We start from the raw sequence: 288,358 nt of genomic DNA, 5'->3' as shown, positions 1-288,358 counted from the left end.
TGAATTTTATTGAAGCACAGTAAATTTGTAATCGATTTGGTACACTCTAAATCTGATGCCCTAAATCTGATATTTTTTCATATATTTTCTATTCAGTAGGTCAAAGCACTTTATTCAATTATTTCTTTCATGCTATCTTTATATTTGTGTTTTCCAATGTTATGAAATTTTTGAATTGAATTTTATTGAAGCACAGTAAATTTGTAATCGATTTGGTACACTCTAAATCTGATGCCCTAAATCTGATATCTTTTTCATATATTTTCTATTCAGTAGGTCAAAGTACTTTATTCAATTATTTCTTTCATGCTATCTTTATATTTGAGTTTTCCAATGTTATGAAATTTTGAATTGAATTTTATTGAAACACAGATAAATTTGAATAACCGGACAGCTTTTGTTATAATCACGGCTTGACCACTCCGACCTACCGTGTAGCACACAGATAAATTTGATTGAACTGACCGTGGTTTTATAATCATGGCTTGTCCACTCCGACCCGCCCTTTAACACACAGATAAACTTGAATGAACTGACCGTCGTTTTATAATCATGGCTTGTCCACTCCGATCCGCCCTGTAGCACACAGATAAATTTTAACGACCGGACCACCTCAATAGCATTGTTGGGATATGAGGTAAAGTCCTAAGGGCCATCACCGGCCAAGGTAAAGACCTTCCTATTGAAAACACATCCAGTATCATAGGAAGTATCCGACACCTAATGTATCCTCTGTTTCTGTATCCATCGTGGCGAGAACTAACCACCATACCGGAAACTCCTTATCCTCATTTTTATGGTGTCCCCCAGTGGGAAGTTTCATTCTTGCAAGTCCATTTCAAGTAGATAGGTATAAAAAAATCAAAAATATCAATAATGTTAACACATACAAAATTTATAAAGAAAGGGAACAATCAAAAAACTGTAGCAACCATTTTTTTACAATCCTTTTGTAATAGATGAAAATAGTAATAAAATATGAGTTTGAAAAATTTGGAATTAAAATATCCGAAGAAAGGTCAAGTACAGAATACATAAGTACCATTGAAAAATTAGAGTGGATAGATGTAGTTCTTCACAAAAGGACCTTTGGTGGAATTTTACCACAAACAAGAATATATTTTTCTTTTGTCATTCATGAAGGTGGTAATTTACTATTGCTAGCTTGAATGACAAATCTTCTGGTGCTAGTGTCATATTCAAAATCTGGAATCAATACTTTCTTACCATGATACTAAAGGCAATGTATAACTTATCAAAGATTTTTATAAATGATCAAGATGGCAATTTATAGACAGTCAGAATGGCTTTGAACAGGTAACGAGTAAAGTCATATCACTGACTCTCCGATCCGCCTTAAGGCAACGGATAAAAATTACTGAATGGCCGGACCGCCGCAACAGCAACCTAGACGGAAACTGTAGTTGAGTCGTAAGGGCCATCACCAGCGAAGGTACAATCCTTCCCTAAAGAAGTACGTCCCATTATCGATGAGAGGATTCCCCACCTTATCGTGTACCCTCCAGGGTGGCAAGAACCAACCACCATGCCGAAAGCGTCTCATTCTCATTTCGAGGAACCTCGAGGAACCTTACCTTTCTTCTTTTATTAATATTACAAGTGGTGCTCTTGCTTCCGAAATTATATGACACATTTTTTGGAGAAAGCAATTGACATAAATTCCTCTCATACTAGATGTATTTAGCCTACGCCATTTTCTTTCAATTCATTGTAGTGTTATAAACAACACTTTCTCCATGTTTTATACAATAGTATGCTACCAACTGAGATGTGCCATTTTGAATATCTGCCAAAAAATTAAGAAAGGTTCTGAAACCAGAGAGGACGAAATTTTAAAATCTTATTTGATTTTAAAAGCTTTTGAGCTTATATCATGCAGAATATAAGCTTCATAGACGATAATCTCTGTTACTTTATGTATTACGGCCATCTGCATGTATTTCTCATTAGCTTTGATATTACTTTCCACTGACACATTGTCTGTTTTTGTTTATTTTTATTTTTTGAATTTCATCTCTCGTTTCATTGCGACGTCTATGTCGGCTTCACTGCTTTCCGAAGCACCAATTCTTTTAGCAGCTAAAGCTCACACGTTTTCTCAAAATTTTAGTCTAAAATCCCTTACTTGCTTCGAAAACGAAACACACATGTCTGTCTGGAAGATAGTGCCAGTTAGAACAAGACTTGTTTTCGATAGTTTGGGAACAATTTTTACTTATATTATCTTGTTCAACGACATTGAAAAATAAGCTGAAAATCCATAACTTTTAGCGTTCAATTATCAAGAAAACATTTCGTTGGTCGTGTCTAGTAAAAATTACGCTAAATGAATGGTAGTTCCCAAAGAAAACGATTGAATATTTCTTAATATTTGTTCTAATTTCAGCATCTTTTCAGAGTAATGAAAAAATCAGTATATTATCTTCTATACTTGCCACGGATTTTTTCTGAATAGATTCCCAAACTTAGCAAGACAATCACACCAAATTTTAACCCTGGATCGATAGTCTCCATGATTCTTCCGAGCTACAAACTGTATTTTTATTTTCTATGGATGCACGCAGCAAGCACTTTCACAACTGTAACTAGAATGATTCCAGTTTCAGCCAGTTCCAGACATTCTTCTATCATTAGACAAAACAATCTGGCCTTGGGACTTAATGCTCGACAGCTTTCACCACGGACAGTTTGAAAAATGATTAAAAATTGAATCGCCTTCGGAAAGGTTTTGCAAGATGAAAAACAAATTTATCGATAACAATCTTCACATGTCAAGACTCAGCTCGATTAAAAATGATGCAGAAATCATAACATCAACAGAGACCACAGTAGGGAATAACCAGACATTGAGGTGTATTCTTTTGAAAAAAATCCTGAAACTATTATTAAATGCCTTCTGATGAAAGATTTTTCTTGAGGCTGGAGTTGGTCTTGAAGACAACATTGATGGCTGAAAGCAGTATCTCAAATGTATTGATTATAAGAGTACATTCCATTATATCCATTACAGAATATTTAGTTTTTTCACCAATGTCCATATACTTTCCATTTTATAAAAGTTCATTTATCTGCTGTGTGAGCCCAAATCAAACATTTAAGATAATGGTTGATTCTTACTTTCTCGTATAAATAATATACAGAAAGTAAAGTAATCGTCAAAAATTCGAATTCGATTTTCTGACATTTTAGACCTCCTTGAGTTCAAAAAACACATATTTGTAAGATGTTCGTCTGTCTGTCTGTGACAGTGATAACTCAAAATCCCCTGGAGCTGGATTAATGAAATTTGGCAAAATGTCATTGCACCAAATTTGTAGATTTCAATCAAATTTTGTGCAAATTCCGTTCAGAGGAAGTCTGTCTGTCCAGTTATTCGAATATAGTTTAGTTCTGTGAAAGATCTGTGCTATATATATATTTTTTTTATTCAAAACACAAAAAAAGAGCTGAAAACAGGCTTTGGTTTAAATCGAACTTTAATCCTTTTTAAATATATAGATGTTAAAAACATTTCTCTGTAGAATATGGACAATAAAGGGAAGTTCAAACAATACAAACTATTTTAATGAAAGGGGCTACTTCAATCGATATTTCGTCGTACATCAAATCTGTGGTAGCCATTTACAATAATCGCTAAGGCATTTCTTCAGAGGGATACAAATTTAGAAAAGTGGAAGAAAAAAAAAATGAAACTTCTGCGTCATTCGTAATCAAAACCTTTGTTTTGGATTAAGGTTAATTAAGAAATCTTAAGATTAAGATTTGATTATCAAACTTTGAATCAAATATTTGTCCACAAAATGCTCAAACATTTTTGATAATTAATACGATTCAATTTATAAATCCTTATAAATTAAATTCTGTGCCTTATTCAGATTAATTATTTAACATAAAATTATTTGTTACAATTTTGCAAAAAAATTACGACTTCTTCTAGTCTATCTTATATATTGGAAAATATCTGATTTAGACCTGAAAAATTTCTTTTACATTTCTCTGAGAGATAATCTTCTTCCTGCGTATATATCTATACTCAATATAAATTTTTTACCCTGAAGCATAATTTTTTAAATGGGAAATTGAATTATGCTTTTCTTTCTATTCTACAAAACCAATATATTTATTCTCAGAAACCCCAAATATATATTAAAGAAAATATCTTATTCATAGCATTTATTCATACGAAATGCAATTTCTTAAAAGCAATGCATCATAGATAAAATAAATAGATAAAATGACAGAAAAATTAAGACAGATAATTGAATTGGTTTTATTTTGAAAAAACCTTTAGTGTATGCATCTAAATAGGAAAGTATACTGGAACCTTATTTCATATATTAATAAACTTAATAAAAACAGACATGAAAATATATTTTTATCAATATATATATATATATATATGTGTGTGGGAAAAGGCAACGACCAGCATTAATATTTGAAATATATTTATTAAGATTAAAGTACAAAGGACAAAACATTACTACATAGAACATAAAAGATACATGAGCGTGAGCTGCACCACGTCTTGCAGTCTCACTGCCCAACTCTCGTCTGCCAATAATGGCGGGAAAGCATCACGTGATTAATGACGTGACGCAACATGGCCAGCATGGCGCCATACAGGATACGAGATCTGTCAGCGCTTCCCACATATATATCAATATATATAAATTACGTGTCACGTTGTTTGTCCGCGATGGACTCCTAAACCACTTAACCGATTTTAATCAAATTTGCACACCGTGTGCAGTTTGATCTAACTTAAAAGATAAGATAGTCCCTTTTTTGAATTTTTAATTATAATTTTAATTATTAATTAAAAACTAACTTTCCCGCCAAAAAAATCTTTTCATTTTCCCCACCGCCAAATGAGTACGGTTTCAGTTTTTTTCTCCCAACAGTCATGAGGCTAGGCTTAAGATTTTTCGGCTGATTATTTGAAACGATTCTATTTATTTTCTTAATGTTTAATACATTTAAAATTAAACATTTTTAATGAATCGATCTTTCAGATTCATTCTTAAGTACTTTTGAATTAAAATAAAACAGAATAAAGGAAATTAAAAATTTCTAATCTGCATAGCGTTACCCCAACTGGCGTAGAAAAACTCACGCATTTGCGTTACCGCAACTGGCGTTGAAAATTCACGCATGCGCATTGTGTTCTGATTGTTGAAGTGACAACCATTATCAACGGACGATTTAAATTATTTTTAGGTTAGTTGCATGTTTTTGTAACTAAATTGTATTTATGTTAGTTATATATTTTTTGTATACGCTTATAGTTTTAAGTACATCGTTTTTAAGTAGTTTTTTTAACCTGTTTTCGACCGATTATTTTATTCTTTAGTGCCCATAAAGTTTAAACGCTCAGTGACTGTTTTCAGTAATCATATTACAAAAAAATACTTTGTTTCAGTAAAAAGTATTATTATATTAATTGCAGATTAATCCTTTACACTTTAATTTATAGTATAAATTCTACGGGAACTAACAGAAAAGGAGAGAGATACATATTACGTTATGACTAAAGGCGTTTATAATATTATGAGTGAATTATATGACTATCAAAATTTGAAGTTTTAAAATATTTTGATGAAGAAGCTATTAAAGTAGGATTTGCGTAAAATATTTAATTAAAATTTTAACGAACATTAAGATTGGCGAACCGGCTGGTCGCCAAAGGCGGCTAGTATATATATATATATATATATATATATATATATATATATATATATATAGAGAGAGAGAGAGAGAGAGAGAGAGAAAGAGAAAGAGAAAGTTGGTTCTTCCTTTTTTAATTTCACTTTATAAATCCTTATTGTAAATATTACATTACGGAAATTAATTTTCTCTGAAATTCAGAATTAGAAACGCGTAGGATATAGAAATAAAATGTTTTACCTTTAAGTAAAAACAACAAAATGAAACTGAGTTTCGCTGATGTATAGATGAAAATAAAATTTTACAATGAATTTTATTAAAAAAATCTTGAACATTCTTCAAAGAGAAAATCTCATGCATTTGATGAAAATGTTAGTTTCCCACGTTATTTCAACAATATCTCAAGCTATGAAGAATAATGCTTTTTCTTTTAAATTTTGAACGAAAGAACATTTTTGGATTTTTAAAACAAAATCAATCTATCCTTTAAATATATTAAATTCATTAATAAATATTTTATGTATATCAACTTTTAATTATTTTAAATTTATTTACAATAGAATTGCAAAAAAAAAAAAAAAAAAAAAAAAAAAAAAAAAAAAACCTTCACGCCAACTCAATAGTAAATGGCTTTTGTCCATTCTCTCCTCATAATAAAGATGAACATCTATATATGTGTTGGCGCTCTTTAAGGCTGCCAGATTTAAGGCTGGGTGATTTTTATGGCGATTTTTCACGGTTATTTCTCAAAATATTATGGAACGGAAACGAATTTCACGTTATCCTAAAATTTAAATGATATAAAATTTCTTACTAATTACCTTTCTATTTTTAATTAAATTTTAAATTTAGGATATAAAAGATATAATTTAGAATTATATATTTTATTTCTGAACTGTTGTTACTAAAACTGTCAACCAATTCTTTTTATTTAATGAAGATCAAGATATGAAGATTCTGTCTTTCGTATAAATAATGCTTAAAATATTTTTTTTAATTTAGCGTACTTACAAATAAAATTTAACTTCGAAATCAAACGGTAGTGAAACATTTCTAAGCGGTCAAAACTTTTCAAATAATGGTGAAATTTTTGATGGTCTTTTTTTTTTTCTTTCTTGTGAAATAATTAGATGTATAAAGGAATAGATATTTACGCCGTGTTTACCCACGGCCAATTATAATACGGCTAGTATCCAGAGAATGCGCAAAAAAGGAACTGATTTATGTTTGCCAGAATTTCATAAGATAGATTCAGGCATTTCATGTTTGGCTATAAATGGCCGTTTTGGCGTTCCTGAATGTATCACTGCGTATCTTAGTAAAATGATTATACTTATACAAAAAATCACGATAAATTAAAAAAAAGCTCAAATTACCTAAATTTGAAAAACTATCGAAAGAATGGAAAATAAAATTTTAAAAAACGCAACCTTGCATCAGAAAGAATGAAGAGCAAAAAATCTAGGAATTAATCTAGGTTAAGTTATCAATTTTTTTCACACCAAAAAAAAGAACGCTAACTTCTAATCATGCGCTACCTACTGGCTGTCTTATAACTGGCCGAGTGTAAAGCCAGCTTCAGTTAGTAAAATGCATAGCACAATTATTAGAATAGATAGACTTTCTAAAATTGAATGAGTTGTTTGTTTATCGAAATTTGATATCTAGAAATATCTTACCTGTCATTTACAGCCATATGCTCAAGGAGAATTCAAATAATTAAGCTAAAATAAAAAAAAAGTAATGACTCGTGACACGTATCCTGCAGCTGTTAACTGGCTTATAAGCTTTCACCATTGTACTCTCCCTCCAGTGAGTCGGAGGTGAGACGAACAATATATGTGTTGGCGTTGAGTTAATGCATTTACTATTGAGTTTAATGCTCTTGTACCTATTTGAGTAGCGCCAAGCGTTATGGCGAGCTCTTATGGGTGAGTATTTGCAATTGCGTCAAGTGAGTCTGAGATCAACCGTCTGAGAGGAAGGACGTACATTCGCGAGCTCCGCAAGTAGGCGTAACTTCTTTATGCGCCCGCGACTTCTTCGCTTTATTTTTAACGAACGCTTCTTCACAAGTGCAAGTGTTCCATAAAATATTACTTGCAAAAGTTCTCTCTACAGTGCATAGTGCAAGTTTGCTATTTGATGAACATTTTCTACTGGATTACTTGTGTCATTCTATTCAACAATCCCATGAAATGTCTACCATGATGATGTCAGGCTAAGAAAATATAGAACGGCCGGGGTAAGGGGCTCCTAATACTGCTGGACAATAGTGTGCTAAATTAGGTATATTAATGTACAAAGTTTTTCTCTATACGATTATCCGGCATTTTTTTTTTTATATTCTTTTTAAAATTGCTAATATGCAAATGCACAGTCCCCTTTCTACCCTTCAATATTTCTCCCCCATCGTCCTGACTAATTATTTTTTTTTTATTATCTTTAATGCACACATAGAGGGTGCATTCAAGAGTATTTTGGTATGTGTTATGTTCACGTATGCTTAGTAACTCTACCACAACATTTTTTTTTTTTTTTTTTTTTTTCTGAAAGCCTCCCGAGAAAAAAATACACCGTATTTTGTGAATTTCCTCTAAGTTTCACTTTCAACAGTTATAACTAAAAAACTATTAAGACTTTTGAAAAAATCTAAAAGACGTATAAAACTTTGTACGATTACCAATAAAATCATATCCATATCATACCCTTATGAATTTTGTTAATTTTATATCATTTTTTGAAACGTTGCTTCTCAGGCAACTATCGGCTAACTTTTTCCCCATTCCCGTCTCCCTCGTATGTAAACAAAGCATTCGCACACTATCATATATACATTGTTAATATATTTCAACTACTATACTATCACCATGTCTTTAATTCATTCTTTTTAATCTTTTAACTTAACTTCATTATGTTCTCTGAGCTATTTGATATAACTTACATGTAAATGTTTTGCATATTTCCGATGTAATGTACCGTTTTTGCCCCCGATCGCCACATCCCAAAAATGGAGGCGCAGGGGACGTTATTGTGTAAACAAAGGAATTCAAGCTCTTGGCTTTAAAGCAGGCGTAAATTTACTTATATCTTAGCCTCGCGCATACATGCATTTTATATATATGAACTTTCGGAAATTAAGTGTTTTACTCTTTTAACCTAGTTGTTCTTAGTACTTAACCCTCTGAATTTCTTTGCTCTGAAATGCAGTTCTTTTAAAATCCAAACGGCCGAAAATATAACCCATAGATGACGAGCATTTCCCTCCCCCTTCTTGCAGTCAAGAGTTCATTTGCAGCGTGGGGAGAGTACTCGTAACGCCCTACTCCTGTAGTCAAATTTCTGCTGAAGAATAAGGGGTTGTATATAAAATTTAATAACACTTTATAGTTTTACCTAAAGATTTTCCAGACGTTCCGGTTTTTTTTCTTCTTTTTTTTCCACTGTGTTTGTTTATAATTTATTAATTACAGAAAGACGCATTTGATGTTGAAATATAGCAATGAAATAGTATATTTGCATGTTCATAAAAACCATTGCTGCATAAGAAAATTTAATCATTCAGGTGTTCTCTCACTCTTTTTTTTCTTTTCATTTTAAGAGTTACTGATATAAATAACTTATGTGAATACTTAAAAATTCTTATAAATTTTTATTATGTATTCATTAAATCCCAAAGCAATTGCTTGCATTTATTTATTAGAATACAAAGAGAATATTGTTCTAATGTTGAGAATTTTTAAAGATATATGTAGATTCATATCTAAGAAATAACTTCATTAACAATGTAAATTTTCAATATTTATTAAAATTTATTAATTTAAAATGACAGAATAGAAACACAGGGCAAATATTATTTTATGGAAAAAATACTACTTTCTGGTTGATTTATTCCCATTAATATTTTGCAGGTATACTGCCAAAATTATCCAAATCAAAACCTCTCCTTTCCCTTCTAAACGAATCTGCATACCCACAATAACTGTTAAATACTAAAATATGCATACTATGAAAAAATGTCCGATTTTATGAATACAGCAATCAAACTCCGAATTTCTAACAAAGAGAACGTTTGCTAGCATTTTTTTTCTTTTAAATTATGTTCTATGATTTAAGCAATGCACAAAATATATAATATCAGCCAATTTTCAAACGATTTGCAGAATTCTTCAAGGAAGGAATATTTAATTTGTTATTTTATAATTAAAACTGTTTCAAGAGCTGGTATGGGGGAGATTGAGCTTTGAAAAATAATTAATACTATTTCAAATACAGTTTTCTGAAACAATAAGCATTTTAATTCATTTTTTAATTTATTATTTTTACATACTTTCCGGTTTTTACAAATTATGGATTGGATCTGAAAGTTGGTCAAATTTCGTAATGGAAAGAATTTTATTTACTATCAAATTTGGTATCCATTCAATAATCTATCCCGATTTTTCTATTTTCGGAAACTTCAATATCATCTTCGTTAACAGAATCATTTTCTAACGAAGTAGAAATATTTTCTTCTTGAAAAAAAGTTTGAAGTGCCAAATCCAGCATCTTCCTCACCACTTCTATCAAATCAGATTCATCTGAATCTTCAAAGATTATTTTATTAATTTCTTTTGGAGTTAAGACTTTCCGTTTACCCGGCATTTTAGCAAGAGATTTTAATGGTTGGCGAGCAGAAAGCGTACTGTAAATTAAACATCTGCCCTCAAACACTATCTGGACACCAATCAACTCTGACAGCGAGAACGGAAGCAACCACTGTTACAAAGACAAAATCGCCCCGCACTGTTTTACGACCCTGCTGAGAAAAGGGGAAGAAAATAAACAGGTGGCATTTCGGCCCCTTGACCGTTCTGTGGATGTCTGAATGTACAGCCTTCTCGGTCGCATTGGGAGTCAGGGGGTCAAGTTTGGTTTTCTTCTCTCCCCTTTTGTTTTCATTGTTATTCTTTGCTTAACTTTCGGATCCGTGAGATGGCGTAGCAGGCAGTAACGTTCCTTTCCCCTACTCCTTATGCGAGCGTCGGTTTAACCCTTTTTGTACTTAATTCTGTTTACCTGAAACATGCCTGTTCAAGCAGGTTGCAGTCTTCGTTTTATATGTTGTAAAGTTTACTCATAGAAATCATTTCGAGGCTGTAAACACATCAATACTCTTGCCTTCTCTTTTGCAATCCTCTTTTCAAATAACTAGCGCGTGACTTTTATTTTATTGTTTTCCCTCGACGCATTCTCAATATATCAAAAATATTTTAAGTCCAGGTTACTTAATCAAAGGTTTATTTTTATTAACGAATAACATTCTTCTATCATAGCCTTTAATTTTCTCTTATACACCATTACAAGTAATATTCCAGTAGCTCGAACTTGTTACATTCTCAAAATTTTCCTGTACGTCTTAAGTCCGGGTTACCCAACTTAATTTACCGACAGTTTATGTCTGTTTCCTCAATTACCCCTACTTCTCTCCTTCTGACTGGTACCCACCTCCAAAATCGTACCTGCCCATGCATGTCATCCATGCATGGGCAGCTCATGGGCATTAAAAGCTCAAATTATTAGCATTTTAAAGTTCAAAAAAAAAATTTTTTTTTTCTTTTCCCCAAAAAGTTCTAATTTCGAAACGGAGGCCGGGATATAAATTAAAAGAAATTAAAAAAAAAATCATGGGTGCGGAGCCAACACATGAGCAAACCGTTCACAAATGTCCGGCGACATGAACAATTAGCATAAACTCATTCCTTTTATCTAATTTTTGAATGCTTCGAGACATTTGTATGACCCTGCAAAAACTGTAACACCACATCTGAGCTTCCGTGTCTTAAATCTCTCCAAAAAAGAAGAGAAGGGAATATCCCTTTATCTCTTTCCCTCCCACTTATTTTTATATAAAAAAAATTCTAGATTATTCAGAATAAACAATTGAGACTTTAGCACACTTTTGCCAGAGTTGAGGGCCTCTGCCCCGGCTGTTTCTACTCTCTGTAAATCTTCGACTTTTCTACAGTATTTATATATATATTTTTTACAAGAACTTTTCATTTAATTCGAGAAAGCTGCAATTATGACAGACAAAATTTCTGTCCGTACCAATGTCGGGGATCCCAGCCCTATTGAGAATAACCCAACTAACTCTCAATCGGCTGATAAACCCAGAACTGAAAACTGCACGAATGGGCCAATCGAAGCAGTGGGAAATACTGCAGTTTACAAAAGAGACTTTCTTTTCGCTGAACTCTCCGAACTTTTGATGGGGAAAAAAGCAAATCATAAGTTTAGGCTAAATGATAATGAAAGGGCAAAGGCCTTTGCCCTTCTCAGTGATCTGCGAAATCTTCTAAGAGAAAAGGAGGAAAAAGATGCTGAAGAAGAATCCATAGCAAAAGAAAAAGCGAAACCAGCAAAAACATACGCTGAAGCCACGGCCACCAAACAAGCCCACACAGTACTGTTGCTCACCAAAGAGAACAGCAAAGGAAATGTTAAAAAGCTGGTAGAAGAAAACATACAACCAACTAAAGAAAAAATGGCCATTAATGCAGTTAGGCCTCTTAGGAACAAGGGGATCGCAGTCGATTGTTTAGATGAAGAAGGGGCGCAGAAATTAATTCAGATGGTTCAGGGAAACCAGAGGCTAGCTGAAACAATCGAATGCAAGAAACCATCGACCAGGCACCCTAGATGCATCGTATATGATATTCCAAATGGGATCGCAGATGTAGAGGTGTTGGAAGTACTGGAACTCACCATCGGAGCTCCTAAAGATTCTCTGAAGCCGAGCTTTAGAATCAAGGGAAGAGGGGACTGCAGTCACCTAGTAATCTCAGGAAGGCCGGAGTATATCAAATCTTTACTTAACCAGAAGAAGGTTCTCATAAATTGGAAAACACACTCCATTAAAGAACACTTCAGCGTTCGGAGATGCTTCAAGTGCCAACGCTATGGACACATCCAGACAAAATGTTTATCATCGAAGCATTACTGCGCTCATTGTGGCCATGAGCATCAAACTAAGGACTGCAGAAACAACTTGGAATCATGCATTAATTGCCATGAAGAAAATACGCAGAAAGGTGCACGGTTCAACATCGACCATTCGGCATCACACAATAGATGTCCCACATATTTGAAAGAAATAGCAAGGTACCGAATGACCCTACAATATGAATAACAACAATTGCTCCAACTCAAGCTCTACGCCATTTACATCACAACAACCTTTTCTTCACTCCTTCACAGGTTTCAACTGGCCTTCTAAGTCTTCATCCGACCTTGGTCTAACCATCCTTCAAATCAACTTAGCCAAATCAAAAACAGCTACTTCAATCCTGGCTAAAACGGCCATGGTCCATCTTCCAGATATAATACTAGTGCAAGAACCTTACATAAATGAGGGAAAAATCACAGGAATTCCATCTTCATGGAATCAATGGCTTTCCAACAACCAAAAAGCAGGTTTAATCGCCCTTCCTTCCTGCCGAAGCCCAGTTTTTCTTCATTCTACGGACAACTCCACAGCAATTAAAATACAAATGGATAAAGGCCCACTGACAATAATTTCCTCCTATTCTTCGCCACATTCAAACATATCAGAAACTTTACAAGACCTTGATGTTCTTCTCAAGAGCATCGGAACGGAAATTGCTCTCATCGGGGCAGACCTTAATGCTCACAGTAGAATCTGGGGATACAGAGATGAAAATGCCAGAGGATCTTTAGTGGAAGATCTCATAGCAGCTAATCATTTGTTTCTCCTAAACGACAAAAATTCTCCTCCTACTTTTGAAACTAACAATGGAAAAGGCTGGCCAGACCTTTCAATCGTCAAAGGAGCATACCTCGCCTCAATCTGTAATTGGGAAGTCCTCGAGGATTACTCTCTAAGTGACCATAAATACATCAAAATTAATATCTCCTCTCAACGCAAAGGCTCGAGCTACTACCGTTTTAAAACAGCATATGGCGGTCACAGTAAAATGATTCAGCAACTCAGCACAAAAATCCCAGAGCTTCTCAACTCAATAGCCTCTTCTCAGAATCATGAAGATCTCTCATCAGCCACATTTAATTTACAACTTGAAATCTTCAAGGCATGCAAAACAACTTACAAGGTAAAAAATGTCAAGACTAAACATAGCATCAACTGGTGGACACAGGAGCTCGAAATTAAGAAAAAGGAACTCAAGGCATTAAGAAGAAGAGTACAACACTCTCAAGGGTCTCTCAAGCAACATTTTAAAGAAATAGAATCAAAGAAAAGAAAGGAATTCAAAAAGGCCACCAAAAAAGCAAAACGGTCCTCCTTCCATAATCTCTGCACCGATTCAACAAACCCATACGGTATACCATATAAAGCATGCATCAAAAACGCCCAACCACCTTCAGAACTCTTCAAGCTCTTGGGGAACTCCAACGTAGGGGATGCTAACACATTCGCCCAAGAAATCCTCAAGGCTCTTTACCCTCCAGCCCAAGATACTGCACTTCCCGAAATCCCTAATAGTCCTTTCATTCCGGAACCACCATTTTCAAAACACGAAATAAAACAAATCCTTCGTAAAGCTCCGCCTAAAAAAGCACCAGGTTTTGACTCCATAGACAATATAATATTGAAAGAAATTAACAAGAACTTCCCGGATATTCTCCACGCCTTCTTCAATAAGTGCCTCCAACTGCAATGCTTCCCTACTCTACTCAAAAAAGGAATGATAATACTGTTTCACAAGAAGGGTAAGAACAAAACAGACATCAGTTCTTATCGCCCCATCTCTCTTCTTCCCACCATTGGCAAAACCCTTGAGAAACTCCTTTTGCAGAGACTTAATCATCCCCTCAGAGTAAATGACTTGCTCCACCCAAACCAATTTGGTTTTAGGGATGGAAAATCCACAGACCACGCAATACAGCAATTAACAGAAAAAATCCATAATTTCAAACAGCAAAACGAACACATTCTGGTAATTTCTTTAGACATCCAAAGAGCTTTCGATAATCTGCAATTCTCTTCCATCCGCAATAGCCTCGATAAACTTAAATTCAATTCAAAAACTACAGAAACACTTAAAGATGTCCTAGAAAATAGAGAAGTCCTTCTTCAAACATCTCAAGGTACTGTCGCCTGGTCACAGCAGAAAGGCTGCGCGCAAGGATCCTGTTCTGGACCAGTTTTTTGGAATCTTGTAGCAAACGAAATTCTTTCTGAAAAATGGCCACCTAACATTCACCTCCAGGCATTTGCAGACGACTTTGTTTTTGTAGTAGCCGAATCAACAAGAGCAAAATTGAAATCAGCCGCCCAGGATGCTCTCTTAATCTTCAAGCGCTGGACCGACAAGCATCACCTTCAAATCTCCGTAGAAAAATCATGTAATATCTTGATAAGCAAATTAGTCAATGGCCCAACAATTAAATGGAATAACTTAACAATAAAAAGGCAACAATCTTTAAAATATCTCGGTGTTACTATCGACAATAAGCTAAACTGGATTCCTCACCTCCTTAACACCAAAACGAAGGCGATTCTCTTATACCAAAATCTCTGCAGAATTGCTGGTTCCACATGGGGTCTGAAAAAAGAATTCAGGCGTCATCTCTACTTCACCGTTGCCGAGAGAATGATCCTACATGGAGCATCAGCTTGGGCCTATCCTCTCTCATCCCGACAACAAAGAATCCTAATCTCAATACAGAGAAAATTTCTCCTGAGTATTTCTGGAGCATTCCGAACAACATCCACGGTAGCACTGCAAGTTATAGAAGGAATTCTTCCACTTCACATCAAAGCGCAAGCAGAAGCAACCTATGTAAGAGTAAGTCGTCTTCAATTACCTAGCCATTTTCAGAATATAACATTCCATCCTGAGAACTTCGAGATGAAATGCTCTCACACAAAAATCTTCCCCTCAAACTTTCTTCTTGAGGACATAATTTCCCTCAAACAAGAATTCCAACCTACAAACAAGACGGATATTTTTACAGATGGGTCCAAAATCGAAGGGAAAACCGGCTTTGCCTACTGCGTATACCAAAACGAACAAATTACTCATCAGTGGCTCGGCAAACTGAACGAAAATAATTCTGTCTTTCAGGCAGAGCTGCTGGCCATTAAGGAAGCATGTAAATGGGCTAGCAAATACGATTATAACGCTAAAATATGGAGTGATAGCGAGTCCAGCTTAAAAGCGATCAGTTCATTCTCCACCTCAAGCCCAATTGTTCTGGAAATTCAAGCCATTCTGCTCCCCCAACCTTCTATTAAGTTAGGATGGGTTAAAGCACATGTAGGCCACAACGGAAACGAGGTTGCAGATTCCTTAGCCAAACAGGCCATTTCTGCAGGTACGCCCGTTCAATACCCAGCTCCTAGAAGCCATCTGAAAAGTATTGTAAATGAATTGAGCCTACAGCGATGGCAAGAAGAATGGGATAATGGCTCAACTGGCAGAAACATCCATCAAATCATCTCGAAAGTGTCCTTTAACCCATCATCTTGGAATAGGCTTGACATTATCTTTGCAACTGGCCATGGCCCTTTCCCTTCATATTTCAAGAGATTCCATATTAAAGGATCGGATCAATGTGGCTGCGGCGAAGTAGGCGATCGCCTTCATTATGCCACTAGTTGCCCTCTCACCACATCTTTTCATCTCAAAAAACCCATCCAAGACCTAGAAAATATCTGGTGGACCAACGTTATGAGAAACAAGATGTCCAAGGTTAAAATTAGAAATCTTGTGCGGTTCCTACAAGAGAACGAGGAATTGATTTCTCCAGACCCAAGCCCAGTATAAAATTTTCGTTTCATTTCTCAACCAAGCTCTTCTCCAGAATATATTACCTTCAATAGATTTCTTCTGCTCATACTCCCCACCGAACACCTCCAGAATATATTACCTTCAATAGATTTCATCTGCTCATACTCCCCACCGAACACCTCCCTCATCATTATAATATTGTATATAGTTACTTTTTATGTGTATTGACGATATTTTATGCCTTTTTATGTGTATATTGATATTTATGTCTTTTTTTTGTGTATTTCGATTTTTTTGTCTTTTTATGTGTATTTCTTTTATCTTAATAAATACTCCCACGTATATCCTTTCAACCGACAGGGAATCCTAGAGATTCCAAGTTCGGGGATATTCTGTGGCGAAAGAAAGTGAGTCTGACGACTTTGTGTTGCTGTGAGTAGATGGCGCCACAACAGCTGTATGAATTTTGAAGGTTCATCATTCGAGGTCACCAATGTAGCGAGCTGTTATGAGGAGGACAGAACCTGGAACCTTGTGGTTCGCAGCTGAGTAACAAGACAAAAGTAATGACTCGTGACACGTATCCTGCAGCTGTTAACTGGCTTATAAGCTTTCACCACAATTGAAAGTCTTGGTAACAAACATCAAATATTTTGCTGTCTCTGTTTGAGATCAGGCTGATAATGTACAAAATCCACAAAAGAGATAAATGAAAGTTATCCAAGAGCAAACTGTTTCCCCAAATATTCTTTGAATTAGGATTCTAATTCTTCTCAACTATATTAGTCTACTTTTAATACTAAATTAACCTTTCTGGTAAGATTACAAAAAAATGTGAGTTGTTTTCTCAAATGATTGCTTCAAAATGAACTTTGCAACCGGTATTAATTTTATTTTTTTTTATTTTTTTTTTTTTATTTTTCATAAGATAATCGAAATCTCTTTAAGAAATATAGAACATAAGTTGAGGAATTTATAAATTTGATAATTATTTGGATTTGAATCGAAATAAATCGAACAAAAATAGTTTGAAACAACAGTTTACAAACTCATTAAAGCTAATAAATAAAATAGGTGCACATACTTTCATGAAAATAAAATCTTATGCTCATATTTCAGCAAATATCAGACAATAGAAATTATTTCTAAGCATACTTACCCAATATATATTCAAAAATATAATAAAATCATATTGGCATCAAAATTTAAATGAATAAATAAGAAAAATTGAAACCTTCTATCGTAAATTTCAAGTTATCACGTGAGAATATTATTTGTTTTAAGTCACGTGACATCAAAAAGCATCATGTTCTCACATGATTCACATTTCGCACTCAGCAACATTTAGAAAAACAATGATTTCTTAATCATTTCAAAATTAACCGAGTTCTAAAATTTTTTTCTCCAGAATTATTTTTCGTGAAAAACCAGTTTAAACTGGTTTTAAACAATCACATGACTATCAGATTACGCATGCGTCGGTATTCAGAAAACTGTGTTATTTTTTTAATCATCTCAAAATCGTTTGAACTCCAAAACCTTTTATTCGGTCCAGAATTTTTTCCCCTTGCTAAAATCCGGTTTAAACTGGTTTGAAATGATCACGTGAGCTATTATTTTGCGCAATCGTCAGCTTTCAGAATATTTATTTATTTATTTTATCTCAAAATCGTTCGAGCTCCAAAACTTTTTTTTGTAATCTAGAAAGTTTGAAAATTCAAATATATTCATCGGGGGATAACTTCTTACGACCTTGCCCTTCATTGGCTAGACAGGAGAATCGGGTACATAGCGGACATTCGTGCCAAATTATAACTTTTGGCGATAAATCGCCAAATGTGTCAATCATCATTTTCTAATAACCCTAAAAGCTAAACACTGGTGCCTCAAAAACGGTAAATCGCCAATTTTCTGCCAGCGCATTTTGAGGCTTCAAAGAAACCCAAACTAACATATCATCATTTTCTCACAAGATAATAAAATATTTCACATAAATGTAACTATTTTAATTTTTTTTAATTTTTAAAAGATAATTCATACGCAACAAGAAATTTTAAACTATTTAAATATACCAAGAAAATATTTAGAAATTTGTCTATCCGAACAAAATTTTGAATACACTTTGCTCAAATTTTAATTAAATATGATACAGTTATTTATTGAAAGAAAAAGAAAAATGCATGAACATAAGTGTAGTGGAGAATGAAATATATGAATGTTATTTCAATTTCTGAATTTATATTGAAATTTATGCTCACACATGTAATTGAATAAGGTAATAACAACTCTCGATATTTTGAATATTAGATTACATTTATTTAATATTTATTCAATTTGAAAGTTTCTTTGCATTTATTTCAGAATTTTAAAGCAAACAGGTTTTAAATGAAAGCGGATTTAAAAGAGAGACCAAAGAAAAAGGATCTTCATGTCTTATCTTGACATATTTGTGAATAAACAAAGAAAATTCAGTTTTTCAGATATAAATTAAGCAAAATATATATTTCCATTGAATAATAAGTCTGTTCATTACAAAGGCAAAATTTTGTAAAAGATAATTCGAATGAAATTTTTAAAAAGTTTTATAGCAAATATCTTATTTCCAATATTTTTTTTTGCTTAATTAGATATAAAAATGTAGATTAACTTGGTAGCGTGATAATGATTGCAGTCCGTATACTATCTGCAAAATACCATAAACAAGATGAAAATATCGTTCAGAAAACTAAGGCAAATCTAACGTTGGAGGATTTAACACATATTTTCATTACAAAAAGGAAATGAGGCCGGGAGAGCCTGGTGATAGGGCGTTGGATTAGCATTCTTTGGGTTGCGAGTTCGAACCCGCTGGCCGAAGACTCTCCGTGTGTGTGGCGGCTGGCGCAAGTATAAATATGTCGTGGTCATAAAGTCCTTCATGTCGAGAGTAATACCACTGGGGATACTGGTTCAGAGCTGATCCTTCTCTGATTCAGGTCTAAACTACGATCTGTGAATGAAATGCGTGAAGTCCGCCCCGTAAAAAGGGTTTTAACGTGTGAGTAGTCAAATGGTAGACTTGGCCCTAGTTGGCTCTACTGAAAAATCAAGCGATGTTCATTCTGCTTAAATCACTGACAACTAACTGTCAGCGGGCTTGTAAAGTGCCATAAATTGCAACACACAGCAAGAAGGAAATGCTAACAAGAGGAAGAATTGTGCACTAATACCCACTGGCAATTCGTCATTTTAGAAATCGGCAATTCTGCAAAAAAATTTATAAAAATTTTTTATTTTTTTAAATGCATATTTTTTTACCCATATGCAATACAAATTATAAAATTTCAAAACCTCATATAAAATTTGTTGCCACTAAGTATCCCTTTAGTTTTTGTATCTCATTAAAACTATAACGATCGTTAATCTATGAACCAACTGATCGCTATAGGCGGCTACTATATTATTTATATAGCAAAGTGAAATGCAGAATAGAGCATTGTTCTATTTTTACGCCATGTTAAATTTAATAACGCACTAAAGTATCGATTTGTTCATACTTTTTAACTCTCATTTGCTCTTCTAAAAACACCAGATCACTAGGGTTTTCGGATTTCATAAACATACACAGTGTGTATAAAGATTCAAAAATCTGTAAAAAGTTGCACACTAAGGTGTAAAGAGATTCAACAGCAGCAAATTATCTTCAATTTGAATACGAAGTTTGAATACATGAAAAGAATTTCTGCAACAAACATTTGTCAATTCGTTTATTTAAAAAACATTCAATTAACATATTCCGAGAAACAATTTATCTTTCTCTTCTAATTAAACAACAACTTTTCTCAAAGTAACATTTGAAAAAGCGAGAATTCTTTGTTACGTAACAAAGAATTCGGTAAGGAACTAAATTACCTACAGTTATCCAAGGAAATGCTGCGACACTTTCATTCCAGTTCTATTCTTACGTAATTATGTCTCTCTGTTCCTTTTTTATATAAGAAGGAAAGATTCCCAAGAAAAATATAATATATTTAATTAATTTTTCCTTCTTTCTTTTGTCCTTGAAACAAATAACTGGGTTACAATTGGTTCTTACAAACTGATTTGAAATAATGTAACTTTTTAAATAAAATATGGTCTTTTTGGTGCAAAGCGTCTTTTACTTATTTAATCGGCACTTTAGACGTACAAATGTTTCGTCGAAAATATTGATTTTGTTTACATTTAATAATATTTCTTAAACATAAGTTAATATTTGAAGGGTTTTTTTTTTCGCGGGCAGCGGTGATTTGGTAGTAAGGTCTCAGCTTCAGATCTGGAGGAATTCAGGTCCGATTCCACTGAAGAACTGTCGTGTAAGCATATCCATTGCACGTTAAATCCGTCGGCGGCTATCGTCCTTCCGCTGGTGTAGTGTGGAAGCTTGCAGAGGGAGTGCCAGCTCAGGTGTCGTCCTCGTCATCTGACAAAGGTTCAAAATTACGAGGTCCGTCCCAAAATAGCCCTAGTGTTGCTTTAAAACGGGGCGTTAATATAACAAAACTAAAAGAAATTTTTAAGAATCACAATCAAATTTATGCTATTTTATTATCTTTTTATCTGTTCTGTTCTGTTCATTGTGGATGTTAACCATCCAAATAAAATCAATCAAAATGGCGTCATAGAGCAATTAAGCGTATAATTGCAAATGAAATCATACACATCTACAAGAGCAAAGGTTAAAAAAAATTAAGAAAAGGTTGATTTAAAAGTATGAAATTGCTGTTTAATAATAGAGCATCTATTGACAATCATTATATGTAATAATAAGTTAACAATCATGAATCGTCTGCTGATTTTAGTCGCAGTTAAAAGGTTAAAAGAATAACTTTTTCCAGTAATCTTTATTTTTGTGGTACTGTAACTTTATTCTCTTATTCCTCATGTGAGATTTAATAATAAACGGAATCATTTTTCCTTAAGTTTCAGCAATGGAAGAAATTCATTCAAAAAAAATTTAAGAAATAATATAAAATATCAGAGGAATCAAGAAATCTATAGTTGGAAATTATGCAAAAAAATTAAAAGATAGCCAAAATCTAGGGAAAATACGAAAGATAATTAAACAGATAATAAAGAGATAATTTTTTTAAATTCTGAAATTGTGTAAAATTCAGTTTTGTTAATATTTTCCGTATTTACTGCAAAAAAAACCCAAAATTCTATTAATTTTTGAATAAATAAAATTACAAAAAAACCAGCCTAAGTACTCATTTCAACATTCAAAAGCCCATTTGTGTCAAGTTTTGTAACTCTTGGTAGTTAAGGCCATCCTGTAAAGCAGCAATACACACGCATGCATTTATTTTTATTATTAGAAGAGTTTATCTTGTTAATTCATTCTCTATGATCAACTTTTGTAATCACATCTATCTAGCAAAAAAAAATTAAAATATTTGGGCTTCTTTTAGAAAAATATGATCAATCTCTTTAAGAACCTAAAATGTTTTGTGCAAGGATCACAATCAAAATCTCATTTGTCTGGGTTCTTGCATTTTTCCAAAAAAAAGGGGAGGAAACATTGTAAAAGGTAGAAACTTCGACTTCGAGATTTCAATGAGCATTCACTTTTTAGACCTCTTAGATTTTTAAAATTAAATTTTTTTGAAGTATGTTTTCTGTTTGTACTTTGTGTTCCATGCACTTTTTAAATAATCAGTAGGTTATGATATCAAGGGCAAGAAAAAGTATTGCGCCTGTCCATCCGTAAAAACGGCAGCTCAGAAAGCATTCAGAATGAAGAATGAAATTTACCGAGTGGCCCTAATATAAAACTTGTATGTTTCTATCAAATTTAGCTAATAATTGAAAATTTATCTCTCTGCATGTATCTGAATACAAAATGTCAAAAATTCAAAAAAGTTAGATAAATGAAATTAAGTACATTATTTTTCTGCCAAAACGTGGATGTGTAGTGACTATCTCTCCTCTTTTTATGCGTATGCGATCATTTTAAAATCGCAAAGAACAATTAAAGCAGAAAACCTTAAAAATAATTGGTACCCGGACACATAGAACCAGTTATAGATGCAATAGAGGGAAACGGAATTCATTCAAACTTTCATACAGATAAATGAATTGGATGTAACGATCAAATTTTACCTATAGACGGATAGCACCATAGGGAATAGGCAGTTTGAATCCACTTCCTTTGTAAGTTTCATTACGTAAAAAAAAAAAAAAAGTCAAAATCAACAACTTTTACAAATCATTTTCTGATTTCTTTTTACTTTATAGTGAAAAATAAATCGTTTTCTGATTATTATTTTTTTTTACTTTATAGTGAAAAATAAATCGTTTTCTGATTATTATTTTTTTTTTACTTTATAGTGAAAAATAAATCATTTTCTGATTATTTTTTTTTTACTTTATAGTGAAAAATAAATAGTTTTCTGATTTTTTTCGCTTTATAATAAAAAATAAATCTTTTTTTGATTTTTTTTCTTTATAGTAAAATATAAAGTGTTTTTGAAACTCTCACGTAATGTCTTTTCCAATAAACTGACCGCGCCATTCAAGCACATCTCATCAACGGAACCTCTTAAGAACTTTCTCGAAACAACTACGGCACAGATCGCTCAAAATAATGATCTCATTTCGGATCGCTTAGAACCAGGCGTGTGGCCATTAATGGAATGCGATATGAAAACTAAGAAAAGAACCACTCAAACTCATAAAAAAGCAAAGATAAACCTTTTTGTTTGTTTGTTCCGATGATTACCCAGCACTTATAGCCGACCACTATTCATTTTGATGAGGACTTTTCATGAAGAATTTTTTAGTTTGTTTATTGCCTTATACCAAAGAAGTATTAGAGTAAACTAATAATTGAGCCCACTTAGTAAAGGATTAGTTTGAATTGAAATCAAATATGGCGGATGCTTTGCTCGAATCTGATGACAAACAAAAAGTCTATGTTGAATGAAATGATAATTTTTGAGAGAGAAAGGCAAAGAAATACGATGTAAGAAGCTGTTATTTTAGATAGATGATATTGTTATAAAAATACTGTTAATATCTTAAAATAATATATGGCACGTCGTGTATAATATCACGGCTGGTATTTTTGTACCATTAAGATATAGTTGACTATATGGTACAAAACTTCTTTGAATGTTATGTAGAGATGCTTTTAAGTGCAGATTTAATAGATGGGCTAAAAGCGAAATGCATATACAATGCATAAGAATATCATAGAAAAGAAATGCGTATATAATCCTTCCTAGTATTATGAAATGAAGGAACAGATGTCAGATATCAAAGATAGGTATTTGATCAAATTCATAAAGGGACCAATTTAGCAAAGGGATTGTGCATCAAGTCTAAAAGGGTTGATACTTCGGTGGAATCTGATGGCGAAAATAAGTAAATACACTTAAGAGGATTTAGATACTAAAAATCAAAATGAACAAGCAGCAGTTACTAGCGAAAACAAGCATTTATATTGTGACGTCTCGATCCAATAACAGGTAGCGATATGATCAAATTCTTTATTTACAGCTTTATTACATAAAAACAACTCTTTCTCATCTAGGTTAAATGAATGATGCTATTTATAGCACGAAATTTAAACAAGAATAGTTCCTCGAACAATTTCGAAGGAAACAACTTTACAAGAACAGCTAACAGGCTGTTGGCGTCTTAGGCTACTCCGGGGGTAGCTCTCGGAATCCACCGAATTTGCTTCGGGTGGAATTTTACTCAGAAGTCCGATTCACACGAAGCTTCTCTCTTCTCCTTCCCAGAATTTGGTAGGTTTAACGGAGCACCCGCCTTGCGCAGCAAGGCTATCTCCACGATCCTTGTAATGAAGGCCTGGCGGTGTGGTATGCCCTTAACTTGAATGGTAAATTGAGAGCTGTAGCAGGTAGCTGGTCGGGTAGTTGTTTGCATGGGTCTGGATCGGAGAGTGAGCAGGAGATCTCGGTTGATGTTGTACCCTAGATCGAAAACAGGGGAGTAGGAGCGGGAGTGAGCCTGGTCAGCCAGTAGGAGATCGTTGTTCCAGCAGGGGGCGGAGTCAGTCTAGTGCGTGGTGAAAAGACCCAGAGAGATGTTATAAGCAGTTGAGTTGTACGTTTTCGAGGCTAGGCTACTGTTCCCGGGTGGCGAATAGGAAACGTTTCTTTGCTGGGTGGGCTGGGTGTGTCATGGGTACTATGTTCAGTAGTGTGGGGCTATTGCAGGAGTAGCACATTTCGGGGTCTTTTAATTTTAATATCTGGGGTGTATTTGGTAATCTGGGCTATTGCTTCATTTTCATTAACATCCATACTATTGTAAAATTTAGTTGAAAGTTGTTTGATGGTTTCAGTAAAGGTGGGGTAATTTAGTGCATTGCAGACATCGACGGTTCTCATGAATCGCCTGGCTTTGCAAATTGTTCTTATTACTTGGTTGTGTTGCTGTTGGATTATTTTTAGGTTGGATTTTGCGGCATAACCCCAAACGGGGCATGCATATGTGAGTACTGGACGCAAATAGGCTGTAAAGATAAGCATTTTTGTATCCCTATGCATTTTTGAGTTCCGGCCTATTAATGGGAAAAATTTACGCGACTGAGCTCGGAACTTGTCCCTGACGTAATTAAAGTGTTTTTTCCAGGTTAATTTCCTGTCAAGAATTACTCCTAGATATTTAGCTTCCTGAGACCACGGGACGGGGTTATTTTTAATGGTCAGCTTGGGGAAATCCGGTTGTTTTTGGGATTTGTGAAACATAACCGCCTCCGTTTTGGAGGCATTGATTTCAATTTTCCATTTCTGGAACCAATCCTCCAACTTGTGTAGGTGTCTATTGAGTGCAATGTGCACGTATTTAGGATTTTTGTTCTTGGCCAGTATGGCTGTGTCATCTGCGTACAAGCACAACATCGTGTTGAATTGCTTGGGCATATCGTTAATATAGATTGAGAATAACACAGGTCCCAGTTTTGAGCCCTGCGGTACTCCTGCACTTATGAGTTTTGTATCCGATAGTTCTTGTTTTACTCTGACTTTAAAGGAACGATCGGTGAGGTATGATTCTAATATACGAATCAGATAGCCTGGAATCTGATTCTCAATTAGCTTAAAAATAAGACCATTGATCCACACACGATCGAACGCTTTCTGGATGTCTAGGAAGACAGCTCCTGATTTCTGTTTGTTAGCAAATCCTTCAGTGATGTATTCGGATACTCTGGCGAGTTGGTGTGTCGTGGAGAGGTTCGGCCTGAACCCGAATTGTTCCGGACACAGTAAGTTGTTTTCTACTAGGTGTGTATTTAATCTTTTTAAAATGACACTCTCGGCAATTTTGCTTAGCGTTGATAAGAGAGAGATTGGTCTGTAGCTAGAAGGATTTGTGGGGTCCTTTCCTGGCTTAAAAATTGGGACCACCGTTGCTGTCTTCCAACGTGTTGGGAAGTATCCTACTTCCAATATCTTTTGTATAAGTAGCGTGAAAATAATAATTACATTAAGGGGGAGTTTTTTAACTATTTTATTAGTGATATTATCGTATCCTGGGGCTTTGTTGTTACGCAAGTTTTTGATTTCTTTAATGATTTCAGATGGGAGGATAGTTTCAATTTTTGAGTTTGTATTTGCTAGTGGCGCCATCTGTGTGTTGTGAAATGTGTTAAGAACTTTTTCGACCTTGGATTCGGTTTCCTTGTGAGTTAGGTTGTTGTTTTTAAATTGTGTCTCGAGACTTTCAGCCAAGCAGTTTGCTTTTTCCAGGTCGGTTTGTGCTATACTGGCCGGACCTTTAAGGGTCGGAATGTTGTAGCTCTTCTTTTTGAAAGGTTTCACAAAATCCCAAATGTCCCCGTTTTCATTGTTCAAATTTGCAAGTTTATTTGCTAGCTCATTCTCTTTTAATTTCGCGTCAAGTTTATTTATTAATTTATTCATTCTGTTTAGCTGCTTTTTGAGAGAGGGGCTTCTGTTTTGCTGGTATAATTTCCTTATCTTATTTCTTTCTTGGTTGAGTTTTTTAATCTGTGGGTCGAAATATGGTTGTTTTAGTTTGACTGGGGTGGAGTGATTTGCTCTGGCAGTTTGGATCTTGTACTCTATTTCTTCCGTTAGCTTGTCTATCCCTATGGGGGAGTTTAATTTATTAGTGTTAAATATTATCCTGGTGAGTTCGTTTTTAAAGTTTTTCCAATTTGTTTTGATTTTGGCGTATTGCTCGGGTAGGGTGTAATTGAAATAGAAATTAAGAGCGACCGGGTTATAGTCAGAGCTCATTTCGGGTAAGGAATTAATTTTATATGGAAATAGAAAGTGTCTGATAAGTGTAATGTCTATGGTGGATGCAGAGTGCGTGCCAAAACGTGTTGGTTCATTTGGGAACAAAACTTCTAACCCTGCATTATCCACAAAATGTCTGAGATTTATGCCTCTTTGAGAGTTACTTTGGCAGTTCCAGGATGTGTGGTGGGCATTGTAATCTCCGCAGATGATGTTGTTTAGTCCTAATTGTATGATGTTTTCAATGTCGAAAAGAAATAGGTTATGGTCTGATTTTGGGGGGATGTAAAGAGATGTGACATTTATGGGGTCGTGATTTTTCAGTGTAATCCTGACTATTGTTGCTTCTACTTGTTGAAGGGTGGGTGGAATTAATTGATGATGGGGAATGTGGTTTTTAATCAGTGCGGCCGTTCCTCCACTGGGTCTGTTTTCGTCCTGGTTTTCCCTATATGAGTAATACGCTGCGTAGTTAGCAATAAATATTTTCTGCCCGGGTCTCAGGTGCGTCTCTTGTAATAATAATATATCGGGGCTATGCTTATTGATAAACAGTTTTAGCTGATTTAATTTTTGCCTGATCCCGTTTGCGTTCCAGTAAATGATTTTGAGACACCCAGCCGTGAATGTTTACACTGATGTAGCGCCATCTGGGGTGAAAAATGCTCTGAAGAGAATTTGCAGCTTGTCGGGTATTGAGCTGGCTCTTTTTAATTCTTGCGCCATACTGATGATATCTGGTATGTTATTAAAAATTTCTTTGACCTGTGCTATAATTTCAAGCAGAGCCGCGATCTCGGTGGCGTTAACCTGCTCATGGTGTGTGGGGACCTGTGCTGATGCACTGGGGGTAGTCATTTGTGGCGCCATCTGTTGGGTTGCTGTGCTTTGAAAATGCTGAGCGTAACTGAGATTTGGTTTGATTTTGCTTTGGTCTGGATTAAAAGTGTTACTAATTGCGCGTTGTGGTGCTAGGTTTCTATTGTACTGTGGTGTTTTTGGGTATTTTTCGCATCCTCTGTATGCAGCTGAGTGGCCGTGTTTTTTGCAGTTAATACAGAAGGGGTTTTCGTCTTTTCCCTTTCCTTTTGGGCAATCCTTGGTTTCGTGTTCTTGGGCACACTTAAGGCACCTTGGTTTGAGGTTACAATTAGTGGCTCTGTGGCCGAACTCATTGCATCTGTAGCATTGCGCTACAGAGTTCCTGCCTCTGTACTCCTCAATTTTCACCTTGAGATACCTGATTGTATCAACTTCGTAAATTGCCTTTACGTTTGGTGTTCTGTTGAGTTCAACCAGGTAAAGTGGGAGGGGGATCCGGGTTTTGGCCTGGGTCATCCGGATTACCCTGTTAACTGAGAAGCCTTTCTCACTTAGTTGTTCGGCAATATCATCAGTTATGTGCTCAACATGGAGCCCTCTAATTACTACTTTGATTGGCCTGGTTGCTCTCGGGGGAATTACATAAAACTCAAATTTATTTGTTTTGCATATCTCCTGGATTTCTTTATGATGCTCGATAGTATCCATGAATATTTTGATGAACCCGTTCCCTAGCCTGGCCTCGGTAACGGTGGTATGTGAACGGATCACCTCTATCATTCTATGGTAGTCGGATGCAAATCTGAGCATTATTGGGGGAATTTTTTCTGTCTTTTCTAGTTCGTTATTAGTTTCAGAGGGTGTTTCGTTTAGGTTTTTTAGCTCTTGATATCTATTAGTGGTGGTAATTGGGGTCTGCACGGGTGTAGTTTGGGGGTTCCTGGCTGTTTTTCTTTTGGGGACAGTTTGAAACATATCTTGCTTATTTAGAGGGGGGAAATTTTCTATTAGGGATGCTTTACATCTCCCGGGCAATTCACACGCTGGTAAGTTAAGACATAGACCTGTCAAGTGCTCCACTTGTCTTGAGGACTCCAGCCTTTCGTTTTGGAGCTGCATGTAGAGGTCACCTCTTTGCAGAAGATTGTCTTCGATAGCTCTATCCAAAACTTTCAGCCTCTCTGTGTCGCACTTTAATAACTCCTGGAGCATTTGGATGTCTAATTTGTACCGCGTTCTTTGTTCACAACTTTCGCAGTATTTGATGTTGATGTCGCTGGTTTCATCTATAGTCATGCCGTCTTCCACGCAGAGGCGTTTCGACGGTTCCTCGTCTTCACTCATTCTGTCCCTTCCACAGGCTAATCCTAAAAAGGACGAGTCGGGACACTTGTTGATGTTGTAGGTTTCGGGGTCTGCCAGTGTTAACGGTAGCTCATACGAGTACGTCCTCACTGAACGAATCCCAAGCACCGAATGTCTCTTCTCCTTCGACGAGTGGTAGAAGTTGAAGGAGAGCCCGCTTCCAACAGAAGCTATCTCCTGTAGATGGTTAGAAAGTAGAAGAAGTAGACATGGCATCACATGACTGCCGTGGACTTGTTGACTTCGAGCGGAGCGGTCCGACGGACCGTCCTCTCCAGTTGCAAGAGAGAAATGAAGCATGGCCGGGTGAAACCCGGTGAAGCAGAAGAGAGAAGGGGAGTAGGTGCGGCGGTGTCCAATCAGGAACGATTGGCTGGAGGGGTGTGGGTGAAGGTAGTTGTTGACATTTTCTTGGAAGTTATCGGAGCCAGGTGGTGAATAGTCTATTGTCTGTGGAGGACGAATCAGGAGCCTGTTTATGGGAGGTGGGCGGGTGAGTCTGGACTTAGTCGAGAAGTGCGTTAAGGAGGATCAGCTTTCTTTCATCTTTGGATTTAGTTTCTTTTAATTTGGCTGCAACTGTTAGTAATCCGGGAAATTCTTTCAGTAGGTTTCTTATTTCTCTGAAGGCTTCAAAAAGTTCCTTCATCTCCGGGATGCTTATTTGAGGGTCGTGGGCTTCTAAAGTTGGGGTAGAATCAGGTAACCGTTGTTGGCGCTGGGGTCGCTGTCTGGGTGCGGGTGGATTCTGTGCAATTTCAGTGACTTTTTCAGGGGTAGTGTTTCTATTTCTAAGGACGTCTGCAAAGGATCTTCTATTTCTGGGTGCTGGGGCTGTAGTTGGATAGGCAGGGCATCCTTTCCATGAGGCCAGATGTCCGGTATCTTTGCAGTTAATGCATACAGGCTCTAGTATTTTCTCTTTCTGTGGGCATTCCATGGTCATGTGCTCCCCGTTACATTTAATGCAGCGCGGATTGCATCTGCAATTCCTAGCGCTGTGATGGAATCCAGCGCATCTGTAGCACATCGTTGCTTTCGCTGGTCGCCTGTAGGTTTCAATTTTTATTCTAATGTAGGACAGGTGGCTGATATTGTAGATGTTATTATAATTACCCGTTTTCTTGACTTCTACCAGGAAAATGGGATAGAGGGTCTTGTTCCGATAATTTTTAAGCTGGGAGATGCGACCAATATTGAAATCTAGAGCTTCCAATTCTTGTTTGATATCGGTGATGTCATGATTGAGAGGCAGCCCTTTGATGACGATTTTGATGGGTCTCTCAGTAGGGTCTTCCGTTAACACATATTCTAGCTTCTTTTCGCTCAGGTACTCGAGGATTCCCAATCTGTCTGCATCGGTGCTGGGAGTGATTTTGATGAATCCATTATAGTAGGTATTTTCTGTGTTGGGGAATTTTCTATTAATTTCTTGCAAGATCAGGTTGTACCCGTCTGATAGCTTTAGATGTATGGGGGGAATTTCTTTTCTTAGTTGCTGAGTATCCTTCTCGAGGATCTGAAATTTGTTGCAGATGGCTATGTCTGGGTTTTCAATGGTTATTTTTCTTTTCGCCGCGTGCCTTTTGTCAATGGGTTGGAAGGGCTGTTCGATTTCCACATCCATCTTTGTAGGCTTATCCTCGATTTCGGTGGTATGTTTGTTGCATTTCCTGATGGGGCAGTATCCTAAATTATCTAATTCTTCTTCAAGATCCATGATGTCAGAGAGTATTTTTGCATAGTTAGGTCTGTTCTCCTTAGATGCAGGTGTCATTCCTGCGTGAAGTCTATTTATCTTGTTCTGAACGTTTTGGATTTGTACGCAAAGGTTATTATCCGCATCATGACTACTTCTGCTACTACGATTGCTCGAGCAACTGCTGGAGTCATCCGAGCATCCGTCACCTTCCATGGCTGGAGACAAATGAGAAAATGTCTCTTCTCCCTGATTGTTGTATGGGTATTGCAGCTCATTGGGGCCGCAGGCCCCACCATCTGCAAATCTGGTAATGTTGGGACTTAGCGCAAATGGAACTGACTTGTTATGTTAAAGTGTGCACCATTTAATTACTTATTGGGGGATTTGTAGATGTTTCATTGTTTTGTGGAAAAAAAAAAAAAAAAAAAAAAAAAAAAAAAAAAAGAGGAATACTGTAATTAAGAGAAAATAAAGTAAAATAGCAAGATGAGGAACATACTACGGTAGCAGTAACTATTGTAGAATTTTAAGGGAGCAACGGGGCCTTTTCTTGTTTTGTTTGTCCTCTGTGTCGTATGTTGGGAGTTCTTGAAGGGTCATATTGTCAATTTCAGGAATTTTATCATAAAATTTTTCGGAGAGTTTCACTATAAATTCCTTGATTGGGGGAATTCCTGCTGCGTGAGAAATGTCAGCATTCCTGTGGAACCATCTGGCTGCAGTTATCATTCTGATGGTTTTATTTTCGAGTACTAAAATTTTGTTGAGGTTTGTTTTAGCGGTGGCAGCCCAAACCGGGCATGCATATGTTAGGATAGGTCTGAGGTAAGCAAGATAAATTAGAATTTTACTATTGAGAGTGAGGGCAGAGTTCCTACAAATTAGGGGATATTGAGCTCTTAGGGCTTTATTAAATTTCTCCCTGGTCTTTTGGATGTGGGTTCTATAATTTAAAAATCTGTCAAGGGTGATGCCTAGGTATTTTATTTCCTTCTTCCAGTTTATTTCCTTGTTATAGAGTTTAATTTTTGTCCAGTTCATTGTATTTTTAAAGAAGATTATTGCCTCAGTTTTTTCAATGTTTAATTTAATTTTCCAGTTAATTAGCCATTTTTCTAGGTTGTTTAAATAGTTCTGTAGGGGTACTATTGCTTCGGCTGGTTTCCTCCCTTGAGAAAGAATGGCAGTGTCATCCGCATAAAGGCTAATCATAATATCTTTTTGTTGGGGGATATCATTTAAGTAAAGAAGGAAAATTACTGGGGCGAGGATGCCGCCTTGTGGGACACCAGCTTTTAGTTGCCTTTTGGAGGAGTCATGCTGTTTGATTTGGACTGTGAAGTGTCTATTGGATAGGTATGATGTAATAAGTTCAACTATTGTTCTTGGGAATTTATAGGCTATTAGTTTGTAGATTAGTCCGGGGATCCATACCTTATCGAAGGCTTTAGCTATGTCCAGGAAGACTGCTACCGTTTGTTTCTGAGCTTTCCTACCCTCGTGAATGTACTCGATCATCCTGAGCAGCTGGTGGGTTGTTGATAATTTTTCGGTGAACCCAAATTGTTGGGGTATTGAAATGCCTGTGTTTTTACTGTAGTTGAGGTATCTATTAAGAATTAATTTTTCACAGATTTTGCTGAGTGTAGGGAGAAGGGATATAGGCCTGTAGCTCACCGGAAGGGAGGGATCTTTACCTGGTTTGAGGATGGGTATGATTCTTGCTATTTTCCAGCAGTCAGGGAAGTGCCTGTGTTCGAAAATTTTGTTCATGAGGTTCGCAATTTTGATTAATATTTTGATTGGGAGTTTTTTAATCATTTTGTTAGTTATAGCATCAATTCCAGGAGTTTTGTTTATTTTGGTTTTCTTGATGTATTCGACTATTTCAGATGGTTTTACTTCATCGTAGTTGTAATTAGGTTTCTGTTTAAGATAGTTTTCTATTGTATTTTGAACCATATTTTCCATTTGTTTGTTGGGAAGGTTGTTTGGTTTGAATTGGTCTTCAAAATGGTCTGCTATTATTTCGGCCTTCTGGATGTCAGTATGTGCGGGAAGTTTAGAGATTGGGTCAATTAACTGGGGGATTGGGGACCGCTTTTGTTTGAGCCTCTTCGTTGCTCTCCAGAGTGAATTGTCCTGGGCGTTTAGGGTTTCGTTTTGTTTCAGGTAGATATTACTATTGTATACGGTTATGGCAGTTCTAAATTTTTCTTGGGCCCTATTGTATCTATTTTTAGAGGCTGGATCTCTATTATTTTGCCATTTCTTTTTAGCTCTATTTCGTAGTTTTTTAAGTTCCCTGATGTTGGGGGGTAGATATAGTTGCTCATGGTGCTTTAGGGGTCTTGAACTATTGTTATACGCGTCAGTGATGTCGGACATAAGTTTTTGGATTTCAGTTTCAAGTTGTTTATGGTTACGAATTTCAGGAATTTTCAGTTCTACGTTTGTGTTTAGGAATTTTTTATAGTTCTCCCAGTCGGTAGTGACTTTTTGTCTATTAATGATTATTGGGGTGATATTGAAGTCATATTTGAGTTCTATTGGGTTGTGGTCAGAGGGCAGATCGGGGATGGATGTTATTTGGTGTTTGTAGGAGAAATTTTTGGTAATTGCTAAGTCTATAGTTGATGCAGAGTTGGGACCGAATCTAGTTGGGGTTTGAGGCGCTAAGATTTCAAGATTTTTACTGATTGCTAAGTCGGCAAGGGCTTTCCCCGTACTATTAGATGATCTGCAGTTCCAATTAATGTGGTGAGCATTCATGTCTCCGCAGAGAATAGCACTAATGTTCAGGTTCAGAATTTTTTCCAGGTCCAGCGTGAAATTTTTGTCGGGTTTGCAGGGAATGTAGATAGACGCAATGATTATTGGGGGTCTATTTTTAAGTTGGATTTTGATTATTGTATTTTCGATATTTTTAAGGTTAGGTATAAATATTTCCTCGTGTTTGATTTTCTTTTTGATAAAAATGCCTGTTCCGCCGCATAGCGGATTTTGGGGGCCATCCTGTCTGTAGAAGAAGTACTCAGGTAGATATGGCGAGTGGTCATTTTTCAGCTTGGTTTCTTGAAGGAGGATGATGTCTGGTTTTCTCTCGTCGGCGAAGGTGCGAAGATCAAGCATTTTACTTTTCAGCCCATTGGCGTTCCAGAAAATGATAGAAAGGCCAGGTGCAGTATACATTAGGGTGTCTGGGTGTTGTTGAATACGGTCATCGTGTTGAAGAATAGGGCCACCTTGTCCACATCGCTGTGTGCATTTTGGAGTTGCGTGCTGAGTCTCATGATATCATGTCCGCCGAACAGCCTTCTGAATTCGTTTAGGATGTACTTGATTCCTTCCAGTTCAGTTATGTTGTGCACGGGGAAGTGTACTTCAGCCTGCACGTTATTTTCAAGGTCCACTGTTGACATTTTTTCCGGGGGGGGTAATTCCACTTGATAAGGTTCTTTATTTACCATGCTTGCGTAGGTGAGGTTGGGGTTGACAGTTTTATATCTATTTGATATGTTATTGCGAGGGGATTTTGGAAATTTTTCGCATCCTCTATATGATGCGGAGTGACCCTTGCCGCAGTTTATGCAGGTAGTTATCTCAGGGGGTGACTCGCACTGGGCCTTATTATGTTCTTTGCCACATTTTAAGCATCGCGGTTTCATATGACAGGAGGCAGCGCTGTGGTGAAAGTAGTTGCAATTAAAACACTGGATTGGTCCGGTTTTTCTTATGAATTTTTCGACTTTAATTTTAAGGAAGAGTAGAGATGTCAAGTTCCATATTTGCTTGTTAATTTCTATGTTGGGGAGAGTTACTTGAAATAGGGGGAGGGGTTCTTTAGTCCTGAATCTGGTTAATTGAGCAACTTTCTCTATTTTAAAATTACAGTCCGTCTCAAGAGCTTCCTTGATAGTTTCAGTTGGCATATTGTTGGGTAGGCCCCTAATCACTACTTTGATAGGACGGTTTACTCTTGGGGTGATTACAAAGTAGTCTAGACTATTATTTTTTAAGAATTTCGTTAATTTCCTATGTTCTTCTTCCTCGTTGACGTAGAGTTTTATATAGGGTCCGCTTAGTTTGCTTTCGATTGGTAGGCATTTTTCATTTATTAATCTAAGGTCTTCCAGAAATTTGTCCGATCTTTTGAGCATGATTGGGGGGGGTCTCTGCAATTTGGGGATAATTTCTACATCAGGTTCTTCAATTCCAAGATTTTCTAGGTTTTGATATAGATTTTCGCTAACTATTGACTCATTGTCATTATCCTGAGTGGTCGTTTTGATGCTAGCAGTATGCCTTTTCGGCGGGAATTTAAAGCCGTCATTATTAGCATTATCAATTTTTAGGGATTTAGCTCCTGGAATTTTGTCACTAAGGTTTTTTGCATTATCATTATCGGTTGGGGTTCTGGTTCTTTTATTTTTAGCCTTATCAGTTAGTTTTTTGTCTTTATTAGTAGAGTTTGGGGGGGAATGGTACACACAGTTAACTACAAAACAAGTTCCAAGAGCACTCACCCTTTTGTTGAGTCCATCCAGGTGTTCTTGGAGATCCTTGTCTAGGACGGCCAGCGTCTTCATTTCCGGGCAGTCAGTGGAGAGATTCATTAGGATGTGGAGCTGTTGGATTTTCTTCTTCGTTGCAGAAATAGCAGCCTTGCACTTTCTTAATTCTTCACATTTGGCTTTCGGGTCAATATCCTCAAAGTCCATGGCGTCTGGGGGTAGCGGTATGTCCGTCGGCCCTTCCATAACTAATCCTAAAAAGGACGAGTCGGGCCTGGCTGGCGTTGTTTGATCGGCGGTGGTCAGCGTATTCGTTCAAAGTCGGAGCTCAGGAGAGGCACGTCTTATCACTTCAACGGTCGAAACTCCTCGAATCGAAAAATCAAAATGACATCTCGAATCTCGAATCAATGTCTCTTCTCCTTCCGAAAAATCTCACCTTTTATTCCTCTCAGACTCCCTGTTACCCAATCACCGTTCAGAACAACCTGAATCGTTTCTGGTCGACTTAAAACCCAATAATGTTAAAAGTAAAGAAATTGAAATTAAAAAAGTTCCAGAAGGAATAGAAGAGGTTGCGCTAGACAACGAGGTCGATGCCGATCCCTCACCTGCACAACCAAAACAAAAAAGAGTGCCGCCCTTTTTTGTTACCCCCCGAGCAGATTTTAGAACTATGCTTAACATCTTAAAATTAGAGGCTCCTTCCCTACGCTCAGTAATGAGTAATAAATTTCTAAAATTAACTGTCGAAACTGAGGAAGAGCACCGAAGCCTATCCCACCTCCTCGAATCTCAGGGTGCTGAGTTCAAAACTTTTATGCTGAAACAAGATAGGCCCATAAAAGTAGTTATTCGAGGACTTCCATCCTGCACTCCTATTGAGGACATTAAATCGGAATTTCATAAGGAAGGCTTCTCAGTTGTTAGCATAACTCAACTGACCAAATTCCAAACAAAATCACCGATGCCGTTATTCTACGTTCAAGTAGCAAACGGACCTCTGTCTGAGACGGTCTACACTCTCACTGAAATGTTTGGCACGAAAATTTCAGTGGAGCGATACAGAGGAAGGAAGGGGCCATCTCAATGCTGGCGGTGTCAGGGCTTCTTCCACAGCTCTGAAGCATGCAAATTACCAATTAAATGTGTCAAGTGTGCAGGACCTCACAGGGCTAAGGAATGTACTTTAGCCTATGAGGATAAACTTACGTGTGCAAATTGTGCAGGTGAGCATGCAGCGAACTGGCGCCAATGTCCCCGCTTCCCTAGACAAAGTGGTAGAAATAACACCACTACTAATTTCCTTAAAAATCACCCCTCCAAAAAATCCATATGGGATGTACCCAGGACGCATCGACCTCCTAAAAATTTCAGGAAAGTGGAAGGAAATGTGTCATTCGCTCAAATTCTGACAAATTCAGAGTCAGAATTTCCTCCATTAGAGACCCCAGTGGAGAGCGAAACAACTTCATCAGTTGCTAAAACCTCTATTCCAAAACAGTCGGTCCCAGTGGATGCTAAAAATTCTAAAATATTCACCGACATTTTTTCTGGCCTAGCAACAGTAATGAGAGAAGATTGGTGTGAACCACCTCTTCTACTCGAAGCCTTTAGAAAGGCATTACCAGCAATTCGTGCTGCATCCCACGGTGCTGATATGGCGTATTTTCTCTTCCAAGAATACGTCAGTCTTAGTTACGGTCCCCAACGATAACATTCAATCGTAACAACATAATAAACTTGCATAATCTTAAAGTCTGCACTTGGAACGCAAATAGCTTGCGTAACAAGATCGCGGAAGTAAGAGACTTTGTTTCAGAGCAAAATCTTGATGTGTTTTTGGTACAAGAGACCCGACTCCCCCCGGAGTTCACACCCCTAATCGCTAATTACCGGATCTATAAAACAGATAGATCCGGAAATAATAATAATCGGCCAGGCAATCATGGAGGTACTTGTATTTATGTGAAATCAATAATTGAACATCACGTCATCCCCACTCCCGTTTTAGAGAGGATAGACGCGACAATTATTGAGGTTAAATTAGGAAATCTCCCCCCTCTCAAAATTGTGTCAGCATATGTACGATCTGGGAGTTCGTACATGTTCCCTCTGGAGGATTTAGAAAAACTTTTAAATTTAGGCCCAAACGTCATCATTGCGGGCGATATGAACGCAGGTCATATCGCCTGGAATAACTATAAATCAACTAGATATGGAATGCAGTTGTATAATTTTCTTGCAACGCAGGACGGAGTCAATGTTTTGGCGCCCCACTCTCCAACCCACATTAATCAAGTTAGCTCAAATGACTCCGTCATAGATTTCGCAATATTAAAGCGAATTCCTTTCCACTCTCAAATTAGAGTGCTAAATTGTTTAGATTCTGATCATCTTCCAGTAGTTTTGACTTTTGATACTGGAACCTTTTCTCTAAATTCACCAGCACATTTCTCCACCAACTGGGAGAACTTTCGGCATATTTTAAATTTAAAACCCCTCCCTCCCCTCAAAATTCATAGCAATGATGACGCAGAAATTGCAGTTGGAAGTCTAGGAAAAACTCTAACGGAGGCGCTCGCAGAAGCCTCAAAACCAAAATTTAATAAACCTCCAGAAAAGCTTCCTTTCGAAATCCAAACCAAAATTAAACTGCGAAATCACCTGCGAAGAATTTGGCAACGTTCTCGCGACCCTCAAGTGAGAACGGAACTTCGCAGAACCCAGGATGAGATCAAAGGGTTAAAAGTAGGTCACTTCGAGCAACAGCGAGCTAGTCAATTAGAGAACCTAGACACAAAAGGCCTCTGGCGCCGCTCCTCCTTTATCAGAAAACCATTCTCCCCGATTCCCCCCCTCAGAGGGGGGACGGGGGAACTCGCTCTAGCTCCCATTGAAAAGGCGGAAACTTTGGCAGATAGCCTACAGGACCAGTTTGCCCCCCACGCGGACGCGTGGCTGGCGAACCCCCCACTGACTCAATTCGTCACAGATCAGCTGGAGAGCTTCTTATCGCAACAACACGTAAACAACCTGCAGCCCGTTCGGCCCACGGAAATCATGGAATTCATGAATAACCTTAAGCCGAATAAATCGCCAGGATTGGATTTAATTACAAATCGCATGATTAAAAACCTCTCTTTTAGATTTATTTTATACTTAACTTTTTTAATAAATAAATTAATGGAATTGTGTTATTTTCCCGACTGCTGGAAAACAGCTGTGGTTGTCCCTATTCCAAAACCAAACTCTGATTTGACTTTACCTCAAAATTTCCGTCCCATCTCGCTACTTAGTAGCTTGAGCAAAGTGTACGAATCTGTGCTCCTCAAACGCCTGAATCAATTTCTCAGCGACAAAAATATTTTAATTTCCGAGCAATTCGGATTTCGTAAAAACCTGTCGACGAATCACCAGCTAATTCGTGTTACAGAATTGATTCACAGTGGCTTTGAGAAGTCCCAAACCACAGGTGCACTTTTTCTGGACGTAGCCAAAGCCTTTGACAAAATTTGGCACGAAGGGCTTTTATTCAAGTGCATGCGACTTGGATTTTCGGCGCAATTTGTCAAAATTTTACGCTCGTACCTACTTTCTCGTAATTTTCGGGTACGAGTTAACGATGTAATTTCTTCCCCCAGACCAATCCGAAGCGGTTGTGCGCAAGGAAGTTTACTCTCTCCAACTCTTTTTAACATTTATGTTAACGATCTACCTAGAGCTAGCAATTGTCACTTAGCAATTTTTGCAGACGATACCGCCATTCTTACACAGCACAGGGACCCAAACATAGTCATATCAAACATTCAACAGTACATGACCATTTTGCAGTGCTGGCTCATCGGCTGGAAAATAAAAGTCAACCCAAGTAAATGCGCGTGCCTCCTGTTTACTAAAAAAGTAAATATGCCTGACCTAGCCCCTATCCAAATTTTTGGCCAACCCGTCCCCTTTGTAAATGAATACAAATACTTAGGGTTAATTTTAGACGCAAAATTAAGCTTTAATAGTCATATTAAAGCAGCCCTCACCAAAGCTACTAGAACGAGTGTTAAACTCAACAGCTTAATTTCTCCTAGGAGTAAGCTATCGATTAGGCTCAAGCTTCTGCTCTACAAAGCTGTTTTAAGACCAATAATGATGTACGGCTCCCAAATATGGGGGGCGACATCAGCCACAAACATTAAGAGGTTGCAAGTTTTTCAAAATAGGCATCTGATGAAGATTGTTGACGCCCCCTGGTATATCAGGAGAAAGATCTTACATGACGATCTCAAAATTGAACCTGTTTCGGAATTTATTAGAAGAACATCAATAAATTTCTTCGAAAAACTGCCCCAGATTCGTAACAAGTTACTTAATCTACCTGCTTATGATCCTGCAGTGCCCAGCTCTAGGAAAAGACCTAGAGCTGCAATAGACAATGTCTATGTAAATTTCCCCTCAGTTAAAAAACTGAGAATTAATTAACTCTGTTACCAATCTGGTGGATTAAATTTTTCAAAATTATTTGTTTTGGCCTCAGATAGCTACGATGAGCTACACGCGTGAAATTCCTTGAAATTTTTCCTTCAGAAAGTTTAGTTCCAAAAAAGCCCCAATAGTTAAGGCACGTGCAACGTAATTCCACTAAAGTTCTATTTTACCCCATAAATATTTTAAATATTATTTTTAAATTAATTAATTGTATCAAAAATTATAATAATATGAATTAAATACCAAATTTCATGACGTTAGAGCTTTATTGCGCTCGTCCAAACTAGTTCAATTAAATTTAACTTTTCCCTAAACTAACAAATTAAAGTATCTATTCCAAATTATGATGTGGAGGTGCTCGTGACCACTTTGTCACATCGCGGAACTCCGAAACATCACGACGTTGCCGTTGCCAGGATTCTCGACTTGGTATCCGAATGGATAGGACGTGTGTGGAAGCTGCTCCGTCATCGGCGGAGCAGGAGCTGCTTACGGGTGTTAAGCCGAGTAAAGACAGAAGACGAAGGAGGAGAGGAGCGGATTCCCGGACTAGCCCTTGTCAGGGCCAAAGTGGAACGGAGCAATCCGGCTCATCATGCTCTTCCTCTGAGGAGGAAATGGAGATCCATGAAGAGAAGAGCGATGCGGATCCACAGGAAAAGAAAGAGAAAAGTCTACCGCCAGCTACGGAGAAACCCCCAAGGCCAGTCTCACCCTCATCGGTGCAGATCTCAGAAGAGTTCATCTTCACCCATCATGTGGATATTATACAAGCTATAACCACAAGAAATACTATGGGAAGCTGGGCGCAGGCCCTAAGATGCCACAAGGAAGACTCAGAGGAGTCCAAGCAAATGCGGGCTGAAGTTGCCAGGGTGAGTGGCATTTTAAATACCTTGTTGTTAAAATTAGGAATCCCCCTCTTTAAGCTCCCTCCTAGTATTAAGGAGGTAAACAAGATCTGCGAAAAATTCAGAGAGGCTAATGCAACCTCTGAAAATAAAACTAAAGTGGATAAAGAAATAGCCAATGATAAAAAATTAAATATAAATCAAACCCCAAAAAGAAAAATAGACCTTGTAAAAATTAATCAAAAGGAACTTAAAGTTAACAAAAAGAGAACCGCTGACGAGGATGGATTCATTGCTCCTGCAGCCCACCTCGTCAGGAAAGTGAAGAACTTAAAATTAAATGAAAATTGTGAAATAAAAATTAATAAACAACCAGAAGGCATCGAAGAGGTTGCATTAGACGAGGTCGATGCTGAGCAGGCACCTGCACAACCAAAACGGAGAAGAGTCCCGCCCTTCTTCGTTACTCCTAAAGCAGACTTTAAAGTCATGCTTAATATCTGTAGATTAGAGGCCCCTTCATTAAAGTCCAGCATGAGTAGCAAGTTTTTAAAATTAACAGTAGATACAGATGAGGAGCACCGACGCCTCTCTAGACTTCTCGAAGCTCAGGGTGCTGAGTTTAAGACCTTCATGTTAAGAACTGACAGGCCCATAAAGGTCGTTATTCGAGGTCTTCCCTCCTGCACACCTATTGAGGAAATTAAAGAGGATTTAGAAAGAGAAGGCTTTACAGTTGTCAGTATTACTCAACTGTCAAAATTTCAAACTAAATCTCCGATGCCGTTGTTTTATGCGCAAATCGCAAACGGCCCTCTGTCAGAAACGGTGTACACTCTGACTGAAATGTTTGGCACCAAAATTTCAGTGGAGCGTTACAGAGGTAGAAAGGGGCCCTCTCAATGCTGGCGGTGTCAGGGATTTTTTCACAGTTCCGAAGCATGCAAGCTTCCTGTGAAATGCGTTAAATGTGCAGGACCTCATAGAGCTAAAGATTGTCCTTTAGCCTTTGAGGATAAACTAAAATGTGCTAACTGTGCAGGTGACCATGCGGCGAACTGGCGCCAGTGTCCACGATTCCCTAAATCAGGTGGACGAAATCCCGCCACCAGTAATTTCCTTAAAAACCACCCTACCAATCGATCCATCTGGGATCCCCCCAGGACGCATCGACCTCTAAAAAATTACAGAAAAGTCGATGAAAAAGTGTCGTTCTCAAATATATTAACAAACCAAGAAGATTTTCCCTCTTTAGATGTATCAGTGGAGCGAGAACCCGCTTCCCCAGTTGTCGTAGAGCCTATTCAAAAACAGTCGGTCCCAGCGGATGCAAATAAATCCAAAATTTTTACCGACATCTTTTCTGGCCTAGCTACTGTAATGAGAGAAGAATGGTGTGAACCACCTCTTCTACTCGAAGCCTTTAGAAAGGCATTACCAGCAATTCGTGCTGCATCCCACGGTGCTGATATGGCGTATTTTCTCTTCCAAGAGTACGTCAAACTTAGTTGCGGTCCCCAAAAATAAAATTCAATCGTTACAACTCAGTAAACTTGCATAATCTTAAGGTCTGCACTTGGAACGCAAATAGCTTGCGTAACAAGATCGCTGAAGTTAGAGACTTTGTTCTAGAGCAAAATCTTGATGTGTTGTTGGTACAAGAGACCCAACTCCCACCGGAGTGCACACCCCTAATCGCTAATTACCGGATTTATAAAACAAATAGATCCGGAGATAGTAATAATCGTCAGCGCATATACGGAGGCACCTGTATTTATGTGAAATCAATAATTGAACATCACGTCATCCCCACTCCCGTTTTAGAGAGGATGGACGCGACAATTATTGAGGTTAAGTTAGGAAATCTCCCCCCTCTCAAAATTGTGTCAGCATATGTACGATCTGGGAGTTCGTACAGATTTCCTCTGGAGGATTTGAAAAAACTTTTAAATTTAGGCCCTAACGTCATCATTGCGGGCGATATGAACGCAGGTCATATCGCTTGGAACAACTATAAATCAACTAGATATGGTATGCAGTTGTATAATTATCTTGCAACGCAGGACGGAATCAATGTTTTGGCGCCCCACTCTCCAACCCACATTAATCAAGTTAGCTCTAATGATTCCGTCATAGATTTCGCAATATTAAAGCGAATTCCTTTCCACTCTCAAATTAGAGTGCTAAATTGCTTAGAATCAGATCATCTTCCAGTAGTTTTGACTTTTAATACTGGAACCTTTTCTCTAAATTCACCAGCACAATTCTCCACCAACTGGGAGAACTTTCGGCATATTTTAAATTCAAAACCCCTTCCCCCCTTCAAAATTGAGAGCAATGATGACGCTGAATTTGCAGTTGGAAGTCTAGGAAAAATTCTCACGGAGGCGCTCGCAGAAGCCTCAAAACCAAAATTTAACAAACCTCCAGAAAAGCTTCCTTTCGAAATTCAAACCAAAATTAAACTGCGAAATTACCTGCGAAGAATTTGGCAACGTTCTCGCGATCCTCAAGTGAGAACGGAACTTTGCAGAATCCAGGATGAGATCAAAGGGTTAAAAGTAGGTCACTTCGAGCAACTGCGAGCGAGTCAATTAGAAGACCTTGACACACGCGGCCTCTGGCGTCGCTCTTCCTTCCTTAGAAAACCATTCTCCCCGATCCCCCCCCTAAGAGGGGGGACGGGGGAACTCGCACTTGCTCCCATTGAGAAGGCGGAAACTTTGGCAGATAGCCTCCAGGACCAGTTCGCCCCCCACGCGGACGCGTGGCTGGCGAACCCCCCACTGACTCAATTCGTCACAGATCAGCTGGAGAGTTTCTTATCGCAACAACACGTAAACGACCTTCACCCCGTTCGGCCCACGGAAATCATGGAATTCATGAATAACCTCAAGCCGAATAAATCGCCAGGATTGGATTTAATTACAAATCGCATGATTAAAAACCTCCCTTTTAGATTTATTTTATATTTAACTTTTTTAATAAATAAATTAATGGAACTTTGTTATTTCCCCGATTGCTGGAAAACAGCTGTGGTTGTCCCTATTCCAAAACCAAACTCTGATTTGACTTTACCTCAAAATTTCCGTCCCATCTCGCTACTTAGTAGCTTGAGCAAAGTGTACGAATCTGTGCTTCTCAAACGCCTGAATCAATTTCTCAGCGACAATAATATTTTAATTTCCGAGCAATTCGGATTTCGTAAAAACCTGTCGACGAATCACCAGCTAATTCGTGTTACAGAATTGATTCACAGTGGCTTTGTGAAGTCCCAAACCACAGGTGCACTTTTTCTGGACGTAGCCAAGGCCTTTGATAAAATTTGGCACGAAGGGCTTTTATTCAAGTGCATGCGACTTGGATTTTCGGCGCAATTTGTCAAAATTTTACGCTCGTACCTACTTTCTCGTAATTTTAGGGTACGAGTTAATGATGTAATTTCTTCCCCCAGACCAATCCGAAGCGGTTGTGCGCAAGGAAGTTTACTCTCTCCAACTCTTTTTAACATTTACGTTAACGATCTACCTAGAGCTAGCAATTGTCACTTAGCAATTTTTGCAGACGATACCGCCATTCTTACACAGCATAGAGATCCAAACATAGTCATAGCAAACATTCAACAGTACATGACCATTTTGCAGTGCTGGCTCATCGGCTGGAAAATAAAAGTCAACCCAAGTAAATGCGCGTGCCTCCTATTTACTAAAAAAGTGAATATGCCTGACCTAGCCCCAATCCAAATATTCGGCCAACCCGTCCCCTTTGTAAATGAATACAAATACTTAGGGTTAGTTTTAGACGCAAAATTAAGCTTTAATAGTCATATTAAAGCAGCCCTCTCCAAAGCTACCAAAATGAGTTGTAAACTCAACAGCTTAATTGCTCCATGGAGCCAGCTATCGATTAGGCTCAAGCTTCTGCTCTACAAAGCCATTTTAAGACCAATATTGATGTACGGCTCCCAAATATGGGGGGCGACATCAGCCACTAACATCAAGAGGTTGCAAGTTTTTCAAAACAGACAACTGAGGAAAATAGTTAACGCACCCTGGTACGTCAGAGGAAAAATAATACATAACGACCTCAAAATTGAACCTGTTTCGGAATTTATTAAAAGAACGTCAATTAAGTTCTTTGAAAAATTACCCCAGATTCGCAACGAGTTACTAAATCTACCTGCATACGATCCTGCTTTACCCAGCTCTAGGAAAAGACCTAGAGCTGCAATTGATAATGTTTACATTAATTTCCCAGCCGTAAAAAAGCTGAGGACATCGTAACTCTGTTGCCAATTTGGTGGCTTAAAATTCTCAAAATTATTACTGTTTAGGCCCTAGATAGCTACGATGTGCTACACGCGTGATAATTTTCTGTAATTTTATTCAGCCCAGTTATGATCAGTCCCCCATAGAAAAAAGGCACGTGCAACGTAAATCCATTAAAATTATCTATTTACCCCATAAATAATCATTTTTATTATTTTAATTAATTAAATTAGATCAAATATTGAAAAATATGTATAAATCAAATTAATTACCAAATTTCATGACGTTAGAGCTTTACTGCGCTCGTCTAAACTAGTTCAATTAAATTTAACTTTCCCTAAACTAACAAATTAAAGTATCTATTCCAAATTATGATGTGGAGGTGCTCGTGACCACTTTGTCACATCGCGGAACTCCGAAACATCACGACGTTGCCGTTGCCGTTCTGGTCGCCCGTCGGAAATAGATTCTCGATTTGGACTCCAAATGGAGAGGTCGTTTGTGGAGAGAGCTCCGTCTCCGACGGAGCAGGAGCTGCTTTTGCGGGTGATTACGCCGACAAAGCGGACGATGCCTGGAGCGCAGACCCCCCGGACTGGTTCTTATAAGAACCTGAGCGGAAAGGGGGAGATGAGCTCATCATCCGATGAGGAAAATCCTATGGATTTGCAACAGTGCCAAGGTGACTCCAGCGAAGAAGTGACAAGAACACAAGAAGTTAAATCAGTCCCAAGACCAATTTCCCCAGCGTCAGTAGAAGTGACGGATGAATTCATCGCAGAGCATAGTCTCGAAGTCACGCAAGCCATATCGCTGAAAGAAAACCTGGGCAACTGGGCCCAAGCGCTGGCAGCTGCTACTTCTGAAGACCAGCACACCCAAGTCAAGAAGGAGATACAGCAGGTAAGCGGCTGTTTGAACCAATTATTGATTAAACTAGGGATCCCCCTCTTTAAATTACCCGAAAATGTCAGGAAGTTAAATGTAATTTGCGAAAAAGTTAGGCTAAAAAACGCCCCTAGCACAACCTCTAATAGTAGTAAAAATAATGCTAGTTGTAAAGTTAAAACCACTCCTAAAAAGAAAATTAATCTGAGTGGAAATGTGATTAATAAAAATCAAACTTCGCCAAAAGGCAGCCCTGTTAAGGAAAGGAAAAAACGTGTTGCTGATGAGGATGGGTTTATAGCCCCGGCTGCCCACCTCGTCAGAAAAGCTAAAAACCTAAAAACTAATAGTGACAAAAATAAAGAAATTGAAACTAAAAAAGTTCCTGAAGGAATAGAAGAGGTTGCGCTAGACAACGAGGTCGATGCCGATCCCTCACCTGCACAACCAAAACAAAAAAGAGTGCCGCCCTTTTTTGTTACCCCCAGAGCAGATTTTAGAACTATGCTTAACATCTTAAAATTAGAGGCTCCTTCCCTACGCTCAGTAATGAGCAATAAATTTCTAAAATTAACTGTCGAAACGGAGGAAGAGCACCGAAGCCTATCCCACCTCCTCGAATCTCAGGGTGCTGAGTTTAAAACTTTTATGCTGAAACAAGATAGGCCCATAAAAGTAGTTATTCGAGGACTTCCATCCTGCACTCCTATTGAGGACATTAAATCGGAATTTCATAAGGAAGGCTTCTCAGTTGTTAGCATAACTCAACTGACCAAATTCCAAACAAAATCACCGATGCCGTTATTCTACGTTCAAGTAGCAAACGGACCTCTGTCTGAGACGGTCTACACTCTCACTGAAATGTTTGGCACGAAAATTTCAGTGGAGCGATACAGAGGAAGGAAGGGGCCATCTCAATGCTGGCGGTGTCAGGGCTTCTTCCACAGCTCTGAAGCATGCAAATTACCAATTAAATGTGTCAAGTGTGCAGGACCTCACAGGGCTAAGGAATGTACATTAGCCTATGAGGATAAACTTACGTGTGCAAATTGAGCAGGTGAGCATGCAGCGAACTGGCGCCAATGTCCCCGCTTCCCTAGACAAAGTGGTAGAAATAACACCACTACTAATTTCCTTAAAAATCACCCCTCCAAAAAATCCATATGGGATGTACCCAGGACGCATCGACCTCCTAAAAATTTCAGGAAAGTGGAAGGAAATGTGTCATTCGCTCAAATTCTGACAAATTCAGAGTCAGAATTTCCTCCATTAGAGACCCCAGTGGAGAGCGAAACAACTCCATCAGTTGCTAAAACCTCTATTCCAAAACAGTCGGTCCCAGTGGATGCTAAAAATTCTAAAATATTCACCGACATTTTTTCTGGCCTAGCAACAGTAATGAGAGAAGATTGGTGTGAACCACCTCTTCTACTCGAAGCCTTTAGAAAGGCATTACCAGCAATTCGTGCTGCATCCCACGGTGCTGATATGGCGTATTTTCTCTTCCAAGAATACGTCAGTCTTAGTTACGGTCCCCAACGTTAACATTCAATCGTAACAACATAATAAACTTGCATAATCTTAAGGTCTGCACTTGGAACGCAAATAGCTTGCGTAACAAGATCGCGGAAGTAAGAGACTTTGTTTCAGAGCAAAATCTTGATGTGTTTTTGGTACAAGAGACCCGACTCCCCCCGGAGTTCACACCCCTAATCGCTAATTACCGGATCTATAAAACAGATAGATCCGGAAATAATAATAATCGGCCAGGCAATCATGGAGGTACTTGTATTTATGTGAAATCAATAATTGAACATCACGTCATCCCCACTCCCGTTTTAGAGAGGATAGACGCGACAACTATTGAGGTTAAATTAGGAAATCTCCCCCCTCTCAAAATTGTGTCAGCATATGTACGATCTGGGAGTTCGTACATGTTCCCTCTGGAGGATTTAGAAAAACTTTTAAATTTAGGCCCAAACGTCATCATTGCGGGCGATATGAACGCAGGTCATATCGCCTGGAATAACTATAAATCAACTAGGTATGGAATGCAGTTGTTTAATTTTCTTGCAACGCAGGACGGAGTCAATGTTTTGGCGCCCCACTCTCCAACCCACATTAATCAAGTTAGCTCAAATGACTCCGTCATAGATTTCGCAATATTAAAGCGAATTCCTTTCCACTCTCAAATTAGAGTGCTAAATTGTTTAGATTCTGATCATCTTCCAGTAGTTTTGACTTTTGATACTGGAACCTTTTCTCTAAATTCACCAGCACATTTCTCCACCAACTGGGAGAACTTTCGGCATATTTTAAATTTAAAACCCCTCCCTCCCTTCAAAATTCATAGCAATGATGACGCAGAAATTGCAGTTGGAAGTCTAGGAAAAACTCTAACGGAGGCGCTCGCAGAAGCCTCAAAACCAAAATTTAACAAACCTCCAGAAAAGCTTCCTTTCGAAATCCAAACCAAAATTAAACTGCGAAATTACCTGCGAAGAATTTGGCAACGTTCTCGCGACCCTCAAGTGAGAACGGAACTTCGCAGAACCCAGGATGAGATCAAAGGGTTAAAAGTAGGTCACTTCGAGCAACAGCGAGCTAGTCAATTAGAGAACCTAGACACAAAAGGCCTCTGGCGCCGCTCCTCCTTTATCAGAAAACCATTCTCCCCGATTCCCCCCCTCAGAGGGGGGACGGGGGAACTCGCTCTAGCTCCCATTGAAAAGGCGGAAACTTTGGCAGATAGCCTACAGGACCAGTTTGCCCCCCACGCGGACGCGTGGCTGGCGAACCCCCCACTGACTCAATTCGTCACAGATCAGCTGGAGAGCTTCTTATCGCAACAACACGTAAACAACCTGCAGCCCGTTCGGCCCACGGAAATCATGGAATTCATGAATAACCTTAAGCCGAATAAATCGCCAGGATTGGATTTAATTACAAATCGCATGATTAAAAACCTCCCTTTTAGATTTATTTTATACTTAACTTTTTTAATAAATAAATTAATGGAATTGTGTTATTTTCCCGACTGCTGGAAAACAGCTGTGGTTGTCCCTATTCCAAAACCAAACTCTGATTTGACTTTACCTCAAAATTTCCGTCCCATCTCGCTACTTAGTAGCTTGAGCAAAGTGTACGAATCTGTGCTCCTCAAACGCCTGAATCAATTTCTCAGCGACAAAAATATTTTAATTTCCGAGCAATTCGGATTTCGTAAAAACCTGTCGACGAATCACCAGCTAATTCGTGTTACAGAATTGATTCACAGTGGCTTTGAGAAGTCCCAAACCACAGGTGCACTTTTTCTGGACGTAGCCAAAGCCTTTGACAAAATTTGGCACGAAGGGCTTTTATTCAAGTGCATGCGACTTGGATTTTCGGCGCAATTTGTCAAAATTTTACGCTCGTACCTACTTTCTCGTAATTTTCGGGTACGAGTTAACGATGTAATTTCTTCCCCCAGACCAATCCAAAGCGGTTGTGCGCAAGGAAGTTTACTCTCTCCAACTCTTTTTAACATTTATGTTAACGATCTACCTAGAGCTAGCAATTGTCACTTAGCAATTTTTGCAGACGATACCGCCATTCTTACACAGCATAGAGATCCAAACATAGTCATAGCAAACATTCAACAGTACATGACCATTTTACAATGCTGGCTCATCGGCTGGAAAATAAAAGTCAACCCAAGTAAATGCGCGTGCCTCCTATTTACTAAAAAAGTGAATATGCCTGACCTAGCCCCAATCCAAATATTCGGCCAACCCGTCCCCTTTGTAAATGAATACAAATACTTAGGGTTAGTTTTAGACGCAAAATTAAGCTTTAATAGTCATATTAAAGCAGCCCTCACCAAAGCTACTAGAACGAGTGTTAAACTCAACAGCTTAATTTCTCCTAGGAGTAAGCTATCGATTAGGCTCAAGCTTCTGCTCTACAAAGCTGTTTTAAGACCAATAATGATGTACGGCTCCCAAATATGGGGGGCGACATCAGCCACAAACATTAAGAGGTTGCAAGTTTTTCAAAATAGGCATCTGATGAAGATTGTTGACGCCCCCTGGTATATCAGGAGAAAGATCTTACATGACGATCTCAAAATTGAACCTGTTTCGGAATTTATTAGAAGAACATCAATAAATTTCTTCGAAAAACTGCCCCAGATTCGTAACAAGTTACTTAATCTACCTGCTTATGATCCTGCAGTACCCAGCTCTAGGAAAAGACCTAGAGCTGCAATAGACAATGTCTATGTAAATTTCCCCTCAGTTAAAAAACTGAGAATTAATTAACTCTGTTACCAATCTGGTGGATTAAATTTTTCAAAATTATTTGTTTTGGCCTCAGATAGCTACGATGAGCTACACGCGTGAAATTCCTTGAAATTTTTCCTTCAGAAAGTTTAGTTCCAAAAAAGCCCCAATAGTTAAGGCACGTGCAACGTAATTCCACTAAAGTTCTATTTTACCCCATAAATAATTTAAATATTATTTTTAAATTAATTAATTGTATCAAAAATTATAATAATATGAATTAAATACCAAATTTCATGACGTTAGAGCTTTATTGCGCTCGTCCAAACTAGTTCAATTAAATTTAACTTTTCCCTAAACTAACAAATTAAAGTATCTATTCCAAATTATGATGTGGAGGTGCTCGTGACCACTTTGTCACATCGCGGAACTCCGAAACATCACGACGTTGCCGTTGCCGTTGCCGTCGGAAATATTGGACTTGGTATCCGGATGGATAGGACGTGTGTGGAAGCTGCTCCGTCATCGACGGGGCAGGAGCTGCTTACGGGTGTTAAGCCGAGTAAAGATAGAAGACGAAGGAGGAGAGGAGCGGATTCCCGGACTAGCCCTTGTCAGGGCCAAAGCGGAACGGAGCAATCCGGCTCATCATGCTCTTCCTCTGAGGAGGAAATGGAGATCCACGAAGAGAGGAGTGATGCGGATCCACAAGAAAAGCAAGAGAAAGGTCTACCGCCAGCCATGGAGCAAGCCCCGAGGCCAGTCTCACCCTCATCGGTGCAGGTGTCAGAAGAGTTCATCTTCATGCATCACGTCGATATAATCCAAGCGATAACCACAAGGAATACAATGGGAAGCTGTGCGCAGGCCCTAAGGTGCCATAAAGAAGATTCCGAGGAGTCCAAACAAATGCGGGCTGAAGTTGCCAGGGTGAGTGGCATTCTAAATAATTTGTTACTAAAATTAGGAATCCCCCTCTTTAAGCTCCCTCCTAGTATTAAGGAGGTAAACAAAATCTGCGAGAAATTCAGAGAGACTAATGCAACCTCTGAAAATAAAAATTCTAAAACTAAATTGGATAAAGAAATAGCTAATGATAAAAAATTAAATGTGAATCAAACCCCAAAAAGGAAAATTGACCTTGTTAAAATTAATCAAAAGGAACTTAAAGTAAACAAAAAGAGAACCGCTGACGAGGATGGATTCATTGCTCCTGCAGCCCACCTCGTCAGGAAAGTTAAAAACTTAAAATTAAATGAAAATAGCGAAATCAAAATTAATAAACAACCAGAAGGCATCGAAGAGGTTGCATTAGACGAGGTCGATGCTGAGCAGGCACCTGCACAACCAAAACGGAGAAGAGTCCCGCCCTTCTTCGTTACTCCTAAAGCAGACTTTAAAGTCATGCTTAACATATGTAGATTAGAGGCCCCTTCTTTAAAGTCCAGCATGAGTAGTAAGTTTTTAAAATTAACAGTAGAAACAGATGAGGAGCACCGACGCCTCTCTAGACTTCTCGAAGCTCAGGGTGCTGAGTTTAAGACCTTCATGTTAAGAAATGACAGGCCCATAAAGGTCGTTATTCGAGGTCTTCCCTCCTGCACACCTATTGAGGAAATTAAAGAGGATTTAGAAAGAGAAGGGTTTACAGTTGTTAGTATTACTCAACTGTCAAAATTTCAAACCAAATCTCCGATGCCGTTGTTTTATGCGCAAATCGCAAACGGCCCTCTGTCAGAAACGGTGTACACTCTGACTGAAATGTTTGGCACCAAAATTTCAGTAGAGCGTTACAGAGGTAGAAAGGGGCCCTCTCAATGCTGGCGGTGTCAGGGATTTTTTCACAGTTCCGAAGCATGCAAGCTTCCTGTGAAATGCGTTAAATGTGCAGGACCTCATCGAGCTAAAGATTGTCCTTTAGCCTTTGAGGATAAACTAAAATGTGCTAACTGTGCAAGTGACCATGCGGCGAACTGGCGCCAGTGTCCACGATTCCCTAAATCAGGTGGACGAAATCCCGCCACCAGTAATTTCCTTAAAAACCACCCTACCAATCGATCCATCTGGGACCCCCCCAGGACGCATCGACCTCTAAAAAATTACAGAAAAGTCGAAGAAAAAGTGTCGTTCTCAAATATCTTAACAAACCAAGAAGATTTTCCCTCTTTAGATGTATCAGTGGAGCGAGAACCCGCTTCCCCAGTTGTCGTAGAGCCTATTCAAAAACAGTCGGTCCCAGCGGATGCAAACAAATCCAAAATTTTTACCGACATCTTTTCTGGCCTAGCTACAGTAATGAGAGAAGATTGGTGTGAACCACCTCTTCTACTCGAAGCCTTTAGAAAGGCATTACCAGCAATTCGTGCTGCATCCCACGGTGCTGATATGGCGTATTTTCTCTTCCAAGAGTACGTCAAACTTAGTTGCGGTCCCCAAAAATAAAATTCAATCGTTACAACTCAGTAAACTTGCATAATCTTAAGGTCTGCACTTGGAACGCAAATAGCTTGCGTAACAAGATCGCTGAAGTTAGAGACTTTGTTCTAGAGCAAAATCTTGATGTGTTTTTGGTACAAGAGACCCAACTCCCACCGGAGTGCACACCCCTAATCGCTAATTACCGGATTTATAAAACAAATAGATCCGGAGATAGTATTAATCGTCAGCGCATATACGGAGGCACCTGTATTTATGTGAAATCAATAATTGAACATCACGTCATCCCCACTCCCGTTTTAGAGAGGATGGACGCGACAATTATTGAGGTTAAGTTAGGAAATCTCCCCCCTCTCAAAATTGTGTCAGCATATGTACGATCTGGGAGTTCGTACAGATTCCCTCTGGAGGATTTGAAAAAACTTTTAAATTTAGGCCCTAACGTCATCATTGCGGGCGATATGAACGCAGGTCATATCGCTTGGAACAACTATAAATCAACTAGATATGGTATGCAGTTGTATAATTATCTTGCAACGCAGGACGGAATCAATGTTTTGGCGCCCCACTCTCCAACCCACATTAATCAAGTTAGCTCTAATGATTCCGTCATAGATTTCGCAATATTAAAGCGAATTCCTTTCCACTCTCAAATTAGAGTGCTAAATTGTCTAGAATCAGATCATCTTCCAGTAGTTTTGACTTTTAATACTGGAACCTTTTCTCTAAATTCACCAGCACAATTCTCCACCAACTGGGAGAACTTTCGGCATATTTTAAATTCAAAACCCCTTCCTCCCTTCAAAATTGATAGCAATGATGACGCTGAATTTGCAGTTGGAAGTCTAGGAAAAATTCTCACGGAGGCGCTCGCAGAAGCCTCAAAACCAAAATTTAACAAACCTCCAGAAAAGCTTTCTTTCGAAATCCAAACCAAAATTAAACTGCGAAATTACCTGCGAAGAATTTGGCAACGTTCTCGCGATCCTCAAGTGAGAACGGAACTTTGCAGAATCCAGGATGAGATCAAAGGGTTAAAAGTAGGTCACTTCGAGCACCTGCGAGCGAGTCAATTAGAAGACCTTGACACACGCGGCCTCTGGCGCCGCTCCTCCTTCCTTAGAAAACCATTCTCCCCGATCCCCCCCCTAAGAGGGGGGACGGGGGAACTCGCACTTGCTCCCATTGAGAAGGCGGAAACTTTGGCAGATAGCCTACAGGACCAGTTCGCCCCCCACGCGGACGCGTGGCTGGCGAACCCCCCACTGACTCAATTCGTCACAGATCAGCTGGAGAGCTTCTTATCGCAACAACACGTAAACGACCTTCACCCCGTTCGGCCCACGGAAATCATGGAATTCATGAATAACCTCAAGCCGAATAAATCGCCAGGATTGGATTTAATCACAAATCGCATGATTAAAAACCTCCCTTTTAGATTTATTTTATATTTAACTTTTTTAATAAATAAATTAATGGAACTTTGTTATTTCCCCGATTGCTGGAAAACAGCTGTGGTTGTCCCTATTCCAAAACCAAACTCTGATTTGACTTTACCTCAAAATTTCCGTCCCATCTCGCTACTTAGTAGCTTGAGCAAAGTGTACGAATCTGTGCTTCTCAAACGCCTGAATCAATTTCTCAGCGACAATAATATTTTAATTTCCGAGCAATTCGGATTTCGTAAAAACCTGTCGACGAATCACCAGCTAATTCGTGTTACAGAATTGATTCACAGTGGCTTTGTGAAGTCCCAAACCACAGGTGCACTTTTTCTGGACGTAGCCAAAGCCTTTGATAAAATTTGGCACGAAGGGCTTTTATTCAAGTGCATGCGACTTGGATTTTCGGCGCAATTTGTCAAAATTTTACGCTCGTACCTACTTTCTCGTAATTTTCGGGTACGAGTTAATGATGTAATTTCTTCCCCCAGACCAATCCGAAGCGGTTGTGCGCAAGGAAGTTTACTCTCTCCAACTCTTTTTAACATTTATGTTAACGATCTACCTAGAGCTAGCAATTGTCACTTAGCAATTTTTGCAGACGATACCGCCATTCTTACACAGCATAGAGATCCAAACATAGTCATAGCAAACATTCAACAGTACATGACCATTTTACAATGCTGGCTCATCGGCTGGAAAATAAAAGTCAACCCAAGTAAATGCGCGTGCCTCCTATTTACTAAAAAAGTGAATATGCCTGACCTAGCCCCAATCCAAATATTCGGCCAACCCGTCCCCTTTGTAAATGAATACAAATACTTAGGGTTAGTTTTAGACGCAAAATTAAGCTTTAATAGTCATATTAAAGCAGCCCTCTCCAAAGCTACCAAAATGAGTTGTAAACTCAACAGCTTAATTGCTCCATGGAGCCAGCTATCGATTAGGCTCAAGCTTCTGCTCTACAAAGCCATTTTAAGACCAATACTGATGTACGGCTCCCAAATATGGGGGGCGACATCAGCCACTAACATCAAGAGGTTGCAAGTCTTTCAAAACAGACAACTGATCAAAATAGTTAACGCACCCTGGTACGTCAGAGGAAAAATAATACATAACGACCTCAAAATTGAACCTGTTTCGGAATTTATTAAAAGAACGTCAATTAAGTTCTTTGAAAAATTACCCCAGATTCGCAACGAGTTACTAAATCTACCTGCATACGATCCTGCTTTACCCAGCTCTAGGAAAAGACCTAGAGCTGCAATCGATAATATTTACATTAATTTCCCAGCCGTAAAAAAGCTGAGGACATCGTAACTCTGTTGCCAATTTGGTGGCTTAAAATTCTCAAAATTATTACTGTTTAGGCCCTAGATAGCTACGATGTGCTTACACGCGTGAAAATTTTCTGTAATTTTTATTCAGCCCAGTTAGGATCAGTCCCCCATAGAAAAAAGGCACGTGCAACGTAAATCCATTAAAATTATCTATTTACCCCATAAATAATCTTTTTTATTATTTTAATTAATTAAATGAGATCAAATATTGAAAAATATGTATAAATTAAATTAATTACCAAATTTCATGACGTTAGAGCTTTACTGCGCTCGTCTAAACTAGTTCAATTAAATTTAACTTTCCCTAAACTAACAAATTAAAGTATCTATTCCAAATTATGATGTGGAGGTGCTCGTGACCACTTTGTCACATCGCGGAACTCCGAAACATCACGACGTTGCCGTTGCCGTTGCCGTCGGAAATGTCCATTGATGATCCACCCTCCACAATGGGAAAAATGAAAGACATCTGGACATCTGGAGTGTTTGACACTCTCGCCTTTCGAAGACACGATTTATTTCCCTGGGAAACGCACGTGTGGTTCCTTATCTGGATTAGCACTAATTGGCCAGACGACCGTACTTAAAAGGAGGGTCTTCCATTTGGCAATCTGGAGGCACTTAACACTGTGGGAGTTTCGTTGATGAAGAATGGCCCGGAATGTAAATTATCGAGTGTGGGAAAAAGGAATGTCACAGTGGTCACCCAGGAAGAAGCTGAATCATTACAATAGGAATATTGTTATCAGTTTAAAATATTATTCCATTCATCATGTATCTCACCTTAGATAGTACTTCCATATTATTAAAGTATATATGATTGTATGATGAAAATCGCCTATAAATAGAAATAATATAATGTGGGCAAAAATTCCTGTATCATCAGAGAGGTAATATTTTTCATTTGAAGATAATGTAAAAATCATTTTTGTGCTGTAAACCTCTAATATTTTTAACTCTAAACCATCAGTACAGACAGAGAGAAATGCATACACATACATAATATACATATTACACGGAGAACGTTAATTACGAATCCGACAATTTGTATTCTAAATTACGATTCATATGACTACTGTCTGCAGTAGTCATGGAAGCTTTTCTAGGTGATTATGCAAATTGGATGGGAAAAAATCCGATGAAAGCGCATCTGTAAGTGAATATGCAAATTCCCGCCGTGGCATATAAGGCTAGATAATAGGTTTGATGAGAATGAATCGCACATTATACGCTAAAAAATTATTGTGTACTGTACGTAATCGTTACGGTTCTGAAATGAGCAAATATTCACAATATGATCAATAATTCCCATTCTTGCGTGGCATAGACAAGAGAAACGATTATTAGTTTAGGCAAGGTGGTGCTAGACCTCATCGCACTCAGAGAAATTTCGAACATTTTCACGATAGACTGATTGGGTTGGATTTCGTTACGAGAACATGCAATGATATTTTTCTCATGGGAAAACCTGAAAGACACAGTATATCTCAAACAGCCCTCAACATTGGAGGACTTGAGAGCAATTGAAACCGATGCCAATGAAATTGGAATAGAGTTTTGCAAAGAACAATTGATCACTTCAATTCTAGACTTCGTCATGTCATTTGTCCGAACGGCCGACATTTCGAAAATCTGTTGTACTGAAAGTTTTAATAAACATTGATTTTCACTTGGTTTTTTTTTTTTTTCTCATTCCTTGAAGTTTTCGTAACACAAGCTTCACACCTTAATTAAAATATGACGCAATATTCAGGGACCCCACAAGTTAGACATCAAAACGCTCGTCTTGACGTATTCTATCCGAATCTGTAAATATTAGATACTGCACACCTTGTGGGAACTCTGTACATTCATCTTTATAATTAACCAGTGAAATGTTTCTACCTTTTTGGGAAATCGTACCTAAATTATGCCACAAAAATGTAGCGATGTCGAGTATACTCGTCAATTACAGAGTATGTGTAATATGAAATTATGTTTCAATGAAATGGCTTTCATTTTTTTTATTTCAATAATCACATTTATTTATTTACTTAAGCTAACATACATTTTTTGCATATGAATGAAAAGAAACATAAAAAATTGGATGACTAAAATAATTCATATTATATGCGGAGTTTTTTATAATAATTATAATTAATCTTTTATTTGTTCCTTTGATTTCGACCTGGCCACAAAATCTTTTTAACATTTTGAAATTTACGAATATGTTTGAATTTTTACTAAAACTGTAATTCAAACCGTAAATTGTCACTAATTATTACTCCAGACAAATAAGCTCGTGATAACGCAAAATGTTATACCTTTTCCATGAGGAGTACACTCGTCAAAAACAATTAATTGGTTAATAGAGATAAAGATAGAAAATTCACACAAACACTTTCAAAACACTACCATTTATCAACAAAATATCTAGAATCAAAATTTGATTATAGTAGTTCAACGATGCTGAATAACATATATTGTCAAAAATTCCGTTAATACAGGGCACTCTATTTTTCTGTAAAATGTAAGAGACCTATAAAGGCAGTATATTATTGATGGTGAGTGGAATCTTGTTTTATTAAGTTGTGGTTAAAATATTATCTTTTTTTATGTGGTTCTAAAATGGTAACTTTGTGCATGTTGGAATTTATCAAGAACTGCCAGTGCACCATACAAATCAACATAATCTAAAAATGCAGCATTTTAGGAATCTTTTGGCGGATATTATCAAATATTTTCATTGCATCTAGTTTCAACCAAATCAAATTTTTATAGCTAAAAAGGACAAATTAATTTTTTAATGTCTCAAAAATATCAAAGCCATGCTCTGTACCATATAACTCGCAAATAGTTTATTCCATTTTTATAACTCCTTTCATTGCTTTTACTTACTTGAAATGTTATGCAGAAAGGGTCGACAAAATCGCCATATCGCCAAATGGTAGCCAAGTTTGTCGCCAACCTCTGAGATTACTGACGCGACACCCGATCATAAATAATATAAGATATATATAAATAATGTAAGAAAATAAATTGGAATTTGTTTTTAAAAAATTTATACATTACTTGAAGTAATTCTTTCATACATTATGCAATTTCATATATTAATTCATTAATTAAATTTAATTAATTTGTAATACTTTAAATAGAGTCACCAAATGGTCGCCAAGCTAAAAATTTTAATAAGTAATATATAAAATTTGTAGTGGATGACACTTGGTGTTAATACAGTTTTTTCAATTCAATTTCTATTTTGCCACTTAATATTGTAATTCTGTCATATTTATATGTATATTTATTTTAATTGTAATTATTTAATAAAAAGTAACTAAAATAGTTTTTTTTTTTTACCTAAGTAGAAATTGACTTAAAATGATTTTTAATATATTACTTGTTTAGTTTATAATCAGTTACAATCATAGTGGATGGATATGAGAAAGTCAATTAGTTATTGTTATGAATTCGAGGCTCTTTCGATTTGTTAGCCGATGAACAAACACAATCCACAGGCCTCAGTAACAACGACGACGACTTTTATTAGACACGAAGACACTGGCAACAAATGCACAGCCGAGACTGCACGAGCAACACACAGCAGCACACTACAACAAACAGTAGTCCACGAGTAGTAATCGGTAGTAGTAACAACCACAGCACACAAAATGGCCAGACAGAATTCAACAGGAGGAGGGAATCTACTTAGCTACATTCTACGGTCTCTCCAAACGCCTGCAATTTTCCACTGTCTCCTCGCTTTTATAGGGTTTAGAGGGTTTTTTTATAGGATTGCCAACACTCTACTGTACGAATGGTGGAAAATTCAAATCGCGTTAATTCTGGTACTCCCTATATTACTGGAAGATGTGCTCGTCTACATGGGCTGTTACTCTGTTAATAATATCTTAAATCTGATTGCCACAAATTAGCTAACGAAAGTTGTTCTTGAAAATCTTACACATATAGAAAAAGTGATCAAGCAATAAAATAAAACTATGTATTATTTGCAATACATCGTAGATGTAAGTATATAATAACATTAAAAGTTTTATTTCCTTGCAATGGCATTTTATCTCTCCATAATGCTCCCAAATACTGAAATTAAAACTTACCACTAAAAGCGAAATGATGCAAATAGTGATCCAATAACAGAAAATGGTACCAAGGACAAAACAAAAAAATGCTGAAGAAAATACCAGCAACTAAATTTGAATTTTGTCCGTGAAAAAAAAAATATAAAGAAAAAAATAAAGAAAAATGAAATCTACGATCGCAAATTTCAAGTTATCATGTGAGAACATTATTATTTGTCTTAATTAATTTAAATCATTATAGCAGTTTAAACTGGTTTGAAACAATCACGAGACTTCTCTATCGGTCTCTATCCCTCTATATATAAAGGGTGTTTATAAAGTCCCGCACCCATTTTGAGGTTTAATAACTCATAAAAGAATGAAGATATAAACAAACTTATGACATTTATTGATGGAATAACTCATATATTTTCCTTTTCGGGTTTGAATATTTTTACTTTTGTAAATATCGTCTGCGCATGTGATTAATTTCAGATAATTTCATTTTCCAGTCTAAATATCTGTACGTTTCTAAATATCGTCTGCTTATTAATTGCATTTTTCTCTCTTTTGTTTTTGGCAACTATTGCAATGTTATGTTTACTTTTGATGTGTTTGTTCTATGTAGTACTTTTGTATGTGATGTTTTATTCGAGCGTATATTAAGGAGAATGCGTACACCACAAGAGAAAGCACAGATTTTATGGTGGTTCATAGAAACGAAATCGATAGTGCAAGCACAGAGAAATTTCAGAAGAATTTACCAAAAAGATCCTCCATCCAAAAACAGCCTCTTGCGGTGGAAAAAGAATTTTCTAGAAATTGGAAGTATCGCAGATAAGAAACGTTCCGGACGTCCTTGCACAAGCGATTTTGATGTTGAGCGTGTCAGAGAGACATTTTTACACAATCCTAGAATATCTGTGAGATCAGCGACAACAGAATTGGAAACTTTTTGAGTCTATTTAAACATTTATGTTATTAATTTTAATCTATCTTTATTATTTTATGAGTTATTAAACATCAAAATGGGTCCGGGACTAAATAAACACCCTGTATATACATACACACTCTTGTCCATAAATTAAGGATAATGCAAGTTTTGGGAAAAAGAGTCAGGAGCAAAACAAATGTGACTTATTTGTAAAGCCCATTTGTAAAGAAAAGGTAAAGAGCAAAAAAAGATGCTATATGTTTCATATCATTAATAAATATTGCGATTTTTTACTCCCTGGAGCAAATTACAAAGAAAAAACCTATTTACAAAAACCAATATTACATGGTAAGTATGATGGTTAATACGTAGCATATCTCCCAGAGGATGCAATACAGCCCGTACAACGCTTAAGCATGCTGAGTATCAAATTATCGATCTGATCTTGGGGAATATTACACCACATCAAGCAATGTTCTCCGAAGTTCTGTTAGACATGTAGGAGGTGGTTGACGGGCTGCAACTCGTCGGCCAGGCATTTCCCACACGTGCTCTACTGGATTCAAGTCCGGTGAGAATACTGGCCAGTGCATACAGGTGATAATCCTCCGACCGAAGGCATTCGTTTACGATGTTTGCACGGGGAGGATGGGCTTTGTCATCCATAAATACGAATTCTGCACCCATAGCGCCCCGAAACAAACGTACATGTTGTTCCAGAATGACGTACCGATAGATTCGGCCTGTCATGGTTCCAGTTTGAACATGCAGGTCAGTTCTGGAACACAGAATATTTCCTCCCCAAACGAGCAATCCTGCACCACCGTAACGGTGTCGTTCAATGATGTTCTCTTGGTGGTAACAGGTACCTGGAGCTCTCCATAATAATAAAAAATAATAACTTGCCAGATTTCATTAATATAAGTCATTATTTTTCTGAGTTACCGCTTTTATATGCAGTCGCAGACATAAATATTTTATATTTGCCGACAGACGACAAATTCTGACATATTCGGCTCAAAATTTCAAGGCGAACTATACTTTAGACTCTATAATTGCTACGTCCACTATATTGTTACGGAATGGAAGGAAAGTCCGTTTTACGGAGACACCCAACAGGGCTCACCGTAAAAGGGACTTTCTTACGATGAAACTATTCGTGTTGAGAAGCAACATTACAGGTTTCTAACAATATCTATTTATTCCAAATTTTATTTCTCTAATATTATGTGTTTTGTAATTATTGTGTTAACTTGTCTTCGAATCTGAAAATTCAGTGTAAAGATAATATACCAAATTTCATCTATCTAAATCAACACGTTCTTAAATTATTGTATTCACAGACAAATAGAATTGCAAAATTTTGTTTCACAGGCTCAAGGTGGTCGGAAGCATGGAGTGTATCCAAAACCCAAATTCGAATTTGCATACTTCGATTACAATACGTTGTAGATCTCTTACATAAAAAGTAAAAATGAACCTTCTTAATGTTGAAAAATGAAAATTGGCGATTCTATATATTTTAAATAACGAATAAGGCTTGTGTTCAATTTTTCCTTCAATTACTAATTAAATAAAGCCTTTGTTTTGTTTAATACAGAGAATTTTTATCTTTTGTGTTTTCATTAGTAAAACAAAGTAAACTTCTACAGAGAGGTTATTGTCCTCCAAAGTAATTGAAATACCATTAGTAAGACAGAAGAAAAAGCCATTATCTTTTAAAAAGCTACTCTCTAAGCAAATTAATTTCTCGCCTAATTTAATAAAGAAAAAGTCATTAGGTTTCATACAAAGAAAAGAAAAGAATCGAAAAATTAATTAGGGAAAATGTTTATGAGTCCAGTCTTTTTAGGGTATTCTGTATTTTACCGAAAAATAAATGCTTGGGGGTTGAACTTAGAAAAGCATTCTGTATAAATTTTCTCCAATTTTTGTCCAAAAGTAAAGTTTTAATTTCAGCTCACTGTTATCAAATGTTTCGGTATAATTTATTTTTGACAAGCCGCCTTTCACGACTAGCTTGTTTGTTCAAAATATTGAACTTGCAGGATATTTTATTACTTTCTTGCGTAAGTAGTATAAAGAAAGCATTGTAATTATCAAAAAATTCGAACTCGAGTTTTTTACGAATCAACATATTTTAGACCTTCATGAGTTCAGAAAACACATTTTTGGAATATATCCGTCTATCAGTCTAGCGGTAAGAAATATAAATTAAAAAACACTTTAAGCTAGATGAATGAAATTTGCTATGCTTTCTTTACACTAAATTTGCAGATTTCTATCAGATTTTGAGCAAAATCCGTTCAGAGGAAGACGTCCATTTACCGTCTGTTCGAATATTGGTTAATGCAATAACTACAAAAAGAAGAGAACTATATAGATGAGATTTGGTACACATATTTAACATTTATAGTGTTGACACTTGTCAAATTTGAAACCAAATCCAAAAAATTTGACCGGCTGCCGGTCAATACTTTCAGAAACATTTAAATGCTATAACTCAAAATCGCAAGGACTTAAATATATCATATTTGGTATGAGATTTTCTAAAAAAGAAGTATAATTTTTTATCAAGATTCTTTTTTCGTCGGTTGGGGAAAACACGTAAACATTTCAAATATAATTTTTGATACTATTTACCGCAGGCCAGGTATTAAAATACTCGCAGAGAATGATAGATTAGTGTCAATAAAAGATCTAAATCCAAGATTAATATTTCGTAACTATTGTACGCTAGTTCAACGCAAGGCGTTCTCTGGGGTAACACCTTTATTAGAGAGTATCCGAGAAAGTTTTTAGGAGACCACTCCTACTGGTTACCAAGCCTTTACTGGAGAGGTGAAAATTTAGAGCTTAACTATGGTAGTTCGGTCTACGAGGCAGCATTTTCTTTGCACTCAATTTAAATTTCCTGATGAAAGTATTGGTATGAAAATCAGCCAATATATTCTGCAGAAATGATATATAAATACGTTTTAGAAATTTTTTTAAAGATATATTATCATTGAGAAAAAGTAACTGCGTTTAATATGCATTTTTTTTTTTCTCAAATTACGTGTTACAACCAATAATATTCCTGAAAAAACTTGTAACTTTTTACTTTTTAAATTATATTTATATTTTTCCTACGCAAAGGTATATTGAAAACAATATAATGGAAAATTCAACAATTATATCAAAAAAAAATTGACAATGCGTAAAATTGACCTTTGTTTTTTAATGGCATCATTTCTTTGCAGAAACTTGTGAAAATTCGATGCACAGTTTTCGAGGGCATTTTAAAAATGCAGATTAAGTACAAGTATAAAAATCAGCGTGTAAATTATCTACATATTTCTCTTGGTTTATTAACATATTTTTAGAAATTTTTCAGAAAACGTTATCACTAGAAAAATTATTTACATTTGAACATACATATCAGAATCAGTCGAATGCGAACTTTTATCGACAAAATCTTCTGTACAATTATCCTCGTCACTAAAACCTCTTTCTGCTTCATCTGGAGCTCTGATTCATATCGGGGATCAGTAGGTTGGATGATATTTCGTGGATCAAGGTTTAGAGCCATCTGCTAAGCCTTGTAAAATAATGGAACACTAAAAGGGAGGTGCGGTCTCAGAGACGTCACACAAAGAAATAGCTGAAATATTTCAAAAAGCATCAGTTGAAACCGGTTGAAAAAGTGTACGTGTAGTGAAAGACATGAAACAAGAAGCTACAGGGTCAATTCATTCGATTGAGCTGAAAATAGTATAGGTAAGACCGAAAGTCCATCCTTAGCGGTCTGAGATACCGCATCTCCCCAGTTAAGGGTTAATATAGAATATATTTATTTCCTATCCTTTTTATATGATGAGCCTAGAAATACAAATTTAATGGAATCAATTTACTACAAATATATAATCGTATAAATTTAAAAGTGCGTACTACGAAATTAAAACATATGGGAAAATACAACTTCACAGTTAATTTCAAAAGAAACCAATTTTTGTGTACAAAAATAAGTATTGTACAAAAGATTGAAGAAGTGTACAAAATAAAGTATTGTAAAGGGGAAAAAAATCTTCACGTTCCAAATTTAGCTGAATCCAAAAACCACATTTGTGAAATTATATATGCCTGCTTGATTCTCTGAGAGCATGATAAGTCAAAAACACTTTCAGCTAATAGTATGTAATTTGTTACATGTGTTGAATACCAAATTTCTAGATTTCTATCAAACGTTAAATGAAATTCATCCACTGGGAGTCAGTGTTTATGACTCTGCGATAAACACGGAATGAAAAAAGCTAGATGGGTGAAATTCGGTATACAAATTAAGCATTGTTGCACATTTGTAACTAAATAATACTAGGCTACAAAAGTTGACATTTTGTCTATTTAAATACACTTGGTGATAATTTAAACACGCCTAGATTTAGGAAACTGAAATTTGGTACATAATTTTAGTCCATAAGTTTAGTTTACTTTTCCCAAATTTTAAGGGAAATCTAAGTGCCATTCAATTGTTCGTCAGTTCACATCTGCATGCACATTGTTACGAATCTGTAATGTTGCTTCCCAGCAAAGTTAGGTTCATCGTAGAAAAGGTAGTCGGATGCCGGATCAATAAACCCCGCGCATGACGGCAAACTTGGCAAACATTTTGCGATTTGGCGAGGAATTTGACGACTTTCATGACAAAAGGGTTGATACTGGTATATCCAGGGATTTTGGTGACGGAACCAATATAGGCAAATTACGCTGATTCTTTGAGAATCTTCTGTGACTTGCTCTCTAGGTTATAAAATCCGGTAGACCAAGCTGGTGTCAGTCTCATTAGTTAGTGTTTATTGAGTCAACGATGAATTAGTTGGATCTGTCCAGAGAAGCGCAAGCATTGAGTCGTCTTGTCGTTTGTTACATATTCGTGCCTAGTCAGTCGTATAGTAAAGAGTCAGCAATAGAGCACAGCTAAAGCGAGGAGGCAGTGGAGAATAGCAGCCGTTTGGAGAGACCTTAGTAAATAGTACGTGGATTCTCTCTTCCTGTTGAGTTCTGTCTGGCAGCTTTGTGTGCTGTTGTGGTTGCTTACTGCCAATTTCTACTTGTGAACTCGTCCGTGTGTTCGTATTGCCGTGTTAATAAACGTAATTATTTGTTATTGAGACCTTTTGACTGCGTCACCATGTACCCGCTACGCCAAACCTGTAGAGTTTAGTGGAATTTCTGTAATGATATAAATGAGGGAATTCAAAAACGTAAACAATTAGAATAAATGAAATTTTGCACTTATATTCTTGCTTCTAATATGTGTAATTTTATGAACTTTTGAATTATATCCGTAAATGTGTTTAATTCAATACTGAATTAAATCCGTAATGTTTCTTGGCTTATGCATTCTCGTGCATGTAAACACGATTTTCACATGCGTGATAGATAGATCATTTGGATAAATAAAAATTAACATGTGATCTTGTTACAATTTTAAATTTTGTGCAAAAGTTTAGTTTAATTCAGTGGGGAAAATTCGTCCGAAATACATCCTTAATTTTCTCCCCTCTACTACATAACGCGATGTGCAAATACGCAGGACTCTAAAAATTAAAATTGGATTGAGGTAATAACATGTTTATTAAGAATAATGCGTGAAAATTTCTTTGAGGCCACCATATTTTTTTAATACTTGTCGTCCAGCAATATAAATTAAATTTTGAATTGCATTAAGCTTTTGATTAAATATAATAATGCATAAAAACATATTTCTACTTTTAATGAGCTGAATTAAGTTCAAATTTTTATTAAAGAATAAATTATCTTGTAAAATACAAGGATATGGATGAAAATGTTATGATTTACACATCTTGTCAGAAATTATTTATTTTAAGCGGGTTCAATTTTCAAAAGTTAATATTGCAAACGATAAAATAAGCTTTCCTTTAACAAATGCTCTTTTTAATTCATACTATGCATCATTCATTTGGCTTAAAACTATCAAATAAATTTCTAGTTATAGAAAATTTTCATTATATAACAACATCGGTAAAAAATATTAATACAGTAATAAAAAACAATTTGTGTTCTTCGTAGACTCCATAATTTATTAAAAATTTATTTTTTCTTTCTAAAGAAACTGTAAGTTTAAGCTTATTTTTCTTTTTTATTTGGAAATGCTATACAATAATTAATAAAACCTTTTTTTTTTTTCTATTTCAGTTTATTGATGTTTACTACAGTTTCTGGAAGTCATTTTCAGATTAAGATTTAATTAATTTATGTGTCTAGTCTCAATATACAGTAATATATATATATATATATATATATATATATATATATATATATATATATATATATATATATATATATATATATATATATATATAGCACCTTATCATCGTATTAATTTGATTCATTCACTGTATAGATTTTTTTTCTTTAACTAATAAATTTTTTCAATTTAAGCCGCAACAAGAGAATCGAATGCGAAATTTCTAAATGTTATAATTTATGTCGCTCAAGGATTTTTAACATATTTATTTCAATTTGAGGGCGTTAAATAATAAAAATTAGAATTACTTCAATTTCCATTAAATGCATTTTAGGGATTATTTCTTTTTTTTTTTTTTTGCATTAAGTTCACAAAAAGTATTAAAAAAAACTTAATAAAATTATAAATCTGGAAAGAATAAGTAAATGTATAGAAAAATAAAATCTTATAATGTAAACAATATTATGATGAACAATAATAATGTAAACAATATTATGATGAACAATAATAATGTAAACAATATTATGAACAATTTGATGATTCCAAGTTTCTTGAATTCTTTAATATCTTTTTTAAAAGCATATTCCAAATTTCTTTTCTAAATAAATGAAATTTAGTTTTCTTATACTATCTTATTCAAGAATGTTTTTATCGCATTTTTCATCAACATTTCAAGTTATTTATGCTTGTTGATAAAAGCGTTGTTTGCACTATTCATTTTACAAAAAAAAAAACTAAAGTGAATAAAACAACAATAAAAAAACATCTTATACACTAAATTATTTTTAAAAAATCTTCGAATAAACAGTTTTATTTTTAAATATTATTCAGTACTATAATACATTTTTTTTTCTTATTTTTTAAAGCTTTTAACAGCAAACGATAAATTTTAGTTTTCTGAATTTACATCATTTTTCCTAATATTAAATTCGCTTTTTCAGCAATAGTTAAATCAAATGATAAATTTCGAACTGTTTAACTCTTTTATTAAATATACATCATGAATTGTTTTTATTGTATTTCGTTAACAATAAAACAGGACCTTAGTATTTCAGGGCAACTCGTGATCATATTCAGTTCCTTAAAACTCAAGGGCATAGAGTTTTAAATCCTTTCATCTTTACTACATAGAAACCTAACTAACAGACGTTAGAATTCCAACATTTCTTTATTCTCAAGTTTCCTAGAAGTTGTTACAACTTCTAGGAAATCTTCAGCTATTCAGTTTTCAATTCAAACTTTCTTCCAATACTTGAAAAATAATTTCCCGCTTGTTTCCTCGTAGAACAATTTCTTCCCAACTTCACTTCACTTTATTTTTCGTGGCGGATAGGGTATTATCATTTTCTGTAAAGAGTGATTAGAGTTTTATGAACATCTTCGACTGGTGAACACAAGCTAGTATTTATCGATTTCGAATTTTATTCTGCAGGAAATGAATTATGACGGAGGAAAAGAGTGGAGAGCTTGTGTCGACCACCCCATTTCGGTTCGAAATATTCTTAATTCGTGGTTGTTGTCAAGGAAATATTTTTACCATTTTTGTTTTGACATTCAATAATTTCATTTATAAGGTAGTTTGCACTTTTTAGTATTTTCTATTTTTTACTATTTCATTTTAAAAGTATTTTCTACTTTTTTTTACACAAAAAAAAATTAATTATTATTTTATTTTATTTTATTTTATTTATTATGTTTTATGTTACATTTATGTTATTATGTATGTTTTATGTTTATTACGTTTTAAATGTTTAAAACATTTTTAAAAAAATTTTTATCAGAATAAAAACATTTAGAAGACAGTTGGTTTTCAAAATTTTATGATAAGAAATTATTAAATTAATCATTCTTTTTTTAATAAGCAAGTAATTAATAATTGAGACAATGACATAAGAGATGTATTTTTTTCTTGAAAGATTAAGTAATTAAGAAATCTTAATGCATCTCCCAAAAGAATTAAATATATTTATTATTATTTTTCAAAAGATGATGCACTTATAAGTTATTGAATTCTTTAAATCTATAAAATCCATGATTGAAATTATTCTAATTCTTTAACTAATTTATTTTCTCTTTTAAAATATGTGACTACTTTCGGAATGAATTTTTTTGAAAAACGTTCGAAAATTATTATATTTTTGAATAACTGCATAAAAAAAAGATTGAAATTCATCTATGAAACCAAAATATACCATTAAGAGCCAAAAGTGATTTAAAAAAAATTGGAAAAAAGGGGTTCCTTTGTCTAAAAAGTGGTATAAAGCAAAAGTCTTCTAGTTTAGAGGTTTATCAAACAATTTTCTAAACATTTTAAAGATAGCTTAAGAAGTATGTTATCTAGTTCCTGAACTAAAAAAATAAACTGTATTTGTATCCATTCTTTAAGTATTGGCGTTCGATTTATAAATAACAAGAAATTTTCTCTTTTTTTTCCACATTATGTAGAACAAAACCAACTATAAAATATTTCTAAATGAACAGATTACTTATTCCCTAGTTCAGGAACAGCAAAATATATTGAGAAATTATTATACCAACTTTGAACAAAAAATATGCATTAAATTTTAATTTATAAAGTTGTTCGTAAGAAAATGCCATCATATTCTATATTTGTGCATCTCAAGATGTAAGATAGCTGTAAAATGTATGCAAATCCAAATAAGAAAATCTCAAAAAATAGACCTAGAAACAAAATTCTAACGGTTTTATAAAGTAACCTGTTCGAACTTTAAATGTATTAATTTTTTTAAAAATCCACAGTTTCACTAAAAATCGACTTTTCAGCGTAATCACCAACTTTAAGCATAGACAAGTATTCCGCACAATTTGAATTCTAAAATTACTTCAAATGAAACGAAAATAATCTGATTACTTTTTTGAATTTTATTTGATAAGTAAATTAAAAAATATCGTTTGGTAATCATTTTAAAAATAGTTCATTTACTGTGATAAAGCAAATGTTCATTAATATCTTGAGGATTTCTTTGTTTATTTAAAATTAAAAAATGGTCAATAAAAATACTCGCTTTTAAATTCTTAGAAGATTTTTGTTTGTTCACTTTATAATCTAGTGCACTACAAATTACATTTTTTCTAGAAAATCCAAAACTTTCCGAAATTTAGTGGCAAATTTTCGTTTCTTCTCTATCTTGAAATATTTGCAACCAGAAATTAATTTTAAATTTAAGGAGTGTATGTTGCAAAGAGATCTGCAAATAGAAAGAAATTTCCATGTAAATTTAAATCGTTTCTAGCATTTATTTCCGTTATTGTTTACAAGGGGAATTTTAAATGATTCATGTTGTTGCCACAAAAAGTAAAACAAATGTCCTCCTAAATTTCGCTTTTTGTTTTTTCTTCTTATTTAAAGTTGTTTTATCTACGGCAATGTAAATTTTGCCGAAGAATGTCTTAAATTCAAATCCACTGCTAATTTGAAATTCGCTGGTTCTTCAATAAGAAATTTGTTAAATAGTTTTACACAAAATATTGATCGATTATTTTATTTCTTTAAAAAAGAACATAAACACATTATTCTTAGCAAAACATTTTATTTTACAAAATCCTTATGATTTAATACTGGTAAAAAGATAGAAACTCATTAATTAGTAGTGTTTACTATTCTTTTTTCCCCAATATATTTGACACAGAATTACTATCTAATCTTTTTACCATATACTCTTTTTACCATCTTATATTAATTTTCCTTTAAGGTGTATGTACACACTAAAAGATTTTTTTTAAATTTTAACTTTAAAAATCCAGTTTTTTTACTGTAGGTCATTAATATATGCTTAAACTCATTTCAGTGAGAAAAAAAACATATTAAACTAATTATTTATTAAATAAATAATATTTAATGAACTAATTAGCCTATTTTTTTAAACATGATATCTTAAATTCTAATTTGTACAGACACACGATTCTAGTTGAAAATGATGCCTAATATTAGTCTTCATGTTGTCTACCGCCATCAAGTTATAAAAATATATAGTCTTTTTTAACAATTTTTTCACGATGAATAGAAAAGGCGAGATTTTTTCTGTCATTTTAACTTTTAAATAGCTATTAAAAATTTATTTCTATAGATATAACTTTGATTGAGGCACAAAACATCCACTGTTTCCTACAGATTATTTTGATATATAGATAATTGTATTTGGTACATTTCTTGTTGAGTTATGATTGTTCGAATGAAGCAACATAGTGGGAAAATATCATTCTTCCTAAAATGAGTTTAAACCGAAACTAGAGTTTTTAGAGAAAAAGTACCTCAAGAAAAATAATTATAACTCCAGAAATATTCCGAATATTGACAACCACCTGGTTTCGTTTGAAAACTAAAGAATCAGAGAACATTTCGAAGCAATAAAAAAAATATTCGATATTTTGAACGATTTTCGAAGTTTCAAGTGTGTACATACACCTTAATATTAATGTGCCATATCTATGTATATAAAACAGTAAACGACTATATTTTTCTGCTATACGAATTCCCCTAAACTGCATAATGGTGAAAACTTTAAATTTTCACATTCGTTGTAGGGGTCCATTTCTAAATCATCTGTTCTATTTTCAATTTTTTTCCAAGTTATTTATTTAATTAAATAACGAAACTTAATGTAATGTTCATTGTTCAATCAACAACATCTAATATAATTATCATCAGAAAGTAATAATCATATAATTAAAAAATTGCATTCCATTTCCTTTTTATAGATATTTAATCGGTTCTAAAATTTTGTAAGTTTATTCAAGGTTACTGAGTGAATTCTTATCAAAGGGAAAAGCCATAAGGAGAAGAATAAGGAGCAATGAGCAATACTTTTCTAATCATACAAAAAAATATTAAAAGAAAGAGAATGTATAGATGCGGTAAGATGGAACTTCTATTGCCGCCATGATAATAAAGTGCAAGAAAAAGGGGAAATGCCAAAATGCATAAATAGTTGGAATTCTATAGAAATCCCAATAGATTATCTTCGTATCTTTCCTCACAAACAATATAAAGAAAATGAAAGGCGATAAGGAAATTTTTGGTGGAGTTATTTAAAGTTAAATTTTTATTTTTGAAAAACAATTTTTGTATAGAAAATAATTGTATTATTAGATGAAAGATATTATTCTTATGGAATACTAGCCGCCTTTGGCGACCAGCCGGTTCGCCAATCTTAATGTTCGTTAAAATTTTAATAATTAAATATTTTATGCAATTTCTACTTTAATAGCTTCTTCATCAAAATATATTAAAACTTCAAATTTTGATTATCATATAATTCATTCATAATATTATAAAGGCCTTCAGTCATAACGTAATATGTATCTCTCTCATTTTCTGTTAGCACCCGTAGAATTTATGCTTTAAATTAAAGTGGAAATTATTAAACTGCAATAAATATAATAATATTTTTTACTGAAACAAAGCAGTTTTTTATAATCTGATTACTGAAAATAGAGTCACTCAGCGTTTAAACTTTATGGGCACTAAAGAATATCTTTTTAAATTTATGTAATATCTCAAGAGTTGGTCAACAAAATGTTCTTAGATTCATTATGAGCAGATCGAATAATTAACAATGTTTAAATTTAAATGCATCAAACACTAAGAAAATAAAACGAATCATTTAAAATAAACGGTTGAAAACAGGTTTTAAAAAACTACTTAAAAAACGATGTACTTAAAACTATAAGCATATACAAAAAATATATAACTAACATAAATACAATTTACTTACAAAAGCATGCAACTAACCCAAAAATAATTTAAATCATCCATTGATAACGTTGTCATGGCAACAATCAGAACAGAATGCGCATGCGTGAATTTTCTTCGCCGGTTACGTAACGCGAATACGTGATTTTTTTCTACGCCAGTTGGGGTAACGCTATGCGGATTAGAAATTTTTAATTTCCTTTATTCTGTTTTATTTTAATTCAAAAGTACTTCAGAATGAATCTGAAAGATTGATTCATTAACAATGTTTAATTTTAAATGCATCAAACATTAAGAAAATAAACAGAACCGATTGAAATAATCCGCCGAAAAATTTTAACCCTAGCCTCATTACTGTTGGGAGAAAAAAAACTGAAACCTTTCTCGTTTGGCGCTGGGGATAATGGAAGATTTTTTTGGCGGAAAAGTTGGCGGTGGGGAAAATGGAAGATTTTTTTGGCGGGAAAGTTAGTTTTTAATTAATAATTAAAATTCTAATTAAAAATTCGAAAAAAGAAACCCCAGGTGCACATTCCCAACCTCCAAGGTATACATGTACCAAATTTGGTAGCTGAATGTCAAACGGTCTGGCCTGTAAAGTGCCAACACACACACACACACACACACACATTGAGCTTTATTATAAGTACTAGCCGCCTTTGGCGACCAGCCGGTTCGCCAATCTTAATGTTCGTTAAAATTTTAATAATTAAATATTTTATGCAATTTCTACTTTAATAGCTTCTTCATCAAAATATTTTAAAACTTCAAATTTTGATTATCATATAATTCATTCATAATATTATAAAGGCCTTCAGTCATAACGTAATATGTATCTCTCTCATTTTCTGTTAGCACCCGTAGAATTTATGCTTTAAATTAAAGTGGAAAGAATTTATCTTCAATTAATATAATAATATTTTTTACTGAAACAAAGCATTTTTTTATAATCTGATTACTGAAAATAGAGTCACTCAGCGTTTAAACTTTATGGGCACTAAAGAATATCTTTTTAAATTTATGTAATATCTCAAGAGTTGGTCAACAAAATTTTCTTAGATTCATTATGAGCAGATCGATTAATTAACAATGTTTAAATTTAAATGCATCAAACACTAAGAAAATAAAACGAATCGTTTAAAATAAACGGTTCAAAACAGGTTTTAAAAAAACTACTTAAAAAACGATGTACTTAAAACTATAAGCATATACAAAAAATATATAACTAACATAAATACAATTTAGTTACAAAAACATGCAACTAACCTAAAAATAATTTAAATCGTCCGTTGATAATGGTTGTCATGTCAACAATCAGAACACAATGCGCATGCGTGAATTTTCAACGCCGGTTACGTAACGGAAATACGTGATTTTTTCTACGCCAGTTAGGGTAACGCTATGCGGATTAGAAATTTTTAATTTCCTTTATTCTGTTTTATTTTAATTCAAAAGTAATTCAGAATGAATCTGAAAGATTGATTCATTAACAATGTTTAATTTTAAATGCATCAAACATTAAGAAAATAAACAGAACTGATTGAAATAATCCGCCGAAAAATTTTAACCCTAGCCTCATTACTGTTGGGAGAAAAAATAACTGAAGCCTTTCTCGTTTGGCGCTGGGGATAATGGAAGATTTTTTTGGCGGAAAAGTTGGCGGTGGGAAAAATGGAAGATTTTTTTGGCGACAAAGTTAGTTTTTAATTAATAATTAAAATTCTAATTAAAAATTCGAAAAAAGAAACCCCAGGTGCACATTCCCAACCTCCAAGGTATACATGTACCAAATTTGATAGCTGTATGTCAAACGGTCTGGCCTGTAGAGCGCCAACACACACACACACACACATTGAGCTTTATTATAAGTATAGATAGATAAATTAATGCAAATATTTTAAAGTATTTTTCATATGCCTCCGAATTGATACAAACAATGATATAACTTAAATTTTATATCATTCTTTAAGCATTGTTAATAACTTATGAAAATAATTAAATCTAGCCAATTTTTTAAAAAATCCTTTAGTTCAACTGAAATTCTCATTTTTACTTAAAAGCTGTTTCAAACAATATGAAGATTTTGAGAATTATATTATTTTACATAAAAAATTTGCGTTAAAAATATTAGAGGAGCTTATTTTAATTCCTGTTTATTAGATGACTATATTAAAAATAAATGCAGCAAAATAGAAAACTGACATAATTTAAATATTATCGTCTGAATCAGTTAAACAACAATAGGAAATATAAAGTTTTTTTTAATTCCAAAAAAATTTTTCTTCAGGGCAGCTCTAAATATTTATGCACATAAAAGAAACATAAGATTTTACCTTACATTACATTTTATTTAACTAGTTTTCAAATATTTTTGGCAATGATTTTTAAAACTCATTAGTTTCCTGTTTGAATAAATTATATTAATTTTGTTATTCAGCCCGAATTCGTTCTATTTATGTTTTATAAACCAGAAAAAAAAATGATTTTTCCCATTTCTCATATTCTGCAACAATATGACATCTTTGGACTTCACAATACAAAAAAGAAATCTGGGCATGCCTTTTAGACGTCCACCAGTTGGCACCAAAACTTGCTGAAGATTTACAATTTGCTGAAAATACCAAGAAATGAATTTTATTTAATATAAGTCATTTGCTATCAGTTATCACTAGTCGAATTATCGTATTCACATGTCTATAAATATACAGACCGACAGACAGTCAATCGTTTAAAATCAAGTAGAAAGTTTAAATACAATTCTGAATCAAAATTTGTTAAAAAAAATAAATAAAAATAATACCAGAAGAATTATAGCAAAACGATTATAAAATAAAAACATTTCTTTGAAAATCGAAAACCATATAACATGAATATATTCCCAATTATCAGAAAAATTAACATTCAAAGTACATAGATTTCAATTGCATTATAAATATTGAAAGATGCATGTAAAAGATTAATGAATTTAATTATTTAAAATTTCAGGAAATTAAATATGTGTATCAGTTTCTAAAACAAAGAATAAATCCCTATTTATTGCAGCTTTTATGTCACAACAAACACCAAACACTCTTAAAGAATTTATTACTAATTGCAAGTCATTATTGAAAGAATAAATTAATCATCATTGTGAGATAACGTTAGTTTTATAACTTTATTAATTTTTAATGGCGCTGCACTTCCTTTATAAAATTTGATGAATTAAACAAATTGTATCATTCACACTTTATCAAGTGTGTCACATGATACAGTTTACATATCATGTGACACATGATATGTAATCTGTATCATGTGACACACTTACACTGGAATTAAAGTCTTTCGAAGTGGATAAATTAGTATTCAACTTATAATTATCAATATATCAACTTATAATTTCTATAACAAGCCCAAAAAATTGAATGGCATACGAAGTATCTAAGTTAAAATATAGCAATATTCTTTTCCAGCTTCACTGACAATATAATATTATTTCTTTTCTTTTTTAATATTTTTTCTTACTCAAATATCAGCAATTGCGCTCAAAATATAACAGTAAAAAAAATTTAAAAAAAAAAGGATTTCCGTGAACTTGAAAAAAAAAATCTTTTGTAAAGAAAAAGGAATCATTAACTAAAAATAAAAAGCTTTTTCTTTTATTAAAAAAGAAAGATAAAATCACCAGTATTATCTCAAAGCATCTAAGATGTAAAGTTTATGTTTATGAATAAGACCTTGCTTAATTATATTTCACATTTAAGTTTCAACCATGCATAAGATTTTTTTTATTTCAGTTATTAAAATGCAAACGATTCTTAAAAAATAAATTGCTTCAATCTACTTTGTTATTTTTATTCTTTTTTGTTCATTAAAAATACATATTTTAAGAATTTTCTGGAATTAAAATCTTTCGAAGTGGATAAATTAGTATTCAAATACTTTTCTGTAATTTAGAATATATTCTCCTCTATTCTCTTTTTTCACTGATCATTTAATGTGTTTTTCTTTACGGAATAAAGCAACTAGTAAAAATCGTTGCTCCCTTCTGAGAATTCCTTGAACTAATTTGGCAGTTAATTGGAGCCTAATTTAAAGCACTGAAAAATAAATAATGAGCCAATGTTTTTGCACTTCTTTTTTGCACAAGAAAAGGGAAATCATTAAATTGAAAAAATATTATTTTCATTGATAGTTAAAATAATGTAACACAGCTTATTAAAAACTAGAATAAGAAAATGGGTAATGGGAGAAATACAAAAGACTGCTAATTAAGATTATAGCCTTCATTTCATACCAGTTTCAGTGTATTGAAAAATACAATTTGCTGGTTTCTTATTAAAATTATCAAAAAATTCGACGATGCATAATTAGTTAAATGAACTTACAAAACTTCTCAAATAGTACTCACAAGATAATTTAATATTTCTTATCTTTGAAGAAAATGTCTATCAATGTTTTTGAATATTCAATCTACTAAATCCTGATGGTGATTTATTATGATCTAACAAAAAAAAGTGGTGGTATTAGTATAATTTAATAAATATTAGAATTATACTGTATATCTTAGGAATTATTAATTGGAAACGACTGCAATTTTTGACGCATTATTAAAATACTTTTACACTTCAAATTTTGACAGATATATACAGTGGCTCAAACAATTGAGAGTACACCTTACTTTTATTTCATAAATCCGACTTTCAATATAAATAACACATTATCGGGAAGTGCAAACATGATTTTATTTTTACACATAACAAATAGTTTAATTTAGAGGAAAAATAAAGAAAAATCAACGAAAAACTTCTAAATTGAAAACTTTCAGAAGCATTTTAAGTAAACATGCACAGAATTTTGCCTCAAAAAATTGAGAATACACCAATGAAATTTTTGCAATATCACGCATACAAACAAAGTGTTACTATTAAATTGCATGTATTTTGGCTCTTATAATGGCCTCTAAACGTCAGGGTACTGATTCGACCCATTTTTGGTGGTATCTGAATATATTTTACCCTATTCTTCTTGTAACACTTGTTTTAAATGGATTTTGTTTCTACTTTTGTTGCTTCGAGTGTGGCCAACAGATATTCAATGGTATTGATGCCGGGTTCTGTGGTGGTGTGTGTAACTGCTGCTTACAATGAAAAAGAGACTATATTTTAACGTTACGTGCATTCAGCTTGGGGTCGTTGTCCTACTGGAAAATGGAATTTCTATCTAAACCCAAATTTTTAACACTTTCCATTAGATTGCTGCGACCATATGGCTCAATCAACTTGTTTCAGAAACTTTTCAAATCATAGGCAGAAGTGTAAGTGCTGAAACTGTGCGAAATGCCACTAAACAAGCTAGATATAAAAGTCGCATTGTTAGAGAGAAGCCGTTCATCAGCTTAAAAATTCAGAAAAAACATTTGAAGTTTGCAAAGCCTGATCAGTTGAAGACCAATAACCTCTGGAAGAAAGCTATATTTAATAATGAAAGAAAATTCAACATTTTCGGCAGTGACAGCCATCGTACTGTATGGAGAAAGCCTAATACTGCATCGGATCCAAAAAAATTTACGTCCTACAGTTAAAAATGACGATGACTCCGTCATGATATGAGGTTGCATGAATTCATCCGGGATAGGAAATTTAATTGTTATATATGGCATTATAAACGATATGATTTACTTGGATATACTTCGCAGCAATCTAAAGAAAAGTTCTAAAAATTTGGGTTTAGATGGAAATTTCATTTTCCAGCAAAACAACGACCCCAAACTGAATATAAGTAACGTCGAAATATGGTGCCCTTTTCATTGAAAACAGCAATTACACACATCACCACAGTACCCCGACATCAATACCATTGAATATCTGTGAGCCATACTCGAAGCAGTGGTCCAAAAACACAAAATTAGAAACAAAACCCATTTAAAACAAGTGTTGCAAGAAGAATGGGGTAAAATATATTCAGATATCACCAAAAATTGGTCGAACCGGTAACATGACGTTTAGAGGTCATTCATTATAACAGCCAAAAGACATGCAACTTAATAGTAACACTTTGTGTCTATGTGTGATATTGCAAAAATTTCATTGGTGTATTCTCAATTTTTTGAGGCAAAATTCTGCGTATGTTTACTTAAAATGCTTCTGAAATTTTTCAATTTAGAAGTTTTTGGTTGATTTTTCTTTATCTTTACTCTAAATTATACCATTTGTTATGTATAAAAATAAAAATATGTTTGCACTTCCCAGTAATGTGTTACTTATATTGAAAGTCGGATTTATCAAGTAAAAGTAAAGTGTACTCTCAATTTTTTGAGCCACTGTATATCTTATACTATTGCAGAAATCTTACACCGTTCTGTTCATTATATTATAATTTTTATAATTGTTTTGTCTATATCTTTATGTATCCAAATATATCAGTTGTAGGAGTAACAATAATTAGAAACGGATGCTCTTTAAAAAGTTCTCATTGCTGCATTCTCAAGTTAAACTTTAATTGTAAATATAATAAAATTTCTGAAATATCAAGAAAATATAATCAATACTGAAATCTACTTAACATGAATTGAATAAGACAAATTTTCAAATTGGAACATCACTGATGAAATCAGAGGAAGTGGTCTCCCTAAAACTTTCTCGCACACTCTATAATGAATACAAGTTAAAGAACACCTTACATGGCGTACTATTGTTACGATATATTAACCTTTGGCGTGAATTTATCATTTTTACTGAATCTATCGAGGCATCTTTGTTAACGTTTTTGGCGATTAATCTCTGGCATGCGATTACTAGTATCTGAAAATCGAATTTGTGCTTTAGACGAGATTTTTTCCAATCGATTGAAACAAAGATTTGACAGAAAACTCTACTTGTAATCACAAAATCATATACTATATTTGACACATTTAAGTAATTCCGTTTTGGGATTGTCACATTAACATGTTTCTATAAGTACAGACCGACAAACAGACAATCCGTTGTTGGATTCGTTAGGTGTACAGAATATAGATGTCAAATCTGAGTACCAAATTTTATCTATCTAGCTCTCTCCGTTTCGTAAATATATTGTTAACTTATATTGGAACAGCCGAATCGATGGTCATCCTCTGACCAGATTTTATTCAAAATATAATAGAAATCTATAACTTTGGTGTAAAGACCGTATACCAAATTTCAACAGTCAAGCTCAAGGCATTTTTAAGTTATCTTTTTTACAAACAGACAGACATTTTTTAAATATGTGTTTTTGAACTCAAAGAGGTCTAACACATAGAGATTTGGCAAAATTTCGAATTCGAATTTTTTGATGATCCGGAGTTTGTCACTCGAAGCAATAGGCAATATCCCCTGATTATTACCTGAGACAATATCCTCTGATTCAAATTAACTCAACCATAAAGCAAACCAATACTCGGAGTTCACCATATACTCCAAAAGAATGAGAAATGCATTTTATCTTGCTTGAATTAATAAACGTATTGCTGAAAAAATTAGGAAATCCATATTTTTATACTATTCTAGATCTTGATATCATATCTCATAAAATAATCTGGATATATTAATATTTTAAACAAAAAATATCCACTTTTTTATGACATAAATAAAAAGGAACCATAAAGTTTTGAGGATCAGTTTTTCAACCAATGAACAGCCACGACAAGGAAATACTTCACGTTGAATGACTGGTATTTCAAAATAAGCCAATTGAAACAGTCTAAAATACGAATATTCAAATCTTCATAACTTGATCATTTTTGGTTAACCCTATCTAGGGCCGTGGGAAGTATGCTTCCCACCAAATTTATCAATCTTTGTATGAATTTATGTAGGTTGGCATCAGTTCTGACACATTTTTTTAGAAAGACAGAAACTTAGAGGTTTCAGTTCTTTATCTTACACAAAATGATGTGTCTTGATTTGTTACTTAATTGTTAATTAACCTAATTAATTAATTAATCAAATTAAATTTATCTAATAAGCTAAATGAATCCCTTTTCTTATTCTAATTTCAAGCCTAAAAATATTTTTACATAATATGACTAGAAAAAAATGGCCTTTTAAAGGGTTAAAAAGGAATGAAATATTTTTGCTTGAAATATTAGAGTGCAAAAAATACTTTACTAAATAATATTGAGAGAACTGATTAACCGATTAAAAATTAAATCTTTAAAATCTTTTCTGCTGTTTATTTATTAATTCAAACAACATAAATTGTGATTATTTATGTCCTTTAAAGCATTTTTCCAATTAAAAGTACACTTTTCTCTCTAACTGTTCAGTGAATAGAACATTATTGGAGTTGAAACTTCACATGCTATTTTCTATCTTTTAGGGTTTATTTCGTTAGTTCGTCTTCTTATTGAACTTTTATTCCTTTTCATTTAAAAATAAAAGCAATTATTTTAAAACATCCCTTTTTCCACCTAAAGAGGATAAAATTTTATAAACTACCTCGTGATATCAGTAACTTATCGTACACAAATATTCTTTTTTCTATTTCTGAAATTCTGCTTCTAGATTCTATGAAAGATTCTTCGAAAAATACTCCCGAAGTGTTTAAAATCTAAGATAGAGACGAGAAGCTAGTTAGTTGCTTCTAGAAACTTTTCTTCGACCAGCACGGACGACACGAGTTGTACTTTATAAAGAAAGAAAAAGAAGTAAGGAAAGCTTCTCTTTTAATGGAATAACTTGCCACTTTTTTTTTCAGGGAAACTAGAGAACGTTTTGCCGGTCGTGGATTGTCGTTAAAAGGAATTTACTGTTCCAATCGATCAACTGAAATAAAAAAGCTGTCTCAACAATTTTAACACCTCAACAACTTAATAGTGGAAACTATCCGTTCGAATTCTGTAGACATATATACAAGGTGCCCCCCCCCAAAAAAAACAGGATAAAGCTTTCATTTCATTAAGTATTGCACCTAGACATATACTTTCAATTATAAAAACTCATTAAGTAAGGTGAGAGATTGTATTAAAACACTTGAACTTCTGTAGGGTGGGATAGTAAAAATTTACAAAAATTAAATTTTTATACTTCTCCCATTCCCAACAATTATTTGCCAAGATCGGACACTATATTCACATCATAAGTCATAACACTGACTCTCCGACCCGCCCGAAGGCACACGGTTAAAAATTTACGTATGACCGGACTACCGATACAGCAACACTGGCGGGAACTGTGGTTGAGTCCAAAGGGCCATCACCGATCACGGTACAACCCTTCCCTATGGAAGTGCGTCGCTTCATCCATGGGAGGAATCAGACCTCCACCTTTTCGTGTATTCTCCAGGGTGGCGGAAGCCAACCTCCCTGCTGGAAGCTTCTCAGCCTCATTTCGAGGTGCTCCCCGGAGGGGATAGATTCATTAAAATTTCGTAACTATTTTTCCTTTATATCATGTAATTAATGCAAAAGTACTGATTTTCTTTACTCCACTACGAAGCACAAAATCCTGAAATGTGAGACGCGGAAAATAAAAATCTGAGCACTCATGGCATTGGCAATGATCCGCAATTCTAATATGTGTAGATAATTGAAAATAACACTTTTACTAAAGAGTGTGCGTGAAATTTTGAAGAATTAAAACATATTAATGTTTAAATCTTGTAATTATATTACCATTTTTTTTAAATTTATCTGATGTTACTTTTATATTAATTGATGAAAATGGGAAATAAAATATTCAAAATAAGCATTTTATGGCATCAAATATTTTATAGAAAAAAAAATTGTGAATTATACATCCATGAACTGTCATTGATATCTACAAATTCTTTCATATCAATTACTGAAAATGGAAAATAAAAAATTCAAGACAAACACTTTTTGCCACTCAGTATTGTATAGAAAGATGCCTTTTAAATAATCCGAACGCAACCATAAACTGGCAATGCTATCTACTGATACTTTCATATCAATTATTGAAAATGGAAATAACATATTCAAAATAAGTTCTTTCTGCCATCAAATATTACATAGAAAGATGTACATAATGCAGTCACATCCTTAAACTTCCATTGCTATCTTCTGATACTTTCATTTCAATTACTGAAAATGGAAAACAAAATATTCAAAACAAATGCTTTCTGACATCAAATATTGCGTAGAAAAATATATTGTAAATAATACAAACATATCCATAAACTCTCATTGCAATTTTGTGAAAAATTCTTTTGAACATTAAGCATTTAATTTCAACATATCAACAAAAACTTGTTCAACTGGCGAAGAAATGCGCGAAGGAGTTGAAAGTTTCGCACAGATTTACACGATTTTAAATAAATGAATTAAAAACATTTTTGACATGAAAATAAAGGGCAATGTTGGATTTCTCGTATATTTGTGAACAACTGTTCGAATTTTACGATCGTTTTGTGACTTCTCAGTTTACGACTCTCGCGAGGAATCTTTTCAACTAAACAACTTTTCGTTTTACGAAACTAGGAGAAAATGCCATTTTACGACTCACTGAGTTCGCCAAACGGAGGAAACCTAAATTATAGCTTCCAAATAAAATTTTACATATCATTCGCATAAACGAAAGGACGACATATTTTGTAAAATTTAAAAGTTTTCAACCGACATTTATTTTTAGAGTATTAAAAGATACAAAACGCCTTTATCAACCATTTCTTATAGCCATCCAGAAGAGCAGTTTTTAGGCGAATTTTTGGCCCATTGGCACAATTTTGATGTATTTGGCGAGAAACCGTTAATTAATCTGAAATCTTACCACGATTGCTTATCTCAAAATGATTAAGAATCTTTTTGCACTTTATTGAACTTTTTGTTTGAGATCTATTTCTTGATTTCATTTACATCTTCTTTCCTCTGGCTGAATGTACTTTTTAGAGAGATGGCGAAATATCTCCAGAATATTTCTAATAATGTTTTGCAGATCCATTAATTAGCTGAGCGAAGCGTTGGATTTAATACACCTGTAAAAATATTCAATGAATGAAGCGGTCTGAAATTCGTATGATGGTTTGTTGGTATTTGAATGTTGCCATTCCACAGTAAGTAATAAGCGTGATTTTTTTTGCCACACAAGTTAGCATTTTATATCAAATATACAGGGTGTCCCATAAATATTGGGACAAACTTTAAGGGAAGGTTGGGGACATACAAGGATTCAGATTTGAATAGCAACCTGTGTTCCGAAACGCCTTCATTCGGCGCTAGGTGGCGTTTAAGGAAGCAGACCTGCAATCCCTCAGTCATTTGAGCTGCAATTGACCGCAGAGGAGTATGGAACGTTTTACAAACACGGAGCTGGCAGATATGCACCTGATTTATGGATTGGCAGAAGGAACTGCAACAGCGGCTGAAAGGTTGTATCGTGAAAGGTACCCACAGAGAGATGCACCGGACAGATGTTCAGTAATTTGCATCACAATTTGTGTGAATATGGGTTGTTACGAGGTAATAAACATAGTGAGGGCAGGCCACGAGTGACTTTAACTCCCAGGATGGAAGAAAATGTATTGGATGCCATTAGAAGGAATCCGAGTGCCGGCGTACGAGCCGTCGCTACTGCCGTTGGAGGATCTCGGAACAGTGTCCATCGTGTTTTGCAACGTAAAGGCTTACACCCATACCATCTGCAAAGCATACAGTTACTGCTCCCCTCAGATTATCCTCCTCCTGAATGCTTTGCACGGTGGTATCTCGATCAATGTTGCCAAGATGCGAATTTCCCATTCCTACGTTTTAATGAGGGATGAAGCGTACTTAACGCGAGATGGGATGTTCAACTACCACAATGCGCATTATGGACTAGCTAGAATCCCCATGGCATAAGACCACATGCTGTCCAACATCACTTTTCAGTGAATGTTTGGGTTGGTGTAGTTGGTAACATCTTAGTAGGACCTTATTTGTTGCCATCGCCACTAACATCTGCACAATATCTCATCTTTTTGCAAGAGGTTCTACCAACATTACTTGACCCTGTGCCACAACATATCAGACACCATATGGGGTTTCAACATGATGGGGCACCTCCCCATTATGGAGATGTGTTCGTGAAAATTCGAATCAGGTGTTTGGTCACCGATGGATTGGTCGCGGTGGACCCGTTTCTTGGCCACCATGCTCTCCTGATTTAAATATCATCGATTTCTTTCTTTGGGGTGCACTGAAAAGAGCTGTGTGCGCAACACCTGTGGATTCAGAAATAGATCTAGTTGCAAGAATCGTCTGTGCTGCTGCGGATATGCAACAATTTCCGGGTGTATTAGAGAGAGTTCGCCAGTCTGTGGTCCGACGGTGTAACGCATGCATCGCTAACAAGGGTGGAAACTTTGAACACCTTTTGTGACATTTTCAAATATCATGCACCACAGCACATGTAATATCTTTGATCAATAAACATTTCATATTATCCCAATCTTGTGTCTCTTCATTTCTTGTACCTGTCATACTACTTTCCCATGGCGTTTCCGACCACGGGTTGCTATGCAAATCTGAATCCTTGTGATCCTACAAATCCTACCTCCCCTTAAAGTTTGTCCCAATATTTATGGGACACTCTATAGAGTTCTAATATTTGTGATTTATTTGAATTGGGTGTTGCCATCAGATGATTTTCTGCGTGAGTAATTTTAAATGTTATTCATAGTCAATGCGTAAGGCTCAGCTCATTTTAATTCAAACTTATAACGCAAAATTAAAATAAAAGTGATCTACCCGAAATTGTTTCCTTAATCTCTGATAAAAATACTTTTTAGCACCAGATATTTGCCTGATAACTCCACGATGCCGTTCGATATTTTGAATGCCGGCCAATATAGTGAAGATTCACAGTTCTGTGCTTTCTAATAAAGACAACCAATTATATATTTTAAATGCCTTTCACTCAATCAACTGAAGATAAAATTTGCCCAAAACAACAATTTTTTCATTGCAGAGTATATATTTATTATATTATTTTATTTACTTAAGTCGTTTCAAGTTTATAGGCATCCCGTTTACATTCATGCGAATGCACAGGCAGAAGTAAAATAAAATTTTGGAAAGAACAGAAGGTTTCTCCGATAGACAAAAACCGAAATTGGACATAAAACTATAATTTTAATTACAATATCAGATACAAAATTTCATTTTTTAAGTCAGAGTTTTTTTTTCTGTTGTCAAAGTTGTAATTATACAAAAATACAGACTGACAGATGATTAACCCTTAAATGCATTCATTCAAAATCTGATAAAGATCTGAATTTTAGATACTCAAGTTATGTACCGGTATTCCTTTATTTATCTTAGTGGCTGCGTTTCGTATTTATCGCATTTATGAATGTGCTATAGCGCAGACTGACAGACATTCAACCTCCTGCATGAATTTAACAGAAAAACAGATTAGATTCTCTATTTCAAATGCTAATTCTATATTCGAAATTGTATCTATCTCCCTATATGGAGTATTGTAATCGTCAGAACATTCGAACTTAAGATTTTGATGAATATCCACGTTTCATACCCTCTTAAGCCGAAAACCACATCTTTAGCATTATACCAGCCTGTCGGATGATCAGTCAGTCAGTCTGTCTTTGAACACAATACACCAAAAATGCTCTCAGTTAAACGGTTCAAATTTGGTATGTGGAATTACGACCAAATTCGTAGATTTCTAGCAAAATTGGAACGAAGTCTGTTCTCAGGAAGTCTATCTGCATAGCTGCTCGATTACAAATGAAGCCGATAAATGCAAGAATCAAAGAGTGAGATAGATAAAATTGGATTCACAGGTTTAGCATATATGATATCGATAGAAAACAAATTTCGAATAAAATCCGTCAAACTGTTATCGGTCTGCACTTCCAAATGTGCATTAGCGCAATAACTCTGAAATGCAATGACTTAAATTAAGGAAATTCGGTATGATACTGTTACGAATCTGTGATGCGGCTTCCCAGCATAGCTGGTTCCATAGGAGGTCCCAGAGCTTGGCGACAAACTTGGCGACCATTTGGCAACTTGGCGACAAATTTGGCGACTTTGGCGCCAAAATAGATTATACCCGAAACATCGAGAATTTTCCCGATCCGTCCAGATACGCCTCGAACGTTCCTGATGGGTTGAGCGGCTTCTAGCCCCGCCTCCTGAGACCTATAAAAGGAGCTGCAGCTGCCGGGGAGTGACGGTGAATTCAGTCGCGAGCCAGTGGAGTGCGAGAGTAGTCGGAATCGACGATAAAGAACTGGCCTTCCAGAAATAAGCGGAGTAGCGACGGAGTGAAGCTAGTGCTGAACTAAGCTGTGTGCTACTGTCTGCAGTAGAGTATGTTGTATGCTGCTGTGCACGCTGTTGTATGCTGCACGTCTCGGCTGAAGATATCGTCTTCTGTGCTGTAATATAGTTGTCGTCTTTGTGCTGTCCTGTGTGTCTTCGTGTAAATAAACGTCGTTGTTTTATTTTCTACTGCCGCCTGCTTATTGAGTGTTCTCCACACCATATAACTCCCACTATCCAAACGAACACGGAAATTTCGTAACATACCTTATGACTACAACTGCAGTCTTTCATCAAATTTTGATGTCAATTATCCAAAAAGAAAAAAAAAACGGCCTCTAAAATACATATTCGCAAGATAGATTCAGGTAAAAATGCTAGATTCGTACCAAACTTCCTCAGAACAGATTTTATTCAAAATTGATGAAAACCTGCAAATTTGATGTAAACACAGTATACCAAATTTCGACCGTCTAGCTCAAAGCGTTTTTGAGTTATTAGAAAAAACTATTGAGTTATGTTTATCGAATTCGAAGAGGTCTGAAACGTGGAGATTCGTCAAAATCTCGAGTTCGAATTTTTGACTATTATTATGCTTTCTTTATATTACGTATATGAGAAAGGGAAACTCAATTGTTACAAATCGTGTAGTACATTTAAAAAGTTGTTAAAAATAAAGAAAACATTGTAAAAAAAATTAAATTGATATCGTTAAAAAGGCAATTTTTAGAATTTTAAAATGATACAAAAAATATTTTTATGACATAATTTTAAAAAGATATGGCATCAGTTTCCATAGCCATGACGGTTATACTTCTGTAATTATGCTTATTTTTGCGCCCGATTAAACTTTGTTTGGCGTTTATATTTTTATTTCTTTTATTTCTTCTTCCTCTCAGTAATTAGTTTTGAGTGAAGTTTATCCAGCAAATTTCTAAAAAATCTTTCAGCTTCATTAATTACCGAAGTTCTAAATTAAGTCCAGTTATAAAACCATTCTACGAAGCAGTCTGAAATGTCTGTACAAAACTTGAGTGTAATTGAATATATCAAACGGATGTACAGTGATTTCTTTACATATTTTTGGTTGCTGCTGTAATGTCTTGATCTAGACTGATCAAATAACGAAGCAGAATTTCCAGACAATTCTTTATTTTACAGCCGTATATATACAAAGAACAACTTGTTCTAATCTTGGTTAAATAAATAGTTATTTACACCTGTAGTAGGAGACACAACAATCAAAGTCGAAGGTTTATCTAGAAATACAGTTGGTTCTCGACTTCGAACTTGTGGGCGTAGTCCAACACTCCTGCAATTCGTTTCTTCTCTTCTCCTAAAAAAAATCTCCGCACTTTATTTCGACGACAATCTCCGCCTCTTAATTTACATTGGTCCTTTGAGCTCTCTTTCGGCCAATCGAGGTTCAGCAATATCAGCCTCTCTCAGCGTCGCCAGTGGGTCGTGGGAAGGTCCTTTCACAAAGAGAAACATCTAGCATCCAGATGTTTGGACACCCTTTTCTCTTTGAAGGTACTATCAATACCTATTGTACGAGGAATTCCACATGTGGTCTCTCACTGAAGTCGCTAATGAACAGATACGAGACCACCCAGGTGAAAAGATCCACCATCTGGCTATCTCGAGGAGTTTATAAATAACAGCGACGACGCAGCTGGCTGTAAATGTCTTATCAGTACTAGGAAACGGGGAATGTTACACTGCCATTCGAAAATATGTAATAAGGCCTATTTTTGTACATAAACATTTTATATATCGAGAGATAAATTTCCATTTGTTCTCAATTGTTCCATAAAAGTTGTTTTTTCTGAATCTTTATTTCCATTTTAAAATTCATATTTTGTTTGTTTTTTTATCATAAATTTTCATCCTTGCCTTTTGCAGCATTTTCATTTTTAAACTTTTAATCTATTTGTAAAGAAAAATCGCGTAATTTTTGTCTTCTGGCCGATTGGCCTGCATTTCAACAGTATGTTTGGCGCAACATAGCCACACCTAGCTGCTGCTCCATTCAATCTCAATAAGCCAAATCGAATATCTGTGGAAAAAAGCGAAAGAATTCCATACGCATTTTGACAAATTTTATTTCATATTAGCCACCTATGGCAAATAGTCAGGAGTAATGCTCTCTAAAATTACCAGTTTAAACATTTATGCACCTTGGTTTCTTAATAGCTTCTTCAGCAAAATATTTTTTAGCTTTAAATTTCGATGGTCATGTAATTCATATTATTATAGAAACCTTAGGATATTTTGTTCATCGTATATCACTCTAATTTGCGATCAGTTTCAGCAAGATTTAAATTTGAATTTGGAAACGATAAGATGAAGTTTTAATAAATACAAAAACTTTTTTTCTGTATATTTTAACATATTTTTTAAAATAAACTACAGAAAATCGAATTCCTTAGCAATGTAATCTTATGTGTACCACTGAATATTTTTTCAGAGTTTATGAAATATTTCAAAGAGTTATTCAATAAAAATTCCTCTGATTCATCATAAAATTCAGTTTTACTTTTAATAAAGATTTGAATGCTATAAATAACATTTTATTCAGTTTCAATCAATAAATGTACTTCTGAAAACGATTATAAAGTCTAAATTTCAAACAGTCCTTTTATCCTATAAATCTTATTTTGTAAAAGTATCTTTCAAATCTTGTACGATCAAGTCTGACAAGAGTTATAAAGCTTTGAATATCATTGTTTTAGCACAATCAATAATTTCATCAACTCAGTCTTGGAATAGTAATAATAATCTTTAATAATCTTTTTCTGATAATTCAAAAACACTTTGAGCTAGACGGTCAAAATTTGGTATAATGTCTTTACTTTAAATTTGCAGGTTTCTATCAAATTGTGAGTAAAATGTGTTCTGAGGAGTTTTTTAATGAATCTGGCATTATTACAGAATCTATCTCAGTCTCAGACCCAATGACTTTTTTTCTTCATGGTCATGGTATAAAATCGTGCTTTTTTATAGAACAGACACATTCAAATTTCCGTAACTCAAGCATTTTAATTGCAAATGAGTGGAACGGTTTTCATTTAAAATATTAGTGTCTCAAGAATATTTTATTAAATATGTCTCACAGAAAAGGATGTGTAAAAAAAATTTAAAATTCTTAATTCCTCAAAATTATTGACTGAAAAAAATATAAAAATTTAAAAACTATATCATAAAAAATCATAATCATAAAACAAAAAAATCATTATATCATGAATCAAAAAAATTATTATTTACTTCATGTAGATAATTTTTTTAGCAGATTATGGATATCATTAAAGGTTACAAAACAGCTGTTGGGCCCGGATTAGAGTGGATATCCTGCATATATTAAATTACATTTGCTTTAAAGTAAACTAATTTATTGAATTAATAATATAGATATTGTTAAGAGTCGTAAAACGTTTTTCTTGCGTTTATTTTTTTAGAAAATATCATATTTATTGCAGACACATGCTGAAATATACGCTTTTCTAGATTTAATTTCTAATAACAGTTAACTTATTTTCTAACTATAACTATTATCAATGTGATGGCAACACGCTGATAGAAACGAAGTTTTTCCCTATTCACGCAAAATATGTTCGCGCAAATTAAATTTTATTTTTATTTTGCGCGAAATAAATTGTTGAAAAATATGGTTAAAATATTTTTAATTCGTTAAAAATAGAAACTAAATTTATAGGTTAAAACATTGGTATCATTGAAAAGATTATTTTTTAAATTTTTAGATAATATAAAAATTATTTTTGTGCGACACTATTTTCAAAAGTGATAGCGGGAAAACATCAAAATTTCGCTTAATTTTTAATCTAATTAAAAATTCAAAAAATTCGCTTCAAGGTGCCCATTCCCGACCTCCAAGGTATACATGTATCAAATTTGGTACCTGTATATTGAATGGTATGGCCTGTAGAGCGTCAACATGCACACAAATATTCCGTTTTATTATAGGTATAGAAGATATAGATGAAACTTCATAACCACAGGATTCATCGTCAATGTTTCTTACCAACTGACGCAAAATGAAACATTGTAGAAGTACCCAGCCTCCAGAAGAGGATGCATTTTGACACTTTTCATGCATATCTAACCATTCATACAGTTCTGTGTTTATTATGCAAGTACAGTACACTCCCGATTATCCGCGGAATTGGGTGGCGCGGCCGCCGCGGATAACAAAAATAGCGGATAATTCGAAAAAAGCTAAAAACGGGTATAGCAAAAGAGAAAACAGTCATTTAAACTTTGAAAAATCCTTTTATATACAATAAAACGTAAAATAAACAGCAGGAAATGTTTCACTAACGCTTAATATTTTAGTATATCACTCAAAACTAACCTAAAATGCATTTTGTTAATGAAAACAGAAAAGTGCTTTGTACTTACGAGAGGCGTCAAGGATACACAGAAAAATTAATACATATGTACTGTTTTAATACTGTAATGTATTATGTAATTACAAAAGCATAACTGTAAAACTACACCTTTTTGAAGAAATCAGTCATTTGTGTTTGCTTCTTGTTTTGGAAGCATTTTCTCTTTGCTTCAAAACAAAAAAAAAAAAAAAAAACTTAGTGCGGCAGGCGCGGATAACCCGCCCGCGGATAATCGGGAGTCTACTGTATGATTTAAAATAATGATAAAAAAAGTATTTTTATAGTTAATTATTAGAATAAGTATATTCATCTTCCATCTCAAGTTGAGGCCAGTGAAATATAGAGGTCAGGACAACATGAATGACGCGTGTGTTGTGGGTCTTCGGTTCGAGTCACGCTTCTTACCTTATTTTCTTTACTTATGAGGTTATATTTAATAATTTTGCTTTTTAAGTTTATCTATAGAGGTTTCTTTCTTGGAAAAAATGCGATTTTACACGAAAAATATTTTTATAACTATTTATTAGAGGCTTTTTCTGTCTGTCGTCGTGCTATTATTAGCAGCACGACAGCAGATAGATTAAGTTAAAAATAAATAAATAATGATAGATAAACTGCAAAATAGGTACCGTGATATAGCAGATTGTTTCGAGTAACATGTTAAACTAAGCGCATTCATGATTTTTTTTTTATTTAAATACCAGTTCATGTGTAGATAAAACTGAAAAATATTCTTATGTTATCTGTATGTGATTCGTATCTAATTATTTTCTCCAAAAAGAAAAAGAAAAAAAAAAAAAAAAACCCATGATTTTGCAACAAAATAAAAAGTGCCGAGCGAAGCTTGGTCTTCCAAATATTTTTATTTAAGGAAAAAAAAAAAAAAAAACATTTTATTTAAAAGGTACGCCGGCGTCCTTCCTTAGGGGTTTGCGCATCTTTCCCGTGATCTGAGCGCCCCGGGTTCGAATCCCGGTTCGCGCATGGTTGTTCTTCATCTGTGTTCTATCTGTGAGGTGTGTGAATGTGCCCCTCTGTAAAAAGGGGTTGTGCAAACGAATGTGTGAGTTTCATCTTCATATGAGCTCGAAGTCAGACTTCTGCCCTTTGGGTGCTCAGGCAGTCTTTATCCTCAGAAGCTACTGCACTCCCTTTCCATGGTAACACGGACACATCATCATCATTTAAAAGGTACATACACCTTATTCAGTATTCAAAATGGATTTTAAAACAGCCACAGTAGCTCACAGGATGAGAGCCTAGTCAAATAAAACGAAATTCAGTGGCGTTTTATAATTAAATGGAATCAGTTGTTGCGCCGCTAATGCTTAAACCCGAAGACATATATAATTAACTAAATACTACCGAGTGATGCACTCAGAATTTAACGCTTTGAACACAATTTAGTCCCGGGAAACTCCGAACTTTCATGGTTCATATAAGAGAAGACATCAAACACGAGAAATAATTACGCTATCTATTCCCCAAGGGGCGTCGTCGCTGCTTGTGAAAGGGTTAATCGTCTGCGAAGTAAATTCCTTTTAATCGATTTTCATGCCTTCATAGAGATTTCAGGAGGCATAAGGTGCTTTCAGCTTGTTGCTGCTAAGTTTACTCAAGTCAAAACAGCGGAAGTTTCTCATATATTTTAATTTTCTTGCATGTAAAGCGAAATTATTTCAATCATAATCAAACAATTATTGCAAAAAAAGTTCAAACGAGATTCGGACGAATTTCCAGATTTTCTGTGAAAACGACAACTTTATATTCATTGAACGAGAGCAATTAAACTCCATATGTAATCTGAACGCCAAATTTGTAGATATCTGCCAAAACTCTGAGAAGTCTGTCTGCATTCATGTGAACATGATACTCAAAAGTGAAAGAGCTGTATAGATGAAATGTGGTATTCGGTCATCTCATCAGAATTATAGAGGGTTAGTAAATTTTGGACCACATTTTGTCCCAAGGATACTATCAATACAAAACACAATTTTAGCATCTAAGGTGTAGATCCTTATCAATTTTTTTAACTAAATCCGTAAAGTGACTGATAGGGTGTCGGTCTATGTAATCGTATATCTATAAAAGTGAAAAACTTAATGATGTAGATATATAAAGTTTAGTTTCTATTTTTGTAGCCAAAATTGTAGATCAGAGTGTCAAATTTTGGATCCAATCGCTTGGAAGGAAGAAGAACTCTAAAATCAATGGCTGGTTTAAATATTTTGCACTTCTAGGCAGTGCATTTTAAAAGGCTCCAGTTTCACTAAGATGATCAATTTAGTTTTACATTTCAAGGCATTTTTTAAATATTATGATGAAAGCTTATAAGCCAGTTAACAACTACGCTACCCGAGCAATTGCTTTTGTATCATGATCATGTTACTGGACTGCGAACCACAAGGTTCCAGGTTCCATCCTAGCTCCTAACAACCCGCCACATTTGGGTCTGTGGTGATATATATTTGAGGTTAATACTTTTTTATGTGATTACATTCGTGAGCATGCATTTGTTTTTGTTTATCTATCATAACCTCAGACTGCCTGACAGCCGCATTTGTTCACAATATTATTGCAGCCGATTTTCGATGCTTATAAATGTTCTAATAACTGCAACTGTGAACATAACGGGGCATGCAAAAAATATGATCAATTATAATTCTTAAACTGCTAATATGATTCAATTCTCAAATGATATCATTCATGGAAATTGTATTTTTTATTATTATTATTATTATTTGGTACAAGGAAAATGAAGTTATTTTAATCAAACTGCTTTTAGCCTTCTTTCAGCCTAGTGAACCTAGGCATCTGCCTTGTTGGAATTCTGTCACTGACCAAAGCGCATATTCAGTGTTCTTCGTTATATTACAAAGTACGTAACACCTCCTGCCGTATCACTAAACGCGGAAGCCAAGGAAAGGAAACACGATTGCGACGTGTCGTGGTTCGAAGATCTGCAACCTTCCACCTTGCATTACCTCGCCCTTGCTAAAATTTTATAGAATGCAGAGGTGAACATAAAAGATGCTGCACGATTGTCTCTATATACGGGAAAGACAAGAGAGATAATACTATCGTGATTAAGATTGAATGACATTGGATCAACTTATTTTGTATCAGATGCAGAACATTATTAGGAAAACAAACTGATACATACTAGCAATATGAGATACTCGGTAGTTTTTGGACTCGATTGATATAGCCTTGCTCACCATCTACCTCGGCGGCACGATGTGCATGCTTGAAATTTTACTAACTAGATATTTTCATCTCCAGTAGTAATTACTTTTTACCCCCTGAAGTAACGAACATGACATTCAAAGATGCCCGCATTAACTATATAAGCAAAGCACTTATTTTCTTCTTCTCACCCATTCATCAATCACCGTCAAAATCACGGCTACAGGCAGATCGCCTTCAATACTTCCAGCGAAAAGGCGAAATCCTCATTGGGAATCATATTCGTGTCAGTATCAATTGCTAGTCTAGGCACAAGTGCGAAACCGATAAGCCGGCCTCATTCTGACAGGGAGGGGGGGGGGATCAGCTACTGGCTGTATCAGATAAAAACATTATATACAATCGATTATCAGTATTAGCCTGTGCCTGATGCTAGATAGAATCGAGTATCAGTATCAGCCTGTACCCGATGCGGCAAAGCCAAGTATCAAACTAGCCGGGTTTTTTTTCTCCAAAAACTCAATTCCATTTTTGCATTAATTATTATTTATTCATCCATTTGTTTGTTTTTGAAGATATGTTATATTCTATAAATTTAGTAGCTTGAACCTATTATTTAAGGAAGTTGCCCCCAAGAAATTTACTCTAACCAAAATGGCATGACTAATTTCTAAGCAATAAGAGATAACGATATAAGTTTAATTTCATCTTTTTTTGAGTCAATAAATACATTTCTAAATAAAAAAAATATATACATTTTTATAAAGTATGACAGTACTATTAGCCATACTGGCTCATACTCTTGAGAAATTGGCATTTAAAAAAAAAGAAAGAAAAACTCTTCTGCAGCAAAAACTGATCGAATTATGAAGATATAAATTCCTTTATTTTAGCTCGATCAACGACAGCTAAAGTCTGTGTATTTTCTGTAGGCGGTTCAAGGTGACATTTTCTACCTCGTAATTGGTTGTGTGATACCAGTAACGTGGTAGAAAATGTGACCTTGAACCGCCTACAGAAAATACTCAGACTATAATATAGTTCGAGGAAACGCTATATTTTGATAGGCGGATCTTCCACGAGGTATCCAAACAAATGATCTAAAACCGTTGAAATAGTGATATTCAAAGCTTCCTAACTTAATCAGATTTAATTACAGAAGTCTTTTATTATTGTTACAATATGTATTAAAATCAATATGTCACAAATATCTTACTAAATGTGACAGCTAGAATCATGAAACTGTATGAAAATTTAGACATCGCAAACCTCCAACATATTTATTGATCTAAATAGTACAAAATATAATTTAAGGTATTTAAAACATTTTTCCAATGGGAAGTTCAAGCTTCATACTAAAAGATTAGAAAACAGTTTTGGAAAGACATGATTAGAATGGTCCCCCTAGATAAGTCTACGTAAAAAAAGTCGTGATTTTTTCCCCTCTCATTTTTGTGCTTTTAATTTTTGTTGCATTTTTTAAAAATATATATTCGAATTTATTTTTTAGCTTTGTACCAATTCCTTTCTTCGTTAAACATAATATAAAAATTAAACAACTGAAACTTATTATATAGGAACTATCCGTATTCGTATTAATAATATTAAACGGTTACAAGCTGTATTTTTAAACTCAGATTTTTAATCAAGTAGATAAAAACACAAGTTATTTTTAACAACATTCAGTATCTATCCTTTAAAAGGAAATGCTTATCATCACTAGCATTTAAAACATCATATTTTCCAACTTCACTAGGCAAATTCAGTAGCACATTAAGTAATGGCATAAAATCTTTTATTATAAAAGACAAAGTCTACTTTAGCATGATAATATGATGGTAAATAACAGCAGAAAATTTTAAATTCACTAAATAGAATATGGCATTATACGGACATGTAATGTTTTATTATCAAAAACTAATCAGAATATTTAAATTTTTTCTTTAATGACCTGTCTCCCCGAATAAATATATTTTTTATCTTGTTTACGTATTATGAAAAGGGGAAAAGACGAAAGATAGCAAAATAATGATCACCATATACGCCAGGAGCAGTTTCCCTATTTCCTTTTCATAAATTCTTTAACGATAACGACATTCGGAAGAAAATTGGTTCCAGGGAGCTTTATGCGCAGACGATATTTAATAAAACTCGATGGATATTTTTCAAGATAAAAATTAATCAGTGAAGTTTGCGTTCTACAATTTCCGGAGACGCCATTTTCATTAAAATAATGCCAGAAGGCGTGCTTTTAAACTGCAACGGATTTGCTTTCGTTAGTTTATTTCAGGAAGATTAATAAAATTATTCTTTAAAGTATTAAATAAGAGAATTTGGAATCAGTAGTAGAGATTTTGTGATCTGTTCTATCTCGCGCAGTGAAGAATTTAGGTGTAATTAAAATTTTATCTCTTCTAATTAATTTTTAATTTAAATATCAGTCAATAAAAATATTAAATTTTTGATTTTTGTAAATAAGTCTAAACAAAGAAACTAATTAAGAAATTTTTAGTTATTAATTCTATTAAAAATTAAACTTCAAAATAAATATTTTTGTCCATATTTCTTATCCTGAAATTGAACAATAAAAAAAAAATTGATGAAGCCTTTAAGTTAAAATAAAGGGACACATACATAAAATAAAGAGACATTAGTTTCAGATTAAATTCATATTAATTTTTTAAAAAATAATACAACATTTTTAATTATTTTCTTTTTCATTCCTTTCATTTATATTCATATCTTGGGTTCGCGAAAAAAATTTTTGTTGAAATGAAAAATGTTAGAAGCTCATCTCGATTGTTCATGGAGGAAATGAATTTATTCTCGGCGAGGCCTTCCTCGATTCAAATTTTGTGAAGCGTAAAGAATGCGTTTCATTATTCTGTGTACACATTGGCAGTAATCCGTACTGTTTATAAGACAGCATTTTCTCCCCTTTACAAACTATGAGGCGGACCTAATGCTTTTGTTACTGCGCATGCCCAACGGCAAAAAGCGGTATAGTCCGGAAGATATACCTATGAAGAGAATTTAATCTTGTTTCGTTGTGTTTCCTCTAAAGATCGAAATTTATAAAGAAATGTTATTAGATTGCTCTTGGATTTATATATTGCGGTCAAATTTAAATGAATTAGTGATTCTATTTGTGTTTTATAAAAAGTTGGAAGAGGGTAGAGCTGCTGCAGTGTCACTATCCACGAACACGAATCACCTGGACGAGTTCGTTTAATTTTGAAAATCGCAGAAAATTTGGGAGAATAGAATGTTAGGGCATGAAAATGATAAGAAATGCCATTCTGTTAGAAACAATTTTGTTTAGAGTAAAATGACAGAATACAAGAAACTTTTCTTTTGTAACGCTCTAATGAATGCAAATTTAACGTGAGACTTTTTATAAACCAGAATTCATTATGGAATGCATACAAAATGCACTGTAATGCTGGTTTAATTGGATTCCATTCCCCACTTGCGGCGAATTCTGATTCCAATTGGTTTTATTTCCCATTTAGAGTTCCTATTCTGGCCCTATCTAAATGGCCAGCCTAGGAGCTCAGCAACTTTGGGACCAAGATTTTTTAGACCTTTTTTATTTGAACATGATCAAGCTTATAAGCAGACACACCATGCAAACTAAAAAGGTGAACACGATTTTATGGCTAGATATGAAACGAAAGTTTTACGTTTTGTTTCTGAAAGGAAGAAATTTCACAATTTCATACAAAACAATTTCGCTCTTATTAAAAAGAAAAGAAAATTTCAAAAAAAATTTTAGCCATTTTTGAAATAAAAATATTCAAATGATAAATTTCATATATTTTCACTGTTAACATTCAAATAAATTATTACTTTACAATGCCAAAATGCTTACAAATAACATTCTAAATAATTAAATTGCATTAGTTCTTGCAAATTGCATAGAAAGTAAATATATAAATATAGCTTTTTGACAGCATTCCCACAACATCATTTTTTTTCATTACAAGAATTCTCAAAATAAAACCAAATCGAAAACTGGCTTCTTCTCTCACAAAAAAATAATGAATGCACATTTTTTTTTTTTTTTAACTTTTCAAAACTCAAAGAAAAAATAAAGTACTTTTGCAAAAGCCAGTGAAGCAAAACAAAATTCAAGCAGTTTTCAGGACTTTTAAAGATTGTGGGAAACCTGTTATTAGATTTTTCATGGTCTAAATTCATTGCTCAGATTTTATACTCTGAAATATTTTATCAATTAATACTTTATAAAAATACGCAAAATAATTTTGCTTAAAAAATTAATATTGAACCATGTTATCAACAATTTTTTCCTCTTAAAATGTATTTATATACGTTTCAATTCAAACTTTTCTTATTAATTATTGTGCAAATGAAAACCTAAAGTCGAGAGTCAAGTGTCAAAATATTAATAAGAAAAGCCCTGTTGAAAGAAAATTTCAATAAACTCACAACAGAAGAAAAAGGGCCCAAGAAACACAACATTACTCTACAATTTGCAACAACTGTGGTAATAAAAAAACATTACTCATATTATATGCTAATAATAAAAATGAATGTGTGGGTGTGTTTTGGTGCTCTACAAGCCAGATCGGTTTGACCTACCATTACCAAATTTGGCACATATATATTTTGGAGAATGGGAATGTGCCGCTTTGAGTGCTTTTTTTTTAAAATTTTAATTAGATTTTTAATTAATTAAAAAATAAACTAGATTTTGATGCTTTTTTGCAATAACTTCCAAAAATATCACTACACAAAAATAAATTTTACACTGTTGTAAAATTTTAAAAATTACCTTCTAACAATATCAATTTATCAGCCATGCGAATTTCTGTTAATTTTTGACATTAAAAAAAAATTCTAATTTTTAACAGCAGATAACACAGTTGCTCTGAAATTCAAACCATTTTTATTGCTTCCTCAAATACTCAACCATGTGATCTTTCTACCATTGTTGAAAGCAGGTTCCAGTTTAATATCTACATAGTTTATGAGAGATATAAAAAAAGTGAAGTTATAATATTGCCAAATTTTGAAGACAGATAAAACAGATATTTACGTTTTTAACAGAATAATTTTGCTATGCGAACAGTCTCCATTACAAAAAGTAATGTACACAATACATAGAGTAAGTAGGACAATGAAAACACTGTTTTAATGTCAAACAATTTAGCGAAATCATGAACATGAAGTTACATCTAAATGATTATTCTGTAAGCAAATATAATCAATATTCCTGGTAACCTCAGACAATTAGTTAAAAATAATTTATAATCAATTATAAATTATTAATTATGTATAATAATCACAGATAAATTATCTATAATAATTCTAAATAAAAGCAATTGCTGTTAATGCAAATTGAAGGAAAAGAACTCTTTAATTGTTAGCAAAAATAAAAATTTAAAAGACATTTTGATGAACCACATACAAATCCTATTTCTTGCACTACAGAAAATGAAGCATATAAATAATGTACTTTTAAATACAAACATGAACAAAATTTTATATTAAATCATTTAAATTGCGGTTATACAGCACTAACCTTAATTTTTGTTGATAACTGACTGATTTAACATTTAAAAAAATCTTATATTTGAACATATTTAGATAATAAATAATTCATTTAAATACAAGTTGTGATGATAAATATTTAATGAAGTTATATTGTATTTAGTTTTCCATTTTATTTCAAATAAATTCATGAACAATTAGAATGAAGGATAACCTTCTCATCAAAAATTTAAGCATTCTTTGTTTTTAAATTGTCTATATGTACAATAAAATTTCCTTTCACAGGAACATGGATTAAGCAGCTCCAGCTTGTACCACTAGAGGAATGACACCACCAGGCCCAGCTAAGCAGGAACTGTTCATGAGATCTTCATCTATCTGTCTAGCTGCTTGCCGCCCTTCAGCAATAGCATTCACTACTAGTGACTGACCCATGCGGCAATCTAAGAAAGAATGTCATCATGATTAGGAATTGAGTAATTTCTATCCAGATTGCAGTGATTAAATTTCAATAAATGGAACAACACTTTGTTAATTGCATTCTATAATCAGTGGCAATTTAAATAGACACTACTCAATGAAGCATCATTCCTCAAATAAATAGTTATGATATTATCCTAATGTATTTAAAAGTAAATGATACACTTGAACCAAATTCAGTTTTAAATTAATTCAGTTTAAAATTTCAGAATCACTAACGTAGAGTATCATGAGATTTTTACGTTAAAATTAGATGACCAATTAAGTAGTTAAATAGTTATGTAAAAATTAACAATTTATTGAAACCATACAGTCAGTTTGACTAAAATTAAATCGAAAATTAATATTTATTAATAAAAAAAAATTTAAGAACATGTGGTGGTGTCAGATAAATCTATCAAATTGGCAGCCATGAAACTTCACACATAAATTGTTATAATAACCACTTAATGAGCTTTGAAGGGTGAATTGCAAAATTGAATGTAGTAAACTTAATATAATGGGGGAATCAGTGCATCATGAAAAAGAAGAACCAATTTCCATTCTAAAGAAATTTGTTTTACTATTTTAATACAATTCACTGAATTTTAAATATATATATATATATATATATATATATATATATATATATATATATATATATATATATATATATATTAAAATTGTAGTTTTTCCCAAATGAATTTAAAAATTAAAACTAAAATTTCTGCATCCTCTCAAAAATATAAGAAGAATGGCTATAAGATTCTTATTTATAACAGATACTAAGTTGCATAGATTCTAAAATTCATATTTGGAAAATTAAAGTCAGGATTTCTAACAATTACTTCTTTTAACACTCCAATTTTATTTCCTTGTTTATGCCACTTTTTTTTTTACTTTTCTCCAATTTTGAAAGCATTTTCAACTAAGTAAATGGCATTCCCCGATACCACTTTTTCTCAGTTTGCATTCGTAGTCTCTCAGAAAGTGTCAAAAGAAACAAAAAAAAAAAAAAAAAAAAAAAAAAAAAAAAAAAAAAATTAAATAATTGTATTGTAATTGAAAAAAATTGTATTTTAAACAAAAATTATTAGCACTGATGGAATTTTTTAGTTAGTACTAAGACACACTGAAACATGCCACTTATTTCTTATTTAGTTATTAATAACTATTTATGTTTATGCTCAGTTTATGTACTATCAAACTGAGCTGTCATTAAGTAAAAAGTATTATAGTTTTCAATGACATACCTCCTGCAGCATAAACTCTCGGAATAGATGTATGATATGAACCTCTCGGCGTTTCAATGTTAGATCTCAAATTCAATTTGATTTTCAGGGAATCTAATAAATCAGTTTCTGGACCAAGATATCCTAAAGCTAGAAGTACAAGATCTGCCTGAAAATATATAAAGTTTGAAATTGACATTGCAATCATAATACAAAATTATTTATGTTTCAATAATTTACTTAAACTAAATTATTTTTCAGTCAATTAAAGCATTAGCATGGAGTTTATAATTATTTTCCTTTATAACTTTACCAACATTTAAAAACTAGAAAAGAAATATTTTTTGAATAAAATTCGTTTGGCTTCAATATTTAATAAATAAATAAAAATAAATAATTTTTTTCTCATTATCCTATTTTTTTTCTCTCTCAGAGTTCAATTTTGCTAAACAAATAGGAAATAAATAAAAACAAGATATTACTATATAAATGTAGTGCAAAAAGGCTACAAACCTTAAAATAAACATTTGTAAAACAAACAAACAAAATTATTAAAAAAATTATAATATAAGAGGCTAATATCAATTTCTTCACATATAGATCAATATATGAAAAATAATAGACAAAGTGCTTTCTGATATAGATACTTTTTCCCATCAACCAGTAGTTACATTAAAAGTTTCATTTAAAAAATAAAAATTTTAAGAAGAACCATTTAAAAATAGGAATTTTTATATAAAATAATTTACCCATATATACAGTTATTTTATAAATATACAAATTTCAGAGTGGTTTTACAGGCAAGAAATGAAACGAATTCAATAAAAAAAAGCAGTTTAAAGAATTTTTTTTGTTGCCATCATTGTCAAAAATAGTGCAAAATCAGTAAATCATGAAAAAAGATACAAGATTCAGCTTACTTTTAATATCTTCTCTGAATTACTTTCCTTAGCCTCCCAACGTCCTGTGGCATCTCTTTTCCATTCTACATTCTCTGTAAGAATGCCAGAAACATTCCCAGAGCTGTCTCCAAGAAACTCCTATGCAATAAATAATCAAAATAAGAATAAATTATATCAACTTAAATAAATAAAATAGAGCATCTTAAATAAGTTATCTGAAAAATAGTATCTTTAGAATAAATTATTAAAATTTTAATGATAAGTTTATTTTCTCAAATACTTCATAATCTTTATTATCTTTTCCAATTCCCAATTATTATTTCTAAACATTGTTTTTCCCTTACAAAAAATATTAGAAAATTTCTTGATTCAATAAAATGTAAAAGCATAAAATAATCTTAAAGAATTTACCTAAAATAAAAGAAGAATCACAGATATTATGATATTTGAAAGATTAATTCTAATTCTAGGGTTAATATTGAACATCTAGGAAATTAAGTTGAATGTGGTTATACAGTCAGGAAAGTCAAAATATTTTGTTTAATAATGCAATAAGTACAAAAGGATATGTAATTTGCTATATAAAATTATACCAGATACATTTATGTTTTGTGAACACAGCTATTATCTTAAAATGTCTATTTTGGAATTATTAAGAACTGGTTCAGAATTAATGAAAAATATTACCCCCTTCTTCAATTTATTTATGAATATTATTCCATGATTTCTTTTTTATTCATAAATGAATTGAAAATATTTCCCCTTTGATAATTTTTTGAATAAACACTTAAAGGATTACTTTTGGTAATAAGTTGTACTGTCTAGGATCTGCACCAAATTTGGCTTTCACATCAGCATGGCCATATTCCACTTTGCATGCCCTTGAAAGTTGAGGCCACAAATTACCCACAGGTCTGGAATGGGGTGGTTTATTCAGCAATTCCAAAGTAGTTACACTTTTGGCACCCTATTAAAAGACAACATGAGTAACTTTAATTTTTATTTTAAATTGGATATCTGTTAACATTTAATAATATTATAATAAATATAAAATGTATATTTAGAAAGTTATTTATAAATCTCAAATTTGCAAAATTATAATACTTTTAGAAAAAGTTATCTTTCAATGCTTACCTCATCTTGTAAAAGAAAATGAATAATTCTAAAAAAATAAACAAATTTATATCCAAATAGAAATTTAATATTCTGAGATACAAAAGAATACCAAGAAAATGGTAAATGCACACTCGCTTTCATAGGGCAGAAACCAAGAAATCTGTATAAATATAAGTTATTTCTGAGATAATTGTACACAAAAATACATAAATTATGAAATAGAATAATTATAATAATAATGACTATTTATTATTTAATATAATTATATTTGAAGTACATGTATGATTATAAAAATAAAAAGTAATTATTATAATTTTAATTATTTTGAAATACTCTAAATAATCTAAAGAAAATTTCAGATTATTATCACATAATAATTTTGATACAATATGTACTTTAATTTTACAATTGGTTAACATATCAGATAATTTTTTTTAAAATCCACTATAATGTGAAATTTCTAATCAAGTGGTTACCATCCAAAATTCTAAGTTTCTTATACCAATAATGAAACATAATAAGAAAAAAAAAAAAACTTCTCTTATTCAATACAACAGAATTTTAAAAAAAGAGAGAAAAAGAATTTGTTCAAACTAATTCTAATTTAAAAAAAAAAAAAAATAGGGATGATGACAACAATGCTGTTCATTAAAATGTACAATTAAATTAATTAAAAGCTTTTATAACAAAAACCTGGATTTAAAAAAGTAAACAATGAAGATATTTACTTTTGAAGGAAACTTTTAAAAGGATTCATTTATATTTAAGCACATTTTAAATGAAAACAAAAAAACATTTCTCTTTCTAAAAATAAAAATTTTTTTGTTACAAGTTTTCGCTTAACGGGCTTTCTAATGACTTCTAGTTACATATCTTCATTTATTACGCACAAAAATCTATTAATGGTTATAAATGCAGTCTTCTTGTAAAAACAATATTAATTTGAGTAACCAAAACTAACTATAGTAATACAGATTTGAGCTAATATTTTAAATCTAGATTACATCCCATGTTCTTCCAGCTTTTACTTTCAAACACAGCCTACAATGCTATATAGATGCTGATGAAAATAGCAATTTTTTTCCACCTAAATATAGGTTATACAGCAGAGTATTTAAAAAACACCTCTTTATTGTACTTTAAAACTTAAATTTTGAAAAGCATACATTTTTGTATAAAAGGGTGCAAAATATTGTTCCCCATTTCTATTTCAAAATAAAATGGTGAGTTATCTTAACAAAAATACTTCTAACTGACCATAAGAATAAACAACTAATTTTACAAATAAAACTCACTAGTATCATCAATTGCAAATTCAACAGTTGCTATTTGACAGTTGACAGTCAACCAATTACTATTTATCTTATAGAGTAGGAGTTGAGATAATTCTCTTAATCATAATTAATGGAATAATGCTGTAAGATTTTTTAAAAAATTCAAATGTGCTTTGTATTTTTCTTACTTTGTACATAGAGGCAATTCCAAAATAATTCATCAAACTTTAGAGATAAGTGTGGGATATATAAACAAATCATTTTTACCATTAGCTGATCAGCTAGTTTGTTAGGAATATTGTTTGTTTTTAGATTTAAGTAAATTTGTTCCCCCTCCCCCTAAAAAAATATTTTTAAAAATTTGATTGTGAAAGATAATAAAATCATGTTATTTTAATAGCTTTGTATCTATTTTGTTCATCATGTATATGAACTATCCCAATAGAGTCAAGACCCACATCATCAGGTGCTATTAAAAATTTAACTTTCAAGATAATCTATGTTCTATTTTCAAGGTATTACAATCTCACTTTCTTATTTCTCACGTAAACTACACAGATATTAACCAGAAACCTTCTTCCTTAATTAACAATAATAGAAAAAAATCGTGTGATTGGATGAATTGAAAAAATGATGGAACAAAAAAATGATTTGAAATTCAATTCCACAATAGAAAAGGGCCAAAATTGCACTTTAAAAAATAATTATATTTTAAATAAAATAAACATTCTTAGAAGTGTGCATTGCCCCTCTGCAAAGTAAGTATGTGCTAAATTTGGTGGCTATAGAATTAAATGGTCTATCCTATAGAATATCAAGACACGCACATATTCTTCTTTGTTATTAATTGAGATAGAATATAGGGTTGCAAATACAAAAGGAAAACTTCTGAGGGCATTCTTTGCGAATGAATTAAATAAAAGAAATGGATATATCAGATAAAATGAACACAATATGTTTAAAGGAATACAAACTTACAGAAATATATGACATTGTATAAATAAAACTATTAAAAAGTGCTGTAACATAACAGACACAAAGGACAGTACAATGTATTATCAATAAAAAAAATTTTGGTGTACATAAAGTAAGTGCTCAAAGAACTTATTATCAGAAGATGTGCACAGTTCACATGTTATTCATACAATTGTGGCTGTGTAATTTTTAAAATATGCATTCTACCAATTCCAATTTGTACACCTTAACAGGTATTTCTTTATTATATGATTTATTAGAGCATATAACAGTTACCCCTTGCATTTGTTTCTATATACTTGATTTACTCCTAGTTTATCACATGATTATTTAATCAATTTACAGATACATGTTTTGAACACAATTCTGATTGAAATTATCTCTCCAAAAATTGCCAATTTGTTTATAAAAGCCTTTTACTATCTTTTATGATTGCACAATTTACTGAATTCATGGTAATGTAATAAATAACATTAACCTTTTGATTACAAATGAGATTGAACTTTAAACAGTCTCTTAAAACAAGGATTTCTCTGAAAAAGCATAAAGAATTCTTCCTGCCTTTTACAAGCAAGTATGATATAAGGTCTCATTCTTTTTTTACCATGAGTAAAATTGCCTATTCTTGTCTTTCTAGAGAAAAATTAAACTATATCATTACATAAATGTTGATAAAAAATTTATTAATATAACTTGTATATAAAAAGAGAGAGAAATATATTTGTTTATGGCTATTCAATATTTTGATAAATAAAAATTATCTGTAATTTTATCTTGATCAAATTTCCTGATAAGAAAAGGTTTTTAGCTAACATTTAAAATCAAAATTTACAAATACCTGTCTTACTGCAGTTGCTATACAATCAACACCTGTATCCCCACCTCCAATGACTATAACATCTTTATCATATGCTTTACCAGGAGCATTGTCTCCATCTTCTTGACATTTCTGAGCTTCTTCCAAATAATCCATTGCAAAGTAAATGTTCTTTAGATGATGGCCTATAAGTAAGATTAAATCTATTATTCAAAGAAACATTACATTTATGGATACAAAATAAATATAATGTAAATGGTTAAATTATGTTGTTGTTATTTATGGCACTTTACAAGCCTGCTGACAGGTTAAATTATAAAAACAAAATGAAATGGCAATCTACAAAATAACAGCATTCTAATCTTGGTCCCAAAAATTATTTCTAAATAACTGTATTATCTCATTTCCAGACATTAGACTTCTAGTTTGAAAAATTATCTAAATGACATAAAGAATATTCATGCGAATTGGGTCAATAAATTACAAAAACAAATAATTAATCAATTATTTTTATATATTTAACAGGTCTATGTAGTTTCATTTCTTAAAATAGTGTCGCTACATTAAATTTAAAAAAAATCATTCTATTGCAAGCAAAATTGCATGAATTATTAAGCTTTGGATTTTACTCTAGTCCAATTAATTTGCAAGTCAAAAAACATTTGTTGACTGGCAAATCTTCCTTACAATATCCATAAAACTTTCTTTGCTGAAAATATTGGTATGTTTACTGAGTATAACTAATAGAATAAAACAAATATTTAGAATTTTCAGTCTTATATTTATTGACTCAAACATAATTCATCCCTTCATTTAAAGCAATTTTCTAAATGAAATCAATCATTTGCCAATCTCTAACTGTTTATAATATAATTTTCAGGCCACAATTAGATTGGACATCAAAAGAAATAAAATGTTCCTTAAGATAGATTCAATTCAAAGCAGAACACATATCTTTGAAATGATCAGATGATAAAAATAACATCTGAGACAGTGCTCACTCTCTAAATTTTCACATTAATCCAACTTAAGGTAACATAAGATGCATCATGCCTTTGACATATATATGATGGATCTAAAACCTGCAATTCTACGATCTTGAATAGAATAAAAGGAAAATATTTCATTAACAAAAACTATTGGTCATGTATATGTATACAAAGAAAAAGTGAAAAATTTCAACATCATGATTCTGAGGAATATTTATGTTTTATAACTCACCGAGTCCAAAAATTACATTTATGCCTGCCTGTCTTTCTGTTCTGCTTGCTGCAACTTATATATGCACTGAGGTCAACATATAAAATTTGTAATATCGTTTTAATGCAAAATTTGTAGATTTCTATCAAATTTTGGACAAAATTCAAACAGGAAATCTGTATGTCTTTGAGCATGTGATGATGATTAAAAAAATAAATAAAGAGCTAGATGAATAAAATTTAGTACAGAGTTTAATCATCAGAATATAATATCCACATCAAATGCTTGAAAAAGTCAGTCAGGAAGAGAGGCGGGCATCCAAAATATGCACTTGCTTTATTTATTATATGATAAGACACAAAAAAATGAGGCAATGTATTTCCTCACTATGTGTAAAAATCAGAAGAGAAGGGGGAGAAGCTCCTGTAACTTCTTAATATGACTCCATGGATGTGATTATGACAGTTACAGGTCACCAATTTTTCTGTGGGTGTATAAAAAGGGAGGGAGGAGGTCTTTATTAGTAGAACTTTATAAGGGATATTCAAGAAAGTTTAGAGAAGATCACTAACATTGCTTTAATACTTACGTAATGTTCACTATATATACACACATCTGATAGTAAAAACTAAAACAGTACTAAGTTTGATTAATTATTATGTATACTTTTAAAACTTTTATAACAACATCCTTTCTATGGAGTCTTTATTAACAATACTACAATGATCTTTGAAAAGAAATTTTAGAGAAGAATTGTAATATGGAATCACAATTAGAAGATTAAATTTCTGATAAATGAAAATAACTTAATTGTTACTTATACTGGTTTTGGGGATAGGCAACTTAAATTTAGATGATACTAAAAAGCAAATATTTTACAATATGACAAAATAAATTTTGTACAAATTTATTATCTATTTAATAAAGAAGTAATTTTTCAGTAGACAGAAAATAGTTTCTTATTTTCTAATACAATCTTTAAAGGATACACCCAAGTAGCAGTTTTTAAAAAAATTAATAAAATAGCTTTGTGCAAATCTTATCAAAATTCTGCATTGTGATCTATTTTTCTAAAAAGTCTTCTTTCTTATATTGGGTTTATGAAACCATTTCTGGTGTTTTAATGATACACATTTTAAAAATTGTTTTTTCACTATAGCATTATTATTTTAATTTCACATGCAACACTTTTTTATGAAACTTACCTGAAATAGGCAGAGATCTTGGCTTAGTAGATCCTATTGCAATCAAAATAGCATCGTAAGAAAACAGATGTTCTAAGCTTAGATTTTGTCCAACATTCTGATTAGTCAAAAACTGAATTCCTTCATCTTTCATCAGCTTTAATCTTCTATCAATAATCTAGAGAAAAGATATAAATGGCCAGTTAAATCGTTATTTTCAAATTACAAAAAATAATGACTTATTAGATTTGAATTGTCTGCATATTTTTTAACAACAGATAAAAGATTAAACATACATTAATCAAGTATAATTAAAATAAATTCTGCACCATCAAAAATACAGAAAATTTAAATTCAAATGTTTATTGAGGTGCAACAAGTTTAGGAGAGTAAGTATTTTGTATTTCACCTACAAGATAAACATTCCAGTATTTCAATAAACAGTGATGAAAAATGTTGAAGAAAGAGAGAGTTGTAGAAGATTAGAAGATCATTAAGTGTTATCTTAAAATGTCTCATAACCTGTATTCCTTCTCCGAATTCTTCCCTTTCATAGGGGTCCTTTCTGTATATCCAGAAAACAAAGCTTTATGATTTGATTTCACTTATCATATTCAACATCTGTGGTAGTGGTGGGGAAGCATTTGAATTTATTGAAAAGATTAAGCACTTTTTAAGTATCTTCTTTTAAAAATTAAAACATTCTTAAGAACTTAAAAATGATTTTCACATTTAAACACATTGTAAGCAAATTTCATTCAAAATTTGTTTACAATCTGAAAAGGAGAATACTATACAAAAGATAAGTCTTATGAAAAAGAAAATCATAGAGTAATTACAGACACTGTAATCTTTTGTATTTGATAATTTAATACTGGGCCAATCATACTTTGTAAAAATAAAATGTATCAACAATTGAATTCTGTAAAACTCTTCATGTTGTTGAAATAATAACTATTTTGTTTTCAGTACTATAAAAATCTTATTTTTTCAAATTATTCATGGTTCTTCATTTCTACATTTAAAAATAATTGTAATCACACATGTTAATTTATGCATTTATAAAAGTAGTTTAGTGCATACAAAGGAAAATTCAAAGAAAAATTTCTCTGCAAATAGAATGATAAATGAGAACATCTATAAAAATCCCATGCATGTTTTAAAATCTTATACAATTTCAATTCATCATAATTAAATACATCAATTCTCTGTTTTTTAAGCCATTATATAATTCAAAAAATAATATAAAGTATGATAAATACATATTAAAAAACAATTATTAGCAAAGGACAAGTATATCATCCCCCCCCCCTATATTTCATTCCAAGCTCTTATTAATTATTGGCACAAATTGAAACTAAGTTACCTCTTGGCTTAGTTTCATAGTTGGAATTCCATATCTCAGTAAACCTCCAAGTTTTCTGTTTTTTTCAAACACTGTAACATTATGGCCAGCCTAGAAAATAATAAGGAAAAGATATTTTTCTATCGATGTTTGACCTGAATATACTTAACTTAAATATAAGAATATATAAATAAAAGGGAAAACAATAAAGAGATAAATAACAAAAAAATCTATAATCAATTACAAAAAGTATGAATAAACTATCTTAGAGAGCTTTTACAGTGTTAATATTTTTTATTTATTTTTTTATTTTAACAAAACTAAAAAATCCATACTTTATTCAGTTGTGCAGCAGCAGCTAAACCAGCCGGTCCACTACCAACAACTGCTACTCTGAACTTGCTTCGAGTAACAGGTGGATTAGCAATCATCCATCCTTCTTGGAAAGCTTTTTCAATTATTGCACATTCTATATTTTTAATAGTAACTGCTGGTTCTATCAGGGATAAAACACAAGCAGACTGGAAAAAAAAATAGTTACATTCAAAAATTGGTAAATAAATTATTTAGTAACATTAGAGTATGTTCCCATCTAAACAAGCTGCTATAAAAGTAACAATATCTGAGATATGATTCATACAGATTAACTAATAACAGTTTTCAAAGAAAATTTCATATTTATTGCTATTGTCACAAATTAATTAAAAAAAATTATATTGTGAAAAATCTTGCACATATTGGAAACGTGCATAGGATATTATATTATATATATTATTTGTAATATTCTTTAGTAGTAATCTCTTATATTGGAATCTTCTCAATCTATAGTTCAAGAACACTGAAATCAAAAATAATTGCTAAAATCGACTTAAAACAAATAATGATTTACTAAGTAATCATGCAGCAATATTTAAGGTTTTTATCTCTTATATTCGAATCTTTTCACTCAACAGTTCATGAACATTCAAATAAAAAAATAATTATTAAAATTGGTTTGAAACAAATAATGATTTACTAACAGAAAGACATCAGATAGTATAAGTTTGGAAGAAAAAAAGTTGAATCTCATAAAATAATAAATTTTGCCAAACATAAATAATGAAAAGTAGAATGAGAATGATTAAATAGAGAATAAAATGACTAATTTACAAAAAAAAAAAAAAAATAGGTAGATTTCAAGAATAAAAAAAAAACTATAACATCAAAATCTATATTTCTGCAGAAATGCAATGCAAATTAAAAATAAAGCTAAAAGAAAGTAGATCACAGTTCATTAACAACAATGGAACAATCCAAAAAAAAAAAAAAAAAAACCATAAGTAAGATGTGACATTTGTAACCGCATAATTACATAATGTTAAAAAAAAACCCAAATTCTAGCTAATCATAAAAATCAGATTGTAACAAATGGTGACCTACCAAAAGAAAAACAAGGCATTGCCAAATACAAGATAATAAATAATTCAATAGAAGGAAAGAGAAAATCATATGTAAGTTATTAAATGCTTATAGGTTTGCTTGCATTCATTATTTGCACATGTGAAAAACCAAATGCCAATAATGAAGATTAGATGCCAAAAGAGCATTATGGATAATTTGTAGATAGTCATTATATAAAGGGATGAACATAAATATTATTTATTGAATTATATACCTCTCAGTTTTACTCAAAATTTATTGCAAAGCAAATAAAAAAAAGTTATGTTAATTTAATGCAATAAAAATACAGAGATGGATTTTATTTCAATTTAAAAAGGATTAAAATTTTACTGGAATTGGAAAAATTAATACCTCACAAGGTGCTGGGCAAACTCTTCCTGTAAATTCAGGAAAATTATTGGTAAGTAACAGTTGTTCCAAAGCTTCTTTCCAATTACCCTGTAAAATATTGATACTGAAATATTATTATAAATGCAAAAGGAGGATGTACAACGCAGTTTTGTTGTTGTTGTTCTTTTTGTTTTTTTATACAAAAAAAAAAAGTAACTTAAAGTCAATTCTATTTTAAAATAAAAACTGAAAACAGTAATAACTAATACACATTTCTTCTTTCACAGATTTCCAATCATGCTGTTGTACTATTAATGGGCATATATTTATAAAAATCTTGTTTTAAACAATTCAGCATAACCAAAAGTTTAGAATAACATATTTAAAAAATATAAAATTAAATATGAAAATATTTTCTGAAAAATGAAAAAAATTTATTTTTTTATTAGTTTCCATTTTCAAATTAAACTACTTACTAATTTGCATTGTTGTTTCAACTTTAACTTTTAAATTTTAGGTTTGTATAAAATCTAAAAAAATTAAGATATCAGAAAGATTGATATTATTTAATTATATCGATTCCAAATTATTGCTTAAAAAGAAAATTGTTTTCTACATTCAATCTGATTAAAATATATAACTATATATACTAATTAAAAAACACAAAAAGGCAGTAGCCGAACATTTCAAAATAATTACAGTAAAATTGCATCAATACATCAATTTTTAAGCATGTTCTCAAATTAAGGATATAAAGTGTAAACCATAGACTAAAATAAAGATTAGCAAAAAATTCTAACTGTTGTGCATGTTATAATGTGATAAATGTGAAAAAGACTCAGTAAACTTGTAAGTAATTAAAAAGAACAGGCTATGAGATAAAATATCCTGTAGGCTGGTAAAATAGCACTTCTGGCTTTCCCACTTATTTTAGCTTTTGATATAAAGATTACTACTTTTAGTCTTCAATTGTATTATTAAAATGTTTAAAAACTGATGAAGACCAGAAATCATTTTATATTCATTTTACATATCCAAACTCATTTTAAAATTCAAATTTAAAAATGGTAATAAAAAAAATTTATGAGGAGAGCATAGAAATTTTCACAACAATTTTGAAGAACAAATAAATGCTGAGTAATGATATAAATATATATCACATATAAAAAAAATGATAAATGATAAAAGCAAAAAAATTAACCAACTAAAATGTGTTTCCAGTATAATTTAAGTCTACAGTTTATCTAGCAGCAAAGCTGAAAGTTTATTCACCTCAGGCAAACTAAATGCTAATAGATTTTTTCACTTTCTAATATATCAACTTTGCACAGAGAAAAAAGCAATCACTAAATAATCTATCTGATCTCGAGATTTTGATCAAAATCAAAATTTTAGACTTTCATGAGATAGAAAAGTATTTGAAGAATTATACTTATGTATGGGAACAAAATGAAATTATAGTTGTGCAAGCTAGATAGACAAAACTCGAAAACAAAGTTTTCGCATTAAAACTGCAGAATATATGGAATTTTGGGGCAAACATCTCAAAAAAGAGAGAGAGAGAGAAGAGATTGTCTTCATGTTTATCAATGTATTTGCATATTTACAAGTCTAATAATTTAATTGGATATAACGCTATGAAAAAACGTTTGCACTCACACATGTAATCATAGACAAGTTTTATTATTATTATTTTCTTATATAGCCATTTTCAAATGAATGTAAATGTCATTTGCAAGCTACCAAAACTGAAAGTATTCAACAAACTTTTGAAAGTGTGTCTGTTTAACCATGAAATGGAAAAAAAAAATGATGTGTAATAATGACATTATAATTTTAATTGCAAACATAAATTTTATGCAGATTCTGAATTATTGAATTAATATCCCATCTTAAAATTACATTCTAAGCTATTTTCATATGCCAGCAAGACAGAAAAAGATTTCAATAAATTTCTAATTTTATTTAATTGTTTGTAATAATTTCTATATATAGCTCTCAAAGAATACTAAGAATATATTTCACACATAATCACAAATTTTTAAAAATTTGTTATCATAATGCTTTATTATTAATTATTATTACATAAATTTTAAGACAGATTCTGCACATTACCTTATAGACCAAATCATTCCATTTTGGAATAATATTACCAAGTGGGCAGCCAGAACTAGATTGACAGAAAGGAACACCACAATCCATACATCTGAAATGTTTTAAACACAATGCAATTCACAAACTTTACAACAAATATAAAAAGAAAAACTATACAAAGTACTACAATAAGCATAAATTATGAACAAAACAAAGTTTGGTGGTACTGATTGCAAACTCTCTCAAAGAATATATTATTACGAGAAAAATAAAATAATCATATTTAGTGATAAAGGTTAGTTTTTTTTTTTTGTTTTTTTTCCCCCTTCTTCAGGAAAAAAAATCCATATAAGGTGTTCTTGTGCAGATGTTTTTCAACTGCAGTATAAAATATTTTCTCCTAGCACTGTTATTCAAACTTTTTGGTGGAAATAACTTCTTTCATTTAGTTGCATCAATAGTTAATTTTAAAAAGAGCAAAAACTAATTTAAACAAAACACAGCTATCTAATCAAGTTTTAGTCTCCAATGACAAGAATTGTGAGATGACACAAATATAAACAGGTTGTCTAACCTTGATATACTAAAATTATTAAACAAAGATCCATCTATTATCCTAAATAGTAATAAAAAAATAAAAATCGATTTCCAATTTTGAATTGATTTGGATTTAATCTCCATTAAACAGAATAACAGAAAAAAGTAACATAGGATAAGAATATTGCAATAACCATTTAATATGATATATCGATACTAAAAGAAGAAGAAAGATAAATATAATAAGACATCTTTATGGAAAATAAATTATTTTTTTAAATATATTTTAAATATTATTTATAAACAACAACTATCTACAAAAAGTGAGTGGTTACACATACATACCTAGCTGCTTGGACTTTAAGAGTTTTGAATACAGATTTATGGTCATAAATTTCATTATAGTCTAAAATTCTTTCCTCTGGTGGTCTGTAATTTGATTTCTCACGCTCATATTTGATGAAACCCCTGAAAACAAAATTTATTTCACATTAATTTAGAAAATACTTTAACATTTTAGAATTATAGATACAATTTAATATTTTAACAAAAAGTGAAAACTATTCTTTTTATAATTAGCACATTTGAGCAGGGGAGGTTAAGTTATCTTTTGAATTATAGGGAGAAAAAAAAATTGATAAGATACTTTTAAGACAGGGATTTTAGTCAATGAAAGTTTATTTCTCTTTTTTATTCCATTTAGAAATAAGATCTGTAATTTTAATCAACTATCTGTAAAGTTATCTATTCTTATCCTTTATCATTAATTATCAAACATATAGTGATATAATAGGATTGAGAATCCAAAAAGATATATATAATGATTACAGTATAACAGATTAAGTCTATAGGCACAAGAAATTTATTGAATTCTATAGGCAATAATTATTTTGTCCTCATATATGCAAAAAAAAAAAAAAAAAAAATCCTCTTTGGCACAAAGTTTTTTTAAAAGAAAATGCTAAGGAATAATTTCACTATTTAAATATAACATCAAATTTAAAATATTATATTAGAGACTAATTTTTGTCAAATAAATAAACAGAATTCAGCAACTTCTATTTCAAAAACTGTAATTTTAATCAACTATCTGTAAAGTTATCTATTCTTATCCTTTATCATTAATTATCAAACATATAGTGATATAATAGGATTGAGAATCCAAAAAGATATATATAATGATTACAGTATAACAGATTAAGTCTATAGGCACAAGAAATTTATTGAATTCTATAGGCAATAATTATTTTGTCCTCATATATGCAAAAAAAAAAAAAAAAAAAAAATCCTCTTTGGCACAAAGTTTTTTTAAAAGAAAATGCTAAGGAATAATTTCACTATTTAAATATAACATCAAATTTAAAATATTATATTAGAGACTAATTTTTGTCAAATAAATAAGCAGAATTCAGCAACTTCTATTTCAAAAACTAAATGACCAAATACTGTAAATATTTTGATTGAAATGATTTTCACCAAGACATAGACATGCATGCCCATAAAATTAAATTCCTTATCATAAAACTCACTTATAAAATCCCAGGAAAAAATTTGTTATATTTAAAAAAAAAATACATTTTGAATATTAACTTTTAAAATTATTAAAGTTTTTATAATTAAGTTACAATGTGAATACTATATGAGCATTAATGTAGTTTTGTGAAAAGTTTTCTCAAGGAAAATTAATTTTTACACTTTCTTTTATTTATTTATAGCTTTATTTCCGTATATAAGAAAATTTTGTATTATTCACTTTGCATGGAAAATATAATACCTTCATGTACATAAATTAACAACATCTCAGACCCTGAGATAAATAAAATCAAGATGGGTTGAATTGCTAATTTTAACCCTATAATGCATCTTCTAGCTATTTGGCTACACGTTTTTGTTTCCATTTATAAGCTTTGCATGACTATTCCAAAAGAAAACAATGAGTATTTTGAAATCCATTTTGATAAATATTTATAAAAGAAACCGATATATGACAATAGCAGCATTAGGATTAAACTGGAGACTTGGGAAAATGCCAAAATGTATGAAGAATTCTACCGTTAAAAATACTATCAATACATATATGCACTGTAAAAAATATATTGGTAAAAGGAGGCTTTTATTTTTACTGTAGAATTGTTATTTCTGCCATTGGGATATTGTTTAATTCATCATGTAGCCATTTGGCATATTTTAATTTTTTTTAATTTCACAAAAGAAAATTTTAAGAACAATTAAAAAAATTCCTTAATTCATACAGCTATTTAAGACATATATTTGTTAAAAAAAAATCAGTCATGCCTTCTAGGGTTAAACATTAAAAACAAATATTTGCAGCATCATTTTGTGATAAAAATGCAATTATGTGCGTCAGTACCGCTGTAAATTAAAGTTAACGTTGTAAATTAAAAGTTAGTGCAAAATTCTGTGCGATATTCAGAAAGTCAAAGTTAGCACACATAATAAGCCAAGAATTTAAGAAATTGGAATTAATTTCCTGCTTTTAAAGGAGGCATCAGGATAATCACTCCTCATGATAAATCTCACCCATCAGTTAGCAACTACCAAAAGTTCTGTGCATTTTGTGAAACTGATTCTAACAACATGCCTCTTTATTTAGAGAATAAAAATTTTTCACGTTATATTATTAAAATGGAACAAAGAGAAAATCTAAATTTAATCAAGTATTCGATTAAAGTGTCCCAGAAACATACCTATTACTGAAATAACTTTAAAGTGTGTTTTACTTAAATAAACTAATGTTTTCCTAATCACAAACATTTTTATCCAAAAGATGTGCTAGATGATAAGCATATAGAAATATCAGATTTATCTGAGATACTTGAGATTATTGAAAAAGTACATGATGCTGTAATAAAAATTGTAAATTATTGTGAACAATTCAAAGTATCCTACAGGAAAGTGTAGACAAAATAAAAACCTGCATCAAATTTATTCCATTTCATTTTAACCATTGAACAATGAAAAGAGTACTTTTTCATATATGCCTTTCATTGCTTTCCACAGTTCTTGAAATCAATTTCACAGATAATGAAAAGATCTTTTCTATATGATCCTAAAACAAGGTGGCAGATAATAGGATAGAAGTAAACAAAAAAAAATCTATCCAAAATCCCAAACAATCATTGTTAAACTATCCAAATCAAAAACAAGCAATTTATTCCAACTTCACACACAATTTCTGGTAAGTAATATTTTATATGTTTTGAAATATTTGATGGCTAAAATGTGTAGGATTCTCCCAGATTATCACGATGAAAGTAAGATTTGTTATAAATCTTATGCAAAAAAAATATTTGTGCATTGAATCATCCACTACATTAACTTGATTTAGCATTATGTGATTTCTATTTTTTCACAAAGCTTAAAATGATGTTAAAAGGCCATAATTTTAATGATATTTCAACTTTACAGCTTCAAAATAATTCTAGAAAATGTACTGCAACAGAAATTCAGTTCATTTTTAAACTGTGTTAGCAAGCAAAACAAGAGATCTTTTTTTTTTTTTTAATTTGGAAAAAAAATTGTTTCTATTTTATTTTATATATTTATCTTAAAAATTGTTTAACACATGGATTATTTGCTAATTCTTAATTAAATAAAAAGAATTTGCCGTTATTTTGAAAATACCATTTCAATGGCTTCAAATATTCTGCTAAACATAAATAAGTTAATTGCACAAAATTCACTTATCATTATCCATTCTCCAAAAATTGATGTATTTAATTTAAAAAGTGCTACAACAAGTTATATTCAGAAGTAACACAGTTCCCATTAAAATATGAAAAATTTTATAACGCATTTAAGTAAAATATGAAGTATTTCATCTTATTAACAAAAATGATCTTATGTTAGATTATATCTATAATAGATTTTTAAATAAATTATCATACACACATAAACACTAAAAAAAAATTCCAGTATTAAAAAAAAGGTATACTTTGTTTTATCAACAATTCCATCTTTGCCTAAAATATCTTCAATGTCTTGAATTTTCTTTTCTTCTGGTATTATTTCATTTTTGTTCACTGATAGAGTCTTCAGTTTTAGACTAGCTTCTTTAAGTGCTCTTTGATAATCTTTAGGAAAAACCTAAATTTGTGAAAAAAATAATTGTTCCAGAACATATTATAAATTAAACTAATATGCATTTAAAATATACATTGTAAAGTTTATAAATGAAATACATAATTCCACAATTTTTTTAAAATTAAGAATAAAGAAAGGACATTTTTATCTATGTTATGTGAACATAGCATTCATTTTTTTTGGTAATAATATAAAGCTACTATTGTCAAGGAAAAATGATTGTTACAAATAAACTTATTCTTCAGTATTTACCATGCACAATTAGTAGTTTAGCATAAAATATAAAGCCCAGTTATCATTTTTAAAAGTCATAAAAATATTTACAAAATATTAAATTTAAAAAATTTAAATGACAGTAAAAAATATCATTAAAAAACTTGTGACATCAAAACACATAGCCCAAATGTCTGTATACACAGTTAATTTGAATTCAGGAATAAAATTGTATATGTTTCTAACTAGGGGGGGGGGAATAATCTACAAATATAAATGAAATATTTAAATATCTACATACAGACTATTCAGTGAAGCCATTAAACACACAAGTTCTGGCTATAAAAGATCATACTGAATAGGCATTTCTTTTTCAATCAAGAATTCATAAGTAACATCGATTAAAAATTAAATCGAAGATCTGATGAGCACATTAAATAGCATACTGAAGTCAGCTGTTAATATACATCAAACTTTTTAAAAATTAAATATGTAGAAACATATTTATAATTTAAATAATCAGAATTTAATAAATTAACTACTTAATTAAATAAATGGCAAAACTTGCAGATTAAAAATTAACCTGAACAATTTCATGAAATTATAATGAATGATAAAAAGTGTTTAGAAAGATCACAACCTTGATAAACATTTTTACTGAAGTCGGCCACGAATCTAAGACAGACTTTGCAACATCCGATTCTGTTTTTTCCCAAAATTCTCTAATGAAACTTTGCAAAAATTCCATATCCTCTTTCTCAGTCACTTCCATGAGATCAACTGTGTCCTTATTGCAAAGAGTCTCAAAATTACCACCTCTAAGGGGAAAGGAAGCATAATACTGTAAATATGTTTGAAAGAGAAATATTATCTTGATTAAGGAAACAAAAATTATAAGACAAATTCATAAAGATATAATAAAAGAAAGCTGTTATTATTTAAAACTGATGGAACTAAGTAACAATTCCATTGAAAGTGAAGACAGAAATAGTTTTAAACATTATAAAGAGAATCTAAATCCTGCAGCAGTTATTAAACACACATATTTCCATTTTCTGACTTTAAAATTAATGCACAAATCTTTTAAACTGGTAGCCTTCTATCTAAATGTCACAATTGAAATTACTTGGGAGGAGAATGCTTTCTATTAAAAGTCACATGAAACTGACTTTTTGTTTGTTTTTAACAGTCTTAATTTGCTTTTCATGATGATTTGCTGTGTAACTTTACAAACAATTAACTATAAAATAACATTTTTTTTAAATGAATCTGTTTAGATGAAGAACAACTATTGACTAGCTTATAAAAACGTTTTTTTTTTTTTTTTAATAGAAAAAGACAGTAAAAAAAATAGTTCTTCACAGTAAGCCACAACATAAATCATCTGTCTAAAATATGATGCATAGGCCCCAAGTACTGATGAGAACAGATGTTTTATGAGGTATAAATTTCAATTAGTTTTACAAGTTTTCAAATAATTATCTTCTAACATAGAAAAAACTTCTGATTTTATTTTATCTCATCATATTAAAAATACACATTAAAAACCAGTTGTTTCAATTTCAGAGCCATGGTCAGATGAGAAAAATATAAAGAGCAACATACATAGCACTTTCCAAATCATTTTCTCACAAACAAATGCTGAATATAATTTGCCTATATATACAGAGCAAGAGAGTGTGTTCTTTTAGTGAAATCTAGAGCCAAACATATAATTCCCAAAGTATGTAATGGAAAGTCTAGCACATATTCAATAAACAAAGTGAAACATTTTGATATCCTTTTGCCTCAGATGGAACTAAATAATATATATATATATATATATATATATATATATATATATATATATATATATATATATATATATATATATATATATATATATATATATATATATTAATTCAAGAGTTGCAACTATAAAAATTAGATTAACTTTGTTGATATAGGATGTTTATTAATAACTTAATAATTATCTATATGATTCAGCAATATTTCAACATAAAACTAGTTACTATTGAAAGGGTTTGTTTTTCTTTTCTGTTAATTACCACATAAAAAAGGAGGGAGAAACTAGTATTAAAAAGAAAATAAATAAAAAATATTGATACATTATTTTAGAAAAAAATTTTATTCAGTATAAAATTACAAAATTAATCCAATATTGATTTCCTAAAATTTTAAAAACATGCTCTTAGTTAAAAAGTTGCCAAAAATTGAAAAGCTTTGAATCTTAAAAAAATGTATTACATTCTGCATAAAAATATTTTGTAATGCTTACTTGTTTAACACAAAAGCAATTCCACCTGACATTCCTGCGGCAAAGTTCCGTCCAGTTAAACCTAGGACTACTACCTTTCCACCAGTCATGTATTCACAGCCATGGTCTCCAACACCCTGCAAAAACATCATCCAATTTATGAAACATATTTATTCAAAGGTATGGTTAAAGAAGCAGCACTTTTCAATTACTATCTATATGTAAAATTATAGTGTGTATATTTAGTTATTGTAGAAAGCAGTTGATGTTCTTACACAAAAAAAAAGTAAGGTTTAAGGCAGCAAAAAATTTCAATTCTTGGCTACCTAAACAGCCATTAATAGAAAAGTCTAAAATGTAAAACATCTAGTGTGCAATCCAATTCTACTAATAATAATAATAATAAAAAAAAAAAAAAAATGGGACTTTTAAGAAATGAAGAATGAGCATGGCTTCATGGCACTTAAAATAATTAAAGGAACTTTTAAATACAGTGGAGCAGTAACTTTATAGAGAAGATTTAACTATAAACTTAAAAAAAATAACACCAAGGAAAACTTTATTGGAATTAGGAAATCTCTGTGAACTAAAAAGCAAGAGTTTCTTGGGAGGAATCAGGTTTCAAAATATGTTATATAATATGCATGCAGGTAAATAACAATATTATAAACTGAGTTCAAATTAATGTAATGTCATATAACATAAATGTTTACATTTAAATTACAAAACATAAAAGTTTAAATAAAAATTTATTAGTCATAAAATTCAATGGCACATTGTAAATTTAAAAAAAAAAAATTCAGTTTGTTGATTTTAAAACAAAAAGTTAAGACATTGATTGCACACATATGAAAAACTATAATTTTTAATGTCTTTATGAAATTTATTAAATTATTTTTTAAAACAATATATATATATATATATATATATAAGAAAGCTTTTATAATTTCAGCAAGAATGAAAGTTTGTATTTGAATTGCTCTGATTTCCATAAGATAAATTCAATATTATAGCATGTAACACTTCATTTTCACGATCATGAAACATGCTGAAATTGATTTTATTCAATTAAGAAATGCTAAAAAAATATTCTCAAGCCTTCCAAGACATATATATTATATTGTCTAGTTGTGTTACCCAAACCTCTTAAGATTCTAATGGAAGGCAGTGGAAGGAAGCACTTTAACTCAGAAAAAAAATAATAATAATTATAATGACATTAAAATGTGCCTTTTAATTTCCCTGAAACAAAAATTCTTATATCCATTGTTAAATGCTAATTATTCACAATTTTCTCTTAACTAAATAAAATCAAAGATAACAATTTAAGAGAAGAAGAAAAAAACGAGAAGGGGGGGGGGAATTAGAAGAATTCTAATTTTTGACCTCATTTATAATTAATAATGGACATTTAGATAATGCAACTCTAATAGAGACAAAGAAATGCCATTTTCCTTTATTTATTAGCTATTTAAACATCTTCACTACAAAATAAGGTGCAAGGTCTCTCAGCTTCAAATGAGATTTTGATGACTGAAATGGCTATAGGTTAACAAATAACTCTTGCATTTGATTGTGTAGGCTTATCAAAAACAAGAGATGAAACATTATCATAATATTACAAAAACAATTTCTGAAACAACTGAAAAAGAATACAGGAACTCTACAGCTGTCAATATACAATTGACAGCTGTAGATTTTATGTAGCATGAAACAATTTTATGTAGCATGTAATTGTACCTACATGCTACATAAAATTGTTTTACAAAATAACAATAATCTAATGCACAAATTATTTATTGATAATGAATCTCCAAAGAAATTACTTATATTGATTAATTACAACAAACCTAATAAAAGCAATTATTTCAAATACAAATTCCATAATTATTTACTTCATTTATGGCATAAGCTCCGGAATTTCGAACAGCAAATCTTTCAGCCACGATTCCTCTAAAAAATGCCTTTCCAGAAGTAGCACCATACAAACAAGCATTACCTGCAATGACATTAAGCTCTGACCGAAAGTGAGGAGGCATGCCTTTTGGAGGATATAAAATTACTTCTGCACCACTCAATCCCTAAACAGTAAAGCAAACAAAAAAATGTAATTATTTGATAAACATGACAAAAAATAATTATTTTCATTAGCAAAAATGGTTGCCACAAACAAGTTGAAAATTCATGAGTTCTGAAATATTACAGCTTTTATTATTTGAACATTAGAAAACTAAATTAAAAACAAAATCTATATATATTTGTTGAAATGATTATACTTTATAAATGACAATTAAAAAAAAGCAACTCAAGAGACAAATAATCTCCACTAATAATAAAGATGTGTATGTGTGATGGTGTTTTATAGAACAGACCATTTAGCTACAGCTAGCAAATTTGGAATATGTTTCACTTGAAAGGTGAGAATATGCAATTCAAAACAATTTTTTTAACTTTAATTAACTAAAGAATTAATTGAATTTTGACATTTCCCTGTGTTAGCTATTGAAAATATAAATGCACAAAAATAAATTTTACACTGCTTCAAAATTTTAAAAAATTGTATTTTTAACTATACTAATTTTATTGTCACAGAGATTTTTCCTAATTTTATTGACATGTAATTAATTTTAAAATCATTTTTAACCCAATTTTTCACAAAAGATTACAATGTTGTCTTGAAATTCAAATTGTCTGTATAATTTCCTCAAATATTTAATCGAGAGATTTTCTTCCACTGTTAAGAGCTAGAGAAGGATTCTGTTTCATATTTCAGTAGTTTACAAAATGAATAAAAAAATTAAGTTATGATACCAGGAAAGTCAGAAGATATATGAACTGGACATTTATGCTATTGCTAAATAGTGCTATGTTGTCATGTAATTGGTTTCCATTAGAAGGGATCATTTATGCAAAGAAGAAAGCATAATTAAGACAATTAAAATAAGCATAGTTAAAATAATTTAAAGGAAGTTTATATCTTTAATTAAAATTATATATAACCAACACTCCTGGCAAAAGGCAATTAATTTACAATATAAATAGTGCATTTATATATATACTAGCCGCCTTTGGTGACCAGCCAGTTTGCCAATCTTAATGCCTGTTAAAATTATCAATTAATTATTTTATGCAACTTTTCTTTTAATAGCTTCTTTATCAAAATATTTTAAAGCTCCAAACTTTGATAATTATATAATTCACTCATACTATTATAAAGGCCTTAAGCCATAATGTAATATTATTTTTCTAATTTTCTGCCAGCTCCCGTAAAAATTCAACTTTAAATTAAGGTGGAAATAATTAAACTGCAATTAATATATTTTTTTTTTAAATTTACTGATTTAATACAAGAACTGAAAACAAGAGTTGTTCAGAATTTAAGTCTTATATGCATTATAGAGTAATTTTCATAATTTATGTAATATCTCAAGAATTATTCAACAAAATTTTCTCAGATTCATCATGAAATTCTGTTTTTAGTTTTATTTTCAAAAATATTTAAATGACGTGAATAACATTTTTTTTTTTTTTTGTCTATAAATGTACTTAACAAAATTATGAAGTCTAAATTTTATACAGATCTTTGGTTCTGAGGAATCATATCCTGCAAAATATTCTTGACACTTCAACTTTTAAATATGTAAATGAACATTTTAATTTTCTACCATAAAATCTGATCAATTTACAAAGTTTTAAACAGAATAGTTCAGAACAATCAATATTTTCATCAACTTAGGTCAATCAATCTTGAGAAACCCTGGGCGCTGATTTGGATCTCATCCCTGAGACAGTCTATGAAGTGATCTTAAATCGGTTATTTTTATTGAATGGTTATTTAAATTTTCATAAATCAGTCAGTTTTAATGACCGCTTTAGTTGATCAAATATCAACAAAGTAGTATGTACAAAGAATATTATACTAATACCTTCTTTAATACAATTACTATATAATACCTTCTTAATACAATAATAATATACCTTCTTTAATACAATTATTATAAATGATTAATTAAACAATAGTAAATCAGTTATATTAGTTATGACTAATTGTAAAGATAACAGTATTCAGAAAATATGTTATAGAATATGTAAAGAAATATTTCACTTTTCATATGTATAGTTAATTATTATCAAATTATTGAAGGTATTTGCAACAAATGAATTACCAATTATTTTGAAAACATTTATGAATAAATAATAAAACCATCTTAGCAAAACTTAATATAAAAATTTTGTAGCATTTTTTATATAAATGATTGATTAATAAATTAAAAAATGATAATTAATTTAAACAGTATTTTAAAAAAACAATATAAATTCAGCATATATATATAAGGGGATGGGGGTTCCTTCTTTATTTACTTTAATAAATGCATATTTGATTATATTAGTTCCTTACTAGATTTATGCACTTGTAAATCTTTTCCTTTACAAATTTCAATTTCAATTAATTTAATCTATATATTTACAATCAAAATGTAATCGTAAATGCATATATTAATATGAAATATGGAGTGAATTAAGCTCAATTTTCATTAATAATATTTTCATAAAATATGTTTTTAGTATAAATTTGGCATGCTTGCAACAAAAATGACTAAATGAAAACAATCTTCCAGTAGTTTACTTAATATTTTCATTTTTAATTTACATTTAGAAGATTATTGATTTTATGCCATCAAATAATTTTTTTATGTGAACAAAATTCATAACTTTTTTCTTATTTCAATAACATTTTATGTTATAAATGAGTGTGTGTTATAAAAAGAAGCAAAAATAAATATTTACCTTCCCAACATAATCATTAGCATCACCTTCTAGTCGAACAGAAATACCTTTGATTAGAAAAGAACAGAAACTTTGACCAGCTGATCCTTTAACTAAAATATTAATAGAATTTTCAGGCAAACCAGAGTCCCCAAATTGTCTATGAAAATGCAAAAAAAGTTGATTTTATGTCAGAAATATGTATTACAAAGAAAAATATACAATCAAATATTGAAAACATTTGTTTAAATTTTATCAAGTATTATTTGCTTATTTTGAATGTTATTTTAAGTTCCATAGCTAACCAAAAATTTTATTCTGCTTTGATCCTGATACACTACTGATCATAATATTCTATTTTTATCATGTGAGAACATGTTGCTGCTTTGGTTTGGGTTTTCTGATGTCTCAAAATCGACAGGTGAAAACTGGCAATTTACCACTTTTGAGGCATAAGTTTTTTAACTTTTAGAATTATTAGAAAATAATAGAGGTTGATGAAAAAGAAATAAAAAGGTTGATGAAGCAAAGAAATTATAAAGATTATCACATTTGGAGACTTATCACCCACAAAAAGTTGCAACTTGGTCCAAATGTCTACCATGTACTTTATTCCCTTATCTAGCCAATAAAGGAACAGGGTCATAAGAAATTATCACTCGAAGAAGCTCAGAGAAGAAAATGGGAATGAATGCGAAACAGTGAGGGGAGTATGCGAAACAGGGAGGGAGTATCAAATATATATATATATATAATTTTTTTTATTTTAAATTTTTCTTGTTGGCAAAAAAAGTTTAACTGCTCCAAAGATTTTTAGATGAAAAAAAGAAAAAGATTTAAAATATCATTTTATAAATATGAAGTTAAATTAATCGAATCTCATGATTGTTTGAAACTGGTTTTTCATGAAAAGAAATTCTGGCCTTAAGAAAATTTTTTTAGAATTCATTTGATTTTGAGGTGGTCTAAAACCATCACTTTTTTAAATATTGGTGACTGTGAATATAGAAACATGATGTTTTTCAATCGGATTGATACCAAATTACTTAAAATAATGTTCCCACATGATAACTTGAAATTTCCAATAGCAGATTTTAATTCTTTTTCTAAGGAGAAATATTTTCATTCTTAAATGAAATATTAACAAGCCAAGACTGAAAGCTACGTTACATTTTTATGCTATTTATACCCATCTAAGCAGGTCCGACAAAGAGGCCCAATATAAATCTTATTTTCACAAGATAATAATTATAATGTAAATTCCCAATTATTACATTAAATGCTTCAATCTGAATGCAGATGTACATTTCTTTTATAGACCATGCTTATATAAAATGCAATAAATAATAAATGCAAACAGTGAGTAAACAAGTAATCAAAAACTGCCTCTGACATAAAAAGATTGTAGACAAGACAGTTAGTAAAGTTTTGAAACAGATTTAAATAAAACATTGAAGAGGCAAAATCAAGATGAAGTAAGGTCTATTCCTTATTTGTTTCTTCCTCTGATTTTGTGGTATTGACAGATTTCAATTAATGCAATCAATTCAAATAGATCTTTTTTTCTGGGTATTTTGTTTCATAAATTTATTTTAGATGCCAAAACTTTACCATAAAGTCAGCATAATGCTCATTTTATTCTCATAACATCTGACGATGAATTTAATTAACATAGTATGAATAAAGGTATTCAACTAGTACACACCATGAAATAAATGTAATAGAAATTACATAAAAATGGACTTTGCATATTGTTCTGATTTAATAATTCAAATTAAATATCAAAATCATATCAAAAGTGGATTAAGATACTCACTTGGCGATATAATAACTTAAAGTTGTTCCAAATGTCCGATCTTGATTAGTTATATCAAAAGACAAGAATAAAGTTTTCTTTTTATCATTTGCTGAATGTTTTCCCCATATTTCATTATACTTTTCAATCAATTTCACATCCTGTTAAAAAAAATATATATTAAAATTTATGCATGAATGAAGAAATGAATTATTTATGTAAACCTGAGAAAAATTACTTTCATATAATAAAATTTCTTAATCTATACTTATAATAAAGCTCAATGTGTGTGTGTGTGTGTGTGTGTGTGTTGGCGCTCTACAGGCCAGGTCATTTGACATACAGCTATCAAATTTGGTACATGTATACCTTAGACGTCGGGAATGTGCACCTGGGGTCCCTTTTTTTGAAATTTTAATTATTAATTAAAAACTAACTTTCCCGCCAAAAAAATCTTCCATTTTCCCCACCGCCAACTTTTCTGCCAAAAAAATCTTCCATTTTCTCCTTCAGTAAGTAGGAGTAAGACTTCAATTTTTTTTTCTCCCAACAGAAATGAGGCTAGGTTTAACATTTTTCGGCGGATTATTTCAAACGATTCTGTTTATTTTCTTAATGTTTTATGCATTTAAAATTAAACATTGTTATGAATCGATCTGTTCATGATGAATCTGAGAAAATTTTGTTGACAAATTCTTGAGATATTACATAACTTAAGAAAGATATTCTTTAGTGCCCATAAAGTTTAAACGCTCAGTGATTCTATAATCAGTAATCATATTATTAAAAAAATGCTTTGTTTCAGTAAAAAATATTAGATTAATTGCAGTTTAGTCATTTTAATTTTAAGCATAAATTCTACCGGAACTAACAGAAAATTAGAGAGATACATATTATGTTATGGCTGAAGGACTTTATATTATTATGAGTGAATTACATGACTATCAAAATTTGAAGCTTTAAAATATTTGATGAAGAAGCTATTAAAGTAGGAATTACATAAAATATTTAATTATTAAAATTTTAACGAGCATTTAAATTGGCGAACCGGCTGATCGCCAAAGGCGGCTAGTAATAAATAAATAACAATAAAGTTGATAAATAAAATAAAAGGCTTGGTTTTATTAAAAAATATCTTTATATTAATTGCAATTTCATCATTTCCATTTTAAATTAAAGTTGCAGTTTTACCGGAAATGACAACAAATTAGCAAAATATATATAGTAAATTGAACGAAACGATCTAAACAACAGTATAAGTTTGGTATGACTATCAAAATTTGAAGATTAAAAATGTTTTGTTTGAGAATCTATTAAGAGACCAGTTACTTAAAATATTTAATTGAAAATTGTAGCGAGCGGTAATACTGGCGAACCAGCTGGTCGCCAAAGGCGGCTAGTATAAAATAAACTGGCATCAAATCACTCAAAATTTCACATCTAAATTTTATTCTATAGAGTCAATAAATTTTAATTATTTCTATCATTACTTATTATTTCCTAAGTAATTTCAAATAGATCAAAATGCAATAAAAATGTACTGATTATTTTTTTGTAATAAATTGTATTCATTACTATACCCGGTATTACAAGAGATTAAAATCCTTTCATGTTATTATACTTTTAAAACCAAAATTGTCTTAATTTCACAGATTTGCTTGAACTTAATTTTAAACATGGTAAAATCACTGCTTTATGACCAATAAAACTTTGCCAAAAGATACTTCAAAATAAAAGAGAATTATTTTTTAAAAAAATAGAAGTAGAGTAGGGCAAAGTGCAAAGCACACAAAATTCTTGTTAACTTCTAATTAATTAACTATTTAACTAAATTTTGCATTGTGAAAATTTGGCAATATTTTTTTTTAAGTCATACATAACATGTGTGCAAAATTTAATTGAATCTGATACAGTTTAAGAGGAGCATATATACACTTAAACCTAACCACAATGATTTTTACTTATTTTAAAATCAAAATCATTGATTTTATTCTTATCTAACAAAAGTGGTAATAATTTCAAATTAAATATTGCATTTAATTTACATGATATTTAATTTGAATACAAACATTTTTTTTTTACCTGTTCATACACTTACAAACAAAATTTAAATCGTAAATTCCTTTTCCTACAATCACACAAGATTCATGCATAAATGTTTTGTTTATAAAAATCTAAATATTTTTTATTATATTTTGAAAACATTTAAATCCCATTTAGCACAAGACATTGTATGATATCTCCATGATGTCACACATTCTGAATTCCAGCCAATATCATAAAGATATTGCTACACTATTTTTGGGCATTTTGTGCTATTAGAGATATCTTTTAAGTCATAAGCCTTGCATCAGCAATAATTTGAAAAACAAAAGAGAAAGAACCATAATAAAAAATTATAATAATAGTTCAAAAAATTACCAATCTTTTGCCCAATTCAAAATTCTGAGATATGCTTCCGCCAACTATAGGAAGTGTAGGATCCCTCAAAGATTTAGCATGCAAAAGCAAAGAAGAAAAATCTAAATGCAAAGATTTTTGGTTTTTTGGGTTTCTGACAACTTTCAGCAAATCTGCTCTTCCAATTAGATCTTGAAACTTCCTTACATGCAATTTTGCCATGTATGATCTTACCTGTAATTAAAATCCTGGCATAAAACAAATTCTTTTGATAAAACAAAATTTTGTAGAAGAAGTAAAAACAGAAAATGTAAAGCAACTAACCTCTTCAGCTAAAAAGAAAAAATAATTGATCACATGCTCTGGCATACCAGAAAACTTTTTTCGCAAAACAGGATCCTAAAATCAATAGAAAAATTAGCTGTTGATGTTTCAATTAAAAAAAAAATTTATACAGTACTCATTAGCTCAATTTGAAAAAGTATTTTTAATCCCTCCCAAATTAAATAGACCAGCTATAAAACTTATTAGACATTTTAGTGAAGGAGCTATAATATGCAAGATGAAATAAGAGTTAAAAATAATCACCAAGACCTTTGCTTTTTTGTTTTCTGTTATTTTTGAAACTTTAAAAAAAAAAAAAAAAAAAAAACTTATAACTAAGATTTATTTTACCTTAGTAAATACATGAGGATTTTATAACAATTGAAAAACAAAATTATAAGACTTTTTTAATGTTGTAAGATACTTCCATCTGTGAACTTTATTTCACCAAAGGGAAAAATACAAAATAAGAAACTTCAGAAAATGCAATTTCCTAATGTCTTATTTTATAAAATTAAAATCCTACAGATCAAAATCACAAATCTTAAACACCACCAACTTTTTGTAAGATTTTCATAAATTGCTTTCAAGGAATATTTATATTATCACTGATTTTCTTTCAAAAGTGTAAAAGGAATTTTTAACAAACAACAAGATAAATCTGCACTTCACAATTTACAGCAGGATATAATGATAAAAATACCGTTTAGAATAAGTAACAATTCTATAAATAAGTATCATGTCCATTTAATTCAAAGTTGATCAATCCATAATTAAATTCTTAGAAATTATTGCAGGGATTTAGTTTCCAAATTTTAAGTCCACTACTCGAAATTTTGTAAAAAAACTCAAAAGACATCAAAAAGAAATTCTTACAAACTAGCTAACTTTTCTCTTGAAGACTTTGACAATGTATGCAAATCACATAATAACAAGTTTCTTTTACAACTATTAATTTCCAAACACAAAATTATACTTAAACATTGTAGATAAATTTAAATCCTTTTGCAAAAGAAAGCTATAAATATAGTTTTAATCTTTAAAAAAAATTGTTTAACCTTTTTTTTTTACAAAAATTATCCATTAAAAGAAAAAAAAGAATGTTATAGCATTTATTATTCCTTTGACATCTTCCCCCTAACCAGAAGAGAGAAAAAATAACAGCAGGATTATGGATTTTTAATTGAGAAAAAATTTATTGTATCACAGCCTTATTCATTAACTAATCATTAAAAAACATATTTAATAAAAATAAAACATTTAAAAAATAAAAAAAAAGTTTTAAAGTTTTTACTAATATAACAACTCCAATTACAAAAGGCTGTAAAAATATTCATCAAATAGGTAATACTAAAAGAAAGAACAATACTATATTACTCTAAATCAAAAATACAAATAAAATGAAACCTGAGTAGCGATTCCCACTGGACAAGTATTCAGATGGCATTTCCGCATCATAGTACACCCCAAAGCAATTAAAGGTGTTGTAGAAAAACCGAATTCATCCGCACCTAATAAGGCTGCAACTAGTACGTCAAAACCTAAGAAAACAGGATAAAGTTCAATCAAGTTGATTCCAGTTTTTTTTTTTTTAAATGTAACTAAGAAATTATAAAATGAAACCTTGAACTATCTAAAAAGAAATAATAAGGCTTCAAGATTCAGTAAAAAAATTTGCATATAAAGCAGAAAAATGAAAACAATTAGAAACTCAAAATAAATAAATTAAAAACTATGAACTATGACCAAGTGCAAAGTGAACAGATCATGTGGTCAATTAATATTACCCATACAAAATTATTTATCAGCTGTAAGGCATTATCACCACTTAAGATCCTATTTTTCATCATTACTAATAAACCTATTCATAATAAATCTGCAGGGTGATTAAAAATCCAACAAATTCCAGCTGGAAGGATGAGTTTTGTCAAGTTATATAAATGTCCCATTTGGAAACAACACTAGGACTACTTTGAGGCAAACATTATTTGAAATTGATTTCTCAGTGGAATATTTTGAACGTGAAATTCTATAATACCAATGCTGCAAGGATGAAAATCTTAACTGCTCACTGCTAAAAAATTTGTATCATCTCTTTCACGTTCAGTAGATTTACATAATTTGTACAGGTGGTAAAATAACAACCTGTTCTCAGCTGCCCATCAGCTTGAAGGATTACATGTGAACGGAGATCATTTAAAACTAGAGTCTGATGTGTTTCTGCTATTCCTAGTTCCCAGGGCAGCCCTGCTCCTTTTATTCCAGTCCAACTACTCGCTCCTGTACCACCATCATGTCCAGAAATAGTAATATGTTCAGCTTTTGCCTGAATATAACCAAAAAGAATTATAATAAAAAATTATTATAATAGCAATTATTACAAAAAAAATTACATTTGCCATTTATATGTGTAAATAAACATTTCATAAGAAACAAAAGCAGTTTTACACATATATCAATAAAAGTGAATTTTAATAATTTATATATCATATTAATATTGTGAAAAATGAAACTACCTTGGCAACACCTGAAGAGACAATGCCAACTCCAACTTCAGATACAAGTTTCACTGATATACGAGCTGTTGGATTTGCACACTTCAAATCATAAATCAGCTAAAAAGAAGATATAAATAAAAAATTCAGTAAAAAAATATTTGTTGAATCTTCATAACAATTATTAAATTATTTTCAACAATATTAACCCTTTGGATAAGAATAATATTGATTGAACTATCTTTCATACATCCATTTTGCTATAAAAGCCTACCATAGGACAAGTTTAAGTATGAGTAGTTATAATTGAAATATGAATATTGATCATATTAGTATATAAAAACGTTATCGAAAAATATATAAATTATTCATATCAAGTTGGCATAGTAAAAATTGTAATAATTTTTGAAGTCCATACTCCCAGTTAGATACAATATACAACATTACTAAAATTTCTAGGTCTTACAAGAGTTCTAGAGAAAGTTAACCAAAATATTCTTTAAATTATATAATATACCAAATTTCTTTTAAAGTTAAATCTCAAATTTTCACATTTTTAAAGAAATACAAAATAATAATAAAGTATATTTGCTTAAACCCATATGCAGCAAATAATTTAATAGCTTTTCAACTACTGCATCCTAGATACAGGGGTGTTTGTGGGACCCCAAAAAATCCCCGGAAACTTTTACGGACTTACTACCGACATTTTGGAGTTTCGAGAAGGGGGGGAGGAGAAATGAAAAATTACGATTATGAAGTATTGAATGACCTAATTATAAAAGTTCAATGAATTACTTTTTTTGCAAAATTAAGACCTTTGAACCCAGGTCACGTGATCGCACATCTGGTCGAACGAAGTCTCTCCCTTTTTTTTCTGCCGCGCCTACTTGCCGAAAAGAATCCAGAAGAGAATGTCCGAGAACCGGGGGAATGAGTCATAACTCGCAATAAGGAAAGAACAAAAAAGAAGTTTTTTCCCCCTTTTCACGCATTATCACTGCCTTTGGAGAAAGAAAGGAAAAGTTTTCACCCCACACACTGACCTTGCGTTTTCTGCTTTCAAAGCAAACAAAATTACCCAGATCAAAATAAATAATTCATTATTATTCCTACTTCCTTTTGAACGACGATCCCCGGAATTTCCGGGTATCCAAGTTCAAAATCCCCGGAGCACAAACACCCCTGTAGATACTATAACTTTGCACATAAATAACACTTTCTATGTTGTAAAATAAATAGACTTTACAAACTTTAAACATTAATATGATTTGAAATAAGAATTTTAAACAAAAAAAATTAAATAAAAGGTACCAACTGTTGTATGATTAAATGTGGAATGTGAATAAAAACATAAAATTGTAATAAAACAGGGAAAAAACAATACTTATTAAAAACATAAAAACTTACTTCTGCCAAATCTTCAATCGAATAGATATCGTGATGAGGAGGTGGACTTATAAGTCCAACTCCAGGAGTAGAATGACGAGTGGCAGCTATTTCTTCCGTAACCTATTTTCAATAATGGCATCTTTAGTACCAATTATTAAATAAATACTTATATACACAATAAATAATAGCTAAATTCATTTAGCACTATTTCGACTGTGACTTTATGAACGGCTTTTTCATCCAAAAAGTACATTGAATATTGTTACACAAATATAGATAATTTTGACAAAATGGTTAAAAAATATTTTTATATATTTTAAGTTTATTTGATAAGAAAAAATATTTAAAAATTGTAATATTTTGAAGTATCTGTGGTGAATAGCGTATAAGCCAGTTAACAAATCTTCTACCCGAACGATCGTTTTGGTATAATTGTTAAGTTACTGGACTGCTAACCATAAGGTCCCAGGTTCTATCCTCGTGCATCACCTACCGTCTCATTGGTGACCTCGGACAATGAACCTTCAACCTTCGTACAGCTGTTGTGGCACCATCTACCTGCAACCAAAGTCGTCAGACTGACTTGACACAGCAAAACCAAAGTCGTCAGACTCACTTGACGCAGCAAGCCAAAGTCGCCAGACTCACTTGGCGCATCAGCACCCACACACGCTCGCCATAACGCTTGGCGCTACTCAACTAGGGTACAGGCCCATTAAGACAACAGCTACTAAATATATCACCACTCAACAAACATGTCGTTCGTCTCACCTCCGACTCGCTGGAGGGAGAGTACTGTGGTGAATAACGTATAAGCCAGTTAACAACTCTTCTACTCGAACGATTGTTTTGGTAAAATGGTTTAGTTACTGGACTGCTAACCACAAGGTCCCAGGTTCTATCCTAGCTCCTTTACTTACCGCCTTATATCCAAACTCAGATGCATTTGTAAATAAAAAGGTTATTATAATATTCAAAATCAATAGGCAGTAAACTTTTTTTTATGCTAAATGGTATATCTTGTAGAATGTAAACTATAAGAAAAAAAAGGTTCCCCTGCCAAAGTCTTAGAAATACAATATGTGTTCTTTTTTCAGTGAGTAGTAATATACAAGGTATCTATATAAATCTTTAACCCCTCCCCTCGCTAACTTCTGAATGAGAGCATTTATAGTCATGAAAGTGATGTCTAGATGTACTAAAATGATTGCGTGATAGTACTGCTTACAGCACCACCTGGAGTAAAATTCGAGATTTAGCATTCCTACCTCGAAAATATTGATTACAAAGTTGCGGAGCCTTTCCATATCAGCAGAAAAAGACACCTAATGTATATTAATGCTAAAAATAGGTCACTCAAAATGCATATTTCGTTGTTGACTCATTTCAAAACATATTAAAAAGAACTAAGAAACAACAAGTTAACAATAGTTAAAAAAATTTATTTTCTCTATTTAAACTGCTCTTTGTCATTTACAGTATAGATTCAGGTCAGTATTTGAATTTCATTTTGAATATTTTTTTAAATGTCATATGGTACATTAGTACAAGCCATTGTAATATGTTATCAAAGTACTGCAAAGCTAGCAGAAAGTTCATATATGCTTTCTGTTTGAGTTATTTCCATAAAAAAAGTGTGTTTTTTTTCATGTGCATGTATGTATGTATCCAAAAAAATTCTTCTTTTATCCAGGTCTTATGATATCACATTTTTTGGATAATGCAGAGAAACAAATGTGCATTTAAAGTGTTTGTTCTTAGTAGTAATGTTTACTCTTTTTTTTTTTTTCACTTAATTCACTTTTTTACTGTTCACTTTATAATGTTCAATAGTTTTGCACTTAATCAATAATATTCTAAAGAATTCTGATCTTTCCCTTATCTTGTACAGTTTCAGAGGTATTAATGTTAACTCCAAAGTTTAGCACAGGTAGACTTTGGTAGCACTGAAAGTGGTCTCATCAAGTACTCAAACATTGAATAGCTTGTTTTACTATCTAGACACCAATTTCATGACTATAGTTGTCATAAAAGTGTAAGGAATGTAATGTTGGGGTGGGTAGGTAAGTGCTTTAAAAGGGTATTCTGCATAGCAAAATATTTTTACATCAGCATAAATTGTTCAGCTATTTAAAAAAAAAAATGAATGTAGGATGCACTTAAATAAAGCAATGCTAAGCATAATTACATACTTTTGCATATGGTGTCAAATTTCTTTTTATAAATGTTGAGATGTACGTATAATATTAATACCAAACTAAGCATAAATAGTTTTTTTAATAAAAATAAAGATTTCCAAGTTTGAATTAGGATTGAAAAGCTTCATTATTCTATTTGAGATCCAAATAAAGTTATGAAAATTCATAATATCAAAACTCATTGCAAGGCAGAAATAGGTATTTTAAATCTAGATGAAAAGAGATGGGTTAAATTCGATTTCATTTTATTATCACTTAAAGAAAGTCTACGTGTCAGCCGAGATAACATGATTAAGATAATAAACAATTGCTAAAAAGTGCTTTCTGACACCTTTAAAAAAATGATGTTGATAATACAATACTAAAAATTGTTAAACCTTATGCCCTGGAAGCTCGCCACCTTCACCAGGTTTTGCCCCTTGTGCCATTTTAATTTGAATTTCATCAGAATTTGCTAAGTATCCAATTGTCACACCAAATCTTCCAGATGCTACCTACAAATTGAAATGTAAGTTTATATAAAGAGAATGCTGATAATAATAAACATTTACTGATTTATTTTTCTGAATTTCTACAAAATGTATTCCACTAAAAAAAAATGGCTATATCACACATTATGTTTGTAAAAAATTATAACTATAAAAATCATGAAGAAAACCCTGCTAATTTGTAGCAGGGTTTGTAGCAACCAGCAGATAAGCAAATTCTGAAATGCAAATCTAATATAAAGAGAATTCTCAAAAAGTATGGGAGGGGGGGGGATCGTTATTTTATATTTTCTTGTGTTAATTTGCTACTAGCAAAAATACGGTAAAGCACTGTTTATACATCTCTCAAGGAGTTATATCTAAATGAAAAGACATATTATAGAAACTTTAATAAACAATTTTGTTATTGATAAATTTAATGCTGCCAATACAAATTCATTTAAAAGTATTACTTTTAATTGCATCTGGTTTGTATTAGTATTGCTACTAATACAAATTACTTTCTACAAATGTTGAGATCTAAGTATAATATTAATACCAAATTAAGCACTACTGACTAAAAGTAATATTACAGATACTGAAGACAACGATTTTGAAATTAATTACATATCCTAAAAGTGAGAAAACTATATATTTATTCCATATTTTGAACATTGATACATTATATACTATTTATGTGTCAGTGGAATGTTTAATTAAAAGTTTCTTTTCAGTATACAAGATAATAATAAATGATTTGGTATGATTAGTGCCTGTTAGTATTTAATAGTAGTAATTAGTTAAATACAGTATTATAAATAGAATTAAGTTCACTTAATATTTTTTCATTAGTGTTTTGACATTCAAAATAAGTTTGAAGTTTTAGGAAGGAATCCAGAGCATCTTTAAAGGTAATAAGAATAACTTCTTCGCATTTTTCTTCATCACTTAAATAAGCATCAGATAACTTGATATAAACTAATTTATTAACTGAGAATAATTACGACATCATTCAATATCACTACCACAGTTCATCACTTCTAAAAAGTGATCATTATTTACAGAATACTTCAACACCAAAAATGATGTATAGCCAAAGCATTGCAGCATTTTGCTCATACAGAAGAAATACTAAATTTTTACAATAGCTATGAATAATTTAATCTTGTAATAATACTATGAATAAATGTGAGGCATACAAATGGCACTCTACATATTTTGTGCATAAAATATTTTTAAAAGAATTTTTAAACATTTTCAAAATAAACATTATCTCACTCTTAACCTTTTATTTCAATTATATTTCCCTTATGTTCATTTTTTAAAGATTACTCATTTAAATCAATATAAACAAAAATATTATTTTACATATAACAATAATACACATTAACATTATAATGCAACTACTTTTCAAATAATAAATTATTATCTCATATTCATAAAATCTAGATTTCTTAGAAAATAAAATTAAAGCTTCTAATTATAATTTGGAAGTGAAATATACCAAACAATAACTACCATAAATACTAAATTTAAAATGAATATCCGATATAATATATATTTTTTAATTAATTGTAATTTTTTAAAGTACATTTTTATCATTTGTTTATCATTTACATAATTATCATCATGGTTCTCAAAGCATTGCACTGAAATTTTGTATCTGAAAACTTATTTTTCATTATAGTGCTATGAATACTTTAATTCCAAATACACTATTCTTCTTCACCCATAACTATACTAAGAAGGATATAATTGGCTGGTAGGATTTGATGATGTTAAGCAATCAAGATATAATGTTCAAAACAGCAATACAATTTCTTTAAAAAGTTCTTCAAATTAGTACAAATAATCATATTCTAAATTAGTTTAGTTACATTAATGTCTCGTTTTAAAGCAACACTAGGGCTATTTTGGGTCGAACCTCATAATTTTGACACCTGAGCTGGTAGCCCCTCTCCAAACTTCCACACCACACCAGCAAGAGGACGTTTGGCCACAAACAATTTAACGTGCACCAGACCCGCTTACATGATGGTTTTTCGGTGGAACCAGGCCTCGGACCTGAAACACTCCTTTTCCAAAGTCGAGACCTTACTCTCAAGCCACCCAGGTCCATATTCTAAATTAGATGCCAAGAAATAATTAAAAAGAATAATTTAAAATTACTTGTTTAATGGCTGAACGTTTATTGCTCAAAGGGTCTATGCTCTTCCATCTCTCAGCTGTTTCTCCTCCTTCACCTGTATTAGATTTCCCACCAATTCGATTCATCGAAATGGCTAAAGTTTCATGAGTCTCAATAGAGATACTTCCTAAGCTCATAGCACCTGAAAGTGTAAGTTTTGACTCTCATTAGGCATGTGAATAGAATTTTAGTTAAAAATTTAAATTAATAAATAAAATGATTTTTTATTTAATGTTGAAAAAAATCTCAATAAACCAAAACAGTTTTTAGTCACTAATATGGAAAGAAAGTGTTATAACATACTACACTTTAATTCTAAAACGAATGTGAAATAAAGTAGTTTAAATCATGAAGAAAACTGCTTTCAAAAGATTTGATTGTGATTATAAATGTTAACAATTACTAGTAAATAATCTAAACTTCATTCTTAAAAAGTTATTTATTACTTTAACTAACAACATCAAAATCAGCAATCAAAATTTTAATGATTCTTTTATTTAAAAAATATATGCTGTTGATAGTATAATTAATATAAAGCATCAAAAAGAAATCTACCTGTTACAAATCTTTTCACGATTTCTGCAGCAGGTTCCACTTCTGCAAGTGAAATGGCTTTTGGAAAAAATTTAAAATCAAACTGTCCTCTAAGAGTACAATCTCTAATGCTTCTCATTGTGCTTTCAACAAATCGATCATAGGCTTTCTGAGACTTCATTCTAGCAGCTTCCTTAAAATACAAAGAAATAATGATTTTAGTATAATAAAAGAAAAATATTTGGGTTCCATATTATTTAAAAATTTTACATGTGGTCATCCAGAATCCATTGAGTTGTCTCCCATTTCTATAACACTTGAATTTAAAGAAGGTAAACTTTAGACTGTTTAAAAAATCACTTCAAGTATTTTGAAATTTAATTATATGTATAAAGTGTCCCATTTTGCTATTTAAGTGAATCATTACAGTATATTTTTTTCTATTCCGACATATATAGGACCAAAGACACTTATCAGATTTTTTAAAGAGTGTCTAGACTATAGAGATTCATCTAAATTTCAGTGAATTATATAGTGATACATTCTCCCATGTATAGGGAACAAATTAATAATAAGAGGAGAAATATGTTAAGGTGTTTAGCAGGAACATGCAAAACAGACAAACCATGCAATTAGAGATGGGGGTTTCAAGTTTTAACAGGAGAAAATGTCTCATCCCCAAGCAATGTATTCCAAAAGGTGTGGTTAAGTTAATAGGAGAGCAAGATTAAAGAGAATTTACTGTACGATGAAAACAGCAAAGGAGAAACAGAATAAGAAGTTAACAAAAATTAACAAGCAAATAACATCAAGCAGAAAGAAAAGGTTAAAATCTGTATTCAACAAAGGTGGAAGTAACAAACTGCATGATAATACTCAAAGAATAGCTTATTTCTAAAGTTATAGTTAAATGTCTCTAAAAGTAATTTTTACTTGTATAACCAGCATTATCATATATGATAATTTCAGAAGGAATTTTGTTTGGAGTAAAGGAGAAATACTGTTACATGTTGATATGTTTTAACAATTACACAATTTCTCTTTTAGTTTAAAATATTCTGGTGCCATATTTTTTCTAATATGCTCTCAAAAATGACCATTAGTATTTTGATAAATATTTTTTAAGAGCATTACTTTTTCACTTTGAATCTGATGCAATGCATCAATGCTTACCTAAGTTCTAAACAGCTTTCCGTTATTAACACTTTAATCTAATTTCTGACTATATGATATGTTTGGTTTTCATTTGAAACTTATTGTGATAAAGCTTTTAGTGCATGTTATATTTTTGTAAAAATAGGTGGGGGGATGTTTTTGAGACTTTCTCATATACACTTCCAAATAAATATCTGACTAGTAACATGTAATACCAATTATTCCTCCATACATTATAAGGAAGGGGGAAAAAAACCTTTTCCAGTCAGCATTAATAAATATTCCTCTATAAGCCGCTAAAATTGCACTTCACACTGATAGTTGTCAATTTCGCCTTTTAATTTTTATCCACAATAAATCTAGAAACATTATCTAAGAGAAGTAATTTTCAAGCTTTCTAAAAATTTGAAAAATTATCTATTTAATGCCACCAGTTTTATCGCCACGATATTAATTTGCATACAAATTGATATAGTTGATTTTTGCAAGACATAATGACATGCATGTAAATTCAATATATAGAAATATGTAAAGAAAATGATCCATAAAGCACAATTAACGTAATGTTTAAAAATAAAAACTCATTCTGTCTAATTAAAAAGAACAATAAAGAATAACAAACATTTGTTAGCGCATATCTTTTTTTGCCCCAAATTTGTAAGATCTCCTATTTTGATTAAATATATGATGCCAAACCCCATTCATGTAGCATCTCATATGCACAGACAAGCATACAAAATGATTTTTTTTTTCAAAGAGCATGATTTACCAAAATTGATGAACTTCTCAAAGTCAGTCTTTTTTATGATAACAATACACTCTCTGGGAATATTAAAAAATTAATAAAAATATCTTCATTTTCATTAAAAAAAATCATTTCATTCAAAAATTATCTTTTACTTTTTATCTTAAAAATATGCAAATTATACAACATATTTTCCACAAACAAAGTAAAACTAAATTATGAGATTAACACAAATAACTATAATCATCTGTTGAAAAAAAAATAGTAATATATGCACCTGCAAATTTGCAATACTTTTGGGATCATTCACATGCGCTTCTCCTCCAGCTCTCCAATGATAAAATCCAGGATTCCTTAGAATATCATTATCTCCATTTCGATGTGAAAAAGCTAGATGATGTCGCTGAAGTGTTTCTAAAGCAAGTATTTCAAAAGTAGCACCGCCGATCCTCGAGGGTGTATTCTTAAAAAGAGGAATGTAGAAATTTCTTTAGAAGAAATTCTAAATGTAAATAAAGTGTTATGAAATATATGGGAAAGAAATATTACAAGCATTAATGCTCAATAATTTAAGTGAAGCAGTTTACAAAGAAAATTATTACATACCAGTCGATATACTGGCATTGATTGGGATTAAAATATTTTCGTGTGCAATATTTTTTTTACATGGAAACTAATTTTGTATAAAATATTTTAATTGACAAAACACTTTTTAAGATATATGTATTAAAATAAAAGAAAAATTTAAAAACTAATGGTAGAGTGATTCAAATTCTTAAAGCTAACCAGTAAATAAGTATCTACAAATTTCTTATTTCAGTATCATCTGCATTAAATTTTCTAAAGAATTAATAACTAAAAGAAAAATTGCACAGAAATGAAATTGGTATAATTGTATAAGATTGGTATAATATATTTTTTTTTTTAAATTTATGATGATGTAAATTTTGAGATAATTTTCTCGGCATTTCTGTGAAGAAGAAAGAAAAATGTATTGTTTAATTTTCAAATGTTTATTCTCTAGAACTATCAAGTGCAATCACAAAATGAATAATTCAGTTTTCAATAAAAGAAAATATCAAATCTCTTGAAATTTGGCATATATTGCACACCTAGTTTGGTAATAACACTCAGTGGTGCTAAGGAAAAGTCAATGCAGCATTGAAAGAAAAAACATGGTTGGTTACCAGCAGGAAAAATTCTAACTAAGGTTTTTAGGGGTTTAGAGTATTAAGTACACCAGTGTACATCGAGGGCAATGAATAAATAATGCCCTGAAACAATCTGAACTTTTGGTTAAGCGGTATATTGACTCAATAGATATTCCATTCTGAACGGAAATATTCCCTTCTTCAAGATTATGCAATAGAGCAAAAGTAAAATTAAAGAAACAAATTCAAAGGGCAACATTTGAAAATTCTCTACAGTGCAGACTTAGCATCTTCGAACTTCTATTTGCTTGGGTTCCTCCTAAAATTATTTAGAAGAGAAAATATTTTTCATCATATGGAGAATTAGTAGAATCTGTGCACAACTGGCTACATTCACCTTTTTTTTTTTTTTTTTTTTTGCTTTTATGTAGAAATAAAATGAACTCATAACATATTAGAAGAAGTGTGCAAATATTGAAGAACATGTATGAAAATATGTTTGGTATCATTTTGGCAAGTAATTATTTACAATAAAAAATATCCTTTAAAATTAAGATTTGTTATTACCTTAAAGCATTTATCAATAACTTCTTCATCTAAACCTAAAGCTTCAAAAATCTGAGCACCTTTGTAACTTTGAAGAGTAGATATTCCCATTTTTGTCATAACCTAAAATAGTTTTCAAAAAAAATTGAGAGTTTTATTAAAATTGAAATAAAGCATTCAAATCTAAACAAAGTAGTTTTGAAAGAGTTGGCAATGCAAGGCTTTCTATTCCAAAATAAAGAAGTAAATAGAACTCTAGACAGAATATAGAAATTGTAAACTTCACTTCATAAAATAAATAAAAATATAAAAAAACAATTAGCACTATTACCTTTGAAATGCCAGTATTTAATGCTTTAATATAGTTAGATTCAATGTCATTGATATCAATCTTTGGATTAAATGGAGCTTCTAAATTCAAACTAAAAGCAATTTCATACACCAAATAAGGACACACAGCATCTGCACCATATCCAAGTAAAACACATATATGATGAACCTCTCTTGCTTCAGCAGTTTCTACAATCAATCCAACTTTCATTCGTTGACGCTCTGTAATTAAATAATGATGCACAGCTCCCAGAGCTAATAGAGAACTGTTTCATATAAAAAAAATTAAATAATTAGAAAAAACAGCATTCAAATTTTCAGATATTTTATAGTAAATAAAATGAAAAGAAATTTTTAAAAGAGTTAACTTTTTATCGTACAATTAGTATGCCCATTTGTATATATACATCAAATCATCATACTTTTAAACTTATAAATTAAAATTTCATAAATTGATAAATTGCATAAAAAATAAATTACATTAAATTTGCAAACATTTGAAATTTTTTTAGGAATTCTCAGTCTATTCAAAATAATTACACATTTCCAAAACGGATAACAAAATAAAGAAAAGAAATCAGTTAATATAAAATAAATAATATACTTTTAAGAAAAATAATGGCATTTACTTTATAAAACTATTAATCAGTTTTTTTCAGCTTAATATGATTTCTGTGTTAGTAACTGTTGCCAACTCCTAATTTTCTATCACATTTTGAGTAACGAAAAGGCAATCACTTTATTCAGAAAGGAAAAAAAAAAAAAAAAAAAAAAAAAAAAAAACATTACTATGCATTTCCTCAGCCTTTGTTTTTAGCTTAATAGTTCTTAACTGCAGTACATATTCCACAGTATTATAGATATTAGAATAGGATAGTACCCAGTTTTATAAAATATAAAGCTATAAATTATTTAATTGCACACTTTCTCTCATATAACTCTTTAACAATCACAAATCTAATAAATGTGTGTACCAGAATAAGTTAATCCATTTTCTATTATTCTATTTATAAATTATTATAATTTTAATTTTACTTCTGGGATATACACATATATTCTCATTACCAATAATTATCATTAAGGAAAAAATATCACCACAGGATAAACAAATCATAGAATATTTAAAAAAAACATGAAATACATTGTGATTATTTATGAGTATAGTTAATTGTGAATGACAGAGAATTAATGATATACTGTTCCTCTCATCAAATACATTTTGCAAACAGTCTTGAGTTTGATTGCAAAGAATATAGCTTCTAATAGCTGGCATGTTGAAAAGCACTAAAGTTTTCTTCATCAGCATTAGTTTTTATTCTTCCTTTTTACTTTTAAAGCCCTTTATACCTTGATAAACTATACTAAGATTACATATGTTTCAGTAGTATTTCCAGTTTAAAGTGCTGAAAATATTATAGGAGCAAGTGCATTATAAAATAATTATTCCACTAATATTAATTAGAAAATTGGAGGAATTTCATCTGAGTAGCTAACACCAAATAAATTAACAGCAATTCAAATGGTAACAGATGAGAAAAAATTTTATTTCAATTTCCAATACACAAGTTGAATTCTTGCAAATGCATATATTCCAATTAATTCATCAAATTAAAAAAATTAAATTGAAAATTTCTTAAAAAAAATAGAATAGATACAAAAAAAAATTACTGCTATAAAACATCATAATTATTAAATTACATGAAATAAAAAAAAACATCTATTACCTAACAGGCACATTGTATTTATCACATTTTCTGTCTGATAGTACAACAAGACTATAATCTTCTTTCGCAGCTGCACATGCTTCCATGCATATCCTATCTAAAGCAACAAAAAGACCTTTTGCTCCCTGCTCCACAGGGTAGACAATATCAATTATCTTTGTCTGAAAAATTTAGGCCTTATATAAGAAAATTTTATTCAACTGCAACACAATTCAAAATATATTGATTAGATTTTGAACAAAAGTATTGTATTAATTACATTTGCTTCAAAAACAAATTATTTTCTACTAGCAGAAAAATATTTTTAAAAAATACTTACTTTCCAACCTTTATAAGCAGTGTTTTTTAAAGCAGCCATATCCTGTAGGGTTAAAATAGGTTGCTCAAGCCACAATCTTTGACACTGTTTGGAACTTGGTTGAAGCATGTTGAAAGAAGGACCAATTGGGCAAGCCTGAAAAAGAATAAATATTAAATGTAGGAAATATTTATTACTTTTTACAATTTATATTTACTAAAGTAATGTATTTATTACTTTTTATGCATAATAAAAAAGAAAACTGAAGTTTGATGTGAAACAGAATATTGAAAAAGAAAACCAAATTCTATGCAACATTAAATCAACCATCTGGAAAAATTCCAAAAATTAAAGCTTTAATAGAACACTATTGAAAAGAGCTGTACAGTCTCCCCCAAATTTTCTTGCATATTCTCTAATAAAGGTATTATCCCAGAGAACGTCTTGCATGACACTGGTGTTTAATAGTTATGAAATTTTAATCTTTGATATGACATTTTCATTTTTACTGAAGATATTGTATGATCGTTGTTGAGTGTTTTTGGTAATTAATCCCTGTCACGCAGTTAAAAGTATATGAAAATCTAATTTGGTCTTAGACATGTTCTCATCAACCAACTGAAACAAAAATTTGATACATAACTACACTAATAATCAGAAAATCCCATACTAAGGTCCTTATGTTTAAGTCATTTAATTTTTGAATTATTGTGTATCAAGTTATTATTGTTGTGTTGTGTGTTAAGTACTGACCAATAGACTGTCAACCCCATGTTGTATTTAGCTCAAAATTTGATAAATGTCTACAATATAGATGTTAAATATGTGTACCGAATTTTATCTATCTATTCTCCTTGTTTTGTACTTATTGTGTTAACTTACATTTGAACAGCTGCTCAAACTTCCTCTGCATGGAATTTGCTCAAAATTTGATAGAAATCTACAAATTTGGAGTAAAGACCATATGTTGAATTTCATCCATCCAGCTCAAAACGTTTTAGATGTATCTTTACACAAATAGATAGGCGGACAAAAACATTTTCCAGAAATGTATTTTTCGAGCTTAGAGAGATATAAAACTTGAAGATTCATAAAAATCTTGATTTCAAATTTCGTGGAGATTATAATATTTTCTTTATATTTCATATATAAGAAAGCATACAAAAAATACAAGTATCTTTGGAATTAAAGACAGTAAATTAATATTGACACCAAATGATTTACAAACAAGCTCTCCTATAATTTCCTGTAAATCTTTAGTTACTATATATTGTTTCAAATTTTTAAATTAATAAATTTCCAATTAGCATCAGATCACAAAAAACATGAAGATTATTTATTTTCCAGTTTAATTTCTGATATATTATTTATTCAAAGACTTTTAAGTTCACAGTTCATAAATATAAATATATATATATATATATATATATATATATATATATATTACATACTTTTAAATAATTTTTTTTCATATAAGCAGTTTTGGGGAACCAGTTGATTTACTAGATCTAATGATGACTAAAAATTACAATTAAATACAATATGTAAGTTGCTCTTCATAGCTTCTTCAGCAAAGCATTTTTAAACTTAAAATTTGACAGCCATGTAGAACATATGATTTTAGAACTCTGCAACTATTTTATACATTATTCTATATATTTCTTTATCTATATATTTTTGCATACAATTATATCCCATGAATGAGCAACAGAATTAAAACTGGACAAACTTTATAATTAAATTTTTACATAAATTGCTAAAAGTGCAACTGAGGAGTTTAATATTAAAATTTTAATCCATTTTTTATGAAATATTTAGTTTTTATGGAAAAATAAATTGTGAATTATTAAATAAAATATGCAATTTACCAAAGATAAAACAATATCTTCCCTGAAAGGATCAATTGGTGGGTTTGTGACTTGTGCAAAGCGCTGTTTAAAATACTCATACAACAGTGGTTGATATTGAGATAAACAAGCAAGAGGAGCATCATTTCCCATTGAACCCAAAGCTTCTTTCCTAGAAAGAAACAAAGAAATTTTAAAAGTATTCCTTCCACAAGTTATTCTTATTTCATCATAAAAGAATCATATAAGAAAACTTGAAAGTATTAAGTACTTAATGATAGTTATGCCACGATTATATAATTAGAAGTTGCCCAAAAGTTGTAAAGATAACTAAACAACTCATAATAAAATTTTGCTAAAAGAACCGTACACTCTAATAAAAAATTTTAATAAATAAAATGCACAGAAGTAAAAAGGAATTTATGATCTCTAACAAATGTACTTTTCAAAATATTTATCACAAAGTAAAATGAAGTAAGGAATTCATGCAAACCCTGTTTGAATCATTGGTAACAGCAACAAGGAAATGGATTCTATTGTATAACCAAACAGAGGTAAACGACGATCTCTCATCACATTACTCACAGCACAGCTTTCTTTATGTTTTCTGCCATTTGAGCATGACTTCAATTTTTCTAAGGTAATCTAAAAGAAATTAATATATAATATATTCTGAATTTCCAATAAAGATTGTCTGATTATATATTGATAGATAGCCATTCCACTAAAACGATAGAAAGAGGCCAAAGTAACCAAAGTTCATGTTATAACTACAATAACTTTGCACAATATATCAATATTAACATTTTTCTCTATGTAAGGATGTATATATTTAAAACATAGTTTTGCATGAATGTTTAAAAAGCACAAACTTCAAAAAAGAAAAAAAATTCATTTGGAATTAACTTTAATTTATTTTTCCTCGGGAGGTCAGTTTATACATGTGGAGAATCAATAAAACATGCCTGTTTACATAGAAACACAAGAGAACAGTGCGAGAAATTTATCCCTTAGTGCTTCTTCTTCTAAGATATATTTAACGAAAATTTCTTTGACGTGTTGATTCAAGAAAGATAACCAAAAGCATCTTTGAAAGTTATGATGTGGGTTTTAGTGATTTTTATCCCTTCTCTCATAGCATAAGAATTAAAGACAGCAATTTTTTTAAGCAGGTATTAGAAATAATTAAATAAAAAAGTGGAATTTCAATAAGGAAATAAAAGGTATTTTAGAATAAAGTAATATAGGTTAATTTAAGATAAAAAATAGGAAATTAATTATGATTTAAATTAGACTAAGGGTTTTATTATTTATGCACATAGTAGAATTTCATTTTAAATCATCATTTTGTTGTTTGAATTACATTTCCACAAAGGGTAATGGAATCAAATGAAATTAAAATTTCTTTACCTATGTTGCATTATTAAAAATTTATTAGTACCTATGTTCCATTATTAAAAATTTGTTAGGTCCTTCTGTAATGCAAGTTCTTTTACTTACAACATATTTGTAAATTCTAGAATAGTGATTGAAGACAATGAAGACTTGCAATTTGTCCCAAGATTATTTATTGATATTTTCAATTATAAATAATTGTGCTAATTTACTTCTCCAAGTTTTTGGAAAGGGATTAACATCAGAGTGGCATCTTAATCCTTCTAAAGGTTATGTAATGAGAGAGAATAATTTTACATTTAACAATAACCTTTTTAAAAAAATTATGTTTAACAATAAATTTTGAAACTTTCAAAATTATATGTTGACATCATCCTAACACCATTTTACATTATCCTTAAAATTCAACAAAAATTAGCTTTTCAGTGACATAAATTCATCTCTCTACAACTCTTTCCAGAATTTTAAGCAGCATTTTCAAAATTAATTTAAACACAATTTATAGCAGCTCCTTTTTTCTCTATTGAAATATTTTTATATACATATGTGCTAAATGGTGTGACAAGAATGCTTTTCCTCACAAACTTTAATATTAACTACTATTCTACTGAATGTTATAAAACAATTTTAGAAGTTGAATATAAGAATTTGAAAACTGCATGGCATAAAATTATATAAATTCCACTTTTGCTTACAAGTACAAGATTTTAAGATTAGCCACAGGTATGGTGGCTAGTCTTAAAATGTTTATGAGCTAAAAACAAATTACATTTCCTAAAAAAAATATTAAGTATCAAAACTATTCAGATTTTTTAAAAATTAGTTGTTAGTTAAAATGTATGAGTTTTATATTAAAATTAAAATTAACAAATTTCTTATTTCTTCTTATTTCTTAAAATTAACACATTACCAATTCATTTGGATTAATGCATTATTTCTAAAAATGCCAACATTGATGTAGAAACATAGCATAACTAGAAATTTTAGATTTTGATTTTTAGATGCACAGCAACAAATAAGATTCAATATGGCAGGGATGGAAAGTATAAATATACTTCCAAGATAACTCACCAAAGTTAGCAATCTAGAACATTTTATTTGTAACCTTATAAAACTAAGACCTAAAGCATGCAAGGAGGCTACCACCATTAGATTGACAAAACAGCCATGAAATTGACAACAGAACAATACCATGTTCTAGGTGAATTTTTTATATCAATTTTTTCAATAGAAAAGAATAGCAGCATTTCGAAATGGTCAGACAAAAAAAAAATTATCTTATCGCTTTTTACTTCTGAAGTTAGTGAAGAGTCCTTCAAAACTTTTCACATTTAGAAAATTCAGTAAAAATTTTTTTAACCTATATGCACAAATAAATAAAATTTTCTAACTTTAATTTTATAAAGGATTACAGAAAAGCATGTTGATATATTTTATGAAAAAATGAAAGTGATTTAACAACATTTTCTAGTTTCCATAATAATGCAAGGAAATTTACAAGGTTTAAAAAATGGCAACTCTGCAATTAGAAGCAAAATGAAAATAAAAAATGGCAGTTAATCCATCTTTAATAAGTATTTTTTTAAGATAGCACATGACAATATATTGCACTGTCTCAAAATGTAACACATATCATCAAGTAAAGAACCTTATTCAGTGAAGTGATTTAAAGTTTTCAAGTGTAAATTAAAGCAAAAAAAGTATTTTTTAATCCTAACTATATTTAAAACATTTTAACATCACGACTTTAACATATTTAATATGATTCAGCAATTCAATGAAGGAATGACATTGTTTCGAATTTCATTACAATAAAAAAAAAAAATTATTAATTTTCAAAAAAAAAAGATCAAGTAATCAATCATAAATTTCACAAATAATAATTCACATTATTTCAATAATAATATCAGAGAATATTATTAAAAAAAGTTTTTATTGATAATATATGATGAAATTTATTACTGTTTCACGTAGAATAAGAATTTATATTTTTTTAAAAATTAAATGTTATTTTGCTTATCTTTATATATTTCTAATACATTCTTACTTTATATAAAATTAAATCTAATTTGATTCGGAGCAACATACTACTACACTGATATTGAATAGTTATAAAAATACAAAATAATCAAAATATTCAGAGTAAATTGGGACCAACCAATTCTTCCAACCATTTTTCTAATGGCCTTTGAAGTGCTATTTGCACTTTCACTTCATCATCTCGTTTGAAAGTATGAGTTTCAGTGTCAATAAGTATCATTCGTCCTGGTCTCAAACGACCCTAAAATTTAGTATATTTGAAAACTTTTAGAAATTGAAAACTCAAATACTAATCAAAATTAGATAATGTTTACCTTAAATAACGTTTAATACTTAATTCAAAAAAATCAAAACTAGGACACAACCTACCTTTAATTTGATATTTTCTTTTGCAAAATCTAATACACCAACTTCACTAGCCATTATGACTTGATTATCTTCGGTCAAGTAGTAACGGGATGGGCGAAGACCATTTCGATCAAGTATAGCCCCAATATAACGCCCATCAGTGAAGGTAACCAAAGCTTTGAATTAAAAATATCATTAGATAATTTCTGATAGAATACTAAACTATACAAAATCAAACAACTTAAAAATTACATAAAGACAAAAAAGAGCATATACATATTTTATATATAAAAAAAGTTATAGCAAGCTTACGGACATTTATCGTTTAAAATAGTATAGGGAAAAAATTGCTTTTTTCAGAAAATTTTTAAGATTATTTAAAATATTGAATGAAAATAAGGTATTCTCTAGCAGCAGTCAAAACAAACCGAGTAAAAAAAATATACATCCCAAACAGTCTTATTAATTTACATTTTTAACATTACCCCGTCAGTATATTCTACAGGGGACTAATTAAAATACACCAATATTTATATAAAACCACATTTTAAGTCAATAGCAGACTTAAAAACAAAGACAAAAGAGAGCAAAATGTTAAGGGGTTTTATTATTATTATTATTTACTCTTAAAATATTTCAGACTTACCAGGACCATCCCAAGGTTCCATTACACAAGAACTCCATTGGTAAAAGTGCTTTTTGTCAGTCAGCATTAGTTTATCTTTTTGCCATGCTTCAGGTACCATTGTAATAACAGCCTAGAAAAAAAATATTCTCAATAAGTATAAAGAAAAGGGACCATTAACATTTGTAATAATTATCTAGCTGAATACTGAAACAGATTCTGGTATCCAGTTGCTGATCAGTCTTTAATTTTAAATTACAGAAAAAAAAATTTATATATAAAATGTCTCTCTCCATCACATAAATACAAAAACAATGTAGTAATAAAAAACTGAACTCATTCAGCTCACATTCAATTGAAATTTGCAAAACATAAATTAAAGAAAAAGCCCTAAATGTTTACTGCTTTCTTTACTTATTTTATGCAATTTCTTCGCATAAGCAATGGTTTGGAAGTAGATAAATCTTAAATTCAACGATCATTATTATCCAACTTAAAAATAGCCAATATGATGCATATTTTAATTAACTGCTTTCAGAAATCAACTTGTTCTTCAAGGAAACTTATTTTGCTACTTCATTTAGATTAATTGAAATTACTTTATTTTATTCATCTTTTTTTAATAAACATCTGATATAATTATTAGTGAAACATTTTACAAGGAATGGTTCAACATCACATCAATCCAATAACTGACTATTGGAACTTTGTTCAGCCAAAATATAAAATCTACTTAGTATGTATTTTTTTTTTTTAATCTGTTTTAAAGTATTTTATCAATTTTTTTCATGCAATTTTAACAGAGAAAAAAAATGCAAAAGTATAATCATTGATAAAATATTGAAAATGTTTCAATTTTATAACAATGGTGCATTAAACTTTTTAATATAATGAAAGTAGATTAAAATTGCAGATTTTTAACATAAAAAATCTAATTTTTTAAAGCATTAAAAAATTAGATCCCAGATAAAAACTAATAAATGGAATGAAAATAAAATTAATCAACACTAATGAATAGAATGAAACCAAATTTCATATGCAAATTGTGTAAGGCAAGAAGAGATGATTTCTGCTAAGAAAAAAAAATACAAATGCAATATTTTATGCACAAAAGTAAGATAAACACATCAAGAATTATTTCCTGCAAGTTTCTTACTGCATATTATTTATTTCTGTGTATGCATTTATTTTATTACAAACATTAGTAAATTTTTGGATAATCCATTTCCATATATTCATTATAATTAATGATTTTAGTGTTTTTATTCAGACAATGCCAAAATCTCTCCTATAAGTGATTTATCTTGATCTTTTATTATTATTATTATTATTACTGTAGAATTTTTTACTTTGGGTCTTATTTTCCCATGCCTTTTTCAGCAAATATATGAAATTTAGCTTCATTCAATAGTTTTGAATGCAGATGAGTTCAAACAGTGAAGGTTATTTTATGAAAATTCTACACAATAATGATATCCAAAACATTCATATTTCAAATTTTAAATGTATGCAAATCAAATTTAGTATTTCTATTTGCCTTGTAAAGCACAGACATATACTGCTGAGATAATTTATGAATTAACAGTTGAATATTTAAAGTAACTTTATACAACTAATACAAATGAAATTCTAAATAATTAATGAAATTATAATATTTAATTTAATATTTGTTCAGAATATATGTTTTAAAATTAATAAATCTGCTTTCCACACACAAAAAAAGAAAAAAAATTCACATATCTTTTTATATATTTTGGAAAGCCAAGAAACTAAATTGCAGATAACAAGTAATGACATACCAGATGATAGGAAAATGATAGAAAGAGTAAATAACATATGAAGGAAGTAAAAGCACTCATGTTCAAATATCACAAAATAAAATAACTGATATAATTCAAAATTAACGTAACTTGCTTTATACTTCCCAATTTCTACAAATAAAAATATATTAACACAAAAAATACTTTCAATATATAAAAAAAAACCTTTGACAGAAAAATAAGACTGAAGGATAAATTGAAAAATGCTTTGAAATTTGAAATGAATGAAAAATTGTTAAGAAAAGTAAAAGAAAAACAATAAACTCTAATACCTACTTCAGGCAAAGAGCGCTGACCTGCCATGACAAGGAATTCCAGAACATTATCTAAACTTCCAGAGTCAGACATATTCTGCTCTACCACTGGATAAAGTTTCTTCAAATCCTCTCCGTAAATAGAGCTTTTCATAACACCTTCTCGAGCTCTCATAAGATTCACATTTCCTTGCAATGTGTTGATTTCACCATTATGAGCTAAATACCTTGGAATTAAAAAAAAAAATTAGAAACAAGCTTTATTTTAACAAAAAATATTAAATCCAAAGAAAGTAAAAACTGATAATAAACAAAAATCATTAAAAAGTTTAGGTAAATTGTTTACCTAATTTTAAAAGGCATCTGAAGCACACATGGTAAAAACTTACAATAATTTAATTTCGCACCGAGATTAACATTAAGAAATACAGTTTTTAAGATTAAAAGTTTTTTATGCTTGAAATTACTGCATCCAAAGTTTTATATAGCCATAAATATTTATAAGAAAGTTATGAAACTTTAAACATGTTTTAATGAAGGGATGAGAAACTCATTTAGTCATAATATTAATAAATTCAACAGCAGCTATACCAGAGGAGATTTTATGGTAAAATTATGGAATGCATTAAAATTTTAAAAAACATCCAACATACCTGCACATATACAGTAAAAAGTTACTCTGTGTAAGAAGCTTTGCAGAAATTTTTAAAAGTTATTTAGCAAAATCTAATCATTTCATATAGGATTACTAAAAAGTACCAAGAAATTTTTGGAAATAAAATTGATTACTGTTTTTTGAAGAAGAGGGCTAGTTTCCTGTAGAATCAATTAAATTGTTGGAGAAGAACAGAATAAGAAACTAAACTTCAAGATCGACACCAACTTTTAGTGTACTCCAAATCATATGAGATACGATTTTGCAGTCATAAAGGACTAGGTTGAAACAAGTGTGGTTTCATGTTTTTCTTAAATCCTAAATGGTTTAATTCCCCATATATATAGATATCAAATTTTTAGATAATGAAGTTTATAAAAACAATTACTATTACAAGTATAAGAAAATGCTATAGATATTTGACTTCAAAATTGAACAAAATTGACAGAGGAAAGCCTTTTTAAAAAATGTATTTAAAAAAATATATACCTTAAAGGATGAGCTCTTTCCCATGTGGGAAAAGTATTCGTAGAAAAACGAGCATGCACTATTGCAAGGTAGCTTTTATATTCTGGATTCTGTAAATCTTTAAAATATGCCCATAATTGTGTTGATGTTAGCTGACCCTAATAAAGAAAATACAGAGATAAGAAAAAAAAATTTCAAAAATAAAATAAAATAAAAAAAAATCTGAATTAAAAAATGTATAATTTAACTCACTTTGTAAACAATAATTTCAGTAGATAGACTGCAAATGTAAAATCGCCTAAATACGTTTTGCAAATGATGGGTGGCATATTTACGAAGCAAGTACAGCTAGAAACACAAAATAGCATTCAGAAATAATTTTATTCATTGAAAGAAGGGAAAATTTTTCTAAATATTTCACAAAATACATTTCAATTCATAGTTCACTATATTAAATAAATTTTTTAATGAATGCTGCATTAATTAAACGGCATTGCTTATAAGCATAGCATTTGTTGTCCAATTTCATTATAAAATAAAGCTAAATATCAAATATAAATTTTGAAATAATATTTTTTAAATAAACATGACAATTTTTTAAAAAGTAGTTTTGTAAGATAAATTAACAGAATAATCTTAAAATTTTGCACAGTATAAAATACTTTTTTTAGTTGAGAAAAGTCTGCATAAATTTTAAAAAAATAATGAATGTCAGCACACACACACTCAAATAGAAAAAAAAAAAAAAAAAAGATAGCAATTTTAAAAATATTTTCATGTAATTAGCAAATAACAGAAGAAAAAATTATGATTTATATTTTTGTAGGAAATAGATCATCTATCTAAAATTGAAACACATTGCTTTAGAAACAAGGTAAAAATAAATCAAGAGTTATAAAAATGAGTTGCATGAAAAAAATGTCAAAGAGTAGCTATCTTTAAAAAAGACGCAGTTAGATTATGTATTTATAATGAAAAAGTAACAATTTTACAAACAAATGTTTGAAACATTATAATTACAATCAATAACAATTTACAGAAAGATAAAAGCACTTGCATCATATGCATTATTAAATTACAATTTTTAAGTATTATAGATGGATGATGAATTTAGTAAGTATTATTAATTTGTCTGAATTAAATACTAACTTTTAAAATGATTTACTTATAAGGCATGAATAAAATACAATTACAAAATTACTTATGAAAATCCCCAAGTTTTTGCCTTAAAGCAAAAAAAGAATTTATGTCAGAAATAAATCATTAAAAATTACAGAAGAAAAAATATATTTTTCTTTTATATTTCTAAATCACAAAAGAAAATTATTTTTTATTTAAATAAAGAAAACTTTTATTTAACCAGCATTGGAATAAAAGAAATTTCTCTGCTTTCCAGACTAAAAAAAAAAATGCTCACAAATTTAATAATTTGTTAAATTAGCTATTAAATTAATAAGAAAAACAGGCTATCTTATATTTATATGCTTTTAAACTTGAAGTTCAAACGGCATAATAATTAATTTAGAGATGCATACCTTTTGTTTGAAATGTTCAGGACTTAAATCTTTGGCCTTTATAAAGACTTGCTGCATAAGTGGTTCAGTAGCTTTGGACATCGATCCTAAAGAGCTATTATCGACTTCAATGTTTCTCCAGCATAAAATCTACGAAAATATTTCATTCATTTCATTAAAATAAAGTCATATATAATCTTCTATTTTTGGATAAGGAAAAATATTTATGATCAATAGAAGTTGAATTTTTTTTTACCTGCAAACAAAATTTTTCTGCAAGTTTCTGGAATTCCAATTTAACTTCTTCTTCCTCTGATATATGCAAAAACAGTATTCCTGTTGCATACTTTCCTTTAGGTGGTAGTTGTATGCTTAATTTGTCCCTAAAAATACATGCGCAAATTTAAAAATAATTCTAAACATAAAAATTGTTCTAAATAGAGAGAATGAATTATGTTAATCAAATACAAGAAATTAAAAAAATAGTAAAACTTATATAGCATATTAAGCAACAAAAAAAAGTTATATTAATTCTAAAATAGTCAAAATTTAAATTGTATAAAATCAGGTTTAGTAGTGAATTAATATAACATTTAATAACAATTTAAAGGGAAAAGCTCTGAAATAAAAAGTATAAAAAGTTATTATAAGTGCCAATTCAAGATTCTGGTGAATCTTTACATTACAGGTATTCCAGTGTTCAAAAAACACATTTTGAAATTATATCTGTCTGTCTGCAAACACAACTTAAGAATTCTTTGAGCTATACAGATGGAATTTATTATGTGATCTTAATACCAAATTTGTAAAATTCAACCAAATTTTGAATTAAATTCTTTTAGAGGAAATCTATCATGAGCCTAATATCTATAAAATTTGACTAGCTACATGAATAACATTTGATACAAATATTTAGCATATAAAATATAGATTTGCATCAAATTTGGATTAACATTTATCTGTCTGTCAGTACTTTTGTTTGTAAGGAAAAACAATAATTCAAAAGGAAGGAAGGAAATTTGTAAGGAAAAACAATAAATAACTTAAGTAAATAAAATTTGGTTCACAGTTTTAGCAACTAAAGTATAGGTCCTAATCAAATTTTGAATTAAATCCACCAAAAGGTTGATAGTCTGCTGGTCTGTACTTTCACATGCATTCAAACACAAAAGTGCAATGAGTGAAATTTGGCAAGTGATCATTTGATCGTAATTTTAGTTATGGATCAAATTTCAGTTTCAATAGGAAAAAAAGCTATTCAAAATAATATTTATTTTTCAGGTATCTGTGTACATAACAGTCATTAATTGTCAAAAAAAGCTCTAACAATCACTCATTAATCGTGACTATCCACATCTTCGTGACTGACCATCTTCACAACCTTGACCAAGGTTCACAATTTTATTGACAGTAAAGGATGAGAAATTCCTCAGGGACCATTCGTACTTATTTATTTCATCAATGAAAAATGACTTGAAGAATAGAGTTCAAACAATATAATATAATCTATTGCAACCTTATAACTATCTATTTCCTCTATAAAATAATTTTCAATGGAAATGTAATATAATTTTCTCTTAGCACATAATAAATTATGCAAAAAAATAATAATAATAATAATAATAAGTAAAACATGTTACAACATTAAAAACATGAAAGCAAACTTTTCTCCTAAACTTAAGAAATGTAATTTTTATGAACATTTATAATCCCTAAAATGAGAATACCAATGCTGACCTTTTATACTAAATATTACAAAGCCATTGTAAGTAAATTTTATTCTGTGCTTAACTGAAAAATATTTAAGTATTACAAACTTTCTGTGTGGAAAAGCTTTTCATAAAAAATCATTTCATTTTATCCAACTATTATTAGCTACAAATACAAGAAAATAAAATCCCATTTTATTCAGCTTTGATAATAAAGTAAAAACATGCATGATTAGTGCAATGCAGAATTGCTATGGAGTGAAACCTGATATTTTTTTTCTTTTTAGCTAGATCTTTTGCATTTTAAATTCAAATTTTAATTCACTAACTCTCTTTATTGACTTTAATTTACACTACTGTGGCTTTGTACTAAACTCCACAATCAATGGCATGAATTCCATAAATGTTATGAATTAACAGAACCTAATTCCAATCAAAACTGTTTTTAAAAACACAATCAGAGGAATCAGCAATATTATTCATTAGGTTGGTTATTCTATATGCTTATCAAGAGACTTTCCAATTTAATCATTTGCTATGAAATCTTCAGAAATTTACTTCTCATTTGTATATTTTTCACTTATCTCACTTTCCTCGGTTATTCCTTAATTAATTCCTTAATTAGGTTAAATTTGTCAACAACATGCATTACTGTATGCTATAATTTTTCAAATGTATTGTCCTTAATTGTGCAGTCTTAACAAATAACGATCCACCAGGAAAATCTTCACAAACAACTATGAATTACATAAAATATTTCTACATATTATGTAATTTAAATAAGTTTTTCTCAGAATCTTCTTCATATGAAGAAATGCAAGTACAACCACTATACCATTCAAATGCATATAAAATACTCATAATTATAATATAAAAAGATAAAATATTTAATGCATTTAAATATGCTTTGCAAATATTTATTCTTATTCAAACATATATTTATCTTTAATTTCAATTTACCTTTTTTTTATGAGCATAATGATTGAATAATTATTGACTCATTAATCAGATAGAGTGTCAAAGAATAAAAGACAAATATATCACCAATAAAGCAGTTTTAGGTTTACTTGGTATTCTCCATCATATTCAAAATGAAAAGTATAAAAGTTCCTCCAGTTAAAAGAACATTGATTTTTCAAAAAGCTAAATGTTAATTCTTCTTTTCTGGTTTGAAATATTGTTACAAATGACTAATACATTTTCACTTACTTAAGTTGAAGTAACCTGTTAATCTACGTAAGTCAGTCTGATAGGTTTTGTTTCCATTTTAAAGGAAATTAGTTAAGCAGGGTACATATAAATATTAATAGTAATATATAACGAAGAGCAAGTACATTTTTTTCCCTGTAAACTTATTAAGAAAATATTAGATTAAGCACAAAAATATATCAATTACTGTAATTCCTTCAGATAAAATTCATGTGGAATCGATGACATTATACCAGCTCCATCTCCAATTTTATTTTCAAAAGCACATGCTCCTCGATGCTCCAAGCGTTTAGAAATGGTTTCAGCATCTCTGATTAGCTGGGGGGGGGGGGAGAAAATAAAAATTATCAAATGCAAACTGAAATAAAAGGATCAATTTATATATGAAAATTTTCTTTTTTTTAAATATCTAATAATAAAACATATATTCGATTACCAAGATCAGAAAAATTAAATGTATTGTTCTTCAAAGAATTTTTTTTATATATACATTTTTAAAATGTTTGCTAATTGCACAAAATAAAAGGGATGAAAATATACCACAAAATGAACATAAAATAAGCCTTTTTTCACAAGATGCTCATAAATTTTCTAAGCAATTAAAAGTACATTTCTATTGAAGAAGCAGAAAATAAAATCATAACTAAAGGAAAAAGAAAGAAGAAACAATATCCAATTGAATTTGTTACAAGACATTCAATCAAAAAATAAGCTTACTATCATTATAAAGAGGAAGAATACATAATTTTATGAAATTCTTTATTAGAATACATTAAAATAACCATTTTGCTATTCTCAATTGTATTCATCGTCGAAATTGAGATATCTTATTTTGTTGAAACAAATTTCATATTTCCCAATGAAAATTCATCAAGACATAAAGTAAATTCCATGCAAATGTGTAATCATCCTTGAATGCACAAATGAGACATTATAAATAGGATAAATGACAGTTACGACAATTTATTTAATAATTTCTTATCGTCAGAGATTTTCAGTTTCTGATATCTAATGGTACATGGAAACTGTTATAATATTTAAAATTACAAGCTCCTTTAAAATAACATTTTATACTATATAATTTAAAATAACATTTTATACTATATACTTTAAAATAACATTTGATACTTAAATACACTTTGAATAAAGAGATTTAAAAATTATATAATAATGAGATAATGAAATATTATAAGATACAGAAATAATAACTAGACAAATAAATACACAATTTATTCATAGTACAAGGATTTGAAAAATTAGAAAATGAGTTGTGTTTTGACTGTCATTGTAAATGTATACACATATGATACAAACAAAAATAAAAATACATTAAAAACTAACTGAAATTTCTGTTTCAAATAATAAAGTATTTGTATGCAACAATTAAAATGAATGATTCAGATCATTAGCTCATCCTGTATATATGTTTTTCCTTCTAAATGGTTTAATTTTGGGTTTCTATATCCAAGATATACTTATAATCAACATTAACAAAAGATTCTTATAACTTCAGTATATAAAATTTAAAATATCATTAAGAGAATTTTAAAAATTTTTAGACCTGTAATTAAAGAAAAATCATTCACTTTCAATTTCCAGAAAAACAATTCAATCAAGCATAGTTCTGACCAACTTATTTTAATAAATGCCACAAAATAATAAATACATGAAATAATAAAAATTAATAAACAAAAATTTGATTTTTGAAAAAAAAAATATTAAAAATCTAAATTGTTAAAAGCAGGTTACTGAAATATTTGGTATTTTTTATATAAACTAAAGCTAAAATTTCTTATAAAATCAAAGTAAAAAATATGGAAATTTTTAAGACATGAGAAAAAAAAATTTCAGTCAATTTAGTAGAACTCAAAAGCGATAAAATATAATTCAAGAATTTTAAAGCTATGAAGATAAAAACATATTTGTAATGAAATATTTCTCTTTTTCTTTAATTTTGCAATTTGAATATAATAAATTTTTACCTTGTGTGATGTTATACCATGCATATTAACAACAAATCCAACACCACAGGCATCCTTTTCAAATTTTGAATCATATAGTCCTTGCTTTGAAGGGAATCCAGATTTTTCCATTTTCTAAATTTTATAAACATGCCTAAATATAAAAAAACAAGTAAGCAATTTCATTTAAAACAAATTTGCAATCTAGATATAAAAGATACTATAAATATAAAAATGAAAGTAACTTTGACTCATTATAAAATTCAATTGGTAATCAACCATAAAAATCAATTAATTTCACAGTTTTCATAAAACCTTATGATTTTAGGGAAATGATAGCTTCCTTTCTTAATACACAACATTATTTATTTGTAATTGATAATACCATTAAAGTCTAGAAATATAACATAATCAAGTAAATACATCTTTACTTACAACAATTTTAACTTAGGAGTGAAAGACTGAAAAAAATTAGTAACTTTTAATATCTCATATATGAAGTCTTAAGTATTAGAAAACTTTGATCTTAACCTTTACTGTGAATGACAAAATCGTGAATAATTCTTCCATTCGGCGTTTGAAGTACCCAAAAAAATGTCAACATCACTCGGATATTCATCAAACGTTCCGACATTTTCGTAACCGATCTTCAGAAGTGCTCCTTAAAGATAAGAGTGATATCAGAGAGAAGTAAAATTTTATGTAATATCAAATACTTTATCAAAATTAAAAGATAGCATTTCACTTTCTTTAAAGAACAATAAATCGAAAAGATTACCTATTTAGCAAACGAAACCGAAAAACATACCGATTTAGTGAGAAAGCAGAATTACGTCTCACAAAATAAAAAGATAAATATTTTATGAAAATGAAAATTAGAGTGGCAATAATTTTATTAAAAAAATAACACATTCCTTTTCATCAAAGATAAATCCTCCTTCGAAAAATTAAAATATTTTACAATCAATAAAAAAATAAAATTACACTTTAAACACCGCGCTTCCAGCTGACTGATATGAGACTCGTTAACCGGAGGACGCTTGAACCCCCCATTTGAAGTTGAAAGGGGGGAGAAGTGGGGGGAAGCAGCACTGGAGGACGGATTTCATTCCGCTAGTGATGGAAATGGGGGAATCGATGTATGGTTGCTTTCGGAAAAGCTTTTTTCGCCAAAATTTGAAAATTTATTTACCCGCCAAGAATGAAGCGCATTTTTGGAATGTATAGGGTGGAGTGTGGACGAATGTCGGTTGGATCTATGATGAAGGCAGACCTTATTTATGCACGATCTTTTTTAATAAAAGAATAATACCGTGTTATATTATATTTATTTTTGCTCATAATTAAGTTTTATGAATCTAATTTTTAACTAGAAATTAATGTTGACTGTGGCTGAGAACAGTGGGAACTTGGGAAAGCTGAATTTTCTACAGGCGCCTTCTATTTATAATTAATTAAATGGCAAGAAACTAATATGTTAACTCATAATTAAATTCTATCTTCTATTGGTTTGTTAAATGAAATTTAAAGATTTCACAAAGTAATGGAATGAACTTACAAGTTTCATTTAAATTCTTAATGGAAGCTAAAAATGATGCTTTATTCGGAATACAAATTCGATGTAGTTTTCATTTTATTTCTTGCAATTTGGCTGTATTCATTGGAAAGTATTTTAGTTTTTTTATACTATTAATTTTAATGCCCATTTTTGTTTGTTGTTATACAAAGCTAAATGTTTTTTTTAAAAATTAGCTAAAAATTTTTTTAAATGATGCTTTTAAAAAATTATATATATATTTTTACCTAATTAAGTAATAAATTAGTGTTATAGAACATTTAAAACATTTTTTATAACTGCAGGCACGCTTTGATTTTGTTATTTGAAAGTATTTATAGTAGCAATAAAGCATTTATATTTTGTGGTCTAAAAATTGCAATAATAAAAATCTGTAATCTCTTTCTTGCAGTTTTGTCCATTCTTTTTTTTTTTTTTTTAATGTTGATAATGTGCATGATGAACTCTATATAAAATTTGTTTTCAAATTGAATAATTCATACTTGTAAAAATATGCATTGTAAAGATATATATATATATATTATTTTAGTTAAGTTTTTGATAAAATATGGCTTATTCTCCTTTAAGAAAGTATGATAACCAAAAATCCTCAAAGGAATCATCAAAATATTCCATATTTTCTATTTAATAAAAACTAATTTTTGTTTTGTTAAAATAAGATTTATATTGAATTAAAAATTATATGCATAAGCTGATTAATATTACATCATTTTAAAAAGTACTTTTTCAATACATATATTTCTTATTCTAATTTATTAATTTTTTTTTCATAAATGCTTAATACATTTATTTATGCATACAGCAATTTAATTCTTTTTTTAATGTTAAAAATCAGAATTTTGATTGAAAGTAGCCAAACTAAATTTGAAAAGGTAATAAAATCAATTATTTCTAATTATACGATTGGTGTAATAATATTTTAAAAGAAAATTTGTATTAAAAATTCTAATATTGTGGATAAATTTGTTCTAAATGTTGAATTTTCTACTTTTATAATAATGCACAGAAGTTAAAACTTTTAAAGAAAATTTGGAATGTAATTTTTAATTTCAAAAAATAAAAATTATTTTTTAATTTAATATAAAAATATTAGTGTATTCTAAATTAGTCAATAGAATTTTCAATTAAATTGTAAAATATCATTTGTTAATTTTTGCATAATATTTAAGTCCTATTTTATTCAACACTTATATTTTCTCAAGAAATTTTTCTTTTTCTTAGTTTTTTTAAGCTTAATTTCTTCTCATTTTGATTTTCAATAATAATTCATGAAATAAAAATGATTTGCTTCACAAGCATTCATTATTGTAATATACAAATGTATATTAGTTAACCAAACCATTAACAAAATAAACATTTACTCCACCTTAAAAAATGCTATACTAATATTGTTTTAACTTATTCAAATGAGTGGATAAATACCAAGTAATGAATAGTTCTGAGATATTGTGTAAAAAAATTATAAAGGATGATAAAAATCCTTAAAACCTATAAAACTTATATAGTTTATATACCTACTTTATCTTTTAGAATTAAGGTTTTGACTAAATTATTAAAAAAGACAATTTCTATGAGGATATAGAAAGAAAAAAAATGTTTTAAGAAAATAAAATGGAAAAATAATTTTTTTTTGTTTTAAAGTAATGAATAATTACAATGGAATAATGAATTTTAACACTGTTTATGTTAAATTGAAAAAAAATTATTTACAATTTAGAATCAATAATAAAAATAATCATAATCTCTGAATCAAATTATCTGCAAATTCATTTGTTGAATAGGAATTTAATAACTTGGAGACTTTAAATCAACTTCCATTGTCCCCATTACTAAAACGTAAAGAAAGGCTAATTTCCAAAAATAATTTATTATTGATTCAATTCACCTTCAGTAAAAATTTTAAACTACTGACACAAGTAGGTTAAAACTGTCTGAGTGGTTTAACTTACATATATCAATTGGATCGATAAAAAAAAATAGATGGCAATCAACTGAAGACAGATTTTATTCATTACAGAAAAAAGGATGGACAGAGAATGAATAATATCAGAAGGATCACAAAATATGTTCTGATCATTGTTTTGATGAAGGAGTTTGTATAAAACCAGTATTTTAAAAATCAAAGTAGTTTTGTACATTTTAAATGCAACTGAAAGAACTTCCTGGGCCATTGTATTCACAAAAGAAGAAAAAAGAAATCTTTTAGCATATGAAAGAGCAGTTGAACTTGGATATGTATCATATAATTGGGGACTTCTAAAGAGATAAAGAGAACTTGACAGGAAAAAAAAAATAAACTTAATGAACAAAGAGAAAGCACAATCATTTACAATTGGAATATATGATATAATATATTCTCAAGATATTGTATCAAAGCTGATAATCTATGCAACTCCTCTCAAAATTCAAATTCTACCTCTAAAACATGATTCTTATTAATGCTTAAACCACAGCCTGAAAATTGGAAGGAAAAAAACTGTAAACAGTATCTTTCACTTTTGTTTCCAATATCATTTTTAAAAAAAATCTTTCTTTTTTATTTAGTTAAAATTACTTTTTAAAAAATCGTCTACCTCATTATTATTCATTGTAACTAAAAAGAATTTAAATTCAGTATGTTAAATGTATGATGTGTTATTCTTTGTTTTTTTTTATTAATTTTTTAAAAATTTTATGAAATAAAAAAAATGATATGCTTCCCTCCCTTTCTCTCTTTTATCTTTATACTTTTTCTGCCTCTTTATAACATTAACATATAAGATCATACAGTTTTTTTATATGAATACAATTAATTGAAAAATAAATAACCATTGTGGATATTTATCCTTAAAATTAGATACCTGAATGCCATCACTAATCAACTCGCACTAAAAGAAAATTTTACTTTTGAAGAAAAATAATTATTTTGCGAATAAAAGAAACCTTGGTTAATGCTTCAGAAGAAAATTTCATAATTTCCACATGTATTTTTTGAAGTTTTAAATACTAAATCTGAATGATAAAATGGTATTTTAACAAAATTTCGAATATGGCTGTGTTAATTTACCTAAGCATTTTTATTGAACAAATAAAATATCTTGAAGGGTACGAGAAATTGTGTTGTTTCAAGATGTCATAAGGAATTTATTACCTCGTTTGTAGATTTTTCAGCTACTACTGCAAACATAATATTCCATTTTTTTTTTTCAAAGATTATTGTTATCAAATAATATTATTGCTGTCATACTTTTTTTTTTTGTAATCACTATATTGCATACAAACAAACGCGTAATGTTGAGTGACAGAAAAAACAAGTTTAAATTAATGACAAAAGAATAAATTCATCTTTACTTGATTAGTTAAATTTTGATAGTCTTGGGAATGAAATGAATTTTATTACAATAATAAAAATTATTGTAGAAATACATTCTAAAATATTTTTTTAGTTTATTTATATTAAAAAGACAATTGTATGATAATGAAATTGATATCAATAAAAGGATTTTGATATTAAGTTTGGAAAATGGTGTTAGTATCATTTTTGTACAATAATATATTTGGGAATTATAAGAGGAAAACATCAACATTTTGTTTAGTTAAAATTATAACTGGAAATTTTGATGCATTGCATCAAAGCACACGCTTTCATCTTTTAAAGCATGTTTGATAGATTTTCAGTTTCTGGAGTCGGCAGTCTGTCTTATAATTCATGTTAAAGTATAGATAAATATATGAACAACTATATATTTCTTCAGTAAGATTGAAATTACAATTGCATATCTGTATATTGACCTAATGTTATTCTTTGATTTCATATCCACCGGAATGCAGCATCTTGTAAAATTTTTATTCATCTACTATTCTATTTAAAAGTGAAGGGTTTTTTTTTTATCAATTAATTTTAATAAACATTATTTTGATATTTTTCTCTTTTTTCTTTCGCATTTTAATCATCAAAATAAAATTGCTTAAATGTAGTTTCTCAAAGAAAGCTTATTTGCAGAAAAGTATTTCTTAGATAGCGCAGTAACCGATGCTTTTATGAGCATAAAGAAAGAAAAATAGATACTTATGACAGTTCTGTAATTGATTTTTCCACTTCCATCTACTTATCTATCTCTGCTGCTTTTGAAAAGCTACCCCAATTTGCTTACGGCAACAAAACCACCGGGTGGTGGTAAGCAGATGCGCTCTTATCTAGTATCATATGTGCTAAAATTGTAGGATTAACGGAATTTAATTAGCTTTTAGAGAAAACTTGGTAAACAGTTAGAAAAGCTGTAGGGAATGCATATTTCTCATTCTTATAATGTGAGTGATTGATGGATAATGATTCTTTTTTTATGGGATAATCAACATTTTTCCCACGCGAAACTTGATAATTACACTTTAACCCATGCCTGGAGATGGGAAAATTCAGTGAAATCATGATCTAATTTCCTTCAAACCAATGCCTTCATTTTATAAAGGCAAATGAATAAATTTTTATTGAATTAAAAAAAAGACAAATTAAGGAATAATTAAGCAGATAGTTATTTGTTTACACAAATGATATAACAAAGTATTTGACATTCGCATTGGTCTGTGAATATCCATTTTGAACGGATGATTTTTAAGTAAAGTTGATTAAACTGAAGCTATTTTTCCCTTGTAATATAAATAAGCATATAAATATTATGGATATTCACTTGTAGCATAGCATATAAATAAACACTTGATAAAGAATATTGGAATTATTATTACGATTTATTTCTTATTTAATACTTTTTTATCGATGTATTTTAGTCAGTTTTTGAGTTCGCAGTTTTGAGCTGCATTTTAATATAGTTAATGTTTTGATAGCAATAATGGACAAAACCATTTTTTATACAACCATGTTGAATGAGTTTTATTTCAATATATAGTATGTATAAATATATATAGAGAGTATGTATATATATATAGAGAGAGAGAGAGATTAATTAAAATTATAGTTGTAAATTTTGATAAATTGCCTAAAAGTACACATTTTTATCCTCTAAATCACGTTTGCTAAATGTTAAGCTTTGGGGCGGCAGTCTGTCTTGTAACTCATGTTAACATATAGATAAACACATTAATAATTATATTATTCTTCAGTAAAACTGAAATTACGAACAGGTATCAGCATCTTACTCTAACGTTATTCTGTTGATTTAATATTCATTAAAAAGGACCGAGAAGAGCTATTTGGAAGGCAGCATATAGCAAAATTTTTATTATTTTATTAATCTGCTTAATGATTAAGATTTTTAACCAAAAAATTTTAATAACATGAGTTTTATATTTTCCTCTTTCTTGTTTGGTATTGTATTCATCAAAGAAAGAAATCGCTTAAAAGTAGCTTCTCAAATAAAGGCAATCGTTTGCAAAAATAAATTCAAGTTAAAATATCGATTTTTATTTATTCTTTTATTATTTTTTTTTATTGGGCTCAATTTTTCATTCGGTTGATATGTCTAATTTTTCTGAAAAGGATGTTGCATTATTTACAAAAATTTTAACATGATTAAATTTATAGATTGGATGTTGTCTCTGAATTAAGTTAGAACATTTATAAGGCAAAAACATATTCGAGATTTCTGAAGGCTAGACTGTTCGACCGAAAGTTGATTCGTAATTTGAATAATAAATGTTCACTAAGAAAAGTTGCAAATAAGTTTTTTTCTTTAAAAATTTATTGACGTTTTAACCCTTCGTCTCAATAACTTCGGAGCGTATTGTTGCATAGAAGTCATTCTTATGCCATTTTAAAATTCAAAATATTAATTATTCAGTGATATCAATTTTATTTCTGTGTAATTTCTTTTCATATTTTAATTAAATATTTTAAAGAATATTTTATAATAATACTTTCTAGTACCTTTGTTACAGGGTTGGTCTTAGAAAACGCGAGGCCCAATCTGAAACTATTTTCTATAATACTTATTTCTAGACAATTTTTACCAATTATATAAAATAACTTTTGTAAAAAAAACATTTTTTAAAAGATATTCTAATTAGTGAATTAAAAGCAGATTTAAAAAAAATTTAATTGATTTTTTTTAAAATTATTGTTACTATTCCCCTTTGGCAACTAGCTGGTTTGCCTAGAATTAACATTTGCTTTTCAATTAAATATTTTATGTAACTTGCTCTCTTAATAGATTCTCAAGCAAAATGTTTTTAAGCTTTAAATTTTTATAAACATATCACCGATACTATTATAGAAGCCTTTCCTTATTCTGTTCGTTCTTCGATGCCTTTCTCTAATTTTCTATGAGCTCCCGTAAAATGTAAACTTGAAATTGAAGCCGGAATTTTAGATTGATCAATCTTGGGGAAACTCAGGGCACTGATTTTGTATCTTCGAGGCAGTCAATGGAGTTCCGCGTTTTTATAAAACAGTGACATTCAAATTGTCATAATTCACTCAGTTTTGGTCACAAAAGGGCAAACTTTTTTTTATATAATATAACAAAATATACATAGAAAAATTATTAAAAGCATGCCTCATATTTAAGTCAACTCAACATGGGAAAATAAACCAAACCTTCATATCTTGGTCATATCAGTGGGAAAAGGCTAAGATGAGGTATTAGGAGCAACAATGTAAATGGTTTCAGTTTCTCTTCAGTAATAAAATACAATGCTGTAAAATAAACTTAAAAACTTTTAAAAAATAAAAAATAAATTATATGGCAAAAAATTTTTCATCATTAAAAAGATAATGTTTTGAATTTTAAGATGCTGTGCAAATTGTTTTTCTGCTATAATATTTTCAGAAATTATTGCAAAAACACCAAAATTTCACAAATTTTAATTAACTGAAAATTTAAAAAACCCCACCGAAATTTCAAATTTCCGCACTGAATATATGTGCAAAATTTGGTTGTTATAGATCAAACGATTTCCCCTGTACAGTACCAATACAAACACACACAAATTTATCTTTATAATTAGTGCAGATTATATGCATTATGTAATTTAAAAATAAATTGTTTTTTTTTTCTCATATTCAGTACCGGATGACACTACTCATGTGAAATTAAAAATTAAGTAAATTGACAAGTTAATTTCTAGCAAAATTATGTATACTCATATAGAATACAAACGTGTAGTGCAATTTTGAACTCTGTCACTTGAGAGGGTGAATAAAAATTCCATAACAAAACTTCATCTTTACAAACATGAAATGCATTATCTACTAATAATAAAGCGTATTATTAGTAGAGCGATCTCTACTAATAATAAAGATGACTATGTGTTTGCGCGTCTGTATATCTGGGTGTTGACGCTCTATTAATCAAACCGTAAGGCATATAGCTACCAAACTTAGTACGCACTTACTATGTTGGACGGATAAAATGTGCACTTCGGAGCAATTTTTTAAAATTTCATTTAGAATTTTAATTAATTATAAATTAAGCAAGTTCTTGATGTTTTTTTTCCCTCGATAACTTTCGAAAATATTGCAGTATAAATGTTATTTTTATATATTCAGGAATTTTTTTTTTCAATGATTGTAATTTTTTGCAGTATAAATATTTGTTTCATATTTAATCAATTTTCTAAAAATATTTTAGGCACATTTTCTAGCAAAAATCTTAAGAATTCTGAGCAAATATTAAGCGTATCAAGAATAATCATACAAAAGCATAAGAATTCTTGATGAACACCAAAGTTATTATTAAATTTGCAAAAAAATGTTCAGTTTTCGTTTTACTGTGCGAATTATTATTCTGTCCTTTAAAAAAATTATGACTGGCAAAACTGATCTCAGGAAAGTAAGCAATATAATTATCTAATTCTGCAAAAAAAAAAAAAAAAAAAAAAAAAAAAAAAAAAAAAAAAAAATCTGAAAAATTTACATTTAAAATATTTTTAATATGAAGAAAAATGCCAATTTTGGTTTTGCTCTAGTTTAGAAATTAGATTGTATTGTTAAAAGACTAAAAATATCAAAGTGCATCCATGATGGTTTAGTGGCGTTGGCAGAAAATAAGGAAAATGCATAGTAAAATGAATAGAACCATAGAAGTCTTCTAATATAATATTTATTATAGACTATCTATCAAAATTTGAAGCTAATAAATAATTTGCTTAAGAAGCTATTAAGACCCAGTTACGTAAAGTATTTAATTGAAAATTTTAACGCACATTAACGTTGGCTAGCCAGTTGGTCGGTGACTAGTATTAAATAAAATGTTGCTATAGATATAACTCAGCAATAGAATGGAAATCACAAATAGAAATTAACGCTAAATAGAAAATGATTAAAACGTGTTTTTCACACTGATTAATAAACCAAACATACTCGTAAATTTATATATACTTTAAAACATATGCTTTAATTTTTAATTCATGAATGCACATAAGCTAGCCAACAAATGAACAAAAATTTCTATACTATTTGTAATAAGTAAATAGGCCACTATACTATTTATTTCAGTGACTTAACAAAGATTTAGGTACAAAAAGAAAATTGAAATGCAAGAACATTGTCAGAAATAAATAATTTTTAGGACTTACATAAAAAATAATTGAAAATTCATAGATCATTATTGTCGTTTATTATTAGGGAGCAATTTTTCTTGTTTTGATTTCCTTTTGCGAACTTTTTATATAAATCCGAAATCCAGCTGATTTCAGATCCAATCGATATAACTGCTCAACAATTTAAGCGTCCTTGCTGAATTAATGATCGTAAGTTTGTTTTATAACTAATGATTTAATGATCGTAAGTATGTTTTATAATTAATGATTTAATGATCGTAAGTATGTTTTATAATTAATGATTTAATGATCGTAATTAATTTCAAGTTGGAAAACTTTCTTTCTACAAATGCTAAAGAAACTGAAACTGTCAAGAGAATCCGTAGATGAATATATAAATTTGAAATGCGTCTTATCTGTTATCACAAGCCAGAAATTCAAAATTTTCATGGTTTTTTATTTTTATTTTTAATTTTATTTTATTTCCAAAGGCATTCTTCAATTTCCTCACAAAGCATTCAACTATCATATTTTCATTCAAAAAAGAAATCGGAATGGGATTTTTTTCCCCTTCTGCAAATTATTTCACGAAAAAAACTATATTATTCCAAATGTTCCCATTAATGACATATGGATAAATGCGTCTTGTTAAAATGGTGATTAATAAAGAAAAATGTTGATAGAATATCCATATCTACCATAATGGAAAAACGTTTTAAAAATTTTTAAAAAATACTTATTTTTGTGAGCATTTGAGCTTGCAAAAGTTAAAATAAAATTTTTAAAAATAACCCTTTAGGATTACAGGAGAATTCGAATTAAGAACAAATATCTTGTTTTTGAATAAATTCAGTGCAGAATAATAATTTCATAAATTCACATTTCCTAATTCTAAAAAAAGATAGAAACAATGATAGACAAAAAACTGGTAACAATGATGGAAACTGGAAAAAAAAAAAAAAAAGCTGATACAAAATTAGCAGTAACATTGAAAACGGTTTTGAGCTTTTTTTTTTTTTTTTTTCAACAGTGAAATATATATTGTTGCAAAATACGTTTAAAATATATTTCAAAAAATTTATTAAATATTGTAAGAAAAATTGTATGATAAACAAATTTGGTATCATTAAAAGGATATATATATATATTTTTTAATTTTATAATGCTATAAAAACTATTTTTCTACTGTAAACTTTTAAAAAGTTATCCCGAATAAAGACCAATATTTCGCTTAATTTTTAATTAATTAAAAAAATTTTAATCGCTCTGAAAAGCACATTTTTACCCACCAAACTAAATATTTGCCAAATTTCATTGATACATGTCAAAAAGGCTGGTTTGTAAAGTCAGCCCATGTACAAACAGACAGAAGCTTTTTCCTTATGTTTAAATATCAAAATTTAGTTAAAATACCAATACATTTTCTCACTAACCATTCTTACCAGCAGCCTTATGTGTTTTTAGCAAAGACTAATCACTCCCTAGCCCCTTTTTTCAATGAGGTAAGAATGATTTATTGGACGTTTAACTCGTACGGAAATGTCTGGTCCCAATAACCTTCTCGTCCCCGCCCCCATTTTTCCCCCTACTAAATTGACAAAGTAGCAGTAAATTTTATGTTACGAACATACAATACCCTTCTTAAAAAGACTACTAGGATTCTTTTATGTTTGTTAAGGTCCATGGCAAGGCGGAAGAAAAATTAACCCTGTATGCAGGAAATATGAAAGAGACCTTATGAACGTCGCCCAATTGGAAGCAATCGACTAAAGACCGATCCTGCTTAATTCTTGGTCTTGTACTCAAGAATGTGTTTGATATTGTCGATATTAAACACCATTTTTATTTACTTTATTGCTGTTGTAATTAAGGAAAAAGAATAATATAAAGATAGATTAAAATGAAACTTAAAATATTATTATACTACGATATTTCGAATTAAAGGTTCGAATCACCTTAATATTTATTTTTTGTATGATTTCTGTGATAAATTTGAAAAGAGAATATAAGTAGTGTAGAGAAAATATAAGGATCTTTTTGATCTGCCGTCAAAGACATTTTTTTCCTTAATCTGTTCTCTCCTAGCAGATAACAAGTGGTCAAGATCAATTACATGATGTTATTGATGCCGGATAAGATTAATGTATTAATCATTGGAAGGAGTAATAGGATTTAATTGAACAAAATTAAAACACAGTGCCTGAAAATTTGCCATTGTAGGATGTCCCTTTTCCGAAAACAAAGAGAACTGCTCCACTTCGGTCTCCTTCATGGTTTTTTTCTATCATTTTTCCTGATAGGTTTTCCAATATCCTTCTATTGATAGCGTTTGAAAAAGTCATAACAATAGTTTTTGATGCAAATTTAATTGAATTTTTTATTTCTTAAGATTTGAAGTCTGATTGGAAGAATTTACTTGATAAAATCAAATATCATAAATCCCATTATGGGTTTGAAGGGGTTTATACATTCCAGCTTATTTTCATCAAATAATCTACAAACAAGTTCATTACATTTTCAGAGAATAAGTGTAGATTATTCAAAGAATAGTAGTTGATTAGAAAAGATATGTAGAAATTTATAGAACAATTAAAGGTCCATGCTACACATTCAACATTAATATAACAATATAGGCGCATACCCGGCAGCTGAACATAAATGCTAAATAGAGAATCAGTCAATAAATATTAAGTTTGGATTTTAAGAGGAGTTGGTGCATAACTAAGCAGGTATGACATGGCTAGAGCCGAAGAAGAAACATGAGCTCTAATGTTAGCTAACTATTTAATAAATAAACACCGCGTTCCCCAATGATATAAGTAGACGGTTTTGTTTCACATTGAAAACACATTTACATTATAAGGATGATTATTGTTAGATGTATACTTTGGAAACGAAATCGAAATAATTAGGGATGTACCAGCTGCTTTCGGTGACCAGCTGGTCTGTCCATCATACATTTAGTATTATTTTAATTATGTCAATTAAAGTATTTGCAATAAATTTAATTTTTGTTAAATTAATGCATGAATTGCAAAAAAAAAAAAAAAAAAAAAAAAAACAAGTTACATATAGTTGTAAATTATTATAAAAAATACTGTTTATAAGAATTTTTTTTAATACTTAATTTTAGTTTAATTCTTCTTTAATTCTTAGTTTTTTATGAGAATTACTGTTTAAGAAAACTATAATATATAAATAATTAACATAACCTTCGAAACGAATTATCTTGCAGTTAATAGAGGACTTATTTAATGATTGAGCTAAGAAGTAAATATATTAAAACTAATAGAAAGTTAATTTTTAAAATTGCTTTTTATTAAATGATAAAAAAAAGATATAAAAAGCTGGTCAAATAAAAAAATCAACTGTATTTTACTCGGGAAAAAAAAAAAAAAAAAAGATGATGCTCTAGTTATACCTAATTTTTAATTTTATGTTAACCTAAAATAAATGAAATAAAATAGATAAAAATAAATAATAGAAATGAAAATAATAAAGTAGATTTGAATCTTCATCCAAAATATTATAGAAAGCCAAGATTAAAGATTTTAATTGTTTAGTTTTATATTATCTTTAAAAAATTAAAATGACAATAATATGCGCATAAAATTGTATTGAATATCACTGCAATGTGCTCATATAGAAGTATAGTTTACTAAACCAATGAAAAATATTTTTGAAAAATATGTTTAAAAGTATTTTGAAAAATACTAAGATCAAAGAAATAAAATATTAAATGGAGTTAAAAAAAAGATAACTGAAAAATTAATTTTTTAAAAATTTAAAATGTTTTTGATCAGTGATATATTTTGAAGTTATAAAGAAAATGTTGGAATTTTGTTAATTTTTTATTAAAATTTTAATTTAATTTTTGAAACAAGATTTCTTAATATTGCTATCTAAGAAATAGCTAATTGCCAGCCAAATTTGTAAGCTCTAAGTGCAACAACCTGCCTCGAAAGATGCAATTTATTGATAGCATGTCAGCCTATAAGTTTTATTATATTAAAAGTATGAATAATTTTATCTCATATTTTTTAATAAAGAAAAATCGTTCAGCTTTGATTGAAAAATGAAAATGATTTGTCTTTCATTTACAATATTGCTGTAAATCAAAATTTAAAAATTTGTTGAAATAAAGAATATTATAAGATTTTATAATTAAAAAGATATATGTCTAAATATACTTTTATTTTAAAGATGAATTAAAATCTTTTTTTAATTTGGAAACATTTTCGAAAGTTATTGCAGAAAAACTTCAAACTTTTTTGCTGTTTTTAAATAATAAAAATTAAAAAATTACTTTACCAAACATTACACTTTCCTATCCTCCAAAACATATTTATTCTTCTCTGCATACACACGCGCACGTTCTCTTTTATTAGAAAAAAAATTTGCATTTAGTAAAAAATTTATATATATATTATATGGAGAGTCCTTGCGGTCAAATGTTATTTCGAATCGCAATAACATAAAAGCATTTATTTATTCAAATTTCGCATGAAAATATTTCTATTATTTTCGACTGTTGGAGACGTTTTCTTTCAAATGAAAAATAATTATACAATAATAAAATAAATAAAAAATAATAAATGAATACATTTATATTTTCAATAAGTTATTTAATAAATAATAATTTTTAACAAATGACTTAAAAAAATTCTTAATAAATAAATACATTTTAATAATAATAAAGAATTTATTTACATCAAAATCAATTTAAAATAAAAAAATTATCAGATGAATTTCTGAAAGAGTGTAAAAGAAACGAGTAAAGTTTCAGAAAGAGTAAAAGAAACGAAACAGTTTGACGATTCCAAGTTTTGGCGAAATAAAATAAAAAACAAAATCGCATAATAGGAAAAGAAAAAGATTGGCATAATTCGCCACAAATGTGCATATTTGCCAAATCTTATAACCCCTATTATAGCTAATCCTGCAATTGGGATAGTTCTTGTTAGCGCCTATAGATGGCTGTAGACTGCTGGCGCCGTCTACAGGCACTAATTGGAACCTAGCTTGATCCTCCAATACGTCCTCCGGTTAACTCTACCCGACTGATATTGATATTATTCGATTTCGTGTTGAGATGTTTTCAGGTTCCTCTTCCAAATAAAGGTGAATATTTTAACAAAACATTATCAAAATTTCAGAAGTTAAACACAGAAATTCATTCAAACAGAAAAAAAATTTTGATATGTGATTCATTAATTTCTGAAAACAACTCCAGTTAATTTTAAAAAGCACATTTTTATAATAATTTTTACTACGGTTCTAGGGAAAAATGTTTGACATGTTTCGTTTTGCAACGGAGGACCTGGCAATAAATATGCAGACAGCTGCTTGATACTTCTTGTTTTGATAGATTTCAGTCTGTAGAGTGTTTGCTGATCATTTACCGGATTTGTTTTCTAGAAACATTTTTACCCCCTTTTTTACAACTTCGCAAACTATCAGATTTTCTTCAGATACTTGAGCACACTTTGGTTTAAATTTTTAACGGTATGCATTGAATTTTTAAACTTTAATTTCATTGTTTTTGTTTCGCTTTCGGTTCGCTTTTTTTATGCTGTCCTTTGGTGGTGTATTGTGACCTTTTTTTAGAATTGGCAAGTGTGTCAAAATTGTTGTTGTTCTGCTAAGCGCGGTACGCACTGTTTGTTTGACTTTCACTAGTTAATTGCACTTTCACTATAAAAGTGTTCGAAATGTAATTTAGACGAATTTTTTTTCTTGTGTTGGTACCTCGGAAGATTACAGATCTTATTCTGAGAGATTTCTTTTGTATTTTTAGCTATCTCACATCCACTGAAAAGCATTGCTGCTTCGAAATCCTTTCTCACGTTTCAGAAACTTTATATTTTTCCAAAATTATAATAAAAATTGACTAGGTAAGTACTTTTTTTTAATGTTCTGTTACCGATTTTTTGTCAGTTATAAAAACATTTTAATTGATTAATTTTTCAAAAAGTCTGTATTTAATATCATTAATTAAAAAATGTTTCTTTAACATAACACAAGAAAAGGCTGAATACGGTTTAGTTATTGACTTTCATACAGACCTGATAAAACAAAAATTGTAATTTGGAAGGGGAAAAATCTGTATAATATTTTTTTTTTATATTAAAAGTTAAAAATATTTTATTTTTTCTTGGGATTATTTCTCAATGGATTGTCTTTTAATACTCTTCAGATTAAAAAACACTTTGGAGACAGTGAAAAATTTATTAGTTATATTATAAGGAATTGCAAAATTGTAGCATCTATAGAGGTATCTTATTCCACATTTTAGAACTTTGTGAAAATTGAAGTTAAAATTTTTAAAGTTGTTTGTTCTCTTTTTTTGTTTTTATGAAATTTTAATATTTTTTTCTTAGGTCAATATAAAATATAATGTATTGTAATGATTGCATGTCTTACTATATGCTTACAAAATAATTGTGGATTAAGCATAATATTTGTTCTTTATTTATGCTAAATGAAAAACAATCCCTGTTAATTATTTTTTAAACAGTTATGAAAATGTTATGCAACAAATTTTCTTTCTTTCAGATCTTTAGTATATCATTTAAATGTGAAATATGATTCTTTTTAATGCTGGCTCATTAGTTTTTTTAAATAAAATTTTAGATACCGTGAAGCATCTATTTAATTTATATTCTGTATTAATTTTAATTTCATTCTGAATTGTAATGTATTATTAATATTAGCAACTGAACATTTTATCATTTTTATGATATGCATTCTTTAAATTTTTTTAAGTATTATCGGTTTTCCAATCCTTTAAAACTGCCAATTATTTGTTTGTTTATAGAGATATATACTAATCTTTTAAACATAGTATGCATTCATATTTTTATCTAAAATGTTTAACCCATTTATAGTTCAAGATTCATATTAAATCATTTTATTAAAGTGGAGATAATCTTTTTTTTACTTGTTTAATTTTTTTTTTTTTTTTTTGCTTTTTCTTTTTCAGAAGTTTGATATATTATTATTATTGTAATTGTAAAACATTATTAATGGTTTTAATAGTGTTTTTAAAATTTATAAATTTATTTGAATTGTACAGCAGTCTTGTTTTAAAAACATTTTAACTCTAATTTATGTAACAAATCTCATTTTAAATCAATCTTATTTCTAAAATGTTTATAAAATTTGTTTTTAAGAAGAAAAAATATATTTCTTTCATTTATCTTTAAATATGTTAAATCTTGTACCATTATGCATATCCTTTCATCTGTATTAGATTTGTATAATGCTTATGCAGTTTTAAACATTAGCATTTATGAAGAATATTAATTTATGATTCAATGGGTAAAAAGAATGAAATTGCTAAAAAAAATCTAGTATTTTTTCTATTACTTAATTTTGAAATTTTAATCTTTTGATTTTTATATAAAATCCATTATATATAGTTTTATAGTATTTTAATTTTCTTCCAATTTAAAGTCAAAAGTGTTTTCATAATAGAAGAGTATCTTACAGTAATTTTCTTTGTATGAGATATTTTTACAAAATTAATGTGTATAGAATTTTGAATATATTATCTATGTTATTTTTTTTTTTTTTATCTAACGCTTAGCTTTAAAATTTTCAATTATAGGAATTTTTCTGCAAAATGTAATTCAAATTAGTCTATTTTGAAAAAAAAAATGATTCTGAGTTCAAAATATTATCAAATAAGAATAAAAGAAGTTCAGAGTAAAGTTGTTTTTTTAATTATAGGTTTCTGCCTCCAAAAATGTAGAATATACCCTGATATATTATTTTTAGAGTATCCTCTCCTAGATTGCAGCCTTCAGTATCTATACCTCTCCTTGCTGACATTTCTTTATACTGTTAATATATAAATGATTTTAAAAGAGAAAAGAAATTATCCTTTTTGCTAGAAGTAATACTGCTTGAAAAATTATTAAAGATTAATCTGTTACTATTTAGTTATGTAATATTTATTTTTTAAAAATTATTCCTAAATATTTGTAATATTATATGGTTAGCAATTTTGAATTAAGTAGATGTTCATTTTAAAACTTAGAAATTGTTTCTTTAGGAAACAAATTTTTAATGCATTACCAAGCAGTGTCCATTACTTTTTCTCTTAATACCACATCAAAAATGATAAGAAATTTATATGATTTGATTCTGAAATCTTGCTATTAAATGCATATTAATGAACATAGTCAACTTAATATTTTTTTTATTGCTAAGTTTTAAAAAATTTAAAGATTTCATCTTCATTAGATATTAACTCAGTTTTAAAACATAATATTATAAAAAGTCAAAATAATTCTAGAAAATCTCTATACAACAATTTTTAATTAAATTTTTATTAAGTTTAAAAAAAGTAACTTTTAAAAAACATTGTAAAAATAAATTTGAGCAAATGAGGTAAATAATAAGTACAAAATAATTTTCTAATGTAAAGAAAGAAAGGGAATATTGTAAAGAAAATGTGAGAAAGGTAAATCTTTCATCTATATAGCTATAATTTGAAGAAAAGATAATTTAATATTTATTTATAATTTATTAACTTATAATTAATTAATCATGAAATTTTTTCTTAGAATAAGAAAGGAAAAATTTCTAGGGAAAATTTTTTATAGATAATTTAATCATTACAAGGCCTATATTTCTTTTTGTAGAATTAATTAAGGATCATAAAGTAACAATGGCATTCACAATATTTATTTTATTAAAGAAGAAAAATTTAATAAACAATATTTTGAGAACTACTGTAGATATTATCTTGCTGTATAAATATAAAATGTGCTTTCATTGTGTATGTTGTTAGCTCATATGCATCATTCTTTTATAATTCTGTGAGAAAAATTCGAATATAAAATAAAGAGCTTATTATTTTGTAATGCGCATAAAACAAAAGTATCAAATTTTTAAGTAATGTGGTTTTTCCCCCTTTTTATCTTAATTGATATATCCGCAATATTCAACTTTTCTTATGACTCATTCGGAGTTGATAATCCCTTTTGAAAAAGAATCCATAGAAATGAGATGACACTTCTCCAAAATCATACGACGCAACTGTACCTCGCGCCACTAAAAGGCCTGTCGCCATCTTGGATCACATCTGATAATTTTGGTTCAGAGAAGAACTGATACTTAACTTTCGTAATAAATCTATATCATTAACTTTTCCTGTTTTATTTACTTTTCAGTGAAAACATTAATGCACGAACCAATCAGATTCGAGAATTTTTAACTTTCCATCCATTTTTCCTAAACCTCATAATTAAATAAAAGCACGCTGGGCATCGTTTCGTGCTAGTTTTACTATTGCTTAGTACGAATTTTAGTTTCCAAAATGTACATGATAATTATTTGCATATATTTCGATGAACTGCTCATCTTTTTTGGTCAACCTATCTCTTGACTAAACTACTTTGTCCAAATCTATTTAAAGTCAGAAAGCTGAAATTTAAAATGTGATTTCTTCAAATTTGTGGATTTCTATTAAATTTTGAACGAAGTCCATTCAGAGGAAGACTGTCCGGTTGCCCGAATGTAAATAACACAATAACTATAAAACAAGAAATGCTAGATGGATAAAATTGATGCTTAGATTCAACATTAAAGTACAAGTATGCATTAAATTTGGAAACGAACACTGATTCGATTTATGGATGCAATTAACCACAAGCCAAGAATCAACTTTTATTAGAGAATATGTGAGAAAGTTTTGATGAAATCATTCCTGCTTGTTCTATTGCAGCATTTCATTTTAAACCAACTATAATTTGGGTGTGGTATCTATAATTCGTAAAAGTGAAAAATAAATTTTAAAAATTGAATTGCTGTTTACTAATAAAACATGAATTTGTCAAAAAATGTTTTTTCTTAACTTCTTGTTTATTTCATATCCGCCTATGCTGACTTAACCTCCAAAATCGATGCATAATACATGAGTTCAATAGCAATAACCTTCTCGGCACTGATTATCTAAACTGATCAGCATGAAAAATAAAGTTATTTCAAGTGATTTGTGCAATCTGTGATTAATACTTTCAGTGAAAAAATATTATATAATTTATAAGCTAACTTAATTGAAAGTTAACGAGACGTGAAAACAAAGCATACGAAATGAACAAACTAAATTATAAACCTACGTTAAAAACCCATTTTTGACAAAGAATCTAATTTTACCTTTCTCATGGCCATTTTTATTCAAATAAAATGGTACTGTAAACAATACTATAAATAAACATTTTTAATTAGTTTATTTACCGTATATATTAAATATTGTTTTGGAATATTTTCAATATGAATTTCTTTGTTTTCGGCGGCATTGTTGCAAACTGCGATAATTCTGAACTTCTGAAATATCTCGATTCCTTTCAAAAAGCAAGAAAGCATTCAAATGATATTTAAGACAAATATTATTTGATTAAAGTATCCCTTGGTTAGTTAACATTTTCAAGTTAAGTTTAAAGACTGAAAAAAATATTAAAATTTGCTGCTATCGGCTGCATAACAAATCAAAATATTCTTTAGAATGGGAGACAAAAAAAAAATATTTCCAAAATTGAAAAAAAATTTTAATTGAATTATTTTCAAGAAAAAGAAGAAATAACCTGCCAATTTAGAAACTTTTGATTTTTTTTAACGTCTTTTTATTGAACATTAAAATAACAAATTTCAAATTCTTTTTTTTTTCTTAAAATGTGACTTTTCTGAAAATTTTCATTTTTCAAATACGATTATTTAATATACTATTAAGAAATATTTGTCTACATTTAATTCATAATATTATCTAGGAGTTGAACTAAAATATAAATGCATTGTTGAAGCATTATAAAGTTTTGCACCTTTTAAGCTTTCAAAGTTAAAAAAAAAAAATTTTTTTAAGTGAATGATTTAACACTAGAATTATAGTAATTTGAAGAATTCCGGGTTGTTTTAACTTTTTCTTCAGTCCTTGTTAGTACATCAATGATTATGTATATTAAAAATATATCATTCCAATTATTTGTTTTTGAATAAATAGGCGAAAAAAAATCGTTTGACGCGAAAAAAAAATTCTAAGTTTTATCAAATATTTTTTTAAAAAAAATTGAAATATAAAATATATGCGACTATATATCAAGTTTTTACATAGATATCATCTGAAAAAGGAAATATATTATTATTATTACTACTTCTACGAAAAGGCTTCGAAAATAATTTATTTTAAAATAAACTGTACATTCGGAAAATAAATATTGAGATATATAAGATCATGGTTAATTTTCAAAATAATTATTGCAAAAACCAAGATTTTGTTAATTGTTTTGACTAAGTACAAAGAGTTGAAAATTAGTAGCATCTTTTTTTTATATGCATGGCATAGAATACAAGCGGCATGATTAACTATCACAATTTAATTCTGATCGTAATCTACCCTCCCAATAAATAGGCGCACCCCTATTCAAATCTACACTGAAATACTAATGATAATAAAACGTTGTACGTCAGTGGGCAGTCTAAGGTTGTGCTATAGTAAGTAATGTTCTGCAAATACAACATGGGGCTCTGCGCCTTAGGTGTGAGAAAAATTGCATCTGGGTGGATTAGATTCTTACTGATAGACTACTGCGGTCAAGTCGTCAACAAAATAGGTACTACTTCAGGTATTCTATGGTTACCAGATCGTTGACAACAGGTAGCATACAATACTAATCATCATATTAAAAAATTGTGATTATATAAATGGTATATAACCTTTTAGATGGTTACCAATATTAAATTACCAATCTCCATATTATCTACTAAAAACACTGACTTGGAGGTTGATGTCATGACTTCAGGAGGGAGGATTATGAGTTCCTATCCGATTCCTATAAAAACTGGCGCTTTATTCACGATTTAAATCACCCAGAAGGTGTTCAAATACCCTCTTTTTCGTGTGGTGTAGAAGTATGGGAAATGAAGTGCGTTTTCAGTGCGATTACAATTTTAAATTGCGTATATCATCCCAAAATAATCACGTATCTTCAAAGCGGAACAATAAGTCGAACTGCTTCCCCTTGAAAGAGGGAAGCTTTAATATTCTATGTAAATATTTTTTTAAATCAATTCTTTCCTCGCAATATTTATCGACGTTTCTTTATTAAAATGTTGGTCATCTTTTAGATTTTGTGATAAAAAAAATTTTTTATTCACAACTTGCAATACCAATTTTTCTTTAAAAACATTTTGTAATAAAAAACCTCGGGTTGAAAGCGTTTTATAATGTTAATCAGTTTAGTTGAACATTGTTCGAAAAATTGATTAATTTATGTTTAATTAGGTTACTGATCATTATTCAGCGATTACTTTACATCCCCTGTAAAACGCAGAAATGACGTATGCGTAGGGGAAATCATTGGGACTGCAGAGATACGCAGCCTGTTCCCAGTGATAGAGAAAGTACAGATAGTGTGATCCTTAATATATATATATCATTCCAAATTATTTTCTTCGACCTTTTTCTTAACTAACCGTCTTTGGCAACCGGTTTATCATTAAAAAAATTTTAATTTTAAAAATGTGTAAAAATTATTATTGTATAATAGTATTTTCCGAAAATGCTATTTCATAGAAAAAAGTCAATCTTAGATTTCAATAATGGGAGAAAATCATGCAATTAAATGTTTAATAGCTTGAATTCCATTGAAACAATTAAAACTACTGCTTTGAATTAGGCAAAAGAAGTATTTACAAAAAGTTGTCAAAATTCAGAAGAAAAAAAATTACAAAAACGACAATTATATTAGTATCATTAAAAAAATCCTTTGATTTTAAAAATGTGAAAAAAATAAAATGTGCAAAAATAGTTACTAAAGTTATTGCAGAAAAATGTCAATCTTCCAAAGTACATGTATGTCAAATTTGGTGACTGTAGATCAAACAACCTGGCCTATAGAATGCCCTGACATGCATTCTGCATTTTTGGTATTCTTGTTATTCCCAACACTCCGATACTTATCTAAACATTTTCGTGAATTTTGTTATTATAAATATCATATTAATAAATTTTTCTCTGGAAATAAAAATGGGCATTAAGGGTTCTACTTTTTAAACCAAAACTGATGCTGAACAAATGGGTATAAAAAATCAAGAAGCTAAAAATTAAATTAAATTCATTTATAATTTTTAGAATGCAAACATTTAATAATTTTTGATTAAATATAAATCGTCGTAAATGTAAATTTCTTCGTTTATCTTTTTACAGTACTGTGAGTTGACGAATTATCATTGCATTTATCTAATCTCGTATGGATATAGTTAGAGCGCCTGATTGTATTATTCCTTTGATCAATAATTAATAATTATATAAAATTGAATCAATTCGCCGATATTCGGACAAAAAATAAATGATAGAGTTTTAGCATTTTCAGAATTTTTAAAGATTGCAGACGATTAATATACCATTGCCACCAGAGAAAAAAGTATTTCATCTATCTAGACCGCTATTGAAAAACCGAGAATATTTTCCAGAAAAAAAAATAATTTCCCGCCATTCAAATAACTACATTTTGTAATGATAATCTAGAACATAACACAAAATATCCCACGCTCTTATTTAAATCTAAATTGATGCGATTCGGAACATTTAGTTTATTGCTTTGTTTCCATTCTATTCTTTTTGATTTCAAAGGAAATGGGGAGAATAATTTGTGGTCAACATCCATATCGTTGCGGAAGGAAAACATCAGTCGTAAAAAAAAAAAAGCATGCGATAACTAATGTTTCTAGAGGAAATGGATTTAATAAGAAAAAAAGTTAGGGGTGAATAAAAGGTCTTTTATAATTTTATATATATATAAAAGCGTGGGAAATTTTCGTTGTTTTCATTCAGAGCTTTGTTTGCTGTTAAACTTATTTTTACGAAGTATTCTTTAAAAAATAATTATTTAATAATTACTAAAAGAATTATTAATTTAATAACTATTAATGAGCTAAAATAATTATTAATCTATTTAAAGGATTTTAACCGTGGTGTAAATTTTTATTTACATCCAAATTACAAGTAAGTATTTGATGTTCCCTCAGACGAGAAAAAATGAAAGAATTTAAATTAATTTTGTTTTTTCATAGAAACGTAATATTCGAAGAAAGTTTTATGAAAAGAATGGATAACATTCTATCTACAACGCTTAGAATCAAGTAAATTGAAAATTATAGTCCACGACTATTATGAAATTTCAGTAAAACTTTGGGTGTACAAAAATTTACGCAATTTTTCGATTTTTCTAGCTGGCAAACAAAGTTTTGGAGCTCGACCGATTTTTAGTTTTAAAAAATCGAACGTTTTTCTAAATATCGACGCATGCGTAGTCTGATAGTCTCGTGATTTTTTTTCAAACCGGTTTAAACTGATTAATGACTTAAATTAAGACAATTCGTAAGAATTCAGATAATGTATAATTTAGAAATCAAGTTGTAACTTTAGTTGGGATAAATCACCAAATATGACAGCCTTCTGCATTATTTTCTAATAACCTTATTTTAATTAGTTGAAATTATCCCTGAATCAACAATCTTTATCAATTAAGCAAACAATATTTTAACTTTTTTGGTTTATTTTTAAAAAACGTTGCGTCAGCTAGGCAATAACGCTGTGATTTCCAAGGGAAATTACTGCAACAGCAACGATAGATAATTCAAAAGCTATGCTGTGAAAGCCGACTCCAAAATAAAACTACATAAGCAGACGATAGATAATGGAAAAACTATACTGTGAAAGCCGACTCCAAAATTTAAAAAAAAAAAGGGATAATCTGTTACCTAAGCATTTTGAGGCTTCAACAATTTGTTGTCTTCAAATTGCTTCAAAAACCTCAAGCCAAAACAACATCATGTTATTGCATGAAAAAAATAATTTAACTTGGCAAGTAAAATTTAGTACATAATCTCTGTATAAATTTTTCAGATTTCTGTAAAAATTCAATGAAATTCAAAGAAAAGGAAGTGTTGCCTGTCCGAATGCTAGTGATTATGAAAAGTGAAAAGCCAGAAAAATAAAATTCGTTTACACAGATTTAACATCTAAAATGTAAATCCTTATCAATTGACCGTCTATCAGTCTGTACTTCCATGTGCATGCAAATGCCACGACTTACTATGTGAATAAAATTCGTTTAATATTCCTAATATCAAAACTGTTGATCCGTATCATTTTAAATCAAATCCTTCAAAGGGTTGACCGTCTGTCGTTCTTGTATATTTGCTTGCAGGTAAACACGATAGCTCAAAAACTTAAGACTTTTAAATTACCATGTACAAAACTTCATTTTTTGACTATTATTGCAGTTCTGTGTCAAAGTTGGTTTCAATCAACCGAAAAACAGGCGGCCAAAATATATATTCAGCTATTTAATATTTTTTTATTAACTGCATGACAACGATTGATCGCCAAATATCTCTCTTTTATTGGCAATTTCAAAACTTTCGTTTTCCAATAGCATGCGATTAATGCACAAGTATCTGTACTATATCATTCTGTACCTGCACAGTTCGTGACACTGAAAAAATAATCTGAGCCCTCATGGTGTTCACAGCCTTTCTCAAGGCCCACAGATTTATGCTGGAGGGAAGGTGAATAACACTTTTATTAGAACGCATGCGTAGAAAGTTCCGCATCCCACTCCCATTGATTTCTATAAAATGTGCATTAAATTGTAAAAAAAATAAAGTGTAAAGATAATCAGAAAAGATTTTTCTTGAAGTTTGGAAACAGCAACAGGCTTCGAAAATTATTTATCCTGCATGTTAGGAAAAACGTCATTTATCTTGCTATAAGTATGGTAAATCATATTTAAAGAGGGTGAAATGGAACATCGTTTAAAATTCTGTTTACGTCAGTATCGCACCTTATTTTCCCTCCGCGTGCTATTCTTTAACCAATGGCTTGCAGTCAATTTGTGCTTCATTTCTGTTCTTTTCTTTGGTGCTTGTGCCTTTTGAAATGGAATTCTGGAGATTACGTAAGCAATCTTTTTTTTTTTTTTTTTTTTCTTTCACTTATATGAGATATACAAAGGGAAAGTGTGATGATAGTTAAATTCGACCTTGAGGGGTTTATATATATATATATATATAGTATTGGAATATCGTCGATCTCTGAACATGATAATTCAAAAGCGTGAACTGCTGTCTGTTTAGAAAAATTAAGATCCTTCTGACTTTTGCGCATGCGCTAGTTTAACGTGATTTCACCAAATGGTACGAAATGAAAGATGGAGAGGAGATTTTTTTTTATTTATCAATAAGTAAAATACAAATATTTGAATTGTCGATAGATGCTGACTTATTCAAAGGAATATATAAAGCAAGTGAAGTCGATAAATGAAATATGGTATGTGATTTTAGCATCTAATGTTGATTTATAGATTTTTATTAAATTTTGGATTCAATGTTATCATTATATGAGAAAGCTTAGCAGAAACGAAACTAATGTACACATCAGATCCTTGAATATATTTTATATAATTCCATCCTTTAGTTCCTACATTTTAATATATTCTTTTTTTTAAACGAACCTTTCGAGATACGGAAGTCTAAATTTTTAATGGTTAAAAGAAGGTCTTTTTATAAATAAATAATGTGATCAGCTAGTTTTAGATGTGTCCGTTAGTTTAAGAAAACGTAAACGATTCGTTCAATGAAAATAATTAATTCTGGGAGGGAAAAAAAAACTCGTCTATTTTTGCAGCCGATTTTTTTTTAATGTATTCACAATGTAAGTGTGATTGCAATGATTCATTTTATTTCTTTGGTTTTAGGCAATTTTATTTTTTTCTGGCAAAAAAAAAAAATGCCGTTCTTTGTTCAGTTTGTTCTATGCATAAAAATCGTTTTATTTTGAGCATTAAATGATTTCCGACTCATAAAAATAGCTGATATAAATAAGTAAAAAAAAAAAAATTAATCTATATTTCCTTTCTTCCCCCCCCCCCGACTTTTTTTTTTTTTTTTTTTTTCTTCCTAGTGATCGATGCCCTGTATTAATGTCTAATTAAGCAATACTTGTGTTCAATTTAAATGACTTAAAAGCACCCATCACTTTAACAAGAATTTTTTTTTCTAAAAACTGTAAATTAACAGATGGATTTTTTTTTATTGTTGAATAGCAAACGATTTATTATTTTTTTTCTAAGAAGATTGTACTTTTTACATTGCTATTTAATCTTTCGTTTTATATTATCTACTCCATTGAACTAATAGAGCTGTTTAAATATTGGCAATTTCGAAATTTCTTGCTTTTGCGATTAGCAAGTTGCAGATTCTGCATGCTCAATGATTGTCATGTTAATGAAATGTCCTCTGGCCTCGAGTGTTCTTGACTTGCCATGTTGCGATAATTCATAGTAAAGAGGTGAGGTATTGTTGATTCAAAAACCGGTTTTCGATTCAACAATTTATAAATAAAAAATGTGTATAGTTGAAAGTTTTGAACACACATTTTGAATTGAACTATAGAATCAATTTGCGGAAATCGACTTGCTTGTAAACGTTTTAAATACTTATTTCTAATTTATTACTACTGAACTTTTTTTTGTTTGTTTATAAATTGTGACATGCACGATTAAAAATCTTACGAAATCTCTTGAAAAGTAAATTGTTGGCTAGAAGTCACCTATTTCCATAGATAAGTGAAGTAGTCAGTAGTAGATTATCTCAGAAGAAAGATTTTTTTTTTCAAAATTTTGATTTCATTTTTAATTAAAAATTTATTGTAGTGTTAACATTTTTCTCAATTTTGTAGCATATTATTGGACAAAGGTAATTTTTACACTACTTTAATTTTTTTTTTTAAATTAGTATTTCAGTGAAATTTATTTCATTTGAGTACATTTTTTTTCTAATTTTAATATTTTTTAAATATTTCTATTTTACTATGCCTCTCAGTGTTTATTTCGTTCATATATACGTGTGTTGCCAAGGGTCTTTATATATATATATATATATTACTTGCATGTTTTTGTTGCTATAATTAACTATTTTTAAAAATAAATAAATATCCCAGCGTATTCTTATTTTTAAAATTATAGATTTTTTTAATTTAATTATTTTTGTATTGACATAATTTTAACATTATTTTATTTGAAACTATTTTTTCAACTACTTCCATTTAGTTTAATTTTAATTACATGCTCATTTTTTTTAAATCTAGGCCTGACCTACGTATTAACTGTATGTATGAATAAAGATTTCACTTATTGTTTTACTACCGCTTTTGACGACCAACTAATTCACTGGCATTTTTATTGCACTTAATTGAAATTAAAATTCCTATTTGTATCATTTATGTGCATGATTCCTATAACAAAGTATTTTCAATCATCTAATTGTAAGAGATATTAAAACTATGTTATTTTTATAGTCTTGTACCTGCCCTGATTACTTTGTAGAAGCCCTAATACTACCCTAAAAAATTGAAAATCGAATCTCATGATATCATAGTATCATTAATTACTATAATACCTATGCAATCATTTTTAAAACATCCATTATCTTTTGTAATAATGTAATTAACTTCTTGATTCCTCATATAAACATTTCCTACGTAGATAATTAGAACAATTTTTCTTCATTACTTTCAAAAAAAGGGGAGGAGGTGGGAATCCACGCCATTAAATATGTGACGTAGCAAACATATTTAATTGGGCTTCATTGTAGCTTCTAAAAATTATTGTGAATTCTAAAATTCGTTAACTTCTAAAATTTCTTCTAAAAATTATGCAAAAAAAAAAATTAATTGTCGGAATTCAATAAAAGAAATTTTACACTGTAACTGAATTAGTATTAAATTTTTTTTCTTTAATTTGATTATGATATAAAAATTAGTTTTATGCAGTAATGTTGTGTGAGAAAATGCCAGCAGCTCTTATAATTTTTAATAAAAATTATTCTTAAAGTCACTCTGATTGGCACTTTCTTAATTCTAAAATATCTGTTCCAAATTTGGGATCTCTAAATAAAATAATCTGTTTTGTAAATCACCACCACCCTTACATTTTACTTCGTTAATCGTAAGAATACTTTCTCTTTAAGCCTTTCGACCCGATATTTGCATAATTATAATTTTAAATCTCATGTAAAAATCTCCTTTCTACGATAACTCATGTAAAGGTACTATATTTATTTGCTCAATAGGGAATAAAGTCTAGTGATGATTACCCAATAGGGGATGAAGTTTTAAATGCCCGTTAAGGCTAAAAGGGTTTTTTTTTTTTATATTATTATTGCTCTTTGTTTTAGATCATGCATGCGTAGCATTTTTTTATATGAAAAAAAAAATGCAAATGTAAGGCTATTTTTAGCTTTATATATATGCAAATATAGCCTTATATATATGCAAATATAAGGCTAATGCAAGGTAAAAAAAATGCTAATATAAGGCTATTTTTTATTTGATAAGAGAGAAGTATAAGCGTTTAAATGCATAAGCAAATACGGAACATTTCATTTCTTTTTAAAATTTGCAAGTTACTCTTATCCAGTTATTTAGGTATTCTGAAATTAAAAAACTTTTTTTTTTTTTTACATGAACGTTCATATATTTTAAACCTTACTCATACCCGAGATCTTGTAGTAAATTAACCTCTTACTCAACGTCTCTTTATATAATCGTTCTCTAATTATCGCTTTTCAAACTAAGCTGAATTAGAATCATTCAAGGATGCTATTACTCAATACAAAAATTACACTCCATCTTCAAGCAATCCATGGAATCTTAATTAGAATCGGTACAAAAATAAATCCCGAAGCAGAAGGTATCATTTAATTAGGTAATTTTAAAAAAGCAAATCCGTTAAGGTGTTAATAAAATAAACGCTGATGGCCATATTAACCTTTGTGTGTATTGAATATATTCAGGCGTTTAATTCTAGTTTTTATGTAAGAAAGAAAAATCTAATACCCAAACAACTTGCAGATATTGGCAGAACTTCCCGAGGATAGAAAAAATGAATAAAAGAACAAGTGTTAAGAACTGCGCATTCTGTTTTTGGCACGTTCACAACTTCCGAAATGCCTTGCTTAATCGTATGCAAGAAGTCTGGACGCGATATCTAAATGAATGTTTATCACCAAAGACGCATGAAGGAGCATTTCAATGAGGCATACAATCTCGGCTAGAAATAATAAACAATACGCGATCGGCGGGATTCAAAATTCTGTGACATTCATCCGGTTTAATTCCGTGTTTGCATATATATAGAGAAACGGTTTTATTGTTTGGCATGCTAAGTAATATGTTGAAAATCTTCTCTTAGGGCACGGCAGCAAAATGGAAGAAATTCTTTTATAAGATACTTGCCACCTTGGCGACTGTTGGTTCTCCGAAATAAATATTTTCCAGAATTTTCACTCCCCCCACCCTTTTGTGCAGTTGTGTAATTCAGTATTTTAAGTAACTGTTTCAACTCTTTGGGACTGAGCAAAGTAAAAACTGTCTGACCTTTTTATTGCTCTTCATGCACAGTGGAATTTATTTTAACCCACCTCGAAACACAAAATTTAATTAAAGTTTTTCTATCAATTGACAGTAGTGCTATGTACTAACGGTAAATAAGTTTTAAAAAAATTTATACGAAGCAAAACGCATTAGTAAATCGTGTGTTGTTGTGATTAACGTTGACGCAATGTGTGATGCAGTGATTTTTTTTTTTTTTTTTCGTTCTTAACGGTATGTGTTGCTTTATTATAACTGAATAAAATGTTAATTATAAAAAACCAGCAGCAGTGATCACCCCAAAACTTCCTCGCGTACTCTGTAATCCTGTTATCTTCTGTTTTCCCAGGGGCCGCGGTGGCCTGGTGGTAAGGTCTCAGCTTCGGAACCGGAGGGTTTGAGGTTCGAGACCCGATTCCATCGAGGAACCGTCGTGTAAGGGGGTTTGTTACACGTTAAATCCGTCATGACCAAACGTCCTCCCGCTGGTGTGGTGTGGTGTGGAGAGGGGGGTGCCAGCTCAGGTATCGTCCTTGTCATCTGACCGTGGTTCAAAATTACGAGGTCCGTCCCAAAATAGTCCTAGTGTTGCTTCAAACGGGACGTTAATATGACCAAACCTTCTGTTTTCCCAGAGAACGCCTTGCATAGTATTGGCTTGCTTACGAAATATTAACATTTGGCATGAATTTAGCATTTTTACTGAATCTATCGTATTATGCTTGGCGATTAATCCCTGGTATGCCGTTAAAAGTATACGAAAATCGAATGAGTCTTTTAGACATTTTTTTTATGAAATTTGTGTTCCTAGTGAAACAAAAACGTGGCACAAAATTGCACTTGTAGTCACAAAATCCCACACCAAATTTGATATATTTAAGTTATTGCCTTTTTGAATTATCGCTTTACATATTTCTGAAAGAGCAAGCCGAAAGTTGATCGACTCCTTGTTGAATTTGATTTAAAATTTGATAAGTGTCTGTAGTATGGATGGTAAATCTGTGTACAAAATTTTATCTATCTAGTTTTCTTCATTTTATATTATTGTGCTAACTTGTATTTAGATAACCGGACAGACAGATTTGCCCGGAACGGATTTTACTCAATATTTGATAGAAAATATGCAAATTTGTTGTAAAGACCATATACCAAATTTCATGCATCTAATTCAAATCTTTTTAGTTATCTTTGTCACAGACTGACAGATATTTTCTAATAATTTGTTTTTCGAACTCAGAAACTCTATACTACTTATACGAGAAAGTAAAAACATGGTACTTGATGTTTTGTATTAATTTTGAAACTATGAAATGATGGGATTATATATGCTCCACCCTTTAAAAAAGGACTTATTGAAGTGTTTTCTTATCAATAAGTCTTTGTTACTCAATCGGAATAATTTTTTTATAAAAAAATTCTGTGTAAATAAGATTTTTATTTTCTTTAAAATAGTGTATTCAAAGATTTAATGTCTTTCTCAACAAAATAATTTTAAATTTCAGATTTTGATACGAGTCTTTTTATGATCAGAGAAAGTTTTGGAAAGACCACCCCCTCTGGTTTTTAATTGAATCATAATGACGATAAATGATTTTTAGAATATTTGAAAATACGATTATTTGATGCACGAAATACACTTGGATCCCATATTGAAGGAATTAAAATGTTCTTAAAAGTATTTCCTTCATCGCTAAATACTCCCTAACTCGCAGTAGTAACGTAACATCGTGATATGTTTACCATTTCGTAAGTTGAACTAACTTATACGTCTGTTTAAACATTCAGGAATTTATTTTTATTCCTTATGTCAGTATCTGCGTTTTGTAATGTGTTAGCGCATGTGGTTAAATATGTAACTTTTCATAGAAGTGTCTGGAAGTGAATATCAATTGAACAGCGTTGATATTTTTGATTTAAAAAAATTTTATGCCTTCAGTGAATTTGCGTATTCTTCTTGCCTATCGTTCCAGATGTTCTTCATAACTTTTTTCTTATGTGAAGAACAATGCAGTAATGTATCGATTGTTTTTTTCGTTAAATTATTTTATGAGTTGGAATTTCTCGAAAAAAAATTATTTTTATATTAATAATTTTTTTGAAACAATTACTTAATGTTTGAAATAAAACGGGCATTGTTATAAAATTGTATCATTATCAAAATTTGAGTTAAAACCTTTTTTTTGTGTGTGTGTTTTATTTTTAAAAGCAAAAAAAGAAAAATGATCCAGTCCCTAAATAAGATAGAATAATTTTATTTTTAGATCTCTTAAATTCTTGCAACGAGTTTTGTCGCCAAATTCTTAAATATTCATTCACAAATCGATACTGAAAGTAAATTTTTGATTCATTCACCCATTATTTTATAAATGAAATAATCTAATTTATTGAAATTTTTATTTTAGTATTTTCGTTTACCTCGTGATACGTACTTTTTTATCGCGGTACTTTTCAAATCGTAATTAAATTCCTTAAATTAATGGAGTCATAAAATACTTTTGCCGCCCAAATGGGGGTCGCGAGAGAGGAAAGTTGAAGAGGTCCTTACTAAAGAATTCTTTTCCCACCTAACTTTGATGTTGCGAAGTTTCAGAAATAGTACTTTAACCAAGATAATTCCATTTCTACACATATGATGACATTTTTTTCTGCTGATTATTTAATAAAACATCTGGTAACTGATATGATGTGCGTAAATACTTTTTTGGACAAATCTCTTATGTAAACAAAAAAGTAGTGCAAAATAAATAAATAAATAAAATCTAATGGAAAGCTAGCTGCAGAAACAAAACGACTCTGAGTAAATCAAGAGAACTTTTGTTCGTAATAATCAAACAAAAAATGGGCAGAAAAGAAGAAAAAAAAAATATTTGAAAAGAACTATTAACTCGCGCTTGCAGACGACTTTTCTGCTATTTGTTCCATGTTTAATGGATAAATATTTTTTCTACAATCCGTAACATCACAAAGATAACTAAAATAGATTGCTTTGTTGTGACCATTTATGTATCAGTGTATTACTGAAAATTTTCGAAGTTACATTTTATATTTCAACATCATATTCTGATTCATTTGAATATATTAACATAGCATATTTTTTTTATTATTTTATTAGTTTAAATGAAACTGAGCATTTTTAATAAAATTAAGCACTGGAAAACTCACTGTCTATATTCGCTCGAAAATACTAGCAGAAATTGAAATTTCAGCTTTGTGATGGCAACGCTGATTCCAACAAATTATCAATAGAAGTTAATACGCTTTAGATTGCAGGGCTGAATGATAAGTTAAAATTTTGTTTTGAGAAGTAAATAATTGTCAGTGTTGTAAACTAGATTTTAAAATCAGAAGATCCTTGTCCAGTAATCCTTGTGTGACTTTAAAATTGAACGTTAATCAAAATAAACATTGTTAGAATCTTATTTTAGAACTCTAAATGTGCGTAGAGATTTAAAAAATTAATATTTTAATATTTTTATAAGTTTTAATGGAATCTTTTGAATCTTAATTTTCTTGGTATTTGTTTCCTTAATATCCCATTTTTGCTTCAAATGTTCTTGATTTCAGAATGCTAAGTAATCCCACGTAAAGTTGCGACTCATAAATCTTTTGTAAATTGCGATGGTGAAGGACAATTTTTTAAAATTAAAATTTAGAAATATAATTAAATTCGAAACTTCTAAGCCTTTAATATCTAATTAGTATGCACTTAATTCACTTTCCAAATCATGATGAAATGCGAAACAGTTAAAAAAAAAAAAAAAGCCTCTCATTCGTCCAGAACACTTTTTCGCGTTATTTATTTACTTGTGAATGGTCAATAACATTCGGTAAGAACAAAATACTTGTTTTGACTTCGAAATGGCGCATCTGCCTCGTGCTAGTCTTTGTTACGATATTTCCATAACAAAATATAGCCGTTTCCTGCTGCTAAATCCACGACCGTGCACTTGTGAAGCTTCTTCCTTAAGCTCTTCTGCGAATCTCGCACATTCCTTTCTTTTTGTCGCACGCTTTTATCTTTTACAAGAAGAGCAGGAAGTCGTTTTTACTTAAATCATTTTCTTGTACATGTTGAATTAGTATTGATCGGAAAATTCGACCTTGGCTGGCGTGTGACTTTTCTTTTCACTGAAGAAAATCAATTAAACTTTCCGCTCTGCTTTGCCGAGATTCCGTCCGCCAATTAAAAGGTATTGGTTCTTTTCGATTAATTACTACTGTTGCCTTTGTTGTAGCTCTACTACGATGTTCAAGTATTTTGTGAGATAGGAATTGACCTAAATTGAGTGTGTAATGTAGAATACTTTCACACCTGGCTGGTTTTATTCTTTCCATGTTTTTGTCAACTTGAGGTTGGATAAGGTAATATTGTTCACAGATAATTTTTTGATTTGTAACTTCTATAGCAATTGCTGTTCCGACGGCTTTGGAATTGCAATAAACGTCAGATTGATTCGAATGTGTTCTCATTGACTTTCTCATACATTTATGTCAGGTCAAAATGATTGTGCCTGTATATTACGCAACGAATTGTTCACCATTGATACTTTAAAATTGCTCATAAATTTTTCAGAATAAACTACTCTAGTGAAAATTTATCGCTGCTTTTATGTTTTCGGAGTTTTAATATTTCCTGATATAATTTCGGAAACCATTTTCTGAAAGAATGATCGTTTTTTATACTACCTTAAAATTTAAAAAATAACTATATTCAGTGATGACAACTTTATTGGCGCGTTTTTTTTACTCTAATTTTTATATTTTAAAAAGCTTATTCTTGGTAAATTGCGAACTAATAAAAATATTAAACTTTCTCTAAATGGAAATAATTGAAATTTTATAAATTTCCATGAACGTGTATGGCTACATTCTTATTCGAATAATATTTGTAATTACTGCCATTTTGCGTAACTTTATGGTATAATTTCAAATATATTTTAATCATATATTTAATTTGATTAATCATATTTTTAATTTAAAAAAAATGAATCTTGACTTATATCTCATAAGTATAATATATTAGGAAATTGAAAAAAAATTGAACTATTAAAAAAAAAACTACCTATTTTTAAAGACCGATTAGATCTATAATTTTGCTATTGTGTGCAATTTTGGTATAAAAACCAAAGGCCGAATTTCTTTGACTTAGCTCTTTTCGTTTTTAAATCATCTTATTTCACGCTCAAGGATATAATTTCTTAAATAGTTTTTTTCCCACGCTGAGGAAAATAAGAAAAGGTGAAATTCGTCAAAACTTCGATATTGAAATCCGTAGCAGTTACATGGATTTCTCTTGTACGAAATTTTTAAAAGGTATCTAAAATTTGCATGTCAGTAATTTTCAATCTTCCGACATTTTGGACCCAACTTTCCATACCATATCCATAATATGTTAAATATCCTTATTTTTATTACTTGGAAATATATTTTCGATATTTCATTGTAACAGAATGAATTATATGAGACGTTTTCCATTTCATTGCTGAATTCTTTTGTAAAATGTCATCAAAATATAAAGTCGTGTTTCCCCACAATTACGATAGCCTTGTCTTTATTTTCCATCCATTGTTTAAGTGAATTTATATCTTATATTTTATGAAATATTTGCTTAAAACAGGTTAATCGATTCTTCATGTGACCATTGTGTTAGAAAAATTTCTACACCTAATTTCGACATTTGTTTATTAATTTCATTATTTTAGAATAATGAAGAGTTTTATAGTTTTATTTTCTATTTTATATTTTTTAATCCCAAAGGATTTTCCTTGAATAATGTAGAAATAACTTCGATTTTTAATTTGTCTATAAAAGCCATTGTCCAACATTTCTGTTCTGAATGAAGATATCTGGTTTTCAACAGATTTTGACTGGTATTTCAAGATGTAATATTGGTATGTTTAAAATCGATATGCTTAATTTGTATTCCTTTCTTTTCCTGAAAATTAATCTGCAATTTTTATGAGAATAACGACGATAAACGATAACGATGTTGACAACGATAAACGGTAACGACATAAACGATGTTGCATCATTTTATGCCTAATTCTAATTTTTTTATTCCTTATATTTATGTTAATATAATGTGGCAATACAAAGGAAAATGATTTTTGGAAAGAATCGTTTGCTATAAAATGTATTTTATAAAATTTTATTTTTTGGATAATTATTATCTTTATTAGGTTTAAATAAGAGCATGCGAATGTAAATCGATTTAATTGTGTTAAAAGATAGTTTTTATGAATTTAGACTTTCAATGAGCTTTATAATCTATTATCTGTGTATTCCTGTTTTAATGCTTCCTGCTTCAGGACTATAACGGTAGGTCTTTATTAATTTTATTATTATTATTTTAATTTTTATAAATTTAAGTTAGTTCATCTCGCAATTTATTTGAAAAACAAATTCTGTGCTTTATTCCAAAAAGATTAGATTTGATCGATTGACAGCCAGCGTTTGTAACTGTTTAATTCTAATAATTCTAAATTTATTTATTTTTTTTTAGAATTTATTATTCTTTTCCTTTTAAAGATTATGTCTGTATTTAGTATATTCTTCACGATAAGGAATTTGTTAGTCTTATTTCATGAGGTGGGAATATAAATATTTTTATGATGTGATCTATGTTTATGCTAGTGAAATTCGAACTTATTCTTCTACCGTATAAATCGAGGCATATCAGTACCTACCATTCACAAAGAAAATTTCGGATTGACAAGGTATTACGAGGAAAATTATTTTCAAGAGAATCTAAATTTAGTCAATTAGTCAGTGTACTTGTCAATTCTCCTGTTTTTTGAATTAATTGTTTGGAATTTTAGAAAATTATTCAAGCCGTTAATCAGATATTTTTTATAATCAATTAATTTTCTTATAGTTCAATCCTCCCAATGATTTCAATAGTACTTTCGCAAGTAATTGTAGCTTTGTGAAGGCAAATTGAAAAATGAATTAAAAATCATGACGCATGTTTTTTAATTATCTTTTTTATCTGACAAATTCCTTAGACTTCCACCTAATATACAAAATTTTCATTAGTAGGTTTTAAAAAGTATATAATGCATTTATTTATTTAGGGTTAAAATATGTGTGCGAATTTTATTTCAAATATTGCTTTTTTAAACTATTGAAAGAAACTAAAAATTTATTAAACTCGTTTTCTTTCAAATTCTTGTCATCCTAAAGAAAAATAATCAGTATAATGCTCTGTCCTCAAAATGAACTTTTTGCATTTCATTGCTTATTTATGTTTACATGGATGAGTATATTTCGCAAATAGTATGAGTTGAAATGCTTTAAATGACCTGTGTTACATTTTGATAAGGTAATTTATAAAGTATTCACGTTTGTCCTATTTCTATGATGATATCCTTGCTTTCAAACTTTTCAAGGATTAACAGTTTTTAATTGAAAATTTCTCAAAATTGTTTGTATCGTTAACAGTTTTTTTTACTTTTAACTTTTTGGTAAACCATACAAGTTCCATTATTTGTAAATAAATTTATGCTCTAATTGAATTGAAATTTTCTAGCTCTATGTATTGATGAATTTCTTTACATTTTTTTATAGAATGAGAACTGTAATATTTTTGTGAACATTTAACGCATAACATTTATAGGCTAGTATAATATTTGTATATTAAGCCCTGCAGTAAAAAAAATGCTTGTAATTGCGTCTTGTAAGTACCAAGTGTGTGTTTTCAAATTTTAATTATTTTAATTTTTTTAAATTCTTTTTCTTTGATACATTCAGCATTTACTTCACAGAAGCATTTTTGCACCACTTGTTTTCATCTTTTCATTGATACTAATTTTTCGTGTTTTATTTTTATCTCGTTTTAATATGTTTAAAACATTTTTAAGTATATTTTATGAAATCATTTTTATTGCATTCATTCTCCGGCGTATGAATGTATTCTAATCGGTCAAACAATTCGCACTCGAGAATTGACTTGCTCCACGTTTCAAACCTGCCTGGTCCTATTATATTAACCCATCTGTTTATATGTGAACACAACTCGAAAAACCTTTGAACTAGAGGGATGAAATTTGGTGTATGGTTTCTTCCCCAAATTATATTGCTATCAAATTTTATGCCAAATCCATTTAGAAGAAGTTCGATTGTCCTAATATAATTTAACTCTATAACTATAAAGCAAAGAATTCCAAGTGGATAAAATTTTGAAGACAGATTTAACATCTAAATTTTAGATATATGTCGATTTTGAATAGTAATTTCTTTAATTTTTATTGTCTTTGAAAGTATCTTATCTAATTAATTTTAAAATCTAAGAACTTGTTTTAGTGTGTCTACTTCCATTAATTTAAGCTTCATTATTAGAACTATTATTCCATTAAAGAAGAAAAGGTGGAATTTTTTCATGTCTTTGTTGTTACATTTAAACTTTGCATGACTTGCGTTCATTGTGCATTTTAGAACTGATTTTTCAATGATTTTTTAGGTATATAATTAATAAATTCGACAATTTTTTTTTTTTTTTTGAAATTCCTCTTTTAATAGTTTAATCTTTGATTGAAACATGGTTTTCGAGTATATAAGTTGGTTTGAATTTTGATAACTGAGGTACATATTATCTTTAACATTATACTTTTAAATATCTACATTTTTATGTTTTGATGAAATATTATATTTGTCATTCATACGCAGCAATTTTATTTTACTTGACGTATATTGTACTGCTTCAGAAAGTATATTGTTTTGTATTTTAAACTTAAAATGTAATTTAATTTTTAAATCATGCGGTATGGAATAAATAAGTTTAAGAAAAGATAAACAAAAAAAATATTGAGCTGCAAAAAAGTATTACTGTTATTCTTGTTAAGACTCACAAATTCGGCTGTTCGTAGAATAAAAATTACGTTGTCTCCTTTGAAATTGTAAAAATTATGCTGTCTCTGGCTTTTTATGTATAAAATCGTATTGCATTAATAATTCCATGAATTTTTTTTTTCTACTTTTTCATTTCTGATAATTACTTCTCCTGACTTTTTGTCTATTATAGAACGAGTCAAACTATCTATCTTTATCTTCAAACTGATTGGTGCAGTTTTTGTTTTGAGCATTATCTCCTAGTGTTCAAAAACAAAATCAATTGAGTTTGCTTACTAATAAAATCCATGTAGGGTGATCTTTTGAACCATCTTCATCTGTTGATTATCTTCGAACGGTACTTAAAAAATGTTTTGATCACATTTATTTTGAAATAGCTTTTCGGAATCGATCGTTTTGGGAGCAATTTCAGTATCTATTTTTTTATTTGATGGAAAAGGTTGAAACACGACTAAAAGTGTCCGAACAAAAGGTTTGAAAAATTGGATTTTTTATTGCCTATAGATGGACTACCAATTATAAAGACAAAAATGACGGTAATTTTTTTAATAAACTAATAATTTTGAGAAATGGGAATTTATAGTAAATTGTAATAGAATTTAACTAAAATTTTTGACCTTCTAAGGCAGGATTGTAATGTCACAATAATTTTATTCGCATACAAGTAATAAGAAATAATGATTTACGAAATGACCCGGTTTCTAGGAAAATTGTTGAGGTACGAGTAAATTAGGGGTAAGAATGTGTATAAATATTCATGTTTTTTTTTTTTTCAATTAAATTACTCCTGAATTTTTGCATATAAATGAAAAAGTATTTCATTTTATATGTAGCAAAAGAATTTACCTCACTTTATTGCAAATAGTACTTGAAACATGTGCTATAATTTCCAGACAATTATCTATTTTAGATGTTAGCGATGAGGAATTTTCTTAAAAAGCAGGGTTTTGAGATAAATGCAATTAAAGGTTTTTGCTATAAAGGCACAATGAATCTGAAAAATCGTTTAGAACTGTTTAATTTTTATCAATCGTTACAGCGAATAATCGTTTGCAAAAAGAATTACTTTGATATCTTTATTCGTTTGTTTAATGTTATAGTTTTTGTATTGATAGTAAGATAACACTCCCACTTGTTTATATTTAGACAGCTGCAGTATGACGCGGTTTAGCTTTCATATTATGTATGTATGAGTACTATATATGCATCTGCATATATTCTATAAAAGGAATCGTTTTCTTTTGATAAAAAATGTGTATTTAACAGATGTAAGTAGTTAATTATGTCTCTCTTCTGTATGAAGCATTTAAATATATGTTTTAGCTTTTTTTTTTCTTTTTTTTTTTCCAAAATGAAATTTTATAGTGCTATCCAAATTTTAAAATGCTCCATGCGCATTTTATTTTTAGTTAGAACTGAAACTTTTCTGTGTACGCATATAATGATAATTTTTTAAATAGATCATTTGTGAATATTAGATTTTTTTATTATTATAGAAGACTTCGAGCAATATTATTATAATGATTTTTTAAAAAAAATTGAAAAAAAATGTCAAGTAATTCAAGCTTTGAAGTAAAAATTTGTATATTCATTAAAATTATATGCAAAATTTTGTGTAGATTTAAAATAACTATCCAAAAACGTCTGAAAAAATGTTATGTTCTATTTTAATGCACCTAGAACAATTTGAAGTTTTATAATACCTTTTTTTTTAACCCAAAAAAAAGTTACCAATAAATTTTGTCTTTTTAATTTAAGCATTACGTTATTATAAAATATCCAAGAAAACCTTAAAAAAATATCTCAGAAAATGAGATTGATTGATTTTTAAGAATTATAATAAACCTATATTTTTCAGTTTTCTAAACACTAAAGGAATTCTTACACATGTATGATTTTGGACAGCAAAAGGATTAAAACGGTTTTTTTTTAAATATTTAGAACAATGTAGTTATTGTTTATTTTTTTTCCTCTTACCTTTTTAGCTAAGTGATAGAAGTGATTAATTTAGATATATCAAATGAACTATTTGACATGAAATTTCATCCCCGGTTTTTAACCTTTCAAATGGCAAAGTTAAATTTTTATCTGATAAACCCTTTGGAATTAAAACCATCCTTAAAACATGAAGATTTAAGGAACATTTGTTCTGAGTGACTGGAGGACTTTTGAAACAGAAACTATATTTGGCTCTATTCAGTTAAAAGAACTAAAATGGCAAATGAGCTTTGATTCATCACATGAATGTCGGAACGTGAGTCATTGAACAACATTTAATAAATGAACGAATTAGAGTGCAATTCATGTGATCTGGGTTCTTAATGGTTTTTAATCAGGGATATTTTTTTAAATGTTAGAAAAAAGAGAGAAAAGAAATGCAACATACAGTAGAACCTCCCTTAACGAGTATAAATTGTTCCCTAATTTTTCTCGAAAATAGTTACTGCCTCATTGAGATAGTTTTGCTCAACACACGATGCAATAATTTCCCATGCTTTCGGCATCTTTCTTACTTCACTGAAAAATTGATACTACACTGCTGTGATACAGAATACAGTTCCTGGTTATGTTTGTATTTGTGCTCGCCTTTTATTGAAACACTTTGACATTAACTGTATATTTAACAGTTCACTGTTATTTTATAAACGCATCATTAACAAACAATCATTAAACACACAGACTAATGCAGAGATGCTTGCAGGGTTTTGCATGTGACTTTCAAATGTCTCCTCCTCACTCCTTTTGCAAAACATCACCTGCCTAAGAAGTGTTTTTTTTAACACTTTTTGCCTATTCTACGAATCACTCATTGTGAAAAATAATGCTCGGTAAGCGAGGTCTGATTGCATTGTATAATCAAATGTAAGAAAATTGCGTTGTGATTTACGGTACTTTACAAGCTCGCTGACAGTTATCTGTCAGCGATGTAAGCCGAGTGAGCGTCTCTTGTTTTTAAAGTAGCGCCAACTAGGGCCAAGAGTACGACTTTGCTACTTCGTGCGTCACATTCGCTTGCACAACCCTTTTTTACAGAGCGTCACATTCACACCCCTCACAGATAGAACGCAGAAGAATAACCATATCCGAACTGGAACTCGAAAACTTGGAACGCCCAGATCAGGAGGAAGACGCTCTACCCCTATGCTAGAACGCCGGCTGAAAAAAAAAATATTTTACTTATAATGTGTGCATTATTTTTAACAGAATTTGAGCGATGTTTCTTCTATAGAAATAATTATTAATTCTTTTTTTATATATAATATTATTTTGTTTCCTGTATTTTCCATATACGCTTCCGATTAGAAAAAGATTAGCGGTGCCGAATATTATTGTAGCAATAAAAAATAAATATATTCGTTGAATAGTAAAATTCGTTCTTAGCGAAGATTTCTCTTTATGAATTTTAAAATATTTTGTTTTATTTAAATTAACGCCAAAAAAAGGAACGCAGTTTGTTGTAGTTCTTTAAAGTTTATTATATAATATATTATTATTATTATTTAGTATACAATATACAAGTTATTGTAATAGAATTTGCTTTTTTTTGAAGAAGACGATTTTCTAAAACTCATCAAAAACAGGAAGGGTCTTCCCAAAACTACTTGCTTACACTTTCATAAAGATGTTACCCCAGAGAACGCCTTGCGTAACACTGGCGTACAGTAGTTACGAAATATTAAATTTTGGCGACAATTTAGTATTAATAAATTTATTGTGTCATCCTTGGCGAGTGTTTTGGAGATTCATCCCTGACTTGTGATTAATAGTACCCGAAAATCGAACTTGTGCTTTTTCTCAATCGAATAAAACAAAGATTTGACAAAAAATTGCTCTTGTAGTCGCAAAATCCCATACTTAATCTGATATATTTAAGTCAAAGCGTTTTTTTAAATTATAATGTTTACATGTTTCTGAAAGTGCAGACCGACAGACAGTCAACCTGTTGTTAGGTTTTTAAATTAGTCTGTTAAAATTTTACAGGTGTCTACACTATGTACTGAAATCTCTATACTGAATTTCATCTATCTAGTTCTCTTTGTTTTGTATTTATCGTGTTAACTTAGATTCGGACAGACGGACTTCCTCTGAACAGATTTTATTCAAAATTTGATAGAATTCTGCAGATTTGGTGTAAAGACCGTACACAAGTTTTAATCGTTTCGCACAATAAATAAATATATAAATATATATATAATATATACTAATTTTACACTTTCTGTATACTGCGTATAAGTGAAAGTAAAAAATTATTTTATTAAACATATAATGGCATTTTTTTGTCCTAGTTTTTGTTTTTATCGCCGTTATTCTACCATGCTGAACTAATAATCATCTTACTTTTTCTGAAAAGTGAACTAAAGCTGAATCATGTTGGAAAATTAGTTCCAATGTCGGGTTCTAACGCCTGCTAAAAAGAAAGAGGAAAAAATAGAAACAAATGCCACTCCCAAATCTAAATATATTCAACAGATGTCATTTCTTAATAACGAAGAATCATTTTAATTTTCTAACAATAGGGTTGGCTGATCATACTAGTAGATTCTCCGTTGAGATTCCTTTTGTTGAAATGACTTTTTTTTTTAAATTTCTTTCATATATAATTATCCATATATCTTTAATGCTATTTATACTTTCTCATATATGAAATTTACAAAGAGGATGTTATGAAACATCAAAAAAATTCAAGTTTTGACGAATCTCCACATTTCACACCTCCCCATGTCCGAAAAATACATTTTTAGAATTATATCTGTGTCAGTTACTCAATTACTCAATAAGGCTTTGAGTTTGACGAATGAAATTGGGAACATAGACTTAATTCATATTTGTAAATTTCTATTGAGTTTTTAATGAAATCCATTCAGAAGAAATCTAACTGTCCGAGTACGTGAGAACAAGGTAACTACAAAACGATAATAACTAGATCAATAAAGTTTAGTACACAGATTTAGCATCTAAAATGTACATATAAATCAAATTTGAAGCTTAATCAGTCGGTGGTTTGATCGTCTGTCGGTCAGTGCTTTCACAATCACGGAGAAGTAATAGCTTCAAAAACGCTATGATTTTTTAATTGTTTTTCGCATTTTCATTCTGATTAGATTTGGTGCCGAAAAAAAGGCATCCAAAATGTACGTTCGATTTTCTGGTACTTTTATGTTAACCCAATTCTAACGATCAATCGCCATAGATCGCACACTTTACAGGCTCTTTTGTGACTATTGTACACTATTGGCATACGGTTAATAGTACATAGATACATTTATTAGTGAGTATGTGGTTTTGAGGAGAGCTTCGCATACATTTAAAAGCAATTATTCAAAAATGCAAACAATTTAAGAACGGAAAAATGGCATTTGGTACAGGATCTTGTTACTAAATTTGTTTCTGTATCCAATTTTTGTTTCAATCGATCGAGAAATACAACAAATATGCATATTGAATTTTCTTTACTATATTACGAAGCACAGAATTCACATGCGCAGGAACTGTTAAAAGTCTAAGCGACCTGGACATTCACTGCCTAACCCAAGATCTATAATTTTATTCGGTAATGAAAGAATGGGATGGCGCCATTATTTATAAGCATTCTAGTAAGTTATAGGCTGACCTCTCCCTCTGTTTATTTATGGATTTTTAAAAAAAAGTAAAATCCAGTAGTTAATGATAGTTATGAAATACAACTAATTTCATTGACGAAAATGTGGCGTTGAATTTATTAATAGGATTTTTGACTAGGCACATCTAATAGCAGACTAATACACATCTAATTTTGATCACGTCCTTGAATGAATGTATATCGATCTGTTCGTGCATTTGTTTACGAAATAATTCAAAACTGCATCAAATTAAATGGCCATTTTTAGTGCATAACCTTTGCACTTAAAAAATTTCTTTTAAATTTCGAACTAAATCTAATAACATGCTAGTAGTTAATTTGTCTGTCCATGTGTAAGTGAAAATCGATATGTGGTTCTGGCAACAAGATTATATAATCATTTGGTTTAGACGGAGACTGAAAATACAAAATTGACTGAATGAAATTTAGCTCAAAACATCCCATTTCCTGTAAGTATGCAAGCTTATAGGAGAGATTGCTTATTTTAACTGCTATACTTGGGAATTGAAATTATTTTTTAATTAGTATGTAAATTAACCAAAATTTATCAAAATTCAACATTTGGCTTATTTCAGGTACAAGTGCTGAATAAGGGGAGGATATCCTTTCTTGCTTATTTTATTTTAGGAGAAGACGAAGCATAATATATTACTGTTAAAATTTTAAGCTTAATTTACTGACTCTATACTTCAAATTACTGTTGCGTCAGACTGTCGGTGATTAATTAAAATTCATCGATAGCAAAAGTATTACGTCTACGATTTAATTTCCTGTGAGAAATGGTCCTGTTGTAATATATAATTGACCTATTGTTTTGCTTCTGTTTAATTCGTCTGAGTTAGCATACATGTGTCGAATAAGAAGTATTGCACGATTGAAATAAAATACTTTATTGTTTTCTGTTTTCAGACAATGCATCAATCGAATTCGTTCAACGAACAAAATAAATATCTTGCAGAGAATGAAATTGTTGAGAATGCAGTCGTTGCACATTTTTTGGACGATTTCAAGATAACGTAAATTATGTTCTTATAAATTTTTGATTTTTGAATGATCTGTTTCATTACTTTTGGCCTATATTCTATCATTTTATATCTTACTTTATGTGGTAATGATGGCTTCAGTAAAACTAATATTCAAAGTTTTGCAGCACTGTTCGTCCATGAATTCATTATTAGTTTTAAGTCTGATTCTTCTTTAGTTTTTTTTTTTTTTTTTTTTTTTTTTCCCCTGTAGTTCGAACGTGCGAAAATCCAGGTATTTATTTTTTATAACGTGAGTAAAGAATAACGAGCTCTTGCTGATTTTTTTCCACAAAAAAATTTTAATATTGGATTTGACTTATTTTGTCAAGATACAGTGCTATTGTTTAATGGTTTATAGATAAAGGAAATGTTTCCTTTCTTTTAAATTTTGGTAATATAACATTTTGATATTATAACAAATTAATTTGTTCACCTTTACTAACTCCTTAATTTTAACTATCATCAATATACGAAACAGAACAATACCCTCAAACTGCATATTAGAAGTTTCATTTCACTCTTTGAAACAAATTTTCATCCCCCCCCCCTTTTTTTATGATTAAGAACGGCCGTAAAATATATCGAAATATTTCAACGAATGTGCATAATGGATATTCGCATAAAGAATGCTGCATCGTGTTCTTCATTGAATTTTAGAATTATGAGTAAAACAATGGCTTGGTGTTTTTTAAGATTCACGTTATTAGTTCCTATTTTATTTACTGTTGAAACTGACTATTTTGATGATATTGCAGTAAATTTTTGAGTCTATAGTTTTTATTTTAAAAGTAGAGATTTCTAGTAACATTCGCAAAATTTCGCTTCTTTTTTCTTTTTTTTAAATATATTTTGAAATTCTTTTTACTGTAATTATACTTATTCAATCATTTAGTAGGTATACTGATCAATGATGCTCTTTACAACGTTCTTAAATGGCAGAACTAGAATAAATCTCATCGAAAGAATGAAAGCATAGCTTGCTATTAGGGATTGCAATACCGGTATACCGAATACCGGTATTTTGAGCCATTTTACAATTTCGTAATACCGGTATTCACAAGTTTAAATACCGGCTTTTCGGTATTTACTAGAAATATTTTAAATTGTCTCCACAGGGATCGCCAACATAGCAAAATAGTATACGTTTTTGTTTTTATGTTTACCCAACTGGCGAAATTAATTAGCTAATGAATGGCTTAATTAATTGCTTAAATCTAAATTAGCGAAACATGGATTATCCCTGAAAGAAGATATTGTATCTATAACGACTCATGGAGCAACAGTTATGAAAAAATTTGGAAAGTTGATTGGTTCAAATCAGCCATTGTGCTTTGCTCATGGATTTCAATTAGGAGTAAATACCAAATATACCAAAAAAATAAAGAATAGAAGAATCCAAATATTGTGGATATAGAAACTTCGGATTCCGACATTGAAGAGAGTAAGAGTAAGAGTGAGAGTGATATTGACAATGAAGATAATGACAATGTAATTGTGGAAGAAGATATTGCTAAAAAGGATGAAATATTAACCCATCAAGAATTGCTTCCTATAATTTATAAAGTTCGAAAAATTGTTATTTAAACTTTACCCTACAGATAGATTTCATATTAAAAATATATATACTAACTAAAAATAAAACAGAATATATGTCAATAATATATTCTAAGACACGTTGGAACAGTTTACTCCTAATGATGGAACGGTTTTTGAAATTTAGAAATCCAATCCAAAAAGCAATAATCCACTTAAACCTGCAAATTAATTTTTTCAGACAGTGAATTCGTCTTAATATCCAGAACTATACCAGTTCTACTTCCAATAAAACTGACTATAGAGGCATTATGTCGGAGAGATTTTAATTTATTAACAGCTAATGCAACAATAAATTTCATGTTGCAATCATGAAAGAACAGCACAAATCACTATCTGAAGAACGTAGACGTAGATGCCGAAAGAGCGTTTACGACAGCTGGTAATTTTTACACAAAATTACTTTTCAGCTTTAATGACAGTACAACTGATGCATTATGTTTTTTAAGATCATATTTCAAAAATTTGTATTAGTTCCACAGACTGAATAGTGATATTTACAATTTTTTTTTTTTTTTTTTTTTTTTGTGATTTAAATAAATAAGTTGTTTTTTTACTTTTTTGTGATTCTTTATATACTATTATAATTTATAAGTTCCATATTATTTTTTGTGATATTACACTCTTTTATAAAACTGGCAAATAAAACAAAGAAACATCTTGTTTTCTTTCTTTTTCTAAAATTTCTAATACCGGTATTAAAACCGGTATCCCGGTATTAAGATCTATAATATACCGAATACCGGTATTGAAATTTTGGTCCGGTATTGCAATCCCTACTTGCTATCTATTCTTAATATACAAAATGCCATTTTGTCCAAAGAATACTTCATAATATCAGACGATAATTTACAATCTGAGCAAATTGTCAATAAAGAATTAAAACCGTTTTTAACCAAACGATTTACATGCATATTTCTTTTCAAACGTTTTAAAAAAATATACTTGGCGCCTATGTAAAATCTTGTTTATTTCATTGTCTAGTTCTTTGGTGCCACCACTTTCCTGTTTTGTAGATGGTTTATAAAATATTATGCCAGTGAACCATAAACCAACGCTTCAGCTTCCAGTCAGGTTAAATGAATGAGTGATCATTTTATTTATCTCCATAAATTGTGTATTTCTGTAGACACGGGAGTTCAATACTTTCGTGTTCTGAAGAATTTGTTCTAGAAAACAAGTTTTTCCTTGTTTATTTCGGGTTCGAATATCCGTTTTCCATGACACTAGATCATGAATTGAAAGTGTGACAATCGATAGCAACAATGTCAGTAACCTATCTTGGGATATATTAGGATATAATCTCGGTGACATTTCATATTTTGCTTTGGTCATGTATCTTAATTGTCTAGAAATTCTTTCATGTCTAGAAATCCAATATACATCAGCGCAATAGTTTGCAATTCATATATGCTTGGATGCTTCTGGAACTTTTGTCTGTTCTTATGAAAGATAATTTCTAATAATTTATATCGCATTTGAGGTAAAAATAGTTATACTTTCTTACAAATATATTGGTAATAAAGAGATTAGAATTATTGACAAAATAATTAATTTATATTGCATTTCAGGTAAAACTTATGTTTAAACATTTTTCCCTTTATATTTTTCATGTATGGAATATGTGGAAAAGAAATTTTTAAGGTTATATACTTCATACAGAATCTTTCATAATTAAAAGTAGAAGTTTGCCTTTGCTTTAGACTTGCCTGATACGCAAACGAATTTTATAATCCGTAGCATAAGAAAAAAAAATTTATTTTATTATTTATTACTTTTTATTATTTATTTATATTTCAACCTGGAACCTAAACTGGTCTGTATTTGATCCTTCTTATGTGCTACTTTCCTTCTTACTGAAATTCTTAAACCAGAAAATGCAATATGGTACTTTTTTTTTTTTTTACTTGCAAACAGCAATTAGAAAACGTTAAAATTTTTAATTGATAGTCAGAAAAATATTTTAGAAGTGAATTTTGTTTTCATTAATAAATATTCAATTCTTATAACTATCATAAATTTTTCAAAGTAAATTAAGGTAAGGTATTTTTAATATAGCGAATCTTTCACGAAAATTACGATGTTTCTATTTATCTTAGTCTTTTCAATATTTTACTGAGAATTTTTAATATAAATTTTTACACATAGTAATTTATGCATAATTTCATGCACAAATGCAAATTTTGAAAAGATTTTGTGGGTTAAATTGTTTCAGCATGTTCTTAGAAATGTAAATGAATAAAATAAGCTTGGCCGTTATCTTGTTTTTTTTTTTTTTTGTTTTTTTTCCCCTCTACTATAAATTAAGACAAAAAAAAGTTTTTAAAAAAAAGTCATTTAGATGTTGTTGTTGCAGCATTTAATTAATTTGTAATTAAATATTACAACAAAGTGTTGCTGTATTAATTAATTTCCGCATAAGTGCATTTTCAGAGAAAAAGTAATTGAAAAGATGCATAAAAAAATGTAATTTGTTTCCGATTCTTTTAAGATTGAAAAATTCGCTTATTTAGCTACATAGTATTTTTGCATTTTCAGCTACATAGCATGAGTACATTTTTTTCGCATTTTCAGCTACATAGTACAGTAACCAAGAGAATCACTAAAATGTTATTTTTCTTCAAAACCTTGCGAAACCAGTTTGACCTTAATAAGTGTTCATGCAAAATTAGGTTTATTATTTTAAAACTAAAATTTGACTTGTTTCGAAATTGTTATTTCACATAATTTTACTATTTGTAGAAGCTCTTTGTTACACCATAATTCATTTTGGATGGAAAATATTTCTAACAGCGGCTCCGAAAATTAACCTTGTCTTTTCTACTCTCTTAGCTTTTTTTTTTTTTTTTTTTTAATAAAGTTTGGAAATTTAGTCTGCCTAGCATTTATAACTAAAAAAAGAGTGATTAGGTATATAATAAACGCTCAATTTAACAGACTAATAGGGGTAATAATTATTAAATGGGAAGTCCATTAAATCGTGAATAGATTAACACAGTTTAACATATAATAATGTACTTAAAATGGCTTTGCATAATCTGGAATATTGAATGCGTACATCATATTACAGATTTATTGTGCTCGTACGTTCCCGTCTTTAGCGTTTTCCTATCGTTAGCAACACTTCGTAGATTAAGTTTAAATGGTAATTAATGCAAGAGATGTCCTTCCATTAGCGTTTTCTCCGTTTTATACCCTATTCATCTAATCTTTTGGTAAGTCTAAAAGTGAGGTTATGCTGCAGTAATGAAAATCTTTTCACGCCTGCATATTAGAAGAGACCTTCTTGGTTTGTACCTGTTCTCCGCTTTCTTTAATCTGACACATATGGGACCGTAAATAATAGACTTATATAGAGTGCCCGAATGAAAGTTAATCATATATATATATATATATATATATATATATATATATATACACAAAAGTATTAGAATCAAGTTAATAGGAAAAACAAAAATCGAATAAAAATTAAACCAAAAAAATTATTAAAAAAATATTAAAGAATCCGGAAAAGAATTTTTACTTTGTGGTTTTTTTCTAATTTGTTATTTTGTATTTCCTTTCTGTTAAAATGGTATATCTCTTGAGCATAATTTCAGGGGATTTTCGGGTCACGAGGAATCATAATTAGACTTATGTCTGTTTGTCCTCACAGAAAAAATCCCTTTATTTGAATCCCTGCCTGAGGGTGACCCTTGAAAAAGTCTTCAGGCCGGATTCTTTTTTAATAATTTTTTTGGTTTAATTTTTATTCGATTTTTGTTTTTCCTATTAACTTGATTCTAATACTTTTGTATCAATTCATCTGTGTTTTAGAAGTAGCTGCAATTGCGCTCTCTAAATACTATGAAGTTCCTCTTTGGTTTTAGTTTAAATAGGTAATAAATTTTAGTTGCGATTTCGAAACTGTTTTGTTTCGTTTTCATTTTAGTTTCGTTTTCAAACTTTTTCTTACTTTAGATTGGTTATATATATATATATATATATATATATATATATATAATCATTGAATTATACAATAATTCATTTTTTTTCTACATGTGGGGAACGAGCCATCAATATGTAAGGAAGAAAGAGAGCACGGTAAATAGATAGATCATGTACCGATAAGGTGAAGGTTTTAAATTTTACCTTGAAAGAATAGTTCATCACCAAATAACATGTTTCAACAAGTGTGTTGGAGTAACGGGTGTGGAATTAAAGGAAGTCTACTTTATTACTTTCAGTCTATTTCTTTAAATCCGAGGTTATTAACCCTTTCACTACTGATCCCGCCCAACTGGCCGTGGGAATTCTGTCCCGGGAGGCCAGTTTCTATTTCAAACGAGGGGTGTAGGATGTCAAATGAGATATCGTCAAAGATGTCCTCGCTTTACACCCTGAAACACTTGTTAAAAACAGAAACTAGCTCGCCCAGATAGAATTTGCACGGCCGTTTGGATTGGATCAGTAATAAAAGGGTTAAACGTGCACAAAAACTACATTAAATTTAAACATATTTCAGGCTACCATGTATCAATTTGAGGAATATATGTTTAAATTAGAAAGAATTTCTGACTTCAAAAATTTTGTTTCGTTTAATTATCGAATTATTCGATTTTTATTTTTTTTTCCCTTAAAACTTTACATGTACAAGTCTACTTCGTTTCATATATTTGCCGCAGTAATTGTACTTTTATTCGGAAAAGAGCGTCCAAAAAAACTAAGGTTCATGGCCATCGATTGAAAATTAAAAGGATGTGTTTACCAGGAATGAATTTATAAGAAAACCTGTGATTTTTAGCAGATTGAAATGGATATTTAACAGATGACCACTGTATATCCACTTCAGTCTGGTATTGAATGTGTTTTCTGTCTGGTATGTATTTGTCTGTCTGGCTTACTTTAATGTCAAGTCCATAAAAAAATAGAAACTGAACACTCGTCAAATCGTTGGCTGACCTTCGACAGACCAATAACATAAGTCTTAAAATAACAAGTCAATATCTTCGCGATAAAAATCTCAACAAGTGAAAAATACCTCAATTATCAAAGTATTTAAAAGAATCGTGGGATGTAATAAAAAAAATAGTAGTGAGAATTTTGCCCTGAATATTTTTTGATCACGAATAAAGCTTGCACGGAAAACTCCAATCAAAATCAAATTTTCTCTTTTTTTACCAAATCCAAGCCACAAACTTTTTAATACTTCGGATAAAAGTTTAGCTTTAGAACGACTAAAGTTTTTATTGGACTTTTATAGCTTCTATAGCCGAATGACAAAGAAAGCTTTTTATCTTGTTTAATGTTATAATCTTATTCGCGTAAGTCAATGTTAAGATTGCTGTGTCCTAAGAACGGCTAATACCTTTCATATGAGCCTGTTGTATTCGTTTATTGGGCCTTTAAACCAGGAGTCATATAGGCAGGTTCTATTTTCTTATTCTTCGTTTGTGTTTTCGGTCTTTTATTAACATTTTTCTATATATGAATTTGTATTTGAAATGGTGCTTAAAAATGGAATCTTTTATTTATATAAAAGGTGTTCATCATCAATTCCTTTTTCCCCCTAATTGATCAGCAATTTGTAGAGGAATAATCTATCATAAGACGTTCATTGTTATTTGTTAAAGGACAATTGTTGGTATAAAGAATCTTACTTAAAAGTTTTCATATTTTTCTCTTTTTAAGAAAATTATGAGTGTTTTTTTTTTATTTATTTCACAGAGAAAAGTTTTTGTTCTTTCTTGTATTTTGAATGCATTTTTTTTAATGTGGAATTTTTGAAGACTGCCTGGTTTGATTACTGAAGAATTGTTCAGTAAAGTTTTATGCTTAAACCTATTTGAATTTTAGCAAAGTATTTTTTGATGTTCTTTAAAAAAAAAACTGTATATGTCTGATATATTAGACAAATTAAATGATGAAAAAATTGACTCTTAGAAGAATATTAGGCTTCTAAACAAAAATATTCTCAGTTTATCAACCATTACCTTTACAGTAATCGGCCATCATAACATAATAAATGTGTAGTGTTTGGGGGGGGATCAGATTTGTTAGATATAAATGTTTGAGTCGAAATTAACACTATTAAACATCAATTATGGTCATATTTTTGGAATTTTGACTACAATTGAAAATGTACTATTTGATGCTTTGAAACGTACTATTTGATGCTTTGAAACGTACTATTTGATGCTTTGAAACGTACTATTTGATGCTTTGAAATGCACTATTTGATTTTTGAGATATGATTAAAAATATATTGATTATTTCAATTATTAATCTACTTTTTAAGCTTAAAATCTTAATAAAATTGTAAAATTTTAAATATACCTTTAATGATTTGCTTATCAAAAATTTCTTTCACTTTGTTCAGACTTTTAATTTTAACATCTTGAGAACTATTAAAAGTGCATTAGTTTTACTGAACAAAGTAAATTCTCGTCATTCTGATTACCGCTCGTTTTATAATTGGACAGTTAGTTCTGAAAAATATTTCATACAGTTTGCTGCGATATTTATTATACTTTTTCCATGATGTTATGACTTTTGCACTTCTTGACCCTTTAGAATATTACTTACAAGCAACTAAATCTTGGAACATTTACATTTAACCTTTTTACAGCAGCTGTAAATTATTGTTGTTTAAAATATGAGTTTATTTTATTTAATTTAACCTTATTGGAACTTTCGAGTGGGTCTTTTCCCCAAAAAGCTCTATTCCAAAAAAATTTATTATTTTTTAAGTTAAACCAAAGAAAATATTAACTTTAATGGGTTTTTTCTCCTAAAATTGCACAAGTTTAAGAAGTTTAAAAATATTTTGATGAAAATAATCATCGAAATTAAGCTACGTGTGATTGAAAGTTTTAGCAATATTTAATACCCGAACTGGCAGATCGCCAAGGTAGCTTATCTAGTCTTAAGAATATACATATTGAATTGGCAGCTTCATATGCAATAGATGATGTACAAGTTTCGACATAAAAGGAGTTATTTTTATTGTTTGATTGATAAAATTGTGTTACTTATTTTTGAAAATTTACGATGAACCATTTCTTTTGTGTATAACTTGCAAAAAATGATTTTCGATATTTTTTTTTAAAAATAATTTCATGGCTTACTCCAAAATTCACCAAACAAAATTTCAAAATGAAATGAAAATGAACTCATTAAATACTGGTAAAAAATCTTTAACAAGCGTAATCAGAATTTAAACGAAACATCGCACTGACAACCGTCAAAATATACCAAAATACACAGCAATATAATTTTCCAGTTTTAACTTTGCTCGCTTATATTTTAGAAGACATGCATGGAAAGAGATCTCGTGAAATGCTTAGCTGTAATGATTATTTTAGTGGCCATATTCACCAGATGTTACTCCTTTGGATTTCCATTTGCTCCGTTCCTTTCATTTCATGTAAACCTGCCTTTTTAAGAAAGTAATTTAATGATGATATGGATATCAAGCTTTGTTTTGAATGAATTATTTCAAAACAACCTTTTTTTTTTTTTCCTTCCATTGACTGTTTCTCAATAATATTTGCCTTCAGGAAAGGACAAAATTCGCTCATTTATCGCAACCTAAACTCATTTCATAGTGGGAAAAATGAAGACGTTTCTTCTTTAGAAGGAACGATTTTAATAATATTACACCCCATAATGAAATCAAGGAATTAAATAATTCTTTAATTTTATTATTGATGTTACAAACTCGTATTTATAATATCCAATGCTTTCTAATATTCTTGCGTAATTGCTCACATAATGATATAGACTTTTTCATTGATAATTGTTATAATTAATGGGATTTTATTTTATGTCTTTCCAAGTATTAGTTACTGAATAAAAGATATTTCATACAGTATTGAAGCTTACACATGAATTCATGTTAGACTTTCATATAAAGTACGTTGAAGGAATTGCAATATTATCAAAGTTAAATATTCCAGACTCGAACATTGCTCTATTGAGTGTCAATTGTTATTGAGAAATTATATTTTTAAATGAAGCTTTTTTAAAAAAATATTTTATCTCATTGTGTAAACAAGACCGTTGCTATGAAACCGATTGCAAAAGGTCTGCTCACTTAAGTGATTGGGATGTAGGTGAACCGGGAAAAAAATAAATAATAAAATCACCTGTGAAGTGTTTAAAAAGGCTTATCGACAGAACCGGTGATAAAATTATGCTTAACACAGTATATAAATCAACTTTGAAAAATTGGATTCTGAATTAATTCGAATAATTTTTTTTAAATTGTAATCTGAAACGATTGTGTATACCATAGCATTTCTAGCTTGTTGTTTGAGTATCTCCTCATTTTTTTCGGTTTTTATTATATTATAGCGTTTTTATGTTGCATTTACTGGTTCTATTGGGTATATACAGGATGCCCTTTTATTATGACTCGTTAACGAATTTCTCAACCGTAAGAAATAGGTATATACTTTTAATTGAAAAAAAATGTTCTAATGACGTAAAGAATTTATTTTATGATGCTTCAATCAATAAATGTATTGCTAAAAAAATTACGATGTCGTAACATGTAAACAGCACCCTCGTAAATTTATACTTAAAGTTAAAAATATGTTCTAAATTGCTTTAAAAAAATTTTGTTTTATGATGATTCAATCGATGTTGCTGAAAAAATAACGATGCCATGACTTTTAGACAGTTACCTATCATAATTAGTAACATATTCATGCATTGATATTTTAAACAAAAAAAAAATCCATTATATTTTATAATCCTTTTATTTTTTTATGAGCATACTTCGATTAAGCAAGCATTTTATTGGATTAATTATTCAATTATTTGATTCTTGGTTCAAATTTTGGTGAAATGTCAGTAAATCAAAAAAGCGCAATATTAAATAAGTGAAATTGTCTAAGACTTAAAAATAGTACAATTTGCTTATCTATGAAAATCTGAAGTTTAAAAATACGTTTTTAAGAAAGCCTTTAAGACCAAGTTACTTATAAAAAATTTAATTGAAATTTAATTTTTCTCAACCAGTAATTCTACTGTATTAGCTGCTCGCCAAAGGCGGCTAGTTAATTATTGCTATAAAAATTAAGCTATTCTGTCAGTTGTTTGTACAACCAACAAGCAAGTTTGCCAAACCTTTATTAAAAAAACTATTCATCTTTTATGTTCAGTTGGTTCGCCGAGAATATTGATTGTGTTTCATTTCAATTAAATAAGTTGCACCTAACTTAATGTTCTCGATTTCTTCATGAAAGTGTTTACAAAGCGTATCAACTTTCTTAACAATATAAAGCTGTGGTATTTTACCTGCTCTGTTTATGGTATATATGAACCTTCTTAATAGTTTTATGTTCCATGACATCAATAGTGCTTTTAAGAACTTCATGGCTCGATAATTCATCTTCAGATTGCATGTTGTCTTTCTTCGTGCTGTAACTTCATTTTCTGTTTTCTCATAAAAACTAGACAGATACTAAACAGAATATTTCTTCCAGGCTTGAGAGCTCACGTTAAACATTTGATGAAACAGTAGAAAGGTTTGAATTTTATTGTAACAAGCAAATTTATTTATAAAGTTTTTTAATTTATGCAAAAAATATGTATTTGAAAAATTGTCAATGATCTAAAAAAAGATTGCACGATAGTTAAATTATCATTAAAAAAAGACATTATTTTAATTTAAAGTAAAGTATTATGAAAATTAGTTTTGTGCAATAATATTTTCGGAACTTAAAAAATTGTTCCCGTTTTTTTTTTTTTTTTTTTTTTTTCCCTTGCACTTGATTTAATGCATTTTATTATTTGTAGAGTCAGATCTGTTATGGACACTTAAGATAACTCTCGAACTTGTTGTTGAAAAGGATTTCTATTCAAAGATTTGTAAAGCTTAAAACTGCATTTCAAGACTCATTTGAGACTGTTATATAATTGATAAAGCATATTGGAAATATTTTCGGATCTTTAAAAGATGTCATCTGGCCTTTCAGATTGATTTCCATAAATAAAACTTGCCATGCAGCTGATTATTGTCACGAACTATTGTTGTCTCTTCGATTAGTAACTATTATTAACATACATGCAGCTTACAAAAACGTCCATGGATGCTGATTTGTATGCGTTGTGCCCAGCTGTTTACCTCTCATTCTTTCGTACGTGAGCATATAGTAATATAAAAACAGAACTGAGTGAATTGCATATTGAGCAATCTATTAGCCTCGGAAAATTTTGATTTCAGTTTCCAAATGGATTGCAATGGCTTATTTTATATCTTGTTATTCACGTCCTACTGTTTCAGTTCTTTAAAACGGTTTCTACGAATATACTTCTTTTTAAAACGAATGCGCGTGTATGAAAGGCTGTGATAGTGGTTAGTGTCATGTTGCAAGACCAATTAGAGGGAGTTTTAAATTTCCATTCTTCTAAAGGTGAGCGCTTCAGAAGTTTTGTAATTTTTATTAATATCGGGCAAGAAATTAATTGTGTGTATTACTTTATTTTAAACCAGCCTTATTTAGCGACCGGTTGATCCGCCGGGAATATTGGTTGTGTTTATTTTATATCAAAAAATATTTTATATTAAGTATATACAAAACCGTTATATTTTAATTGCCTTGCACCTGGTCTGTTCATTGTGTACATGAGCGAACCTAGTAGTTATGTTCCATGACATCAGAATGCAATTAAAAATGAACAGCCGGGATAATCTACCTTCTAATTTTTCGATAGTGTATACTTTTTTTATTCATTTCTAGCTGTCTTTGGCCACAAGTTGGTTCGCCGAGATGAATTGTTTCTAAAAATTTCAATAAAAAAACTAAGCTTTTTAAATGGATTCCTCAGAAAACTGTTTTCAAATTTTAAATCTTGATAGACATAACATATGCGCTTTTAGATGCTTTGCACCGTTCTGTTCATTCTATATTTTTATACATATTATATCGCAGGAAAGGGCAACAGTATTTAAAAATAGGCACTCTTCAAAAGTTGTAAATAAAGAAAAATTTTAAAAATATTAAAAACATAACTTATATTGAAAACTACTCAACACGGAAAAATAAACAGAATCACAATGGAATAAAGCCCGGATGAAATATTTGAAGCAATGAAAATGATCTCGGTTTCACTTCAATAAGGAAAAATAAGATGCAATGTTGTAAAATCTGCTAAAAATGTTTTTATATTGATGTTATAGTTAAAAATGTTATAGTTAAAAAAATATTTTTTTAATTGATGTAAAATCATTCTTGTTCTATATTATTTTAGGAAAATAGTGCGGAAAAATGATGGAATTAGGTAAAATTTTTAATTAAAAAAAATTAAAATTTTTAAAAATCGGCACCGAGGTGCTCATTTCTACCCTCCAAAGTATATTTTTGCTAAATTTGATAGCTCAGGGTCAGTGTCTTGTCTATATACTGTCAATGCGCAGATACACTTGCATCTTATTATTAGTAAAGATATGAACTATACATTTATTAATCAAGATAACTTTTCCTTATCTTTCGATAGGTAGAGGGAATCGCATGATTCAATATTTGTTGGAACAGTAAAAACGGTTTTTAAGTTCTGTTTGAATCTTCTTTTGATAAGTGTGTAAAAAAATATTTTTAAATCTTGTTAAAAAAAATTGTGGGGGAAATTGGCATGGCAATGAAATTGCTATCATTAAAAAGAAAAATTTACTATGATGTAAAAATGAATTTTGTGTAATAATAGTTTTGAGAGTTATTATGGAAAAATGGCAACATTTTACTTAATTTTTAATAAAATTTTCAAAATAAATCACTCTGGGTTGCACATTTCTCACCTTATAAAATATATCTTTGTAAAATTTAGTAGCTGACGGTCTCTCATTTTAGGCCAACACACACACACACATTCATCTTTATTATAACAGATAGAAATAATTTGGCTGTAATGATAATATGAGTGATATAATAAATTGCTAAATATGGATTTAGGGTTTTTCGAATTTCAAAATAATGACATATCCAATATCTTGATGGTATCCTTACTTGTAATAGATTATCATCCATCTAAACTACTACTCAAGAAAAGTTAATCGAGTTTTTATATTAAGCCAATCTAGTGATTTTCCCTTTAAAAATTGTAATATTGTGTTGATGCAGTTTGCAAAACAAATATTTTAATTCAAACTGATAGGTGAAATTTGAAGATTTTTCCATGAATTCAGGGACATAATGAAGGCTAGGAGTGTCAGAGCAAAAATGTTTTTTCGCCCTCTGTTCTCATGAGCAATTTGGTAAATGGCGTTTAGATATATTATTTTTACATTTTTTAATTAAAAAATGACATTAACTGGCTTCTTGAATATTAGAGAATGGCGCATGTATTTATTATTCCCTCCTCATCTCCCTCTCCCATTGTTACGCCTCTGAATTCTACTGAAATTCATTTTTAAAAGAATCGTATCCTTATTTATTTTATACTTTAAAATTGTTATTGATAACAGTTTCAGTTTGAAAATTCTTCCATTGTCTTTGAATAAGCATACTGAATAGCTTAGTTGTATTAAACTCGTGATAAATTTCCTTGTATTTCAAATCATAAAAGAGAAACAATTAAAGAAATCGATTTTAAAGTTTATAATTAAGAGAGATAATTAAAAGCTTTAAAATCGCATCTCTCTGTTGGCTAACTTTTACCTTCTTTCAATAATCCAAAAGCTGATAATTTCGAAATGTGACACTTCAAACTATTACAGTCTTCTTGCAGCGGTGCCAAAATAAATATCTGCCTCATTACATTAGATAAATAATCTAAAGTGATGCATTCATGATGTTCGACGATATCAAGAATTTCAAATGCAGAATGCTCTTTTTCTTTTTCTAATTGCTGCAGGGTTGCAAAAGATGTCCTTTGAAGAAGCAATAAAACTTCTAAAAGATAAAGCTCGGCGTCACTTTTATACTTTTTTCCGTTTCTCTTTCATAAATATTGAAGGCTGTAGATGTGAAAAAGAGCGAGAAAGGTCTGTAGTCATGAGGAAGTAGCTTTTGAAGCTATCATTGAAATAGTTTTCTTGGAAGGCGCGTTGTGTTAAGTTGATCTAGTATTTTCTGTTGATTTCATATTAAATGAATTTACTGAAAAGTGCAATTGTTCTTTATCTGGAAGGTGAAATATTTTATATTCTTAACATTTTAATTTAACAAATATATAAATATATATTTTTTAATTTTGCAGTGTCCCTATCTTTTGAGGATTGCTTCTAATGGACCAAAGTTCTTGATGCGGAACTTCAACTCAAAACAAGATACCTGCATTCTGTGGCCGATGGCAACATCACATTTGCTGGATGAATATATGCTACTTACCAAAGATATCTTTAGTATTAAGAATTTAATTCTCAATTCTCAATTATGGATTCAACTATTAATAAAAGCCGAGAAAATGTGGACATTAATGACTCAAATATTAAGCGAACACTATACGAAGCTGAAGTTAATAATATAAAGTTCAATGGAAAAGGGAAAACCACCTGTCAGTTTAGCACCCATAGTGTTTCCTCTTCCTCCTCATCCTCGGCCGATAGCGGAACCACCATCCCCTTACCACCAGACGGCGGTTGGGGATGGGTCGTTGTGTTTGCTGCATTCATGATCAATTTGATTGCCGATGGGGTGTCTTTTTCGTTTGGAATTTTGTTCATTGATTTCGTGGATTATTTTGGGGAAAGTAAAGCTAAAACCTCCTGGGTCGGTTCCATCTTTCTTAGCATGCCGTTGCTGGCCGGTCCCGTTGCAAGTTATCTCATCGATCGTTATGGCTGTCGGAAGATGTGCATCCTGGGTGCATTGCTTTCGACCTTTTCCTTCGTCATCAGCGTCTTCGCTGACTGCCTCGAGCTGCTCTTTCTGACCTTCTCCCTTGCCGGTCTTGGTCTCGCACTTTGCTACGTCACTTCCATCGTAGTTGTCGCGTACTACTTCGAGAAGAAGAGGTCTCTGGCGACGGGTCTAGCTGCCTGTGGAACCGGCATCGGCACCTTTGTGTTTCCACCCCTGACCATTTACCTGCTGGAGGAGTACTGTTGGCAGGGCACCCTCGTCATCCTGGCTGGTTTCTTTCTCAACATGGTAGTGTTCGGAGCCCTAATGCGAGATCTGGAATCTCCGACCCAGGAAGAGACTGCCGGTAGCGATGGTAAACCTGAGAGTCCTGACAGTGGTGTTCTGGAGAATTCCGAACGTCTGTGCAGCTCCATGGTGCAGTTACCAACCTATCTTGAGGACAACTGTCCCGAAGTCATTTCCGAGCTGTCCAGTAAGGAAGGTACACATCTCAATTCTCTATTGGAGCAGCACCCTTACATATTAGATTCCATCATAAAGAAGGATCCGGACGGTTCTGTTGACTCGTCTTCGGCTGTGACACAAAATGGCAAAGATAAAACTGCCAGCAAGAAACGGAAGAAAGTTCGCCACAGGAGTATCAGCAAGTCCCTTCAGTCGCCCGACCAGAGAGCCATGTCGATATCTGGAAAGCTTGATGCGGCATACCTTCGCAACTTAAAACTTCAGAGAGGCAGTATTACTTACAGAGGAGCCATGTTGAATATTCATCGCTATCGTTTAAAGGCATCCAGTTGTCCCGATATTTTTCGCAATAGTATGGTTACTATTCCTGAAGAAAAGGTTGGTGCAAAGAATTTTTTATGATTTAATTTGATAGTCGAAACCCTTCTGAATATTTTTGGCATTGCACATGTGTGTATGTTAATTAGTTTAAGAGATATAATCAAAAACTTTAAGGTCACTATTGACTTTTCACGCAGAAACGTTTACTTTAAAGTCCTTTTTCACAATGCTGCATTTTCAGAGCTTGCGCGCAGGATTACATAAAATTAGTTCATCGTATCAAAATGAAATTTTCCAGGCATGCGTATACACACATAATAAAGAAAATCGTGCAAAATTAAAGCATTGTTATATATACTTTTTCTTCAATGCTTGCTAATATGCTAAAAATGTTTTTTAAGTGTTATCATATTTTAACAATATAAAAATTAAATATATTCAAATATTTCTTTTTGCGTGATTATCAAGTTATGTTCTTTGGGAGTAAATTGGTGTGTCTGTCTTCGACAATTTATTCGACAAGCAGATTCTGTCTCCGAAAATTTATACAGAATATTTTTCGTGCACATATATTTTAATTAATGAAAATAATTTAACCGTATATTTATGAAACACTCAATTATAATTTTAAATGTCTTATAAAACTGTGATAAAAAAAATATATCTTAAAATTGAGAATTTTTTCTTGCGTTAGGTTTGATTCATATTTGACCAACTTTCGAGTCTGTTTTAGCTATTAAAGGTCCTATAGCTCCTTAAATTTTTAACTTAACCCGTTAGCTGCCGCAGTTCGTAAGCTGCGGCAGCTAACGCGTTAAGTTAGCTGCCGCATGAATAGTTCGTGATTCACATTTACTTTGTAATAAATGGTCTCCTCTCTATTACATTTAAGAAATAGCACACAAGTCATCAAATTAGATAGATGATTCGATTCGAGTATGGTAAATTTCGGCATGAATATACCTAAGACATTCAAATTAGTTATGAGGAAACAATTGAAGAATAGAACATATTCATTGATTACATTATTTTTTCCATTTTAAATGTACACATTATCCTCTATGAAATAAAGAGAATAATTATTTCTAAAGAGCATTGTTATTATAATGTGTTAAAAATTTTATGTGCTAATTGTAATTTAATCTACTATTTCAAATAGATTATAGTTACTTTTATTTAATTTAGTAATTTATATACAAGAGATAACATTTGCACTATCTCTATATTGGAAACTTATAATTATTATTTGTTAAGCCTGTTTTTATATATTCGATAACCTAAAAAAAAAAAAAAAAAAATCTTGAATCTTGCTTATTTTGTATTTTATTATCTTTCCTAACTGAATATAATTTTTTTCCAGCCATGCCTGTTTATTCACGACCTGAAAGAACTTATGCTAGATATGTTTGACTTTAGTAACTTCAAGAATATCGGATACACTATATTTTGTTTATCAAACTTTTTGCTGTATGCTTGTGTGGATATACCATACGTTTATGTACCTGATCATGCTATCACTACTGGAACGGATTTGGAGAGCGCATCCCTACTGGTTTCAGTGCTTGGAGTTCTGAATTGTTTAGGCGTGGTAAGTGGTCTGCGTAATTGTTTCCTGTCGGCTATATTGATTAATCTTTTTTTTTGCAAAAATTATTTATATAAACTAGCGGAAACGGCTTCCCCAAAATTTCCTCGCAGACCGTCTCATAAACTTGCCGTGCCAGAGTACGCCTTACATGTAAGGATTGCAATACCGGACCAAAAGTTCAATACCGGTATTCGGTATTTTTTAGATCTTGATACCGGTATTGGAAATTTTAGGAAAAGAAAGAAAACACGGGTGTTTCTTTGTTTTATTTACCAGTTTTATTAGAGAATGTAAATATCACAAAAATAATTTGTAGCATATAAATTATAACGGTTTATAAAGAATCACAAAAAAGTAAAGGAACATCTTCTTTATTTCAATCACAAAAAAAAGTGCTGTTGTTGTTTCTGATCCAAAGTGGTACAGCTGCACTATACCACCTCCATGAAACCAAAGATCTCTAAAAAGTCCAAAAACAATAGCGGATCCCTTAAAATCTCAAAAATCGTAAAATTTAAACATTTAAGAATATGATTGTGAGAGGCTTGATCTGCCTTGCACCAAGGACATTCAGCAAAGATCCTCCGTCCGTGTTGGAAGATGAGGGATTTGGAGTGTCCACTTAAAAAACGAGAGATAGCCGTTTGCTGTTTTCTAGAGATATTCAGACGGTGACACCAATCGGGACTTTTACCAAAGTACCAAGGATGAGCAGGTGGGATTCTCCAAAGTGCACTCGACTCCATCTTTTTGATAGAGGAGATTTCAGAATAAGTTAGTGTTGCATCACCATGAAATATGTCTGCTTAGGCAGTCTTAGCTAAATTATCCGCTATCTTATTACAATTTAAACCAACATGTGAGGGGACCCACTGAAAGTGTATAGAGTGTTCAGCAGAGAACCTGGCAATAATAATGTTTAGATAAACAAAAAAGCGTTAACATCACTATTCAGTCTCTAGTACTATTACAAATTTTTGAAATGTGATCTTAAAAACATAATGCATCAATTGTACTGTCATTAAGCCTGGAATGTAATTTTGGGCAAAAATTATCAGCTGTCGAAAGCGCTCTTTCGGCATCTACGATAGTTGGTGGTACTGTTAGCAATTTGTGATATACTTTTTCCAAATATTTACTTCTAAAATACCTCATCTTCAAATAAATCGATTACTCGTCGGATGGTTTTGGATATAGCTGATTTCTGTATTCTATTTTGGTTTGTTGAATATTTTTTATTTATCGCTAATTCTAATTTTTGTTCAAGGGACAATTCCTTTTCACTGTCGACATTTGTGCCATGATAATCTCCGATAACTGTACCAAATTCTTCTGAATGTGGACAGGTTTGTGGGTAAAAAAATTTTAAGAAAATTTACTATAAACTTGATCAGATTTGAATTGGTTAGTCTCTTTTCTTCTTTTTCATTTTTAAAATAATTATAATTATGTAAATACCGTAAGACATTTTCTATTTCGGTATGCCTTTCTTCTGTGGGATTTTTCAATGTAATATATAATTCTTCAGATAGTGATGTGTGCTGTTCTTTCAATGACTGTAACATGAAATTTATTGTTGCATTCGCTGTTAATAAATTAGAATCTCTCCGACATAATGCCTCAACTGCCAGTTTTAATATTAAGTTATAACAACCTGTTCTGGATATTAAGTCGAATTCACTATCTGAAAAATTAATTTGCTGGTTTAAGTTGATTATTGCTTTTTGGATTGGATATATCAGTTCCAAAAATCGTTCCATCATTAGGAGTAAACTGCTCCAACGTGTTTTGAATCTCCTCCTAAACATCTCCTTTCATCTTTCCTCTCACTCCTATTTTGTCAAAGTAAACGCAAAGTTATGCGAAAAAGGTGGAGGCTTTAACAATCCATTGTCTTTCAGTATTTTATCACTTCTCTTGATTGTACGATGCAACTTCGTATTCACAGTCTAATTAATTTCGCCCGTTAGGGAGACATAAAAACAAAAACGTATACTATTTTCCTATGTTGGCGATCCCTGAACAATTTCAAAAATTACAAGACAATTTAAAAAATTTCTATTAAATACCGAAAAATCGGTATTTAAACTTGTGAATATCGTATTATAAAATTGTACAAATGGCTCAAAATACCGGTATTCGGTATCCCGGTATACCGGTATTGCAATCCCTAAATACATCTATATCTCCTAATTGAATTCCATGTGCATAGCACAATTGCTGATTTGCAACAATCAACTTTCCAACTTTTTTTGTAACTGTTGCTCCATCAGTCGTTATGGATACAATTTCTTTTTTCGGGGATAATCCATGTTTCGCTAATTTAGATTTAAGCAATTAATTAAGCCATTAATTAGCTAATTAATTTCGCCCGTTAGGGAGACATAAAAACAAAAACGTATACTATTTTTATATGTTGGCAATCCCTGAACTTGTAGTGGAGACAGTTTTAAAAATATTTAGTAAATACTGAAAAACCGGTATTTAAACTTGCGAATACCGGTATTACAAAATTGTACAAATGGCTCAAAATACCGGTATTCGGTATCCCGGTATACCGGTATTGCAATTCCTACACATGGCATTGACATACAATAGTTACGAAATATTAACGTTTGGCAGGAATTTAGAATTTTTACTGAATATTTCATGTCACCCTTGGCGAGTTATTTGGCGATTAATAGTATCATGCTTAATAGAATCCAAAAATTTGACACAGAATTGCGCTTGTCACAAAATTACAAATCATTTTTCGTATATTTAAATCATCGCATTTTTTAAACTATCGCGTTTACATGTCTATGAAAGTACAGACCGACAGACAGTGAACACGTAGTTGGATTTGACTCAAAATGTGACAGGTGTCTATACTTCAGATGTTAAATCTGTGTACCGAATGTTAAGTATCTATTCTCTTCATTTTATATTTATCTTATTAAATTAAATTCGGACAGACGGACTTCCCTTTAAGAGATTTTACTCAAAATTTGATAGAAATTTGCAAATTTGACGTAGAGACTATATACCAAATTCAAAGTTCAGAGAGTTGTAGTTCTAAGAATCTTTGAGATTTTGGTCACTGACAGACGGACATTTTCCAAAAATGGGTTTTTCGAATTCAGAGAGATTTAAAACATGGAGATTCGTCAAAGTCTCAAGTTCGAATTTTTCGGTGATTACTATACTTTCTATATACTGCGTATACAAGAAAGTAAAAATTCAGGTAATATATCAAGTAAAATGTTAATATTAAAGAAAGGTGTTTTGATTTGTATTCTAAGAAAAATAATTGCATTTGGGAAGTTTACCAGGATTATAGCTACAAACTGATCGAAAAGTAAGCAAAACCATTTATTTTGGTTTCTGCGTCTTAAATTCAGATCTTAGAGAGTCAGTTTTTAACAAAAGATTATGTAAAAGAAAATGAGTCGGCAACAGATAATAGCAAATTTTACTGGGTTACTACTTTGGTTGAAAGATGCCAGACTTAATTATACCGATTTAAATAAATTATAAAACGATGCTTATAAAAAGAACTTAGTAAATTCATACTAATATATTTTAACTTGATAATTTATCTCATCTTAATAAATATCTGAAAATAACTGCACTTTGGAGTTGCTCAAACTTATAAATGTTCTTCAGTGGAAATTGTGCTAAAACAACACCGCGAAGTATTTATTCTGAAACGTAAATAGATCATAAGACTGATTTCATGTTTCGTTTTCGTTGACAGGCGATGAAGGAATTAACCTTGATACCAACAAATTTCAGATGACCGTCCTTATAAGCTTTGCTTTACTTCTGAATACTCGTGTAATTGATATTTGTATTACTGATCTTTATTAATCCCTCCTCCTTCGTTAAATCTGTCATCAGGATCTGTTTGTCTTTCCTTTCTCGTCCATCTTCCTCTCGTTGTGACGTGGGAGTTAGAAGACTGCAAGAAACCAGATTTACTGAAGAAGCTGGATTAGTCAGTTTTTAAATTTCCTCCGTTTAAATAAGTCTTCGTTTCAGAGAGATTGGCCCATTTTTACTTTCTCTTGCAGGATATATAAAATTTTGTAGTCGTCAAAAATCGGATTCGATATTTTGACAACTCTCCACGTTTCATATCTCCCCGAGAGATATATATATGGCATTAAGTCTTTCTATGAACACGATAATTAACAAAAAACACTTTGATTTAGAGAAATGAAATTTAGCATAAGGATTTTATACCCAATTTGTAAATGTCTGTCAAATTTTAAACGCAATCCATTTAGAAGAATTCTTTCTGTCTAGCTTTAAGTACAAAGAAACAATTCGGTAATCACAAAACTAAAGAAATAGATAGATAAAATTTGATACATTAGTCTAAAATATAGATAATTTTGAACCAAATCCTTCAAGTGGTTGACCGCATGTTGGCCTGTACTTTCGCATGCATGGAAACATAACTCAAAACCGTAGTGATTGAAATAAATTAAATTTTGTATACCATCTCGTGACTAGAGTTTGTTTCTATTTCAAATTTCGGTTTCAGTCTGTTGGGGGGGGGGGGGAGGCCTCCAAAATACAAATTCGATGTATAGTATCTGTTTAATTAATAGCAAGTCAAGGGTTAATAGCCAAATGTTTCTCTACGAGCACAACTATTCATATGCAAGAAACTATTTTCAAGAGTTGTAATTAAAAGTCCCAGCCGGAGGTCAGTGCACTACAATAAAACCTATCATTCCGCTGGTCGCATGCTTTGGTAAGAATGCCCGATTCATGCGCAAATATTCTGTAATTATTGTTCTTCTATACTATGTGTTCGTGGCCTTACCCAATTCTTAGTGTTTTATGCTGGGTAAGAGAATAACGCCTTTATTAGAGTATGCACAAAAATTTAGGAGAATATACTCCCGCTGATTTTTGAGAATAAGGAGAGAAAATCATATCACATATCAACAGTTAAGAAAAAGGTTGTAATTTCCTATCTTATAATCATATATACTTCCATGTTTGCTTTATTACATCCAATTATACATTCTTTTTTCCCAATTTATTTGTGCTTAACTTCTCTAACAAGATCAATTTTAAGAAATATATGTGACCGATTAACATCAATGCTCTTTCATATAAGATGACCAAAAAAAGTTCCCATCATTTTTGTAAAACTAAAAAATATTTAAATAATGTTACACGCAATGCACAATAGATGGCACTAAAGTTCCAGCAATATATTAATCAAGATTTAATGCAAACTCATCTTATATAAACTGAAGCGGAAAGGTTATCTCTTCATTGAAAAGATTGGCCTAAAGATGAGTCTCTAAATTCTATAATTCGTGCTGTATGCGGGAGTTTGAATGTGGAACAAATGCTGTGCAAACGACTCCAAAAAATATGCCAGGCTTTTGGAGAAGATTCTATCAGCATTCGCACCACCCAGAGGTAATTTAGAAAATGTAAGTCACTTAAAAATCCGCCACAAGAAGGGTGGCCATATGTCATTAATGATGTTGAATTACAGGCTTGCAATTGAAGAAGATTCCGCTCAGACTTGTCAGATGTTAACACAAGGGTTCTCCGAAAGTGATGAAACTGTCCGTTTACATTTACATAGTATTGGGAAAGTTTACAAACTCAGGAAACGGATGCCTCATCAATTGGCACCTGCCAATAAGCTACAACGTCAGAACATTTATTTGGGATTGCTACATCGCAATCAAACAGAACCATTTCTTGACCGTTTATTAACCTGTGATGAGTAGTGGCTCTTCTATGGCAAACCCAAAAGATCGTTTCATTGGCTGTCATCCACTGATGCTGTACCACAGACTAGCAAACTCACTATCTACCTGCAGAAGGTTTTATTGTGCGTATGGTGAACTGCAAATGGAACTGTTCACTATGAACTTTTATCTCGGACTAGACTATAACTGCTAACATCTACAATGACCAACTCCTGTCGAGATAACCTATCACTTTTGAAAGAACAGCCAGATTTAGTGAACCACAAAGACGTTCGTTTCCTACACGATAATGCTATGACTCATGTCGCGCATCTGCCCCCTGACACAATTCAGACCCTTAGATGGGAATCACTTTTGCATCCTCCATATACCCTTGACATCAGCCCTTCTGACTGTCGTCTATTTTTAAGTCTGGATAATCATCTGCGAAATCGACAGTTCAGAAGTAGAGAAGCTACGGAAACAGAGTTAGAGAACTTCTTCAAGTCTAAAGATCTGAATTTTATGAAAATGGAATTTATAAGCGTGTTTTCCGTTGGGAAAAAATTTATTAAATGTGAGGGTGGTTATTTTGATTAATAAACTGTGTTATTTCTTATTCACTTTTATGATCAACAAAAAATGACAGCACATTTTCGGTTACTTAATAATTGAATGCCGAGTCACATTTTCCCTTCAACAATTTGCTCATTACATTGTACCACATAATATTTAGTTTACTCCATTAATTTCATAATACTGGTAATTTACGCGAATTACCAAATTACTATTTGTGGAAATCTCAGGAACGTAATGAAACAGCAATCTTTACATGTAGCATAAATACCTAGATTTGGACGCAATGTTGACTAATGTGATTATTGCGTCTTGAAACCCGCATGGAAACAAACATGCGTGTAGAAATATTCATGCCTTTCCTACTGCGAAATTTTATTTACAAAACTTTAATAAGAATGACCAAAGTGTCAGTTCTTGCAGTGTTTTTATATTCTTATCCATTGCTGATGTTTTTTTTTTTTTTCGATATATTTTTTAGGTTATCGTCGGATATATCGGAGACAAACCGTGGATTGATCCATCTCTTCTTTATAGTGGCTTCATATTAATTAGTGGATTGTCACTAGTTTTAATACCAGTATTAATCAACTATTACGCCACGGCCGTTTTGGTGGGCATCTATGGCTTTACAATCAGTGCGAATTACACGCTCATACCTGTCATTATTGTTAATCTGATATCCCTCGACAATTTCACGGGAGCTTATGGACTTCTGTTGCTTGTTCAAGGTATTGCCAGTTTAGTTGGCCCGCCTGCAGCTGGTAAGTCAGTCTATTCAGCATATTTATATTATCAGAAAAAATAACGCAATTTCTTTGAAATTGATTGTAATTTAATGTTATGAAATATTGAATTCAAACCAAATAATGTATTTTGCTGTATTAATTTTTTTACTTGCTACTTACCATTGTTTATCTAAAAAGACATAATGTAAAGGAGAAAATTAATTATTTCGTGTTTCGTTTGTAAAAAAAAAAAAAAATCTAAAAGTCATCGACTGATGTTCTATTTAATTTATATTTGATGTCACCTGAATATTATTAAACTCATTTAGCCAGTTTAATTAATATGCGGCCTTATGGCGAAGTTTCATCTGTGGGACGGGAGGGTTGCGGATTCAAGACTCGATTCCTTCGAAAAACCGCCGCATATACAGGCGTAATGCACATTACATTTATCGAGGTTCAAATGTCTTCTCTTTAATATAAACAGAAATTCGGATTGTAAGCTGAGGCATCGTCCTCCACCTTCTTAGAACAATAACCAAAATTCGTTCCTGAAATAACCCTTGTGTTTCTTCAAGAAGTTTAAGCAAATCTTAATCAATGCATGTATCAAGTATGTAAAATTTCTGTTATGTAGTAGTTTCCTTTATTTATTTCTTTAGACAATCTGTTAAAGCTGTTATTTTTAGTAGATTCTTGCTGTGTAATTTTTTGCCCAACCTTTTATGTAAATTTCATTTCTTAGGCAATTGTACTTGTCATGTTATTTTATTCTCGACATTATTATGTCCGAAGGTTAATAACCATCGAAACCTGGAACTCCGTCCATTCTCCCGCATATTAGCATACTTTTAGATTTTAACCATCTGTGCGCCGAACATACATCTTTCACTTCAGCGTTCGGGTCCTATTTCCATTAATAAAGTCGCCTAAAATTTCAACTGTCCGAATCTATAGAATCATCTTGTTTTAGAATTGCTAAGCAAAACAAGTATTTTTACTTCCCATTATAAAAAAAAAAAAAAAAAAAAAAAAAAATGCATCTAATAGTCGAAAAAAATTTGAAGCTGACTACATTTCTAACCTTCGTGCGTCCAAAATCTTTTGTATTTTGTCTGTTTGAGCACACGCTAATTCAAACCCTTTAATCTACAATGACTGAATTTGGTACCAAATTCTTGGATTTCTATCAAATTTTGAAGAAAATTCATTCAAAGGAAGTCGGTCTGTTCGAGATAAATTAACGAAATAATGCGAAGACAGCTAGATGGATAAAATTTGACACTCGAATTTAAAATATGAAGTGTAAATCTGTATCCAGTTTTGAAACCGATCTGTTAAAAGGCTGATTGTCTTAGACTTTATAAATGTATAACAAATTTTGAATCAAAACAGTTATCAGATTGATTGATAAGATGTCTGTTCCTGTATGTGAACTCGATAATTCATAAACGTAGAAAGCTAGATTATTGAAATTTAGCATGTAATTCTAATGCCAAAGTTGTAGGTTGATATCAAATATTGGAATCAAAACAAAGAGTTAAAATACATCATCTGTTTTCTTCACGGACTACACCACGAAGCGAAACACAAACTTGGTAGGTAATTAATGCCGGTAGTTCATTTAAGATGATTTTCACTCCTAAGACCGACTGTGAATTTTTAGTAGTAAATATGCTGAAACAAAAAAGAGTGGTTCAATAATCATTGACGCCGAATTTCAAGCAATTTCAATATATATTGTTTGTTACAAGTAAAAAAAAAAAAATGATTTGCATAATTTTTTGTACTCTGGTGAATTTTTAGTTTTACAATAACAGCCTAAATTAATTATTTTGAACGATTCTTATTTACCGCTTATATTCATTTTGTTATATTGGGTTGTTACAAATATAATTTAATAGTTTTTTTTTCTACTTTTTTTTGTTCAAAAAATTAAAATGCTGACTTTAAAACAATTAATGGATTTTAATCATTAGTATATTTTCTTCTGTTAACAGTTCACCATCTGTCTTTTTTGCGATTACGCACTGATAGAACTTGTGATCATTACCAGCTAAAACTCTACTTAGTATGTTCCCATGGCGCTATCATTAAATCACTTACAGAGTTTTTCAAAGATATAAATGATAATCGAATGGCACAATACCCAGATTGTTTAGTAAATGTAACAATATATCCCGAATTACTCCGATAATTTTTGACGAATTTAGAAATGTGCTATTTGCACAGAAAAGATGAAAAGGAAATTGGATTTTTTTTCCAGTGATAGCATGACATTTGTTTAATGCCTTTGAGGAATATTGTATTTTCATCTTACAACTACGATCCTTAAAGGGGTCCAAAGCATTGAGTGTCTATAAACCATTATTCCACTCGTTGTCTTATATAATGCATAGTTCTACCTACTGCAGAACCATCTGTAGGAAATAGTAAAATATACAAAAAAAAATCAACTCTATAGCGGAGGGGGAAAGGTATTTCTTTTCCCTCATTATTGCATAAAAAATCCGTATCTATCTTTATACGTTTTGAAATGATCAAATTCTGATTTTGCTTCAAACTTTAACTATGTGTTAACATTTTGTACTTTTTACAGGGGCATTATTCGACTGGACTGGAAATTACGACATAACATTTTTCTGCACCGGTTTGCTTATTGTTGTGTCTGGCGCACTAGTAATTCCTATGGCTAAAAGTCTTCTCTGCAGCAGCAAGGCTCCATCTAACAGCAGCAAAGAGCTCGTTTCATCCGATACCCGCAAAGTAAAATTTCAAGAACCATTGGATGCAGAATCTGTAAAATTCCTAAACGGTAAAGAGAAAACGAAAAATCCTATTGATAAATGCATCTTTAGCTTGCATGAAAGCCCCGACAATGCTTGCCCCTTACTCTCTGGGAGTGAACAAATTTCACCCGAAAAAGGAGACGAGAAAGAAAACACGAAAATCATTTCGATGTATTCCAATCCCCTTTCTCTTGTTTGAAATTATTACCCTACTCAATCGAGTGCTTTATTTAGTATTTTAATTTGCTTTAAACGATCGACGTAATGAGCATCTCGAAATCTAATGTCAGAGATAAATCTCTATTAAATGCTCCATATGTAAATTTGAAATTGAGTTATAAATGCTGAAGAACATAGAAATAAGTATGCTTTTTGTGCCCGGTAAACGAAATTTTTTTTGTGGTTAAAAGTTAATTGCAATATATATGCTAACTTCTGCTAAAAATCTGATCTATTATTTTTGATTTTATCTATTCACAATATAGAAATTTTCTTGAACAAGATCACATTTCTATGGCTCACGTGCATTTTTAAAACCCTTTGTGTTTTCTTTTGTTGGTTTTTGAATCTCAATATAAATTCTTTTAATTCATCTTTTAAATTTTCATTTCTAATACTTGATTTTATTCATCTTCACATTCAAGGTCACATCTCTAATGGCTCTCATGCATTTAAAATCTTTTTGTGTTTTCTTTTATTGATTTTTTGAATCTCAGTATTAATTCTTTTATCTTTTCTTTCTAATTTTCATTTTTAAGGTTTGGTTTTGTTCATTTTTGTGTTAAACATTTTAAAATTGATACTATGCTCTCTTTCACATGTAATTTTAACGTATTTATTTAATATAAATATGCTACAATGTCTTGATATTTCCTTTAAAAACATCACAAGGTTCAGTTATTTCTATATGTTTAAAAAAATCATTTAATTTTTTTATGGTTTTTCAATAAGGATACAGTATTTTAGCAATAAATTTATTGTTGAAATATTTCTTGATGAAACTTGTGACCTTTGTTCTTTCAGAAGGTCTCAAATTTTTATAATTATCATGCAGTTAAAAATTATTTTAAGTCTGGTTTTGATATTTTTCCCCATTTTAATAAACGTAAATAGTATGGAATTTCTTTTTAACATTTGCTTATGTTCATATATATATATACAACAATGCATTCTTTGCAAATTATGCAAGTAACAGTTATTAAAACTCTCCATGGATTTTTTTTAATGAACACATTTTATCCCAAACTAGTAAACATATATTTTTTATATAAAATTTTGAATTATTATGTAAACTTTTAGTTCTACCAACGTGTTAGATTACTGATGTATACATTATCCACATTAAAAAAAAAACAGATTTAATGCAATTATTTTAATATGCAATTTTATGATCTGAAAATGGGTTTAAATCCTTAGATTTAAAATTTTTTTTAAAAAATCAATTACTGAATGAAGAGATTTTCATAAAGATATGTACGTTCATTATAGCGATCGTTTGCATTTTTAATGGTACTGTTTTGTACAATACATTGCAATATTTAACTTTTGATGTGTAGGACATGGCAGTCTTGCTTAGTATTTACATTAGTGTGTTTTATTTCTGTGTGTTTACTTTGGTGCTTTATAAATGTTTTGGTTCGTCATTTGCAGATTTATTTTTCCTCAGTATTTATATTTAAAAAATTGTTGTGAATCGGTCTTTTATTTTACATTATTGTTTTTGCCAATTTTAGAATATTGTAGTAGAGGAAAGCTATACATTTGATTTGAAAAGTTTCAAAGATCTGATATTTTTATTTCTTAAATTTTATTTCAACGTGATAACTGCCTGTGAAAAATGCCATCTAGTCCTCATTATTATTGTTATGTTTGTGTTGGTGCAATGTTTACAAAATAAATAGCTAGGGGAAAAACTGTCTTTAGTTGGTTATGACTTGTTTTACATTTCTAATATATTCTTCTAAAATAGTTTTTTTAATGCTTAGAATTTTGTAAAAACAGAGGTATCTAATATGTATATTGGCACTCATTTTTCTCTCCTAGATTTATTGAGTTATTTTTTCATAAATTTTAACCAACTGAAATCTTCGATTATAATGATTTTTTTTATGCTGTCCTATTTCACTTGATGATTGAGAATGTAGTAAATAAATATAATGCTATACAGTGCAGAGTAAGCAATATAAATTTTTACTTGATATAATTTTTCTGAAAATAGAAATATTAAGGACGTCACATATCAATGTAATACTTCATTTGCATACAATTCATGTTCATGCTTCATAATTTCATCAAACGTTGTGAAAATTATGCTTTAATATGTATTTTTTAAATGAATTTTTTTAAAAACTAAGCTTTAAGCATGATACGAAATGCATAATTTCATCATTAATTGTTTAGCTTTTAGCTTGCTTTGTAAAATGAAATTTTTGGTTTAACCTTAGATAAGATTATAGTTAGTCAATTTTTTTAGTCAGAAACTGTTAAATTTAAATGTTTTTATAATCATTGCTTTTTTTTTTTTTTTTTTTTTTAATTTCAATCATTATGTGTAACATGGAAAAAAATTCCTTGTCTAGCTTAGAATATATATATATTTATATGCACTGCTTACTCAATTTTGTTATTGCATTTCCAGAACAACAAACATTAATAAAATCACCCTCTCAGCTAGAAAGTCTTTTCCTATTAAAATGTAATAAAGTTGCATGCATTCATTCTTTCTTCTATGATGCTTATAATATATTGTAATATAGAATATGAATATAAACTACTTAAATCTTTTAAATAGTTGTTGTTCTCGCTTCATTTCATCTCATTTCAGTGTTCATCTCATAACAGTATATTTTCAAATGTATTTTTCCCCCTTCTTTACCATTAAATTTACCAAGTTGAGGAAAATTAGAAGTATAAATTCATTTTTTATGTGTAGCGATTCTAATAAAATACAGTTTATGCTCATTCTTACGAATCTACAGGGACCACATATTCGCCTTGGAAAAGAATACAGTGAGAGTTTTCAGTTATTATTTTTGGGCTGTCAGAAGCTATTTATTTAAATATTTTTTTTTCCTACCAATTTTGTCTTGCTTTTTCAACTCCTATCCTGATATAACAAACACAAATGCATGTTTTGAAATAAGAGATAGTAATTAGTCATTAGCCTGATTTACAAATGGACAAAAGAACTTAATTTTATAAATTTTCTTTTAAAAAAAGCTATTTATATTAACCAACTTTTATAAATAAATAATGTCACTTCTTTCAATTTATTTATGTGCATTTTCCAAATTTATGTGCATATATGCTACTTTTAATTTGTATGTTCTCTATGACTATTGAATTAATACACAAAGTGATTTAACTTTGTTAAATTCAAATATTAATAAGTTTATAGAAATATTTTATCATATTAATTTAAATTATATTATTGTGTTTAATAAATATATGGAATTGATTTAAAAACTTTTTATGCCATTTAAATTATGTATATGGTCTGAAATGGCACAAACTGGGTTATAACATTCTAGTTTATGGGCTGATTTGTAAATCGTTAATCAGAAAACAAGCAATTTCTTTTCCTCAATTATTTTATCAGGTAGATGATTTGAGCACCTATAGCTCAGCAGAAAGCTTCTAATGGGTTCCTTGGAAATCTGTATCTGATGAGGTGCCAAATTGTTAGCCTATTGTGTTCAAATTTATTAAAACAACCTTAATAATATTAAAAGCAATTGTTCATAATTCAAATATATTTTGATATAATCTTCTAAGTTATCTGTTCTATTTTTCGGATAATTCATCAACCTGTCATTGGCTTCAAATTTCCTAAAATAATGGGTATCATACAAATCATTAAAATTTGTGAATTTAAAAATTTATTTAAAAAAACAAGTATAAACTGTATTTAATTTATTGCATCACATGTATAATATAACTCCTTTTTCGACTGATTAAATTTTATATTATTTTGTTTCAAAAATATAGATCTCTGTTTTTGATGTTGAATCATATACATTCCTTGTTCATAAGTAGAAATAGAAATTTAAAGACATTTGTTCATTGAAACTTCGATTCTCAAGCATGTCAATGTTATAAAGAAATGTATACTGTGCAGTATTTATATGAGCATCTCATTTTAATTAATGCCCATGTACTTATCTATGACTTTAAAAAAAATACGAGTTCGTATATTTTAGATTGATATTATGATGGAAAAATTCCTAATTTTTTTTTGGTCCATTTATATTGAAACATTAATGATTGTGTTAATTTTGCAACTCATTTTATGTAAATATTTATAAATCTCTATATAAATTTTGAAAGTATTTTAGGATGTTGTTATTGTGATATGTTTCACCTGCTGTTCAACGTCTTTCATTTCTTAGCATTTTGACGTTCGCTTATCATCTTCATAATTAATTTTTTAAAAAAATTTTAATATCATTTTAAAAGATTTATTTAATTTTCATTTATTTGCTTTTGAAAATGAAAAGTATTACACTTTGACTCTTTTTTTAAAATATCTTTTTCATTTAATCAGTATTAAAAAAAAAATCTTAATTAATCAGAAGTCAAAAAATACTTTGTGTTTGAAATTAATATATTATAAATTTCAATTTGTTTAAATGTCCTTTAAAATTTTTTTCTTCTAAATTTAAAATGTGAAATTGGTATTCTTGAAAAGCCTCTGTTATTTATAAAAAAATTATTTGAATCGATTTCTGTTTTGTTCTAAATAATCTTTTGAAGAATCATTAAATTTTGAAGTTTGCGAAATTCTATTTTCTCTCTAAATCCTTGAAAGTTTTATACGCTGTTAATTAGTTATATCTAGGAAATTTGCATAAAATTAACTTCATCTTCATAGACTTTGTGGTTATCTTAGGTTGTACGAGTAGATCTAAATAGAACACCTTTTTAGGCATCTTAATTCCAAATATGGAAATAAACGAGAATATTTCGTCTTGCTTCTGATAGTCCCCCATTAATGCTTATATAATAAATGCGTTATATGGCTTTTACAACTGTGTAACAAGTATCAAGTATAGTATTTTAAGAAAGTATTTCCCTTATTGTTCATTGTATGTGTTACTTGTAAAATAAGAAGTGTTGTATGATTGTATTGAAGATAGGGTATTCTAACTGCCATGCCTATATTAGGCTTTAAATTTGGAATATATACACAAAAATGTGGAGAAAAAAAAAACAGAAGAGTACCCTTTGGTTCTTTGTATCAAAGGCACGTAATCGGTTTGTATCAACCCATCCTGTATGTGAAATCCTATTTTTGCATTTATTTCCATCTATTAATGAATACCGAAAATAAGAGTGTATTGTTCTCTTCGAGTACAAAAATAGCATCAAAAAGTCATGCTATTGTATTCGTTTAAAAAAAATGTATTGAATGTTTTTCATTTAATATTTGGTCTTTTAATGTGTTAAGAATTCTTATTGTCGCCAAGCTGAAATGTTGGCATTATACCAACACTCATCACGGATATGTTTGGCACTAAGATTTGGCAGTATGTAGCTATGATTTATGAGATTTTTTTTTGTCTGAAATTTTGTTAACAAAAAAAAAATATCATTTATAAAATTTTTATATTGTTACAGTCTTTAAATAAATGAAATACTGCAGATTGAATTCTTGTTAACAAAATATATGTGTAACAGAATTCTGTAACAAATCTTTAATGCTTATTGATTGAAACATGATCGTATTTAAAAAAATGTATTCTTTTGTGAATTCTTTTAACATTTAATTCATAAATAATTATATAAAATTATAGTGCATCATATAACTGTTTTTCATAATGAAACATAAATGAAATGTAACCTGCAAAATACATTTTCTGTATTGTATTTTAAATTAATTAAATAGGCAATTATGAGTACTAAAAAGTAATTATATTTCATTTCTGTACAATATTTCCGTCATTATGTCCGTATATAAATGTGTTTATTCAATCTTCAGATATCTGAATTTTCAGTATTGTTTTTTTATGATATATATAATATTTATATAATAATAATATTTATATTGTCTTTAATTTATAAAATAATGAGGTTGAGTGCTAAAAGTTTAACATTGAAATAAAGAGAAAATTGTAATGAATATTTCATTATTAATGCTGTTTTTATTGTCCAATGTTTTCCATTTGAACATTTTTCAACAGTTGGTTTTTGTAATTAATCGCTTTGGCTGACTGCAAACTATCCATTGGCGAGCGTCTTTTGAAATCAAGTTAAAAAGAATTAATTCATAGCTTCCATTTCACATGACTTTCAAAAACCTGTGAAAAAATTTCTTTCATCGGCAGAAATGTAATTCTAATCCTTATTTCACGCTTTTCTTTTAATAACTCCTGCTTCAACTGAACATTCGTGATCGTACCGAAAGAATTATACTCTGTTATTTTCCCTCATTGTTCTGCTTACCATGGCATGCTGGGAAATCTACACGCAGCTAACAGTATAATTTTCTTCCCAGGGCCATTCATATGAAAGCAAATGTGATTGAACTGATACTGTATATATTCAAATGCGTCTGATTGTTAAGAACAAGCATCGAGCCATTTGTCTATGTGCTCTAGATTATATGTGTGTACATTTATATGTGTAAGATATATATATACATATTTATTCTTCAGAGAACTAACTTGAGATTTAGTGATATTTTGAACTTGGAGTTAATGTGAAAGTATGTCAGAAGCTTGGTACTAGGACAGAGCATTGTGGTCGGCTCATTTACATTAGGATACAATTATAAGGTTAAGCAAAAAATGTTGATACTTTGACCATGTAGTGTCTGTCCTAGTAGCTAGCACCTGCTCTTCATTTTTTTTTTCTTTTTTTGTTCGTATATCGTATTAGTTACGGAATTGCTTTAATGATGTACAATCTTTGTGGAATTCTGTGAAGAGTTTTTGTTGTTGTTCTTAGGATATTGTCAAAATTGTAGTGTATACTGTTAATTGCAATTTTTAATAAAAAAAATCATGTGGAGTACGTGTTTGTGCCTTCATTTTATTGCTACTTACTCTTTTTTCAATCATGTGATAACACAATGATGTTTTGGTTTATAGTTTTTTTTTTTTTTTTTTTGAAGTCTTGGAAATGCGTATGCCGGAAATAAAGGACATGGGTCGTAAGAAGTTATCCCCCGAAGAAGCACGAAGAGAATGGGAATCAACGCGAAATACCGAGTGGGTATCGAAAGTTATATATATATATATTATTATAATAATAATATATATTTTAATTTTTCTAGCTGGCAAAACAGCTCAACAAGTTTGAGATGGGGGAGGGAGCATTTCTAAAAGATGGGGAAGGGAGCATTTCTAAAAACTGATGACAACGCACTACAGTAGTTACGTACGTGAACATTAAAAAAACTAGTTTAAACCGAATTTCTGAAGGGGAGAAAAAAGATCTAAATATCGATGCATGCGTAATCTGATAGTCACATGACTGCTTCCAACCAGTTTTGAGTTAGTTTTGCTCGAGAAAAAAATTATGTCCTCGAGAAAAAATTTTAGATGATTATGTTCTGTAAGAATGTAAAATAGAGATGTCAGTAAAATGAGCTTCTGCTTTAATCTTAGCACCTTTTATTCCGTCGGATCGATACCACGTGACTTTAAAAAAGTGTTCTCACATGATTATATAAATTTGCGATAGCAGATTTCAATTTTTTCAAGTTCATTTTTTTCGCTAACATCTTTTTTTTTTCCCCTCCAAGTTTATGTTAATGCAGTGGAAAGAAGGGGTAGCGCACACAGTAGGAATTAGTAACGATCCCTTTTAAAAAATTCAGAAACATGCAACAGTATGGAAAAAAAATCGCTGTTTGATTCTGCAGAATGCTTCTGTAATCATAGGATGGATTTTAAAAGCCACTTAAAAACATGGGTCATTTTTTAAAGATAATTTGTTCACAGAAATGCCGAAAAGAGACTGTTTAAGTAAGTCATATCACTGACTCTCCGACCCGCCCGAAGGCACACGGATAAAGAAAACTGAATGACCGAACCACCGCAACAGTAACACTGTTGGAACTGTGGTCGAGTCATAAGGGCCATCACCGGCCACGGTACAAGCCTTCCCGAAGGAAGTACGTCCTTTATCAGCAAGTAAAGGAGACTAAGTCTCAAGATTAGATAAATAAATTTTTTTAAAGAATGTTTCGTTGTATGTATTTTGTTCACCAGCCAAATTTGGCAATTTTAGGTTTGATAGCCTGTTTCGAAACGCAACACACACAAAGAGATATGCATTTTCTTTTATTATTAGTAGAGATGAGCGCTGGAGAGTTGAGGCGCATTTTCCAGCACGTGGTTGAGGCAGCCAAGATCTGCAGGGGGCTGTTGTGCTCATGAAGAAGACTAGTAGAGATGAGCAATTTAAATTAAAATTCGAAAAAACGTTTTTAAATTGGTTTATCTATATTCCTTGCAATCATTTGTACCAAGCAATAATGAGAAACTTTGCCCAGTTATAAGTGTCATATCTGACCTATCGGGGGGAGGGGGAGGCTTATAGAGAAATGTTATTTATAACGTAATACAGTTGAAATCACTGCTTCACTTACACATTGGAATGACTCTTATTTTTTAATTCATATTGAGTTGTATTATAAATTATTGCGAAGCATAGTTTTTTTCCTTACGCCCAAACAGAGTTTTCTATTCCTCATATAGATCTTCACTGTTTTTTTTTTAACTTCTTTTAAAAACTTTTTTTTAAATATAATTTTGAGTTAAAAAGGCTTTATCCAAATATTTGGGTGTCCCATTAGTTTCTTTCCTATTTCTAATATGAAATGAATGCACAATATTTACTGTTTATTATTTGGTTTTTTTATATAAGAACCCTTTTGCTCTATTATCTCCTTCCATCTCTCAGGAAGCCTCATTATGCCTTCTTTCCAAAATTGTTGCGTTTCGGACAAGAAATAATCCTCGAGGTGAGCTTTCATTTCGCCTATGGGTTTAAAGCGCTTTTCGTGATGAGAATTTTTTAAGGACAGAAAGAAGTAATAATCAGATGAAGCAAGATCTGGAGAGTATGCAGGGTGCGGTAAAACATCTGAATCAAACTGTAAGAGCTTTCTCTTACGATTAATGCAATATCTGGTCTCACCTTATCATGATGAAAAACAACGCCTCGTCGTCAGATACCTTATTTTTGGCCGTTCTTTGGTTATGGCAGCTTTCAATTGATCCAATTGATGACAGTATTTCGTAGAATTTGTTGTTTCTCCTTGACGAAGGAGCTCGTAGAAAATGACGCCTTTACAATACCATCAAATGGACAAAAAAAACTTTTGAGGGCTGTAGTTCCGGTTTTGCGACAGTTTAGAGCTCTGGTACGACTGAAACCAATGGCATAGACTATTAATTTAAAAGCCTGCATGTTTGCACAAACAGAGCCAGATGAGGCCATTCATAGTGGTATGAGAAAGAAACTTTTGAGGACACCTTAATATAATAATGATTTGTTCGAAATTTAAGAACACATGAAAAGGGGTTGTAAAAAATAATTAAACATTTATGTTTAAGAATTTTTTCTTTGGTGTATTCTAATCTTACAAGAAAAGATTTAAAAGTCAACATTTTTATTAATAGTATGGTTGCATTTTATCGGATTTTTTATGTGAAATTAATTCGTATCTAAAATATATAAAGTCTAAAATGATTGCTAACTATACATGAAGTATTCGTTCCCATTTAATCCCTGGTCGTCTGTTTTTAGCGGTAATGTCTTGCACAAGGCGGAAATCATCCAAGACAAAGAATGAACAACGTTCAGTACAGTATAAGGGTGATGATTTATCAATGATTCTCCAAAGATGAGCATCCTTGTCCCAATAAACGGGGGGTGAAACTTCGTAGTATCTTGTATCTTCGTTGTTATTCTCGTAAACTATGATTTTGTCATCTACAATAACTGCTTTTGGGAAAAAATACTGAAAAGGTAAATCGGGAAACGACGTCCAATTATTCCGGACGGGATCAAACACTTCGACGCTTTTTAAATATTGTCCATCATTTACACCAGCTATTACAAACACCTGCTCGTGATAGGCCACGACAGAAAATCCTCCACGGTATATATTTGGGGGAGGAAGAAACATCCAAGTATTATCCTCAGAATTGTATGCTTGAAATATCAAAACTGGCGTGGATTCGACATCAGTCATTCCCATAATGTAAATTAGGTCTTTCAAAACAACAGCACCATATATGACAATCTGATGGGTCATTAGTATGCTGTTCCACCTATTTCTTTCAAATTCGTAACTAAATATCATGTCCGTTAATTCACTATTATCTTTTATGCCTCCTATTGAAAATAACTGTTCTCCTAAAGCAATTATCCAGCAGTTATGATGTGGCAATGGTGGAATGCTTATTGGTATCCATGTTTCCTCTATAATATCAAAAACCAGATTTATATTTTGCCACACGTTGAACATGTAGATGAAAGGACCGATTTGGACCATTGTGTCAATAAAAAACTCTGCTTCGCCAACGTGTCGCCAAAAGTCTAACTCATTGTCATATGTCAAAAACAATTCACTACCATATTTTGTATGAGTTAATGTATGCCGAGCTATAAGGTACATACGATTTGCCATCCTAGGGCAGTATGATATTGGCGAATTCTGGTAACCTATTCCTTCGCTTCTTGCGTATTGTGACAGTAATGTACATTTCGTCAGATAATAGTTGAATTCTTTTCTCAACATCAAGTCGATGCAATGTGGATTGTTACTTATTATAGTATGAGACAGAATTTCCGCTGCCAGGTCTTCGTCTACTTCTTCTTCAAGTTTAAGACAAGTTAGAAGTTCTGGTACATGAGATAGTTTTGTGGAGTTGTTAGTCCACAAAACAATAGCTTTCCACACAGATCTTTCAGATGTAACATTCAAGCTATTACTTTTTAGCAATTTACTGAGGACTTCAAAAGGAAGTTTTTCCAATTCTCCATTTGATATTTGTAAAGCCTCTTCGAAGTGAACAAGCGTATACCTGTAGCTGTCGTCCATGATACCCAATCTATCAATCTGCAAAGTCATGGCGAGCGAAGACAGACAATTTGTACTAGTCATGTTTTGAATAGTAAATAACCGACAACGTTCCAACAAGTCATCCAGTAGTAAGTAATCAGAAGCAATCAACATGTCCCACACATTTTTTTCGTCCAATATTATAATTCCTGTGTATATATATAAAAGAATCGATTCCAAAATTTTACTGTCTACATTAGGAATTCCTACTGTTTCTTGGTTCAAATTAAAGCTAAATAAAGCGCGGAAATAGCCACTGCGTTGAGATAAAACTACTCTGTGGATTCTAAAAGTTGCACCATCATCTGTTTGCAACGTTCCATCGGTGAACTTTTGCTGCCCTTCCCAAAAGCCGTTGTTAAAAATATCTGCGAAGGACTTAAAAGGCAAGCTCATTTCGTGTGAGAGATGCTTCAACTGAAATATATGGTAAAGCCAGGAAAAAAAAAGGACAAACTAGTTTAACAAATGCTAACACTAAAACGGCTGTATTATATATTCAGTTGATCATTTCAACAATCACTACAACAGGTAAAGATATTATTGTGTTGTTTTGTAGCGATATCGAATCTTTATTTCGTTGTTTGATTTATATTATTTAAAATTTCACTTTATTCCAACAATTATTTATTCTTTTCTACTAAAAATAAAATCGAATATCTATCTAAAATTATTTGGTTTAAATAGCGATCATCCGTTTGATATTTAAAAGTACTTTATGGAGGAAAGTATGAAATGTCAAGTGTCAGAAGAAATAAACATTATAGTGAGTGTGTTGTGATTTTCTAATGAACTGCCCGGTTTTAAATACACTAGTTTTAATTTCCACAAACACAGCTACACTACAAAATTTACAAACACACATAGACAATTAGGTTAAAGAAAACAGTATGGTGGAGGGATTCCATCGTTTCCAAGCGAAAGCATTCGGTGTTAGCGCAAGGGTTGCGCATAGGAAAAAAGTCAACCTCAGGATGCAGGTCTCCCGTTCAACTGCTTGTCTTCTGTAAAACGCTACAAGGGGGCGCTCTCTGCTCAAGGGGAGAAAGAGGTGTTACAACATACATTTACCTGATACTGATAATGAATCTAATGATAGTGAAATATTAACAAGAATGGGAAAATGTGCTGAGTGAATTAATAAGCGATTTTAGTGAATACTCTGGAGTTGTAATAACATAATGTGTCTGAACACATAATGTGCCTGAAATGAAGAAAAATTACGGAAGTGCCTGGCATAAACGCGGAAATTAGGGGCTAATCCGAAGTCATTAGAGACTTTTGATGAAGTGTTAAATATGAACTTACGAATTACAATTATATCCATATCATAATATAATCTTAATTACCAACATGTAAGAATTATAAAATAAACTAAATTTTCTTAAATGAAAAATTAAATAGTTATTTCATGTTCAATTTTTCATTATTAAATCTTACTGGAAGGGGTTAAGCAAACAATATTCAAATGAAATTTAATGCATGCATCTCTCTCTCTCTCTGTGTGTGTGTGTGTGTGTGTGTGTGTGTGTGTGTGTGTGTGTGTGTGTGTGTGTGTGTGTGTGTGTGTGTGTGTGTGTGTGTGTGTGTGTGTGTGTGTGTGTGTGTGTGTGTGTGTGTGTGTGTGTGTGTTGATACTCTAGAAGCCAGACCGTACATATATATCTTGGAGGGTGGAAATGTGCCCCTCGAAGCGAGTTCTTTTTAAATTCTAATTAATATAAATTCTAATTCTATTAATATGAACCAGTTCAAAATTTAAAAAATTGTCTTTCTAATGATTCTAGTTCAGTAGTTGTTCATATTTCAGTTGAAGTTTGGCAGCTTTAAAAAAATTTTTTATCTAATTTCCAACAATAGGTTGCATTGTTGTCCTGAAGCTCAAACCGTTTTCATTCTTTCATCAACAATCCGATCGCATGGTTTTTTTTTATTGAAAATTAATGAAAAATCATTTTGTTTAACATATGTGTAGTTTTCGAGACAGCTAACTGAGTGAAATTACGAACTTATAAGATAGATGAACCACACACTTACATTTTTACTAACGCCATGATGTCATAGGTAGGGTTTGACGGATTTTCAAACCCGGTTTTAAAAAACCGGTTTTTTAAGTAAATTTGTCACATTCGAAAACCGGTTTATAAAGTAAGAAAACCGGTTTTCCGGAACGCCTGGATATTCCAATTTTTCAAATATATATATATATATATATATATATATTGGTTGGAACTGTTTTGTTTAGCAGCTGGGGGCTTAAAGCGATGAGATGCGAATTTATTATCAATTTTAGGTATATTTGAATTTCTGTTAAATGAACTAAAAAAATGGAACACTGAAATAAGTTTCAAATTATTATACGCTTTAGAAGAACGAGTTCAAGAAAGTAGAATTACGACTCTTTTGCTGTATTCGCACACTTCTAGTTCAGCGAAGAAATCTAGTATACTTTCTTTAGTTTCAAAAACCGAAATTATTAAGTTATCTGGAAAGATATTCTCTAGATTATTTCCAAATTCTTATGTGGGAACCGATTCTGATGAAGAGCAAATCTTAGAAATCATTCGTCAGAGTAATACTTTTTTAAAAGAAGGCAGGGAAAAATCCATTCATAAGTTTCTTGAAGACCCTGAAGAAAAACTTGCAAGTCCAAAGACACTGAAAGCTGAATTTTCATTATTTGAGGCAACGAATAAAAGAACAAAAATCTTAAATTTGTTATTTGATGCCATGAAAACTATAAAACTGTACTCAGTAGTTAATGAACGAGTATTTTCGATTTTAGGCAATATTGTGTCCAAAATTAGACTTGGCTTTAAAACTTAGCCACCGTTCAGTCGATATTTTATGTTTTTTAAAATCCTGTTTTCTTAGGAGAAATTAAAATTAGTGAAAACAATACAAATATTATTCAAAAATTTTGTTTAAGTTTTCGTTATTTTGTGTAAATAATATGTATATGTAATATTTAATTTCATTGAATTTGATATTGATTTCGTTTTTTGTTATTTTTATATAACTTAGAGAAAATATTTTTCCATATTCTATTTTTTGACAAAAATTCGAAAACCGGCTAAAACCGCTTTTTTTTTGGAAATATGGAATTCGAAAACCGGTTTTCCAAAAAGTCGGTTTTTGTATAAACCCTAGTCATAGGATTGATTTCCGTTAGAAAGCTCCATGTGCACAATGAACGAAGCATGTATGTAAGACAATTAAAGAAACACATTTTTAATGCCTTGAAGTATCATGGATATCAAGTTATATCTGAATGATTGAACTGAAATTAAAGAAACTACTTTATCAGAAGAACCCGTGTTCGCCACAAGAGATTAATTAATAATAAATGTGCATGCATGTTTCTATGTTGGCTCTCTACAAGCCAGACCGTTTGACTTAGTGCTACCAAATTGGACATCTTGGATGGTGAAGACGTGCACGTCTGTGCGATTTTTTTAAAATTCTAAATATAATTTTAATAAATTAAAATTTATGCTGAATTTTGGCATTTTTCTGCGATAATTTCCGAAAATATTTTTGCATAGAAATAAATTTATATAATTTCAGTAGTTTAAATTTTTTTAATGGCATCAATTTAAAGGTCATAGAAATTTTTCTAAGTTTTTAGCATTTTTAAAAATTTATTTTTGCCTAATTTCCAACAACACATGACATTATTACCCTGAAATTCAAGCAGTTTTCATTAGGGATGACGAATATTTTCAGAGCGGTTATTACGTAACCAATATCAAAAAGTCACAAATACAAGTGATCAATACTTTTCAAAGAGGGGTGTGATTCAAATCCTTCATACGATCTTACTGATGATATTTCGATTACAAGTTTTGGATCACGATAGAAAATAACAATCGATACGATATCACTGAAATTTGCCGGAGCGGTGACTTTACTGGAAAATAAGAATCGATACGATCTGTCCAATAAAAGATCATGAAGGAAATCTGTGTTTGGAGTGAAAAGTGAACGGACCGGTTATTGGAATTATCGTATAGTATCATTGAATTGCTATCACTGAAATTTATCGGAGCGGTGATTTCACCGGAAAGTGCGAGGCTGCACTGGAAAGTGCGAAGTCACCGCTCCACTTTACGGGAGTGACCGATATTCGTATTTGATGATGCGCTATTCCATACAGATCATTTTTAATTGCACGTGACATGATTGACTTTGATTACATGTACTCTGTTTACTGCTGGCGCCATCTATTGGTAGAATATAGGACTAAAGTAAACATTTTAAAGAAATGACATATATTTTTAACTCATCTTTTCCAGAAAATGGTTCACTCTAATAAATAAATAGTTTTGAGAAAAAAAATAAAATTTAAGAAGTAAGCTGAAACAGATAAATTAATTCAATCACACGTTAATTAAATTTGTAAATTAAGTATTAATTACAATTAATAAATTTTATATTTAATATTAAGTAATAATTTTTAATTAATAATATGGTTGAAATAACAGATATTTGGAACGCATATTTAAAAATAACAATAGCAATATTATTTGTTATTCAAAAAAATCGTGGATTATGCATCTCTAGTTTTCATTGTTTTCTCAAATATTCAACAGCTTGATTGTCTTCCAGTACTAAAATTTAAAGAAAATGGAATCTGCCTAATATCTGTGTAGTTTACAAGGCGAATGAAAAAGTGAAGTTACAATACTTTGAAAGTTAGAAGATAGATCAGCCGGACATTTATGGTTTTAACTTCATTATGTACACTGGTGGACAAAATTAAGAGATGGAAGACATTTTCCCAAACATCTAAAAAAATACTGAATATAAATAAATGAAATTTGGTATGGATATAGCTTATACCATGGTAATAAAGTATGCAAAACAAAAATGAAAGTGCCATTCACTGGCAAGACCTATTGCCAATAAATCCAATGTAGTCTGAACTTAAGGATAAAAGATGACAATAAAAGTGAGGCTTGTACAGTGTGTGTTGCCTCTAGTATGGTGTATGGTCACCCCTGACAGACAGACAGCATGCACAACGAGTATGCATGCTGTTAATAAGGGATTTCAGGAGGGGTTGTGGAAGATCCTCCCATTCTTCCACCAGAGCAAATTTTAACTCTAGAATGGTTCTGGGGGGGAGGTTGGCGCATCGCAATAGCTCTCCCAAGAGCATCCCAAGCATGTTCAATAGGATTCAGGTCAGGGGATTTGGCTGGCCAATCCATTCGTTGAATGTCCTCGCTTTCCAGATACTCATCAACCATGAGAGCCCTATGTGGTCGCGCATTTTCGTCCATAAAAATGAACTCAGGGCCAACAGCGCCACTGAAAAGACGCACATAGGGCTCTAGGACCTCCTGCCTATACCTCTGGGCATTCACGGAACCATTGTCAAACACATGGAGCTGTGTGCGGGTATCTTGAATGATCCCTGCCCAAACCATGAGTCCTCCACCAGCATAATGGTCCCTTTCGATAATGTTGCTGGAATGGTATCGGGTTCCATGTTCCCTCCATATCAATAACCGTCCAGAATCAGGTTGTAGACTGAATCTGGACTCATCGGTGAAGAGAACATTAGCCCATTGAAGCTGTGTCCAATTCTGATGTTGTCTGCACCATTCTGCACGCGCTCTTTTGTGGGAAGGAGTGAGTGGGATGCAAATAGCGGGCTTCCTGGCATACAGCCCTCTTTCATGGAGTCTTCTGGAAACTGTCTTACTCGAAATTGATGTTCCTGTAGCAACCGCGAGGTCCCTAGACAATTGAGTGACTGTAGCCGTCCTCTGACGCTTAGCTGAAACGAACAAATACTGGTCTTCATTGGCCGTTGTAGCCCTCGGGCGACCTTGTCCTGGTCGTCTGCATACTGTCCCACTAGTTTTAAATTGATTCCACAAATTGGAAATGACGCTTGGTGTTATATCCAATTTCCTAGCAACCTGAGCTTGGGACTGACCTGCCTCAAGTATACCCACAATTATCCACCTCATACCGTCGTCTAAACGATGATGTTCACTCATTTCACCTAAAAACCAGCAAGAAACAACACGATTATTCAAAAAATGCACTAAAATCTGCAACTGTGTTGAAGAGTGGAATGAGATGAACAGCTCGATGCGGACTTTTATACCTCCTGCTGGCTTAGCAACGCCCACAAGAATACGTAAACTTATCTCAGGGCCAATACGCTACAGTGACCATATATGGCAATCAACTGTCCATGTTTTGTGCGGTATTTTTAGAGAAATGTGCGAAAATGCTTTCCATCTCTTAATTTTGTCCACCAGTGTAATAATGGGACTAATCTCCATTAGAAAGGTTCATGTACACAATGAAAGAACATACTAAGACAGTTAAAATAACACGACTTTAATGACTGACAGTTGGATGGAATGATGGACATGAAATTATATTTAAAAGGTTTAATTGAAATTAAATATAACTGAAATCTTCAACAAAACTAATTGCCAAAGGCGACTAGTTGCTGTTAAAAAAACGAAGGAAAGTGTATGTTGGCGTTCTAAAGGACAATTAGTTTGATCTACAGCTACAAAATTTGGCATAAGCATACGATAAAGAACCAGAATGCATAAGTTAGAACTATTTTTCTTTGTCGTTTTAACTAGTATTTTTAATATATCACAAACTAATCAATATGTTGGCGTTTTTCACCGATAACTTTCCGAAATATTATCGGACAAAAATAACAACTAAAACATCATAAATTCAAATAATTATATTTTCAATGATGCCAATTTAAATGACGCATATTTTTTTTTCATTTATTCTGATCATTTTTACAAAATATTTTTAAGAATAATTTGGAAGTATGCTTTTATTGTTGCAATATAATTCAAGTTATTTTCTTTGTTTCTAAAAATAGTTAAACTGCGTTTCTCTTCCGTTGTTAAAAGTTAAGAAATTAAGATTCAGTTTTTAAAAAACACATTTTTATTGGTTTTAATTTTTATTTTCTATAATACAAGTAAAATGTTACGTAAATGCTTCTGGCTGAGAGCAACTAATCGATTTATTATCATTCGTTATGTGACTCTGAAGCCAACAGAATGATTTGACTTGGCAATCTGATCAACAGACGACCAAGCTTCTGCACTACGTTATGTCACTGCCAACCAAAAAGTCGATATTCCCACCTAATAGAACCCTGTGCATAGGTGGTGCCTCGTAAGTAATCGATTTGTTATCGTTCATTATGTAATTCTGAAGCCAATGAAATAAACTGAAATGGTAATTTGATCAACAGAGACTCAAATTTCTGCTGAAGATGCATTACGATATGACACATCCATGCGAAGAGCCGGTCTTCGCACCCACTAGAGGCCAGTGTGTAAATGGATTTTTTTTGAGACAGTATTATTGTAGGTCATGAGCTGATTGGCAATAGATGCCGCTCGCACTGACGCAAATGTCAGGGCAAAAAGCTGATGGAAAAAGAAAATATGAAACTGAATAAATGACATGACGGAAAGCGGAATCGAGCAGAGGCAATGATAGAAATATGCTGTAATATTTTGATCACGACCAGTCAAATAAGAGAGTAACGAAGCAAAATAATTCTTTTATTTGCAGCCCTATATATTTACAAAGAACAACTTGTTTTCATCTAGGTTGATATTATTTGAAAATATCAAATGACAGTTGAATCACGAAATAGTTCCTTGATCAAATCGTTGAATAAGCCATCGAAAAACCGCTAACAGTTTGTTAACTCTAAACGACTACTCCAGAAATTCACCGATCTTAATCGGGTGGACCCTAACATTGAAGGCCGAATCACACGGAGCTTCACAAAAAAAAATCAGAAACAACTCCGAAGTCTCTCTCTAACCTCTCCTTCGAAGACCTTCCTCCCTCTTCTCTGAAAAAAAACAAAACTCATTTTATTTTCATCAGATATCCGCCTCCGGTTTCCCATTGGCGAACTTCAGTTTCCTATCAACCAATAACTGCTCAGCAAGGCTTCCTCAATGGTCGAAACACGATCCAGAGAGAGTCTCTTAAGAAACCATCTTTGTGGTCAACCGCCTCTTGAGCACATGTCATGTCTCCTAAATTCGCAGCTATAATCGGCTGTAGTGCACTTGGGCTCGATACTTAATGTCAATGGTTGCTTTTGACTAATCGGTTCCTGAGGAATTGATGATTCTCTTCATAAAGGGAACAAAGTTTAGCATCTGGATGTTTTGTCGTTCCTCTCCCTTAAAGGCATGATGGATCTATTTATAACGACGGGATATACATCTGTTTTCCCACACCTGGCTATAGTAACAATTGATTAGACATAATGACTCTCCTAATGAAAAGGATCCACATCTGTAGGTCCGTATGCTCTTAGCTACGTGTGGGAAAGCGGCAGATATTACATCTGGTCTGTATGCCCTTAACCATGCGAGGGAAAAGAAGAAACGTTAAAATGCCATGGTATATAATGACGCGCCATACTAATCTTATGGTCAACTAGAAATAATTAATATGATAATTAATTGTGCATGTCATCTGATGTAAACATCGCTTCTTAAATAATGTGCTTTTTTTCCTGCATGCTTTGGCAATTTGGATTTATTAGAATTGTTCATTTCATTTATAGAGCCAACGAACCCTAATCAACTCATAGGGCCCTCCTATAGCAAAAACAATCATTCACAACAGACACATGCCTGTCAAGTCTTTCTGCTATAATTCAAAAAAAAATCCACCTTATTGTTGTCATACTAGAAGGCCTTATTCAAATTAAGTAAGCTGCTAATACTGCCATTTTCGTCTTCTTAACCTTTTGACTTTAACGGGACGTATATTTCCCACCTGTAAGTAAAATCGGAAGCAATCAAAGTTTTAAAGCATTTTTAGCCCATATCAAGACTAATATGTCCAAGTAGAAAGATAAATAATGCTCATTAAGTTTACATCACATATTTGCATGCCCATAGCTACTGTTCATTTCATGATTTCGTGGCTAGCACTTTTTGACGATTGTACTTCCAGAAGGGATGGTACGCAGGAAATGAACGATTATTACATCTTCAAATTCCCTGGATAATCCATTTTCACTGTATTGCTAAATTTAAACAACTACTCCTTTCATATTTTTTCTCATCCCTTTTTTTTTTTTTTCACGAGATAAATGTACTCTAACGCATGCGCAATGGCCCGTAAGGATTTAGAATCCGAGAATTCGGTGACCATTCGATGTCATCTTCGGATGTCCAAATGCACCTTCCAAATAACGTTTATCTTACACTTCTTGGTATCGGGATTTTATTTGGCAATAGTGTAAATTTAATAATTTTTATATACACCATTTCAAATTATAAACGTCTGAAAATTATTATTATTATTATTTTCATTTTTCTGCCATTGATCAGTTTGTAGTATGAAGTCATTATTTTTGTATAAACGTCATATACCCAAGTCCAAGTACGTTTCCCAACTTGCTATTTATTTATCAACAATGTTGGTGAGAACGAGATTACATATAATATTTTAGTGGTTCAGTTGGCAACACCTGCTTAAAATCAGTTTATTTTAAAGAAAAATAAAGAGACGATTTGATACTTTTCAGTCTAATTTAATTTAACCCTCCAAGCGGCAAACCCGGAAAAAGACGGAATCTTTTCTCCCTTCAAAACGGCGGACCCGTCTATAGACGGAAACAAAAACTCCCTTAAAACTGTCACTGCCCGTATTTTTACGGGTTCCAGTTTTTCCCTACCCCCAGTCTCAAGCTGTGAGATAATGAGAAGGGAATGTGAGATAAGGAAAAGTGAATCGTTATCAGTGGACGATATGATTGATGTCTTCCTTCTCGCGCCCTTTTAAGCATTTTAAAATCTCGCTTACGTTCTGAAGCGTTACTTTTGAGATTTTGATAATAATTACGTATCCAAAATGAAATTTAAATAACGAGAATAAAATTGAACGTATGAAAATATATACCTAGAATGAATACATACATAAATGTATTATTATTAATAATTTGAAACATAAGATTTTAAAGCTTTCTAGAATAAGAAAATAGTTAATGTAAAAAATAAATAAAAAATATAAAATTAAAATTTGACAAGTTTTTTTTTTATAGCATGCTTTCATTTACGGATTTTAGAATTGACATTGCTTATGCAACTTATTTTTGAAAATAAGACACTAAACTTATGTACAGAATTTACTTAACGAAAGAAACTTTTTAACTTTTAATGAATTATTTTTTTTAGTATTCATTAATAAGTGTATTTTAAAACGGGGAGATATATATAACCAATATATTAAAGTGCGATTTTTCGGAAAGATTAGTATTCGTTACATTAAATCCTTATTTTTATAACGTAATAAACTATATATGAAAATTGAATATTTGTTTCATTCTTTAAACCTTATACAATTTCACACTCTTTGACGAATTCGAACAAAAATGTAAGCATTGTAGAGATATAAGTTTCATTATTTTTATATTTTTCCTCTGGTTTTTAATAATATTTTCAAAGTTAATATAAGCGCAGTTTTTATAGGTTCTATTTTTTGTATCGAAATATTAATCTTATTTCACTGTACAATCTTATATATACATCGCACGATTCTGTTTATATAAAACTGGTTTATATTGACATTTTTACTCTTAATGCTGAGTAATTTAATCCACGAATTTTAATCCACTTGAAAGTGAGTGAATGTGTGAATTAAATGTGAGAATTAATAATTTTAAAATTGTTGCCATTATTTTAACTCCTTGATCTAATTTTATCTCATATGTTAGCATTTAAAAAATTTTTTAATGCCTACAACTGGCATTTAGACTATTTTCTTCTCCTGTTTGGTCAGTTCGAGTTCACTGGATGTGATTTTTAACAAACAAGACGGGATATGATCTTTGTTTAATTTTATTTTTGATCACGAGAGTAAAAAAAATTCGGAAACTCCCACTTCCATGTAATTTGAAATTCTTTATTCTTAATAACCTTTAGCCTCACATTTTCATTTTTTAAAAACAGAACAAGTTTGAACAAGGGTGTCAGACATGAAGGTCGCTTGCGAATATTTCTATTAAAGTAGCGAATATCTCTAATTATAATGAATATGAATGTTCGTATTGGCGATCTCCAGATCAAACTGTTTGACTTAGAGCTAACACACTTCGCCATTAAATAATTAGAAAACTGTGAATGTTCACCTCAAGATGAAATTTTCAAAATTTTAATTAAAACTTCTGTTAATTAAAAATTATTTTAAATTTTACCATTTATCAGCGATAAAATACGAAATTATTCTAATATAATTTATACAATGTGTCATTTATACATTTGAATGTATCACCAAGAAAATTCATTCTTTGAGGTAAAATTAAGATCTTGAACTTTTAGTGTTTTATTTATTGAGATCCTAATTATGGAGCATTCTCTTCAGCCACATGGTTTATTTCTATTTCAGTAAAGAAATTTTTACCCCTTTGCTTTTAGCTTAGATCTTTTTAACCTTTTAACTAAATCATCATCAATGGGTAAAAAGCCGGAATGAAATATAAGGATAACAATGAAAACGTTTAGTTTCAATTCAAAAATAAAATATATTTTTAAAATATGCTAAAATATTTTTAATTTAATTAAAAGTGGGAAAATTACATGACACAAAATTTCACATCATTGATAAAAAAATTTGAATTCACAATTAATGTACAAATTATTTTTCTACTGTGATATTTTCGAATGAACTTTAAAATTTTAATAATTTTTATTAACCCTTTAAAGGGCCTTTTTTTCCTAGTCATGTTGGAGTAAAATTTTTTTAAAACTAAGATTGGCCTAGGAAAAGTAATTCATTCAACTTATTAGATCAATTTAATCTTATTTATTAATTAATTTTTCCAATTAATAACTAAGAAATAAATCAAGACACTTCATTTTATTTGAGATAAACAATTGAAACCTCTAACCTACAATTGAAACCTTATTGAAAAATTCGTAAGAATTTATGCCAACTTACATAACGTTATTCAAAAATTGTTGAATTTGGTGATGAGCATACTTCCCTTGTCCCTTGAAAGAGTTAATTAAAATTTTAAATTCCCACTGTCCAAAGTATGTAGGTGCAGATTTTGGTAATTCTATTTCAAATTGTCTGGTCTGAAAAGTACCAATACAACCAGACAAATAATGACACACACACTCGTCCATCTTTATTATTAACTTAGACGAATGTTTGTGCGTGGCGTCTATTAGAGCTTCCATATATATATCTTAGTGGAATATGCATCTTAGAAAATAAAAATGTGCAAAATGTTTTTTTTTTTTTTTTTTTTTTACTTCTAAAAATTTTTAAAAATAATGAATTAAAAATAAAATGAGATTTTGAAGTGTATTCCATCCTAACTTTCAAAATTATTACAGAATAAGAAGGAATTTTTGGAAATTTTTATTGAATAAAAGATATGAGAAATCATCTGAGTCATTTCAAAAATTAAAAAGAAATATTCAGTATATACATAAAACTTTATTGCTGAATGATTCTATTCCCTGTATTTAGAAATTTAATAATCCTGATTGGTTTCAACAAAACAGGTTTTGCATTAATTGAAGTTTATTCACTCTCGTTTTAAATTAAGAAATTACTGTCAAGGAGCTGACAGAAAATTCAAAAAATCTGCAATACAGAATGGTACAATGAGTCTGCAATAGTATGAATTATATTACTATCAAAATTTGAAATTTCAAGATGTTTTGCTGAAGAAAACATTTAATTAAAAATTTTATATTGGCTAGTAACCTCGACGTAACACATGTGCTGATCACCGAAAGCAATAAATAATGTAAAAGTAATAAGTAAAAAAAGATCAATGCAATTGTATTTGCAAAGCTTTTAAATTCAGATTTTTCTTTTTAATGATTCGTTTACCCCACGGTTTGTCGTTATCCGATTGCAAAATAGCAAGAGCTTTGATTCTAACCCGAAAAACTTAAAACTGAGATTTTTCAAAAATTGTAATTTATTTTAAAACAGTACTTAATATTCTGTAGGAACTTAATTTGAAGGTATTCAAAAAATTCCAGTTGCAAATGGTTAATTATGAGTCTAAATAATCTGTATTATTTGAGTCATTTTTCCAGGCCAAATTTGTATCATGAATATTACAAAGAAATATTTTGACAATTATTTTTATTTGTTACAGTCATAAGGCGCATCGACCAGTTATTTCAGCATTACTGAATAACTGGCCAATTAGCTTTGCCAATTAAATATTGTAAAGTATATTTAGTTATAAAATATTAATCATGCAGATAAATACTGAAAATCCCTAATACTGATAAATACTGAAATTCCCTAATTACACAATTATTTTTTTGAATACTGAAGAAACAAAGTTATAACGTAGTGTTACTTATCGCAATTAATGTTTTAAACACGCATTTTAAAATATTAAAATAAATTGGCAATGCGCTGAAAGGGTTTTTTTTTTAAATTAAATCACTTGCACGTAATGTCGAGAAATAATTTCACAGTACTACGGAATAAAATATTTTGCGAAACATATTGCAATGAAAAAAATATTAGACGAGTACTTTCATTTTATAAAAACTAGACTAGTATCAAAATAAACATGATAATAACTTATTCCTAACATAAATTTTATGTATCTAATATATAAAATTCTCGTGTCACAGTTTTCGTTGCCATACTCCTCCGAAACGGCTTGACCGATTTTGATGAAATTTTTTGTGCTTATCCGGTATCTATGAGAATCGGCCAACATATATTTTTCATCCCCCTAAATGTTAGGGGTAGTCAATTATTAATTAAAAACTAACTTTCCCGCCAAAAAAATCTTCCATTTTCCCCACCGCCAACTTTTCCGCCAAAAAAATCTTCGATTTTCCCCAACGCCAAATGATTTAGGCTTTAGTTCTTTTTTTCTCCCAACAGTAATGAGGCTAGGGTTAAGATTTTTCGGCGGATTATTTCAAACGATTCTGTTTATTTTCTTAATGTTTTATGCATTTAAAATTAAACATTGTTAATGAATCCATGTTTCAGATTCATTCTGAAGTACTTTTGAATTAAAATAGCACAGAATAAAGGAAATTAAAAATGTCTAATCTTCATAGCGTTACCCCAACTGGCGTAGAAAAATTCACGCATTTGCGTTACGTAAAAGGCGAAGAAAATTCACGCATGCGCACTGTGTACTGATCGTTGGCATGGCAACCATTATCAACGGACGATTTAAATTACTTTTAGGTTAGTTGTATGCTTTTGTAAGTAAATTGTATTTATGTTAGTTATATATTTTTTGTATATGCTTATAGTTTTAAGTACATCGTTTTTTAAGTAGTTTATTTTAACCTGTTTACAATGATTTAAATTATTTTTAGGTTAGTTGCATGCTTTTGTAATTAAATTGTATTTATGTTAGTTATATATATATATTTTATATATGCTTATAGTTTTAAGTACGTCGTTTTTTAAGTAGTTTTTTTTTTAACCTGTTTTCAATGATTTAAATTATTTTTAGGTTAGTTGCATGCTTTTGTAATTAAATTGTATTTATGTTAATTATATATATTTTTTATATATGCTTATAGTTTTAAGTACATCGTTTTTTAAGTAGTTTTTTTAAACCTGTTTTCGACAGATTATTTTAAACGATTCATTTTATTTTCTGAGTGTTTGATGCATTTAAAATGAAACATTGTTAATGAATCGATCCATTCATGATGAATCTGAGAAAATTTTGTTGACAAATTCTTGAGATATTACATAAATTAAGAAAGATATTCTTTAGTGCCCATAAAGTTTAAACGCTCAGTGACTCTATTATCAGTAATCATATTATTAAAAAAAATGCTTTGTTTCAGTAAAAAAATATTATTATATTAATTGCAGATTAATCCTTTACACTTTAATTTAAAGCATAAATTCTACGAGGGGTAACAGAAAATTAGAGAGATACATATCACGTTATGACTGAAGGCCTTTATAATATTATGAGTGAATTATATGACTATCAAAATTTGAAGTTTTAAAATATTTTGCTGAAGAATAAACTATTTTGCTGAAGAAATTGGAATTGCATAAAATATTTAATTATTAAAATTTTAACGAACACTAAGATTGGCGAACCGGCTGGTCGCCAAAGGCGGCTAGTTGCTTTATAAAATAATCGAAAAATCTCTAAAAAAACCAATCACATTTTCGCATTTTCAATCGATGTTATTGTCAATCTCTTCCTAAGCACTGAAAGAAAAATGCTCTTAGAAATTGAAAGACTACGATAAGAAACACCTGCTACTCACAGCATGAAATTTGCTAATCACTTCCCACCTGCAGCGCTGAACTGACCGCAAAAGGGGACAGCAATCCTTTTGACCAAACCGCGACATTTTTAAGGTTGAACCTGTTATTCTGGCGTGCCGCTTTCGGTAAGGATAGCAATCTGAAAGCCGCCGGCAGGAGGGTTAATACCTACAAACTAATGTAAATTTAATAATAATAATCTAAAATAAATTTTATGTACACCATTTGAAATTACTTCGCGTTTAAAAATAGTTATTTTTCTATTTTTTTTAATTATTTATTTATAGTTATTGATCAGTTTGTAATATAAAAATCACTTTTTTTAGGAGCGTAGATTTTTACCGTCCTAAGGAGGAAAATGTGTATTGTTTTTCTCGTAGCTATCAAAATGCCCATAAAATAGCAAGAATATCTTTATTAGCTATCATGTAGAAGTTTATTGGAATCATTTCAAATTATTTTCTTGAATGAGTATCTAACAGTTATTTTTCTTCAGTGTAATGTCAATCGAAAAATCTAAAAAAATAACTTTATATCCTATTGTGAATCCACCTGCCTTTGCAATCAATACGGTGAAGGGTCTATAAAACGAAAATCACGTATTTTCTCACCCCCCCCATCTTCTTTTTCTTTGAAGTTCCTGTAAATAAGAAAAAAATATTTATTATTAATAAAAAATATATTGTAATTTTTTTAGTAAAAAAAAATGTTAATAAAAGAATAACATTTTCTCTTGAGAAATCTGGCTTATCTGAACAAATGTGAATTCATGTAAGTCCGAATTAAAAAGAAGAATGGATACCTCCCCTTCCAATATTTATATTGAAAAATAAATGAAAAAAAAAACATTTCAAATTTCTAGTTTCGAACATAATCGCATGACAATATTTATTATATCTTACATTATGTTCCTAACGATTTCCAGATCATGTCATTTATCAAAAGAATAACCTTTTTTCTTATCAGTCTTTATAGTCAGCCAATTTTTTGTTTTTGCTGTGGCTTTTATTAGGAGAAACAACTCTCCCTTTAGTTATGCCAATGAAAAGAAAAATAGCAAGATGACACCTCCTATTGTGTTTAAAAACCAGTGGAAGTCGTCTTCCCAACACTTTTTCTCATACTCTTTACTAAACTTGTAAAGAGTATGCCAGAAGAGTATATTTACTTACTGCATACTCACTTTTGTCGTGCAACAGAACGCCTTGTGCGGTATTGGCGCTAATAGTTATGAAATATTAATATTTAGCGTGAATTTAGCACTTTCATTGAATCCACTATGTCATACTTGAAGAGTTTTTTGGAGATTAATTCCTGGTATGTCATTGATAGTATCCGAAAATCGAATTTGTGTTTTAGGAACGTTTTTCTCAACAGATTGAAACAAAGATTTGACACAAAACTAGACTTGTAGTCACAAAATCCCATGCCAAATTTTATGTTTAAGTCCCATGCCAAATGTTAAGTATGTTAAATCCCATGCCAAATTTTATATAGTTTAAGTCCCATGCCAAATGTTAAGTATGTTAAATCCCATGCCAAATTTTATATAGTTTAAGTCCCATGCCAAATGTTAAGTATGTTAAATCCCATGCCAAATTTTATGTTTAAGTCCCATGCCAAATGTTAAGTATGTTAAATCCCATGCCAAATTTTATGTTTAAGTTCCATGCGAAATGTTAAGTATGTTAAATCCCATGCCAAATTTTATATAGCTTAAGTCCCATGCCAAATGTTAAGTATGTTAAATCCCATGCCAAATTTTATATAGTTTAAGTCCCATGCCAAATGTTAAGTATGTTAAATCCCATGCCAAATTTTATATAGTTTAAGTCCCATGCCAAATGTTAAGTATGTTAAATCCCATGCCAAATTTTATATAGTTTAAGTCTCATGCCAGATGTTAAGTATGTTAAATCTCATGCCAAATTTTATATGTTTAAGTCTCATGCCAGATGTTAAGTATGTTAAATCCCATGCCAAATTTTATATAGTTTAAGTCCCATGCCAAATGTTAAGTATGTTAAATCCCATGCCAAATTTTATATAGTTTAAGTCCCATGCCAAATGTGAAGTATGTTAAATCCCATGCCAAATTTTATATAGTTTAAGTCCCATGCCAGATGTTAAGTATGTTAAATCCCATGCCAAATTTTATATAGTTTAAGTCCCATGCCAGATGTTAAGTATGTTAAATCCCATGCCAAATTTTATATGTTTAAGTCCCATGCCAAATGTGAAGTATGTTAAATCCCATGCCAAATTTTATATGTTTAAGTCTTTGCGTTTTTGAATTATCACGTTTACATGTGTCTAAAAGAACAGGCCGACAGTTGTTGGATTTGATTCTAAACTTCACATGTGTCTACAATATAGATGTTAAATCTGTGTACCAAATCTTATCGATCTAGCTTTCTTCATTTTGTAGTCATAGTGTTAACGTAGATTCGAACAGCCGGATAGATGAATTTCCTCTGAGCAGATTTTAGTCGAAATTTGATATAAATCTTCAAATTTGGTTAAAGATTGTATACTAAATTTCAAAAATCTTTGTCACAGGCTGACAAGCAGGTGGACATTTTCCAAAAATGCTTATTTTCGAACTCGGAGAGGTCTAAAATGTGGATATTCGTCGAAATCTCGAGATGGAATTTTTTGACGAATTCTATACTTTCTTCACACTACGTATATGAGAAATTAAAAATCAGCCGAAATGGTCTAACCGAAACTTTTTAGAATATCCTCTGATAAAGGTATTATCCTCTCTCTATTCCCACATAAAAGTGTTTACCCTGGTCATAGCCGTGAGCGCCATGAGTATTCGGATACTTACATTCAGAATATCGCATTTGGGAATTGAGCGTTTTGAAATATTGTAAGGAAAACCGTTACCTGTGTATATGAATCACATGCTGAGCAATAATTACGATAAAGCTTATTGATACAAAAGTTTTGCAATGGTTTTTTTTTGCGGTTAATCAATGGAATGCAGTTAATACACAAATACCAGAAAAACCGAATATGGATTTCAAATGCTTTTTTTTTTCAACCATATAAGACCCAAGTATCATTTTTTTAAAAATCATTGCGTTTTCGGCAATTGCTTTTATATTGTTGCTATTGGCGATAGGCGAGGATCGAACTCGCCTATCGCCAATAGCAACGTTAAATGAAACTTTTTCTGCTGTTGCATCTGGCAACGAGGATGAAGTTGTAAAAATAAATAGAATGAGTGAGATGCTCGCCGTTACTTGGATTTGAAGTAGTCTGTGTTTTGATTTTAAATTCTTTAAAACACTTTCAGTCGTTGATCGTAATATCCTAAAATAAGAAATGTTTATTTTATGTATCGAGCGTTTACAATCTGCACTTTAAGATGCAGAGTCATACGCCGATAAAGTGGTGACCCGGACGTGATATTGGTCTCGAAGAAAGATGGATCTTTCCGACCATGCGTGGACTACAGAAGGTTGAATGACCAAACACTCCCAGATAGATATCCAATTCCTAGACTCGAAGATTTTCAGCACATTTTGCCAAACAAAGTCATATTTTCTAAATTTGACCTTTTCAAAGCCATGAGTATTCGGATACTTACATTCAGAATATCGCATTTGGGAATTGTGCGTTTTGAAATATTGTAAGGAAAACCGTTACCTGTGTATATGAATCACATGCTGAGCAATAATTACGATAAAGCTTATTGATACAAAAGTTTTGCAATGGTTTTTTTTTTGCGGTTAATCAATGGAATGCAGTTAATACACAAATACCAGAAAAACCGAATATGGATTTCAAATGCTTTTTTTTTCAACCATATAAGACCCAAATATCTTTTTAAAAAATCATTGCGTTTTAGGCAATTGCTTTTATATTGTTTCTATTGGCGATAGGCGAGGATCGAACTCGCAACCTTATTGTTCGTAGCCGCGTAACATGACCACAAGACAAAAGAAATTTCGCATGTCTCGTAACTGTTATCTGGCTTATAAAGCGTCACCACAATATTCATGCAAAAGTGCAGATCAACAGTGAGCCAATCCTTTGAGAAATCTGGTTCAAAATTTCATAGAGATCTACATTTTAAAAGTTAAATCTGTCCACCAAATTTCATCCATTTAGCTCTTTCGCTCTTTTAGTTATCATGTTCACTTGTAGTAGGACAGTCAAACAGACGGATTTTCTGTGAATAGACTTCAATCAAAATTTGTTATAAATCTACAAATTTAGTATAAAGACCAAATATCAAATTTCATCCGTCTAGTTCAAAGTATTTTGAAGTTTTCGTATTCATAGTCAGAGTGACATAATTTTAAAAATAGGATTTTCGGACTTCCAGAGTTATGAAATATGACGATTCATTTAAGCTGGAGTTTGATTTTTTTTTTTTTTTTTTTTTTTTTTTTGAAAATTATAGTACTTTCTCTTTGAATACTTTGTACAAGAGAGGATAAAAATGCAATTAATGATATATAAAAAAGATATCATCTGCTATTTATTGGAAGTATGTTTGATGTAAAAAGAAAGAATACATAAAAATACCATTAAATATTTTAACTCTACCCATACAGAAAGGCTGTGTAGGAACAGATTGTGAGTAACGCAACTCATCATCGCAAGTTATTGTGGTTCACACGTAACTAAATATTATAAATAATTATTAATGTTTTGTATTTGTTTAATTGTTATAATTGTTCATGTTTGTTTTTGAAGTAATTGCAGCAAAAATATTTTATATATTATTTTGTGTTAAATGAAACTTTTTCTGCTGTTGCATCTGGCAACGAGGATGAGGTTGTAAAAATAAATAGAACGAGTGAGATGCTCGCCGTTACTTGGATTTGACGTAGTCTGTGTTTTGATTTTAAATTCTTTAAAACACTTTCAGTCGTTGGTCGTAATATCCTAAAATAAGAAATGTTTATTTTATGTATCGAGCGTTTACAATCTGCACTTTAAAACGCAGAGTCATACGCCGATAGCTGCAAATTGCCGTTCCACTAAGCTATAAAGTCTTTCCGAGGGGCCTATATATCATACCCAAAATCCATCCCCTTTTCGTTAAATATAATTGATTGGAAACCTCTGGCACGTGCTTTGTCCATTAGAGACGCTCGTCCAAATGGATTTATAGAAGAGGAAGGTTTGCTTAGAACACTTAAGAAGGAAATTCAAACTTGGTCGGAACATGTTAAATGCCAAAACGCTTCATTTGTTGCGCGATAATGAAAATGTAGAAGAAAGAAATGTTAGGTTAGCGGATATCAGAGAAAGAATGTCTACACTTTATTCAAAGGAGAGTTTTGTTGAGAGAAATAACCGTCTCTCTTTAAATCGCACTGCAATTGAATTATAGAGATAGAATGAATCTCGCCTGTCTGCTGACAGAGAAAGACATTTAAATTTAAGACACAGGAGAAGAAGTGAAAGAACAAACGTTCCTGATATTTGGTCGGAAAAGGAGTACTCTGCCTTGAATTTAGATCCATGTGCGGATTACAGAAATGATGCCTCGGTTTCAATAGGAACAGTCTCTATAGTCTGTCCATGTTTTTCAGCTTTAGGAACAGCTTTGATATACAGTCATTTTCGCTAAAAAAATGATTTATCGCCAAATTTTAGTGAAATGGCCGAATGTGGCGAGAATGGTTGCAATAGGGTAACGATAGTAAAAGTGGCACCGAAAAATTGCCAACCTCGCATAAAGCAAAATGAATGTTATCAAAGCTTAACTCAGCTTTAAAATGGAAAGATGAATCAAACGGCACGTGTTGTTTACAAAGGAAACTTGAAACCATTTTAACAGTCTAAATATTGAACAGCATTGATATACAGTCTTTTTCACCCAATAAGTTTATCGCCAAATTTTAGCGAAATGGTTGAATGTGGCTCGAACGACAGCAATAGCGTTTCGAATCTAAAGGTTCCGATTAACGCTGCAGCAAATTAACAAAAATGTAAAAAAAAAAAAAAAGTCAATAAATGCAGTAAAATGAAATGCGTGCAAAAAAATTTAATCGAAAGTAATGAAAGTAAGCAGAAGAAGTTTGTGCAGCAGGAAAAAATTAAGGGAAATGAACAAAAAAGATCGAAATACAGTAACATAAAAAAATGGCGGCCATGCAACCCTACACAAAGCGCCACCGAAAAATTGCCTACCTCGCAAGACGAAATATGACTGTATATCAAAGCTTAACCTTAAATGTTTCTGAATATGTGCTATAAAAAATTGTTTTGTAGTTATTTTTGATGATTTCTCAATTTCTTTTTGATACCGCATGACATTTCCATGTCATATCGGGTGGAGGTTAGACTTAAGTCTAAAGCTAATTTTTTCTCTTAGAACGGAAAACAGAACTTCCCACGGGCAACGCTGTGCAGGTACTGCTAGTTATAATAATTTAAAATGATTTTTTTTTGTAATCCATCGGACCAATCATTTCCCTTTATTAGGTGGAGTCTATAACTTTCTTGAATAGTAGGGACGCTTAAAACATGATTGGTTGAAGAAACTTTTTATTTTTTGTTATTTTTAAATAAATGTTACAGTAAAATTATTTTAATCATGCTTTTGGATTTTAAAGACAGTCTTAAACCAAAGTGCCTTGAAAGAAAAATCACAATAAAAAATAACAATTATAAAATAATAATAAAATTTAAAAAAAAAGTATCATTTCTTTTACTATACAGTTTCGAAATTTTGGGTTGCTTTTAGTTATATGTTCAACAGATGATTCAATGCTTAAAATTCTGGTTTTGAAAGTTTTTAAAAGTATCTTCCAGTAAGTGAGCAGCAATAAGTAGTTATCCTGCTAGAACAAAATGCCCAAGAACATATCACAATATCCTCGCGCAATCGAACATCTTAGAGATATCCTACAATATTTTGTGTTAGTAGGGTACAATATCAGAAACCACAAGTGTATAATCAAAGTCATTGATATTTGATCAAGTCATTGATATTTCTCAATGTTCGCGGCATCCACAATTTCGAACATTTTTCTACCATTTCAAATGATTACAACTATTCTGTGATTCTTAGGGATCAATGAATCACCCATTTTCATTTTTGTCCCCTTCGAGCAGTATGAGCACATTCCGTTTTATCCATAATAAATGCTTATTGCCTTTGAATCAGGATCATCTCTTTTTCCGATCATGTTCTGGAAAAGTGCCGAATATTTCCTTATGATGATTAAGCAGATCGAATCGAATCCTTCTAACAATTGAACATCTGATTTAAAAGTACTCAACACTAATATTTGAACTATGTTTGGTGATGAGTAAAGAACATAAAATATTCGTAATTACTAATAAAATGTTTTTGAACCGAATTTAGTAGTCATGTCTTGCGATTTTTTCCTTGGAACTCATTTGTTCTTACTAGTTTTTGAGACGATAATTGAAAGATAAAATACCCATTTTTGTGTTAAACGTAAGTAGAGATGCATAATCCACGATTTTTTGAATAACAAATAATATTGCTATTGTTATTTTTAAATATGCGTTCCAAATATCTGTTATTTCAATCATATTATCGATTAAAAATTATTACTTAATATTAAATATAAAATTTATTAATTGTAATTAATACTTAATTTACTAATTTAAGTAAAGTGTGATTGAATTAATTTATCTGTTTCAGCTCACTTCTTAAATTTTATTTTTTTTCTCAAAACTATTTATTTAATTTATTTATTTAGAGTGAACCATTTACTGGAAAAGATGAGTTAAAAATATATGTCATTTCTTTAAAATGTTTACTTTAGTCCTATATAATCAAAGTCAATCATGTCACGAGCAATTAAAAATGATCTGTATGGAATAGGGATGACGAATATTTTCAGAGCGGTTATTACGTAACCAATATCAAAAAGTCACAAATACAAGTGATCAATACTTTTCAAAGAGGGGTGTGATTCAAATCCTTGATACGATCTTACTGATGATATTTCGATTACAGGTTTTGGATCACGATAGAAAGAAACAATCGATACGATATCACTGAAATTTGCCGGAGCGGTTACTTTACTAGAAAGTAACAATCGATACGATCTGTCCAATGGAAGCTCTCGAAAGAAATCTGTGATTGGATTGAAAAGTGAACGGACCGGTTATTGGAATTATCGTATCGCATCATTGAATTGCCTATCACTGAAATTTATCGGAACGGTGATTTCACCGGAAAGTGCGAGGCTGCACTGGAAAGTGCGAAGTCACCGCTCCACTTTTCGGGAGTGACCGATATTCGTATTTGATGATGCACTATTCCATACAGATCATTTTTAATTGCTCGTGACATGATTGACTTTGATTACATGTCTCTGTTTACTGCTGGCTCCATCTATTGGTAGAATATAGGACTAAAGTAAACATTTTAAAGAAATGGCATAGATTTTTAACTCATCTTTTCCAGAAAATGGTTTACTCTAATAAATAAATTAAATAAATAGTTTTGAGAAAAAAAATTAAGAAGTAAGCTGAAACAGATAAATTAATTCAACCACACGTTACTTAAATTAGTAAATTAAGTATTAATTACAATTAATAAATTTTATATTTAATATTAAGTAATAATTTTTAATTGATAATATGATTGAAATAACAGATATTTAGAACGCATATTTAAAAATAACAATAGCAATATTATTTGTTATTCAAAAAATCGTGGATTATGCATCTCTAGTATGGAATAGTGCATCATCAAATACAAATATCGGTCACTCCCGTAAAGTGGAGCGGTGACTTCGCACTTTCTAGTGAAGCCTAGCATTTTCCGGTGAAATCACCGCTCCGATAAATTTCAGTGATATGCAATTCAATGATGCGATACGATAATTCCAATAACCGGTTCGTTCACTTTTCAATCCAATCACAGATTTCTTTCGAGAGCTTCGTTTGGACAGATCGTATCGATTGTTACTTTCCAGTGAAGTCACCGCTCCGGCAAATTTCAGTGATATCGTATCGATTGTTTCTTTCTATCGTGATCCAAAACCTGTAATCGAAATATCATCAGTAAGATCGTATCAAGGATTTGAATCACACCCCTCTTTGAAAAGTATTGATTACTTGTATTTGTGACTTTTTGATATTGGTTACGTAATAACCGCTCTGAAAATATTCGTCATACCTAATCCTCAGTACATCTCGATTATAGCCTGCTTGCACGACAGCCTTGAAATTGTTTTTCATTTCCACTCTCAATTTGGTTTTGCCGAATGGCAATCTTAACATTGTTGCTACGGTTTATTTTTCTGAGAATCGTATGCTCAATTATTTTTAGAAAAACGATTGATTGTTTATTGATACAGAGCACCGTATCGCAAATCAAATCAAGAATGTGATTTATACCATAAAAGTTTTATAGATACTTCTGTTGAGAAGTTTATCTTAAAAGAAAGACATGATAGATAACAAATTTGCCGTTATGAAGTTTATAACAAGACACAAACTCCTGTTTGGTTGCCTTATTGCAGCATGGATTATAGGCATGATATTCACAGGTTTACTTCTAAATGTTAATAGGATGTATTTTAAGCTCAAACAATATTAGGAAATTTCCAGTAAACTTTGATGCTTATTAAAAATTTTTATATTACAATCTAAATTGCTTTTCTCGAGTCAGTCAATGTATTACAAATTTTACCCTTCATTCATTTTTTGTTTTGTTTTTGTGTAGTTAATTATGTTAAATGTTGTCGAAATATTTTGTAACTGAGAATTTTTACTGAGGTGGAATATTCTTTGTTTGAAATAAACTTGCTTAAAAGAAATTCCGCTTTTTCTGACTTCGGCATCCTCATATTTAATTGAAAAATTAAAAGATTTTTTAAAATCTGAATAATAATTTATTATGCTATTAATTTCAGATTAATTTTTATTCATCTGAGTAATGTGGTTCATTTTACACTTTCAAATCCTTTTGCTGCTGTCGATCTAGATATAAAATTAAATTATGTACATATCATTTATACATTATCATTTATCTTTTCTGTTTATTATAGATAATTAAAGAATTTTTGATTCTATAGAATGATTGATTTCCAGATAAAATATGAAATACTTTTTAAAATCTTTTTTACATGAATGCTTCATATAAATTCTTAGTACGCTCAGCTTGTACTTAGTAGCAGCTAAATTACAGACCTCTTTCTTTTTTCAGTGTATAAATTCACTGGAATCATCATTCAATGATAGGGAAAAAAACAAACAAACACCTTAAGCTAAGCGTTTTATAAATCTTGTATAATTTTCTTTAATCGTATGTGTGTCAATTCTGTACTGTGAATATGTTAAATACATTTGTTTCTGTACAATTAAATGTAAAATTCAAAAGTATTCTCTTTTCAAACCAATAATTCAGAGAGAGGAAAAAAAATTCTCATAAATTTCAAAATTCTTGCTCAAAACATTATAACATGTTGTTATTATAGGCTAAAGCTGTTAATCTTATATTCTCGGGTTTGATTACATCAATTGTTGCATTCTCTGTATGGTATTTATTACATCATATAATTTTACGAAAAGCATGGTAGCTTTAAAAACATCACATTATAATTGAAATAGTTAAAGGAATAAAATTCAGTTTGTGATCTTAGCATCAAAATTTAGATGAAATTCATCAAAGGAAATTCTATCTATATATTCATAAGCATCATAATATGATTTGATAATCTCATCAAGGAAAAAATTTCTAATTTTTGCACTATATGTGGAAGAGTGGATTTCATTTTTAAGTAACTTTTATTGTTTTGTATAAATAATAATATCTTTATCCTTATATATACAGTGTTCCTAAGAATTTTTAATCTGTGTCTATAAAAGGCAATACAAACAATGAAATCTTTATTTGATTAATTCCTCAATAATTTCTACTGGCTTTAATACACTTGTTACAGTGATTTAATAATTATACGAATACTTGTTCTTCACAAATTTTGGAATTGTACTCAAAGCCCAAGTCTAAGCTATTTTTATGTTATAATACCATCAAAATGACATCTTTTTAATTTAAGTGTTTAGAATAAAAAATAATTATAGTGTGCTTAATCAGGCAGATGTTTCAATACACTAAAATGTTTTGCTAAGAAGCTACATTCAATAAGTGAGTTGCAGTTGTTGTGTTGCAATTATTATGCAACAGCTTTCTACTTTTTCATCCTGATATTCTAGATGTGATGAATTCTTGATTTGTAACATAATTTAAAATAATTTTACTGAAGTCAGTACTTTAAATGAAATTAGATGTTGTTGAGTTATAGTACACTTATCTTATTTTTAAATTTCTGCATTAAAAATTCTTATAAATATATCTTTTTACAGTTGTCCTCATCAGCAGAAGTACTCGTTCACAAATAAAAGTACCAAAAACATCACATCCATTGATTCATCCTCTTCAACACAATCGTTTACCTCCTGCATCGAGCTTCAAAATGGTGAAAGCTCTTCGTTATTGCAACCCACCAAATGATATGACTCCAGGCCAGGAAGGTGTGTTTGTTATTTATATAACTTTATATTTTGATGTATTTGTGCTAAAAAACTTAATTAAAAATCTTCAGGAATAAAATTTTAGAAGTGTACCACATGGCCGATTCTAGGGTAATGTATATGATAGTTACTCTACAAGGTATATATATATAAATATGTGATAAATGTAGCAAAAAAGGCAAAAAATATTTTTCCTACAATATAAAAGTGAATCTGGTATTGCAAATCATATTTATATGTAAATTTTAATGGTATTTTTACATCCTTTTTATTTAGCCATGTATATGACAAAAAATAAAAGTTCGTTTTGACAAAACTGACTTTTTATTTTTTTTATAAAATTCAGTGAGTTATATGCATGAAATATGTTAAAAAAGTTTTTGCATTAGAAAAAGGATTGACAAACCAAATTATAAACTATTTTATATATATATATATATATATATATATAAATTTTCAATTTTTAACAAAATAAAATTTTTTGGGCCATATATGTGACATCATTTAATTTTACATAATTGAATTTGGAAATATTATAATATTGCGACTGTTAATGGTGGTCATTGGTAATACTTTAATTATATCATCGTGTTGAATAATTCTTGTATCATTTTCTTAGTAAGTGAAGTTAAGTATGGGCACTTGTTTTAAGAAAACTGCATTGATATCAGTTTCATTTAAAGCAGATATTTGTGCTAAACAGGGCTGTCATGATTTTTTCCCCAAGCACTTTTATGCAGACATGCCAAGTGAAATATTTACAGATGAAGCGTGATTTTCTGCAGGCTTCTTTTCAATCATTGATCTATATTTTCTGTTTATTTCATGATCTATATTTTCATATTTATCATCAACATTGATATATATATTCATATATATATTTTATATTTTCATGGCATAACACTTGTATAGGTATTCAAGCTTCGCTGGTGTGTAAACAAATTAATTTGGCCAAGCACAACTTCTAACATAATGTGATTTTTTAATTCTGGGAACATCCTTCGTTAAATTCCAATCAATCTGGATTTTATTCATGTCATTTTGCAATGCAGAAATAACAGTAACATTTGGTACTACTTTTGCAGCAACTGTATCAAAGTTGATTGCATTCTGTGCTGTGGCTTTTCTTGCCTTCACTTCTGCATATACTCTGGATTTAGCAGTTCTACCTATAGTATCAACAACTCCCTTTGTATGCAGAATTGCTGCATATTTTCATTCAAAATCTGAAAATGAAAAACACTTTTGTATTTCAAAAAGAAAATAATAGATAAATTTGTTTTTAAACTCACTGGATGGATCATCATTCCAAATAATCATTTTTGACTTATTTGCTTGAAATTTAATAATTAACTGGACATTAGAAGCATCATTTAATCCCTTTTTTTCTAATAAAACCTAAAAGTAATTTTCCAACATTACACTTTTCACAATTTGTTTCCCAGTACTCTAATCTTGAGTCTGAATTGCAGAGTACTTCCAAAAAATTATTGTTTTAGTTAATATTTAACACTCTGACTATGTTTTTTAAAATCAAATTTTTTAGATATTTATAACAATAATGGCATGTTTACAAAAAGCATAATGTTGTGACATGCATGTATTAAAAAATTAGAAATATGACAAATAAAATATATGTTTTCTAGTATTGAAAAATATTAAGTTAAGTGTAAAATATTTAAAAATTCTTTAAAGTTAGAGAAGAATTTTTACAAAAATAAAATTGTATTGCTGAAATATATATATATATATATATATATATATATATATATATTTCAATCTTATTTTTGTAAAAATTGTTCTCTAATTTTAAATACTAGAAAACATATATTTTATTTGTCATATTTCTTATTTTTTAATACATGCATGTCACAACATTATGCTTTTTGTAAACATGCCATTATTGTTATAAATATCTAAAAAAATTTTAATAATATAACAGATTAAATGTCATCATGCCATGTTCAAAAACTAGAGATTTGAATTTCTAACATTATTAATTTAAATTTTTAAATTTAAATTTTCTAACTAACACTTGAGACAAATCATTTTGTTTGAAAAATATTTCAATTTATTTGCAAACATCACATCTAAATAATGTTTTTAAAAATACATATATATAATATATAATTTTAAAGTAACATAGAAATTATTTATGTCTGAATTCTTTGAGCTTTATTGATGCAAGAACTGTGTATGGTAATATTAGGTAAACAGTAGCATATTAAATACTTTTTTATTGAAAACTCTTAATTAGAATTTTTAAAAAAGCTAATTCCTTTGTATTTTCTTAATTATCTAAAAAATAATTATGAAACTACTTGTAGATTGTTTTAAATGATTTTTGCATTATGCATATGGCATGGTAAACAAGCAATATACGGGTAGAGACAAGTCTACGAGCATTATTATGTTAAAAATAGCAAAATTGTAGATTGAAAATCATTCTTCAGCTAACTTCTAAACAACTGCAGGATTAGAAATTTTTGAAACAAATGTTGTTCATTGAGGTATTATTTCATCGAATTTTATTTATGTTTCTATCTTTTATCATAAGGAAATTATTAGGAAATAAAAATTTCAACCTTGTTACATAAAAACCACCATAGTGTATAGTTTTCCTATAAGATATTTTTATATTATCGAATTTTGAAATCAATTCATTCATTATAAATAACCCTACATATTCATGTAAAATGTTAATTTTAAGATTTTTTTTTCTTTCTATTCTAAGTATGATGTGATTAATAAATTTTGATGGACATTGTATTTTTGTTAAAAAATAACATCCTTTTTTTCTTTCAATAGAATTTAGCTGGGTGATGAAATTCAGTATTTTACTATTTTTTTGCTTTTCAAATTTGTCTTACTTCTTATCCATCAAAGTAAAATGCAGTAAAAAAAAAATGATGATGAAAGAAAATTTTAGATGTGGGGAGAATATAACAGATGAGATAAGCATAAAATGATAAAAATCACAGACATCAGCTCATTGATCGTTATTACAATCTTATATAGAATAATATAAATAAAACATAGAATTTATGATTCCTTAGCCAAATTTTATTTCAATATATATAATTGTAGTGAAATGAAAAACAACTTGTTCTAATTGAAATGTATGTATCATGTGTGCAAAATGATTAGAGTTAACTACGTTTCTTTTTTCTTTACGGTGCCAGCAATTTTAAAATGCTTTCTTTGTGTTTGGTATGAAGCTGTGTGAAATAAATTTAAAAAAAAAATATGAATATGATTATTTATATGCAATTTCTTTTTTTACATACTTTTTTTTATGGGGAAAGCATTTAATTTTAACTAATTTTTTTGCTACTGATTTATGAACCCTACTAAGTTATTAATTTTTTAATGATTATTTAAATAAAATTTAATTTACACTTTGTGCATGTAGAACTATAGTTTTTTTAAAAGCATTTGAATTCTTTATTATCATTACTTTTTTTTTTTTACAAAGTTTTGCTTATTTCAAAGTTTTATACTGTTGTTAGTGTAAAGCATTTTATTTAAAAGAATCTTTAAAAAGATTAGTCATAAATATATAGTATACAACTGCAAATGATGTAATAATGTTTATCTCTTGAAAGGCTGAATGGTTTTGTCTTTTTAATACATTTGATTTTGTTATCGCTTTGCTATGAAATAAATTTTACATGGATTCTTTAATTCAGTTAAAAAAATCTTATTAATACTATTTTGAATGAATCTATTAACTATTATTAACAATAAATAAATATTATAAATGAATTTTACATGGATTCTTTAATTCAGTTTTAAAAAAAAATCTTATTAATACTAATTTGAATGAATCTATTAAATATTATTAACAATAAATCAAGTTAATTTTTATCTTCTAATTAGTTTATTTATTTTATTTCCTAACCTCATAATCTTTTATATGCAGGGAAATCACCTGTTAATGGTACTCTAGAGTTTGTGGCTGTAATGACACGTCATGGTGACAGATCTCCCCTCAGACCAGTCAGAAACCAGTCAATCATCAATTGTGGAACTCAAAGTACTCCTCTTCTTCAAAAATATATGAAAACTTTAAAATATCTGCGGGGATCTTCCAAGCATTTGTCGCCATTTGCAATGTTTCCATTGCAGCCTGCTGAAAATACTTGTACACCAACACATATGACACTTCTTGGGGCTCATCAACTGCTTATGGTTGGTCAAATACTCCATAAGGCTTACATTGAAGATCACGGATTGCTCAGTAAAAACTGGACATCAGATCATATCAAACTGTACAGTACAGTTTTTTCAAGAACGTTTCAAAGTGCTGTAGCATTCCTCTTTACATTTCTGCCAACTTTCAATGTCTCGAACATTCGAATTATTCCATCAAGAGATGATAGGTTTTGCATGTCAGATTATTATTGTCGATGTCCTTTGGCTGATTACCTGGATAAGCAGAAGGTTTATAAAAAGAGGCGATTAATGGCATCTCATCCTGCTGTGCTACATTTGATGCAGAAGCTGAATCCAATTGTCAAACATGATCCAAATCATTCCAATATATTTGATCCTTTTGAAATGTTTGATTGTACGATGGGTTATGTATGCCATGGTTCTCATTTACCATGCATACCTGGCACAAATGAATGTGTCACTTTTGAACATGTTCGAAATTTAATTGCCTACATGGATTGGGTTGGACGGCAGTTTGTGAGGGACAGTAGTAACACTAAGGCTGGCATGTTAAATATGCATGGATTTCTTAACCATTTGCTCAGTAATATGAGGGCTTATATCAGTGGGAAGGAAGCTACTCGCTTTATTTTATATTCTGGGCATGATATAACATTGGAACCACTTTCAGCAGCTCTTGGTATTGATGATGGTAATTTGATTCCATATGCTTCCAGGATCGTTTTTGAATTGTACAGTCATTCGGTAAACAGTAAGTTAAAATATGTCCTGAAGATTCTTTACAATGGGAAGGATGTCACAAAATATGCAACTTTCTGCAAATCCTTCTTTAAAGAATCTTTAAAATCATCAAATCCTTCTGATTATGGTATCTGCCCATTTGAAAGTTTCCAAAAGTATATAGAAGAGTTTGTCACAAATGCTGGTGCTTCTTCATTTCAAGCTCTTTGTAACACTGTACAGCCAAGTTCGTATCCTTTTGAGGCTACATACAGTTCCTATGTTTATGAATCATATAAACCATAGCATAGCTTGTTAATAAATGATTAAAGATTTCTCATGGTGACTAAATTATACTTGAAATAATTTTTTGTATATTAAAACTAATTTTTTTTTCATTTTGCATAGTTATTATATTAAATAATTTAAATCAAACATACTTATACTGTCGTTTGCAATCTTAAAAGGAATTGTGGAAATCAGGATTTCTTAAACTTTTGGTTTTTCGTTTTGACATAATTTGAGATAAAATTTTTTTGATCCAATTTCAGTGTGAAATACTTTATGACAATCCCAAAATTCATGATCGATTTTGATTATAATCATGAATTATAATCAAAGAGAAATTTTAGGTACTTGTGTATTAAACACATGCTGCAATTAATTGCCAAATCAAAAAAAAAAAAAATGCCAAAGATATTATTTATTGCAACTGATAATTAATCGACCAAAAAATTGTCAAAGATATTATTTATTGCAACTGATAATTAATCGACCAAAAAATTGTCAAAGATGTCATGTTAATCTCTTGACTATGCCATTTGCATGTGGTTAATACATAACTACAAATTTTCTATTTTTACTTATTATACTTATTTACTTATATGATAGACTGTTAAAAAAATTTTTGTTAGACAATTTTTAAAAGAAAAGATTTGTTTGTATTTTTAGTTCAAGAATATGTTATTAAATGGGCTGTACATCATGGTTTATCCTCATTTCTGGTCACAACCCATAGTTTAAGAAATCCTGGTATACCTGATAAAATCCTATTGGTCCCTCAGATTTTGCAAAAGGCTAAAAATAAAGTACTATATTTGCTATTTTAGGACCCCTTGAAAAAAAATATATAATTTACGAAGGCTTCCCTTCCCATTTCTTATAAGTTAGTTAATTTTCAATGGGTGTGTGGGCAAATTATGATATTAACTTGTAAAAATATATCGAGAAGAATATATAAGAATGAAATGGTTTGAGATCTGATTAAAATGATAAATTTCATTAGCTAGTCTTTTTATTCCTTTCTGTAACTCTGTTTTACTAAATGCTTGTTCTAGTTCTATATATATTTAGTCGTACATTTGAGTAATACTGAGGAATTTCATCATTTCAATTGTGGTTTTATAAGTTTTCCTAATTATGTCTGGCTGACATACACTAATTGAAATTTAGATTCTTGAATTTTAAATATTTGCTAAATTATATACAATGAATTCTAACTATTCTAGTCTTCCTGACATTATTTTACAAAATTAGGTAAGCATTGAGGTTTTAGATCTGAAATACTGATTTTATACATCAGTTTTGTTATTTCTTTTCATTTAATTATGCATTCCAAATCTTAGTATAATTTTGAGAAACATGTTGCAGGACAAAGCTTCTTTTTGCATTTATTTATATTTTGAACAAAAAGAATTAATTCATCTAAAATTTCTGTTTTGTGATATGCACATCATAACTTAATATTACTAAAAACTGAGAAATTAAATGTATAGTTTTTTTTTTTTTTTTTTTTTACAATTTTAGATAATTTAAATAAGTATTAGAAATGTCTGATTATTTTTCTAAAGTAAATATAGTTAGTGCCCTTTATATGTGTTATTTATTTAGCAATTTTATTTTTAATAGAATAATTTATTTCCTTTTTTCTTTGCTATAAAAACCAGTGCTAAATTCTAATTGAGTGAAGAATTTTTATAATTTTATGACTTTTTGCATTTAATTGTGGAATTCAAATTTCTTATTTTTAAATGAGCTTCTGACAAAAAGTGAGCTTGAGAACCTTTTGTTTAATTTATTTATTTTAATATTATGTCATGTTATGAAAGATCAGCATACTTAATGTCAGGATATTTGAGAAAAAATTATAACTTCTTTGACTTTTAAATTTAAATTAATTGCTTTTAATCAATGAAAACAATGGATTTTTTCCCCTTCATTCTGAATACAGTAAGGCACCAACAACTCGTCTTAGTTTTTCAGAAATAATTGAAATTCTCAGATATATGCAGACACTCAAAGAATAGAAAATGCAATTTCATTATTGTTTTATTGCTGCTTTTTTTGTTTTGTTTTTGCATGTTTTTGTTTGATTGATTAATAACAAATTATGAATATTGTATTTTCACTTAATTTATTATGTTAAATCATGAGCGTTTATTAAATTTATTTCAAAATTTCTAATTTATTATTTTTTTTAAATTATTTTGTTTGCTTAAAAAAAAATTATGATTTTGCTCTTTTTAAAAACAAAAAATGATAGTTAATCGTTGTTCTGATTGCTTTTGTTTAAAGCACAAAAGTTTGCAGTGGTAGATCATTGAAACATTACTTTTTGCCTCCACACAGCATTTCTCATTCCACTGGCATTGTCTTCTCAATTAATTGTAAAAAGATGCCCAAAATTTTCAGTTTTGTTTATTTGACACTTTATTTTGATGATCAGAAAACACACATAATCAATAAAATTCAATTCTCAGAACACAATGTCTTGTAGGGCACTACATTTTTCAAATAAAATGAAGCATTTTATATTTTGTTTCTAGGTGCATTTTTAAATTCTGAAAAAAAAAAAAAAAAAAAAAAAAAAAAAACGAGCGAGGGGGGGGGGAGACACTCATGAATTGTTTCTCAATAAGAAGAATAAATTATCAGGGATATCTACTTTCTGTGATGTTATGTTTATGAAATATTAATCTCTTTCGCATTATTGAAATAAAAATGTTTTTTTGCAAACCCGAATATCACAAACAATGTACCATATCTAGAGAAATTTATTTGAAAAACTAAGCAATTTTTGTATTCAGCATAGTATTTATAGAGAGTTAAGGTTTTTAATGTTTTTCTTTTAGCATTTTTTTATTCTTTCTGATTCTCGGCACCTTTAAACTAAAACATCAAATCAAAGTAATTCAGTCAAAGTAATTCTGGGAATGAAGAAGTCCTTAGAATTTTTCCTGTTTTTGAACAAGTTTATTCTTATTTATTTTTTTCTATTAATTTCGCTTTTATTTTTAGGTTTTAACAATTTAGAGGAAAGTATATTTTGATAGAATTACTTATAATTGGTAAATCTGTCTTTATTCCATGACAGTTTTCTATTTGGTCACTGGAGGCTATTTTCTGGTGCTTTGCTATTGAGTGCAGCCTCAAAATCTCATCCTTAAAAATTATGGTGCTAAACAAAATTGAATTAATAATTTTGGTTACTGTCTTCAAAATAGTTTCTCTCTTGTTGCCCATATATTCAAAATCTACAAAAGTCTTTATGAGCGGTACCATAGTTATAACTTTTTTTTTCAAACCAGTATTTGGTATTTCTTTTTTTATAAGCCATGGGAACTTTACATCTCTTACAGATTAGCTTCTTTGGGGCTCTAATATTCTTTGGGTAATATTACTCCATTGTCATGCTGGTGCACAGCATACTTCATGGATAAAATTTTTGTTAATAATTGAAAATAATAATAGGTAACTCCACAGGCAATTTAAAGGAACTATGAATATATTCTTGGGGTTTAAAAAGTTGGTAAATCTTTTTTCTGTTTCACTGTTAAAATTTCCTTCTCAAGAGCTTAGGCTTAGACGTAATTTAAAGATTTAAAAGGTTTGTACTTTAATGAATATGTTGTAGTAACTTTTCATGCTCTTTCATATGGCAATTAGCAACTAATGCTGTAGTTTGAAAAGTTATTTGGTTTGGCAGAATTTACACCAGTCTTAATTATTTTTTTCTAAATTAGTATATCTTTAAAAATCTTTCTTTCTGTGATAGTCTATGTTGTCAGAAATAGAAGAATAGTTTTCCAGTGGAATTGATTGAATTCACATTTTTAATTGATACTAAATAAAATGCTGTTCAATTTTTAAATCTGTTTCTTGTATTTTGAACCGTGATGAATCAGTCGTCAAAATGTGATAGCGGTTTTCACTGAGGACAACTAAAATAATAACTCAAATAATTTGTGAGAGTGTAGATATTCTTGTGAAAAGAAATAGAATCTGCATTTGTTCAGTATTTTTCTGCCAAATTATCAAAATTAAAAATTATCAAAGCTTATTTTAATAAAATTTGTTATATTAATATAACATACGGAAGTTATTAAACTATGAGAATAATATCCAATCCTGACATTTCTGAATATGTTTTAGCTTAATATAATGAGGATGCTTGTAACAGTGCTAAGTAGTTCATTTTTATATGACCATAATCATTTTAAGAAATCTGCTATATACCTTACAAGTCACAAATTTAAATAAAATCACGTTTTTTAAATATTACTGATTTGAATATGTGGAATGTATTAATCTTTCACTGGTAATTAGCTCTGAAGTTTATAAATTAATTACCAGAGGAATTTATTATTCATTTTTGTTAAAAAAAATTTCAATCAGTATTATTTCTTTTCTAGTCATTTTGAGTTTTTTTTTGTTGCATTAAATAAGTTGAATAAGCATTAAAGCTATTTTTTTATCATTTATTTTTTATTTATAAAAAAATTGAATTTAATACAAAAATTAATGGTTCTATAGTGTTATAATTAATGGTAATTTTTTTTCTTATAATTTAATCACAAAATATATAATTTTCAGACAAAGTATTAAACTTAATGTTATTTGCTAGATAATTTAATATATCACTTGGGGCAGAACATTTTTAGTAATATGTAATTTGTTAGCCGACAAAGAAATTTTATTTTGGAGGAATAATTGCAAAAAACAGGTTTTATTTTAATTGTTCACTGATAAAACATGGTAAAATTTGTTTTTCATTATGCTTAAAACTTTAATTATACGATGTAAAGTAGATTTTTTTTTGAAATATAAAAAATGCTTTTGAATTTTAAATAATTGTGTTAGGAAAGTAGCTTCTCTGTTTATATGATGTGAATCTGAAGAATAAAATCTTCATTTATCTAATTTTTTTTCCATATAAATTAATTGTTTAATTTGAAATATCATTAAATTATTCTATTTTGAAATATATCGAGATCCGTTGTGAATAATATATTAATTTCAGAATTCATAATTGTGGAATTGAGCATGTTTTTTTTTAGATGGTTTTCTTTTTCTGCTGTTATATAAATGATTTTAAAATGTTATTTAGATTTAAACATTTTTAAATTTTTACATTTAATAAACAATAAAGTTTTTTTTTTTTTTTTTTTTTTTTTTTTTTTTTGTAAAGTTAACTAAGAGTAACATATTTACTTATTTTTTATTTCTCCTAGTCATTTGTCATTTACCTTTTTGTTAGATTGCTTATTATTATCATTTGCTTATTAATGATATGCATGAAATTCCTTTGCTTTTATAAGATGTGATTGCGTACATGTGTTGTTTTTTTAATGAATTGTTGATTTCTCAGTTTTGTATGAGTTAAGGAAATTATAAAAACTTTAAAACATTATTTCAAAGAAAGTATTGAGGTTTTACTTTTAATTATTGGAATGAAAAATCAATATTTGCATTTACCTGTGTTGTAGATCATAGAATTTTATTTGTTAATCCTTATTTTTATTGAATCTAAATTGTCAGGCTTCTATCACGAATAAAAATGTTTTTTATTCTTTTACTTATAAAATATATAAATATAAGTGTAAATTTATTTAATATGTATTTACAATCATTTTAATGTCATGAATTATGACAGCTCTGTATTAATTTCATTGCAACTTTTCTTCACTATTCATTTAAGCATGAATTGATTTTGATTTTATTGTGAAAGCCTTTGGTTTTTGCCGTTTGACATTTTTGATTTAAAAATTTTGATTTGCTCCTTGAAATTTTATTTATTAAATTTGGTATTGTTTATAGGCTAGCATATTATCTATAAACTACAACATGCATAATTGAAATTCATACTAAATAGTCTACAAGGTAGATCTTTGGACATATCACTACGAAATTTGGCAAGTGATGAATTTTGAGTGACTCACATTAGAAAGGTTTTTTTTTTAAACTTTAGTTTTTTTTTCTTCTTTCATTAAAATTGTATCAGAATTTAGACTTTTTCCTCAGTAATTTTGGAGAGTATTACAATAAAAAAATCATTTTACATTTCTTTAAAATTAATATATCAGTCATATCAGCTTTATTTTTGTACAGTTTTTCTCTAAATATATTAAATTTTATAAGTATTTTTCATTCTTTTAGTAACTGCATTTATATATACTTGCATTGGAGCATTATTTAATGCATTTTTTGTATGCATATAGTAACTATTATAAATTGCAATAATCATTTAAAAAAAATATATAAATGGAAGAAACAAGCCAAAAACATTATCATTTTATGATGTTTCAATTTAGAGGTTCAAATATTCTTTTAATAATTTTTGCTTCCAATTCTGAAATTTTGTAATCTGGCGAGCTTTTTTTAGAAATTTATAATTACTTGCACTTTTATGTCTTCATTTTAACTAGAAAGAACTACTCTAATAAGGTGCTAAATTGCTTTCATAACAAAAATATATTGATCTTCCAGAATTCTTATTCATTAAAATTTCTTAAGAAATTTTTTTTTTTGAAGTGCCAAATACATTTTTGAGATTTTTAGCTTTTTAAGTAAAATTTGGTCTTATAATTTTATTAATTCACTTTGCTGCATATCTTTTCCAATAATGATAATTATAACAATTTTTATATTTTGAAGAATTGTTTTTGCATTTTTGTGTAAGATCTTTACTATAAACTTAATCCAAAAAATTTGAAATGCAAATGGTTTTTTTAAAATGATTTTAAAATTTTCTATATTACAAAAAAGTGAGAAAATGAATTAGTCAATGAATGATAATTTCGATAAGGCAAGTAGATGCTATCATTTATATACTGTCACATTAGAATGGACATTTCAGTTGACTGACAAATATTTTGCATGCAGAACTGGTTGCTGCATCTCTATTACTTTTTAATTAGTTGCAATTGTATCCCTTATACTTTTCTGTTAAAGAAACCCGATTGTTGCCGATCATATTCCATTTTGGTGCGAACATTTATCAATAAAACCGCCAAATTCAGTGACAGCGGGAAAAATCTAAGAGATAATTCGCTGAAATTTATCGTTTGGAACTACGGAGATTGTCAAATTTTGGCATCCGTAGAATTGTTATCGTTTGGCGATTGTTTGGTTTATGTTCAGATATCACTGAAGTCGTTAGAATTTGGCTGTGTTTGTCTGGAAATGTGTAGACGGAAAAATCCCGTAAATGCTGTATAAATTTAATCATGAATTTTTCTTTGTTTTTTGCTTTTGTCTCGACATAAAATGGTTTGGCTAAAGTATATTTCATCCGTTTTTCGTTAATATTGGCAAATCGCGCAGACATTAGAAACTGGTCAAACGTCCATCTAGAAATAAGGATTTTCCACCCAAGACCAAATATTTTAGTCACAGCCAAAACAACATTTGGCGAATTACCGCTGTTGAAAAATTCTAGTTTGGCGGCGGTATCTTATCTGTTAATCGAACCAAAGAATTCACCTGCTTATACCATTTTTATTTTAATAATGGATTCATATCTATTGTAATGGAACTTGTAAATGGCCTATCATTGTGCTTTATGTGTATATTTTAGTGTATTTATCAAATATTTGAATAGCTGTTAAATAAATGTATTTTGGTAAATATTTATCGTTAGTGGATTACTAATTTATTTAAAATTTTGATCTGTTTCAAGAAATGTCGATTGATATTCTATGACAAAAAATATAATTACATAAATGTTGAATGGTACTTGTTTAATATAAAATACATGTTGAAGTGTATGTGTGTGTAAACTCAAAGCATATTATGAAAATATATGTGCAAATGTCATGTCGCATTAAATATGCAAATATATATGCTAATATATCATTGTAAAATATGAAGCCAAATGATCTATTAATGTTCATAAATTAATAATGAATTTTCAAAATATTGATGTTTAACGAACATCTGAAATGAAAACAATATAAGATAGTAATTGTTTTTAAATTTTTTTTCATTAACACATTCCATTTCTTAAACTTTTATTACAAAAAAAAATATTTGTAAAAATGTTGTTAAATTATAGTTTGGATATTAAAAGTATTCTAAGAGTGATTATTTTATTAGAATAAAGGCATTTTTAAGAATAAGGTCAATATATTTTTAGTAATTTTCCTTGCTTACTTTCGGATTCTTACTTTTATTAACTTTCCTTTCACTAATTTCATCGATACCTGTTTTAAATTTTGTCTTTCTATATTTATTATTATTTATTCTGTTTATATTATAACATTCCATTAAAATTTTCATTGTTTTCCCCCTAATTATTCTTCTCACCTTGGGCAATGTAGAAATCACTTTTCAATTATTTTATATTGTGAAACCACTATTTCTTTTGCTGCAAAAAATATTCATCTCATTTGCTTTTATCACATTTAAGTAATAATTAAAAATCGTTTGCAACATTCTGCAGAAAAGAATTAATATTGCCCATGGTTTGAGGATCAATGTTTTGGGATTTTATTTTTTTAGATGGTTTAATTTTATTTTTATTTTTTATTTATAATTTCATTCCACTGTTAATACTTTTGTATTTAAAATTGCTCATTTTTTATTATACTGTTATTATTAATATATTTTTGATAACTATCTTTTTTTTTCTGTCTGTCTGTCTGTCTGGTGCAAATTTTGCTATCGATTTTAAACTAAACTTTAAAATAGCTCAGAGCAGGATGATAATGAAATATTAACTCACTTTCCTGCCAACTTGCTAATTTGTTTGTTTGGTACACATTTTACAATCTATGAAAAGCCTTCATTACTGACAGATTAAAAGTATTCTAAGAGTAATTATTTTATTAGAATAAAGGTCTTTCTAAGAATAAGATTAATGTATTTTTAATCATGTTGAATCATTAGCTTACCAGAAAGGTAGTTTAAAATCGATTGCAAAATTTCATACACACAAGACTAAAAAAAGCAGAAAATAATTATTTAAATAATACAAAAATTTAATATACTACATTTTTAAAACGTACTAAAACGAATAAATAATTTCTTCTAGCCGTATATGTATTTATAATTCCACACAGATTGTCTTAAAAATTTGTTAAATTTATAATCATAAATTGTAAAGACAATCTGTATGATGTTAAGAGAAATTATTTTATACTTTTTAGTCCATTTTAAAAGCATGGTGTATTAAAAATATTCTTATTTAAATAATTTTATATGAGATAATCATAAGAAATGTGCAGGTTGATGCATTTCTTTCACCTGCTGCTCAAATAGTTTCCTGTTTTAATATTATTAGGAACAGATATCAATGTAAGGCGAATATTATAATATCTATGATGTAATTCACAATGAGGTTTATATCATAATCCTGTGTAATTAATTGTAAGTGATGTATATTGTATATAATTATGAAATGTGTTCTGTGTTGCCTTTGCCCACGAACTGTGTCTTTTAAACTGCTTTAAAAAAAAGTTAATTCTCAATTTATAGCTAGCCGAATCCATTATCAAATTGTACTGCAGCTTGTGAGTTTCAGGGTTCCAGTCTTTAGAAATAAGTTTTACAAAGTTTTCATATCAATCCTTGCAGGGCCGTTCTTGAGTTATTAATTAATTATTCCACGGGTTTAGAAAAATTACAAACCACCTTATTATTACTTCATTGAGTCTTGCAAATAATTTATTAATTAAATTTGTGAAATGAAAATTTTTTGGCTGTGATTGCGAATCAGGAAAATACTGTTAATCTAGAAAAAAGTAGTAAGGGGGGAAAAAAAAAGAGGGGGATGGAGAGTTTTGCATGTTTTTTTTACAGAATGGCTGCCTTAATTTATATATTACCGTTCTTTCAAGCAATATTTAAATCGAAGGTGAGAATTGCTAATTATTTTTATTGCATTTATTTAATCTTGAGAAGGTTGCTGTAGAAATTTGTTATTAATCACATTTAAGAATTAAAAGATGTATAAATTAGACAGGTGGGAATGAAAGTGATTTCGAATTCGATTTGTTCTATACAAGAGACAGAATTAATTTTAGTTTAGCTTCAGAATTAAAAACAAAATGAATTTGGTAATTATTTAAATTGGAAATTTATTGTACTGTGAAATCCACCCGCCGCTTATAAGTTAAAAAAAAAAAAAGTCGCTACTATTTAAAAGCAAATTGAATTTTATTTTTATATTAGAAATATTAAATTTCTTTTTTTCCATTATTTAACAATAATAAATTTTCCTTGGATTGCATAAAAAGCATTTCTGCATCCTTTGGATTTATCAATCAAAATTTTGTGTAAAAACATTTAATATTTACTGAAAACTCTTAGTTAGCTTTTATTTTTACTCAAACTTTTTGAAGTAGTTAATAGTATATAATCTTTCTTTTCTTTTCTTTCTTTTTTTTTTTGTTCCACAGTGCAGAACGTTTTGTTAATATCAGGAACGGCTCTGGAAGTTGCAAGCTAGAAGTTGTGTCTGTAATAAAATAATTTATTTTTACTGAATTTTCACCGTCTTTCCTTTAGCATAGGTGTGACATTAGGGCTAAAATGGGTTTTATAAATCAAATATATATAGCAACATTGATATTTAATGTTAACTTTTATGTGCATTGAATGTTGTGTCATGAAATTTGT

General features: G+C 30.3%; 3 protein-coding genes across 6 annotated transcripts; 2 read left to right on the top strand and 1 right to left on the bottom strand.

Moving 5' to 3' along the window:
- Positions 1-97,737: 97,737 nt before the first annotated feature.
- On the bottom strand, positions 97,738-161,820 carry LOC129975231 (uncharacterized). 2 transcript variants are annotated; one of them, XM_056088262.1, is made up of 44 exons: positions 161,708-161,820; positions 161,198-161,330; positions 159,403-159,533; positions 156,554-156,680; positions 156,319-156,447; positions 155,036-155,131; positions 154,805-154,941; positions 153,683-153,887; positions 151,608-151,719; positions 150,983-151,137; positions 150,732-150,854; positions 147,672-147,823; positions 147,200-147,350; positions 145,353-145,487; positions 145,034-145,194; positions 143,311-143,575; positions 143,001-143,102; positions 141,560-141,745; positions 139,404-139,575; positions 138,830-138,990; positions 136,571-136,687; positions 134,014-134,115; positions 132,625-132,723; positions 132,254-132,434; positions 131,516-131,649; positions 130,109-130,183; positions 129,806-130,018; positions 127,406-127,545; positions 125,611-125,749; positions 122,718-122,903; positions 120,844-120,959; positions 119,206-119,383; positions 118,204-118,355; positions 114,594-114,716; positions 113,733-113,823; positions 111,639-111,725; positions 110,183-110,368; positions 109,869-109,958; positions 108,524-108,680; positions 106,140-106,303; positions 102,736-102,903; positions 101,955-102,074; positions 101,056-101,203; positions 97,738-99,786 (listed from the first exon to the last, which is right to left on the bottom strand). In XM_056088262.1, exons 2-44 carry the CDS (start codon positions 161,306-161,308, stop codon positions 99,638-99,640), a joined length of 6,126 nt encoding a protein of 2,041 aa, XP_055944237.1. In that variant the 5' UTR covers positions 161,309-161,330; positions 161,708-161,820; the 3' UTR covers positions 97,738-99,637. The 2 variants fall into 2 exon arrangements, with proteins under 2 accessions (XP_055944237.1, XP_055944236.1); XM_056088261.1 differs by having other exon boundaries at positions 161,612-161,714.
- Positions 161,821-176,593: 14,773 nt separating this feature from the next.
- On the top strand, positions 176,594-235,969 carry LOC129976190 (monocarboxylate transporter 12-like). Of its 2 annotated transcripts, none has more exons than XM_056089637.1 (6): positions 176,594-176,729; positions 177,022-177,118; positions 221,929-223,379; positions 224,683-224,910; positions 231,673-231,955; positions 234,519-235,969. In XM_056089637.1, the coding sequence occupies exons 3-6, from the start codon at positions 222,105-222,107 to the stop codon at positions 234,905-234,907; spliced, it is 2,175 nt and encodes a 724-aa protein (XP_055945612.1). In that variant the 5' UTR covers positions 176,594-176,729; positions 177,022-177,118; positions 221,929-222,104; the 3' UTR covers positions 234,908-235,969. The 2 variants fall into 2 exon arrangements, with proteins under 2 accessions (XP_055945612.1, XP_055945613.1); XM_056089638.1 differs by lacking the exon at positions 176,594-176,729 and adding an exon at positions 176,738-176,874.
- Positions 235,970-270,353: 34,384 nt separating this feature from the next.
- On the top strand, positions 270,354-277,801 carry LOC129976077 (2-phosphoxylose phosphatase 1-like). 2 transcript variants are annotated; one of them, XM_056089450.1, is made up of 3 exons: positions 270,354-270,564; positions 272,399-272,566; positions 276,489-277,801. In XM_056089450.1, exons 1-3 carry the CDS (start codon positions 270,480-270,482, stop codon positions 277,766-277,768), a joined length of 1,533 nt encoding a protein of 510 aa, XP_055945425.1. In that variant the 5' UTR covers positions 270,354-270,479; the 3' UTR covers positions 277,769-277,801. The 2 variants fall into 2 exon arrangements, with proteins under 2 accessions (XP_055945425.1, XP_055945424.1); XM_056089449.1 differs by having other exon boundaries at positions 270,354-270,579.
- Positions 277,802-288,358: the final 10,557 nt, after the last annotated feature.

Source organism: Argiope bruennichi, chromosome 7 (genome assembly GCF_947563725.1).
Source record: "Argiope bruennichi chromosome 7, qqArgBrue1.1, whole genome shotgun sequence".
Taxonomy (NCBI): domain Eukaryota; kingdom Metazoa; phylum Arthropoda; class Arachnida; order Araneae; family Araneidae; genus Argiope; species Argiope bruennichi.
This window is presented reverse-complemented; position numbering and strand designations above follow the sequence as displayed.

Excerpts from the sequence above, each read along its gene's own strand:
- LOC129975231 (XM_056088262.1), bottom strand. The coding sequence starts at position 161,308 with ATGGAAAAATCTGGATTCCCTTCAAAGCAAGGACTATATGATTCAAAA. Across the intron at positions 143,103-143,310 it reads TAAATACTGGCATTTCAAAG|GTTATGACAAAAATGGGAAT; the intron begins GTAATAGTGCTA and ends AAACTATTTTAG. Across the intron at positions 136,688-138,829 it reads AACGTTCAGCCATTAAACAA|GTAGCATCTGGAAGATTTGG; the intron begins GTAATTTTAAAT and ends TTCAATTTGTAG.
- LOC129976190 (XM_056089637.1), top strand. The coding sequence starts at position 222,105 with ATGGATTCAACTATTAATAAAAGCCGAGAAAATGTGGACATTAATGAC. Across the intron at positions 224,911-231,672 it reads TTCTGAATTGTTTAGGCGTG|GTTATCGTCGGATATATCGG; the intron begins GTAAGTGGTCTG and ends TATATTTTTTAG. Across the intron at positions 231,956-234,518 it reads AGTTGGCCCGCCTGCAGCTG|GGGCATTATTCGACTGGACT; the intron begins GTAAGTCAGTCT and ends TACTTTTTACAG.
- LOC129976077 (XM_056089449.1), top strand. The coding sequence starts at position 270,480 with ATGATAGATAACAAATTTGCCGTTATGAAGTTTATAACAAGACACAAA. Across the intron at positions 270,580-272,398 it reads TATAGGCATGATATTCACAG|TTGTCCTCATCAGCAGAAGT; the intron begins GTTTACTTCTAA and ends ATCTTTTTACAG. Across the intron at positions 272,567-276,488 it reads TATGACTCCAGGCCAGGAAG|GGAAATCACCTGTTAATGGT; the intron begins GTGTGTTTGTTA and ends TTTTATATGCAG.